Source organism: Siphateles boraxobius, unplaced genomic scaffold (assembly GCF_051911475.1).
Source record: "Siphateles boraxobius isolate OS27281-9 unplaced genomic scaffold, OSU_SipBor_1 11, whole genome shotgun sequence".
In the NCBI taxonomy this organism is placed as follows: Eukaryota; Metazoa; Chordata; class Actinopteri; order Cypriniformes; family Leuciscidae; genus Siphateles; species Siphateles boraxobius.
Window position 1 is genome coordinate 2,301,349 of NW_027508711.1, and position 246,049 is coordinate 2,547,397.

Here is a 246,049-nt window from a genome sequence, read left to right on the forward strand (position 1 = left end):
TCTTTTAAATTTTAATAATATTTCACAATATTATTATTATTCTTATTATTTTACTGTATTTTTGACTAAATAAATGCAGCCGTGGTGAGCATAAGAGACTTCTTTCAAAAACATAAAAAAAAATCGTAATTATTCCAAACTTTTGGCCGAAAATGCTACAAGTGAAAAGGAGGAGAACTGTGGAGTTTTTTTTTTTTTTTTAAGATATCAAGATAAACTGACATCACTGACACTCAGTAGTCTAAGTGTGTGGTTTTTTGCTTTTTTTTCATTAGGGAAATGTGTGACCATGACCCGGTAAAGACACGAAACATGCTGACGGAGAGACAGTCAACGAAAGAGAGAGAGAGAGAGAGAGAGAGAGAGAGAGAGAGAGAGAGAGAGAGAGAGAGAGAGAGAGAGAGAGAGGGGTCTCTGATAACACATATTTGCTATGCTTCACTCAGGCACAAATGTAGCGGTTCATCATTCCCCTGAGAACTGAGGAGCAGGAGTCCTGCTGCCAAACAAAGGCCTTGTTCGGAAAAACAGGAAGGAGTTGGTGAGAAATACCCTTTATCTGACTCCTAACACGTCAACATCGCCCTTCAGAAACAAAGATGTACAAAGCACCTCGTAAATACGCCTGATTTACGCCAACGGACCGTGTTGATATTTCGACGGCAACAGGTTGTTTATTAGCCTGGGCGAAGTGCATAACGGTAACCCGAATAACCGTTGTTAGGTCACAACCTTCACAGAAATGAAGCGATGTCTGGGTCGTCCACTTCTACAACAATGAATCGGATGTCTAAATTTAGGAATAAATACGCAGACGAGAAATTGATTAGATGTTTGGAATTCCACAGTATTGAAATAATATCTTGAAGTGGACAAACCGGTCACGACAAGTTTACACTGTTTGTGGAGGGGTTTAGGTTGACATTGTGTGTGAAATAAACAATTTCCCACAATCCCTGTAATCTGTTATGAACGATGGCGTATTTTTTTACTCAAGGTATTTTTTTTTTCATTGATGCCCATTCAATTGTTGCTTGAGCATTTGAATGAAATACCTGTTTTTAATACCTATACATATTTCATCGTATTACAGTAGATAATTTTCCTTAACAGTTAAATGGATTTACACTATTCGGCTAGCCTACTGTTTAGAATTTTGGGTTTAGAGTTTTTAATGTTTTTGAAAGAAGTCTCGCTCACAAAGGCTGCATTTATTTGATCAAAAAATACAGTAAAAATAGCAATATTGTGAAATATTACAGTTTTAAAAAACTGTTTTCTATTTTAATATATTTTAAAACGTAATTATTCTAATCTTCAGTGTCACATCCTTCTGAAATCATTCTAATATGCTGATTTGCTGCTCAAGAATCATTTCTTATTATTATCAATGCTGATAACAGTTGCGCTAATTAATATGTTTGTGGAAACTGTAATTTATTTCAGGATTCTTTGATTAATTGAAAGTTCAAAAGAACAGCATTTTGTGTTACAAATCTTTTTGTAATATAAATGTCTTTACTCTTACTACTGACCAGCTTAATGTGTCCATGCTGAATAAAAGTATTAATTTCTTTAAAAAAAAAAACTTTCTCAATGATAGTGTAAATTTTTATTAATCTGCTTTAATTATAAGTAAAATATCTTTACTGGTAAATTCTTTACAGAATAAATAAATAAATAACTAAATAAGTGTGGCAGATTAATTTTAGCAATATTATTTCCCTTACCCTATCAAATATTTATTATGTTATTAATGATCAGGTAATTCTATTAAAACTAACAATAATCTTCAAAAACTGTAATTTGTTTCTGACAAACTGAATTGTTTTCCTTTCAGATCCCACCCATAACTGAATATAATGTTATTCAAGAGAATTGAACACATCTGTTTTTCAGTGATAAATATTCTGGGTTATTTTAACTTGCTCGTGTCTTCTAGTACAGTATATGTAATCAGTATATGATGGTTGTACACCTTTTCTTTCTATTTTCTGACATTCTATCTCATAAAAGATGCAAATATTGATGTTTTCAATGCAAGGCTATTCATCACGTAGTTCTTTGTTTTTATAAGAGACACGGGCTTCTTATCACTGTTTGGGCAGATCAAAATACAGTATCACATCACAGAATAATGTATGTCAGTGTTTCCCCCCACCCTGTCTTAGCATGGGGTGTGTGAGCGTGCGAGCGGTGCTGTTGTTCTCATCACTGACTGTTATCTGTCCGGAAAGAAAACAATCATTTCAAAAACATGATGAAACACACAAACAGCTCATTATGTCTGAGGAAATTATCTACAATTTTCAGAGATAAATGCACATTTTATTTTTTAAGAAAATCAATGGTCATTGCAAGACCAAATAAAAAGAACTAATGAAGGCATATGGTGATTAAAAATACAGTGAAAACATACAGTATAAGAAATGGAGGAAGGTTGTAGGACCTATCTCATAAACCTTAAATGCGAACTAAAATCTTGACAAATAAAGTTCATTGGCCTTAATATAAACAGTGAGGTAGTTCAGAAAAAATAAAAACAAACAATTAAACGCTTAGTTTTTTAGCAGTGGAAATACCAGCCATGTCAAAACAAGCAACCAGTGAGTTGACATTATAAACACTGAGGAAATTACAGTAACGCAAATGTAAACTATGATCTATTAAAAAACATGTTTTATCTTCACTCTCACACAACCATGTAATGAGGTGTTCATACACGAGGATGCAAAATGTCTGTAACGTTTTTAAATATTTTTGAAAATGGTTTCTTATGCTCAGCATTTATTTGATCAAAATACGGAAACACAGTAATATTGTGAAATATTATTACAATTTAAATTAACAGTTTTCTATGTTCATTTATTTAAAATTTTAATTTATTCTTGTGATGCAAAGCTGAATTTTCAGCATCATTACACCAGTCTGCAGTGTCACATGATCCTTCAGGAATCATTATATTGATTAAATACATTATTGACTCAAATAATACTATTTGTGCTGCTAAGCACAAATAGAAAGGTAAGAAAAAAGCATTTATTTGGAAAATAAATATTTTGTAACATTACTAATGTTTTTACTCTCACTTTTGACTAATTTAACAATAGAAAACCTGACCCCAAACTTTTGAACAGTATATTGTACAGTACATAAAGCAGACATATGCATTCTGGCCACTGGAGGGCACTAATGTCCAAGAAAAATTCTTTATAATCTCATTCTTCACTATAAATTTTTCCCTCTGCTGACAAATAGCAGGCCACCCAACATGACCTTGCATAATATATTGTTTATAATGATTAATACACCTTTTTTGTGTGTAGTAATGAAAATGGGGTAAAGTTAATTGAATAAATTAGATATTTTTGGTTAAGCATAAATTCATATCGCAGTCCTGCTTTTGCTCGTTGCATGCATGTAAAGTCATTGGACAATTTAGGATGTTATGTATTTGTTTGTCTTCATTCATTTTGAAGTTGTCTTGTCAACTGTCTCAATTTACAATTCCCAGATGGAAGATGCAGACGTTTGCAAAAAAAAAAAAAAAAAAAAAATTTGTTGGAAAAACTAAATGAGCTACCAAGAAACTAGATTGTTTTCTGAAACACTTTTAAAAATACTCAAAATAAGACGGTCATAAAACCAACTGAGGGTGATGACCCCTGACAGCACCTGTCAGCGCGAGCAAACCCCTCGGCTTTGATACTCAAGTCCCATGCTTGTCCTAGCATGCCTGATCTGTCAGCGGATCGCTCTAACCTAACTCAGATTATTTCTTAAGACACCCCTAAAAGCCCTGTGAATCCTCATTATTTGAATTATTCATTGAAAATTAACTCTATTTGATGTTAGAGCCTTTTATGCCCACTCAGGCCCAATTTTCACACTTGTAGTCTAGTCAGGTGGAAATAAGTGTCAGAAACTGTCCGCTCACCTCAACTAAATAAATATGTAAAAATCCAACAGACTTAAAGGTATAGTTAAACAAAAAACGAAAGTTTTGTCATTATTTAATCACCCTCAGTTCCAAATCTGTTGAACACAAAAGAAGATATTTTGAGGAATGGGTAACCAAATACTTAATGGGCCTCATTGACTTCTATAGTATAGAGAAAAAAAAAAACTATGGCATTCAATGTGGTCGAACAACTGTTTGGTTACAGACATACACATTCTTTGAAATACCTTCTTTTGTGTTCAGCAGAAGAAAGAAATTCATACAGGTTTGGAACAACTTGAGAGTAAATGATGACAGATTTTTCATTTTTGAATGAATTATCCCTTTAACCCTCCTTTTCTATATATCTCTGACATTTAGTGGCAAATATTATTACTTTGTTCTTGACTAATCTCATAATTTTGATTAAATTATTCCCAGTCGCATACGTTCTTAGCTGCAAAAGTTCAAATGCATCTGAAGCTTAAAGCAGATTTGAAAATTCTCCACGCATCTCCCGTATCTCTATTGGAACTGACTTCCGGTTTAACAGAGATATAAAAAGGTGCCTTTAACTTAAAGAATATAATCGAGAATCAGCATGGGACACTTTTGACTTGGGCTAGAAATAAAAACACCCATAATGCCTTTGCAACTGCATAAAAACAGGCCAAAAGTCCTTCAAAACAACTAGTAATGTCTTTTGCCCATTTTTTTTTTTTTTAGAAAAGTTCTTCTGCTGGATTTAATTCAGAGCTAAATTCAAATTCAGATCCAGATCCAAAACCAGATACAGAACCAAAGCTAGATCTAATTCAGAACCAGATTCATATCCGATTTCTTAGATATCCTTTGCTGTTGTTGAGGTGTCCCTCTGGAGTCCCTCAAGGTTCTATATTTGGACCTTCTTTCTTTCTTTTTTTTTGTTAAACGTTGAAATGCTATCTCATTTCATGTTAAATGAATAAAATACTTCTATTTTGTCTTTTATGAAACATTAGTATTCAAAACCCCAGCAGAGATGGAGTCTATCTATTTCATGTGTCAGGACATGAGAAAGCTCAGAAACTGTGGAATGTTTCAACACAGAAACTATCACCACACAAGCAGATTCCTCTCTACTCCCAGCTTGGGTAAACATGGAGGTTCATCTCGCAGAGACAAACATCTCTCACGAGTTCCGTTCTCAGCATTATTTTCCCTACTGTTCCCCGGCACAATTTATAAGGGTCTGCTTTGACCGCTGACCTCTGACCTGACCTGACTTCAACACTGTGAATGTCCCATCGCAAAGACAGTAAGGTTACTGCCCTGGGCCTCAGAGTTTGTGAGAAATGGAGTACGAATCTTCGGACAGACACGCACACGCAGGAAAACATTTGCACATGGGAATAGCGACACGATTTGTGATGTTTACAGCTGGTGGAACAGATGCTTATGGTTGTACATCAAAAGGTCAACGAGGTCTCGTGTTTATCATTCTAAAAGAAAAAAAAATGTTTTTCAAGATATGTCCAGGGAATCATCACACACACAGAGTTGGACATCATGACCTCTGACCTGGGGATTTTTCTCTGTAAAAGTATGTGTCTGGGCGGGCAAACATTCTGAATTAAAGAAATCAATTAATTAATTATTAAATGTAGCATGTTAAATTAAATTGAATTTGAATAAAAGGAGAAGAGATTTACTGATTTCTCAAGAGAGGGATTTCATTACACCATTTACTAAGACAAGTTTTACAACAAAACATAATTTTTGTATTTATTTGCTGGCATGTTGGAAACTGTTAAATACTGTTAACTACTTTAAGTATTAATATAAGTACAATTTTATATATATATATATATATATATATATATATATATATATATATATATATATATATATATATATACTTCCGGCTCTTAGTGTATTGCTGAATGGCACACAGCCCTGCTAAAGGTCTTACACCAGCCCAGCTGTTGGTCTTTAATGCCTGACTGGTAGCAGGAAAGCATCTATTATTTTAGCGTCCAATTACAAAGACGCATGCTCTGAACAAACATGCCATGTGTTTGCATGCTCTCCCCCATCAGTCCACAAACTGTGAACCATGGCCAACTGTTCTGGGCACAAGAAATGAGCCTGGAGAAGCCTCTGCATGTCTGAACCATGCGTTGCATTTATAAGGCCAGTTAATACTGTATGAATTAAAAGAAAATCAGAAAAGTTTTTAGTCCACTTATTTGCTGTTAAGAGGCACATTTTTGGGCTTCCATAACATAGAAAGAAGACTAGTGGAAAGAAAACACCTTGTTTTTTTACACTTAATCTATTTGGGTCTGCAGATTTCAATAACAGTTAATCTTTCAAGGAGTCAGAAATCCTCACTTCAGTGTCATTAGCATACACCAAACTTTCCAGTTCTATTACTTAACAGAGTAAGAAAGTTAAACTTATTGTTTGCACACTATATAAGCATATTCGTAATAACACTAGAGGGCATCCCAAATGCTCCATGTCAAAGTTAATATAGCCATGGGTCTAACGAGTACGGTGTTCAATAAATAATGAATCTTTGTGCCTCCAAAGTTAAAAAATTCAAACCTTCCATGATGAGTCAGACTTTCCAGTGGTCGTCACCACGGCAACAGTTCGATGATCCCATAGCACTGTGACCTATGTCTCTCCTTGTGTATTGAGGAAATAGAATATCAGCAGCTGTTGCACGGTGGGTGACTTCTGCACTTCATCCAGCATGGCTGCCCAACATAACCACCATGATTAATTATGACACAGAGATCTGGAACCTCTTGAGTGGACGGCAAACTGTGTCAATGAAGCGAGGCAGATTTCCATCTGGATACAGAAAAAGGTTAATGTTTTTAATTGTTCTAATCATGATAAAGATATGTATGCTTTTATTATACGCTAAAGCCAGTGTAGCTTAAATCGACCTGATCAGTGGTGTGAGTTTGCACAGTATCATATTGCATTAAAATCCGAGGCATCTGCCCAGAATAACAGCTCCAAAAATACTTTTAAGTTAGATTTGAAAGGGTTAGATGTTCATACGTAATGGGCCATAAAAGCAGGTCAGAGTGATAACTGCAACCACAAGTTAAGGTTTTTATTTTTACTTGCTACTTTTTATAAATAAATACGTTTTTCCAGATGTGCTGTTAAAACAGCACAGCAATATATAGTCTTATGTAAACAACACGTATTGAAAAATTGAAAAAAAAATAATAGGAACCGTGCATCATTACAGACTGTACCAGGTTTTATTTATTATCAAATGCTTAGTATGAGTCAGATTTCATTCAGATCAAGATTCAGGTACAAATCCACATTCAAATCTATAGACCCAGATCCAAACCCAAAACCAGATACAAAAATATGTTCAGATCCATATTGAGATCCAAATTCAGGTTCAAATCCACATTTAAATCTAGACCCTGATTCAAAACTGTTCAGATCCAGATTCAGATCCGAAACCAGATTCGAATCCACATTTAAATTTAGACCCGGATCCAAAGCTATGTTCAAAACCAGATTCAGATCCGAATTCAAATTTAAATCCACATTTAAATTTAGACCCGGATCCAAAGCTATGTTCAAAACCAGATTCAGATCCAAATTCAGATTTAAAGCCACATTTAAATTTATACCTGGATCCAAAACGATATATTCATATCCAGATTCATATCCAAATTCAGATTCAGATCCACATTTTATTCTAGACCCAGATCCAAAACTATATTCAGATCCAGATTCAGATCCAATTTCAGATTCAGATCCACATTTTGTTTTAGACCCAGATCCAAAACTATATTCAGATTCAGATCCAATTTCAGGTCAAGATTGAGATCCAGATTCAGGTCCCAAAAAGGAGATCCCATTAGGTCCAGATTAATTTATTACAAATCAGATTCAATTATTACATTCTGTAAAAAACTGTTAATAAATTAAATCACATTTTAAATGCTTAGTACGAGTCAGATTTCATTCAGATTCAAATCCACATTTAAATCTAGACCCAGGTCCAAAACTATATCTAGATCTAGATTCAAATTAAGATCCCAAATCACATCCCATTAGATCCAGATTCAGTTATAAGAATTTAGATTCAATTGAAGTATATTCAAAGGACTGGCATGAGTCAGATTCAGATTTTTCTATTCATGTTCATGGACATGGTACATACAGTAGTGGCAGCCTGTGCAATGATGGGCTGAGAGACTGTCTTATACACTTGTACAGTGCCAGCCATTAGTCTCAAAGCTGTAAAAGAAAACTCAATAACTCACACCAGCAGTAATAAAGTCTGCAACAGCCGTCAATCATCCCTCTACCTCACACATATGTCTTTCTCCTCCTGCCTGACTCTATCCACTTGAAACTCTGCAGCAATCTTGTCGACAGGACCAGTGAGAAATCACTATCTCAAACAGTAGAAAAGCATCCTGTCCTGATAAACAGAAGCAACTTTTTGGAGAAATTTTCCCTTTTATGCACCTGTATTGTACATAAAATTGATCAAAAGAATCAGACAAGAGAATCAACCAACATTCAATTTCAGTCTCATGTTACCTCCAATCTTACATGCGCACAGTCTGTCCACACAATATCTGGCCAGCACGTTTAATTTTAAGATAATCCTCTTTCTGACACGACTCTTGATTTGACCTTGCTTTGACATTTTCTCATTTCCAGCAACATTGTTTTCCCACCTTGGATTACAGCGGCACTTCCCCTTGCATATGTTTTCTTATCAAACGTCTTTTTTTGTTTTTGTTTTAATGGTTGTGGAGCACCACCCTGTTGCCACATTGTGTTTGATGGTTTGATAAGACCGTCATGAAAAAGTAACACTCAGGAATGTAGTAGGCTGTCTGACGTTAGACATCTGTTTGAAGTGTCACCATGACACAAAGATCAAGCCACAGTTAAGCTGGAATACTAAAAGGTTTCATTTAGTCATAAATACTGAATGGATTTTATGGTAACCAAAACAATTTAGAGTCAGGTTTGATCAGATGTAGTCAAAATAAAAGTCTTGAGCCAAGATACTACAGATTTTTAATCAAATAACTGCTTTGATTAAAATAATGGCTTTAAATAAAATAATTATTTATAATGGTGGTTTTCATAAGATCACAGACAATAGCCTACTATAAGTTGGAGAGCAAATTTTGTTTAATTTTTCTGAAAATGTCAGTTTTAAGAGTGCATGAGGTAGGTAATTGTGTGAGCTGATTAACATCTAAGTTATGTGAGAGGATATTTTGTAGAATTTTGTGTTGCAAAACAAACAAACAAAGAAAAATACTGCTAAAAACTCACAAATAAAGTCATAAACCCCAGTGAAATTATTTGTGGAATGAGGGAGTTTGGTATAGGCTACTTGCATGAGAAACATGTCGTTTGTCCCGTATTTAGAATGAACTTCGCGAATGAATCGCTCTTTTGAGTCGGTTCTTTTCACTGAATCGGTCATACGGTTCAAGGAAACGGTTTCTTAAACAATTAATCATTTGGAAACTCACGGACTGAATCATTTGAGGGGGTAGTCGTCTGTAAAAAAATAGCTTAACTCAGATCACAGTAAACAATAAGTTCACTGGAATGAGTAGATATTTACATACATCCATTAACTAAACTCGCAAATCCATCCCATCGTTTGCCAGCGATGTAAAAATTAGTCACCTGCGTGACCCGCTTGTGAACGACAATGTACTGCTGGTGCAGACATTTTAGACTAAAGGCGTATGAAAACACAATACTAGTATAAAAAAGACAACCATCTCGCATTTAGGGGCAGTGAGGGGGACTGTCACTGTGAGTCTGTATGCAATTTGAACCGAACAGGGACTGTGTGTGAGGTGTTCGGATCTCTCCTCCTCTCACACTTCCTCAAACAAGCTCACGCTCTCGCTCTGAGGTCTCCGTCCTCCTGTCTGTGTATCGGCAATGCTCGTGTAATGTATGTGACTGTATGTTGATGGGCTGAACTCAAAGCCCCCCGTGGTCGTCCTGACTGAGAGCAAAGGGAGGCTGTCGATTTCCCCTAGAGACCCCATTGCAGGTGGTGTGTGAGCAGTGAGGGGAAAAGTTTATGACAGCTCTGCTGTTTTCGGTTCTCGGCTGCCCCATGGAGCTTTTTCATTTTACGGATGAAGCTACAGACTTTTTACCAGGCTGTCTGACTCAGTAATGCGCTTGTATCCACGTACTGGATTTTGAAAAATTTGCACTACATTTCTTTGGACGTTTTCTGGATAGCAGTTCTTAAGGTAATAATAGTCTGTCATTTGAATGCTACTAATGACAAGTTGGCTGTGTGAATGTGCGTAATTTGCTGTCGTGAGACGCGTATTGTTTTGCTAAGCTGTATATAGAGGTCATCCAGCACCAGAGTATGGTGTGCAGCTATATTTATTTCTGTCATAGCCACAGAAACACAGAATGAACTATAATCAAGAGTGTTGCTCTTTATAGGCTATGGGTTGACTTGACATAACAATCAGTGACATCAGCTTCTTGCTGTGTGACATTGTGTATACTTTGTGTATAACTAAACAAGTTTCAAAAAGTTTAAAATATTTTGTTATTTTAAAGTTATTTTTTTAAATACATGACATAAGATATTTGTATTTTTACGAAACACTACATTTGTTTTGGCTTGAATGACATGTTTGACAAAGCTATATTCAAATTTCTTCAACTGATGTCTGCATGATTTGACAATTTTAGAAAGAAGTGTTAAAATAGCTCTATGTTCTCCTTACCTACGATTAAGATTTTAGTTTTGTCTGAAACGCTTGCGTTGGGCATCCAGGTTAGAGTTCACAGTTTAAAAATCTTTGTCTCAGATGTTTCTCCTAAAATTCTTAAGGAGAAATAAAAATAGACTAATGATGGTTGACAATAGAGGTAAAAAACAAAGTGTGAAAAGCATTGGTAATTTAGGCTTGGAAGTAATTGTGGGTAATTTAGGCTTGGAAGATTTGAATGCAGATTTGGAAAATCTAAGCATATTGAAAATATATTTTCTAAAACTAGAGGAGACACATATGAGATTACTGGGGTGTTTTTCTCAGGATAAAAATCAGGGCATGTAAAGGGTTAGTTCACCCAAAAAATAAAATTTTGTCATTAATTACTCACCCTCGTGTCGTTCCAAACCCGTAAGACATTTATTCATCTTCGGAACACAAATTAAGATATTTGATGAAATCCGAGGGCTTTCTGACTCCCTATGGACTACAACGTAGGCTAATTGCCACTTTCAAGGCCCAGAAAGGTAGTAAAGACATTGTTGAAATAGTCCATGTGACTTGTGGTTCCACAATCATTTTGAAGCAACAAGAATACTTTTTATACACAAAAAAACTTAACAACTTTATTCATCAATTTCTTCTATTCCATGTCATTCTCTGACGCTATTCAATTAGTAAACACAGTGGAGCGCTTCTGGGTTCTAGGTCAGAAGGCCGGCTCAGTATTGGCCGGATCCTGTGTCACCAGCCCACGCATGTGTTGTGGTGCTCACGTGAACCACATCAGAGAATGACACAGAAGAGAAGGAATTGTTGAATAAAGTAGTTATTTTTGTTTTGTTTTTGCGCACAAAAAGTATTCTCGTCACTTCATAACCTTAAGGAACCACTGGAGTCACATGGACTATTTAAACAATGTCTTTACTACCTTTCTGGGCCTTGAAAGTGTTATGACGTTGCAGTCAATGGGGGGTATGAAACTCTCAGATTTAATCAAAAATATCTTCATTTGTATTCCGAAGATGAACAAAGGTCTTGGAACTACATGAGGGTGATAAGTTCATTTTTGGGTGAACTAACCCTTTAAGCTTCTGCTCTTCATTTAATCTCATTGCTATCTACAACAATTGAGATATTAAAGAGCTCTCAATTGTCCTATTTATTTTTTATGGACAGAGGAATCTCTCATTTTGTGTACAAATAAATTCAGCTTGGAGTCAGTTTGAGGTTCATTTTGAGTTAGAGGATGTGTGGAGGAGAGGGGAAGAGGTAGATAGAGATGCAGATAGAAACTAATGAAATGAAGAGGCAGGAATGAAAAACAATCTGTCAGCTCTCTGACACTGTAGGAGATGATGATGTCTGGAAGAGAAGGACACAGTTCAACAGTAATTGAGAAACAGAATGGGTCATGCTGATCAGATCTGTGTGCTTCAATATTTAATTTAGGTATGAAACTGAGATTTTAAAGACATCTCATTTGTGATTTTTCTTTTCTATGGGTGACATCACATACAAAACATACTGTACTGGAGGTCCTAACCCTCTTCCAATCTTCTAACCTTATTACGACACATTATGGTGCTTAAACGTTGATGGAAGAACGTTATTTGCCAGTAAGGGGAGAGCGACATAACCGTGGCTATTTAGAGGAGTGATCTCCTTTCATTTTCCCCATCAAACCCTGCATGACCCAACGCTGTGATTGTGTTTGTGATGCGGGCTTGTCTGTCTCTGTCTCGTTCAGGCATTGCATGCAGCTCGCTGACTGTAGTGTAAACATCTCATCTGCTGTTTGGGAGCATTCAAAGTCAGAGAGGCAAATTCACATTGCGTCACTTTTGCAGCTATATTTGAGCTTTTTCAGTCTTATTCACTTACTATATATTTTTTTAAATGTTAGTGTAGATTTGCTAGCAATCCTGGCAGCAGTAATTCATCGATTAGTGATGAAATTATGGAGAACAGTGTTGTAGCACTATTATGTAGCACACATTTGTCATTTTTAAAGGGTTGGTTTACCCAAAAATGTATCGGCCAATATATTGGTTATCGGCTTTCAAATATAAAGAATTACATAGTTCTGGCATGAAACTCTGAATGGTGATGGCTGATAGTAGGGCTGTGCGTTAAAACTTAAAAAATTTATCGCAATATAATATTTCATCTCGTTCGGTATCGATAATTATTGACATTTTTTAGTAATGTCAAGTAGAAACGTTTTAATTTAAACTACTGTTTTTTATTTTATCTATCCACATTATTAAGGCAAACAACAAATTATATTTGTTTTAGCAGTCAAAAATAAAATGTAAAAAAATATCTTCTTAATATCTTATGTAGATAAAAAAAATAAGTGTTAAAGAAACTTTTGAACTTAAAATGTTACTAAATGTGTGCAATGTAAAAGTGTATACGTAGAACAATCAATGCAAACTTTGAGGTATATCAACATCTGTAATAAATAGGGGTGTAATGGTTCACAAAATTCACGATTCGGTTTGATACGACACAGTGGTGTCACGGTTAAGTTAGGTAGGCCTATGTTTTTTGATACAGCAAAAAGAAAGAAATGCCAGAGAAATTTCCTTGATTTTTTTTTAAAATTATTTATTAAAAGAAAATTTATTTTAAATAAGTGTGAGTTTTCCTACATCTTGACATTTTTAGTTTTATGAATGGGGATAATATTTGAAGGATGAACAAATAATTTTTTGGTCATCAGATTAAAAATAACAAAAATAGTTTTGAAGTGCTGGAAAAAGATGTGTGACGTATGCTACTTGAAAGCATTTTATTATTCATGCCAAACTTCCAAAATTAACCCAAAATGGCTACAGTTAATGTTACTACATTAAATTCACGCTGAATGTTGCTGATCTGTGGACTTAAAGCCTATAACTAGTTCATTCTTGGCACAATGTTTCTCCTGGTTTCCACGTCAGAGCTGTTTGATCCGTTAATAACGGAGAAATTTGAATGTTTTCTCACTAGATCTCGCAGCGATATTATTATTACTTCTGTGGCGAATTCAAATGCTTCTTTTACTGGATCTCTCTTAATCGCTGTGTAGTAACAGTGTCACTTGAATAAAATCGGCTCACGCTGCATTGGTCCAAACTGATAAACGGTCAGTGAAGCACCAAATAATGAGTAGCGCAGTTTCGTTCCGCTTTCATTACGTTTGCCATTTGATGTTGGGCAATGTTGTGGTGGTCGCGCCATCTTTAACTTTGCAGTCCAATTAATCATGGTGGAATGAAAGTAACATGTCAGTCAACATGATGTGGAGAGCGCAGTTCATGGTTGCATAGCAATGACAGACGCCACGGGGAGCGCAAGCGCTTTGGAAAGAGGAAGGAGACAGCGGCACAGCCGTGCCTTCCACACGTTTTTAGACGCGATATGTGAACGGCCCCCATCTACGGGCGATGCGCACGTATTTTAATGAAAATATCGAACATTTTTATATCATTGCCGACAATGGTGTACCATCGATAAATTTACCAGCCCTAAATACCAGCCCTAGCTGATAGGTCTTTAACTTAACACAGCTGATTGGTTGCTTTTGCATAAGCAGCCAATGAGCTTTCTTCTCAAACACTCAAATACTTGGCATTGTTTGCTGTTAACAGTCTGCAGCGCACTTTCAGAACTCTCCCCCTTCCCTAGCTCCAATTGTATAGATCTGCTACCAGGTTAATTCATGTATGTTTCATGTGCAGCATGTCTTACATGCTCACAGCAATGGCTGTGAAGCTATTGGCAGTAGCAAGTCTCTGTACTTGGGCCAAGACTAAACACATTAACATTGCCATATCCATTACCATGCCAATCTCTACTACATACCAATCTCCCGAGAGTTGTCACGACAGAATTATTGGTTTGTTTTTGCGTTTTGAGCAAGTAGAGTTGAGCTTCTGTTTACCATATTTAAGTGCTTAAGTATGTTGGCTGATCAAAGTTTATGTGTGAATAAAAGCCTAAATTAAATCTGTTCATCTAAAGCGTTCATGTCTCTTCAGAAGACTTGGATTAAGCTGCTCAATTCATGTTTTGTTTTTTTCATAGACTTCATAGACTTTCAATAGAGGGATATAAATCTCTCAGATTTCTTTAAGAATATCTTCATTTGTGTTCCAAAGATGAACAAAGTCTTATGGGTTTGGAACGTCATAATTGATGACAGAATTTTAATTTTAGGGTGAACTGACACTTTAAGAGCCAATGCTGTGCATTTTTTTTTGCTATAATTTCTTTACTGAATCAGATGCTAAAACAACACAGCTTGTGAATTTTTCCCAGAACAAGTTGAATGATATCTTTATAGTTTGAAAGACACTACAGAAGGCAACTGTCTTGAATTGTTGTTTGCAAAGTTCTAGGTTTGGCAAACGTTTCTCACCTAGTTGTGAGAGCAGTAAAGGTCTAGAGACTAAGAATATGGTCTAACTTGTCTAAACCGTCTGAACCTAAAAAAAAAGAGTCAGTCAGGCGGCCCATTGAACTCCAAAATCAGAGCCAAATCAATCCCAATCTGAGGGTGCCTGCAGTATCATCATCACAATCCTTAACAATATAGGCTAGGTGTCCAAAATTGCTGATTTTAGCAAGTTTTTTTCTCCCTTGTTTGTATGAAAAAAGCCAGTGAGTTTCTTCCGAGGCCAACACCCATCGACTTACCAACCACTTCTGCTAAAAGTTCCCCACATGACTCAGACAGTCATATGCCTAGATGTGTGGTTTTGCACAGATGTAAGAAGGATTCATCAAGGGGAGTTTATTTTAATAACCATATGGCATTATGCTATTTAGAACTTGACTTGTGGAAATGTGAAAGATATTTATATATGACCTTTTTTAATTTCTCATTAAAGTTCACCAGTCTTGAAAATTCTGTCATCATACTCGATGTAATGATTAAAACATTAGAATGTTTAATCTACTCTTTAAAACACAAAAGTTATGCAGAACGACCACCAAGTTCCTAAAATAGGCTACTTTAAATTTTTTTTAAAACAGTTAGTTGAATTAGCCATACTGACGGTACTTGCATTGTATGGTAGTTTTTAATTCTTTTTGGAGCTTAACAGGTCCAGTCTCCATCCACTTTCATTCTATATAAAACAGCAGCGTGGAGTGAGGTGTGAGTAAATTATGATAAAACTTTCATTTTGGGGTGAAATATTCCTTTGATTTTGATATAAATGCAAATGTAAATCTTTTGTAATACATATAAAACGTTTTTTCTTTTACTGTTACTTTTGATCCCTTGCTGAATAAAAACCACTAATTTGCACATTTAAATGGTAGTGTAACTCCTGACATATTAAAAAAAATCTAAAATCTCTTGAAATGAGAGTATTGAATGTTGATGTGAGTTAAAATAGAAACAGGAAGTGGAACCATACTTTTGCTAAATCTTCTAAAATAGGTGAAAGGAAGCAGCATGCCCTACATCATACTCTCTTGATTCATATGTCACAAGTATCAGTCAAACAGCAGTGCAGTCGAATCCTGACCACACTGTCAGAAAGACGTATCTCACAGCACTCTGTGGCTTTGATGTGCCAAAAAAAAAACATGTGCTAAAATCATGTTACGCAACCTTACACACAAGGTCATAACGTGGCTAAAATGCATAATTCTGTCCCCTCTCTACTTTCTGTTTGTCTTTTGAGAGATCAATATCTCTAATGCTTTTGTGGTCTGGGTACCAGGGCTTTGTGTTTCACGGTCAATTGTGCTGAATGTGGCCGTCAGCATTAGCAGACAGCATTAGCTGTCAGGAGCCGTAGACAGAAGTGACCAGCAGCTGTCAGACTGAAGCACAGACAGGCAGACAGACAGACAGATGGCTGGGATAAAGCCCACGACGTGTCTGTTTTAGACCACTCACTTATAGGCACACGAAGAACTGCCTGATATAAAGAATGCATGACCACTCAAGGGATTTACTGCCCTTTGGGGAAACTGAAAATGCCAGATTAATGGCATCTATTCCATCTTAACGCCCCTTAATAAGCAATGTTTTGTGGGTTTTCAGTGGTTCTGGTTTAGCACACAAGTAGTTGATGAATCTGGTGCACTGAACTTTTTCGCTAAGACCAATGGGTGCTGCTAGGAGGTTTCTAGTGGTTTTTTAGTTGATATTCAAGTATCTATAATACACTTCCTTATATACACTACACTGAATTTTCAGCATCATTACTCCAGTGTCACAAGTTCCTTTAGAAATAATTTTTATATGCATTTCTTATAAAAATCAATTTTTGAAAACATTTGTGCTGGTTAATATTTTGTGGAAACTATGACCGATATCAATTTAAGGCATTCTTGCTGAATAAAAGTATAAAGGTTTCTTTTTTTTTTTTTTATCATTGAAAGAATGATGTGTGTGTGTGTGTGTGTGTGTGTGTGTGTGTGTGTGTGTGTGTGTGTGTGTGTGTCTGTGTGGTGTGTGTGTGTGTGTGTGTGTGTGTGTGTGTGTGTGTGTGTGTGTGTGTGTGTGTGTGTGTGTGTGTGTGTGTGTGTGTGTGTGTGTGTGTGTGTGTGTGTGTGAAATTATACAACACAAATAATTGTTGATTTGCCATTTGAACTACATTTGATCTTTTACGTTTTAGTATTATATTTTGCATACATTCACCATTTTGGCTAAACATTTTCATTGATCTCATTGCAGTGCATTCTGAAATCTGCATAAGATACATGAGATGCTACCTTAGAATTTAGCCAGATACCTCAGATAGTTCAGATACCTCATTATAGTGTTTCAGCATGCTTATAAGGCATAAGAAAAAAATTTGTTTGGTTCCGGTTTCCGACCGACCCTGTCAATTTATGTGCGACCCAAATTTATTTTATGAGTTTGGGGAAAAAATAATGCAAATTAAATAAATAAATAAATAAATAAAAAACTTTGAGGCGAACTATAATTTATGTTTTTGTACAGCACCGTATTTGAATAGCCTGTTGTCCTCCAGCAATGCGAGCAAACGAGGCAGCCACGGGCGTCCACACATCGTTGTTGTCATGTAGATGCACTGCTGCACTTGTGACAGGGCGCATGAACTGAACGAGCAGAGATAGAGAGAGAGCCCCGGTCGCGCGCGCGCACTCTCTCTGCGGAGCCAGGCGAAAGTATAGGCTTCACCGTCTCAAAACTAAGCACTGTCTTGCTCTCTCTCCCTCGCACATATTAATGAAAATAAATCGACACGATGGCAAGGTCGGAAGACTAAAGTTTCATGTGGAGCATTCGGAGATTTATTTTTTCCTGAATTACCACTGGGTGGGAATTGTGCTAAAATACGTTGCCTTATCTTCTCTGAAAAGCGTTCCACACATTCAGCTGACATATAAACCACACTTTAAATAAAAGAAAAAACTATCCAGTGATGAAATGTTTTCTGTGATGATGACACAAATCTTGTGGGATGTCCTAACCGCCGGGATAATCACACAACGCGCACACGTCCGATAATGACACGTCCAATTCGCGAACTAATGACTCATTTGAACCGATTCGTTTTAATGAATGGTTAAAACAACTGATCTTTCCAACACTGAACTCACGAGACGTCTGACGTCCCGTTTGCCCCCGCGCACACATTTAAAATCAGCGTGTGTGTGTGTAACATGCTGGGACACACAAGGTGGTAGAGTAGGCTACATGTATGAGTAGGCTACATGTATAGGTAGGCTATGTTATGAAAAAATAGAGTAGCTTTTCCATCGCTACTGTAAATAAAAACTAAAAAAATAATATGAATAATTTCCTTTCTATCACTTGCTGCCACTGAAAAAAAAAAAAAAAAAAAAGTCCCTACCGACCCATGACCTCAACTGACAACCAACCGGAACCAAACTTTTTTTTTTTGCCTAATGCCTAAAATTATAGTCCATGTGGCCAGATCTTGATCTCTCTCTCTCTCTCTCTCTCTCTCTCTCTCTCGCTCTCTCTCTCTCTCTCTCTCTCTCTCTCTCTCTCTCTCTCTCTCTCTTTTCTTCTTTCTCTTATGACCTGGAGAAAGTGGTTCCCAGTAATAAAGGGCCAAACAGAGCCGTGTCAAACACTGAGGCCTGCTCTGTGTGCTCAGCTCTGTCACATTCCCATGTGCAGAGCAAACATGCTTAGCAAGCAAAGAGTTAAGCGTGAGCAGATGCTACAAGAGAGTCCAAAATGTGTCGGATCACAATTCCTAAGCGCACATTGCATAGTATACATTAGGATGAACTTTTCTGGTGGTGATGTTTTTTAGAAGATCTCGCTGAGCAAATGAATTAAAGTTGAAATATTTATTGCTAGACAAATAAACAACGACACATCTTGCTTATTTACTCAGCACGTTGGAAAAGATATCAATGAACATGTACCATGTAGTCAGAAGATTCACGCGCACATGAAAATTACCTTTAGCTTCAAAGGAAGTCAAAATAAATGAAGAGAATTAAAAAGATTTTTGTCCAGGTGGGATAAAATTTGTCGCAGGATGCCCAAGTTTGCCCTCAAAACAATAGGTAATTGGGACTGAAATCACAAAATCCATGTTTGCGAGAGACACATTTAACTGACATCTTCAGGGAAAACTTGTCCTGTCTGCTTTAGTTTCCAAGTTCTAGCTGGAAAAGTCTTGTCAAGTAATCCATTATATCTGATTGAGATGTACTTTACAGAAAACTAAACAGGATGTTTTATTTATTTAGTCAGACATTGACATGCATTTAAAATCCTCTATTAGACATAACAGATCGGAACATAACATTCCATGATGGGATCTTTGTGTTCTTCATTGATTGATGTTGGCACATGTTTTCTGTCCATTGTAATGAAAGTCAGTGGTCTTTGAGTCCATTGTTTACTTGTTCCAAATGGATGGCTTAAAATGCTTATTTGTTCTTTGAGATTGATCAGGAGCGATTCATAAAGTGTGTGGAGTCACTGGCGGAAGATTCACTGCAGTGAATGACTGGATCTGCATGTTAATGTTACACTTTCACAATCATGCTGCAGTTTCTGCAGAGATCAGTGAGGAGCTTTTACTTCTTTGCAAAAACACAGATGTTCAGGTCATAGAACGTCATTGCGAATGTACAGTAAGTCGTGTTTTAGCTGGTGCTTACATTTGAAGCTGTTGATTTTCTTCATTGGTTGTTTAACAGAATTCAGACTCGGATGAAAAAGTGTCAATGTCTCTGAAAAAATAAGCTAAACTTAAACTGTTGGCTGTTCAAAATGAGAACAGACTTGTGGGTTTTCAAAAGTTTGGTCTTGGAGGTTGTACATGAGAATCTTGGACCTTGCAGATGGTTCGCAGGTTTTGAGAAAAGCAAAGCCAGGAACAAGAAAGAGCTGGAATAAGAATTTCAGAATATTTACATGTTAGGCATTTGTATTTTGGATGCAAATCACTCACAATATGATATTTTGGAGGAAATGTTATAGATTCCTAAATAATTATTATAATTTAAGGCAGCAAGGGACTTTGGTGATTTTTGAGTGAGGGATTTTTGTGTTAACACCAATTTGTGTTTACTCTACTGTTTTCATAACAAAATTATCATAGTTTGTTGTAAAGTAACCATATTTATGAATGTAATCTTGTTAATGATGAGGCATTGGTCTATTGTTTGGTTACCATGTAGTCTTAACTACAAATAACACAGTTAAACGAACTATGCATTTTCAGTAGGTTTTAGATCAGTGTGTCCCAGTCAGAGCCATCTTCTCCTTTCCATAAACATGGGATTTTGTTCCCTCTGGAGATTTTCTTGTATGCATGTTCCTGTTAATGGACATTGTTCTCATATTCCCACACCAGACTCAGACAAACACGTACACAGTCCCAAGGTCAAAGAGTGTGAGATATTCAGTGTAGGATTCCAGATTGTGAATTAAAAAAAATAAACAAACTGCTGAGTAAGGGAGAAAATTATACATTATTATTATTATTATTATTATTATTTTTACAATAAAAAGAACACGCAGTTAACAGAGACAATTTTTGTTATAGTTCGCATGCTCTTTATCATATATTGAGCTAAAGAAGCAAAAAGCATGATGTTGTTGTCAGATTTTATTGCTGATTTGTAACATATTATGAAATATAGGTATGCATGACAATATGACATGCTGATAATTAACAGATAAATGTACACAAATTTAAATAAAAACATTAAAAACTAAAATCAATTCTACAAGGTAATTTAGGCATCACATAATGTACTGTATTTAAAACATTTCAAAATTTAACAATATTTTTCAATAAAATACATGTTTTACATATAATAAATGTATATTTTAGATATTTAAGTGAGCGCTAGATGATGGTAGGGGTCATCTAAATATAAAAATAGGGGAAATAATCATGCACAATTAAGCCAATATATAGTGATTATTTTTTGAAAGAAAAAAAAACACCCGGTATTGGTCAATATTTTGTATCTATGATAAATATATAAAAAACACTATATGGTAAAGATATGGTATATCGTTTACCCCTACTGAAATTATGTCTTGACTTCATGGCATGTACAATGGCATGTAATTTCATATCTGCATTGATATGCAGATATGTGTGATATCTATGTATCATATATGTATGAATGTATGCATGCATGTACTGTATGTGCGTGTAAGTATGTATTCCTTTATTATTTCATATCTATTCCTCATTGTTTTTCTTTCTGAATTTTTAAACTAGAAAAAACTGGAGATGATTAGTACTAATAATGCACTTCTATTTAGCAGACTGTAGGGGATATTTAATTCATGAAGCTCATCAATAAACTCCTTTATGCCAGACAGAGAGGCTGTGCGGGAGGACACGTCTGTCTCCGTCATCAAAAGTCCAATTATCCGCCCACACACACACACACACACACACACACACACACACACACACACACACACACACACACACACACACACACACACACACACACACACACACACACACACACACACACACATACTGTTGACAAGCGCCCCACTCGACGCCCATCTTGTCACCTCCGCTATTATCTTGTTATCCTATTAGCCTCATTAGTTGTTTGACATGATAATTAAGGAAAAGAGCAGGGCTTTACTAAATTGTACAAAAGAAAATTATGCAAACAGGTAAATTGAGTGTAGCTTGACCAGCAGAGACATTAGATTTCATTCACCTCTCTATTGTGTGTGTTTCCATGATTACATACATGAGGATGTGTTATGTAGCCTCATGTTACTTTTGTACAAAGCAAACAGAAAACTATATGTTACATTTTCTGTGGAAAAATTTCAACTCGCTGCAAAGTGGCTAGTGTGTTGTGAGTGGTTGCCGAGATGTTGTTTTGCAGTTGCTAGGGTGTTCTGAATGTTTGTTTGGTGGTTATTCACCAAGCATCACTAATAAGAACAACAATCAAATCATTTCTAAATTATATTTGGCATCTCCAGCGCATCCAGGCCGTTTTTTTTATTTGGGAGAGAGAGATAAAAGTTGTTTCTGTAATATGTAATAGAGTTTTTGTCTCTGATTATTGTGGTAAGAGTCTGTGTTTGATGTTTTGAGCATTGCCAGTGTCCCTGTCACAGCTGTTGGGTCTTCAGAGAGCAGTTTATAGATGGGAAACGTCAGTGACGCCCCACACAGACAGCAGACAGCACTAATATATCACAGAGCCTAAGACTTGGCATATTGAAAGAGTTTTATTCTGCTCTGCTGTATTCATAGACTCATTCAAACCAGGTGAATTAGAAAAGTCAAATATTAATGGCATCTATGTAGACTGGCCCTATTGTATTGGAGACTGGTCATTAAAACCGTTGGTTTATGTATATATTTGTGTAAGGATATGTTCTGAATGAAATCCTGACTGCATACTTAAAAAAAAAAGTATGTGAAACATTACACATTGTACAAAGATATGACTTCTCAAGTTGTAGTATGCGACATTGTTGTCACATTATCTCATATGCTTGGTATATTGTCAAAATGACGTTAACATTAGTAGCCTACCTCAAGCTGTTAAAACTGAATAAAATACACACAATTCTGACCCAAATGTTTAATGTCACGATTGTTGTCACCTATTTGCATTAGTTTTTATCGAGCTGGTCGTTTTTATGCATTAGTTATGCTGTGAATTTGCATATATAAAGCAAGTGACATGAGACAGAAACATGTAAAGAAATCAGAAACGCATTCTTTTTCAGTTCTTTTTTTTTATCGACACTGTAACACATATTTTGCTATTTTGATTAGATAATCAAGTGTTCTAAAATAGAAGTGAGAGAGTATACAATTTCAATGCTATGGCCTTTGGGTAGATATTTATGGCAATCTGTAAGCATGACTGTTTAGATTTATATAAAAATGGCAACACTTTACAATAAGATTCCACTTGTAGCATTAACTAAGGTTAGTAAAAGTACTGTGCATTGTTAAGTTGTGTCTTTTAACATTAGTTAATGCACTATGAACTAACGTAAATAAAGATCACGGTATAATTAATAAATTCAATTTTTTTTTATATTTAAAAAGTACAGTACATTTTCATGGTTCAGAATTGTTTGCAAATTTTGCAATAAAGGTCAGCACTATTTTGTTATGTTTTTTTTCATTCAGAATCCATTTTAAAAACTATTAAGCTGTTATCGGCCAGCGATAAAATCCAATATCAGTTGACCTCTAATTCTAACACATTTTTACATTTGCATTACATAACCAGCTCCATGTAGGTTTTTTTCTGATGTAGTAAACTTGCTCGGTAGCTCACCTGATAGCATTGTACTTCCAAATAAATCCTATGAAACAGCAGAGTCAAAGACTTGTAGAAGCATGGGATGATTGATTCAACAAATGTTTTTTTTTTTATCTTACGTTTGGTTTGGTTTCATTTATCGGTTAGATTTAGGATACAATTTAGTGTGGGTGGGAAGTTATTTTCAAATGCGATAGAGCACTAACCTTTTAGCAGCTGTGACTGGACATTACAATTCCGAAATGCCGCAATGCATATAACAACCAAGAAAATATAAAACATTGATAGATTCATGTTAATTTTTTCGGATAAAACTGAACGCACATTTAGCGCCACTCACAGGACATTTCATCTCGAAAGTCAGCATAATATTATTTTCCCTAAAGTTCATGTGTTGTTTTTTGGAATAATACACACAAATGAAAAAAAAAAATGCATTATGGAAATAAATAGGGTCAATTTTGAGTTCATGTTAACCTAAACTCTGGGCAGTCAGATTAGATAATAATTCAAGAAAAAATTGTGGCTGATAATGCTTTGGGTTCACTTTTGGAAATGTAAAGTCAATTGTACATTGCAATCTGGCATATATTCCATGCAATGTGTGCTCAAGCTGTATGCTGTGTATTTTGGCAAATTTAGTGTCATCTGGATATTCCATGCATATTGAAAATTTGCATATTGCCCAGTTTACATGCTGAGTGCTGCAGAAATAATACGAGTAGTGTGACAGTATGCGATTCCAAACATAGCTTTAGTGTGTGTGATGGCAGTACATCAGAGCCATCAGCAAGGGTCTCTCTCTGCTCCACAGCCCTGCACTTGCTAAGCACATGGCGGCAGTCGAGCAGGCTCCACATCTGGAGTTCATCGTAACCCACACACTTACACACACCGCCACCTCTGTGCATATGATAATGTGGCAGTGCTGCTTTTCTCACTGTGAAATTACTTTTACTGCAGGAAACAACACTACAGTATTATAACGTTATAGTCCAGCTACTTTCTCAGAAGATAAATTTACACAAAATGCAACTCATAATTCATCGTATAAAATTCTGTGGAGTCATTTGAATTATTCTTTGAATCAGTTCATGTATGTGCATGAACCATGTCAATGAACTAATTCAGAATGAATCAGACTTTCAATTTGTACATCTGAAAGAGATCGCAAAAGTTGTCATCAGTCAAAGTTATGTCAATTTTGCTCAATCACTCTCAAACACTCTTAAAAACGCTATTATGCTATTTTAAAAATTCCTAATTTTGTTTTGGAGGTCTCCTACAATATGTTTACATGCATCCAAGGTAAAAAAACATTTTCATTTTCTAATAATACATTGCACATCACCTCATTTCTCAAAGGGTCTGAAATGGTTTGTTCGAAGATTCGGTCTCTCTAAACCCCTACTTTCTGCGAGCCTACTCTGCTCTGATTGGTCAGATGACCCAGTCTGTTGTGATTGATCTACTCTGCTCTGATTGGTCAGATGACCCAGTCTGTTGTGATTGATCTACTCTGCTCTGATTGGTCAGATGGCCCAGTCCTTTGTGATTGATCTACTCTGCTCTGATTGGTCAGATGGCCCAGTCTGTTGTGATTGATCTACTCTGCTCTGATTGGTCAGATGACCCAGTCTGTTGTGATTGATCTACTCTGCTCTGATTGGTCAGATGACCCAGTCTGTTGTGATTGATCTACTCTGCTCTGATTGGTCAGATGGCCCAGTCCTTTGTGATTGATCTACTCTGCTCTGATTGGTCAGATGGCCCAGTCTGTTGTGATTGATCTACTCTGCTCTGATTGGTCAGATGACCCAGTCTGTTGTGTTGATCTACTCTGCTCTGATTGGTCAGATGACCCAGTCTGTTGTGATTGATCTACTCTGCTCTGATTGGTCAGATGGTCTTGTCTGTTGTGATTGATCTACTCTGTTCTGATTGGTCAGATGGTTCAGTCTGTTGTGATTGATCTACTCTGCTCTGATTGGTCATATTGGCCCAGTCTGTTGTGATTGGTCTACCAATTTCAAACATGGAAATGAAACGCCCATTACCATATCTAAATTTAATCTCCGGAGTCTTCCTCAGCACTTGATACTCTGTGATACGAACAATGGTGTCGGTTTTCGAAATCAATTCCAGCGCGAGTATTGATCCTTTTGAAGTGCATGCAAAGTGGATCTGAAAAAAGCATCTTCTCGACATGTCCACAACAAGGACCAAACTCTTCCAGGCCTAAGCTACAGCTAGTGTTTAAGGGCGGGTCAAAGTAGACATTGTTCGCAGGCGGCCAATGAAGACTTTATGCTGGCATTATGCAAATTTGTTACATTGTTAAGTAGGCCGACTCAACTCGATTCTTTCTTTTAAGAGACAATAACTTTATTTGTCTTTGTTCTTTAAAACTTTGCAGACCTTTTACATTCACAAACAGCTATATTACACACGTCATGAAAGGTATTATTGGCTTTGCTGTGAAAACCCCTTTTTGTAACCTTTAGTTTTAAGTGCAGTGATTTCTGGGATAAAAACGTTGCTTACTTATAGTTTTGAGTTGTTATTGATACTTACATAATTTTAGCTTCCTGCTGAAGGAAAATAAGGGAAAACAGTGTGTGCATGTCCCCGTTTGAACCTCTTTTTTTGTCTCCAGTGCCGTCAGCATTGAGCAACACCATCATCTGAGTTCATTTCCGAAGCTGTTTGAGGAAATTAGATGCAGGGGCGGTATTTCAAAATCCTGTCTGGGGCTCAACATGTTCTAGCTCTGCCACTGTCTGAATCATTAATGAAGCCCAGCGCAAGACAAAATAAGCCTTGACCTCTAAATATGACACGAACAAGAGGATTACTTCTTTACACTTTTTCCCTCTGCATGTGTCATCTATTTTTCTCAGCATGAAGCTTAGCGGTTCTTCAGCAGATGCGGTTCACCTCAAAATCAGATAATAAATCCTGAAGTAATCTTCTCAGGGTTATGAAAGATAATGACAAGATTAGGTTTGCACATTTGAAGGTTCATAGTAAAAAATTATGATTCCAATAGTTAGCATCTTGATTCTGAATCTGAATCTTAACTATGCTACTGTTCAAATGTTTTGGGTTAGTAAGAATTTTTTTTTTAAAGAAAGAAATTAATACTTTCATTTAAAAAGGATGCATTAAATTGATCAAAAGTGAGAGTTAAGACATTTATAATTTCACAAATGATTTCTATTAAAAAAAATGCTGCTCTTTTGAAATGTCTACAAAATCCACAGATATTTTAAGCAGCATAACAAAATTGATAATAATCTTGAGCAGCAAATCATCATATTAGTATGATTTCTGAAGGATCGTTTGACACTAAAGACTGGAGTAATGATGCTGAAAATTAAGCTTTGATTAAGTTAAGCATTAGAGACTGTTTTTCAAAAACAAAAATTCCGCCAGACCCCAAAGTTCTGACTGGAAGTGTATGTTAGTGCTGTCAATCGTGAATATTGTGAATAATTGTATCAAACTAATACACACACACACACACACACACACACACACACACACACACACACACACACACACACACACACACACACACACACACACACACACACACAGACTTTTATGTTAATTTTCTACGTAACACACAGACTTGATTCTAACGTTAGCATGTTGCTAAGCTAATGTTTTGGTACTCTAAAAAACACAAAACTTACATGTAAATACTGGGTGAATTTTTTTTGCATATTTTGTCTTGTTCAGCACAGTTTTAATGTTTTGAATAGTCAAGAGTGCACCTACGGCACTTAAAACGCTTTCTAGGAAGATAGGAAAATTGTCTGGTACAACAACAACAACACCACAGAGATTTGAAAGCAGCAGACAGACTCTGTTCTGCTCTACAAGAAGGAGGTCGTACTGAGGAAAAAAGCAAATGTGATGAATGTTTCCTCAGTTGAAAGTTCAGTGCCACTCTTTGATTTGAATGGGAGAAATACAAACTTACTCAAAGGAAATGGTTTCCCACACACACACTAGCACACGCACAAACAGCAAACATCACACACATGCTGAGGCAGTGAGTAACAAATCTACACTGACACGCGTGACATAATCTTGATGTCTCGATGGGCACTAGCATGAAGATTCTAGCTTGGCAGAACCTTCCACCCCTCCTTGTCTGAAAGATTTAATCTAAAATCATAAACACTCTTTTTTGATTTCATCCCTTCATGTCTGGCGGTCAGACAGTGACTTAAATGAACGTCAGGTGTTTGGCCGACTGCCCCGTTTGGCAGATATGTGATTCCAAGTCTTGTCTCTCTTTGCTGAAGCACTTGTGGTGGACAGATACATGCTTATAACTCCAGCTCCCAGCAAAAGCAGCAACTGTTTAGATGTTGAATTTTTAATGCTTTATTCCTGGACGGCGTCTCCTGGCTCTGTGTGTGGCAATGTTTTTAATCTCTTGAGCAGAATGTTGCTGTGGAAGGTCTGGTGATCTCGTAGACTCATGAAAACACACAGTCTTAATCCAACATATGAGTTTTCTTTTGGCAAGGTGAGATAGAAAATGTAAAGGGAGAGCTGGGGAGTGAGTGGTTGAGGAGAATCTGGTGACCACAGATTTGCTGAGCTTTTGAGCTTATATTCTTCGCTACTTGAGCTCATGAAACAAAAACTTGCAAAGATCTTGTGGTCATCATTGTGAAAGTTAATGTCGGTCAGTCACAACATAAAGCCAGTGGGGTCAGAGGTCAGGAAAAAAAAAATATATATATATACACACACACATGCATACATGGAATGTTTGTCTCACATACATTGACTAAGATTCAAAAGTTTGGAGACAGTAAGATTTTTTATTATTATTTTGCTTTTATTCTGCAAGGATGCATAAAATTGGTTAGGTGAGAGTAATGATTTATTATAACAAAATATTTCTGTTTTAAATAAATGCTCTTATGTTGAACTTTCTATTCATCAAAGAATTCTGAAAACAAAGAATGTCTGGTGAAAATTCAGCTTTACCATCACAGGATTAAGTTACATTTTAAAATATTTAAAATAGAATGTTGTAATAGTTGTAAAAGTTAAGTTGTAAAAGTAAAATTTGAATTATATTCCACAAATGAACTTTAACTGTATTTTTTTTAAAGTAAATGCAGCTGTGTTGAACATAATATAATATTCACTTTACTTTTTAATAATATTTACTATAATGTATAATGTTGTAAGTTGCTTTGGATAAAAGCGTCTGCCAAATATTATATTAAGTAAATATAATAATTACATTTCAATTATATTATTATTATTAGTATAATATTTTCTTTATTTTAGTAATCTTTTTTATAATTATAATATTTATTTTATTATTTGCTTTAGTTTTAAATAATACTTTATTGTATTATTTAAAAAAAATATATATATATATACATATATATAGACAGACATGTAACTTTATACTATTATGAAGTAGAGACCATTTCATTTTATATCTGACATTTTTATATCTCTTACATCTGAACAAATAGTTAGTTGGGTAGCTCTACCTTAGAAGCCAAACTAATGTATTCTGAGAATTTGCTTATCTTGACAAATGCAAATGCCGCATGGATGGAGTGAGCGGTATGATGTCATAGCAGGGCAACGATACCGCCCTTCCTCTGTGTTAATACCAAAACACCTGCTTTAGAGGTTAGTCATGTGACTTTTATCACGCTTTCATTTGTATCAGATGCTAAAACAATACCGTCTCGCCTTCTGTCTCGGGTACAGGGAGGTTTTCCGGATCGGTGATGGAAGAGCAGGCTGGCAGCGCGGGCAACAGCCCTCAACACGGGCGCGGGTCTGCCAGGCAGGACGTCCTGCGATGCGGATGGCTCCGGAAGCAAGGAGGTTTCGTGAAGACCTGGCACACGCGTTGGTTCGTCCTCCGAGGAGACCAGCTGCACTACTACAAGGACGAGGACGAGACCAAGGCTTTGGTGAGAGAATTCTTTTCACGTCTTTACATGCAACCACATTACATTGTTTACACTCCATACATTTTAGCTAGTTCATTCACACGCAAATACCACGACAATCCTCCAAGTTCAAATCTCATAGCAAGGCCCAAACAAGAGAGGTGAAGAAAGAGTGACCTACTTCATACCTCTCATCAACCTCTCCTGAATGATGACTTGTCTCGGTTCCTCGTCCAACAATGGAGATTTTTATCCTCGAGGTCATGCAGCTGGTCTTGAGTAGGTGGACAAAAGTGTTTGCTGTGGAATCAGGCGGGAATTTGAGAAGGTTCCATAAATCTCCCTTAAAACCGTCCTGTCTTGTGCCTCCACAGAGAGGAAGACGGGCTCTTTGCCCAGAGGAATATTAAATTTATACCTTCACGTCTGCATTTTAAGGTTTGTCTCCTCTCTATCTTTGAAGTTCCATGTTCTGCTTTAATTTTCATGTTTAATGCTCTGGTGGAGCTTGTCGCAGGTTTCGTCAGTTGTCAGATATTGGATTTCAAGGGTAGGCAGCGTCTTCATTCAGGGTTTGGTTGACAAAGCTGTCAAAGGACACTGAATACGCCTTTTAAAGGAATCCAGAGTCTTTGAAGTTCTTCAGACGAGCATGTTTGGGGTTGTTAAAATACGTAAGAAAGGATCGATGTTGTGAAGCTCTTCTAGAATCCACTGGCAAATATTTACACATATATGAGAACGTCTTTTATCAAAATACTAAAGCGTGTTCTACTTTTAGTTCTGTTGAAAATAAACCTTGCAATGACATTTTTTGCCCATGTTTTCGTACAAATAGTGCAGTAAGTATTATAAGTAAATATTCTAATAAATAATATGGTATAACAAAGTGATTTATTCATCATAATATTTTTATAATATTTACTATAATGTTCTAATAATATTATTATGTGTAATGTTATAATATTATGAAGCCAATATAATAACTATTACTTAATTATTTATTATTATGGTCTTTATTATGGTTATCATATACTTTATAATTATGTGCATCATACTATTTACTTTAATATACTTTGGTATTATTAATATTTTGCTGTGGTATATAGATTTATCATAATATTTAGATTTACATTTATCAAAATTTAACATAAATTGTTTAAAGTAAACATTTTATAATATGTTCTTTTATTTTCTAAAAATATTTCCTATAAGTATTACTAAATAAATATATAGCTATTATTTATCTTATCTTATATAACCTTTGTTACAATCACCATTTGCTTTATAATTGTAATATTGCATTGTAATATTTACTTTAATACACTTTAGCATTTGTAACACTTTACTGTTAGTATAAAGTTTTAAGAAGGGGTTTATTTATTATAATATTTACTTTTACATTTATCATATTTAGTTTTTACTTTCATAAAGTAAACATTTTATAATATTTAATGTAATTTTATAATAATATTTAATGTATAACTTTATAATATTATGTAATAAATTTAATAATTAAATTATTTATTACTATTCTAATTATTATTCTTATCATATTTCCTTTATTATTATAATATTTGCATTATGATTTTTATTTGTCTAATATTACATCATACAGGTGAAACTCGAAAAAAATTGAATATCGTGTAAAAGTTTGTGTATTTCAGTAATTCAAATTAAAAGGTGAAACTAATATATTTAGTATATATAACTACTGTATATACATATGCATGATTATTCTTTTCAGAGGGCCATCATTTCTGTATTTAAAATCCTTTTTTTTCCATTGGTTTCATGTAATATTCAAATTTTCTGAGATTTTGAATTTGGGGTTTTCATAAGCTGTAAGCCATAATCAAATTATAATATTCTACATTCTATATATAATCACAATATTCTAATTTTTCGAGTTTCACCTGTAAATATTATAAGAAATAAATCCCTCTGTAATTTATTTTAGAACAATTTCCCTTAATAGTGTTTTGCGTGAATGGACTTGTTTGTCTGTAATCTACAGTATTTGTACGATAATTCATTGTAAATAAGCCGCCATTCAAAGTCCCTAAAGCGGTTTGTGGGTCAAGTGCACACATGTTTCTGTCAAATTAGTTGAATTAGTGATTGAATGTCATTCATGAGTTTTCTGTGGGTTAATCCCTCACTATGTCTGGACTAGTGCTTTTCGAGCATGAAGTGTGTGTCAGTGTTTACTTCTGTGTGTATGAGCGAGAAAGCAATAAGAGGTCATGTGAGCTCAGACATGCTTTGCCATGACAAAGTAAGTGCATTAATGCGAATCACCACAATATAAATCAAACCCATGTGCAAACCGGATTTATAAGACCTCTGATGGCCTGGTAACATCAAAACTCAGGATATACTCCTGCTTTTGATCTGCTTTCCCCCTCAGAGCCACTGCTGAGTATTTGAAGAGTAAATGGAAAGGCAGACATGAGTCAGAGACTGTTATGACAGCCTGTTGTTGACACGATAACCAGACATTCAACCATGAAAGAGCAGCGTTTGTCTTTTCTTTGCATATTATTTAATCATTGCCATGAACTATTTTCTATATGCGCAGAACTAGTCAAAATAGTTCCACGTATGTGTGCTGGTCTCAGAGGTCTCTATGGCAACGTCTTGCAGTGCTACAGGAGAAACCACTGACACCACACCAGACAGAAGATTCAAATCATGTTTTGACTGTCTTCATGCGGAGGCAGAGAGAAGACGATCTGCTATGTATTCTGCACTCATCTAATGAGAAACAGACTATTGTTTGCTGTTTAACAAAGCAGGCTTTTATCTTTCTATCTATCTGTCTGTCTTTTATCACTCTGTCGTTTATTGTTCTATCCATCTATCCATCTATCTATCTATCTATCTATCTGTCTATCTATCTATCTATCTATCTATCTCTCTTTTATCACTGTATCGTTTATTGTTCTATCCATCTATCTATCCATCCATCCATCCATCCATCCATCCATCCATCCATCCATCGATCCATCCATCCATCTATCCATCTATCCATCTCTGTCTTTTATCACTCTATCGTTTATTGTTCTATCTATCTATCTATCTATCTATCTATCTATCTATCTATCTATCTATCTATCTATCTATCTATCTATCTATCTATCTATCTATCTATCTATCTATCTATCTATCTATCTATCTATCTATCTATCTATCTATCCATCCATCCATCCATCCATCCATGTCTTTTATCACTCTATCGTTTATTTTTCCATCTATCTATCTATCTATCTATCTATCTATCTATCTATCTATCTATCTATCTATCTATCTATCTATCTATCTATCTATCTATCTATCTATCTATCTATCTATCTATCTATCTATCTATCTATCTATCTATCTGTCTGTCTTTTATCACTCTATCGTTTATTGTTCTATCTATCTATCATGCCTACCTAGACATTTTCACATTTAAAGGTTAAACACATGATCAATACCCAATTTGTATGGGTTTTATTATTTTTTATAATGCATTTTACTCTTTAAAGGTGTTTTCAATTATTTCTGAAAAGACATGGATTATAGTTTGTTTTATATAGCTTTGAAAATGCTTATAATGGAAAAAGTTTCCCAAGATAACGTAAGAAAAAACCCCAATGGCCTATAATGCTGAAACAGTGTAGTCATCTAAATTCTGCATTAGACTATTTTTCACAAGAAACTGCTGTACTTCAGTGCAACTTATTGACTAAGTCAAACAGTAAGGAAAATTATCCTGTTTGATATCAGTGGCTTCAAAGCCTATGAATAATCTGAGAGTATGCAAACCAGGGCTGCTTTTGATCGTATGCATGCAGTCATTTTGTGAAAGTCGGCACAAGATGTTAATGTAAGAAAAGTTTGTAAAAACAGCTTTGCCTTAAAAGACCTTGCTCGTTCTTTGCTTCTTCAAGCATGTATTTCTAAGATATTAAGAAAAGGACTCTTCCTAAAAAATCAGCCTGTCTTCCTATGGTGAACCTCTTTTTGCACAAAGAAAGCAAGAGTACTTCAAATGTATTTTGCCATATTTCCGCATATTTAGTGATCTAAAAAAAAAGAAGAAGAAACAAACAGCTTTTGAATACTGTTCAAAACGGTATTTAAATATTCATAAGCAGTACAGCATGTGATTTTCATTGTCCAAGATTTAGCCTAACCCTTCCAAACTTATTCTGTCTCTGTTCATCTCTCCAGCCTACACACCAAGGTTAGGCTTTCAGAAAAATGGAGCTAGACGGGAAATGGAAAGAACAACCGTCGGCCCACAATGCATCTGTTGTTCTGCTCTCTGTTTTATGAATGAGATCCCCTATGCACTTCAAAACGTGGAATATTATGAAGCATGCCAGGGAAGTGTCCACCTATAATGTGTGAGAATGGTAATTTTTTTCCCCTTAAGTTTTTTCCCCTGACCCTTAGAGGCTGTTTGAGAGGTTTGTTACTTTACAAAGACTGGGTGGGCCTTTATCCCTTTATAAGGCACTCATTGAAATATTTGGAAATTCTAAATTTTAATCACAGAAAGCTAATGGGGGATGTTAAGGGACATTTAAACAAAAAAAAATGTTCTTAATTTTTTTCATCTTTGCATTGCAAATCAAGGTCAATGAAGTTACCATATATGAGCACTTGCCTGTCTAGGGTAAAATAAATTACCGAGAGTGAATTTAAAAAACAATATGACACAAACACACACAAACATTGGTAAATAAATTGCAAGGAACATTTATTTATTATATGCACAAACTGCAAGGAACATTTATTTATAGACATCTCTGTCTTGAGGTACTGATACTGGCATCTTGTGGAGGGTGCTCTGTGAGTACAGGGTCCGGGGCCCTTTCCTAAGGGCTACCCAGTTCCTGTACGACCGGAGCAGGAGCTTGGTTCGCATTGCCGGCAATAAGTCAGACTTGTTCCCGGTGCATGTTGGACTCCTGGCAGGGCTGCCCTTTGTCGCCGGTTCTGTTCATAATTTTTATGGACAGAATTTATAGGCGCAGCCAGGGGCCGGAGGGTGTCAGGTTTGGGGACCACACGATTTCATCTCTGCTGTTTGCGGATAATGTTGTCGTGCTGGCCCCATCAAGCCAGGACCTTCAGCATGCACTGGGATGGTTTGCAGCCGAGTGTGAAGCGGCTGGGATGGGAATCAGCACCTCCAAATCTGAGGCCATGGTTCTCAGTCGGAAAAGGGTGGCTTGCCCACTTCAGGTTGGTGGAGAGTTCCTGCCTCAAGTGGAGGAGTTCAAGTATCTTGGGGTCTTGTTCATGAGTGAGGGAAGGATGGAACGGGAGATTGAAGACGGATCGGTGCAGCTTCTGCAGTAATGCGGTTGATGTACCGGTCTGTCGCGGTGAAGAAGGAGTTGCAAGGCGAAGCTCTTGATTTTCCGGTCGATCTACGTTCCTACTCTAACCTATGGTCATGAGCTTATATTTGCTCATAATTGTGTTTTATCACAAACCAATATTCAGTAATTAAAATCAATTCACACAGGACTAGGCCTCGCACTAACAATAAGCACCTGTTTATGCCATTTAACTATAATAAAAAAAAAACAGACATTCATAAGGCATATGTCTAAAAATGGACACTTGCTAGTCTTAGGTAAACGGGGCATATGATCAAATATGGTGCATTTAGTTTTCAGCCAAACATTAAGCTAATTTTTACAAATGCTATGCAAATAACAACAATCTTAATCTTTAACACAACTATTCAACCAAATAATTTGTGAGTTACATCAACTTACCATGTTTAGTTATGATGTTATTACTATAGCTGTGGGAGAAGGCAGGTTCAAAAAAGCAATATTTATGATTTCTGCAAGATGGCTGTGTTTGAGGTGCTCCAGGCCACTGCTGATTGGTCAGATGCCTTGATGTCAATATCTGTCAGATAGCTTGATCTCCCCTAATTGGCTGAGAGAAAACCACATGACAGGGGGAGGGCATTTTGAATGTGTGCGGAAGTGACTAAATATGGTTACTTGCCTCATAAAGGGTTATGAATGTTTGGGGTCAGTATTTTGTATGCTATATAAGTTATATATTTTAAAATACATGAAAATAGTTTTTATTAGTTATTTTAAATTGTAATAATATTTCACAATTTAAAAAAAACAACATTTTTTATATATATAGTTTGGTGCCTACAAATTATTTTGGGTTGTGCAAGATGTATTGTGCCCGAAATGACTCTTTTAAAATTCCTTGAAAATAAGTTGACCCAACTAAAAGTCATAATTCCCACACCAACTGTGGAGGGAGTGTTATAAAAGTTACAGTATATCTACATAGTTTTATTTCCAAAGAGCTGTTTTTCTTGATATGGGCTCTTTAAGTAAAACACAAATGGTAAATTTAGATCCTTTGTGTGTCTCTCTTTTCCACAAATAAGGGTGACCAGCGAACCAAAGACAAGTACATTAATCCCAACTCACCCACAACATGCTCCATGGCTTTAACATTCTCTACAGCACAAACAACCAGCTGAGTTTGTTTTAGAGATGGAAACCTTGTCTGTAAGTAGGGCACATAGAGACTGTTTGTGCTATTTGCACAGAGTCCATCATTTCCCCGAACCGGCATGCAGCAAACAAAAAGATGCACAGGCTACACCTTCGGAAACCAAAAAAAGAATAAAACAGGAGAAAAAAAAAACCTGTCATGATACCAAAGTTATATCATACATGATACATCCAAGACCAGAGATACTGTCAGAATAAATCTCAAAATTCATCTCTTTGTAAATGAGGAGGGAAGTGAAGTGTAATTAAGACGTCCCACAATGCAACAGAGCCACGGGAGGTGATGAAGCACTATCATAAAGGCTATTAATTAGCATCTTCATTCAAAGCGATGGCTCCATTAGTTACCTGCCTCATTAGCTTAATTGCTGTCTCATTCCGGTGCATAAACATCTGCCCCCTGATGTTGCCCAAGGAGTTGTGGCCATGTGACACGCACGCACACACACACACATACACTGACATGATCATATCCTTGGAGTGTGTGCCTGTTTCTGGCCATGTATAGCTATTCAAGTTGAAATAGTGATGGTCTTTGTACACTTGCGTCAACAGCGTGAAGTTAGGCACGCGGGGTTCTTCGCAACCGTCTGGGGTCGTGTGCGTCTGTCACGTTCGGAATGCACACAGCAGCCACTGGAGGGGTCAGAGGTCATCTACTGGCATGCCGAGAGGGGCACTAGTGGGCAGGGGACCAACGCATGTGGGTTCATTTTACGCACTAAAGTACAGATAGATGTTCATAAAGGGGTTTTTGTCCAGCTGTATGGATTGCATAATCATTGTAATTCAGCTGGAATAAGAATAATTGGCCTTGTTGTGATGACACTGAGGTCGGAATGCTGTTTTAGGATCATTGAAACTCTTAAATAAATCTGGAAAAATGTAATACATTTTTATTTTATTTTGAAATGTATTTTATTTTACTTTTATTTTTGGGATTTTTGTCTGATATAAAACATGGATCATTAAATTAGTAGGAATTCTTAAAAATGAAAAAAATTGACATTTTTTGCCTTGATCAGGAAAATTTGGTGGCAAATGTGACAAAAACTTAATAATATATTTGGTTAATTCTAATATTTAATACTTGTTGTTTTATTTGAATCAGTAGTCATTTATATTATATGAAAAAACATATTTTTTTATCTTTATTCAGTTTTTGCAAAAATATTTTTCATGAAAAGTTATTTCATTAATTTTAATGTTTGAAATTGTATTTATATTTTATATTTACTTTCCTTAAAAAATATAAATATTTAAATTCTTTTTTTGTGGCAAATCTGGCAAAAATATTTTTATTTTATGATTTATTTAAAAAAAAAAAAAATTTGGGGGGGGGGGTTGTCTGATATAAAACACAGACCATTACATTTGAAGAACTTCATGAAAAGGAAATAATGTTTCATGACTTGTTTTTTGCCTTAGTCATGACAATTTGGTGGCAAATGTTACAAAAAAATATTATTTTTATTTAGTAATCTTCTTCACTCAAATTTGTATCTGGCAAAAAAATTCATTTATTTTATTTTTTATCATTCAGTTCTTGCAAAAATATATATTTCATGGAAACTTTTTGAATTTTGTGGCATATCAAGCATTAATTTATTTTTATATAATATATTATTTTATTTTATTTGTCCTTGATTTCAATGTGTAATCAAATCCCTGATTATATGCGCAGCAGCATCTGTCTTCATGAGCTTATTCACCGATGTGTCCTAAATGACCTTTCCCGAGCCTCTGTTTCCTCTTGTTCTTCCTGTTCCACTGTACTTAGGGACATCAGAGGTTGTCTAGGGAGCGAAGCATCTTTCAGTGCTCATTAAGGAAGTCAGGGGCTATAGTTACAAAGCAGGATGAAAAACAATGGAGACAGCGTCAGCTAAAATTAATCACAGGTATAAAAGGAGGATATAGACACCTGAAATACTAATTTATACAGGATACGGGCCATTAACTTTGAGCATAATCATAAGGGAATTTGCTTTCTTAGAAAAATAGTGCTGATCTACTTGTGATCTACTCTTTTTATGTCTAAGTTTATGGATCGTTATTTGTGCTAATCGATATTGTGGCTCAGAATGCTTCACCTTTAAATATAAGAGTTGCTCAGCACTTTTACTCTAAGGGTGTGTAATGGGCAACATAGCTTCTACGACGAGAAAAAAAAAACAGGTGTGCTTGAGCATTCTGCCATTTTAGGGCAGAATGTGACATTACGTCCTGTTTTTGGTTTGTTTAGATGTCTTTGGTCCATCTTGCGTTCATATTCCAGTCGAAGCATTTCATTCGGAAGCGTGTTTGGCGCGCACCACTTATTCAAATGATCCATACTAACATCGCAATCGCACCAGAATTCACTTTACCTGAACCAAACCAAACCAAGTGTGAACAACACAGACTGAAACACTTTCTTGTTCGGTGTCCTTGAATATGTGTCAAAACTTTGCCAAGTCTAGGAGACATCAAGACAGATTGAAGGTTTATTCAAGTGTCTCTCTGTCTTTCCTTTTAATCTTCTCTGTAATATGCTGTGGAATTGTGACAGGTGATCTTTCATTACCCACTATATCAGCTGTAGTTAAGAACAGAATCATGCATCTGAGTCCAGTCTGAATCTCTCTCCTTCACTCTTTCTCTCTCTCTTAAGAGTTCGATATAAAAGTAATTAGTATTCTGAGCTGACTGAGGTTCTGGCTCTAACTTTTATGTCTTATTTCTGTAATCTTTTTTATGTCCTCAGTGCTCGCTCTCCCTAAATTTTTTTGTCGTCATCCATCCTCCACCGAACAAAATGTTTGGCACTATAACTTTACTGCATGGTGTATTATCACCATAAAAGAATATCCCTTTTTAATGAGTCTCATCTGATTAGACCGTAAAACAACAGTAAACGTAAATGTTTGTTAAAAAGCAATATTTCAGCTGCATAAAAATGCACCCATATTGTGTTTGGAAGATAATTTGTGCAAACATTGATCTGAAATGATGCGATATGAACTGAAATCTGAAATGCTGGTATTGTTCTTTTTAGCAAACTGAAGTGTAGTTTTGCATGATAAGCGAGAGGAACTCAAAGAATCAATAGAATGAATTGCACATTTCAGAGTTAATTATTGTGCACTGCCAAAAGAAAACAAGACATGAACTATAAAGGTCGTGACAGCTACAAAGTTTAAGGTGTTTTTTTGAAGTTTTAGAAGGAGATGCTTGTTTAATAGTTACTTGATCCCCTTTAAAGTCACCAATAAAATTCAAAATTGACATTTTTTATTTTTATGGAACAGTGCAGTATAAAATATACTGCAATATTTCATAAAAAAATATAAAATAGATCCGCGTTTACTGGCGTGATGGCGATGCAACCTGTCACTTACATGAGATCATAGCAATAGCAAAACACAACCATCCAATCAATTCAATCAATTCCCCATGTACAAAATTAAGTCCCGCCTTACATTTTTTTTTGTTCACGAAGCCGTTTCACTCGGATATACGTCACAATAGCGAATCATAGCTTCTGTTTCATGCCGACATGTGACTTTGCAGTTCACTTTAAGTTTCTAGCTTTGAAAACCTTGAGAGTTTACTTTCCTTCTTATTTAAGGTTCTTAGATCCTATTAGTTGTAGCAAACAATGGTGGAACACCAATATTAGAAGCAATTAGCATCCAGAGCTCTGGCATTAAGCTCTGCACAAAGGATTTATCTCCTTTGCATTTGTTGTCCTTCTTAAATCATTTGCATTTTGTCTGTAAGCTAAGCTGGCTAATTGGCCTTAGAAAGCACTTAGTGACTAATGTGATTAGAAACTACTCTACATCACAATCTAATGATCTTCAATGAGTTTGCTTTTCCCAGGACAAATCATATCAGAATGTCAAACACACAGCTTCCTAAGGCTGCTCAATGCTGCTCACTGTCAGTAATTGAAGAACAATACTGCACAACCACTGCAGGAAATGGACTCTTTTCCTCTTTTTCAGGTGTATTAGAAGCTGACAAACATGTGTGGGGTTATTACAGTTAACTATTATTCCATAATTTACACACCCTCAAGCCACATCATATATAGGTGTACAGTATATGACCTAGGATGCCTGGTTTATAAAGTTATATAAATATGGATTTCTTTCTTACAAAAACGCATTGCTTTGCTTCAGAAGGCCTCTATTAACCCACTAGAGCCGTATGGATTACTTTTGTGATGGATGGATGCGCTTTTTTGGGCTTCAAAGTCTATGGTACCATTCACTCCCATTATAAAGTTGGGAAGAGCCAGGATATTTTTTTTTAATTACTCCAATTGTGTTTGCTGAACGAAGAAATTCACATACACCTAGGATGGCTTGAGGGTGAGTAAATTATGGGATCATTTTCGTCTTTGGGTGAACTAAAACTTTAAATAAAATAAACGTTAAAGGGGCTATATGTAGAATTCATAAACTCTTTTTATTAACGACAACGGTGGCTATTAAGTGAACTGCAGACAGCAACTTATTTCTCATGCTCGCACTTGTGTGCCTATAACGTCCAAGAGACTGAATGTTATTCAGTGCTCTGATATACTGACGGTGAAGTTCTTTTTCTTTCTTTGCTTAGAAGTAAAAATTTGGAAATACCCTTGCAGCGATATACTGTTGAACATCCCGACGCAGTCCGTGCCACTGAGAGCGACATTTAGATGAGTATGTGCTGCATGCTTTCCTCTCAATGACACTTGTGTTCACAAAATTCACTTGTGACTATATACTATATAGATCAGACTATATGAGACTATACTTTGAATCAATCCCTTTTCTTTGCATGACACATTGACGTTACATGCCAAAATAGCTCTTTTGGCATTATCCTGAACATTGTTTAAGCATTCATTTCATGTGTTATAGAACGGAAGAGCTCTCGGGAACGCACGTAAACGTCACATCCAGTTTTCCTGGCACAAATATCTTGAGTCGTTCAAATAAAAATCAGTCTACGGGCTTTCATAGACAACCTAGAAAGTCCAGGAAGGTCTCGTTTTTTAAGTTTTGTTACAAAAAGCGATTCATATATGAAAATTCTTACATATACAGCCCCTTTAGCTGAAATAAAATAGCGAAATCTATCAGATTTCATTAGAAATATCTTAATTTTGTTTTTGAACATGAATGAAACTCTTATGGGTTTCGAACGACATGAGCATGAGTAATTGATGGCAGAAACTTATGGTGAGCGTTAGTTGAGTTTCTTGTGAAGAACTCTGTTATATGTGGTTGTTTTGGTTGGCTTGTTGTTTTGACATGAGGCAGCACACTAAGTTTGGAACAGAGCTCTGAAAGGAAAAGGTGAAGGTAGCCAATCTGTTTAACCCTGAGGGATATTGTTGTACAATGTTGTACAAACTGCAGCTTTTGACTCTGAGCTATGAAAAGATCATATTAAACTAGAGAGGATTTGTGCTCAGAGTGAATTTGTTCCTCCTAACTGAACACAACACAACAAAACAATGAACATGAAGATGAAAGACCTCTGAGCTCTAAGATGTGTGTTGCATGATTCCCTCTGACTCATGCAAGTCCAGGTTGTGAACGCAGGTTTTTCTCACCAAAGCTCAAACTTGCAGCAAAAAGGGAGTTTAGAGTGATTCATGTGGCCTCTTATGTCTCTCGTATTATTCATGATTGGTCATTGGTATGCTGGGCTAGCTGGCAATTTGACATTTTGCCTCGGTGCAATCGCTGTTTGAAATTAGAGTTCTGAAATATATATATAAAAAATTGAGGTTGAAGAGTTTTTTTGTTGCCATAGCCTAAATGAACATTGATTTTTGGATCAAATAAATAACAAGTCTCTTTTGTTTTGTAGGCTGGTACCCTGGTTTCTGTGTTTGTTAAAAATAATAGACAGTAATATAGGATGTGTGTTTATTAAACTGGGATAGGATGAAGTATTTTAACATTGAAGAAATCACACACTTCAGCTGATTCATATTGTAAGATACAAAACCTCTTCCATCAGAACTTTTAGCAAACTAAAGTAAAATTGCCTCATTTAAGCCACTCACAAGTATACGGTTAATACAGACAGTTTACAGGACATAGATTTAGTGTGCTCTAATAAAACCAGCTAATTGGCTACATTTACATTTATTTCAAGGCGTTTGATAAAATAATAAATGTAGATGTAGCAAGTAATGTTTTATTAGTAGACTAGAGACTAATGTGCACTCTATAAACTGATGCTGGAAAAGATAAATAGATTTGTACTTGAATAACATTTAATTTTCCAAAACTCAAAATTACCTATTAATAACTACCAATTAAAGGCTGATTTTATATCAGGTATAGCAAATGATGTCAGAGTTGAGTGGCATATAAATAAATACACTACACTTTTGTTTTTGTTTTACTAACGTGACAGTAAAGTGACAGTAAAGACGTTTAAAATGGTTACTTAGACTTACAAAAGTTGTTGTTACAAAAGATTTCAATTTTACATAAATGCTCTTTTGAGCTTTCTATTGATCGAAGAATCCTGAAAAAAATGTATCATGGTTTATAATAAGACATAATAAGAAATGTTTCTTGGGCAGCAAATCAGCATATCAGAATGATTTCTGAAGGATCATGTGACACTGAAGACTAATGATGCTGAAAATTCAGCTTTGCATCACACAATATTTTCAGATAGAAAACAATGTTTCAAATTGTAATATTTCATTTTTCAATATTTCATAATATTGCGTTTTTGATTAAATAAATGCAGCCTTGGTGAGCATAAGAGACTTCTTTCATAACATTAATTTGAACACAGGAAGACACCTTTTGTCACACAAACACAGACTATGTGGCCTATATATCTCTGTTTGCAGATACTGTGTATAGAGCATCTCACAGGGGAACATTGGTCTGGAATGGATGTAGGTAATGGAAAGTTGAGGTTAATCACATTTCTGAACTGCAGCAGTCTGGTTGTGGGCAGACCCCCTATCTACAGGTACACCAGACGCCAAACCTGATTTTATCAGGTCTGCCATTGTGGGCATTTATAATATTACTGCCAGTAATTAGGTTTAGTCTCCTCAGCCCTCCTCAGAGGCACAGAACAAATTTCAGCAAACAGAGAAACACATTTGGCAACTCACTTGTGCCCAATCAAAACGGCTGGATAGTTGCTGTCCATTTCAGAATTAGTTTTTGATTTAAATTCCTGGCAAACTATCTAATTTCCCACCTGTTTTCTGTTAGACAACCATAAACTGTGGTGATGGTAATTATGTTTACCTGCGGCTACTCTGTGGTAGATTTTTAGGAGTTTTAGTGGCATATATCTGAACTGAAAGTTGTCAGGATGGTAATCTGCAAATAGACTTTGGGAGTCATTCATAGCCTGTGACAGCCAATGTTTTTGAGAACTGGTTCATGAGAGTCATTTATTCAGAATCGTACTACACTGTGGCGCTGTGTGTTTTTATTCTCTTAAAGGGGTGGTACAATGCCCCTTTTTACAATATGTAAAATAAGTCTCTGTTGTCCCCAGAGTGTGTATGTGAAGTTTTTAGCTCAAAATACCTCACAGATAATTTTTTACAGCATGTTAAAGTTGTCCCTTTTTGAGGCTCTTAAAAACGCGTCGTGTCCCTTTAAATGCAAATGAGCTGCTGCTACCTGCACAGAGGGTGAAGCATCAACTGCTTGTGTGTGTTAGTAAATATGATTACCTCACGCAGACATGCACTAAAAGGTCAGAAACTGCCTTTTATGTTTAAACTGGAGTCGGACAAAGATGGAGAGACTCAAGAAGAAGTGATAACATGTAGAATGCAACAGGACGTTTCTGAATGGTTAGTTGATGAATTTATGTTGCTGATGTGGATTTAACTATCTTCAAGTCATTGATAGCATATTCTGTCATGATAATCTATAAATCGCTTGTGTGGGAACTGTTGTAAGATGCCTACAGAGTGACATGCTATTGTACTACACTAAAACACTACTGTACTACAACAACTCTTCTTCTTAACACTGCTTGCAGGGCTTGTTAGGTTTTGTGATGTCACTAACCCGGGAGGAATGTCTTTTAGTCCCTACCAGCCGTTTGTTGAAGTCCTGAAAAACGATTTCTTTAAAATCAAATATCTTCCTTTGCTTTGAACTTTGAGAGTTGTAACTTTGCAGATGTTGTTTATGCTCAAACAGCAACATTACACACTAACTAAAGTTAGAAAAGTAAAATCATAATCAACCACCCCTTTAAAACCCCGGGTTCATAAAAGTCATTAATTCAGAATCGTACCACACTGTTATGCTGCATATTTTGTAATTCGTTCAGGAATCATAGGCTACTGCACTAGTTGGACTATATGTTTTTGATTCACTACAAAGAAACGGCTCATAAGAGTAATTTTTTTGAAAATCGTACTACCCTGGTTGGACTATATGTTTTTGATTGACTAAAAAGAGTCGGTTGATAAGAGCCATTAATTTGAAATTGTACTATACACTGTTGCACTGTATGATTTTTATTCACTAAAAAGACCCAGTTCATAAGAGCAATTCGTTCAGAATAGGGGTGTGTGATATATACCGTCTGTGATAATATCGTAATTGCTGTTTTAACGATGTGTGATTTGACATTATCGAGTAGCCAATAGCCTATCCCTCACATCACACACCCAGAGAGTGCATACATACTCTACGTGATGTAGTTTTGTAGATTAGACTAGTGCGGGTGCGCATTTAGTGTGCACGCATTCACTGCGTGATTTAGTCTTTATTTATATAATTTAGTAATGAATTATTATCACAAGAGTGCAGTTTTTCTCCAAATATCAGCATGCTAACAAATGTGATATTGATTTTATGCAAGTTTAATAAACAAAAAGTTAATATTAATTGACTTACATTTTAGACACCATATTGCCTGTTTTTGCTCTATTTCGCCAACGAAAATAGTTCAAAACAAAGCCATACACAGCGGTGTTTCCTTACTGAGTGAATCAGCTTTTTGAACGAATCAGTTGACTCGGATAGATCAAATGCTTCTTACCTTGAATGAATCTGCCTTTTGAATGAATCGGTTGAATCTCAATGATTCACTTATTATCAGTGACTTGCTGCCACCTACTGGCGGTTCAGTTTCACATTTAATGTATCTTTTCTTGTTTTAAATAATTTTAAATATCAATATGCAATATTCAATATTGCAAAGATGAATTTTGTTGATACTGATTTCATTTGGATTGGTAACAGCCCTATTGTGTTTATTTTATTTATATTGGCTGATTTATAATTTATTTTATTAAATTTATGAAATTGACACAAATATGATACATGCATATAATTAGGTTTAAAAAATGGTTTTATAAAGGTAAAAATTCCCATATTAGGTAAAAATCAATTGAAACGTATTGGAAAAAATGATTTCTGTCACTGCTGTGAACTGACCACCAGACAGAGTTTGAAGAATATCAAATTCTTTAGGAGTTTAAATTCTTTAAACCTGCCAAAATACCAACACAATAAACACACTCAGCAAAATTTCGTCTAATAATCGTTATCAAGAAAATCCCAGAAACTATCGAGATATAATTTTTTGACAATATCGCACACCTCTAGTTCAGAATCATACTATACTGTTGTGCTGTATGTTTTTGATTCACTAAAAAGAGTCTGTTCATAAGAGCCATTAATTTGAAATTGTATTATACACTCGCTGCGTTGTATGTTTTTGATTCATTAAAAGAGCCGGTTCATAAGAGCAATTCGTTCAGACCCATACTACACTGTTGTGCTGTATGTTTTTGATTCACTAAAAGAACTGGCTCACTGAGTCATTTGTTCTGTAATCGAATATACAGATAGGGCTGTACTGTAGATTCTGTAGCATCGGGTGCAGTGGCTTTTTTAGTACAGTGTTCAGTCAGCATCGGCAGAAAAACATGCTTGAGAGAAGCGCTGATCGATGGACGAACAATTCTCATGTCATTTAAAGTTACTTCAAATGTTTTAAATATTAGATTGCTTTTATTATAAACATTAAATCTGTCTAGACTATCTATATAGGAGTATATGCATGCAAACTATGTTAGAGGCAAAACGCATCTGTATAACAATAAAAAAAATAAAAACAATCAAGCATAACCTCAGGCTAAACTAAAGTAACAAAATAATAATAATAATGTTTTATTTTAAAAAGGTATAAAAATAGGCCTCTCTATTTTTAGTAACAAAATATTAATGTACTGTATTTAAAAAAAATAATATCCCCCAATTTTCTCCCCAAAGAGAAAATAACTTGCATTGTAAACATCTGATTTCACCTGCATACGGTTGTTGCACTCGCACTCGCTGCAGGCAAAAGACTGCATATTTAAAAGCCGAAAGAAAGAAAGGTGAGTGAATGTGGCCTCTAAGTGCGAAAAAGCACTGCAGGACAAACAGGGGCCACTAATGAACAGGACATGAGGGCAACCCTCTGAGGAAAAGTCAAGGTTAAATGTTCAAATGTGCACCTAATAGGACCATTCCACAGTAAATGGCTCTCCCTTAATTAATTCCATGGGACCGTTTAGGACTTCGGGCCTAAGTACTGGATTGTAGCTTGTTTTATATTCTCCTGTTCCCTTTGGTCCTCCACCATCAATCTCCACTGGTTGATAAACAAATGAAGCAGCTCTTCTGATCCGATCTGGGGGTAGATTTTTGCGTCTCTGTGGGGGATTCCCACATACAAGTTTCTGAGAAGCTGACTTCGTTTTGGCACCAAGACTGAAATCTAATTAAAGATACACAGTAGTGACATAACAAAGCTTTTTTTGTTGTTGCTTTGTTCTGCTTCTTTATTTTATTTTTTCTCAAGCATGGAGGGAAATTCCTGAGATGATATTAAGCTAACCTCTGCCCCTGTTCAATGTAGGACAGCTTACTGGGGCAGTGGACCCAATATCTAATTTCCTCTTCCCAAAGTTTCCATTCCTGTGTTGTCCAGATCATCCAGAAGGCCCATGGTAGTCTCTTTGATCTATCTTTGCAGTATATTTCTGGTTGGTTGTGTCAAAGTATGAACCGTTGAGGTCTGGCTTGAGGTGTTAATGAGGACGCAATAAAACAGCGAGGACTCCAGAGGTCAGCGAGGTGCAACACCTTACTGGGAGATTAACTGCTGCCCCAAAGCATTGACCATGGGAACCCAAGGGGTGCATTGAGATCATTAAGTACAGAGAGAGTAAAGGTTTTGGAGAGTGACTTTTTGCCTTGTTGTGAGAGAACAAGAAGACGTCGCTCATTCAGTGACCTGAGCTGGTGGGAGGGAGCATACATTTGTAGTAGTGGGTTGAGGTGGGTTGAGGGGAGGCTGAAAGCCAGCGTTAGAATTTTAAACTTGATTCTGGCCAGAACTGGGAGCCAGTGGAGTGACTTAGGCTGAGTGAAGACTAGACAAGCTGCTGCATTCTGCAAAGGCTTAGTCGTGCTTGTTGGAAGTCCCACTAGTAGAGGATTGCAGTAGTCCAGTCTTGAAATTACAAGCGCTTGGACGAGTAGCTGTGTTGTGTATTCTGACTGGAAGGGTCTGATTATCCTAATGTTGTAGAGTGCAAATCTGTATGACCGGAGCGTTGTTGAGATGTGGTTGGAAAAGCTCAGCTGTTCGTCAAACACTATCCCCAGGTTCCTTGCTGTCCTGGATGGTGTTAGTGTTGTGGACTCAAGTTGCACAGTGAAGTTGTGGTCTATTAATGGGTTTGCAGGGATTACAAGGAGCTCTTTCTCCGCAAGATTGAGCTGCAGATGATGATCCTTCATCTAAGGATGGAAGGCGGGCAGAGACACGAGCCGAAACAGTGTGGTCAACTTATTTTAACTTGAGCGCCACATTTTTAGAACAACGTATCATGCGTGAGACGCTGCAAAAGACACAAGACACAGACACAATGGTTAAGGATGTCTGTCTAGTGCGGGTTTACACAGGAAAACGATGGAAAAGTAACACAGTGGAATGGAACAATGTGTTCTTACTGTGGTAAGTTTTTTTAAATGGCCAAATGCAGATCAGAATAGTACACTGAAAATGTAGGTTATATATGAAAGTTGGCATGCTTGAGTAATCCCATCGTGCTTTGGGCCATACTCCACCATAAATGTCATGATCATTGTTGTTGTTCACCAAAGCAAATACAAATTCTTTCACATCTCTTGTGTAGAGTAAGCAAGGAAGTATGACAAGGAGACACATGGTTCCTCTGCTCTGGATTTGGCCGGGGTTTTGTTCCTGGACTTTTGATGGTGTGTCTTTCCATGTTTTTCCACATGAAATGCCTCTGGGGGCAACAAAAATGCCTTTAATTGAAGGGTCCATGTATTTAGAAACCCACCCTCAAGCCTCCGGTTCTAAAACAGGAACTGCTGCCCACATCAAACTGGTGACCTGCCTCATTGTGGGTTGAAATTTGTGCTATCTTCATGAGCCCCACCAATGTTCCGGCAGGTAGAGTTTCTGCCGCTTAAGAAGTTCGAGTTCAACTTGAACACACTGTCAGCAGTTCAGTTCTCGTAAAGGTTTATGATGTTTTAACATAGGCAAGTCTCTGCACCACATGCAGAGAGACTTTAAAACCCCAGGGGAAGAGGTCATTGTGTAATGATCATCATATGTGGCTGCTTTTTACTTATTTCACTCGTATTACCATGACAGGCACCACTTACATCCAGGAACCCTACAATCTAGACCAAGTATTTTTATAAGGACTTGTTTACTGAGTCTTATATCATAGTAAACTGAGCCTACTGGTTCTAAGACTCCATGAAGTCTAGAAAATGACAACTGGCTTGTGACATTTATGTACACTGCTGCATATTTATGATTTCGTTATGAAAACCCAAACTCGTTATTAAGTCAGACCTCACTATATCGCTTATATTTACAGCCAGGAATTTAGATATAGCCTACACTACCATTCAAAAGTATCTTATGCTCACCAAGGCTGCATATTTTGATAAAAAATACAGTAAAAACAGTAAGATTTTGAAATATTATTGCAATTTTAAATAACTGTTTTCTTTTTTGAACATATTTTTATTTCTGTGACGCAAAGCTGAATTTTCAGCATTATTACTCCAGTCTTCAGCGTCACATGATCCTTCAGAAATCATTCTAATATGCTGATTTGCTGTTGAAAACCGCTGTGCTAAGAACAGCATTTATTGGAAATATATATTTTTTTGTAACAAATGTATTTACTATTGCTTTTGATCAATTTAGGGCACCCTTGCATTTTTTTATTTAGTTTTTTTTAATCAAGTTCATTTAGATTCTGATAATGTCATGTAACCAAAGCTCTAGTGGAGAGATTTAAATAATGTATCAGCCACTATGTTAAGTATCCTTCTTAAATCTCTGCATCCTAAATGTTCTCAGTGTTTCCAAGCATGTTGAGATACTGGATACGGAATATATGCACTGATATTTGATAAGGAAGTAACTGAGCTTTCTCTCTCCCAATGAAATGTGCCTTTTAAGCCCCACTATAGCACATATATGAAATACTCTCTCTCAAAGGTGACTACTTTAGACCTCTGCAGTTGTTTCCCTGCAGACCATAAATAACCCCAGTTTCCCAGAGCATACTGTAATGCTACTATTAAAATCTATCTGAAAACATTTCTCAACACATGTTGTGTTAATGGCATTCATTGTGCCGTCTGACCACGCGTGACTGTCAGTCATTTGTATCTTGATTCTGTAATTTAAATACCAGGATGAAGTTACACCTGGCAGTAAAATGTTTGGAAATTCCCTTCAAACGCTTATTTAAGGTACAAAATAATAATCACATAAAAATTTTTTTATATCTACTGTAGACCCCAATATGTTGATCCCCTTGTGTGAGACCCCTTCGTGAAATATAGACAGCAATTTATTTTGATCTGTAAAAACTGATTTTTCTCTAGAAAATAAAAATGTAAAAAATGTGTGTAAATATTATCTGGAAAATTATATATAGCTATATATTTAGTGCTGTCAATCGATTGCAATTAATCAAGATTTTTCTCAGTTTCTGGGGATGAAAGGAGTAATTATGGCCATTCAACACTGAAAGCCATATTTTGTAACATTTAATAGACTTTAAGAGTATAACAACTTTTAATTTAAATGAACTTAAAGCAATCTTCACTCGAGCTGCACGATTAATCTTTAAAATATTGCGATCTCTTTTCAAACACCTATTCGATCTTATCCCTACATGACAAGTAATCAAAGGTTTATCAGACATAGCTGAATCGAAGTATGATCACATCATACTGTCATGTTGAAATTTAGTATTGTAGATGATGAGGTACAATATACAGAACATTTCCATTCTGTGCACATGACACATACTGCATGATAGTAAGGTAATAATAAGATAGAAAATGACAAACAGAGAAATACAAACCAATAGAGAAGAAGTCATCGCTAGAGGAGTGCGAGAAAGCAGAAGGATAAAGAGACACAGATGAGTGCTCTGGTGGTGGTAACATGGCCCTTGTGGTGTGCTGATGTTGGGTCTATTTAAAGCACCAGTTCATCCAGCGTGTTAAAGCACCAGTTCATCCAGCGTGTCAAACACTGATCTATAATGCCACAGCAGTCGCAATGCTGCTTAGGATCCGATTTCTACATAATAACAAGAGCTTTGTCGACTCTAATGCCGCCTGCGCTATATTATACAGACCCCCAAGGGATCCATCTGTAACCTCTGAACTGCCAGCGCTGCTGATTTCTGCCTTCAGATGCCCAACACACACACACACACGCACACACACACACACACGCACACACGCACGCACGCACACACACACACACACATGTATGTATGGATATATAATATTTTTATATTTGATTTAATATATATCAAAATTATATAAAAATAATATAATACAAATATTTTTATTTTATAAAAAAGTAATTAACCTAAGTTTACTTTTTATGAAACATATTTTTATTTGTTGTGTTATATTTGATTTATTATTTTTGTCTAATTTTGATATATATTAAATCAAACTTTATATTTATATATTTTTTTTTATATTAGTTTTCAATTCTATAAATTAAATCAAACTCATTTGAAATCTAAATCAAAATATATAACTGAAAAATAAGTCTCAAGAAAGTGATTTTCCACATTTAACTTTTTATTTTTCCTCAGTCCAACAATTCTTTTCTCCAATGCATCTGAGCTTTTTCCTTACTGTGATTTATTTTTCTCGTACGTCTTACTTTCTTCGGCTTAGTTTATGTCTGACTATTTGTTTATTTTTTGGCGTTTTGGTTCCTCTAGGGCACCATTTCCCTACCTGGCAACAGAGTCACCGAACATCCCAGCAATGGGGAGGAAAGCGGAAAGTTCCTATTTGAAGTCATCCCAGGTAAGGAGAAACCTTTTTATTTTTTTTTACCATGTCTGTTTTTGCAATACATTCTTTCTTTGGCTTTCATGATGGCACCCAAATGACCTCACTCGCTGAGAAGAGGTCTTCAAAGACATTCATCAGAGATAATGAGAACAGATCAACACGCTGACAAACACAGCTGAATCCTGCTCCAGACACATGCAACATATCACAGGCAGTCTGTGTCATTTCTGTTCAACAGTCTCTTGCATTTGTTAACAATTTTATAAACTTCTTGTCATCTAAACCAACCAATGTGTTCTCAAATAGATCCGTCTTTATAAAAGTTTGGGGGTGATTTGTTTTTCTCCCAAATGCAGTTTAGTGATGAATGATGCTGGGTCTGCCACCTGCTGTAATTAGTTTACAGATCACATGCTTCTTTCTCTCTGGTTGTGTTTGGAAAGGGTTCAGATAAAACACAGATGTCCCTCTCGTGCGGTGGATGATGAATCACTGAGGACAGATGAGTGCTTGAGGAGCGCTACTTCCTGTTGAGTTCTGGGGAACGCTCTGATAACATACACACCTGAGTTTGAAAGTAAATAAATTACTTCAACAGAAATCTGCTTTCTAATAGCTGTAAATGTGGTAACGCACACATTCAACAACACTTACGGTTACTGGTTTGAATCAGTTTGCTGAAAAAAAAGAAGGAAAAAAAAAAATATATATATATATATACGCGATTAATCGTTAAAAGATTGTGATCTCTTCTTCACAAATATCTTTCCAACCTCACAGTATGGTTATTTCTGTTACAAATTTTCAAATTATAACAGAAGTCCTGGGATAAAAGTTTTTAGTTAAGATATAAACACGGTAGCGATCAAAATAGAGCAAATCACAAGTAAGGCGCTTAAAGTAAATATTGTATCATTACATCGTTATGCCACTAGGTGGCGAGGCGACAAATGACTGTTAAAAACTATGGCTGCATCCAAAATCGCATACTGTCTTTCTTGAGTAGGTACTTATTTTGAATAAGTAATAATTTCATGGTTACTAAAAAGTATGTTCTAAATTGTATGAATGTGTGTAGTATGAATGTAATCTGGACGTACTACATTCGCAATGTTGTCATTATCATGTGACCTACAGCATCAGTTGGGTCGCTTCACTACCATTCACAAATCCTCTCCCGTGGCCTCATGGGATAGTTAAGTGTCCATAGTATGGACACTTCAGAATCTCTCCGGAGGAAGTTGGTCATCCAGGTACTTTTTGCCTACTCTTTTATGAGTACTGTGAATTCGGACATCTTTTGTCATTTCAGATGCAGCCTATATTTGTTATTTAATGATTCATGCAAGAGATTCATTCAAAAACACTGATTCATCCAGTAATGAAAGAAGTGAAGACTTCATGAGTGAGTCATTGAATCATTCATTCAAAACGGTTTATTCTAATTCATTCAAATTAAATATATATATTTTTGAATAGACTGTTGCAATTAACATTCCTGTCAGAACCTCTTGTAAATTACGTAGTTTTTTTTAAGTTGTCTTCATAATCATGTGAGAATCGTGATCTATTTGTAGATGTAGATGTATTTTGAAAACTTGAACGGTCATAAAGTGCACAGATAAATCATTTTGAACAAATACTGTAATATTCCAGAAAAAAATAACAACTGTAAATTTTGATTTCATGGTGACTTTAAGTCTAAATGATAAAACAGAGGAATCTGATTCTTCTTAAAATACTTTTTTTGTTTTTTATAAGGATTTCTACGGTGACATTCACATCACCTTCTGCAGTGGAATGAACCGTGTCTGTTGTCATCAGTGTGTTGGTGAAGCACGTGAGCACACTGTGTCTTTGTTTCGCAGACTTGTGACCTTGTAGAAGGCAAAAAGTTAGTTTTAGGTCTTTGTAATGAAGCATTGGACCTTCATCTACGGTGACACTGTGGCATTTCCATGAATAAGGCCTTTTTTGCGGAGTAGATTAATATGACACATTGCTTGCTACTGACCCTGTCATCACGTTCTTCTTATTAGTGAAGGAGGTAAATGCCACGTTGTTTCTATCAGCGATATCATCACAATCCCATGCGCCAAAGGGGCAACTGCAGTTGAGTTGCATGGGAATGCTAACGGATAGCTCCAGGTATTACAGGCGTCTTTGGCCTGTGTGCAGAAATCCATCCTGTGCTGCGTATCCCCAGCAGAGAGCCGTGAGAGTGTGTGCACTGTGCCAGAAAACAGCAGAAACTGAGATTTATAGCATGTTTTCAGCTCTTTGGAAACGCAGCACGGCTCCAACTGTCCTGCCAGCGGACTGTGAAAATCCCGAGCCATTGTTCAGCACGTCAGTCTTAGATGAAGGCGTTTAGGAGCGATTCCATGCTGATGTGCACTTTTCCATACACTAGTGTTTTATCATCTTTATCCCGTTTATTCCACTGTTCATCTCAGCAGTATTTTGGAATATTTTTCAGCATCGTTTTTTTGCTGCATTGGCCATGAAATCACTTGTCCTTGAAAACGTTTTTTTGGAGGTAATGTTGTAAAGCTCAGTTCATAAAAGAGGGCTGTTAAAAGTGCATTTAATTTCCTCTCGTCTTTCATAAATACAGATGGGAGTGTTTTGTGTAGGGATAACATGGACTGAATTTCAATTTTTGCCGTCTATTAATTTGGTTCTTTATCGTGTCATTTTGACTGGAAACATTTCTCAGAGCTGGATTTTTGTTAGGGATGCGTGGGGAAATGTGGGGCCTCTGTTATAGGAAAGAGCTCTTAAAGAGTTAAATATTTATCATAATCTATAGCTCGATCCCTTTAAGTTTGCAGCAGGCGACAGCAAAATAAATCTAAAATCTAAAAATTGACAGAAACGAGCGTCTATTAATAAATATCTGCCAGTAAATTAGGAATTATCACATGAGCTAGAGCACTGTATTTCTGAATATTTTATATCTTAATAGGTGGGAAAACATCACGTTTGCAAGAGCAATGTTGCTTTTATACATTTTACACACAATATCGCAATACTTTGTCTGTTTTTGGGCTGTTCTAATGAATCACCATTTTTTTGATGGATTATTTCAGTGAACAATTTAATGACTCCCTCAAAGATGGTCACTTTTTTCATTTTTGAATAAATCAGTATTTTGAATGAATTTCGTAAATGATTCAATGACTCCCTCATGAAAATAGTCACTTGTTTTGTTCCTGAACAAATTACGCTGCGTCCAAAATCGAATACTTCCCTACTTTATAGCATGTGATTCTGAAAGGCACATTCGATGCGCGCTTTACTATCCCATGAGGCTACGGGAGAGGATTTGTGAATGGAGGTGAAGCGACTCAAACCAAATGTAGTACTATACTATACACTGTTTTTGAATGAATCAGTTTAGAAAATGATCCAGTGACTCCCTCATAAGTTAGCATTTTTGAATGAATCAGTTTAGAAAATGATCCAGTGACTGCCTCATAAATTAGCATTTTTGAATGAATCAGTTTAGAAAATGATCCAGTGACTCCCTCATAAATTAGCATTTTTGAATGAATCAGTTTAGAAAATGATTCAGTGACTGCCTTATAAATTAGCATTTTTGAATGAATCAGTTTAGAAAATGATCCAGTGACTCCCTCATAAATTAGCATTTTTGAATGAATCAGTTTAGAAAATGATTCAGTGACTGCCTCATAAATTAGCATTTTTGAATGAATCGGTTAATGAAATGATTCAGTGACTCACTTATAATTTAGCCTTTTTGAATTAATCCATTTAGAAAATGACTTAGTGACTCAGTCATATATTAGTATTTTTGAATGAATCGCTTGACTGGACGGATGATTGATTCTCTCATAAAGACAGTCACTTGTCGCCACCTGGTAACTCGTAGAGATAGAGATGTTTTTGTACCATTGTGTAGTACCATGGCTTTTGGGCCAAAATCATTTCATAGAGCTTGAGACTTACTGATTCACTTACAGATTCAGCACACATTCTTGGATTCATTTTTGACCGATACAAAGCTGAGCTTATCAACATAAATTACGTTATCTGTCAGTCAGGTCGAAATGTTCATTTTGAATGTTCCACAGTGTAGTAGTAAGATTCCTTTCCAATTTCACAGGCCTGTTGCTTTGGATTTCAGACCAGCGAGAGAAAATCGAGTACCTCTTGAACGCAAAATGGGATTTTAATTAAAACCTTTTTTCTTGAAAGTTTTAATATGTGAGGTTCAAATTTGCTCCATCTGTTGCTGCAGTCCAACAGCTCATAATACGTTTCTCTATCACGCAGACAAATCTATTGTCATTATAATGTGAATAATTACCTCACCGGCCCAGTGAACACCAGAATGAAATATCAGAGCTGGTTTCGCAGAGCATGTTGATTGTACCACAGCATGACAAATTTCACACAGTTTTCTGGAAAAGCAAATTAAAACAAACACTACACTGACAGCTTTGTTTCATAACTCTGGTATTATGGATGTTAAATGGATCCAGCCTCATAATCTTTAATCATTTCCCCATCTAGACCACTGTTTACTCACTGATGCTTTATTTATCAGCTTCTAATTTATTAGAATTTCTTTATAACTCACTGACATCCAGTGATAATAATGGGCCGCTGAGAGAAAGTCAAGAAAATGCAGACAAACCTGCAAATCGGAGATCATTTCTGCTTGACTTTCTGCAGGAATAGCTGTGGAATAGTTGAAGCTGAAGTGAGTTTGTGTTCTATCATAAAGGTCATGAAGTTTTTGTTTCACAGACACGAGTGTGATTCAGTCAGTTAGAGTAGAAGTGGACAGAAACCTGCAGATGAGGAACTGAATTTGTGTGCTTTCAGAGAACACCTGCAAAACCATCAACTGAGACATTGTTTTCTTTCTTTTGTTTCTTCTTTCTTTTGTTTCTTCTTTCCTGTCTTTATTTTCTCTTTATTTTTTCATTTACACTTTATTTTGAGGTGACGTAGTGACATTGTACTCAAATAAGTACTGAGTAATATTAATTAACTTGTACTTTCTATAGAGTTACGTTTAGGGTTACTTGTAGTAACGTGTAACTAACTACAAAGTGGTACCATTTATTCCTTTTTTCTTATGCCTTTCTTTCTTTCTTTCTTTCTTTCAATTGTTTGTTTGCTTCATTTGTTGGTTCATTTTTTTGTAGGTTCTTTCTTTCTTTCTTTCTTTCTTTCTTTCTTTCTTTCTTTCTTTCTTTCTTTCTTTCAATTGTTTGTTTGCTTGTTAATTTGATTGTTCGTTCAGTCCTCCATTTTGCCAGTTCTTTCTTTCTTTCTTTCTTTCTTTCTTTCTTTCTTTCTTTCTTTCTTTCTTTCTTTCTTTCTTTCTTTCTTTCTTTTTTTTAATTGTTTGTTCACTTGTCAGTTCTTTCTTTCAATCAATTCGCTCTTTCTTTCTCATTTGTTTGTTCTTTTTTGTCATGCCTTCCTCCATCCATTCATTCATTATCTTGTTCATTGGTCGGTTAGTTCATTAATTTGTTACTTTGTTCATTTATTCCATTCCTTAGTTCTTTCTTTCTTTCTTTCTTTTTTTTCTCTCTTTCTTTCTTTCTTACTTTTGTTCTTTCTTTCCTTCTTTCTTCCTTTCTTTCAATTGTTTGTTTGCTTGTTAATTTGATTGTTTGTTCAATCCTCCATTTTTGTCAGTTCTTTCTTTCAATTGTTTGTTCGTTTGTTAATTTGATTGTTCATTCAGTCCTCCATTTTTGTCAGTTCTTTCTTTCTTTCTTTCTTTCTTTCTTTCTTTCTTTCTTTCTTTCTTTCTTTTTCAATCAATTCGCTCTCTTTCTTTCTTTCTCGATTGTTTGTTCTATTTGTCAGTTCATGCCTTCCGTTGTTCCTCTATTCATTCATTTACTTGTTCATTGGTCGGTCAGTTAATTAATTTGTTTCTTTCTTTCTTTCTTTCTGACCTACATAAATGAGAGCGCAATGGAGTGATTGTTGAATCTCCTGCGGCAAACTATTATTCTCACCTTTAGAATGACTTAATTACAGCACATACCACCTCCATGTCATGCACTGGCTAGACCAGGTGACTTCTAGAAAACAGTGTGCAGTTTAAAACATGGAGGTTGTGAACTCTTGAGATTTACGATGGCTTTAATCTCATTCTGAAGATGAATGTCAAAGTCCGGGTCAAAAAGCTACTGAAACCACAGGACTCTGGGCCATTACTTACTGTTCAGTCATAGTGGCCAAATGGATCAAACCGAAAACAAAGGGGAATTTAATACAGTGGCAGATTTATTTTGGTATTTATCTCCCAACAAATAAAAAATGTTATCATTTTTCAAGATATCAGATAACACTTTTAATTTAAAGCACTTGTCTATTTTAGATAGGGTGACCAGACGTCCCGTTTTTCCCGGGACAGCCCCGTATTTCCACTCTAATTTTAGTGTCCCGACTTTTTCTGAAAAAATCATGTTTTGTCCCTTATTTCATCGTTAATATATATATATTTTTTTTATATATAATTGGTTTCGTTTCCGAAAGGCTAAGTGAATATATATGTTACGTTCAAACCGTGTAGCGCGCGCATGACAGAGAGGGAGAGACCTTGTGTGTGTGTGCTAGTGTGCCTAATGAAGCGCATGTAAGACGCATTAATAGAGGGAATGCATTAACGTCACTTTCCCGCCGGAACACGCCCCCTCAGCCGGACTGAGTGGCAGAAGAGCAGCTGCGTGACTGGATTTAATAGGGGAAACTGCGAAAACGCAAGTAAAACAAACGAGTATCAGTTTAAACTAAAGATTGGACTCAATATAGTGTTCCTTACAACTTACTAAAGATCCAGTGATCCATGGATATTAACATGCAGCCAGGAATCGTGTTTCCTGACATTTATATGTGCCTGATTTCGACACCAGGGAAATACATACAGCAAATTTGCCTGTGAATGCTTTATATAAATACAAAATAGGCAGGTCTAAATCCAGGTGATCACTTATCAATGTTATATATATATCATCATATCGTCTAGAGACTTAAAACTTGTATAGTTTTTTGTCAGTGTTTATTTAAAAATGTCAAATTATACAGAATATACAGTGGTAAATATTTGATTGATGAGTTGTCACTGCAATATATAACAATACAATATATAGAGAATGATTTTACCACTAAATTCAGCATATTGACACAAAAAGGATAACTGCAAATCCACCTTTCGCTGCCTGGAGTCCAGTTGTTTCTATGAATTGTAGCGATCTATTTGCTTCTCTGTTCTGTAGCTTTAGGTAGTCTGTAAAAATATTCCTCATATTTCTTTTCAAATCTAGTTGTACAGTCAGTCTCAAAGCTCTTTCCCGTTTTAGACGCGTTTTGTGTGTTTTTCCGCAGCATTCACGCTGAAAACCAATGCTGCCGCTCAGTCTTTTTGCCACTTGTGGGCGTAACTGCAGTCACTCCGGCCAACGGTGACGTCACGTGCATTCCCTCTATACGCATGCGTTCTGTATCTGTCCCGTATTACACTCCGAGAAATCTGGTCACCCTAATTTTAGAGCAGGTTTACAGTAGAACGGAATTCTGTAGTGCTATAGCAATAAAGGTGAGTTGACTTGAATAAAACAAAACAAAACACTTCCTCATGCTTAACCAATCCATTTTGATGCACATTTTAGTTCAACTAATTTAGCATTGTTTACTGAGATGACATGTGATTAATGAACGTTATCATAAAATATGAACAAAACATCATTTGTCTCTAAAGTTCCTCTGTTTTTCCACAAGGGGTCTGATTCTCTCTGACTCTCTGATGACATGAATCCGTATAGAATTAATCAGTGTTTTAAGCGGACGGGTCTCATCAGGGGGTCCGAGGGCGACTGAGGAATCCAGGGGCTTTTGTCTGAAGGTCGTGGTTGCTCTTCTCTGCTGTTTATTTACACTCTTGCTGCTGTATATGTGTCTTTACAGTGGAGAACGAGTCGTGTCCTCTCGTTTACCGCCAACTGTTCAGACGTTATTCTTTACTTGATCGCTGGTAATTTGCATGGCAATTTATTTCACATTTAGCTTCGACTCCCTGCCAGGACGGTCCTATATCGAGAATCACTAACAAGCCAAGTTAGACTAATGAATGTGTGCGTGAGACTCGGATTTCAGTAACCAACATCGGTTTAAATCCAGGTGCATTGTTTTATTTTAACTGTTTTTCTACGGTTGCTATTATTAATGAAGTATTTGCAGTTGGTTGATGCCATACATGCTTGTGTTATCTCTGCTAGAACAAATAAAAATAAAAAGTCTAAGCACTTTTCAGCTGGCCAGGCAGGGAAACCACTTTAAACCATCGTAGACCTACCCGTTTAAGATGTGGTTTTGCTTTTTAAACATTTCTAAGATTCAATTTAAAGGGATAGTTCATCCCATCTTTTACCCGTCGTCATGTTGTTCCAAACCTGTATGAGTTTGAACATGTCGGTAACCAGACAGTTGATGATAGCCATTGGCTTCCATAGTATTTTTTTCATACTATGGAAGTCAATGGCTACCTTCAAATGTCTGTTTACCAACATTCTTCAAAATATTTTCATTTTTGGGTGAACTATCACTTTAAAATCTCTCATTGACTGACATTAATATAATATTCCAATTCTGCCAATGACGATGTCAGTAATTTTTGTCTGCTGAATTGTGATTGGTTATCAAACTCATCCAGGTTACATGGTAATAATGGAAGCTGAACAATAGAGTGCAACAGTAAGGTTCTGGGAGAAAAAACCCTCATTTTTTTCCATTGTGAAATCTTTACCAGTAACTTATAAAACTTTAAAGACGGCCTTACTGTGAGCTACGAGGTTGTTAATCGATGGTATTTGCTTCTGTTGAAGACGTTAGTCCGCATTATTTCCTACGTAATTTAAAAAAAAATGTTTAAAAGCTAATTTCGTGTTGAAAAACTACATTACCCATGATGCTGTAATGAAATTTCCACCAATCAGGGAGTCGAGACAAGCAAAACACATTATATCTCATTAGTTCCGCCCACTCCCATGAAGCACTGCGAATTACGTAATCAAGTCGGTCTCCCTACTACATGTACACTCATTCTTCTTTTTTAATTTGATTATGCTGTTCGCAATGCTTCATGGGATTGTAGTTCTTTCTATTACTAAAGACGTAATGTACACAGTCTTGTACCTTTGTATTTTTGTATGATTTTCAAATAATATTTTGCTTGAAATCAAAGTTTGCAATGTTATGATTCACCTTGTAGCTGGTTGGATTGATTCATCATGGCCTATAACGCTTTAACAAAGACTTTTTTTAAAATCCCTTTGTATGGGAGAAATGAATGGAAAAAATACTTCCAGAAACAACGTCGCTGAAAAAGTGTGCAGGCTCTGTTGCACGCCATAATTAATTAGGGAGTAGTTCTGTATATTTAATAAAAAGTTAATACTAATTATTAACTTTAACAAAATATTCACTTTAACTCAGTTTTTCTTTATATATATATATATATATATATATATATATATATATATATATATATATATATATATATATATATATATATATATATATATAATGAATCATACAGATACATGTGAGTTTTGCCTTAGCGTATTATGAACTTAAATATTATAATATTGTTATATATGTTTTTTCCCCCACTCACAACATTCATTCTAAATCCGTCATGCCTCTAAGCAGTAACTTAATTCTTTGGCGTGGGCAGGTGAGAAAGAAAGTGCTATAGATGTACGTCTACTGTGTTATCATCCAATGTCTCTCGGACCCCTCCTTACATATCTTGCATGCTTTAAGAAATGTGATAGTCATAGGCACGTCACCACAGGCTGTACATATATTTTCATAGACCAGGTGAAAGGTCACCTAGCAGACAGAGACATAGATGACATTTTTTTGTCGTTTTTTGAGATAGTGGAGAATGTTTGGGTAGAGATACAGAAAGATGGAAAATACATAATACATGTTTATACACTCTAAAAAGTCCATAAAAATAGGGCCCAATGTACTTTTCCATGTTGATTTTCTCACAGGTGTTTTACTTGTATTTTATACACCGGTACCTTTTCCGTTTTTCTGTGGATGTTTCTTAGTGTAATACCAATACCATATTGAAATTTTACTAGACATTTCTTTTTATATGTACCACCATAATACACATATGTGCTTATACGTCTTACAGAAGATAATATAATTGAACATGTGTTCTAATTAAATTAAATTAAAACCTTAATTTGCTGAATCTTTAGAAAATCTTCCCAATTTTGTCTATATCCTCTTTTCTATCTGTTCAAATAGTTTTCATTCTCTCTAGCATATAAACATATGTAATATGCTCGGAATACAGTCATAACCCATTACAATCATTTTTTAAAAGAGACACTAGAATGTTCAATCAGAGAGAATCTTAATCAGAGACTTTAATAATACATGTTTTTTCCATAATAGATTTAACATTCAGTTTGAAACATCCTTGAACATTTGTATTGGACCATTAAAACAATCATTAAAAAAAAGAAGAGTATGAAGCCACCTCTCTATGGCTAAAAACACACCTGTATTAAATTTTCATTATACTGATTAATTATTTTTTGGATGTGTGCCGTATTTTCTTTGTGCAGCTGTCACACTGTACACGGGCCTCACACAGTGAGTTTTTCACTTTCCTTTCACAAGGGCAGGAAGAGCATGTCGTGACATCTTAAGGTCACTGCCTTTGACCTCTAGCTGTATCATCTCCATGGCAACAGCTGATGACATGCAGCTCAATTAACAAAAAGACCGTCAGCTGTTGCTAACGCAATGTGAGACATGATAGTTTAATACGGAGTTAATGAAATGAATATTTAATTTAGCTATCATCTAATATTGACATTATTCCAGATGTTTTTTGTTTGAAGAAAACTTTAGTTCGACATTCTAACCTGGCACAACCAAGACAGTGGGTTAATTTTCCATCTGTTCTGCCACTGTAAAACCTTAGTGTGAAATTTGTTTTTCACAGATGGCGTCAGGAAAAACAATCAGTGCCACATCTAGAGGATTCTATTGCCAAGATTCTCTCTCTACTGTCTCATATTTTCAGAAGTGAGCTTGCAATATACAGACGGGATCCAAAAAATTACTTTACGGCACCCCTTTATGCAAAAATGTAACAAACATAATTATTTTTTTACTGCCACAAACTGTATTTACGTTTTTTGAACTGAAGGATTTCCACAGATGTTTGGCCATTTTTAATTTTGTCTGAATAAAGATCCTAGATAAAAGCTTTTATTCACATTTAAACATTGATCAATGAACATAAACAGAAGCTCAACCTAACCTGCTTAATACACAAGAACAAAAGTCATTGGTTCTTGCAGAAGCTCAAACGTGCTGCGTAACACGAGAATGAATCTCATTGGTTCTCGCGTGTCAAATGAACATGCTTGTTCATGCATGTTCACACATGCATGTGTGAGTTGATGAATGTTTATGTGTGAATAAAAGCTTAAATTCAATATATTTATCAAATGAAGCGATCGAGTCTCTTCAGAATATTTGCACTAAACCGCTCAATTCATATGGATAAGTTTTACGATCTCTTTATGAGCTTTTTGAAGAGTCAAAGTGGTAGTTGCGTAGCTGTCAATGGAGGGACAGAAATTTCTCCGATTTCATTAAAAAGATCTTCTTCATTTGCGTTCCGAAGATGAATGAAAGTCTCATGGGTTTGGATTTGTCTATGGGCTTTCGCTCCCGGAAAACGATTTCATAATTCCTATAAATATTGCCCAATATACCTGCTTTTTGGTGTGTTCGAAATTAAATATTGGTTCAATGTTGTTAAACTGTATTTTTTTATTTTATCAAAATTAATGACAGACAACAGCAGGAATATTAGGCTGGTGTCACTACAGGGTTTCCGCTATCCTTAAAAAGTCTTAAATTAGATTTTTTAAATTTAAGGCGATAAAAAGTCTTATTTTTACTAATAAAAGGTCTTAAATTTTCGATGACATTTTGACTTAGACATATCTAAATGTTCTAATTAGCCTACTTTTTTATTTATTATTCGTTCTTTGTGGATTTGCTTGTTCACCTGACATTTCGCGTCACGGGAAACAGCAGGAGAGGAGAAGAAAGTTGGTTAATTTCAGTTCAATTGTAAGTTCATTCTTTATCTGCGTAGTGGTGTGTTTTTCCAATACATATTAAGTTTACGTTGTGTTTTAGCCACTAGCAGGGTTTTCGCCTGGAAGGCTCTATAGAAATCTGGCACCATTGAACGAAGTTAAACTGAGAGTGCTACCGTTCACAGACACAAGAATGAACGTTCACAGTAACGTTCATCAGGCAGTTATACAGTATGTTCAGTTCACGTTCGCCCAAAATTTGCACGAGTTCATAAACTATCGTTCAATGAATGCGTTCAGGCACAACACTGGTATATAGGTATGTAGAGTTTTTGTCTTATATTTATATCATATTATGTTGTTATCATACAATATCACATCAGCAAGAGGGCCGTTTTCGCATACACAATAGCAAATCTGATATTTATTGTATATGACAGTTAAATGAACAATAAATGAACATTGTGAGTTACATAAAACAATATTGTCAATATTGTTTGTTTTCCCTATATTTCGCCGACGAGAATTTCAAAATGAAACCGTAGCAGAGTCTCAATGCAACAGACAGCGATGATTTTTTTGACTGAAATCTGCGTTTTGAACGAATCATTTTAATGATTCAATAAACAATTTTTCCTGAATGAATCAGCCGTTTGAAAAAATAGGTTGAATGAATGACTCCCTAAGACAGTGACTTGCCGCCACCTTCTGGCGGTTTTAGTTTCACATTTAAAGTACCCTTTAATTAAATGTTACAATTAGAAATCAGTTAATATTTAAATATTGAATTTTAAAAAAACTATCTCATAGCTCTATTTATGCAATTGCAAATGGAGTGTAAATATATTAATGCCAGTTCTGATGCTGCTTCTTTGTCACATCTGCACTGCAAAGATGGATTTTGATTTAATGGTTTAATTTAACTTGCAACAGTGGTATTGTATTTTATGATTATTCTAATATAATTTAATTTGAATGTTAGAATTTGACATAAAAGTTGATGCATACCTCTAATTTTTTTTAGTCCATATATAGGTGAAAATGCCCCTGGAAATCAATTTAAGGTTGGAAATATTGCCCGTTGATAAAAAAAATTAATTTCTGTCACTGCTGTGAACTGACCACTGCATAGAATGTGAAAAATATGAATATCTTTGTGTGTCAGCTGTCAAGAACAGTCCTGAACCAGCCATGGTACCAGTACACAAACACAATAATTAAAATATCATCTAATTATTATCAACAAAACTTTGAAAATATCGAGACATATATATGTAATGTAAGCTATTAATTTAGATTTCTTCGGGTCTTAAAAAGGTCATAAAAAGTCTTCAATTTGACTTTAAAAAGTGTGCAGATACCATGCACTAAGACTGAATGCACGGACCGAATATACTGACACACATCTGGTTTCTTTCTCAACTGCTCACTTATGACAGAACCGAGAGAATACTTGCCGAAATGGGTATTTCGACATCATTTTGTGTGTATGTGTCAGTTCAAGCGCAAGTAAACGCAAAAGAGGAATTAATTTGGTGTTTAAGCACTGTCTGAAACGCGCCTATCTTTCTCTCTCTTTTTCTCTGCGTGCGTGCGCTTCGGATGTGTGAGGCTGTGCGCACAGATAACAGGGTGCGAGTCCTGATTTTCGGCTCTTCCTCCTTAAACTCCACAGTTCCTATAATAACCAAGTTCCTATAACTATCTGGTGCGAAAGCCCCTTTTCATTGTGAGTCTCGAGTCGGTTTAAATGTCCAAAACATGTTTACATCCTTGGAAACAATTGAACAATCCATTTTAACAATTCAATCGAGTACTATGCAGAAATGATGAGGATGATATTTCATCATTCATATTTTCAATAACTTTATTTGATGAGAAAAAGATGACCTTCTGGATATTTCACAGCTGTCCCAGAGAATGTTTCTGGTCTTTTGTGACATTCCCGTCCGTTCCAAACAGATGGAAAGCAGAAGCACTTCAATGGTCAAAGCTATGAAGGACCCCAAAGAGAACCGGCATGAACATCGGACAAACAAATTCCCGAAAGCTAAATCTGTCCTACAAGAAGAGAAAGGGCGAGGGAACTTGCGATATAGAAGAAGACGGAACAAAGATGTCTATTGTCCTGACTGTGTGACTGGCCTGTGTCCAGGTGTGTGTGGCCCGCTAAAGATTGCGTGAAGGAGCTCATTCTGGGCGTGAAACAAGCTGACCTTCTCTCCTGTCCGCTTTGTAGAGAGATACATGCTACTGGGCTTCACACTAGAAATTACTTGGGAACCATTGGTTCGTATATATATATATATATATATACACACACACACACACACACACACACAACGCAAAGGATGGTCATACTAAATATTTATTTGACTTAGATAATAGAAGTTTATTCATAAATTAATTACAATTACAAAAATCTCACTGGATTATTACAATTAATGAGGAAAGGAATGTTTGGAAATTTAAACTGATACTTCCTACTGACACACTTTACCAAAATATATAAATAACTGGCTTAAAACGTTTTTTGTTGTTGTTGTTTTTTTGGGTAAAGATACGAATGAGCCTAAGACATTTGTCATAATAATATTGTGTTGATTATAGTTCCAACAATGTTTCCTTTAAAGTCAATTAAAAATGACCTATAATTGGACCTCACTATGCCAAACAATGACCATATATATATATACTGTATATATATTACGAGTTTGACAAACTGACATTTCAATAATAGATCAAATACAGTACATCTGAAAACATACATATCATATTTTTTCTTCTTGAGCTTGAATTTTTTTAATTTATCAAATTATATTGTAGTCAGTAGTAGATGATACAGGGTCATGATTTTTTTGTGGGACTCTTACATGAGAGCCTGACTGACTTCTGAACAGTTTATTTCTATGTGGGTTTAACCTTGTGGGGAGGTTGTGTAGGTTTGATATGTGGCGTGACTGTTTAGTTTCTCTAGGCTTTTACCGGTGATTCATACTGTAGCAGGGCTTTCTGGGAAATGCATCATATGATCATTCTGTTTTGTAAATATAGCAGATGATGTGGTGGTTAAAGACCTGTGCTTTGAACCCAAACAATTGATGAAATGAAAATTCTACTTACTCGGGTTTTTACTTGTGTTCAAAAATAAAAAGCTTCCTTGCAAAATCATAAATCATCTTTTGAAAACCTGAGAATAATACCACAGTTAATGCATGAAATTAAGCGCCTCTATCCAACACAAAAGCATGAAGCTGTTTTTGGAGCCGACAGAGGCACGTATAAATGAGATCCCCTCCAGCGTGTTCTGAAAGGATTGTTGTTTGCTGCGAGGCTGTTTGAGTAGTTGTTCGGTCGGAGAGTGTCCTATTCATATGGATGGCATCATTATCTGCCTCTCCAGATGGAGCGAGTGCATCATGACGTAGATGTTTTGGTTTGCTGTGATGGTTTTGCATGTGGGCCTCTTGCTGAAACATGTGCAGAGGATGTGGAATCAGAGTCATTTATGTGGTTCCCCCTCTAGGCAAACATTCTGTTTTCTATCGGGATATTTGGAGGGTCTATACACACAAAAGGTCATTAAATCTGATTAGATTTTAATTATAGGTTGGCTTTAACCGATGGTTAAATGGTGGGTATTTCATTTTTTTTTTATGTACAGATAAGTTAAATCCACAACTCTCATGGCAGTCTGTAACTATTTTATGTTTTGCCGAATTTTTACAATCTCATTTTTGTACGATCTGCTTACACCCCACTGACTGTTATGGTGAGTGGTGGAACTTCATGCTTTGTTTTGTCATACGTATTCGTACAAATCAAATCATACAAATTCAGATGCCAAACCGTGGCTTGGATCGGGTTAGTTTAATCTGGTTTTAAGGCCCTATATTATACACTTTTGTTCTGTTTAAATTTACTACAATATTCCAGGTTCAATACAACTTGAGCTTTATGCAACATTATAATTAACATTGAAAGTAATTTTGCCTTTCCGTTTGTAAAAACACTGTCGGAGGCGTTTGCCGATTTTCCCTTCTCCACCCTGTGCTTTCCTGTCTATCCTCTATACTGTCCTATCCAATAAAGACATAAAAAAGCCAAAAATAGAATGTTTAATTTAAAAAAGTATGTTATATATGCACTTACAGTAGACATGTATGGGGCAATACACTGCACTGAAAAACTATGAGTGCACGATATGTTGGCCCCATATTGTTTATGGCTCATTATCTGTTTAAAACATTTAAAAATTAGCCAGTGCATATTAATCGTTTCTGCTTAACTTATGTTCAGTATTACTTTAAAACAAAACTTGTTTTCTGTTCATAAGCTATTTTTTAAGCAATTTTTTTATTTCAATTATCTATTTTAACAGAATAGATTAGTAGAATATAGGTGTCACGCACAGAAGAGAGACACAGAAGAATGACAGGTGAGAAGTTTTATTTAATAAGCAGATGGTGGAAGTTCACAAGCCTGAGGTAGATATTGATGATAATCAGGATCTTTCAGGAGTGACAGGGAGTCTAACATTCTCTGACGAGACCAGACAATAAATGAAGGGACATGAGGGTATTTAAGTGTTGGAAGTGATGAGCGGGTGCAGGTGTAGTGAATTAGTATTCAGGAGATAATGAGCGAATGAGTGGATTTGGGTTATTAGAGTCTGATGGTGTGGCAGGTGTTACAGATGACTCTGTGACAGTACCCCCTCCTCCATGGGCGGCTCCTGACGCCCCAATGACTCGTCGACGGGGTCGGCCTCGACCCCTAGGGGCTGGGCGGTTGGGATGAGCCTCGTGGAACTGGGTGAGGAGGGATGGATCCAGAATGTCCTCCCTTGCGACCCATGTGCGTTCTTCAGGTCCGTATCCCTCCCAGTCCACGAGATACTCCAGGAGGCGACCTCGTCGACGGGAGTTTAGGATGTCTCGGACGCGGTAGATGGAATCTTCTTCCGCGACATCAGGAGGAGGAGGTATGTCCAGGACATCAGACCCTGGGGAAGAGGAAGTTAGAGGGTCAGTGAAAGGTTTTAGAAGGGAGACATGAAATGACGGTGCAATGCGGTAGCTTGGGGGAAGGCGAAGCCGGTAGGTGACTTCGTTGATTTGTCTTTCAATGGGGAAGGGACCTATATATCGAGGACTCAGCTTCTTGCTGGGTAAGCGAAGACGGATGTCTCTGGTGGATAGCCAGACCTTTTGACCTGGTTGATACACAGGGGTAGTACCTCTCCTAGAGTTAGCTTGATTCTGATGACGTCGTACCGCTCTCTGCAAGTGGACGTGCGCAGAGTTCCATACCCTTTCACTCGTCTCAAACCAGGTGTTGACTGTTGGGACCTCCGACGGCTCCCCCGACCATGGGAACAAAGGGGGTTGGTATCCGAGTATGCATTGAAATGGTGTGAGACCGGTGGTATACTGGCGTAGCGAGTTTTGAGCATACTCGGCCCATGGGAGGAAGCGACTCCAGCTGTTTTGATTCTGATTGCAGTAAGTTCGCAGATATCTCCCAATTTCCTGTATTTTCCGTTCCGTTTGGCCGTTGGATTGAGGGTGGTAGCCTGAGGATAGGCTGACTGAAACACCGAGCAACCTGAAGAAAGCGTGCCAGACGCGGGAGACGAATTGGGGACCTCTATCAGATACTATGTCTTCTGGAAGACCAAAATGGCGGAAAACGTTTTCAAACAGTTTGTTGGCGGTTTCGAAGGCCGTGGGGAGACCCTTCAAAGGGATCAGTTTACAGGCTTTGGAGAAGCGGTCTACTACAACTAGAATGCAGGTCTGTGAGTCGGAAGGAGGGAGGTCGGTCATGAAATCTATACCCAGATGGGACCATGGTCGACGAGGTATAGGTAGGGGTTTGAGCTTACCCTCCGGGAGCCGACGTGGGATATTGGTGGTGGCACAAATCGAGCATCCTCGAACATAGCGGGAGACATCCTGTGCGATGGTGGGCCACCAGAACCGGTTACTGAGGAGTGAGAGGGTTCAGTGGCAACCAGGGTGTCCAGAGCCTAGGGACGTGTGGACCGAGTCTAGGAGGGGTAGGCGTAGTGAAGATGGAACATATGTCCTGCCTTCAGGACCTCCTGGTGGAGCCGGTTCAGCACGGGTTGCCCTTTGGATCTGATTGTCTAGGGTCCATTCAATTGGACTGACGACTACGGTAGGAGGGAGAATGGGCTCCGGAGGTGACACTGTTGATTCTGGCGCCTGAAGGCGGGAAAGTGCGTCAGCCTTCTGATTCTTATCTCCGGGACGATAGGTCACACGAAAGTTGAAACGGGTGAAGAAGAGCGCCCATCGAGCTTGGCGAGTGTTCAGACGTTTGGCTTCACGAAGGAACTCGAGGTTGCGATGATCCGTTATGACCTCGACTTGATGGTGTGCTCCCTCCAACCAGTGTCTCCATTCTTCGAATGCCAGTTTGATGGCCAACAGTTCACGGTTTCCGATGTCATAATTTAGTTCAGCCGGGGACAGTTTCTTTGAATAGAAAGCACATGGATGGAGTACTGGCTGTTCTCCTTGGTACTGGGATAGAACGGCTCCCACCCCGGTTGATGAGGCGTCCACTTCCACCACGAAGGGAAGATCTGGATTGGGATGGATCAGGATGGGAGCAGAACAGAAGGCTTCTTTGAGTTGTTGGAAGGCTTGAACCGCCGCTTGGCTCCAAGACAAAGATTTGGGTCGGCCCTTGAGGAGAGAAGTCAGCAAGGAGCTGATGGAACTGTATTGGTGGATGAAACGGCGGTAAAAGTTTGCGAAACCCAGGAACCGTTGAAGTTCCTTTGTGGTGGTGGGCTGAGGCCAGTTCCTGATGGTATCCACCTTCCTCAGGTCCATTTGGACTCCCAGAGGACTGATTACATAGCCTAGGAAGTGGACGGTGGTACGGTGGAACTCACATTTTTCCAGTTTTAGGAAGAGTTGATGCTCTCTAAGTTTTTGTAGAACTTGGCGGACGTGATGATGGTGTTCGGTTAGATTCTTGGAGAAGATCAGGATGTCGTCAATGTACACTATTACAAACCGTTGTAAGAACTCTCGGAATACTTCATTCATGAAGGATTGGAAAACGGATGGAGAGTTGGACAATCCATAAGGCATAACGAGGTATTCGTAGTGCCCCGAAGGAGTGATGAACGCTGTTTTCCATTCGTCGCCACTTCTAATGCGTACGAGGTTGTAGGCACTTCTGAGATCCAGTTTGCTAAAGATTTGGGCACCACGTAACTGTTCCAGGGTAGCTGGGACAAGAGGAAGGGGGTAGCGGAACTTGACTGTTCGCTCGTTGAGCGCACGATAATCAATACACGGCCGTAAGCCTCCATCCTTCTTCCCCACGAAAAAGAAACTAGATGCTGCAGGAGAGGTGGATGGCCGAATGAAGCGTTGTTTCAGGGCTTCCTTTATGTACTCATCCAATGCTTTCTGCTCTGGTATGGACAGCGGATAAATTCGGCCCTTTGGAGGGATGGTACCGGGCAACAGGTCTATGGCGCAATCCCACGGCCGGTGAGATGGCAATTGGGTGGCACGTTGTTTACTGAATACATCTTGGAACATCTGATACTCAGGAGGAATCTCTGGCTGGTAAGACGTTTCAGGACTTTCGATCGAAGTGGAGTTGATATGAAGTTTAGAAGGATCGTGAAGTTTATCAGGTGGAGGTTTCAGAAGACCGGTCTTGATGACTGGCAGTATGCATGATGAGAAACAGGAATGCCTCCACTGGATGACCTCACCCGTTGTCCAGTCCACTTGTGGAGCATGGACTGACATCCATGGACGACCCAGGATGATGTCCACTGTAGACCCATCCAGCACCAGAAAAGAAATTTCTTCCTGATGTAGAATTCCAATGCGGAGTGTAACAGTGGGAGATTGGTAACAAACTTGACCTCGGCCCAGTGGCTTACCTAGTATGGTTTGAATTTCTAACTTCTTTGGGGACCTTCGCCTCGGGAGGTGGAGTCTCTTGAGGAGCTGGACGGAAATGAAGTTGCCCGAGGAGCCAGTGTCAATGAGGGCGTACGCTGGAACAGAGCGAGAACCAGTTATGACCATCACTGGAGTGCGTGTTAGCGGAGAAATCATGGGAGGAATACAAATGGAACTCACCGCAGCGCGTGGTGGTCTAGTTGGACATTGGCTGATGAGATGTTCACCCGAACCACAGTACAGACAGAGGGCGTGGTTAATGCGTCGCTGACGCTCTGAAGCGGTGAGATGGAAAGAATCCACTTCCATGGGTTCTGGTGCCGGAAGGGATAGAGATGATGTAATACGTCGGGAGGGTCCTGCAGACTGATCCAGAGAACAAGCTGATAAACGTTGGGAAATTCTAATGGTGCGTTGGATGATCGCTTCTAGACCCATGACATCATCATGGACAGCGATCTGCTGACGAATGCGGGGATTCAGTCCTTGACGGAAACAGGTGATAAGCGCAGTCTCATTCCACCCACTGTTGGCCGCTAGAGTGCGGAACTGAAGCGCGTACTCACTCACCGAGGCATTTCCCTGACGATGGTGGTAGAGCTGATCATGGATGGAGAGAGCGGAAGTGTTAAGGCCGAAAACCTCCTTAAAATGCGCGATGAATGCTTCCCATGAGCGAGTGAGAGCGCTGTTTGAGTCCCAGATGTTTTGGGCCCACTGGAGAGCGCGACCTGAGAGGAGGGAGATCAGGCAGACAATCTTGGTACGATCAGTGGGAAAAACCTGTGGTTGCGCCTCCATATAGAGCGAGCACTGAAGTAGGAAACCGTTGCAGCCCTCCGCTTCTCCGGAGTACGTAGTTGGACGGGCGATAGGACTGTAGATCGTCGGCGGTGCATGTGGGTCAGGAGCGGGAGGAACTGCCTGGTTGCCGGGAGGTGTTTGTTCACCGCGAGGGACCCGTGGCTGGCCTTCTCCAGTACCTGTGGCTCCTTGCATATTGATGGTCTGGTCTTCTGTCACGCACAGAAGAGAGACACAGAAGAATGACAGGTGAGAAGTTTTATTTAATAAGCAGATGGTGGAAGTTCACAAGCCTGAGGTAGATATTGATGATAATCAGGATCTTTCAGGAGTGACAGGGAGTCTAACATTCTCTGACGAGACCAGACAATAAATGAAGGGACGTGAGGGTATTTAAGTGTTGGAAGTGATGAGCGGGTGCAGGTGTAGTGAATTAGTATTCAGGAGATAATGAGCGAATGAGTGGATTTGGGTTATTAGAGTCTGATGGTGTGGCAGGTGTTACAGATGACTCTGTGACAATAGGCCTATCTATATATATATATATATATAAAAAGATTTATTACATTTATATTGGTTATCCAATATTAGACAAACTCAACCAACATCTGATTTATCCTTCTGCTAAAAGGATAAATATGACAATTTTACTTTACTGCCCAAAGTGATTAATCAAAAATAAAAGCACAATATGTCTGTGTTGAAACTTGAAACCCTCTTCCATTGTTAACTGCATGACAGCTGCAACATTTCATAAGTTTGTTAACCCACATTGTGTTAGCTACTGCACAACTGAAGGTCTGAGACGCCACTGAAAGCCAAATCTTCAAGGTTTGATCTTTTGGAGAGAGGATTTTTTTTTTACTTTTTTCAAATTTATATTTAACTGATTAGTCTGTATCAGAACCCAGCACACATTCATTATCACTGCCCGACCAAAAAGAGAAGAAAAGTCGCTGATTCGTTTAAAATATGCAAATACTTAAGATTAAGCATTAAGATTAAATGATTAAGAGTCTATATGAAGAGTCTATCATTTTTTGCAGTGATTATTATATTGTTTTTCTTTTTTAATACTCTTGCGTGTGTTTCTTTCTCTCATGCTTATAAGCCCTTGCAGATCTTTTGAACAGTGAGAGTCAGTGAATAATGAAGAGTTTGCAGTTTATTTTAAAGCCTACTGCTGTTCGAACTTCGAAGCAATCCAAGGGGTTTTCTCTCACAAAACTTCTTGAACTTTCTTGCAGGCTATAAAACTTCATCTGACAGCTGCATTATCTTTAGGTCTGTCCTAAAATATTTATAGATCTTTTTAGTTTCTGATTTGAGGGCTGTTGTCTTGAAAATGATGACGCTGATGCCCTCAAGTGGTCGCAAAGCCATTTACAGCAACATTGTCACAGATGACAAATCACTGCAGACATTATGCTGGCTTTTAAATATTCATTGAGCCGTTATTGTGCTTGTCATACACTCATTACACTCCATTCAATTCCCTCTAATTATCTTGTCAAATCAATAATTATGCATATCTATAATGAACTGTGGGGAAATGTTTTATGTCCTGAAGGAATCAATACAACTGTGTTCTTCATGACCTGCTGCTACATCTCATATATATTGCAAGAATTTGAATTGTGGTTTTGTTTACTCTTTATCTTATATGGTTATTCCTTTGTTCGTCCTTATGTCGTTTGAAAACTTGCCAAGACTTTACAGCAGGTTTTCTCATGGGTCCTAGGAATGATTACAGTGATTGACAGAGGCTGTTGTTGGACATATTTTATAGTTATTTCTCTGAGAACCAAGGTAATAAAATCTCCAGATATGATTAGAAATTTGACAGGATGCCCAAGGCGCCTGATGAATAAACAGCAATTTAACAGTACCGTGGTGCAATTGTTTTCTTCAGTTTTCTTCATGCTATTTGGTGGATTAATGAACCTTGTTGGACAACTCTTGATAATGCTTGATTGAAAAATTAATACAAAATGTTAATTTTCTGATGATTACTGTGGTTGGATTATATAGTATAGTCAGTTTCAAAAGGGTTTATTAAATCCCACACTCTTTCAATTCCCATTTGAAATCAATGCGAATGTTATCGGATTGCAGATCTCTGATCTCTGGTATGGAGTTATTTTTTATTGTATGTTGTATTGGCACCAATCTGGCTTGTTGCAAAAAAGCGATCTGCGTTTTATCGGCCACTGCGTGAGAGACTTTCTTGCCTGAATTTGGAATAAAATTCCTGATTGACTCCCTACCAATATTTGTGTTTTTGTTTGCGTATATTTATGTGATGTGCATTAAATGGTTTGTCAGGCTAAATTTAGAATGTCCAGTGAAATGTGTCTACATTTTAACAAGCATGGAATACTGCATTGTGTGTTAATGAACCTAGCAGGACAGGAAACCATGGCAACAACATGCGTCCGAAACCCAGTTAATGGAACGACACCGCCTCCATTCTCATTTGCACCGCAGTCGTTTTATCTGAAAAATAGTTTTATATAGTATAATAGCTTTATACAGTACGTATTTTGAATCTTCAATGACTGAGTGAGTCACACCTCTTTTTCATTCTCCACTCAAAAGGTCAGAATAAATCAATAAATATCTGTGAGTTCTGTCAACTTAAAAACTGATGCTGTAAGTTTGTCCTCATATGCAGTGAAGTTCTAAGTTGTTCTCAGTCTGAAATGAACAAACCTGCATAAAAGTCTGGCACAATCATGGCTCGACTAGTTTTCAATGAATTTGTATCAAGACTAGCATCTGGAAACTAGTACATTGGTTTGGATCTATTCATTTATTTCATTTTTTTATGTGTGCTATGTTTAATATTGCTGTGTTTAGTTTTATTCTATGCTATTCTGTCCTTTTCTGTGGTTTGAAATGTAAGGTTTGTTCTGTTCCGTTTCGTTTCGTTCCATTCCGTTTGGTTAGGTTTGTTTTATGCTATTCTATTCTATTTAACTTTGGTCAAAAATCCCATAGGCTTATAACGGAATGTTTAATTGAACTAAGGCTCTTCAAAGTCCAACTGTCAAAAATTCAAATTTAAAATTCAATGGCATTAGAACCAACTTTAACCTATTAAAACTACCTCCAACTTTCTGGCCAGGCTTTCTCAAGCCAACATCAAAGTTTGTTTTGACAAACTTTTTTTTTGTTGATTTGTATCTAGTTTTGTTTTATACGGAAGCCCTGAACCGCAAGGTGAGAAAAAAGGAAAACTTAGCTCGTTATTTCGACTTAATATCTTGTTATTTCGACATAATAAGTCTTTATTTCGACATAATAAGGGGACATTCTAATATGCATTAAGCTACATTTAGCGTTCTTATAATGGGTTTCTATGGGAGGAAAATGCTTAACGTCGTTTATCAGTCCCCAATTAGATGAGATTGAGTTAATTATCTTTCCAGTGACAGTGATGTCAGAAGCACCCCCAGAGACAGTGACCTCGTCGAAGATACAGCCTTCCCAGATCCTCTGAGTAATTAGAGACATTTTATAGCTGTGGATTTTTCAAGAGAAAACTGATGACTCTCCACATTAGCCTGTCAAGCCTGGCTGCCTTCGCTGTGTGCATTCTGAAAGCAGGACTCCAAACTACACCTCTGCTGAGAGATAATGCTCTGGGACACAAAATAAAAGAACTTTTGCTATCATAGTACAGTTTTACATTGATATTTGACCTTTACAGACAACTCAGCGCAGCTATATGTCTTGTGCTTGTGTGTGTAAATGATATACCTGGTTTTATCTTGGAACTAAAAGCTCTGTGTTTTATTTAATCTCACAGAAGCACAGTACAAAATGAATCACTGTGCACTTTGTGGTTCGATTTCTTTCACTCTGCTCCTGAACCCCTCTGGCTCTTGGCAATTTGCTCAATCGAACCATTATAAATTACGGGTTTAGCACAGAATACGTACCGGTTCCCTCTCATGCACCGCTGTTGCTAGTCTTAAAAGTTTTCCTGTAGGTCTTGTTCTAGGTTCTTGTTTAGCGTTTACTCTTATTAGTGAAAGAACATCACTGGTGTCTGATCAGATCATTGTTTCTTTAATGTCATGTTCCTGTCTGTTGGCAGGCATTGGCCCTTTTGTTTGTCCTGTCTAATTTGATGGGTTCCCCCTGTTCATCAGGCTTTATTAATGGTCTCTTCATGTCAGCATGGTTCATATTTATCTGTGCTACTGTCTTATATAAATAAAGCTCTGGCTGAAATGAGTTATAACCTTGCATGTTTGTACGAGTAAGTAGATATATTTTGCATATCCTGTGAGTTATATTTGCATTTCATCAAAATAAGTTATACTACCAAAAATGCAATTTCTGTCATCATTCACTACTCGCCCTTATTTTTTTCTTTCTTCCATGGAAAACCGTCACCTGTGTAATTCATTAAATTATATTTTTGTGCTCCATGGAATGCAAATAAATAGGAACTGGAGTTGTCAAGCTTGGGGAAAAAACAGATGCAAATGCATCGTAGAAATATCCTAAAAGAATATCCCAAATAATTGAAAAGATCCAATTTCATATGACCAATTCCTTTACAAATAATGCTGCTTTTCTCATTAACTCTCAATAAACATGTCAAGAGATTCAGTGAATTTGAGTTTGTTCCTCTTTCAAAGCAAAGCTATTTTATGACTCCCTTTTATGGTGCTTTTGCATCTTTTTTGCAGTTTGAAAGTCTTTAAACAACATGAGGGTGAGTAAAGAAAGGCATAAACTTGATTTTTTTTTGTGATCTAGTCCTTTGTCTAAACTTTGATAAAGAAATTGAATGCCACAATCTATCATCTGTCATCCATCGTGTCTTTTTTGGTCTTTCCACATCAATCTGTCAGTGTCCTAAAGTGGTATTGTGTTTGAAATTAAAATATCCCATTAGTTACATCACCATCATCCAGCTTAAAACATTGCTTTTCTATGAAATTTAAACTGATGTACATTATAAGAAACGGAAAAGAACTATATCAGGGGAATTTGTCAGTTCTGTTGAGATTGTTAATGGGTAACGTTTTCAAGGTATTATGGCCTCCATGTGTTTTAAATGTGATATTGTTTAATTGTTGCATATTGTTTCACTGTAAATAAATATTTTTAAAATAGTAAATAAAACAGAATATTGGATGTTTTACACAGAACCTGTTTTTTCGGTCTTTCTTCTTAAAAAAAATTGCTTTTAATTCAATGTTATTTGCCGTTTCTTTTTTTCAGATTCGCATACTACACACACTAGATATGCGACTGTTCAGTATGTGCTTATACTCCAGTTCAAACACAACTGTGCATTTGATAAAGCCGGTTTTATTCCATTCAGAACCTCGTGCATTGAAGCTGAAACTTCCATAAATGGATTCACCCTAATTAAGAAACTGATTATAAAAAAAAACAGTTACGTGTCCAGCTGTGAGAGCCCTCGTCTGTTTGTCTGTGTGTGTTTGTGTATTTCTCTGAGCTCTCCTGCTGTTTTCCTTCTTGCGTTCAGTCTGTTATCCCGCTGTTCCTTCATCCTGTGAAGTGTGTGATTGATGGCGGTCATTCATTGAATCATGTTGTCACATGGCGTGTTTTCCTCGTCCCCTCATTTCTCACGCCGTAGCCTGGGGGACCGAAGGAAGAGTTTGTACTCAATTTGTTTCATCGTTCACTTCATTCAAGTCTGATTAATCGCCCGTCTCTCTCTCAGTCCTGGTGTTTCATAATCCTCTGGTCTTGTGTGAGAACTGATATTTCTCAAGTCAAAAGTGTCTGCAGGGGAGGTGATAGCACAATCTCGGACCTGATTGAGAACAGTGTAGCTCAGGGACAAACGGAGGGATTTCTATCACAGTTAGACCTCTTTCTCAGTGTGTTCTGTGTGGGTATAAGTAGCTCTTGTTCTGATCTGAGAACTGTTTTCTGATTCTGGAAATTTACTGCTTTACTCTTAGGTTTAGAAAATTTGCTCGATTTTTGAATATTTTCCTGGAAAGTCTTCCTGAAAACATCAAATGTTATAAAATAACAAAAAATAATACATTATTTCAGTTCTTTTTGGAAGATTTTTGTAAATGAACAGATAATAAAAAATATGAACCTATTTTTTTTTTGTTTCATATGTAGTTAATCACTGTCTTTGAGTCATAAATTATAGCCTAGAGTATTTTAGTTTTTTAGTTGTACTAAAATGATCTATACAAGTTTGATGTTTTCAACCTATTCAGATTCATTTATATAAATGTGACTGATTAAAGGCTAAAATCATATAATTGGATAGTCATTTATTTAAAAATATTACTGACAGATAAATAGTTTAGTTACTTTATATATAACATTTGAAAGTGATTAATTCTAGTCAATGGTTTTTCCATTTTAGTGAATTTTTTCGATTTTACCAGTTCTTTTTCTCATATTAAGTATTAAAAAAGTTTTGGTATCGTTAGCTTGTAGTATAGATATCAACTTTTTTAAACAAGTAGCTTGACTAAAGTACAGTATAAACAAACAAATAATCAAATTCTCACAAGGAAAAAAAAAAAGCCAGCCACTATTTAGGTACTTTGAAAATGCCAACCCGATCTCACGAGGAAGCGTAACTTTACACGTTGTATGAACTTGTACGATTTGACATATGAAAGTTTAAAAAAAGGTCCACCTCTAAACCTTGCTTGCATGTTTTCTAATACAAAAGTTTACAAATGAGATCATACTAATTTGCCACCAATTCGCCAAATTGTAAAATAGTTAAGAATTGCCATAAGAGTCTGTTGGAAATGCTAAAAATAAAGTGTTTGGATTTCATTTTTGCAAACCAGAATGAACCCCTTTATTACTGAGCTTAGGATTAAGGTCATGGAAGGTCTTCTGGGGTGAGGAGAACCTACGCAGGCAGGTTTTTATCCTGAGCTGAAGGGAAACTCAAACGTTTTCTGTCATCACGAGCTCTCGCACGCCATAAATACCTCTCTGATGTGTATTTAAGTTCACAGGACTCGTCTTGGCAGAGAAAGTGGCGATATGAGCTTTATTTTTCCTCACATACATGTCAGCCATTTTTACTGAGTGTTTTATGATTTCCAGATGTCAGAACCGCGTTACGTGGGCTGGACTTGACCTTAGGAATATTGTGTTTATGTCCTATTTTGAAAGCTATATCTTTTGAACACCTCAGCACGGAGCCTCTTTGGTACATCAGAGGAAGGGTGTATAAAGTTGCTTTGCTACTGATACACAAAGTATACTCTAGAGATGATATGAATGTTTTTAATAGCAGTCCTCACAAAGGTGGCATCAGTCAATTATAATGATGTACTGATGAATACACATCCCTCTTGGTGTGTTCTGATAAAAAGGATTATTATAAAATACAAATTGGAGGTATTGCCACATAAAAGCTCTTTTTTTTAAAGGTGACTTATTATGCAATTTCACTTTTACATGGTGTTTAAACAAAGATGTCAGCAGTGTGTGTACAAAATGGTTATAATGGTAAAAATCCACCCACTCCTTTTTTGAATCCCCATAAATCATAAGCAGTGTCTCAGAATAAGCCGTTAGCAGTTTTTATGCAATATGAAGTCACATTGCATAGGCTCCGCCCACAGCTGCTGACAGACTCTGTCCTATTAGCTTAGCCCCTCCCCTGAGTGAGCTGTACACAGTCCGCCATGTTTATCTCCTCGCCACAGCATTTAACACCAGCATTTAAGTGACAAACGTATTCTTATTAAAGCTTCTAAAGTTATTCAATCAAGAGCAGTGAGTCATTTTCTTTTTGCTTTCGCTGTTTGATTCATATTAACAACATATATAGCAGTATGTACCGTCAGGCCCGGATTAAGAGGACTTTGGGCCCTGGGGCTATAGCAACACCAAGGGCCCCCTTTAACCCTTTCACACGTAAATTTAAAATATTCTAGCTGACCCCCCAGCGTGAGTTTTTCAAGGCGACCGTTATTTAGAACTTGTCATTTTAATGTTTCCATGGTGACGCGTCATTGCTTGTCAGGTGACAGCGCAACCACAACACAGCGCTGAATGAATGATGATCTGCTTTTATGTAATTTTCCCTTTTTTATTAAAAATGTCCACAAATGTATTAGCTATAGCATGAAACACTGATATTCCGATTGTCAAATATGTGCAAGTGGATGTGTTTTGTTGTTTAAACACCTTTATAACGATCGCGTTAGTTGAGCTGTATGCTAGATGGGCGGCGCCATGTTAGTTTGTTTCACAGTTCAGAGAATCGGATCTGTTAGATTTACACGTAAATTCCTCCACTTCTCACGAAATGCATGAAAGTAAGTGGCCGGTGAACTGGGAGTCGAATAGGGTCAAATGTAAAGCTACTTACACAATGTGTATCTGATATGAATAAAACGTGTCGTCTTATTATAATGTAAAGGATTATTATTGCCGCTTCCATAGACATCAGTGTGTATTTTACAAACTCAAAATCATTGTTTTTTAGTACTTGTGTGTATTTAAATGTCTGAAACCTAAAATAAACATTATGTGGTTGAAAACACTCAATAGTTGTGATATGTGACAGCACTGAGTGGGTCCTTCTCTGGCTCAGCGCCAGCAAATGCGCGAAAGCACGTTTGAATTTAGCAGTTGATCACGTGATGCACTGACCGTTCTAATCACACCGGTGTGATCGTACCTCCTGGGACCAGCCAAGACTGATCACACCGGTGTGATCGTACGTGTGAAAGGGTTAATCTGATTGCCACGCCACAGTCCTCTACCGCAATAAATATTTGTTTTATTGTTATTAAAGCTGCAGTCCGTAGATTTTCCTCTTTGTCGCCATTCTGTTCGAAAACTGCAATTGCAGTTATTTGCGGAATTATCAACTTTACGTGGGTTGTACATCGGCATGAAACAGCGCGGATGAATCCAATGTTTTGCGGTGAGTGTGCGGCAGTTAATCTCCACGCCGGTTTGGATACGGGCATTCAGAATCACACATTATACTTTTTGGAAGTATGACCAATTTTAGAATTTTCAACGGAAAATAATGTCTGAACAAGTAAGTAACATCCACTTTTGTTCTGATCAACTAAGGGGAAAAAAGCATTGTAGTAAATCTTATTTTGTATAAACAAATAACAATCATAGTGCTATGAAATAAACGGTGTATGAACAGAATCCTTGGTATGCATAAACGTGTTATAATATAACATAATATAAACATCTTATGACAGGAAAATTTTGATATGGAATATCAGGATAAAAATTACTCCACATAATTTCTTGGTTCATTTTGGGAACCTTTTATTGATAAAACATTTTTACCCCCTCCTCTTCCATAAGTGCATTTACTCCAGATATGAACTCAAAAACACTAAGGTTGCCAAAATCAGCAAAAACATTACTCTTACTTCAGTCATACTTCCTCAATAAGTACTTAACCATGAATAATTGAAAAGGATAGTTCAACAACATCAATTCAATTCAATTCAATTCAATTCAAATTTATTTGTATAGCGCTTTTCACAATACACATTGTCTCAAAGCAGCTTTACAGAAATTGCATTTCGGAAATGTACATAGAAAAATACAGTTAGTTAATCAAGTATTAATTTATGGCATAACATATCGCCGGCTTTGAGTCGTCTCTTCACAGGCGTCGAGTCGTCTCTTCACAGGCGTTGGGGCATCTGAAGTCTCCGTGAGAGGCTGGATACAAACTGGAGCTGACGAACGCTATTTACCTCGGGACTAGCGTCCCGAGATAACAGCAGAAAGGCAGATGGGAAATAATTAGCATAGCTGATGTTCATAATGTTAATGCATTCGAACCGATTCAGCAGTATCAAAGGTTAAGCATTAAGTGAATGCTTGGTTAAAGAGATGCGTCTTTAATCTAGTTTTAAACTGGGACAGCGAGTCTGAGGCTCGTACAATATCAGGAAGGCTATTCCAGAGTTTAGGAGCTAAATGCGAGAACGCCCTCCCTCCTTTAGTGGACTTAGATATCCTAGGAATGACCAGAAGCCTCGAATTTAGTGATCTTAAAGAGCGCGATGGATTGTATGGCGATAGAAGGTCTGTTAAATACACAGGAGCTAAACCATTTAGGGCTTTATAGGTCAGTAGGAATACTTTGTAATTGATACGTAACTTAATAGGTAACCAGTGTAGAGATGATAAAATAGGTGTTATATGATCATATTTTCTTGATCTAGTAAGAACTCTAGCAGCTGCATTTTGCACTAACTGTAGCTTGTTAATTGAGGATGTAGGACAGCCAGCTAATAAAGCATTACAGTAATCTAGTCTCGAGGTCATGAAAGTATGAACTAACTTTTCTGCATCAGAAACAGATAGCATGTTGCGTAGCTTAGCAATGTTTCTAAGGTGGAAAAAGGCTGTTCTTGTAATATATGAAATATGATTTTCGAAAGTCAAGTTGCGGTCTAGTATAACACCCAGGTCTTTTACTGTAGTGGACAAAGTAACAGGACATCCTTCTAAATTAAAGTTGTATTGTAAGGGATTTTGTGGGTAGTTTTTTGGACCAATAAGTAGTACCTCCGTTTTATCTGAATTTAATAGCAGGAAATTACACGTCATCCAGCATTTTATATCATTTAGACACTCTGTCAATTTAGATAAGTTAGTGTTTTCATCTGGTCGTGATGAGATATATAATTGAGTGTCATCAGCATAACAGTGGAAATTAATTCCATGTTTTCTTATAATATTACCAAGTGGCAGCATATATATTGAGAATAGCAGAGGGCCTAACACCGATCCTTGCGGCACTCCATAGTCTACTGACGTTATCTTTGATTTTTCCCCATTTAGACAGACAAAATGGTAACGGTCTGATAAGTAAGATCTAAACCAGCTTAATGCCTGTCCCTGAACACCAGTGTAGTTTTGTAGTCGATCCAGGAGTATTTTATGATCGATAGTGTCGAACGCAGCGCTTAGATCGAGTAGAACTAGTATTGAGATACAGCCTTGGTCAGAAGCTAAAAGTAAATCATTTGTAATTTTAACTAGCGCAGTTTCTGTGCTATGATGCGGTCTGAATCCCGACTGGAATTTTTCATAGATATCATTTTCTTGTAAGAAAGAGCACAATTGAGCGGACACAATTTTTTCTAGTATTTTAGACATAAATGGAAGATTTGAGATGGGTCTGTAATTTGCTAAGTTATTTGGATCTAATTGCGGTTTCTTAATGAGAGGTTTTATTACTGCCAGCTTGAATATTTTTGGAACATGACCTAAAAATAAAGACGAGTTAATAATATTAAGAAGAGGCTCTTCGACTACAGGTAACACTTCTTTCAGTAGTTTAGTGGGTATTGGATCTAATAAACATGTTGTTGGTTTCGATGCAATGATAAGTTTATTTAGCTCTTCCTGTCCTATAGTTGTAAATCGGTGTAGTTGTTCTAGAGGGGCCATAATTGAGGCTGAATCATAAGACATCATAGAGGATTGTATATTTACAATTGTGTTTCGGATGCTTTCTATTTTCTCATTGAAGTAATTCATAAAATCATTACTACTATATTGTAATGGAATATTTTGCTCTGGTGATGTTTGTTTATTTGTTAGTCTAGCCACGGTGTTGAATAAAAACCTTGGATTATTTTGGTTATTTTCTATTAGTTTGCGGAGATGCTCAGCCCTTGCTGCTTTTAGAGCCTTTTTATAACGTGACATACTGTCTTTCCACGCGATTCTAAAGACCTCTAAATTAGTTTGTTTCCATTTACGCTCTAAGTTACGAGTTTCTCTCTTGATTGCATGCGTAGCACTGTTGTACCATGGTGCTTTAGTTTTCTCTCTTACCTTTTTTAATCTAATTGGTGCAACAATATCTAGTGTACTAGAGAACATGGTGCTCAAACTGCTAGTCATTTCCTCTAGTTCATCTGTTTGTTTGGGTGCACTGCGCAGCTGAGATAGATCAGGTAAGCTATTTGAGAATCTATCTATAGTGGTTGGAAGGATTGTTCTGCCTGGTCGATAACGTTGCGCAACGTGACAAATTTCAGCAGTACGTATTATACAAGTTACCATGTAATGATCAGTGAGATCATCACTTTGCGGTATAATATTTATATCAGTTGGATTGGTTCCATATGATATAATTAAATCTAGTGTATGAACATCACCCTCATGTTGAACATCACCCTCATGTTGTTCAAAACCTGTATGAATTTATTTCTTCTGCTGAACACAAAAGAAGACATTTTAAAGAATGTTGGTAACCAGACAGTTGACAGCACCCATTGACTTCCACTGTAGGAAAAATATATATTAAGTCAATGACTACCGATAACTGTCTGGTTACTAACACTATATAAAATATCTTCTTTTGTGTTCAGCATAAGAAAGAAATTCTTTAGTTTGAACAACATGAGGGTGAGTAAGTGATAACATATTTTTTTTTATAACTTTCCTTTTACATAGGGTCTTACAGTTAAATAGTCTTTTTTTCTGACTTTAGCAGAGCAGAAATCCATTATGATATCATTAAAATTCATTAAAATCCAGTCACTGTTTTAATAATCGAGTCATTCATTCAACCGATTTGTTCAAACGGCTGTTTGATTCAACGAAGCAAACGAGGAGTCATTTAATCATTAAATGAATGGATTCGTTCAAAACGGGGATTATTCAGTAACGAATCACCACTATCAGTTTCATAGATTGTTTCTGCTGTTGTTTCATTTTGGAATTTTCATCGGCGAAGTGACGATAAACCAAAACGTAACTTTCAATGTTAACTTATTGGTCAACTCATTTATTGTTGCATAACATATATCACATTACCAATTGTGCTGATATTTGGGGAAAACTGCGGTTTTACTTGTGAATATATCACATCATTTTATATTATGTAATATTAGAATAAGACAAAAACTCATCGGGGCAAAAATGCCCACGTAGACCTTGGATATTGGACCTTTTGATGTTCGTCAAAAAAAAGTAATTCGCCCGGGGATTTTTTACACGGGTGAGTGGGTGGTGAGAGAAAAAACACTGACATTCTGGATTCAGACTGCAATAAAATCACCGACTACCCCCTATAAATATTGAAAATACCTTACGACGCCACGAGAAATAATTACCATCCAAATAGTGCTTAACCCATTAACTTACTTCAGCTGCTTGCTTACCTTCTTCGACGTATAAAACACGCGGATCGGTGACGACGCAGGAGGGTGAAGCTAACTGTGGGCTGCTGCCGCTGCACTCGGGGTCTTCCACGGGCACGGATGAAAGTGTACCAAAGTATTTAGTTAGTTTAGGAATTGTTGCATCCCTTTTCTGTTCTTTGAGTTTGTTTTTCCTTTTTTGTGCACCACTATCACTTTTTTTCATAATTTTTGCACTCTAGCGAGCGATTTATAGGCTACCCATGCTCTATCATGAAAGCATAACGAAAAGAGGCGTTTCTCAACGCCATGGGGCAAATTGTTGAGTTAATTTGATTGGGCGGTGAATTATATCAGTCAGGCACATTTTCCAATAACATCTTGTTATTTTATTATACACAAATCAACCATCTATGATTTGACAAAGTCATTCCCTCCAGCCAATCATGTGCCCCCTAATCCCGTGGGCCCTGGGGCTGAAGCCCCACCTAGCCCTTATGTTAATCCGGCCCTGTGTACCATATAATATGCTGCTTTTTACACAGATCTAATATACACCTACGGTTTCTTTACTTGCTGTTTACGTTCACAGACATAACTGACTGTTTATGTGAACTTAGTGTGCTTTGACATAATTTTGTGTGTGTTTGACTGTTTAAGCGCAATAAGACTTGAAAGAGAACTTAGTTTAGACCGCTTTCGGTGCACATGCTTCAGATGTGTGCACTCAGAAAACCATATAACAGACGTTTAAACTGATATGGCTTTAAAACACATGCAGATAATAAACTTTCATGATGATGATAAAGAACTAAATTGTCACATGAAAGTGACCATGATAGAGATGATAATCAAAACAAAACAGATGCTTTGTTAGTTTTTGGCGGAGAATCGGAGGCTTGAGCTGTACAGGCTCCGCCCTCTTCTGGAAAGGAGGGCAGGGAGTTGCAGCTCATTTGCATTTAAAGATACATGCACGAAAATGGATACATGTTTTTCCTTCCACTCAAAAATGGACATTTACAGCATGGTATGATAAATGAGTGGGGAATTTTGAGCTGAAACTTCACAGACACATTCTGGGGACACCTGAGACTTATATTACATCTTGTAAAAAAGGGGCATAATAGGTCCAATTTAAATTATAAATAAATGATCCATGCTGAGTTAGATTAAGGCATTTTCACTCTAAAATCACAAAACAACTTGTTGAATCTAAGATTATAAGGTTATTGTCACGGTGTGGGCGTTGTGTTTTGTTCCTTGTTCTTGTCTGTCATGTGTTTCCCTGTCTGTACATGTTCAGCTGTTCCCCGTTCTGTTGATTAGTCTCCCCATGTGTTTCTGATTAGCCACGCCCCCTTGTTATCTTGTTTAGCTTGTTTGCCTGTGTATTTATACCCTTGTTCTTCAGTTGGTGTTTGTCGGTCGTTGTTTGATGTTCCTAGTTCTGTGTCCTGTGTGCCTTTTCTGAGTTTAGAGTTTTTTGGATTACTTGTCTGTGAGATAATTAAAGTGCTTGCATTTGGATTCGCTCTCTGCTTCATTCCTCCTGCCAGCGTTACATAACGACCGACCAAATATGAATCCAGCAGCACGGATCTCGCCTGATCTACACAGGCTAGACCGGGAGTTCGCTGGACAGATCGCGGCCTTGGCCCTGGAAAGCCTTGATCTGTTCCAGTACACCTGGGGGTTTGTTCCCCTCGCTGCCTCCTGCTCTCTGGGTGATGAGGCTATTAAGATGTGCTACCAGCTGGGGGCTAAGGAGGTCGACCCGAGGGAGCTCCCCGATCTCTCCGGTCTGGACTGGAGAGAGGCACTCACCAGATGTCTGGAGAGCTTCCTCCCGTGGCAAGCCACGTCATCACCTGTTCTACACGTTCACCAAGACATGCCTGAGCTTCACCACGATATGCCTGAGCTTCACGTCAGCCACATCCGGCCAGAGCTTCACGTCAGCCACGTCCGGCCAGAGCTTCACGTCAGCCACGTCCGGCCAGAGCTTCACGTCAGCCACGTCCGGCCAGAGCTTCACGTCAGCCACGTCCGGCCAGAGCTTCACGTCAGCCACGTCCGGCCAGAGCTTCACGTCAGCAACGTTCGGCCAGAGCCTTCACCGCTGGTCCCGTCCAGCACAGAGCCTTCACCGCTGGTCCCGTCCAGCAAAGAGCCTTCACCGCTGGTCCCGTCCAGCACAGCGCCCTCACCGCTGGTCCCGTCCAGCACAGCGCCCTCACCGCTGGTCCCGTCCAGCACAGCGCCCTCACCGCTGGTCCCGTCCAGCACAGCGCCCTCACCGCTGGTCCCGTCCAGCACAGCGCCCTCACCGCTGGTCCCCTCCAGCACAGCGCCCTCACCGCTGGTCCCGTCCAGCACAGCGTCCTCTCGCTCTCGGAGACGGAAGAGGAAGAGGACTTCCCGCGTCCCGCAATGCCTGGAAGTCCTCCCTGTACTTCCTGTCAGCCCAGAGTCCTCGCCGCTGGTCCCGTCCAATCCAGAGACTGTTCAAGTCACGTCTGCCGATCCAGAGGCCGTTCAAGTCACGTCTGCCGATCCAGAGGCCGTTCAAGTCACGTCTGCCGATCCAGAGGCCGTTCAAGTCACGTCTGCCGATCCAGAGGCCGTTCAAGTCACGTCTGCCGATCCAGAGGCCGTTCAAGTCACGTCTGCCGATCCAGAGGCCGTTCAAGTCACGTCTGCCGATCCAGAGGCCGTTCAAGTCTCGTCTGCCGATCCAGAGGCCGTTCAAGTCACGTCTGCCGATCCAGAGGCCGTTCAAGTCACGTCTGCCGATCCAGAGGCCGTTCAAGTCACGTCTGCCGATCCAGAGGCCGTTCAAGTCACGTCTGCCGATCCAGAGGCCGTTCAAGTCACGTCTGCCGATCCAGAGGCCGTTCAAGTCACGTCTGCCGATCCAGAGGCCGTTCAAGTCACGTCTGCCGATCCAGAGGCCGTTCAAGTCACGTCTGCCGATCCAGAGGCCGTTCAAGTCACGTCTGCCGATCCAGAGGCCGTTCAAGTCACGTCTGCCGATCCAGAGGCCGTTCAAGTCACGTCTGCCGATCCAGAGGCCGTTCAAGTCACGTCTGCCGATCCAGAGGCCGTTCAAGTCACGTCTGCCGATTCAGAGACTGTTCAAGTCACGCCTGAACTTGATCGCTCTATGTTTGTTTCTGTGTTTACGTCTGTCCTTGTGGCTGTTTCTGTTCTGGTGTCTGTTCCCGAGCCCAAGCCAGTGTGTGTGTTGTCTGTTCCCGAGCCAGTGTGTGTGTTGTCTGTTCCTGAGCCCGAGCCAGTGTGTGTGTTGTCTGTTCCTGAGCCCGAGCCAGTGTGTGTGTTGTCTGTTCCTGAGCCCGAGCCAGTGTGTGTGTTGTCTGTTCCTGAGCCCGAGCCAGTGTGTGTGTTGTCTGTTCCTGAGCCCGAGCCAGTGTGTGTGTTGTCTGTTCCCGAGCCAGTGTGTGTGTGGTCTGTTCCCGAGCCCGAGTGTGTGTTGTCTGTTCCCGAGCCCGAGCCAGTGTGTGGGTTGTCTGTTCCCGAGCCAGAGCCAGTGTGTGTGTTGTCTGTTCCCGAGCCAGAGCCAGTGTGTGTGTTGTCTGTTCCCGAGCCAGAGCCAGTGTGTGTGTTGTCTGTTCCCGAGCCAGTGTGTGTGTGGTCTGTTCCCGAGCCCGAGTGTGTGTTGTCTGTTCCCGAGCCAGAGCCAGTGTGTGTGTTGTCTGTTCCCGAGCCCGTGTGTGTGTCTGCTGTTCCTGAGCCGGTGTCTGCTGTTCCTGAGCCGGTGTCTGCTGTTCCTGAGCCGGTGTCTGCTGTTCCTGAGCCGGTGTCTGCTGTTCCGGTGTCTGCTGTTCCTGCGCCTGAGTCACCGCCCTGGCCGCCCGAGGGGTCTTCACCGCCCTGGCCGCCCGAGGGGTCTTCACCGCCCTGGCCGCCCGAGGGGTCTTCACCGCCCTGGCCGCCCGAGGGGTCTTCACCGCCCTGGCCGCCCGAGGGGTCTTCACCGCCCTGGCCGCCCGAGGGGTCTTCACCGCCCTGGCCGCCCGAGGGGTCTTCACCGCCCTGGCCGCCCGAGGGGTCTTCACCGCCCTGGCCGCCCGAGGGGTCTTCACCGCCCTGGCCGCCCGAGGGGTCTTCACCGCCCTGGCCGCCCGAGGGGTCTTCACCGCCCTGGCCGCCCGAGGGGTCTTCACCGCCCTGGCCGCCCGAGGGGTCTTCACCGCCCTGGCCGCCCGAGGGGTCTTCACCGCCCTGGCCGCCCGAGGGGTCTTCACCGCCCTGGCCGCCCGAGGGGTCTTCACCGCCCTGGCCGCCCGAGGGGTCTTCACCGCCCTGGCCGCCCGAGGGGTCGCCTGCTCAGCCTGCTCCACCCACGGTCCAGGTCCACCCTCACTCCACGAACCTGGCCCTCCGTCCCTCCCCCAAGACCGCCTCCACTTCACCACCCTCCTGAACTTTAGTGTTTTTTTTTTTCTTTTCGTTTTTGTTTTTGTCTCAAGGGGCGTCGGGAGCCGCCCATGGGGGGGGGCTATGTCACGGTGTGGGCGTTGTGTTTTGTTCCTTGTTCTTGTCTGTCATGTGTTTCCCTGTCTGTACATGTTCAGCTGTTCCCCGTTCTGTTGATTAGTCTCCCCATGTGTTTCTGATTAGCCACGCCCCCTTGTTATCTTGTTTAGCTTGTTTGCCTGTGTATTTATACCCTTGTTCTTCAGTTGGTGTTTGTCGGTCGTTGTTTGATGTTCCTAGTTCTGTGTCCTGTGTGCCTTTTCTGAGTTTAGAGTTTTTTGGATTACTTGTCTGTGAGATAATTAAAGTGCTTGCATTTGGATTCGCTCTCTGCTTCATTCCTCCTGCCAGCGTTACAGTTATAAAGGGAAACTGGATGATTCTTCAGGCCTTTATCTAATATAGGTAAAGTTGTGACTGGGCTCTTCGTCAAAGGAAATAATGGATGCCACCCGAGATTGAAAACAGCAGCAGTAACGGCAGATATCCAGAGTGCTCTTGGTATGGGATATGTCTTGTGTGCTCAGCATGATTGAAAAGACAGAGAAAAGGAAAATGAGTTCGTAATTGTTCTGTCTTTCTCAAGGTCTAGTTCTTTCCACCATTTTCTCTCGGCTTCCTTAACATTTTGAGATAGCTACAGACGTGTGGCCATGAATAGACAAATATAAGTAGGCCAATCTACTACTATAAGATTTAATGTCTGTAGTGTTTCCTCATAAAATAATCTTTATCTTTTTTTGTTAAAATGTTTGCAAATTGCAAATTGACCCTTCATGAAGCTGCAACCCCTTGGTTACTGTTGCTTACTTCATAAGAATGAACTGAAGATTTCTGTAAATGTCAGCATGATTTTTAGTAAAATGTGTTCAAAACGGTAAAACAAAATTATTTGATTGAATGAATTTGTCACATTTGAGACGTTAGGCATGTTCATGCTGCCTGTTAATGTAGTTTGAAAGTGATTGGAGACAAATACTGCTAAGCTCCAAAAATGACAAAAACATTTATTCGGCAAAATCAATTTTTTGCTTGAAATGTTTATGCAAATTCCCCCTTCGTGAAGCTCCACCCCTTGGTTACTGTTGCTAATTCCATAAGAATGAACTGAAGATTTATGTCGGCATAAAAAGAAACGGCGTGATTTCAATAAAATGTGAAAAAAAAGAATTATTATTATATTGGGTAGAATTTAATTGTGACATTTCCTGCTAGTTTTCATTGTTTTAATGTCTATAGTTTTAAATTTTTAGATTTAATTTATTTAGTTTTAGTCATTTTAGTACTTAAGCTAAACAAAAATGATACATGTTACTAGACTAAATTTTTTTTAAGTTTTATAAATGTTACTTCTATTTTTATGGCCTTAGTTTTAGTTCACAATAGTCTGCTGAAGTCACAATAACAGCTTTAAACTGTCTTTAGATTCATTTTACATGCAGAATAATGGTAAAACGCAATCAAATATAGTATAATACACTTTTATTTTCATTTAAAACATTAGTTTTCTTAGCTGTTTTGTGTTGGTTACATTGTATCACGGGTATATAAATACAAAAACATGAATTTCTTATTGTAGAACAGTCTGATGTCTGGATTTGGCTTCCAAACCTCTTTATTAATCCTTCTGCAGGATGAAATATGTGTGTTTGTGTTTGTCAGTCAGAATTACATCGCACATTTCTGGAATTTGTCCACAGACGGAGGGTTCTGGTAGTTGGAGCTAAACGGGGCTCGGGCGTCACTGCATGACACTGAAGTTCTGGTTATATCTGAGAGATGTAGACCAGGCTCGCAGAAAGAGACTTGAGTAGTTCTCAAGGGGTTAAATTAATGAGTGAATTTCACTTTTGGCAAAAGGTCAAGAAGTGTGTATATTCAGGGAGAGTGAATTACTACTGTGTGTTTGTATGTGTCTGAGCTGGCATACAGATGCCAGACAAAATGGGAAACACAGACGATTACATAACCTGGTGACAGAGAGGATGTTTGGAGGTCACAGCAAACTTCTAGTCCTATACTCTTTCTCCCTCTATCAGACACACACACTCCACCAACACAGATCAGGTTAAGCCTTTACATTCAACGTATCTTCAACATCTATAGTTCATGTGTACGCGAACACTGTGTTGACACACTGGAACATTTTAGACCTGTTTTGCACTCCAGGCCTATCCAGCATTGCAGATATAACAGGAATACACATGGCGGTTGCACACAGGGCGTTTTTCACACAGAGTCAGCAGACTAAAGCTTACATAGACTGTCATTGACTGCTAGGTCAGTGGATGCTAAAGCTATTTGGGTAACGTTTACATAAAGGAATAGTCATAGTTAACCGCGTGTCATTCCACAAACATGTAACTTTAGTAAAAAAAAAATATATATATTTTTTACATAGAATGAATGGTTACAGATGCTAAAAAAGGTCAAACTATTTGTTTATTTAATTGATTTACTCATTTATTTATTATTTGTTAATTATTCTTATTTATGTTTGAAAAAACATGTATTTCTTATTTATAAATACATACAGTAAATATTGATTTATATTATTAATTATTATTAAAAAATATAAATGTATTAATAAGTAGCCTATATATGTCAAATATTTATGTATCACGAAATACATGCATGACAAGAAGTTATTTATTTTATTATTTATTAATGTATTAATACATGCATGTTAAAATATATTATAATTTAATTATTCATGTTATTTATTTATTAATTAATTAATGAATACATGATACATCTTTATGTGGTAAATATTGATTTATTTACTTATGAATCGTTATTCTCTAAAATCCTGGCCTCCCCTTCCAAATATTATATGAAGATGTCACACCAAATAATAATGGCAAACAAAACATATAAACTACTTTTACAGTGTTTTTCTGTCATTTTTGGATCTGTGTTTCACAGAAGACATGTTTCATCATCCACATCATTCCTTTCAGGAAGATTAAAGCGAAATTTAGTGGATTATGAGATTTTACAGATCAAAGTGCAACTGGAAAAGAGAGCTCAAGGAATCAGTTTCCTCGCCGTAGCGTGCGGTAGCAGCTCTGTCTGTATTTATAGAGCCACTGTAAGGGGCCGATCTGTTTGGCCGAGTGCCTGTTTTTCGATCATCAAATTTACAGGCCAGTCCGAGACCCCCAAGAGCCTTAGCAGTCGTGATTTACGAGCCAAGCTCCGCTGCTCGCCTTCCAGATCGTCACAGTGCATCTTTGCCAAGACACTGCGTTCGGGAACTGCCCCGTCTCTGCATGCAGCTGTAGAAAGGAAGAGAACCTGTTGACCAGGGATGGTCTGACTCTGTAATTTAGATTGCAGCTCAAATCAGATCAGGCGCAGGGAATATGCTGGAGGGAGATAAAAACCGAATAATGAGAGGAGAGAAACCTTTAGAAATGCACAGATGAGAAGAGCGGGACTGATCTTTGTGTTCTTGTTGAATCACAAAAGCTGGATAGATAGAGCTCCTGTCCCATCATGGACTTGAACTACAACCCAGGTGGGTGGCATGGAAACTGAACCTGTATGTCAGGAAGTGCAATTGCTCAGAAAGCTTTTTATTGGACAATACCAAAAGGGGAGGAGAATAAATCAGGTTAATTGTGATGCTTGCTATTTTTGCACTTTCTACTATTGCTTTTACTGTTAGTGTTTTTTTCAAAATCAACTTAACACAAAATGTGTTCGATCATGTATAGTTTTATAATAAATGAGAATCCCTAGCCATATCTAGAGACCAGAATATCTCATAGCAACACCCTAGCATTTTTACAAAGTTTTGCTTTTTGAATGTTCTCATGCTTGACATTTTTCCAACTGCATATCTGCTAGCTGTGTATTTTAGGAGGTGCATTTTTGATTGTGTTCTTGTGTGCTTGCATGAATAAGAAAGAGCTTTAGGGAGATTTCTTCCCGTCTCTCTGTTGTCTTTCTGGCTCTGTGGTGAAGTGCTTCATTCTTGGACTGATTTTAGATGCCTTTCTTGCTCACTCTTCTTATCTTTGTGCGTTCTATTTTTTAAGACTATCTGAAGAGCTGACGTGGCACTCTGGGGTGTCAGTGCTCTCTGATGGTTCCTTTTGCACTGCTGTAGCTGTGGTACTGTAGATTAAAGAGGCCGTATATGGAAAATGGGATTTTCTTACCATTTTGAAATGACTATTAGATCACTATGTTGAAATACTCCAATATCCACCCAGACTATTTATGAAAACTAAAATGCACAAATGGCTCATCTTAAAGGTATAGTTCACCCAAATATGAAAATTCTGTGATTAATGATTACTCACCCTCACGTCATTCCAAACCTATAAGACTTTCGTTCATCTTAAAACACAAATGAAGATGTTTTTAAAGATATCTGAGAGATTTCTGTCCCTCATTGACAGACAACTCAACTACCACTTAAACGCTTCAAAAATTTCATAAAGAGATCGTAAAACTAATCCATATGATTTGAGCGGTTTAGTCCAAATTTCTCATTGACTCTTGCAGAAGCTCAAACGTGCTGCGTAACACATGAGAATGAACTTCATTGGTTCTTGCACGTCAAGCCATCATGCTTGAGCTTCTATATACCACAACTGATGTGTGAGTTGACGATTGTTTGTATGTGAATGAAAGCCTAAATTAAATCTGTTCATCTTATAAGATGATTTTGTCTCTTCAGAAAATCCGCTCAATTCATATGGATTAGTTTTACGATCTCTTTTTGTACGTTTTGAAGCGTCAGATTAGTAGTTGCATAGACTGTCAATGAAGGGATATAAATATTTCAGATTTCATTATAAATATCTTTATTTGTGTTCCGAAGATGAACGAAAGTCTTACGGGTTTTAAACGACATAAGGGAGAGTATGATGGCAGAAATTTCATTTTTGGGTGAACTATTGCTTTAACAATTATGATGTCACAACCTTGTGACTGTCACATTTAGATAAACACCAATATTTAGCAACTTGGCCAGGCATTATTAGTCATTAATGGTAATTCACATATGTAAATCAGAAAAGGTTCAGCGATATATTTGTTAGAATTAACCTTGGTAAAATGTATATTACCTTTGTTATGGCTACCATTAGCAGTCTACACTACTAACACTTTACTATATACAGTAGCGTCAAAGTGTTAGTTCTAGGGATCTATTTGTAGGTCTCGTTTGTAAACACTTCATTGGTCTGCATATCTGCATTCTCTATCTTTGTATATCAATTGGAGATCATGAATATGGTCCAGTAGAAAAAAACTTTCCAAGGCATGCATCTGGATAATTGTGCATTTCCAGCCCACATAATAGATCCTCCTCAAATCTCTGAAGTTGGATTAACAATAATGCTGGTCAAGCAATGTCATTGTTCACCTCATTTTATTACACAAGGTTGTTAAATCTTCTGGCTCCTAATAGCTCAAAGGTGAGTATTATGTCCAGAGGACAAGTAGTTGAGAATGTAAGATGATATGTCAGTGTTGTGAACATAGGCGAGACATAATGGCATGTCTGCTGCATTTCCCATGGTCGTTGTTGAAGACAGACCTGTCTTATACATCCAGTCCCCAAGAGACTGCGCAGTCTTTATTAGATTGGCAGATGTCATGATTTTCATCTCCTAGTGAAAGCTGTCAACACTTTTTTGAGGGTTTGCGTTGTCCTGCAGATATTTTACTCACATTTCGAACCGTCAAAATTGGTTAGATAGAGAAAAATAGACAGAACGAGAGAATGTATTTGTATAGGACTGAATGGGATTTGTCAAAATGTCAGAGCCGAGGCTGTGATTGGTTCAGATAAGGTTCAACTACTTCCCCTGTCAACGACCCTTGTGAGGCCTTCAACAAAAACATCCAGTTACAAGGATGTTTAGCGGTTGCAGTGACATGCGATGTTGAAATTGCAGTGGTCATCCATCAACTGCTGAACTAGACAGAAAAAATGACATTTACTTAAGCAGTCTCAGCGAGGGATTATTAGATACGGGAAAATCAGCACTGTTAAAGAAATTACATCTCTGTTTAGCCTGGATCTCACAACTCCAAAAACGGCGAAGCAAATTTTCAAATAGGCTCTATCTTTATAAATAAAGATATCTTTTTCTTGTTTGAAAAGATATCTCTATCTTTTTAAACAACTACATTCTCGACTGAAAAACTCTTAAAGGGTTAGTTCACCCAAAAATGAAAATTAAGTCATTAATTACTCACCCCCATGCTGTACCAACCCCGTAAGACCTTCGTTCATCTTCGGAACACAAATGAAGATATTTTTGATTAAATCTGAGAGGTGGATCACTGCTACATAGGCTGCCAGAGGGAATGAAACTTGACGGCCCAGAAAGTCATTAAAGAACATGTTTAAATAATCCATGTGCCTACAGTGGCTCAACTATAAGTTTATCAAGCGACGAGACTACTTTTTTCCCGAAAAAAAAAACATAATAACGACTTTATTCGACTATTCCTTTTCATTCCTTGTGGGCCTGAGACGAGAGTTCAAGAGATTTCCACGACGCATGCGCGAGAACTGAGAAGAGGACGTTCTTCTTCTAATACTTCTTGTTCAGTTCTCGCGCATGCGTCGTGGAAATCTCTTGAACTCTCGTCTCAGGCCCACAAGGAAGAAAAGGAATAGTCGAATAAAGTCGTTATTATGTTTTTTTTTTCGGGAAAAAAGTATTCTCGTCGCTTGATAAACTTATAGTTGAGCCACTGTAGGCACATGGAATATTTAAACATTTTCTTTAATGACTTTCTGGGCCGTCAAGTTTCATTCCCTCTGGCAGCCTATGTAGCAGTGATCCACCTCTCAGATTTAATCAAAAATATCTTCATTTGTGTTCCGAAGATGAACGAAGGTCTTACGGGGTTGGTACAGCATGGGGGTGAGTAATTAATGACTTAATTTTCATTTTTGGGTGAACTAACCCTTTAAAACTACATTTCGTGACATAATAACAGCAGTATTTTTTTAATTATTATGCCGGGTTTCAGCCACACCATTGACGCTTACTAGTTGGTGCAAGATGCATTCTGGGATACTTGTCTTAAGTTTGCACAAGTCACCTCCTGATGCATAAAAGGGTAGAGCAAGAACACTAGGGATTTAAAATGTACTTGGCTAGACGTGAACTTTGAATTGGAACTGTACTTGGGCAGCGACTGATGACGTTTAACAAGAACACAAGTACACACAAGAGCACAGATTGAGAAAGGCCTAAGGTCTTACTAGGCATACTAGAAACTTCCAGGCCGGTGTGTTGAGGCAAGTTGGAGCTAAACTGCAGGACAATGGCCCTCCAGGACCGAGTTTGGACACCCCTGGTCAGACACCATGGTTTATTTTCAGGCTGGTACACAGATGAAACTTGCACTGGTTGGAATAGCAGGACACACGGTTGCAATGGAGGTCTGTGGTTCACAGGAATGATTTATCATCACAGCCGCAAGTGTTGTAGTAAATCACATTAGTTAAGGGAGAAAAGGTAATTGGACCAAATAATAAATTTACTCCATTTGGCACTTCTAACCATGATGTATTAAATTACTAAAAGATCTCTTCCCCCCAGGTCTGTCTGTCAGACGGCCACAGGCCCGACTTTAATATCAGTGACTATCTTCCACACTATATGTCCCAATTTCATTGCCTGAAGGGGTAGACAAAGGGTTAATGTTATTTGAAGTCTGACACACCTGTGGGAGAGATTTATACGCTTCTCTAGTTGCTGATGGGGAATCAGATAATTGGGGATCTTGGCTCATGAAATTGGTAGAAAATTGGTGCTACAAATACAAAAACACTCGAAAATCATTACGTTACAACAATTCACAAATGAATAACAGATAAAGTTGAGAATGACTCAGTTTTTACTACTTGAAAAACGCAGAGGTAATTTGTCAGCATTAGCTTCACTGCCAACCTACGGCCGAGCTTGTCTAAACTACTAAAAAGTTTGGACACAACTACTACTCCTTTATTATATCTATTTCCACTTTTTAAAATAATGCTAAAACCATGAATTAACATATGGAAAATATGTCGAGACCAACCTTCCTGCACTATCCAACCTATCCATTTAAAAAGGAATAAATTCATATTTAATGATTTGTGTCAACTAATGAATTCTAAAAATATTTAGATAAAAATAGTAAACAATAAATTAAATAAAATATTTTATTAAGCTATAAGAAATTCATAAGCTGCCACAGTTTTAATTCTTTATTATGACATTTCCACTTTTTATAATAATAGTTCAAAACTAATCTTCAAAACTATGATTTGACACACACGGAAGTATAAATAATATGTAGGGACAAAACAAAAAACCTTCACTGTCACACTTATCCATTTAGAAATGAATTAATGAATAAAATGAAAATTAAACTAGTTTTGTAGACAAAAATAAACTGTTCGAAATTAAGAATTTAAATATATTTATATGTATTTTTTATTATTTTTTTATTTTAATTAGTTTTTTTTTTTTAAACATTCATATTTTCAATAAAATAATAGTTTTTAAAGAAATCATAAGCTTACCAGTGTTGGGTGTAATTGATTACTAAGTAATTTTTCCTTTTAAGGATTACTTTTAATTTTTAGTTCGGATGTAATTGCATTAAATACAGACTATAGAACAATTCTATATAAAACAATAGTGGATTAAGAATCTAATGCTAAAATGTATGTTTTTAATTTAACCTCCTTTTAAATATTTTGGCCAGTTCAAGAATAATGTATGCAATTTTTTATTATTTATTTGAAAGAATTAAAAAAGCAGTTTCATGTCTATCATTGTATTGTTCAACTGGTTGAGGTTGATATGAGATTTAGAAAGTAATTAGTAATTAAAAAGAGATAATTAAAGTAATTAAAGTAAAGAGAGTAATTAAAGTAATCTAAATACACTGTTGAAGATATAATTAGCAGCTAATTAATGACTTTTTTACAGTAACTTACCCAACACTGGCTGGCACAATTTATTTTTGCTAGAAAAACACATTTCAAGGATTTAAGCATAAACCTAAACATTTGACTGCTAGTATACTTTTCAATGCAGAATTTGTTTGCATCCATACGTAAAACATTGCTAGCTTGGCTTGCGTTATCCTGTTTTAGGTTATCGGAAGAGACTCCCGTTTCCCACTGACAGGAAGACTGAACATAATCCCTGTATAACAGACGGGACTTTCTACAGGAAACCCAGAGCTGAGTTCTACATGCTAACGCACTAAACACCTGTTACAGCACATGTTGTGTCAGTTACTGATGTATCCCCTGAGATGGCATTCACAAGGCACAGCCAGAGGACTAATGCTAAGGCCCAACTCACTTTGGAAAAGTTGAATGTTTAGTTTGAATCCCTGAAGTATAAATAGTGATTCTTACTTAATCAAAATCTAAGAAACGCATATGATCGCAAAAGTTAGTGTGTGGAACTGCAAGTCCCAGTTATCGTTTTTCATTCGCCATCGGCAAAGACAAATAAAGTACAAGCTCTCCTAAACCCCTATGCACAGCTCCAGAGATCATTATTCACACAATCATAAAACATTTCATTTCTGCACTGCTCTCGAACATTTGCATTTCCGAGATCAAATTCCTTTCGCAGAGCCTCAAGCAACAATCTGACACTGCACACATCAATCTATCAGACAGTTTCCAATGCGTCCCTGCCCTGAAATACAACGTCAAATCAATATGAGAGACAAATATCTCACATATAAACAGCCGTGCATGCATTGTGCATGCGGATATCATGTCTGTAATTTATGATTTATCAATGCCAACATGACACTTGAAGGCAGAACTGAATGTTAATGTTGATACTGGTGTTGGTGTGAATCCCTTGAGCTAACAGCCTGATCGAATCAACGGGCCTCTGGAGACAAAACACAGGGCTCAATGTCTCCAGCTGTCAGACAACAGACACAGATTAAGGTGAATCTCAATATCAGTCAATGCCAACTGTATCTTTTCAACATTAACCAGTGAAATATGAAAGCGAGCAATATCTCCTATAGTCATAAATCATATTTCTGTAATGATTTGGTTAGCACTTGCAAAGTAATTATTTTTATAATCCTATAAGAATCTCTGTGAATGGTAAACATATCATTTTAACATGCTGATTTGGTGCTTAAGAAAGGTGTTTTTTTTTTTTTTTTTAAAGTTTAAGCACCAAATCAGCATGTTAAAATGCCTTCTGAAGGATCATGTGACACTGAAGACTGGATAAATAATGCTGAAAATTCAGATTTGCCATTTAAATTATGTTTTAAAATATACTTAAATAGAAAACCGTTATTTAAATTGAAATAATGTTTCACAATATTATTGTTTTACAGTATTTTCAATGAAATAAACGCAGCTTTGGAGAGAGACTTCTTTCAAAAGCATAAAAAAATCTGAATGATTTTTGTCATACCTGATATTTCCAGGTTTTATATAACGAAAACCTCCTCCATTTAATAAAGGGGTCATGACATGAGAAATTAATATTTCCTTGATCTGTTAACATATAAGAGATATTTGTACCATTAAAACATCCTGCAAATATGATAGCTTAAAAAGTCCTCATAAAAATGATAATTATTATTATTCAACCAAGCTCCAAAAACGCTTGGATATTGTGGGATCTGTGGTGTCTTTTTTTGCAGTGTATGCCAGGGTTCTCTAAACTTGGAGTTTAGCTCCAAACCCAATTAAACACACCTGAACCAGCTAATCAGTGTCTTACTTGGAAAATATGTCCACAAAATACCTGAATATGTGCATACACACTCTGGCAGGCGGCTGGCCATACTCGGATTATTATAACAGTCCATACGCAGCGTCCGGCCCAAAGCGTTCAGACAGCTGATAAGAATGTTTGTATTGTAAGCCCCGAGTGCTCCTGTCTGCTTTACCAGCCCAGATCGAGTTTGTTTGCTCTGGCAAAGCTGCTGGCCAATACAAGCTGCCAGAATGGAGAGCCTGCAGAGAACAGAGGGGATTGTGGGATTGAGATCTCCAGTAAGATAGGGTTTAGATAGAACTGGTGAGAAAATGCTGACGATCATAGATTTAGGCTTTAGGACTTTAGGAAACACCCTGTAATGCCATTACCTCATTATCTCCCAGCAAAATCCCGGCAAAAACAAGCACACATGCACCCCAAAACACCCCATACACAAACAGCACACGTTGTGTTCCACATTGTATTTTTTGCGTCATGCAAATTACAGTTTTGCAGATTAAACATCAGTGTACCTGCTGGAGGGGTCAACAAATTTCCAGGGAAACTTTTTTATTACATTTTCTAGAAACGTGTGATGCTAATATGTATTGAACATTACAATGCAGATGCTAGGGTCTTGTCAGGGTGTTGCTATGTGGTTGCTATGATTTTTGTTTTGATTTTTTTGTTGTTGGTGTTTACTAGGGCATTGCAATGCACTTGGTTGTTGTGGGTGGCTGCTATGCAGTTGCTAAGGGTTTTTACAGTAGTTCTTTCAGCTTCACTATGTAATGTGGTTGCTAAGATGTTTCTAGGTGACTGTTAAGAGTGTTTTTTAGAGCATTGCAATATGCAGCTGCTAGGTTTTTGAGTGGTTGCAATTGAAAGCCATTTAGTGTATTGTAGGTGGTGGTTGCCAAAACTCTGCTATGCGTTTTTTTAGTGGTTTGTACAACAATGTAATGTAATTGCTTGTGTGTTTTTAGAATGTAGCAATTCTGATGTGGTTGCTAGGGTGTTGCTGTGGTTGCTAAGGTGTTTTGAGTGTTTTTTTAATGTGATTGCTAGAAAATTGTTAGGTGGGTATAGACCTTATGCGCCAGAGAAACAAGGGCGCCGCCAGCTTTGGAATATTGTCTTTGAACTTCCGTTTTTGCGGTCTCTCTGTATATCTCTATGGGATTGCTGTCCAGGAGTAATTAGCTTTTGAAGTGGATTTACGTGATGTAAAGTTATCATGAGGAGTCTAATGGCTAAAGCAGATATCTTAACAAATGCCAGTATACCGGGAAGATTTTAAAATGAGCCATTCATTTATAAATAGGCAAGATCGCTGTGAAAATACAGACCGGAAGACTAAAGACATCTAGCGCAGCGCTGAAAAGGGGCGGGGCTACATAAGGTCTATAAGGTGTTCTAAATATAGAATTTTGCAATTCTTCTATTAGGTTGTTGCGGGTGGTTCCTAGAGGGTTGCTATGCAGTTTCTGAAGTGCTTTGTGTGGTTGCATTACATTTAGGGTATTTTGTGAATGGTTGCTAAAACTTTGCTAAGTAGTTGCTAAGGCGTTTTGAATGTTTTTCACAGCAACTTAAAGTGTTTTTAGAATGTTGCAATTAGAGTGTTGTGGGTGGTTGCTAGGGGGTTGCTATAGAGGTTTCAAAGGTATTTTAAATGATTTTCAGAGCATTGCAATGTAGTTGCGATGGCATTGTGCAAGGAGTATTGGACATTTAAAAATTATAGTTTGTTCTAATGAAATTATGTACACCTAATTTTACAGAAAAGATAATTAAAAGATAATTAAAAGAGAAACACCGTAGGATTAAAGTCTTGTTTATTACATCATTAATCATTCTGTGCAGATGCTAAAGTGAAATGAAACCATCTTTAGAAGCAGCCAAGGGCTCCACGTGACCTTGTGACTCTTGGCTCTGACTCAGAGTGAGACTTTAGAAGTGTGAGGTTACTGACTTCATACATTAACATCTCTTCACATCACAAACCTGACAAGAGATGACAGGGATATAGAAGAGAGGCAAGGTGAGAAAGAGAAGACAAGGGGACATCTCCACCTAACATTGATTGATATCTTCCTCCGATCTGTCTGACATTCACCATATCCTCTCCACCCAACTATCTACAGACAGGTTTAGTAACCAGTCATTTTTTTTAAAACCACTAAAACTTTAAACACCCTGGCTGAGAGAGTTGATAGAGTGGACTGTTGCTTTTTTCTTTTGTCCCCCTGTTAGCTTTTATCTGGTTTATTAGCATTCATTAATGGCAAATAGCATCAAATAATGAAGTCACAGTACTAGGAACGTAAAGGTGCGTTTCGTTCAGGCCATGTCGTAATTACGTTACAATTCTGGGCTGTAAAAAGCATTCACATGCGTGTAGAACTTGTAATTACAAAGTGTAAACTCGTAATTTTCTGAGAGCTACAACTTGTACCACATGGCTGCTGTACCACCTGACCACTGCAGATTAAAGGTGTGTTTGACTTGAAGGCAAGGCAAGTTTATTTATATAGCACATTTCATACACAGTGGTAATTCAAAGTGCTGTACATAGAAGGAAACAAATAAAGAATAGCATAGAAATAAAAATGGAATGCATAAGAAATGAAAATATCCATAAAAGCAGCCTATCTGGTTGGAGATAGGTTCATTGATTTTGAATGGTTCATTGATTTGTTTGAATCAATTTAATGTTTCTTTTAATACACTATACAGAAGTTCTGTTACATTTTACGTTGTTTTTCCCCCCGACTATTTATTTAATTAAATACTGATGTGTTTATGAATATCTTTGATAACATTACATTGATTAAATGTTTGGGTTAATGAATCAGGTATTTCAGCAACCAAATTACATACAGTCCAGTGAATTATGTGATAAATCATAGTATTGCCTTATTATTATTAATGTTATTGCAAAGAATATGATATTTATAATCAGATTTAATCATCTGATTCAGAGAACCAGTTTGAATAATTCACGAAACAAAAGAGTTGATTTAATGGATTTCCAGCTTGCTTGATTACTTGATAAAAACACTGAATTGTAATTAAACAGCATTGTCTGAGTGTGTGTGCATTTGGCAAAATCGGAAAGAATTATCTTATGAGTTTCTTTGCCTGAACAGTCAAAGACTATGGGAAGATTGCATTTGCCCTCATATGTTGGCATTCAGACATTCTCCTGAAATTCCTTCTACTGCCGTGAGCCGAAGTCTCATTCCATTCCAAAAAGCCACAAAACAATCAATGCCAATAAAGAACCTTTATTTTTAAGAGTGTATGACGACTTCCACTTCTGAGAACTCCGGAAAATCACATTGGCTGTCGATGCACTCAAATAAAAGTATTTAAAGTTAACAAAAATGACCTACACTTTCAAGCACTTTAGATACAGATTCTCAGTATGGCTCAGAAGTTGCATCGAATTTCATCTAAATGAGCAGGACGTCTACTTCAGCTCCTTTACAATAGAGATTTGGCGTCTGTCCTCACAGGTGAATGTGTATGTCTGGACTCCTGTGCACTTTAGTGGGGTTCGTACGCAAGCCGAGGTTACTTTCACATACATACTGAGTTACAGTCATGAACCTAGCGACCACGTAACCATACACTGCAAAGCATACTCCCCCTGTCATTAAGACACATTGAAGTGCTCAAAGTGGTGTCATGTTGTAATGTCAGTGCTAGTTCATTGTGGTTGTCTTTTAGGGTGGTAACTATTACGTTGGAGATGTATAGATTTGAACAACTAGAGTTGCGTTTCACCTTTGGCTTGACCTGGTCTTTTCAATCTCAGTCTCAATGGATATAGAATGGGCTAGATGAGACTCTTCCGCCTCTGGAGTCAAGCTCGGCCTCTTACAATTGCTGATGGGAGCTTGTGGACGCAAGATGTGGGCGGAGCCTGTTGATATGAGTCTGTGGATCAGATAAACCCAGTCTCCCACCTTCCCCTTCTGGGGGGCACTGAAACCAGACCCTCGGACATGCACCGGAGGAGCTGGAGATTGTTCATTGTTCAAAGAGAGTTAAAGCATTTATCTACAGTTGGAATCGTGACCAAGTTGGTTCTAACCTAAGAGTCTGCTTGAGTATTTAATCAGGTTGTGCGAAGATAGGTCTACATCACACTCATCAGTGCCCTCGGTTTTTAACCTCATGTTATCTTAAACAAACTTATGAGATTAGAAAGTTCTCCATTGATGTTTCTGGTTAATGATGAGAATGGCGATTGTGTAGTACGCTCCTGACCTCCTGAATTCTGAGGAAAACTTCAGCATTCCCTAATAAATAGGAACATTGTCCTGAACCCCTGGGTCATCCAAAAACCTTTGTCAGTGGGCCATTATTACAAAATAACCTGATCAGGACCCTGACGTACTATACAGTAGAGGGGTCTTGTATCATCCTTTTCTATTTTTCTTTTTAGCAATAATGACTCGCTGACTGTATATTTTCCCACATAACACATGGATACTTACTTATTTATTTTGTTTTGTTTATTTATAGTACCGTTTAAAACAGTCTTTACAAAGTGCTTTGCCAAAAACATGTTGTAATAATATATATAATGTATAACAATATAATATCACATATTTTTAATACTTTTTTAAATATATTTTTACACAATTTTTTTCTTTTAATCATATATATATATATATATATATATATATATATATAGGGCTGTCAACATTAACGCATAAATCAAAATCAGATTTTTTAATTATTTTCTTGCGTTAAGGATTTTGAATTAATCGCATGCGTTAACGTTGACAACCCTGGTGTCATTATATATATATATATATATATATATATATATATATATATATATATATATATATATACACACCATACATATTAGAACTAGTTTAAAATATATGCTATAAATAGCCACCCCAGACAGCCTTTATACAGAAAAAGAATCCTCTGAAACAATTTATTCAAAGCTTTGACTGACAGACTCTCTGGAGAAGGGGCTGTTTTCTCTTCTTCTCTTTAAAGAGATTCTGGGGCTGTTGAAACTCTCTATTGTCCACCGAGTAGAGTCACAGAGAGAGAAGTGGGTGTACCCGTCCCGACCCCCTCCCCTTCAGGTCTTTTCTTCCCTCCTCCTCGGTCCTCACTATGGCCCATGTCAGCGCTTCTTAAGTCTGCAGGCCCATAGTCTCCTGACAGACCCACTCTCCTTCCAGCTCTTCCCCACTTCTGAGGCCTCTTTTCTGGGATAGGTAGAGCAGGAGTGCTGCTTCATAATGGAGGTGGTGCAGCAGGTTGGACATCAGCTATCTCCATTTGGGATATCCGAGTGTCTGTCTGCATCTGCAGGTAACACTGCTCTTAAACGTTCAGCACTGCAGCTGAGAAGCTTTTTAGATGACAGAATTGTTTTTGTTTTTGGCTAGATCTGCTATAAGTTCAGTTGTATTGATTTTGTCTGATTTGTCCTAGTAGTTTGTGTGCTTAATTGTTGTTTCAGCTTGTATTGTTATTCATATGATTCATAATTAAATTATAGTCACATTATGTGTGGAAACAAATAATTTAGGCCAGTAATTTTCAATAAGTCCTTTGGGTAAACTGAAGATTAATATCAACACTCACATATGCCAGAATGGTTGTATTTGTAGAAATAAGCAGGTTTGGGCCCTTGCGTCTGTCTGAGTCGAACATTATTTATGAGTTTAAACCATTTCATGAACAACAAACTGTCTCTGCTTTTTTTCACTTTTTCCTCCAAACAGTCCTAGTTTCTGTGTTTCTTCATCATGATGTTCTCAGATGTGTTGATGGATCTCGGCTGTCTCGGAGTACCTCAGATGCTCTCTGTACAGCATGTGTTGTGGCCCTGTTAAAATGATACAAAGCCATTAATATTTGCACAATATCCCGATGAATATTTCTTTGAGGCTCCCTTAAGGGTTTTAAAAACAGTCTTCGCTGTAGCTGAGAGGAGTTCAAGCTCAACCAGGATGTATGAAATATGTTATGTCTATCCTGGGCAAACAATGCTATACTGCAATTGTCCTTTTTCCTGCCAACTCCTGGTGCTTCCTTAGTGTACAGTGAGCATCTAAATCAAATATTTGTGGTGTTTCTCAACGCTGTTTTGAGAAGAACATAAGAAAAAATCATTATCTGTATCTCTGCATTGTTGGTACGACCACAAAATGATTGTAACATGCAACAATGGGCTTATTTATGTGGCTGTTTTGTTAATAAAATGGCTGTTGATCTTTGGGATTAGCGAAGTCAATGATGGGAACACACATAATGGAGCATTTAAGGGTGAGGGGGCGTTCCTGGAGAAGGTATGTGACAGTAATTGCTGCTCACTATAACCCTTTTGTTTGGTTCCACCTGGTTTGAGCCGTCTTATAACTCAGGTCACTCATTTAAGAGCAGCCAAGCTCATATTTGACGAGACACATGCACAGGAAGAGTATATATATATATATATATATATATATATATATATATATATATATATATATATATATATATATGTATATGTGTGTGTGTGTGTGTGTGTTATATATATAACAATGTTATTACATTGTTTATAATCAACATTTTCTCCCATCATGAATAGATTTTTCCACTTGCTGTAATGCATAATCGGTTAAAAAGAAATGATCAAAAAGAAAGCTGCTTTTCTTGGAGAACTATTTGCACCAGGAGTGTGTATGATGCATTTACTAGATTTGTGGGACAGATCCTGAGTCTAAAGCCTCGGTTCTCATTGGTTTTGTTATTCCCATGACAGTTCACTCTGCTTACTTTTAAAGTCCTGTGGCGTGACAGGTTGTCTAGTCGGTTCAGAAGAGCCGCCTGCCCATCGCCCCATGTGTGAGTTTTGAGTTGTTAAAATCTCAGGGTACCTCAAACACAGACACTGACCCAGAGACTGGAAGTCTGAACAGACAGTGTCTGACTGCAGCTGTTACAGACACTTTAAGACTTTAATTAGAGGACTGTCAAGGAAGAGTCCCATTTCCTTTCGATCCTATGAACATAAAACATATATTATCTCCTTTTCTTAATATTGCATTCAAACTGTTGCTGCCCATATAATGTGTATGACAACTCTCTGAATAGTTTTAGCATGTTATTGAATATGGCAATTGTGGCGAGCAGGACGAGGTCGAGGGCCGTGAGAGATACGAGACCGGTGCGTCGCGCAGGTCTCCCTCATCAATAACCACGGCACCGGCCTCGCGCCGTTCTCCCACGGCCCTCGATCTGCTCACCACAGCAATGTTAATGTAGTTGGTCTTGGAGGACTACTGTAGATCTGCAGCTACTGCTGCAGCTGCTGATTATTGCTGCTGCTGCAGAACAAGTATGGACTTGCTACTGCTAACAGATACATAGACACACTGCTGTGAGCATGTAAGATATACTGCTGCTGCTGCATAAATAGACAAACATAAATCCTATAGCAGATCTAGGCAGGTGGAGCTGGGGGAGGTGGAGGGTTTCAAAGACTAGCTTACAGCAAACAATGAACCAGACTATTTAAATGTTGAGTAAGCAATCTCATTGGGTGTAAGATTAGCAAAGGCCAATCAGCATGTGCCATGAGGTAATGATGTGATTGCTTGCAGATTGCATCTAAAGGACCTATCAGCCTGTGCCCTCGAGAGTTTCTAGATATATTTTTCACCACAGATAAATCTCTGTGTTATGCAGTTAGCAGAAGCTAAAAATAAAGATGCCTCTCTATTGTCTCTTCCATTTAGTGTTGTCAAAAGTACTGACTTTGGTACCAAGTTCGTTCTGAATTTTAAAAAAATGTAATGATACCAGCATTTCCCTCTAGCATTTTGAGCGCTGTTGAACTCACGGGAGTGTTGGAATGCAGCCGTCTATCAGCTGATCCGTCTATCAGCGGATATGTTAGAGATCCGCCGATAGGCCCCTGTGCTTTCCATCGCTCCCGTGTGTATCTGTGTAAGCAGTCTGTGAAGACGACATGTTTTTGATGCGTTGATCATTTTAGCCAATCACAGACATATTACGTTGAGCGCATGAACACAATGGCCAATCAGAGACATATGTTGAGCGCATGAATGCAATGGCCAATCAGAGGTGTTTAAGAATCCGTTTAAGGACAGCGTGACAGGTTATCTAATCTAATGCTAGAGGGAATTAAGGTCACATTTTTAAAATTTCAGTACCGACTTGGTACCAAGTTCGGTACTCTAGACAACACTACTTCCATTTGAATTTGCCAACAACTCTTATTTCTGTAGTTCAGGAATGTCACAATATAATATTCCACTGGCTTCTGCCAAATCACAAATGTTATTTGTCATGAAGGTTAGTAGATTTGTCAGTAGATTAGGAATGGGCATGGAGCAACTTCTCACAGTGTCAAGAATGGACAACAGAGAATAGCGCCGTTTACTTGGGATTGCTGTCTGAAAACGGCCACCTTTGGAGATATAATCCTGTTTATTGGTCAAATCTCCTGACAAGCATGAGTCTCCCTGCTATCTTTCACTTTCCCTTGTAGTTCTTGGTTTATCTCATACTATGTTTTCCCAGACAGCAGTGTGAGATTGACATAGTGTCTTTGATTGGATTTACTGATGGAAACAATGACGGAAAAAACAGGCCTGGGTTATCTGATTGGTAGAGAGCAGGGACTGTGATTAGCCAATGATTCACTTTATCTGTATACGTACCTTCAGATTAGTTCACTCACATTGCCAGTAGTGAAAAAGGCCATTGGATTTACAAGTTAATCATTTTTCTTTTATGATAAAACTAAATTACCCATCTGTCACATAGTGTCGATTCAAGAAGTATTAAGTGTTAAGGTGTAGACACTCGAGGATTTGAGCATCCACAGTTATTAAATATACAGTGATGGATGTAATGTCTCTAACATCTAATGTTTAAATGTATGCTTTTTTAATGTAACCTTCTCCCTTTAAATGCTTTGGTCAGTTCAAGAATAATTTATGCAATATTATATTACTTATATTTATTTGAAAGAATTAAAACTGCATTTTTTTGTCTATCCTTGTTTTGTTCAACTGGTTGAGGTTGATATGGGCTTTTAATGCAATACTTTTTAAAGTAATTAGGACAGTAATCTAATTACATTGTTGAGGATGTAATTACTAGCTAGTAATTATTTTTTTCTTTAGAGTAACTTACCCAACATTTTTTTTGTATTGTTAAATAATCATTTAATATAATTACATTTTTATATATTATTATTTATAATACTTTATCAATCTTTTTACATTTTTAATAATATTTATATGAATTATTTTGGAATTGAGCATGCAAAATTATTTAGGACAACAAACTTGGGCAACAAGATTTTTTAAAATAAATAATTAGACTTATTTTTGTTTTTGTATTATAAAATTATTTAATTTAGTTGAATCATATTATATTTAATTATTATAATCATGTATTCATTTTAATGCTGTTATTTATAGATATTGATATTACATATTATTACATAATAAATGATTTAAATAATGTACATTTTTAATCATTGTAAAATATAAAAATATCCCTATTAATGGAAGTCTAGTGTGACAGCATTTTTAGAAAAGCAGTTTCCTCATTCGAAAACTATTATTAAGTTTATGTAAACTGATTATGTTTATGCCACGTATCTGCTCAACTTGGTCTCTCGATCATCCGTAATAAAAAGCACGGAGTCAAATGGATTGCATGTTAATCAAATGCTGGATTTATTCCATGACTTTCTAAGATCTAGTTTCTAAATGGAAACATATCTTCTGACAGCTGCTTGGGCTGTTGGACAGGCAATCCATCAAATTCTCATAAATTATGTTTCATATTTATCATGACGGTGAGTCCAAATCTCTACATTTATTCGGTTTCGTCAGCTATCGCAGGAAAATGATGTCTCTGTGCGTAAATGATAAGCTTTTGAGATCATTATCTGGTTTATTTACATAATTAAATGTGGTTATTATTACACATACTACACTCTGGACATAATGAAAAGGTTTATGTACTTAGACTAATGGAGACATGTTTACTGCGGAAGCCTTGCCATGGGTTGTAAATCCAAGTTAAGATTATTAGGCCCAAACACAACAGACTGTTTGTGAGTTTGTCTAATAATCCTTCATGCCACATTCCTTATCACGACTGTTTATGAAGGTCGTGATATGCAATTGCAGCAGCTGTAATCTAAATGACGTAATGCTGAATAATCTATAGCGATGTGCAGTAGAGCGATATGATAGCGGTATGACAGCTACAAGAATTGATTCAGTATGTCACTGGACTCAGAGTGCAGCTTTCCGTGCAACAACATCAATCATTCATGCCACATTAGCACTAGGAGACAGAGTTCGTCCCTGAAAGCCCGTAAGCATTGCTGTATTACTAAGACTTGGACAGAAAGCATGGAATAGAGAAGGTGAAATATGTTTTCTTTGCAGGAGTCATGGAACTGCGATCTTGCTAGTTTAATGGAACATGCTAGCTGGAGATTACTGTAAACATTCCACCTCATTCCTTTGCCATGGCAACAGAGGTGCAACACCATGGTGATTCCCTGACAACAGACAACAGTAAACAGCGATCATGGAACCACCTGCAGAACTATAATGTCTGAATGCATCTTAAAATTAGGGAGAACCAGTCGCTTTTGGGCTCATTTTAGCCGATTATCATCCAAAATGGTACAAAAGCTGTCTCTGGGATTGTACCCTTTTAAAGGGTTCTACTATTTACCATTTAGGCACTAATATGTGGACTTTTAGTACCAATATGTACCTTTGAGGATTTCATGTGCACTCTTTAGGTACAAAGGTGCATCTTTTGAAAAGGTACTGCCCCAGTGACCGCTTTTGTACCTTTTTTTCCTGAAAGTCTATAGGCCTATATTCTGTGCCCAAAAGTTTGAAAAAACAATGTTTTGGGTTTTTCATACTTGAAATTGTTAAGGTTCGTACATCGTAAATATGCAAATAAGAACTTTTAACTCAGAGTTAAAAGTTCTTATTTGCATATTTATGTGGTATATCACTCATAGGTCTCATTCACTAATAATAACATAGATTATATCGTATTTGTACTTCTCGCGAAACATTTCTCAACACGTGCGTACGCTCAAGAATTTTTTCTGAACCTCGTTGTGAAGTTAATGGTTTTAGAGTGTTCTAAATGAGCGAGCGCATGCCTGAGGTTTCTCATTTGCATAAGACACGCCAAAACCATCTCTATATAAGGACTTTCCACGCTTCTTTTCCCTCATAGCCTTTCAGTACTCTCAGCAAAAAGATGACGATCTCTAAGCATGTACAACACAAGATATTTGCTTATGTGTGGTTTCAGTTGTTCCCCTTTTGTTTTTGTACTTTTAGAATTTTAATCTGTCGCTAATTACTCACTGTTGTATTCCAGCATGTCTTGGTGATATCACATGCTAAATATTGAAAGTGTATCACTGATGGAGTTAGTGATGTTATAGGCTGTTTTTAACCCTTTCAATCATTTTTAGTCATGTAGAAAGTGTGAACATAGTGGGATACATTAAAGATAAATGATTAAACTTTTCAGTGATTGTGATTCCTGTGCATTTATGTTAAATTTGCATAAAAAAAATACAAGTGTGAGACATTGATTAACCCAGAGTTAAAGTGGCGTTAAAATGGCATTTAAGGGGCCATTCATAGAGAACTAATTTCTGGGTTGAAAAGTGGAATTTGAAAAAAAGGTCTCAAAGTTTAACTTATTTGACTGTCACAATTTGTACAATGCCGTGTCATGCGAAAGGCTCTGCAAAAGAGGAGCTCAGTGGTTAAAGACATGCATTTAGCTCATATTTACATAGAAAAACAATGCAAATATAGTGCGTGGGAATGCAAAGGTTAAGCATAGTGTGAAAAGCAATTTTAGTTTGTATGTATTTCCTTTCCATTGTGGGTATCTTACACAAAATAAAGGGTTATATGAGACTTTTTTCATGACCGGGTCATTAGATCAGAGGAGGCTAACACCATGTTCCAAACAGGAAGCAATAAATCACTTCTCTTTCATGGTAATCTAAGTTTTTATCCTAAGAAGCCATGATTATGACAATTTAGTTTTGAACTTTGCAGCATTACTCTAGGTAGTCCCATCCGCAGTGAAATCCCATTGGTTCCCATAGCAGTAAATTAAACATCAAATGTGTTCTGATTGGCTGTGAATGTGTGGATCCGTTAAAGTCGGCATGAAAAAGAAGTTGCGATAGTCTTTTCTTCCATACTGTGACGTATATCAAAGTGAAACGGCTTCTCGGACAAGAAGACAAAAATGTAGGGCGGGACTTGATCTTGTCCAAAGGGAATTGGTTGGATGGTTGTGGTGTGGTGAAAAGAATAGATGTTGTTGCAAGAGGGATGGGAAGTTATTTTGAATTTCATGAATTTAAAAATAAATAAATAATGACTTGCATGGAAATATAATTTATAATAAACATTGCAAAATTCCATAACAATCATTTCATGGTGACTTTAAGATCTCTTTACTCACTTTTGACTCTGGATGTTATGGAGGAATAAACAGGAAGAAGCAGGAAAAAGGAGGTCACTGGGTTTGTTGCATTAAAGGAAGGCAAGTCACTTCTTCCTGTTACTCATGTCTGTAAATGTTATATGGGCTCTTTGGTGTCCTGCTCTGAGGAAAGAAACAGAAAGAGTCAAAGTCAAACTCCTTCAGGAGTCAAAGTATGTTTGCATAACAATCCGTTCACACAGCGCAGCCTGCGAATGCCTCAGACAGCTGCGTTCTAAACACCAGTGACATCTGAATAAAGACCTTCAGTTGATTATGTCAGCGCGGTTGCTGTTAAACCCACAAGCATGCCTGACAGACGTTAGCTCTAAGATTACTGTACTATAAAACCACTATCTCGAAGATCTCATTTATTTTAATGAGATGAATAAGAGTTTGTAGGTCAACTGCTACTAACCGACTTAATGGACGGACACATGGTACACACAGTCACAGACACACTTAAGGAGGAAATATATTGCTAATCGGTTTACTTATGGTGAATGCAAAGATGAGTAAGTTCAGAAACACTGGAGCGGTTGTTCAGGACATCCTGAGGAAGGAGGGTGTGCGTTTCTAAATCAGGGAAACAGCAAAAATGCAGGGAATTCTGCATAGATGACTGAACAGGGAGTCGGTCATGACAGATAATGCTTGGTGTGTGTGTGTGTGTGTGTGTGTGTGTGTGTGTGTGTGTGTGTGTGTGTGTGTGTGTGTGTGTGTGTGTGTTTGTGTGTGTTTGTGTGTGTGTGTGTGTGTGTGTGTGTGTGTGTGTGTGTGTGTGTGTGTGTGTGTGTGTGTGTGTGTGTGTGTGTGTGTGTGTGTGTGTGTGTGTGTGTCAGAAGGTCAGGATGACTAGACTAGACAGTTTTATGTTTTGCATCATGAAAAGAAATGAATGCTCCATTTAACTAATTTATAGTGTGCAGTAAGTATTTTTTGCTCTTATAAAAAATTACTATGGTAACCACAGTATTGTGGTAAGCTTTTATTATTCCCTCATTATTTTAGTGCATTAATAAAACATTACCCAATAATAAATCATATAGCTATTAATATGAATGAATTTCTTTTTTAAAGTCAGTTTCATTATACCTTAAAGGCTTGGCTTCAAATAATGATAATAAAAAAGCAATTGAAAATTTCCACCATAATTTCTCAGGTAAAAAAAAAAGTGAACAATTCACTGACTAAGCATGGACACAAGTTGTCTCAAGAAAATTATGAACAAAATATAAACCAAGTAGCTCAACTCAAATATCAGTCTGTATGACGTCACGCAGCTCTAAACGCCAAACAAACAGCATAGTGGCAGCGAGCGCGTGAGGGGAGGGACTGACAGCGCTGGTAATCCTATTGTGTCTCGCGCAGCCGGTGCGCGAGGTGCTGGTGTGTGGAGCAGTGCGCGCGGCCGTTTGGAACATAAGTGGGATTTATTTCTGCAGTACTTTGAGTCCATACGTATGTAACAACTACCCGCACCTGGAAGCCTAAGGGTTAGTATGTATACTGAGGCGTTATTTTATAGCTATGGCTTGTGGGGTGGTTTCATTTTGAAGCGCGCAAAATCCTTTACTCTGTAAATGTTGCGTGTGTGATGTTACAGAGAGTGTAAACAAGACTGGATTTATGTACTGAAATCGCAAACGTGGGCATTTGCATGTTAAATATACATAAGGGGGAATCCAATAAAACGCGTTTGTTCTTGCGTTTAAAAAATAGACGTAACGCAAGTCACTCGAGACGGGTTTTAAAAGTTGAACTATTTTAATACTCTGCCGCATGTTGCATGCACTGCGAAAGTAATGTTAAACAAATTGATTTTTTGTTTTTTGAGAATGGATTTGACCTCATTCCTAAAATAAAACAAGTAATATTTGTATCAGTTTAACAATATTTTACTGTGAAAGTGAAATGTATGAATCGCCTCATTATTTATGACGAAAATGCCATTCCAATAATTACATTTATTTAGGTTTTAATTAAAAAGTTAGTTCCTTTTTGTTATTAGTTTGCATTATGTTAAGTTATATGACACTTGTGTTATTAGTTCATATTTACTGTAGTAAAGTTGTGTCATGTGGTGATTGTGTTTTTGTGGGTAACAATGTGCTCTATTTTTATAGTATTATTGACCACAGTTGCTGGAAGCACCAATTTGGTGAACTTGAAGTCACCATTTGGCTTTCCACATGTTTCATTATAAGCACAATTTACAGTAAGAAACGGATTTTATTAGCTCAGATAGGCTTGTATATTAACATTACATGATGAATTGACATATAGTTTAAAACTGTGAAATATAGAGCAAACTATTTATCTAAATAATGAAATGGTTGGTCATTAATAGTGAGTACTTATTCCATACACTGTGCAATAGAGGGTTAAAATGCGAAACTATCTTAAAAATGCAACACTTGTCTGCCTGTCTGATTCATATATACATAAATCAACCATTAAAAGTAATCATATGCAATGCAAGAATGCATCCTGAGGGTTTAGATTATAAGGGTGCTGTTATGTCTCCAGATGTATTATGACATTATCTTTACAGATGTTAAAACTGAAGCACTTTTGTTTGTCTTTCTGGGATGTTTAAGGGTTTGCGCACGTGATGGATTGTTTCATATGCGAGAATTCCATAGGAGCAGCACATGCAGATAAACATTCAGAGCACAAGAGGAATGTGTGTCTACAGATCATTCTTATGTTGTTTATCTCACACACACACATACACATTATGCACTAATGGTCCATGCCTATACATTACACTATGTAAACCTTCTCTATAGTACTTAAACACACTGTCAAAAAGCTCTCTATATAAAAATATATTGCTTTATGTGGTGTATGTTTACTCAAGTGTTATGTCCGTGTATGAATTCCCAGTTAATGGTGCCAATAAACATCATAACCTTGGCATTTGCATATTAGTTGGTGGCATTAAGTATCCAAAAGGAACTTAGACTATATCCTCAAAACGATGTGCTTTGCAAGTATAACTCGTACTATAATTAATTTCTCAACTGCATATGTGCTTTTCGATGTGTAAGCAATGCGTCTGGAAAAACAGGCACACCAAAAAGTATGCAATGATGCATTTCAGCAGCGTAATGATGTTATTTTAAATGTAATTAGCTCACCCATTTGCATATTAGCCTTATTTATTGAAGATCGCTGGAGTAGATCTGTCAGCGGAGACATCGTGCTTGGCACATTATGGTTCGCTAACTGGCTCAGCCTTGCCCTGGTCATGAAGATGGGTGATTGTTGAACGCTCAGCGGGCACAAAGGGCTCTCGTTAGCCTCCTGAGTGTGTGAACTGGCACCGGGATCAATGGCAGCGGGCTTGTGAAAAGCTGGTTCATTATGAACCCTTGAGAATTGTCACTCACCCGCTGCGAAATATAGAGGAGCCGAAAGATGGACGGCGATCTCAGATCTTTAAAGCTACTGTTTACAAAGGGGTGCTGATCCTAGAACAGCTTTTATGGGTGGCCTCTATGGATCTATACTCATGGGAAAAGCTAGTTTAAAGAGGCACATTAAGGTTAATGTACAGCCAGGTGATGGAGGGGAGGGGAGAGAGCGTATGGGTCATAGATCGTTGAGTTCATTTGGAGAGGTAGGTAATCTATTAGAGTATCTGTAGGTAGTAAGACTGGGGTCATGGGTCTCTGGAGTGAACTAAAGTGCTGATTAGAGCTGGGTAAAATGGTTGAAGAAAGAATCATGGGGTAGTTGAAGCAGTGCTGATGTTTGTTATGAGGAAATGCAGTATAGTTAGGCTAATAGGCTGGTGGTATTTGTTGTCATGCCATTAGTTTGGTACATTGGTTCCATTTAAGACTCTGTTCTAGATTAGAGAGTATAATTTTTTGAATGGCTTCCAGCCCTTTGAACCAATCCAAATGCTTTTTTTGTTTTTGTTTTTTGTCATTGTACCTGTATCATTTTTTTTCATTGTTTACCAATTAAAGCGATGCAGTGAAAGTGAATGGGGATGGAAGCTGTTGATTTCCCAAAAATATCAACAAAAGCACTATAAAAATAGTTCAGACTAGCTTTATGGTGTAATACAAGTCTTCATAAGCCATATGATTATGAACTACACTATACTGTACAAAAGTTTGGAGTCAGTAAGATTTTTTGTTTTAAATAAATTAATACTATTATTGAGCAAGAATGCAATAAATGTATAATGTCTTCTATTTCAAATACATTCTGTTATTTTGAACTTTCTGTACATCAAAGAATCCTGGAAAACATTGATAATAGTAAGAAATGTTTCTTGTTTACCAAATGAGCATATCAATTTCTGAAGGATCATGTGACACTGTAGACTGGAGTAATGATGCTGAAAATTCAGCTTTGCGTGGTATTGGAAAAAGTGTGACGCAAAATATATTAAAATAGAAAATAGTTATTTTAAATTGTAATATAAGACTATTTCAAAGGGCTTGATGAACTTAGCAGACTTCCTTCAAAACCATTAAAAAAAATCTTGCCAAAAAAAATTGGAGCTAAAATTCAGGTCTTTAGTTTATAATCATGCCCTCTCTATTCTCTAACCATTGAATTGGAGAAATTGATCTATTTTTAAATGTCCAATGGTTTTAATGAACCCACATTTGGTGTGAAATGTAATTTCAGATCCCTTTCTGTCGCAGTGACGGCTCACCAGTGTCTGTCCTTTCATTTCTAGATCTTTGGCCTCACTGATAAAGCGGCCATGCATTGTGCATTGCAGCTGAGAGGAATGAGCTGGCTAGCACTTCTATGTATTCTTTCTCTCTTGGATGAAACAGGTGTCGTGTTAATTGGGGAAGAGACCTTGTTTACTGCTAGATAGACTCATTTACGATTCATTTAGCCTCATCTTGGTCCTCAGACGGTCTGTTCAGGCCTCTTGTGTGAGTGTGCATGTGGTATATGTGCTCAAGTGGTAGGAAGATGAGACCGCAGCAGATGGTGTGTAAACTGTGTTCTAGCCGGACCCCTGTCGAGTCTGCCCTTTGTTGCACACATGCATTCCTATGTGAGTGGGTCGGTGCATATGCCATGATACTTTAGTCTTGGCTTAGGTTGCCGTTTTCTTACTCTGCATTCATCTGCTGCTTCAGGCGGTGGGCTGCTGCTCAGCATTCCAGCTTTTGTCTCCATTTCCATTTGCGAAACAGGTGTGGATGCCAAAACACTAGAGCAAGTTTACGAAATGTAAATGAGACTTTTAAGATTTTTCTTTGAATGGCTTTGTGTTGTTTTAGTAAATGAAAATGTATCTTAATAGGTGACATGTTTGGTAAAACGACTATGTCATAATGAAAGTCATTTACATGTCAAATAAGTTTTTAAAGGTAGTTGGAAAATTGCCATGAAAAAAGTAATATGTTCCAATTTTGGTGCAATAAAATTTGACTAAACTATAAAATACTTTAAAGGAAAAAAAAACAGAATATTGCCTGACCATGCTTGTTTCTTCTGAAAACCTGATGAGTTTGCTTGAATGTTTTTTAGTTAAATACTCCATTGCCATGTCACTTAGGTAAATCTTTAAGATAAAGATAAAATTGGCAGAGTTTGTAAATCGAACCCCCTGTTTGGTTACCCAAATGAATTAAAGCAGTCGTTTTACATACATAAAACTAACGCAAATATGACAAGCAAAAACAAATCTGACAAAAATAGGCCACAACACTCTCGGTTGTGCACGAAAGCTATTTCCGAAGGATCAATCGCTCCGTTTCCAGGGGTGCTGTGCAGAAGGCAATGGAAACACCACTGTCATTGTTCCTTCTGTGATGTACATCTGCTTTACTTCTCGACAGTCTATAAATACATTTTTAATGGTCGCCAAACTGATCTTGTTGCAGATTAAAATCGATAATCCAGACAGCTGCGACTCCCCGGAGAACTACACAAATGTATGCAATGAATAATTTAGTCTTTCACTCAAATCATATCTCCATTAACTCTTAAAAATCTCCCTCAGTACATGGATCGGACATGTCATGCTTTTAAAGACTGGTAATCATCTCTCTCCATATGGATGAGGGACAAAATAAGATGTATCCGTATTGATCAGATTTTCTCTTGCTTTTTCTTTCTGTGAATCTCTATCTATCTATCTATCATCTAAAATTGATTCAAGTCAAGTCACATTTATTTATATAGCGCTTTTTACAATACAGATAGTTTCAAAGCAGCTTTACGGAAATAACAGGAAAATAATGCGAAAAGGTTTGTTTCCAGAAGAAAATAGCTTCACAGTTCAGCTTACTGTGAGTAAGTTCAGTTATGTTTCATTTTTGTTATAAAAAAGTTATTAATTTAGTCGCTCTGGAGAAAACCATGATGTCATCATCCAGCTCAGTTCAGTTCTCATATAATGGTGTCAATGCAGGCAGATCAATATTATTGTTGAAAATTAAATTAAATGTTAAATTTAATGTCCCCAACTTTAGCAAGCCAAGCCAATGGCAACAAAGGTGGAAAAGGCGACAGTGGAAAGGAACCAAAACTCCATCAGGTGGCAGAATGGAGAAAAAAGTTATACTTTGTTAAATTAAAGGTGCTCTAAGCGATGTCACGCGTTTTTTTAGGCCAAAACATTATTTGTCACATACATCAAACATCTCCTCACTATCCGCTAGCTGCCTGTCCCCTGAACACACTGTAAAAAAAACACGGTCTTTCCAGACACCCCAGGCTCCAAAAACGGCAACAAAAATAAACTGAGCTAACTCGCACCACAAAACATAACAAACTGTTCCAGCCAATAACCGACAAGAAGGATTTGTGGGGTTAGTGAACGGATGAGGAGGAGGTCTAGCTAGCCTCCGTTTAGTTTGACAATACTTTGAACGTCAACAATAAGTGACGTCACACAACATCGCTTAGAGCACCTTTAAGTCTATTTCTTTAGGTTAAAAATGCTACATTTCTATATTACAGCAGCAAAAGTCTTATTTTTAACACTTCCTCTATCAAAGTTCTCATATTAATTCTGTGGGCCGGCTCAAACGGCCCAAGCATGCTGTTCTCAAATACAAGACAAGACACCTCGTTCCCCAGCAGACTAAACATGTGACATCACCTCACATCCACCGAGACAAACCCATGCTCAAAAGTCTCAGGCTCAGCTCCCTTTCACAGATGTCAACACACCTGTACATTTGTAATGGCTTTGAGTCAGGGGTTAATGACAGATCACAGAAGTGTCAGTGAGGTTTAGTACACAAAGGCATGTTCTGCCTCTCATCTTTCATGACGGAGACCTAATTGGTTGTTGTTTGGTTTGTTGAAAGGAAAGTTTTGGGGGCTGAATTTGAAGGAAGCGAATGAGATCTTGCAATTGAAATTGTGTATATGAATGATTTTTGCTATATTTTCAAATTTTATGTCAAATTGTATTTATTTTTTTATTTAAATGTGAAAAAAATGTTAACATCTCAAATCAACAAACATCTGACCATTATTTCAATTTTCTCTCTTTAGGGGGCGACAGGGAGCGAATGACATCCAACCATGAGACGTACCTTCTTATGGCCAGCACACAGAATGACATGGAGGATTGGGTGAAGACCATCCGAAGGGTGATATGGGCTCCGTTTGGAGGAGGTGAGCTTCTGCAACCAGTTTGTCAGAATAAATCAGAGTTGGTTAATCTATCTAAAACTCTAAAACTATCTAATCTAAAACTTTGCTTTACTTACACAGCTCAGCTTTGCTATACTGTATATTATACTACTGTATCTGCTGGTTTCACAGACAAGGCTTAAGTCTAGTCCCAGACTAAAATGCATGTTTGAGCTGTTTTAACTGAAAGCAACTTGCACTGATATATCTTAAAAGATGTCAGACCCATTGTTTTGTCTCAAGATTCACACCAGTAATGTTTTTTTCTAAGGCATGGTTATAAAAGCTACTTATATGCTCTAATTGAACTAAGGCATAGTATAATAAAAGGGCTAAAAATAGAAAGGCCTAATATAATATAGGGTCTAAAATATGCAAATAAATCCCCAGTAGAATCACGCATCGAGCAACATGCAGTAGATTAAATCAGCGTTATGAATAAATCAGTTGGGTGAATGAATCAATGACATACTCATTTATTTGTTTGTTTGATTGTATATTTAAAATTATATAAGTTTTGCTTTAGATAAAATTAAGTCCTTACATCCATTTGGATTTTTGCATTGCATTTTTTGCTTTTTTAATTACAACTTTAAATATTGTAATGCAAAACATATAAAAAATATTATAATTTTTTTTATTGTAAAGTATTTAGACATGTTTATATATATATATATATATATATATATATATATATATATATATATATATATATTTATATATTATTATTTTTTGCTTTAATACATAAATGTTGCAGTGTTTTAAAGAACCTAAATTAAAATGTCCTCATTCATTCATTTTGACTTTTATTCTATTTTAATTCTGTCAATATCTAAAACTCTATTGAACTTGTTTAAATTATTACGTTTAAGCAGTGGTTTGGAGTAGAAACAATTATATCATTAGAAGCTTTATGATTTGCTGTAGTTTTTACTCAAGTTTTATCTCTGGGTCAAAGTTGGAACAGGTTGCATATATTTAAAGACTCAATATAGATTTCATTTATACAAAAAATGCCATTAGATCTTTGAGAGTTGTCCGTTTAATTGACTCTTGATGTGAGTGGTGTAACCACTATTGGGTTAACCATGTCTCTCTGTGAGCGCTGTAATGAGTGATCTTGATCGTTGCTGTGTGGGTGTGTTTAAATGTGTGCTATTTTTTCAATCTCACATACAGCAACAACATCATTAGACTGCCCACTTTCCAATTTCGGCTTAAAAGGTTTGTTCACCAGCCTGCAAGAATGGCTCATCTGTCTGAATGATCCCACTCTGTGTGGGCAGAAATGTGACCCGGCCTCAGTTTTGAGGGTACCAAGCCAGACTGACCAGACACACTGACAGCATTGAACTTGGAGAGGCATGTTGTGGATTTTACAACTTGTCCTACATGATGTCCTACATTTTTTCATATAAAAAACAGTGTTTCATAAATCATTTGTTTAATTACTCAAAGTTCATTTATTTGTAATACCTAGGGGCCAGCACAGTGCTTTTGTGTTTTTGTGTCTGTTTTGTAATCTCTTTAATCTCCCAGTTTGTTTTAAGCTATATGTCTATGTGAACTCAATTGGGTTCACTGGACTTTGACAAATGTGCATTCTGTGTACAGAGCCATTCAAATCTCATAGCCAAAATAATTAAGATTCCTTAGGAATGCGTTTAGTGTTTACATTTGTAGTTGTGAAAGTGACATTCCCTCCCAAAGTCAGTTGATTTACCTGATAGGTCAAAGGTCACTGAGTCAAACCGTGTACAATATCCCACTGTAGGGTTTCACGACCACCCAGTTGCAGTGCGTGTGTTCTTGTCTCATCTCCTAGACCTTTGACATCTCCGTCTCAGATTTGATTTGAGCATGTGTGTGCAGCTGCAACAAGTTGATAATTCATTAGATCGCAGTCGTTTTTTATAATCATTATCAGATGTAATTAGATTTTGACTTGTTAAATGTTTTTTGGCTTCTGCAGTGTGATTACCCTTCTGTCAAAGACTTTGTCGACTTTCAGAGGTGACATTTAAGTGTATTTGTAGTTAATGGAGTATTGACTCTCTGAGGATGACACTTCCAGTGGGATTCAAGAGAGATCACATATTAGTTAAAAGTTTACTTTGACTAAACAAGGAACTTTGCCAACCTACTTGTGACCTATTAGACCGATAATGCAAGCTGTATATATTACAAAAATGCCAAACTATCACCTTATCAGAACATCCAGTGTCAAGTCCCCCTGTAGTCAATCATTTTATCCCTTTAAAACTAATATTTGATCACCAAAATTACATATTTAAAAAGTTTTTTCCTTGAAAAAAGAAAAACTCTTCATGCCTTAAAATTTCATGCCTTAAAATTGAGCAATGTGGTTAGTGTTAACTAAAATTAAAACTATTAATCATGTTCAGTAACTGAAATAAAGCTGAAATAAAATATTACAAATATTAAAATTTGAAGAAGAAGCTACAGTATGTATGACTATTAAAATAACCTTATAGCAAAAGGCAGAAGCACATAAAAATACTAAAAGTTAAAATAAAATGAAAAGGAAAGTCATTATTTTCTCATAATCTCCTCCTACCATTTTACATTAAAGATGAATTTGTTAAATTAAAAACATCTAGAGCTTATTTAAATGCTCATTTTACTGTACTCGTTATAGTGTTTGAGATGTTAATCCTGCCCTTAAGTCTGAGAAAGAGAATATTCATTCAAAATGCATGTTTTTATTCTTCATTCAGGAAGATCAAAGAAGCAGTCTGTCTGTGTTTAATCTTTTCCGCCAATGAACTGGAAGACCTTCTAGGCTGAGAGTGATTTGCCCACAGCCATTGTGGAGCTTTGTGCGAAGCACCGTTGTTCAAACGTCTACCAAAAAACACGGCGTTGTGAACAGCAGGAATGAGGGCAGAAGGCTGGGAACAGCCACAACAGACGATTACACAGCTAAGAGCTTAGCAACTTTCTTTTTAAACACTAACCTATAAGGGGTGGAGTGGAGGGGGATTGTTTTGGCCCTGTCGTACTCGAGTACAGGTCAGGTCTGAGCTTTGGATGGATGGAGTGGTTCGTCTCCTCCCCTTTGAATCCAAACCTCCTTAAAGGAGGGAAAGCACTCCACTTCCAGACATACTGGAGAAGGGAACAGTTAAAATACAAGGAATAGCTTACGGCAATCTGACCAATCTGTGGACGAAAAGGAGACAAGATGAGACGAAGAGAGGGGATTAGAGGAGTGGAGACCAAAGATACTGCAAGAGAAGAGCTAGAAGGTTGTGAAACCGTAACGAGGGATAAAAAGAGATGAGAAAAGACCATCAACAAAAAAAAAAAGAAGAGACACCCTCAAAGGAATGAGATGAGACAGGAAGACCTAAAAGGTGCAAGAGCGTAATGAGAGGAGAAGATAGTTTGCAGGAAGAGCCGGTCTGCCAGCTGCTCATATTTGATTTTCTGTAGGATAAGAGTCGCAGAGCAGCACAAAGAGCCCTGTGTGTGTGGATACATGAGGTCAGCAGAAAAGCCCTGGACAGCTTGAAGATGGCATGAAGTTGAATGTGTGAATGTGTTTGCAGAGTGCTGATAATTGCCTATTGCTATTGTGAAGTCAAAGTCAACTTGACAAAAGACAACTTAACCCAAATGTGATATTAAAGCCCTGAGCCGAGGATTCACAAACAGAGTGCTTACAGGAGATCCAGTCATGAGAAACCAAGGTGAAAGCCAGGAGAACTCACCGAAGGGAGAGAAAATCCATCAGGAGATTACCTTTGGCTGGAAGCACAAGTCTGATTCATCAAACTCTTTTCATGGGAAACTAGAAACTTGTGCAAGAGCTTCTGCATAAATCATTAAGAGTGGAAGCCAAGTGAATGTCTACATTAAGTTTATTTCCTTCTGTTCCTACTGTGTTTTAGGCAGATCACTATCTTACACCTGTGTCTTCACCATAATAGCAGACATTGCTTGTCTAGAGATGCATCGTAGGAAATTTCGGAATTTCAGAAAGGATCTATGTAGTAAAAGGAACTATACATAGCAAGTCCTTTTTCTGTCAGCATTGAGTTCCAGTTGCGGTCCAAGTGTGGATATTCTCAGAGGTACAATGTTCCCAAAGCTTTTTCCCAAGATTTTGGTTGAAGGAGACTCTAAAAGTACTAGCCGGGACTTAACGTTTTTGATGATATTATTGTGCCATTGTGTTTTTGTACGGATATAGTGTGACTGCAGGCCACGTCAGACTTAATTTTGAAGATGCTCGGAGGAAGACAGTTCGAATGCACTTTCTTGCATCCTTTATTTTACTATAGTTTCATGCACAGAAGTGTCTTCCGTAAAATTAAAAGTTGCTTCAGCTTCAAACATGGTGAGTCAGACATTCTTTGGAATGTGAAAAAGCAAAGAAAATGTGAAACATTGTTTCGTCTTTTTTCCCCCTCCATCAGCTCAGTCAGGAAAGGGAAGTAAATCCCTTCCTGTCTTCTAGGTTTAGTTGAATTTGTACCATCTTGTACCCTCGTCTGAGTCCGGAGACCCGGAAAGCGCCACCGATCCAAAGCTTCCAGGAAGTCTGGCCTAATCCCCGCTCATATGCATGCCACATGTGATTCACGCTTGTTTTCAGCCTGACTGATGCAGACAAAAGAACAGGACAGGAGAGGAAGAGTGCGATTTTCTTCTCAGAGGGCATGGCAAGAAAGAATAGCTTAAATCAGGGTTCTTTAGCAGCTCTCTCCTCACTGCTATGGGGCTTTTTTGTCTCTGATACAGAAGTACAGGGATCAGTCTATATATTTCCACTCGAGTTAAAATTCATTTTTAGCGCTCTAAGAGATCTATCAAATAGCTCAAGACTTATTTTCCATAATAATATTACAATAGCACACTAACTTAAAATATTAAAATTTATTTAGGCCTGTAAATTCAAAGCATTATTATGGAAAAACAAATAAAGATTCGAAATAATTAAATATTAAATAAAAAAACTGCAGAGCATAAATTTCTTTTAATTGAAACTTTGCAACGTCTTTAATAATGCTAATTTTGATGTCTAAATATGGATTTATGAGAATCATTTGATTAATGGGCATATGTAAATAATTTGATTATTGAATCTATATAAAGTTATATATATATATATATATATATATATATATATGTATATGTATATGTGTGTGTGTGCGTGTGTGTGTGTATTAACAAAGAAAAAAATCAGTAGGGGTGTGTCAAGGTTACAGTGTAAAATCAGCAGAATTTTCCTAAATGTTAGCTTGTGTTTCCGAATTTTCCTTTATGTTGGCTTGTGTTTCAGGAATCTTTGGTCAGAAGTTGGAAGAGACAGTTCGATACGAACGACGTTATGGCAATAAAATGGCTCCCATGCTGGTGGAGCAGTGCGTGGACTTCATCCGCTGCTGGGGTCTACGAGAGGAAGGGCTCTTCCGTTTGCCTGGACAAGCCAACCTCGTCAAAGAGCTTCAGGATGCTTTCGACTGTGGAGAGAAGCCATCTTTCGACTGGTACTTGCTCTAAATACACTTACAGTCTCTGTATGAATTATTTCAAAAGGTGGTTTTCACAGCGATGCCATAAAGAACCATTTTTGGTCCCCCAAAGAACCTTCCAGTGATCATTTCTTAAAATACTTGGACTTAAAAGACTTGGACTTATTTTTTTTCCACTATGGAAATCTAGAAGTGAGGAGAAGGGGTGGTGGAGGGGTGCTGCTAAACATTCAATGAATTGAGGTGAGACTGCTGAGAATTTTTATCACGTATCATTGGTTGCTGAGTGCTCTCCACTCGTGTTAATTATCTGCGCGTGGTCCTCCCTAACTTTGTTAATAAGACATCATTTTGTGGAATTGAAAGGTTCCATGGATATCAAAGGTTCTTCAGAACCCCAGATGCAAATAAAGAACCTTTATTTTTAAGAGTTTATGACACTGAAGTCTGGGGTATGGGTAAAAATTCAGCTTTCAAAACCATAAAGACATTAAAAAAAAAAAAAAATCTTACCAACCCCAAACTTGTGTACAGTGGTGTTTAACTTGAATGCAGTTAAACATTCAGATATGCTTTGGATAAGCATATCTGCTTAATGCATACATGGTATGGTGGCATGCAACATCTTGCTCTTTTCAAATACCATAGCATTTAAATAATGCCTGAACTGAGTCCTAATTAAATGCATTACGAAAGATGTTAGTTTACTCTGGCTCCAGTGACAAATCAAAGTGAAAAGACACAGTTGACAGCTCTGTTTAGAGCCTATGAAGCTTGTTCAACATACTTTCACTTCATAATAAAACCCATTAGCCTGCCAACTTTTTGCTTGATCAAATTGATTTGCTGTCTTCTCAGATGTCTGGCATTACAATTAAGCAAAACCTAAATCTGGAATATTTATCCACACAAATTTGCATTTATGAATTTTCACCTTTTTAACAACACCAGGTTTTTATTTAGTCTTTTTTTCCCTTTATATGATGTTCCCCAAATAACCTATTTTCCATTTAGTATAGATGTTTATCCATTATAAGACTGAAAGTGCAGTATTCTGTCCATTTTAATGGAATGTCTCCTCATTACATTACATTAAAATGTAGACGTGGACACTTTCTTTTTCGGGAAGAGCTTCCTCTGTACTTCCATGATACCAAATGATGCAGATAACACCAGCAGCTGTTTCCAGTTGATTTACAGTCTGTGATTTTAGCGATGGCTGTCAGAGCTCCACACAGGAAGAGACACCAGGAATAACACACTGCATATTTAACACCGTTCATATTTAGATCTTGTTGGTGTCTGAAGCAAAGGTGATAATTATAAAGGGTCATTGCTCAGAAAATACATTTGGCGGTTACATTATACATGTGCCGGCTATTCCTGTACAGCCCACCCAGGAAGTGACAATAAACCCAGCATGTTACAGCATCACCACAAGCCCAGGTCCTCTACGGGGCTGTTACAGGGCTGATCAGTGATGGGCTAGTACTTGCTATGATTTAGTACCAGCTTCCTGTTACTCATCATTAGATACACTGGGATACTGACACAGGGATGTCCACATGGCCCACAATCTCTCTATAGGGTGTGTTCACACTTGTAGTTCAGTTCTCTTGGTTCTTTTGGTCCGGACCAAAAAAAGAAAATGATACATTTTTAACACCGAACCTAAAGATACAAAACAAAACAAGTTAATTTGTAAGCAAACCGAGATCCACATTTTCATGGGTCTGGATGAACCACATTATTAGAGCCATTGCACCAAAGTTTATTTTAATGGAAGTCTGAACACCCTTAAAGTGTCCTACACTGTTTTACATGCTTTATCTCTTCTTTAATGTTTAAAACACATGGATGCTTCTAGCTTTTCATTGGTCACATTAACATTAACAAGTCTACACTTTCCATCTTTCTCTGCAGTAACACAGACGTTCACACCGTGGCATCCTTGTTGAAGCTGTATTTGAGAGAGCTGCCTGAGCCGGTCATCCCGTTCTGTAAATATGAAGAGTTTCTGGCCTGCACCAAACTCCTCAGCAAAGACCAGGATGAAGTGAGTCACCTCATAACACATTTAATAAAAAAATGAAGGCATGAATGGTTGACCATCACATTGCAAGCATGCGACTCCGTTGTACTTACTTATCGGCGGTAACATACCTCAAAAACTACTCAAAATTTTTGATTAATGAGTGTCATTAATGATGCAGGTTGCCAGATACTATATATGCTACGTTTTTTTTATATATTGTTGAAAGAAGTTTCTTGATCACTAAGGTTGCATTTATTTGATCAAAAATAGTGAAGAGTTATTTTGTGAAATATTATTACATTTTAAAATAATTTATGTCATTTATTTCTGTGATGCAAAGCTGAATTGTCAGCATCATTACTCCAGTCTTCAGTGTCTCATGTTCTTTCAGAAATCATTCTAATATGCTGATTTGCTGCAAGAATCATTTTTAATTATTATCACGAATACAGTATTTTAAAAAAACCAAAATTTTTGCAGAAATCGTTTTTCAGGATTCTTAGATGAAGAAAACAAGAAAGTTCAAAAGAACATAATTTAGGCCTAGTTAAAATAATCTTTTGTAATATTGTCACTTTTGATCAGTTTATGCATCCTTGCTAAATAAAAGTTTTAATTTCTTGGGGAAAAAAACAACAAAAACTACTAACAGTTTAACTTTCTCAGCAAGTGTACATCAAATTGTTGGAAACATTGAGAATACAATGTGTGAATGCATTGTGTTATGAATTTCATTTAGCCACATTTTGGACACATGTATATTTCACTCCTTATTGTTTAAATATGGATTTTTTTGTTTGTCTTGCTTGTTGTTATACTATTCGATCAACTTAGGTAAATTAAAATGAGGCAAATTAGGCCTAAACTAAGGGAGTTGTTTGTCATTTAGTGTTTTACAACACTTGGTTTAACAGACTGAATAAAAGTAAAGGAATGTTTCTTTTTCATAATGCATCTACTGTAGACTCAAGATATTGTTGACCACTTTGGTGCCATTCCACTTGCTATTTCTCATTTCTGTTTGAGTTTGGTTCCCACCAGCAGGCTGAGAGAATGGCATATGACTCATCACATTATTCGTCTGCAGTCGTCTTTCATCTTGCATACATCCATTCCTTATTTTTGCTGAGCCTGAAGAAGAACGGGTCGACCCTGAGGAATGGAAACAGCCTCATTCTGACTTTAATGTTCAACTTTTACCTTGCGTAAATCACCAGTGTGTCCAGCCAGAGGCTTTTCAGGATAGAATCAAAGTGCACAATGGGGTTTTGCAAGATTGAATTTAATTTACTGGCCCAAGGTTTTGAACGAGATTCGTACCTGTGAGAATCCCTCGAGTACGGCACAAACAAAGAATCGTGGTACGATGCCAAATGAAGCTGAAGGCTGTACTGGATCGAGTTGTTTTTGAGAAATAGCTTTCTCATGTGGTGCAACAAAGTCATTTTCATCAGAGAGAGCCTGCAGGGAAAAGACATATCAAACATGATAAAAACAGATCTGGGATGAAGCGCATCATTAAATCTAGACAGTCATCAATTGTTAAACTCATTGACCCATGCCTAGACGAATAGAGTAGTTATTACAAAATAAATTGCAATATGAAAATTTAAAGTCAATTAGGAAGAGTTTTAAAAGTAATGGGAGAGGTTAAAATGTCTTTTGATTTAGTAAGGCTTTAAATTATGTATATTAGGCCAGATCTTTTCAAATTGAATTACAGAAGTCGGTTCAAACAAATGCATATATTTCCTTTTGTATATATATCTTTTTTTTTTTTTTTATACAGGGAATGAAGCAATTAAAAGGGCAAGTAGAAGGTCTACCTCTGGTGAACTACAATCTGCTTAAATACATATGCAAGTAAGTGACTTGTTTTATTTTATTCCTTTGTGGCTCATCACATTATGCATTAATGTTGTGAATTTTTCAGGTTACATGATCCTGCATGTTACATTGTTACACCTATATATGGCTATATGGTAACTCTCTTTATAAGTGAATTATAAAAACATTTACTTAACAGTAACAGTCTTAGAGTGAATCGGTGAATTAACTCACTCAACGGCAAAAAATAAAGGAGCAACAGCACTCTTGCTTGTTATATATTATATTATATTATATTATATTTTATTTTAAGGAGCCCTATGACATATATATTTCTGACCACGTATTAAGAATTTGTTCCTTGTTTTAGTAAATCATGGCCATGTTGTACAGTACAGTTTTTACTGACCTGAAACAAAGGAACAAATTATTACAATGTGGCCACGATTAAGTAAAATGAGGAAATGGATTATTAACTTGTGGACACAATGTATATATTTTTTCCACGTCATGTGCTGGGTTCCGTATAAAATATAATCTTTTTTTGTTTTTGTTTGCCACGATCAAGTTCCATCCAATAAACCAACCAATAAACCAACCAACAAATAAGTAAATATTACTACATATTTTTAAATGGTGTAAAAAAAATATATATATATATATATATATATATATATGCCTTGATATAAAATTTGAGTCATACTACTCTCCACTTCATTTTCAGTTACTCTTACATTTTTATGTATTTACATATTTATTTAATTTTATTTATGTCTTCTGTTACACATTCAGATTTGTACATTCAGTTGCAGAAATCACAGTTGTAAAGTTAAGACCCTTCTTTCTTGGGATTTAGGTTTTTGGATGAAGTTCAGTCTTACTCAGGTGTGAATAAAATGAGCGTACAAAATCTGGCTACGGTCTTTGGGCCAAATATTCTGAGGCCAAAGGTTGAGGACCCGGTAACTATAATGGAAGGTAGGTCTTTTTGTCCTTATCTCTCACTGCAGACAGCTCTAAATCATGATTATTTTAGTGTTTGAGCAATCTGTTTGTCATGTGTTCAGGCACAGTACTGGTCCAGCAGTTGATGGCCGTTCTGATTGGCCGGCATGATGTTCTTTTCCCACCCGAAGAGGACCATACTTGCACCCTGGAACTGGTTAATAATAACAACAATGAGACAGAGAAAACGGCAAAGCTACAAAACGGTCAGCTACAAAACAAAGAGAACAATAACACCAGTGGGGTGCGACAATGCACCTGGGACGCACCCGAATCACCCACCCGGGCTCCTCTGGACAATGGCTCTCCCCGCTCGGGCAGCCCACGTAATGGTTTTACCGGACAGCGATTCGAGGTGACCCGCAGTCCGCCACTGGCGGTAAAAAAGAACCCGGCTTTCAGCAAAGGCAGTGGGATTGTCACTAACGGATCGTTCAGCTCGTCGTCATCGTCCTCATGTGACGCCAATCAGGAAAAAAGTCAGACCCTACCTAATGTCGGCACCCTGCATGCCCGTCGGACGGGTGCGATAAAGGGCTCGGGCACTAAAATGGGGGTCCAGAATGGTGTCGTTCGAATGGGCATATCCAGCACTGATGTGACGATGGGGACTTTGAATGGGCGGAATGGACTCTGGGTGCCCAATGGTCACGTTACAATGCGTGAGGTTAAAAGTCGAGACGCCGAGCACCAGCAGAACCGCCTGTCCACATACGACAACGTCCACATCCATCAGCAGCAGACGACACAGCCCAGTCTGAGCAGCAGCTGTGAGGACAAACAGAGCGTGGATAGCGCCACATGGTCCACCTCGTCTTGCGAGATCTCCCTACCGGAAAACTCAACCTCCTGCCGCTCCTCTACGACCACGTGCCCAGAGCAAGACTTCTTTGGCAACAACTTCGAGGACCCTTTGTTGGAAGGGCCAGTACAGGAGGACAACAGACTGGTGGCGGACGACAAGGAGCAGCGAACCAGTATTGGAGGAGGTCGGGGGAGCAGAGGAACCAGCAGCAGCGATAACAGCGAAACCTTTGCCATCACAAATGGACCAACCAACCACAGCGCACTACACAGCCTGGTGGCCAGCCTCAAACAGGAAATGCTCAAGCAGAAGAATGAGTACGAAGCCAGGATCAAGAGGTGAGAGCCATGTTTAACCATAAAAGTAACTTTTGAATTAAAACTAATGGTACCAGGCTAATATTTGCCTTTGTCCTTGTCTTTGGTAGGAGAGTACACAAATAAGAGATGTTTTTTACAGTTTTAACCAAATTGAAAATGTATAGAAAACAAATGAAAATCTGATTTCATTTTTCACCCCTGGTTGTTTCCAACTTGCATGCCTCTCTTTCTTTTGTGGATCAGTGTCAGTGATAAGAGATGCTGCAACAAATCAGTTTCCGTCTACTAAATTTTTCATGTGATCTATTGAAGAAAACACCACAAAAATGGGAAAACACCAATAATCACCAAAAAACAAAACAAAACACTATATATATATATATATATATATGTATATATATATATATATATTATATGTATATATATATATATATATATATATATATATACATATACATATACATATAACTTAAGTTCTCTTGGATGGAAATATAGCTGATCTGATGTCAAGCCTGATGTGATGCGTCTAGATGCAGCATATTTGGATGCTTTTATATATTATATTTTTGGATCTTTTTGGAGATAAAAAAAAACTGTGCTTCATGATATAATTAACTTTCACCTTAATAAACCTTTGAAGTGTTTTATTAAACTATCACAGTACTAATAGTGTATTTGCCATCTTCTCTGTAGTCTGGAGCATCGGAATCTAGAGTTGGAGACAGTGATGGCGAATCTACATGAAGAGTTGGACCAAGAGAAGAAGAAATACACCATGGTGGAGATCAAGCTGAGGAACGCAGAGCGAGCCAAGGACGATGCAGAAAAGAGAAACGAAATGTTGCAGAAAGAGATGGAGCAGTTCTTCTCCACCTTCGGAGACCTGACCGCAGAACCGCGACGGCCCGACAGAGCCAACACCATCTGGATCCAATGAGTCTTTTCATCCACGCTTGTGTTGAGGACAGTCTATTATTAACATTACACTGTGTGGGCTGTTCTCAGACAGAACGTGACTAAATCAACCTTCACGGCATCTCCTCAGCCGCTGTCACCTGTCCGTTCGATTCAGAGGTTTCGACATGGCTGAGCGAAGCCCACTGAGACAAATTTTCAGAGCTCATTGCGGACCAGTTGTGAGATTGCTGTTGGATTGAATTCATAAAGAAAGATGATGGGATGATGCAGCTTGGCTAAGGTGAAAGATGTCATGATGAAACCTAAAGAAGGGGATATGACAGAAAATGAGTGTCAAACAGAAAGAACTGGATTCTGACTCTAAATAATGACAGAAAACCTTTGCTCTGAAAGCAAACGCTAAGATGAACTCTTGGCTGTTACAGTTGAATGTGAGAAAACGAATACATTTTGAGAACGAACTCTGAGTCTTAGATGATGGGAATCTCCTGTAGGACGACAGAACCAGGAATGTTACTCGTATTTCTTCTTGTGATCCAACCAAACGTGTCCTTGAGCTGTCGTGTATCCTGTTGTGTATATAAAGGCCAAACTATGTTAACAATTCCACGGTGAAAAACAAATGTCTGTATAAATGCAAATTAAAGTTATGTTTGATGTACGTACTGATATTTAAACAGAATTCTCATGTGTTAAAATGTATGTATACATTTTATATCAAGGCTTTTCCATGCACTTACTGTAAGCATACAAGTTGCTGTTGTTTTCAGTATGGTACGAATATGAGATGTGGCAAAGATTTTGAATATCATTCAGTCCTTCCTGTTGTTTTTTTGCATAAACTCACCACCGGAAATAAACCTTTTCTTCATCAGTATTAATAAAAATTTAAGCATAAATCTAACAATTTAGGGAGGTACTTTTGGCCAGTGGTGCAAAAAAATAATTATTTTTAATTTATTATTTTAATGTATTTTTATTTGGAAAAGACAAAAATACTGATGGAGAACATGCTTTTTTTTTTGCAGTGCATCCTGATATGACCAAAACCAAGTAGACAAGGGAACCTGTAAATACTGGTGAAAACAGGGCAAAAGCTCAGCCTGTCTTTGTCATTTGTGCCTGTCGCACATCATTTGCTTTCAGCGGTGCTAGACGAGAGGAAGTCTGTTGAGATGAAGACTAAAGACTTAACGATTCAAACCCGATGGGGTTTGTTCATCTCTCGGACCACGTGTCTGTGCGTTTGGGGTCATTTGCCTTGTCACAGCTGTCCATGCTTCTACTGTAGCTTGATGCATTCAGTGAAATGCAATGAAATTAAATTATGTGACCTCATTTAAACTGTTTTAAATTGTCTGGTGTTATTGTATCAGTCGCTGGGCCCGACCACACATGAAATCTGTGGGTGGTCTGATGTGTACAACCACAAAATGAACATTATGAATCAATACTGTAACATCCCAAACAAATTCTGGACATTGACTATGAAAAATCAATATCCCTTATAGTGAAAAATTGTGATTTGCTTTGAAATGTCCAATTGTTATAATTCTTAAATGCAACATAAAACACACAGAATGACGCAGAATGCAAAAAAATCATGGGGATATTGACCAGATCTTGTTGTTCTTACGCTGGGTGGGCTTTCAACTTTTTTCCCAATTTACAGTGTAAATGTGCATGTATTTGCTGGTGTTGATGTTCAATTAGGCTGAACATTTCTCAGCACAGTGTTGCAATCTCTCACTAAAAGATGCAAAAATAATTTCGGACAACATTTACTCAACCCATAGAACTCAGAAGTAGAACGAAAGCATCAAAAGTGTGTTCCATTCGATTATATTCCAAGTCATTATTTACCAACATTTCTATTTTTTTGTTTTCATCTTTTCAACTTCATTTAATTACCAAAAAAATATTTTACTAATTACAGTTAATGATAACAACATTGGTTTGGAATGAAAAGAGAACAATTGTTCTTTGTTTGGTGTTCTTATTAAAGGTATGTGCAAAATTCAGGAACCCTTTTTATTAGCGACCCCGGTGGCCGTTAAGTGAACTGCAATAAGAAACGTATTGCTCGCGCTCGTGCAGACGTAACGTACAAGAGACTAGGGTGGCCATACGTCCGGATTTTAAGCCCCCTGTCCGACGTCCGGCGCAGCCTCAAGCCCGCATATTGATAGCGGCTCCCTGATGCCCGTAAATTAGTTAAAATCTCCTGGAAATGAATCTATAGCTTGCGAGCTCCAAACCGTGTAGCGCGCGCACGACAGAGAGGGAGAGAGCGAGAGACCTTGCGTTTGTGTGCAAATGTGCGTGTGTGTGCCTCATGAAGCACATGTATGTAAACAACTTTTTTTTTAAAGGGGAGGAGCTGTTCGATATGTCTTCATGTTTCAGTGTAAATTATGTCAACACATTGAATAAGGATGTGCGTTTCAAGACACTTAAGTAAGTGGGCCATTAACTATACAGACCTGTACGCTGCCCCGGTGCACTCTGGGGATTAAAATCCTTCATCCTTCAAACATCCATCCTTAGGGTCTGCTTGAATTTAAAGATCCCATAATGTATTTCACCCTGAACCTATTAGAAGACACACCAGGGGTCCTGCGGTCTCCATCCTCACACCAGCAGCACATAGAGGGAGTCCGGCTCACACATGCACTCCGCACATTTCTTCACTGCATAATAGGCTTAAAGCAGCCGGACAAAGTAAACGCAGCCCGCAAATTCCATTCTGAGCTTCAGATGACAGAGAGGAGAGGCATCCAGGAATATTTTCACGCCAAGCTTGATCTGAAGAATACGAACCTCTGGAAGCTGGAGAGAAGCACAGATAATAGAGTGCTTCTCATGCAGGGATCGGCCTTTGTTGGCGAGTCAGGTTTTGTTCCATTTTATAGAACTAAACCAAATGAGATGGAAGTCCACTGTAGGTAACAGCGCTATTGAGATGATAAATATGCTTCAGTCAAGTGTGTGTGTGTGTGTGTGTGTGTGTGATCCTGATATTCCCTACGTTATGGGTAGGCCTACCAGATATCCCTACAAGTATAACACTAATAAATTTTGACCTTGTGGGGACATTGTGTTGGACCCCAGGAGGAAACAAGCTTATAAATCAGATAGAATGATACTTTTTGAAGATTTAAAATAATTTTTTTTTTTAAATAGCATAAAGTTTTCAGTGATGGGTAGATTTAGGGGTAGGGGACAGACTGTTTGTACAGTATAAAAACTATTATGTCTATTGAATGTCCTTGATTATACATAATTGTTTTGAAAAATAATGTTAAAATGTAACTATCAAATATGATGCATCAGGCTTTTGAGGAATGTTTATTTGTTCATCTCTCAGTCATCGTTGTATTGCATCATAAAACTAAGCCTTTAAATATCAAAACATATCTTATTGATTTATATTACAAGCAGAATGTCATCTTTTTGGCTATATAAAGAGCTCAGTTTGGGCCTCTGAATGAAATTGAGGTGTTTTTTGTTTCCTCCTATGAGCTCCATATTCACAATATATATGAGCCATGATGTATAAAATATGATACTCAACCAAAAACACATGCAAACCTTTCTATTTATTTTTTAATCTTTTGTCTAAATGATTTTATGTAAATACTCATGTCAGGCTTTACAGGGTTAAATTGTTTTAAAGAAAGTTATTTTCGCAAACAAATCCTGCAAGTTTTTTCTCACAAGGAATTTCACTTTTCATTTTTGCAGTCACTTTAAAATCATCTGGGTGTCAAGGTGATTTATAGGATCTAGATATAGTCAGTTCAACTGAAGTTCACACAGGTGTTCAAGCACAATTATTTTATCATTCAAAACATTAAATCATTTTTTGAAATGTTTAGCTTGAAACGGTCCAAACTGAGTTCCCACACTTTTTGTACAAAGAATTTCCATGGCCTTTCCAGTCATCTGAATACCGGAAAAGGATTTTTTTAAATACATATATCAGTAATGAATCATTCAGAGTGATTTTTGAACCAGTTATAGAGTCATTGAGAAGTATGAACTTGAAAGAACAATTTGCTCATGAATTAGACATAACTATGGCTTACATTAAGTTTAACTCTATGTCTCTCTGAAGAAATATTTTAGAGCTCAATGTGGTTAAAAAATGTGGATTTATTACAGCAACTCCAGGAGTTTCATTCCTGGAAAAAAAATTAAAACAAAGCATAACTTATGTTTATGCTTTTTTTTCCTTCTCATTACAGTCATCATGGTTTGGTGTGGATGACACTAATAGAAAGACAGCTCTTCTTCAAAATCTGGCTCTCTGGATTCTGTGAAAACGATAAAAAGAAAAACAAAACCCGAAAGAACAAAAGAGATGAGAGAAGCCTCTCTCTACCTCCTTGCTTTGAATCGATAAACCAAACCTTGCTTTATTCCTCACTCTTTTAAACCCTCCACATTCTGAACACACACTCTCTCTCTCTCTCAATAATCCCACTCATTCCTCAGTGATTCCTAGGGATGTCTCCATTCGGACCCCAAGCAATCCCGTTACTTTTAATAGGTATACTCTCTTTACTCTCTTTTTAATAGGCACTCTCCTGATTACAATTCCTACAAAATCATGTTATGATAGTGCTGTTTGAACTACGTTCTAATGACTATTAATGTCTGTTTATGTACTAGCATAGCATACAGATACCCAATTAGTCTGATAGCATACACGTATTTGCACTTATGTACACACAATCATCTTTAATGTAATTATGTGTTAAATTATGTGTTGTATCATGTCCAAATATTTCAGTTATAAAACTATTGTAATGATGTTCAGTCATTCACTTAATAGTCTATTATTAATTAGCCTTATTAATTCATTAACAGAAGGTCATGTGGTGTTGATATGCTAAACTCTATCTAATAACAATTTAGACAGCTCCTTGCTGTTAATGCAGTTATTATGCAAGCAGTGTTTATGACCTCATATTAATTGATCAACTACATAGAATATTCATACTTTTTAAAAATCCCTTTCTCACCACAGGAAGATTTAAAATGAATGTTTATGTTTATAACATATGTTTATGTTTATGAATGTTTATGTTAATGTGAATGTTTATGTTTATGCCTAGCTTAAATTAAAATACCTATAAAAGGCATGCGAATTCAAGCACAGATGACAATTCATTTCAAGGTCAAAGGAGTTTATTTTCAGTCACATACAGATATTTATATTACATACACAGTACCTTTAAAATGTCGGGTGCTAACAGCGATTCATAGTGCTGTTTAAATCTTTAAGTTTTATTTTTCATTTTTTCCCCTAAAACCATCTCATTTTATCTTGCATTTGAATAATTTGATTTGAATTGAACAACAGCCTGGAGCAGGTGGTGTGAAAATGGCGTTAGATGTCAAAAGAACTACATCCCCCATCTTGAACTCTCAACAGAATGGCTCACTGACAGCACAGAAAGAGATAGACGAAGAGAGAAAGAGGCTTAAAAATACCATCTGAGTCCAAATGAAACCATACAGACTTGATTGAGTTGACACCACCATGAGACTCGTAACATTACTCGTATTAATACACTGTGTGAACCCATGAAAAACAATCCATTGTTCATCCACACTTAAAGAGGTTTGTTATTGCACTAACTGTGATCTCTGACATTGAATAACCTTAGAAAGACAAAAAAATCAAGAAAAAGGAAAGAAAAAACTAACAAGCAGGAAGAGAAACAAAAGGAAGAAGGAAAAAAAGGAAAACAAAAGAAAGATTGAAAAAGAAAGGAATGAAGGACAGAAAGGCAAGAAGGAAATAAAATAAAAGGAGAAACAAGGAAAGAACAAGAAAAAAGAAAAGGCAAAGAAAGGAATGTAAACAAAGAAATGACGAAAGGAAACAAAAAGCAAGAAAGTGGAAGGAAGGAAGGAAAACAAACAAATGAAGACAAAAGATGGATCAAAAAGGGAAGGAAACAAAAAGGTAGACAGAAAGAGAAACAGGAAGATTGGAAAGAAAATAATGCATAAAAGAAGGAAAGGAAGGGAAAAGGAAAGGAAGAAAAAGAATACGGGAAGGAAGGAAGGTAAATAGGAAGAAAGGAAGGCAAAAATGAAGACAAAAAAGCAAAGAAAGCAAGGATGGAATTGAAAGGTAACAAAAAGGAAAATGGGGGGAGAAAAAAGGGAAATGAGGGAAGTAAACATTAAGGAACCAAGATAGGAAGTAGGGAAAACAGGAAAGGATGGAAGCAAAAATGAAGACGATAAAGCAAAAAAAAAAAGCAAGAATGGAAACGAAAGGCAACACAGAAGGAAAGTAAACGAAGAAAAGGAAATTAGGAAAAAAATGATGGAAGGAGGGAACAGAAACAGGAGGGAAATGAAATAGGGAAAAAGGAAAGAAGAAAAGGGAGGAAAAAAAGATTAGAGAACACAAAGAAAGTGAAAGAAGTCAATGGTAATGGATGGTCAGTATTGCTCTGAGTGTTTCCTTTGATTGCAGTGACAGATTCATCAACGGTACATTGTTGTGCAGATTGTTTCGATGGAAGCATGTAATTCATACGAAAATATTACATTAAATATACCTTCATTTCAAATATAACATGACAGATGTGTTATCGAGCTGCTGAACGGTTTCATCTAGTGAACATGCATTAATTATGATGAACATTCAAGACTGGATAATGAACAGGTTTTTTTAATTGGACTAATTAACAGATTAAAACAAAACCAGGGAATATTTTACAATTCTGTAAAGGCCACCATCTCGACCAATCAGTATGAGGTTAAATAATGACATCATAATAGCACATTGTTAAGTTACATAATTTCCAATCTTTCGCTCCCTGATCTCACAATGTTACGAGACAAAGTCAAACTCTACAATACAGCACGTACAGCACACCTGCCGCGTTCTTTCAGCTTTAACACTCAATACTTTAACCAACAATGCAACAGTAGTGGCTTCCCATGTATATCACTGCTCTCACAGGCTTATAATGGTTTCAGAAGCAGCATTATATCATTCTGAAAAGTACACACATTCAATGTTGACACCTACTTTGATCAGAAGCCATTCTGAGACATCAATCCTAACATTTTTTTATTTTATTTCAAGCACCATGGGAGAAACACACACTCCTGGGCTGACATTACACTCATTTCAACCTCTTTTATGAGGAAGCCTTATAGTTTGAGTTCATACTTCAAGTTAACGTTTTGAGCTTAATTTCATAACAAATGGTTTAAGTTGAGTTTCAAAATGGACGACTGAGACGATGGAGTCGCAAAAATGAACCCTGTGAGTGACCCGACAGATACGAGGGCCTTTGTCGAAAAATTACCTGTATAAAATGCAAGATGCCACACAACATTGCTATCCGTCTATTCCTAAATTAAATGCAATCAACGGTTGCACAATTATTATTCTAACAGTTGAAATACAAAAGCTACTGTTTGTACGTGTCCACCCTGTTGTAAAATCATCAGCAGCCATATTGAAATATTTTGCAGAGACCGGAGACCTCCCAGAACCCCCTCTGTCCTCTAGAGATTATACTTTGTACCGTGTGAGGTGAAGTGAGAATTTTAATGTTGATTATTATGGTGGAAATGTCTGATTAGGTTGGGAAACTTCTGATAATGTTCAGGCAGATAAAATGGGAATTTAAATGGCTTTCAATATCATAATTCTGAGGTTTTATGTTTGAACATGATTTCATATTCATCTCTGAAAGTCTGAAAGTTCATGCCCGACGGAAGGCAAGAATATGAAATCACACTTATAGGGTCGATACATGATGTCAAAAGCATGTGACTGTCTGTCATAAAAGAAATAAAAATTCAATTGAACACATTTGTTTACTGGAAAACAAACGTTTGCATTAGAGGTACACTATGCAACTTTTTTTGTTTAAAATGAACACAAAATAAACATTGAGTTAATACATCATCAATGTATTTTCGAAAAAATGTGTTTGTCTTACGCTGATTCACTATGGTAAGCCAAATAAGGGTTTATATTTTAGACCTGACAGGCCAGTTTTCGCAGGAAATTGCGTTCATGCGTCACTCGCCCGTGCGTGTCTCGTTACATCGGTAAAAAGAGAAAAGTTGCTCCGGCTATTTTGACACGTGAATATTGTTGGAGTGGCATAGTTGTCACAACGAGAGAGAAAGGTTGATATGGAGCTCACTAAATCTCCAACCTCAGGGAAATCACCCGTTGTTCTAAAACGCTTAACAGAGGAGAACCTGATGGCAAAAAGAGAACGCGACAAAGCTCTTACTAAAACAGTAATCCAAATTGGCTTGTCTTTTCAGAGATGGAGAGAACTGAGGGATTTGAAATGTTGTAAAAGCGACGCAGAGATGGTGATTTTATTACTCAACGAACAAGGTAAGGTATTTTATTGAAAGATAAAGTGTCATAGGCCTATGCAAGTTAGCTCTCTAACAAAGCTCACTGTAAAGCATTTTCTATTTTGAAGGGTCATTTCATTATTGTAACGCAGTGCTGGAATTTCTTTTCAAGGAAGTACCGTGTCTACTAATAGGTAAAGCTACTAGATCCTTCCCATTTAATCTAGTTATTTCTCTTAAAGGTGCAATGTGTAATATTTCTGAAGATCTATTGACAAAAATGCAATATAAGATCCATAACTATGTTTTCATTGGTGTATAAAGACCTTGCACAATGAACCGTTGTTTTTACCTTAGAATGAGACATTTATATCTCCATAACCGCGGGCACCCCCTTCTATGGAGGTCTACATATTGTGTCCTCATGTTTTTACCGTAGCCGGCAGTGAATAAACAGAGCTACAAAGCGCTTTTCGTCACTACCTTAAAAAATAAGTTTTCAGTCATGTATAAAGACCTTACTTAATGAACCATTATATTTGTATTACCTTAGAATGAGCAGTTTCTATCTACATACACCGCGGGTCCCCTTACATTGAAATGCGCCGACATGTTTCTACAGTAGCCCTAAACGGACAAACAAGTTTCGTTACTATGTTGCTCTTTGTGTAAGGAAGCAAGCTTAGTTCAGCGAATAAAACACTGACACAATGATGAACAAGTAACTATAATATTCGCAATTACATATAGTTTTACTGAATAATTAAGTAAACATAATTTCTTAATTTATCCTTGTAAAGAAACCTCATTGCTGAACTGGCTACTCTGCTGTCTCAGACGATGACATATTTTCCTGTCGGCCACCGTAACTTTTGTTGGTTGCAATTCGTAACCTCACCCCTAGATGCTGCTAAAAATCACACACTGCACCTTTAAGCCTAGTAGTGCGCGTTTTATGAGCAGTGTGATAACCCTATTAATCCGCGAAGTCAGGCACAACCAAAACAATGTTCTTCCGCTAGAGGGTCAAAAGTTACATAGTGTACTTTTTAAGCAGAATGAGGTAAACATTAATATGCAATGCCACATAAATGTGTTATTTAAAATACAAATCATTTAATTATTAATACTAATTAACCAATTTTCTCCACAAAAAGGGTGTTTCTAGATGATAATGAGTTAGAAAATGAGAGCTTTGTTACATAAAACAAAAAAAAAATCATGTGTATTTCATCCCTTTATTAAAATGTTCAATACACTGATCAAATCAGACAAATACAGGTACAAAACAAAACCGTACAACTTAAATATTATATGTTCAATTTACTGTGTACTTTATAATGTATATTCAATGAAGCTAAACTTTACCTAATACTGAAAACATCAGCCATGTGTTTGTGAAAATGTAAACTACATTACTCGTCTTTTTAAAAATGGAACAATTAATGTGAATGTGGAGGGGTTACATGGGAACAAACAGTGGCCCCAAAGCGTATTTGGACAAAAATACATGTAAATCCATATAACAAAATAATAGTAGCATTTTTTTTAACCTAATATGTTAAATGATACATAAATTACTCAAAACAAAACTTTGGACATTTTACAGTTGTCAAACGATAGTGGAATATGTTGACATTTAATGTGATGAACTACATTTGTGTGAACTTGAGGAGGACTGACATTTCATTTATTTTAACGTAATAACATTTTTAAGAGTGATGTAAATGTACAAATACTGTCTGAGGCCACTGTAGTTCTCAGTAGGGATGGGCGATACCACTTATTTTGTTTTCGATACGATACCGATACTTTAAAGGCCAGTATCGTCGATACCAATACGATACCTCTGAACTTTTAAATTTGAAAAAAAATAAATTATTGAATTACTAAGATTAAAATGGGTGATGATACCCACTAAACATTATATTTGAAAGGCATTTTAACATTCAATATGCCTTAATTGGAATTGATTAGATTATATTTTTTATTTACACATGGTTAAAATGTTTACTTGTAGTGGTAACCATGGAAATCTACAAAATATTATAGGCCTATTTGAACTATGGTCACTGTAATGTTCATTTTCATAAGAGACTGCCAGTGACAGGCTGTTGCAACAATAAAATGTAACTTTTTTATTCTGACAGTGTATGATTTATATTAAAATTAGTTACAGAGAATAGAACATCAGTATGAACTTTTAACATTCAATTTAAAACAATTTAATTGCACAAATTTGCACAATCTTACAATTTGTTTATTGTGAAATAGCTCAAACATATATTTTTCTGTCTTCTGTTAAGCATTGTTTGAATCACTGATCTATCTAATGACAATATATAGATTAGTGGTTTGAATGCATTGTTGGCAGTGTGTGAACGCTCTCTGTGATTGATTGGTTCTGACTACTACACAATTATTCACTAACATAGGCTATTCATCCAATTCAATGCATATTTTACGCATTAGATTTCTTGTCAAATAAACAAAATCACTGGTAAAAAAAACAACAACTGTAGTATCGATATTTTTGTTTGAGTATCGATACTTTCGATTCTCAACGTCAGTATCGATATATCGATACTTCGTATCGATCCGCCCATCACTAGTTCTCAGATCTGGGGCTTATAACAGATTTTTGTCCAGGTGCCTTTTTTCCCTCCATTTTTTTATACATACAGTGACTTCTAATCAGACACTTAGACTACACTAGGAAATCTACATGAATAGGGGATTGTGGGATTGGGTAAACAGACCTGACACATCCGACACCTCTATCAGAGCCGTCGCGTTTACTGTATTCGTGTTTTTGAGGAGGAAACTGCATTATTTCAAGGCACTTCCCAAATCCAACAATTTAATAATAAACTCCTGCGGTGAAGTTTAGGTAGTAAGCATGTTGATTCCCTTCAGCCAAAACAAAAATATGAATTCAGAGATGAGATTTAGTTTGTGTGGATGTGAACAAGGAACCAAAAGTGAAGATGAGGCTCATGCTCTCGACTTAGTTAGACACACCTTTAAAAGGTGAAGTTAAAGCATGCAAGGCTGCTGCAGAGTGGGCGAGTTTCACAAACACGAAGGAAGGGCTGTTGGAAGTGGGAAAATGACAGCAAGAGTGCTTGTACCCCCCTATGGCTTCCTTTAAAGCAGCCTTACTTCCTGTCGAGCGACAGATACATTCACCCTTCAGCTCCTCAAATGTTATATAAACACGGTTCTCTATAATTGTATATGTTATAATTAGCTTAAGTACTTTTTTTCTCTGACCATGCAAGACTACAGGCAAAGGGAAACGGGTGATTAGCTGTTATGTGGCAAGGTGTGCGAAAACTCCCTCTACTGGCCGTCAGTCCCACTCTGAGAACACCTCACAGCTGTACACAATTACATATATACAAGAGATAGAGGGCGCCATTGTACATATTATTATTATTATACCTTACAAGGAATCGCACAGAGACACACCAGCCCATACGAAACCAGTTGGGGGTTTCGGCACAAGCTAAAAAAAAAAAAAAAGGGCGGAATACAAGGTTTGATCGATTATTGTACAGTGCTCATTAAAATAAAAGCCCACCCTGACACATCGACTGAAGCACAGAAAATTGCAAGGTATTAGATAGCAGCCAGTCAATGTACACTTTACAGAGATGCCTGATTAAGTCCTTTTTTTTTGCTCTCTTTTTTTTAAGTCTCGTTATTTTTTTGGATGCCATATGAGGGGATTCAAAGCAAAGCAACTAGTGAAGATTCATAAATATACATATTCAGAATGAAAATGCACATTTTGTCGTCATATATTAACTCATGTTTTAAATTTGATATCGTTAATTACATTTTTCCGAGGTTTCTGGGTTCACCTTCTGAAGAACACGGGGTTGCGCAGGCAGGCGGTTAGTCACCTGCAGCACCCCAGGGGTCCGGCAGAGGTCTCCAGGCTGCTGTCGGTGTCGGACGCCAGGGTCTGGTCGGTGGACATAGAGGAAATGTCGTTGACGGAGGAGGAGGGGGGGAGGCTCTCGCTGCTGTTCATGGCTGCACCTGCGCTAAGGGAAGTAACGGGGGAAAAACGGTTACAACGAAAAAAGAAAACGCCGCCACAGTGCCCTCTACAGGGCTAATAGATACTATAAGCAGAAGATCAAATACCAAAAAATACAACAACAACAAAACGTGTACAAATATCCCAGACGGATGAAAGTGGGGCCTTTAAGGGTGGAGTCCATGGACTGAGTCTCTGAGGTGATATTGTAGGATGTTAAGCCATGTTCAAGACAAACCATGTGGAAATTCATAAGTCAACACCATTGCTGAGTATTTTCTCTTTAAAACTGCAGTGAACCAAAGACAGCCTCAAAAACGCGGTTTGAAATCACTGGTGTTTCTGACGTCACAAACTTGTAACCAATCACATCAATGTATGATTGTCAACGAGTGGATCTCTGAGCTGGTGTGAGTGAGTGGAGGCGAGGCTAATTTGCATATTCATAGAACCGCATATACTAAATGAGTCAAGGGTGTAGAGTTACATTTAAGCTATTTTAAGGCATTGCGTTTTTTTTTCACAGGAAAAAACTTTTAAATATTTAAAGTTTCCTAATGTTGTTTTGGAGTCTCCTACAACAGGTTTCCATGCATCAAAGTTGAAAACACTGTTTCATTTTCTCATAAAATACATTTGCACATCATCACATTTTCAATGATTCTCAAACAACCCGTCAGTTCTCAGTTCTCAATCTCTGTAAATCCCTCCTTTCTGTGAACTACTCTGCTCTGATTGGCCAGCAGCTCAGTCTGTTGTGATTGGTCTACCGTGTACAGCGTGCCTCTTGGGGAACAAAAACACCCATTGCCATAACAATGTCCTACACTGTAAACTAAACACAGTAACGAACAATGACGTCGATTTTACCATATCAATCCGAGCGTGAGTGCAATGATGAAACACTGGGAGAACTATTCATTGAACCTGAACCTCCATCGCAAGGACGACTCGAGCAGGATGTTTCTCAGTGATACACTACTCAGTTTGAGGCACATTATGAGATGTTGCAACTGTAATTCTTCAGCATCAGCATTAACAAGTGCATGTCCATCAATAAACTGATTATTTTACTTGTACTTATTTATTTACAGAGTATTTTTCTCATTTATTGCGGTGAACGTGGAAACTGTATTAATAGTGCATACATTAGCACTAGCGTGAATGACTGATGTAACGTAAAAATTGGTAAAACAAATCTTGCTCCATGCTTAATCTTTCCTCAAAGTAGTGAGAACGACAGACAATCTGCATTAATAGTTTTAGGTAACAGTGGCCCACAAGTGATTAGCAGAAGTATTTCAGTTAACCAGTTAGCAGGAGACCAACACAATATAAAGCTCAAAACTAAGTATTTTGAACACCATGTTTCGAGAGCAAGCGGTTTGTGAATCCTGCATTGAACTCCGAAATTTGAGAAGTAGTCGTCAGTAAAATAAAGGGAACACAGCAAAAATTTAGGATTATACTGCTGGTATTGTGGTAAAGATTAATTTTAACCACCGATTCTTTACATAATCGTCCTTGGGAAGTGAAAAAAAACTGCCTTTGAATTGTAGAGCACCCTCTTCTTGACATGATGCTATCCAGTGTCCAGGAATCAGCTGCCCATAGACATAATAAATACATAGACGCCCTATTGGCCGCTGGATCGTACGTCAACGGTGCCGCCATATTGCGGAGGGCAACTTTCCATAACTCTCATAATGGGAATTAAGAAAAATGCCTGCTTCGTGTGCTGCTTGGGCAGTAATAAATCGCCGCACAATTGATAACAGGTCTTGGGGAATTACCTTTCACAAGCAAGATTGAACATTTTGTTTCTGGTTGTATTTGGTCATTATATGATAACTAAGTAATAGTAACGTTAGTTGGCCGCCGGAGTCAGTGTTGTACCATATGTATTACCATAAAGGATCCGTCATTTATCTTTGTTATTGTGTATTTGGAGTATTTATCTGTAAATATATATCATATTAGTGCTATTAAAAATACAGAAAGCAGCCTGCCGGTGTGATTTGTGTTTGCCGATTTGTTTCATTTTCTCAATGGTGGTCAATTCTAAGCACAACAAAAGCTAAAATCGGGTTAAAGACAGAAAATGCTTTTTTCCACAATAAGAAAACTTTATTTCATTTAATGTGAAAATTTAAATTATATCTCAGTAAGGGTCTTCACAATTCTTATCCAAGAATAAAAATCCAAATACATGACAAGCCTGAGCTTTGACAATTCCTTATAAAAAAAGATTTTATAAGTCTTACTATCGAGATTTTAAATAACTAGAGATGGAAGTTTTTGTACACCATGTACTGAAATCGGTTGATAAATGTAAATGTTATTTTTGTTTTTATCCAGAAAAACCGCAGCTCACCCGTTTACTTGCATTTGTTTACAGCGCAGTCTTGCCCTCAGCAATATGGCGGACGGGTTGACGTATCGCAGCAACGTTCCAAAGCAGCCAAAAGAGTGTCTATGTATTTATTATGTCTATGCAGCTGCCGGTTTGAGGGGGTTCAAGTTTTACCTGGTGTCTGGTATTTATTTATTGTATTTATTATATTTATTCCGCAGGCAATATGCTAATGTTTCGCCATGACGTCAAAACGAAACGGCTAATGACTCATTTGAAAAAACGACTTTTGAAAGACAATAACTTTATATACGGTGCACTTTCAGATTAAAAACTTTGCAGGATGTTTTCATTCACTTAGAGCTATGTTACACATTACATGAAAGGTCATTTTCAAAAATCCATAATATACTTACTTTTTTTTGTACCAGCCATTAGAGCACACAAACAAACACACACACACACACACACACACACACACACACACACACACACACACACACACACACACACACTTGGAAACTAAATCTCACCAAGGCTGCATTTATTTGATAAAAAATACAGTAAAAACATTTTACTTTTTTACAATTTTTATTACAATTGTAATTAACTTCTTTCTGTTGTAATATTTTAACTGTAATTTATTTGCAAAGCTGAGTTTTCAGCATTATTGGTCCAGTCTTCAGTGTCACATTATCCTTCAGAAATCATTCTACTATTATGATTTGGTGCTAAAGAAACATTTCTTATTATGAATGTACTTAAATTCATTCTAAAATATTTTCCAGTTAGCATCACTAGTTACACAATCATTCTACATGCTTGTAACAAAAAGCACATACAAAATAAAAAATGAGATGCGCCACAAGGTGGAGCTAATGCTCTACAAGAAGTGATAAATAAAGGCTCCTGCGAAAAGGACAAATTGTCCCTATTTTTCATCATCAGGTTTGAGAGTTGCACTGGCTGCCCTATAAATCCACAAGCCAGAAATCCTGGAATCCTTTACCAAATCTGTTTCAACACTGGAGCTCAGCCCAATCCAATCAGGCCAGGCGATTGCTTTTGATAAAAATCAAATGCAAATAACCCCTTAAACGGCTTCCTACGATAACATTACAAGCTAATTTACTTGATTGACGGGCTACAGCTTTTGTTTTAATAGAAGGCGGCTTTTTAATACCCATTCAGTGCTGTTAACATGATTTACAATAACTTTGTACTACATTGCCCACATCCTTATTTGAGATTAACATTTCAATGCAATTTTGAAGCATGACTGCAGAGTGAGGCTGGAACCCGCGGTAAGGATGAAAAATAATGGCAATATGATAAATGATGAAAGCAGAAGCTACCCTTTAAAATGAGAAGAAAAAATGAAGAGGGTGGGTGACATTGGCTCAGCAAGGGGTTTTATCGCCTCTCTCTCTCTCTCACTCACTCTTTCGTTCTATAGAAATGTGCCAGACCGGCAAACTATGATAGCTATATGTATACTATATGTATATCACATCACACAGAGCATCAGTTGGCCTCACGGCACAGACGAACAAGAATATTTCCACAAACACTATAGAAGACGACAAACAAACTTTACATTGCCCATAATTCTTCTCTGTTTGAAATTGAATCAGAAATTCAGTAAAAACAGCAATATAATTACTATTTAAAATATCTGTTTTCCATTTTAATATTCATTACTCATCATTACTTCAGTCTTCAGTGTCACATGATCCTTCCGAAATCATCCTAATTTTGGTCTGAAAGAAACATTTTAACTGATAAACATCAGTGTTGAAAACAATTCTGTTGCTTACTATTTTCTTACTATTATATGTACTTTTCATAAAGTATTGTTGAGGAAGATAAAAGAGCAATAAATGCACCATTAAAAAAAGTTACAAAGACAAAAAAAATACCGAAACAAAATTGCTTCGAACAGCCCTACAAAAAAAGGGTCTTGACTGGTCTGTTAGCTGGTTTTAGACAGGTTTTGGACCCATTTTTTGGTCCCAGACTGACCAGCCAAACCAGCTGGGTTTTGCAGACGTTTTTTAGACCAGCTTGAATCCCTGATGTTCTTCACTGGTTTTCTGGGTTTCTCCTGACCATTTCCTCTGCTCTTTCTCCATCTCAAAAAAAGACTTTCAGCTGCATCGCTTTGCTCTCACAGAATCCTCCAGTCACGCCTCCCCCAACAAGCGTCCCAGAGACCACCATAAATCCCTCATTTATACTGCAGGATGGAGCTTCTTAAAGCGCATCTCTGACTCCCAGACCATTAATAAACAGGAAGGGAAAGAGGATTTATAGCTGCATCGGTTTTTAACCCAAGTACAGTTCTGCGGGTTTAACTAAACGTACTGAATCACTGTTTAGTACAGGACGCCACATCTACAACGGGCCACTGCAGGTGCAGGACATCTACAAACACAAGTCTTCAAGAATTCTCATCCGTCAATAGACTTCCAGCTTGTTTATAGGCATGTGATCAATGTATGTTGAAAATAACCTGCCATTTTTTCATGTTTGCTCTCTGCACCTGTCTGAAAAACACAAATAATACTTTTTCATAAAACACTTATTTCAACCACATATGTCAAAACCATAATTTATGAAATTGCTGTGAAATCATATATGTGCGTTTATGAAAAGTGCTATGCAAATAAGCCGAATTGAACTGAACATGTGATTTTCTACACACACGACTCAACACACTAACCCACACTGCTGTGAAATGTGGAGCTGCATTGCGACTGCTTTCTTCAGCACAAGCACTTAATTACAAAGAGGGAGACCGACAGAGAGAGAGAGAGAGAGAGAGAGAGAGAGAGAGCGAGAGAGAGAGAGAGAGAGAAAATGAGGCCAGAAGAAGATGGACAACGCATGCAAAATGCAGTGAAACACCAGCATCACAAAACATAAGCAGCTAGAAACCAATCGATCATTGACATGATCGGATGTTAATAAGTGAGTGAGACGAAATAAACGGGAAGAACTTCAGCTCGTGTCAGTTTCTGTCTGTCACCTTCAGTGCTGCAGGATTGCAGACTGCAGACATGCAACACCGCACCAATGCAACACACACACACACACACACACACACACACACACACACACACACACACACACACACACACACACACACACACACGCGCTGCCCTCTACAGGTTAAAAAGAGACACTGCAGGCTGCTGATAACATAGACTCGACATCCCACAATCCTCCAAGAAAAAGCCTCTACGTTGAGTGAATTATCATATTCTTAATGCTGAATTAATCCTAAAAATATTTCAGTGTTGACTCAATGTTAGACATCATGGACTCCAACCTTAATTATGAAACATGTATACATATACAGTGGCAAATATACATTACAATACAATATAAAATCAGATACACATACATTTTTAAAAAATGAACCCAGGCCAGTTCCTTGCATTTTAGCAATGTTTTAAACTCAAGCATTAGGTTGCTTCGTTTTAAAAAAAAATTATACAATAACTTGGTCTTGAATATTTTTACAATCATGTAGAATTTATTTATATGATGGTTTAAAGTGGAAAAAAAATGTTTCTTTACTATGCTCCGCCCCTTTGGTTATTGTTGCTAACCAAGCATGCTTCACCGAATGTAAAATATGCTTATAAAGTGGTATAAATGCTGGAATATTATTATTAAATGGGCTGGAATAAATTATGACATTGCAAAGCATTTATCTGCCATTTTTTCATATTAAAAAATTACATAGTAACATTCTGAACCAGAATCAAGGCAAATGCTCCCCAGAAAAAAATAATAATAATTAAAGTGATTACAAGTGTCCTGAAAGATGGTTATGAAAATCATTTGACATTTGTCATTTTGGATATTTTCAATTGATAGAACTGCGTTTACATTTATCCAAATTTTACAGTGCGTGCATAATTATTATTATTATTATTAATAGTAGTTATTAGGATTGATGCGGTTTGGAATTGATCAAATGTGCTTGGAAAATTGGAAAAAAATTTGATCCGAATATCGACTCGCATAATTATGTACGCACACACTGTAAAAGAGACAAAGCTTGTCTGAGAAAATGGGGGACTGGGAAAATTAGCGAAGGTCCAATTGTAACTGTTCAAGTGAAAAATAGGCTAAATTAAATACAGTGTTATAAAGTGCTTTCTAAAGATGCTGTAAGTCTCTGGGAGAGGCCCATGCTTTTTTAGCCAATCAAAAACACTCTCTGCCTGTAAAGCAATGCATTTGGGGGCGGGGTTTTAGGTACGTTCATGCCATGCTATAATTACCGTAAAAAATGGTCACATCCTACTAGAAATTGTAATTACAACTTGTAAACTGGGATTGTACCCCCTGACCGCTGCAGATTCAATTTGGCATTTATAGTGCTGTAATAGAAGCGCATAAACAGTCATAAAAAATGACCAGCTCTGAATAGAACATCACGTGTTCTCATCTCGTAGTTACGGTAATTACAACATTTCTTGAATGCAGCATTTGTTTTGTAGTGGTAAAGTCAAAGAATAGCAGTAGTGGCTGAAATGGCTTACAGCACCTTTTATTAATTTCAGCAAAGACTACAACAGACAACACTGTCAAAATAACAGATTACCATCTAAATGAAAAACTAGCACGAAATCACACTCAAGACGTGTTCTTTTTGTGTCACACTGACGAGATGAGAGGGGGACAGGGACAAATGGAGCAGTCACAATGGGTGGGTTTCTCATAAACAGCTGAAATCACTTTAAATTGACTTACAGAAGCATAGCTTATGCACAGAGAGTACCTGAGGGAGAGGGCTGTCCCTTCACCACACCATTCTTTGTTCTCTCCTCGAAGTTCATCACCTCTTTATAAATGAGCTCTGAGCCAGAGAGACACAGGTGCAGGAAAAGAGAGAAAGGATCACATTTAAAGCTAATCGACTCAAAAGCACTTTTGGTTCATTAGAAACCAACAAAAAACAAGACAAGGGTCAAATTAACAAGTACTTGTAGATTATTAATGGCAAAACCATGTGGTAAACTGAAGGTGTCAAGTGGTTTAGATGCAGTACTATTGCTAAGAGTGTTGTTATTTACGTACAGCCATTGTTATAAAAAGAAAGATCATTTTGATTAATTGAAATAAAGCTGAAAATAAAAAAATCAATATAAATATTAGATGAAGATCTTAAGCTTAAAAACCTAATTATGTTTCCCTAGAAACTAACTGAAATAAGTTGAAGTTGAAGTACTAAAATTACTAAACGTGCTAAAAAGGACAACCAATTAAGTTTACAAAAGCACATAACAAAGTTACTAAAATGAAACTAAAATGAAAGTGAAAACTCACAATAGAAAAATAAAAGCTACTTCAAAATATGAATAAATACTATAATAGTATATATGTACTAATACTATAATAATACTAATGCACGGATATAAACTTTTTTATACTGGCTCAGTATATAAACAAGTCAATGTAAAGTGGCCACCATTATAAAAAAACAACATTGTGCGTGAACGGTCAACTGCTGCATCTCTTCATGTGTCTGTGGTTTCATGAAGGACTACCTTTCCATTCATCAATGGAGTGTTCCCTCTCATCTAGCTGCTTATCATAGATCTGTGGAGGAGGCTGAGACAGAGAGAGAAAGAGGAACACATTTAATATTTACCCCAACATAATCATAAACATGTCTTAAGCTTTATCATTGCTTGTCCTTAATCATGAAGACAATCCTCTAACAGTTAAAAAAGTAATAAAAAATCATGCTTTATTCATCAGGCAGTATATGTACTTATATTTAGTGCTTAACAATGTTTAAATATAGCACATCTGCTCCTGTAGAGTCACTTATTTGATGTAATGCTTTTCATCTTGCATAGATCTTGATCAGAAAACATATGAGGGCCAGATTTGTAATGTTAAAAAATCTCCAGGACAGCAACATAGTGTCTGCTTAGATCCGGCCCACAGCTGGTACGCGTGGAATCCACATGTACCAGATGTGGCCCGGATCTGGGCCGACACTATGTTGCTGTCTGGGCTGGGTTAATGTTACATTACAGTGTTCATAATATGATATTACACGTGTCTATTAAATTACTTTGTTAGCATAATCATTTTTGTAATTAATAATATTTGCACAAAAAATAACATGAGCACTGTAATGTAAAGTGTTATCACCATTTGCACATGCAGCTGACATGTTCAACAGTAAGAACTTAGTAAATAAGGACCAAACACCACCATTAGTAGGACAGAAAAGTCTGCAGTAAGGTTTAGGATTAAGTGGCTAGTGAGCAGACTAACTAGACTGCATTTTAGGGCATCATGGACACATTTGAACAATCGAATCAATCCTCAGCATTTTCAGGCATCCACATGCAATTATTTGGAAATGTCCCTGTGTTGATGACAGGAATGCAGTCTAGGTAGGCAGCTCACTAGGTTTTGTGACAAGCCAGATAGTTGAAGAAAGATATAAACAGAAAGAGAGCTTAAATGGCACTGAAAGGATCATTATGGGGAAACAGGATTACTTAAAGTACAATGCACCTGCATTATTCATTTACAGTATATTAGTTGTTTAATTATTTCACAAAACTCACAAGTGAGTTAATTCAGTGCCTTTCCACTGAGTAACTATACCTAAGGCTACGTCTATACTAATCCAGATACATAAAAACACATCTATGTTTTGACCCTCCGTCCACACTGAGATGGCGTTTTTGTCTGAGCTTCTTAAAGACGCTCTCCCAATTGGATACATTTGAAAACACTGTTTTCACATTGTACTGTGAAAACTAATGAATTTAAAAACAATGATGCATGTTGCACCGATAAATATGTTTATCCTAATGTGCCACACGCATCCTGAGAAGTGAAGCCCCTCCCTCTCCATGGAACCGAATGGGACGCAAGCTAAACTAACAAATCCAATTAAACTTTACACACATTTTTTTAAGAAGATGGTTTCTGTCATTTTAGGTAGTTCTCATCACACTCACATATGTTCAAGGGTTTTAGTTAGTTATTTGATGCTATAAAAACGGGGTGTAACGGAATGATTGACAGCTGTGCTAGCGATTGAGCCTGCGGGATCTTGATACCACGGCTCCACCTCGGGATCAATACTGCGCAGACTTGGGCTCCAAATGACATAATCGGCAATGACCTTTTTTAGCTTCATTTTTCTACAGTGGAAGGAATTGGAGACACGTTGTACAATTTTTTACAGTCTTATACCAGTATTCACTTGCACAGTTTTGCTAAAGATACATGTTACTTTGTACAATCTTCATATTACATTCCTGAAAAAATGACAGAAAAAGTATGTGCAAAATTTGATCATTTGAGAGATAATTTGCTAGTAAAATGTTCGCTTCATAACAATAGCGTGATAACTTTATGTCTGGTCTCTCTGTATTATCTCAGTCAGCTTTCATTACGTTTTACGCATGCGCAATAGGATGATTTAAGCGTCTTCCGACGTTTCAGTGGGGACAAGAAACTTTTGAAAAACACCTGAAAACACTAGTGTGGATGAGGAGCGTTTTTTAAATGAATTTTCAATTGGATCCGGATTAGTGTAGACGTAGCCTAAAAGTGAGTAAGCAAGTTCTATTTGTTCAGTGTGATTGGGAGGCATTTGTTAACTGGTTGATCTGGATGATGTCGTATTGTTATACATAATCATAAAAATGAATAATTGTAGGTTTGACATTAACTTTAAAAATTCTATTCTATTCTTTAAATGTTATCTGAATACAGAATTTATCTCTTAGCTACATTCTACAAAATAAGTATACAATACAGACATACAAATACACAGATATTCACACCCTACACACACTGTGCAAATTTCATATCTTATTATGTTTTTTGAGTTTTAGACATCAAAGTGTGTTACAAAGAGATCGGTGTGTGAGTGATTTGAGATGAGGAGGTTTCCTAAGTGTTGAATGGTCTTTATTTACCATAGATATCTGCTGATTCCTGGCCTTCATCAGAGAAAGAGAAACACCAGAGAGAAGGAGAAAAGAATCACACTAATCATAATGATGCTTCATGGGTTATTAAAACAAACTATTTGCTAATGAATGTCAGATTTTCTATCATAGCGTACCATATTAGTATTTCCGTTTCATATTTCGATCAACAGAAAATGTACGTTCACATAAAATGGCAACTGCTAACAGCGATACACAATAAATGTGAGCTAGTATTGGATAACATATTTATCTCTGTAGCTTTGTACTTTATGTTGTGCACTCTCTTAAACAAGAAAACCAGAGCCCTTGCGTCATTGAAACCCCTTTGAAACGGTACAGATGCGCACTTTAGACAAGAACAAGATGTTTGTCAAAAGGGGACGTGTGAATAAAATCAGAATCAAATGCTTATTGAATGTTTAGAAATCTTCATCAAAGAACAGGACAACCTTGTGGTATTTTTACTCCTTTCCTGTGTCCTCTCAGACTGATGAAGGTCCCCAGAATCAACCGTCAATATTAACAAACTGAACAAATGCAACATGATAAAGTAAACCTAGCTAATAATCTCAAACTATTGAGTGAGGATCTATATGATCTGTATATAATATAATATAATATAATATAATATAATATAATATAATATAATATAATATAATATAATATAATATAATATAATATAATATAATATAATAATATTTTCAGAAAAGAAACTAAATATGATGATCAATATTACTCATTATATGACAAAATTACATTGACTTGGTTCAAATGCATGCAATTGTTAAATAAAATTGTTGGTATAACAATGTAGTGAGTTTAATTTGTAATATTTTATAAATGATAAACAATATATAATGAGAATAAATGAGTGAATAATTGAGTGAGTGAGTGAGTGAGTGAGTGAGTGAGTGAGTGAGTGAGTGAGTAAATGAATGAGTGAGTGAGTGAAAATAAATGAATGAGTGAGTAAATGAGAAAACAAATGAGTGAGTGAGTGAAAGGGTAAATTAATGAATGAGTGAGTGAGTGAGTGAGTGAGTGAATGAGTGAATGAGTAAATGAATGAATGAGTAAATGAATGAATGAGTAAATGAACGAGTGAGTGAATTATGAAATGAATGAATAAGTAAATGAGTGAGTGAATTAATTAATGAGTGAGTGAGTGAAGTGAATTCATTAATGAGAGAATGAATGAATGAGTGAGTAAATGAATAAGAGGATAAGTGGATGAATGAAAGAATGAGTGAGAATGAAAGAATGAGTGAGTGAATGAGTGAGTAATTGAGTGGGTGAGTAAATGAGTGAATGAATGAATGAAATGTATGATCTGAATAAATTCATTTTTTCCCATGTTTAATTTTAAAATCTTTCCGTACAATTTCTTTATACTTCGAAATTCAGACTGAATAGGTCTTATGTCTGTGATTATATATCATATTTTTTTGTACATATTTATAGTGTTGTGTGTTGTATTAAAATAAATTGTAGTTTTTTTCTTCTTCTTCAATACTATCCAATCAGTTGTGAGTTATGGGGGATACCATGATTGGTCACAGTGGTCCAACCATGTAGAAAAAAAAAAGTCAGATGAATCAAAATGCTGAATATGGCCAAACTTTAGTACAGACCTGAGTCTATAAAAGCTGTCCAGTGTTTAATGAGCTAGCAGTAGAGTGGAATGAACAGGTGACAGATGGCTCTAGGCGCACTGATCGATAGTGCTGAGAGAATTAGGAGACTGTACTCACTGCCTCCACCTCGGCTGGGTCGTACCACACATTGATGTAGGGGTGCTGGAGGGCCTCGTCCACTGATATCCGCTTAGCGGGATCAATGATCAACATCTTAGACAGCAGGTCTCTGGCCTGACTCGCTGTAAAACACATGACAACAGAGCGGAGAAATCTTTACATCATTAAAATGAGGGCATTCACACAAATGTATCATTTTGGTAGTAATGTTATTAGAGCGGAGACATTTATTAAGTAAGTAAACAGAGTTATTGTTGATTTCAGATGTTTGAGGAATGCAGTGCAAACATCTCACAAATCAGACACCACAATCTTATATTTCATCCTCAATTCGTTTGTTCATTCGCAAGGGCACTAAAACATAACACTCTCTTTTCTTGCTCTTCTTTCCTCGCGCTCTCAGCTTTCCTTCCCTCTCTTCCTCTCCACCTCTGCACGCTCTCTGATTCCACCACTTTCTTGCTCTATAAATAGCTGGGTAAAGTCAGACCCTTTCTCTCTCCTCTCATAGCATCATCCCATCTGTCCCTTCTCTCTGCCATCGGCTGGACCACTTCAAAATGGCCGACAGTGATTTCTGCAGATCTGTATGGCTGACTCTCACTCTCTGTGATTCACTCCACACCTCTTCCTTTCCGTCTTAATTTATCTTGTAAATGTGTTTTATTAACATGATAGAAATTTGATATTTATATTGGCTAAGTGTTTGGAGACTATGAAGTCAAACTTGGAAAACGCAATGGAAAACAAATAGTCAAAAAAGTTCAACTGAAAAAGAAAAAGAAAAATGACAAAATGAAATAAATGACACAATAAAATTAAACTGATATGCAAACTGAACTCACAAATATACAAAAATGTAATGCACAAAATGAACAGAATTAAACAAACAACAAAATGATGACATACAATGACATAAAATAAAATTATACAAAATGAAATACAAGGAAAAAATGTAATAAAATAATATACGTAAAATAAAATGAAACATAATTATAATGAACTACAATGACAAAATAAAATAACAAATATAAAATAACATATTAAATAAAATGAAACTGAAATGCAAACTGAACTCACAAATAGACAATTAAATGTACAAAAGGAATAGAATTAAACTAAATAAAACAAAACGGCACACATAAAATGACGACATAAAATAAAATGACATAAAATAACAGAATAAAACAAAATTACATAAAATAAATCAAATATAACTGAATAAATATAATATAATAAAATATGGTGGTTGCTCACATCACATATCGCCCATATCGGATGTCTTCCTTATCTCACACACACAGAACAGTTCATGGAGCCTCAACTAACAGGCTGACCAGTCAAATTAGGGAGTCATCAAAAATGTGCAGTGCAATGATATACAAGGCCTGGAACAATGTTATACAAGGTGTGTGTTGAACCCTCTTTCCCATCACACTGACAGACGGAGCCGGTTGTACCTGACGGCAGGTTCAGAAACACACTCATTCAGTCTCACACACACACACCATTTACAATCACAGACACCAATGTCTAATCAGACTCTAATCAGCAGTGCCTTACACCCCATAACACATTGAACATTCATCATCTGACTGTGGTGTGACGTCTGTACACCGGCAATAAACTCAACCAAGCAATTTTCATATCAAAAGCTCACGATTCTCCTCTGCTATCCCCTGAAGAACAACAGGAGCTCTGAGAACAATTTATGAAACGTCTCTCAATTTTGCAAATGGGAAGGAAATTGCTGACTGATTCTTCCAGGCAAACCATTAAAATAACACACATACAAATACAAAGAAGGATGAATCAAACATCAGCCTTCAACTCAGTTGATTATTTATCCTGGTAGTATTGTTGTGTAAACCTAACAAAGAAATGGCTTATAAGTGTACTCTGCAATAAAACAAAAAAACAAAAAAATTCCCCACATTAAAGTAAGGAATTTGTTTTTTTATATATTAAGATAATGGAGGGAATTCTAATTTGATTTAATCTAATTAAATTGTATTCATTTTTTTGAATGCCAAATACATGTTTGCAACTAAATGTGCACAAATTCTCACTTACCTTTGAGTTTGTTATGCTCCGAGTCTGCAGGGAAGAGGCAATCAGGGAAGAGTTTGGGGAAGGTCAGGCCAGCATATTTTGGCCTGTTCTCCACGTAGTTACGCACCGTCGGCTGCAGTTTCTTCATGAACTCAGGAGAGGGCGTGCCGAGCTGCTCTATAACCTTATTCCATTGGTCGATGTCTGAATGTGGGTGGAGTCATGGGAAAAAAAACGCCTACGTACACTCCCCACCCCTCAGGTTATGCATTAGAGTATAAAGTATGATATTTCACTATTAAACTGAGTATAAAATGAAGATAACTACATAATGTGGTTATTCTAACATGATTGCACAAGGCAAACATAAAAACAAGTGCCGTGAGCCTAAAAATGCCGTCAGTAATAAAATAAAGTTTGATTACACTTCCTCTCCAGCATAATAAAAGCTAAATCAGTGAATGTTAAAACACCCAGAGGGCTCCTATTTAGGCCTTGAGTGTGAAATGTGTAGTACATAAATGAAAAAGAAACCAAATCAGTACACACAAGATAAGAAAAATTGATACTGATGGTACTTGAATTAAACCAACAACTGAGTCATTACAATTAAGCTAATCTCAATTTTTGTGCCCATTATGCTCAAACACACACTCCTGACACCATAATATCTGATATTACCTTATATTCCAATATTATAATTATGGATTTGCATTCTGGGATACGACTCATAAGATGGAACTCTCACGTAAATCTTGTAAGAATTCATTCCCATGGCAAAAACTAGCATAAAGCATAAACAAACAATAAATAATGGGAATGTTCCTGTTTCTTTAGTTTCTACTGTAAATAGTTTCAGAGAACTTTCAATATCATTCATTCATTAACATCAAATCAATATGCAGTTTATACTGACAATGTATTGCCCTTTATCAATACAATTAAATCAACAAAAACAGGAATTACTGCAGGGACATTTTTTGTTAATTTTGGTGGTCTTTAGACGTCAGTCACAGAGTGCCCACAACAAACAACAGCCACCTTTTACAGGTCCTCCTGAACCAAAACAAAGAGCTTTTGCTGCATTCACTCCATGTCATAACCGTAATTTAGAGACGCAACCCGTGCCGTGACATTCTACTCGGAGCTGTTCGGGTCCTCAGACTCGGCTTTATGTGTTTCTAAGTCAACACTATCAACGCCTAAATGAATCTGCAGCAGTCAGGTGGTACAACTAAGAGCTCTTTAAGTTGTTTACATTCATTATGAATGGGATCATATGCTTTCAAAGCTAGCTTGCTAGTGCTAGCCTATCCAAAATTGCCTACCCTACCTTTAATTTCTGACCTCAAAACAAATAGTCTCATGCTTGAGGCGTGAGCACTTGCTGAGTCTATGTTTTCACATAATGGCCAATCAGTTCCTATAAGATTGCCTGGCCTAATATTATGAGCGATAAATGAGCGAATTAATGAACACATAAATTTATAAATAACAAATATTTTATTAAATTATTACATTTAATGTTTTAATTTTTATTTACATCACCAGAAGTTTTTAATGTTTTTTAAAAAGCATAAAGACTCTTATGCTCAATAATAAGGCTCCATTTATTTAATCGAAAAACTGTAAAAAAAAAAAAATATTGTGAAATTGTATTATTGTAATTGTTCTCTATTTGGATATATTTTGAATATACTGTGATGAACAAAGCTGAATTTTTAGCTTCATTACTCCATTCTTCAGTGTCACCTGATCCTTCAAAAAACATCCTAATAATTTTTACTGTATTTTTGATCAAATAAATGCAGCCTTGGTGAGCAGAAGATACACTTTTTAAAAACATAAAAAATGTAATGTATATAAAAACTGAATATTATCGACCAGTTCAAACACGTCTTACTTAATAAATCTGAACAGAATTCTTGTTACAAAATGACGTTTCTCTCAGCAATCTCTTCATTTGTGTCATTATCACAGAGGTGTAATGGTGGGAAATTAGGGCAGAGAGAGAGAGACTGCTGGAATTCAACGGTCTTGATTATTGGCGTTTAAGCGAATGGTTTACAGCATATAGGTCTGGGCCAGAGTGAATGGTTCCTGAAGACGTTAAGAGCCGTCTGTATGGGTGCCTAGCAACAGAGGGGGGAACTGGATGTTGTCATGGTAGCCTGGTTAGCCTTGGGGAGTCACATGACTGTTTTTGCTCCCCAGGCTTACCATGATTCCCACAAAGGGGGGTCCTGGTTCAAAGGGCCAGGGCAGCCAGGACCACATTACATCATCCAACGGGAACGACCCCCATAAAACGCAAAGCCAGACCCGTATCTCTCTCCCTCTATCTTGCAATCACACGTTTAAGGAAGCCAAACAAACAATAACGGGTGCCTGGCGGCTTACTTTCAACTTTCAACAAATAGCTTCCAAAATCAGGTTAAATGGAGAATCTAATAAAAGACAGGTTTGTTTCTATCAAATTCCTGTGTTATAGGAGTTTTTTTTAGCATTTTCCAATATTATCTACTAATATATACATATATACACATGTATATACATATTTGGCAAGTAAAATATGAAAGAAGACAGCAGTGAGGAGTGAAGAACAGACAGAAGGGAAGGATACGATCTGTACCTGGAAACAGCACTGTTCCTCTTATAACCTCCCCAAAGATACAGCCTACAGACCACATGTCCACTACACCACACATATGCAACATACTATCAGACACTCAACATAACACAGAAAATGACATGCATACTATATATGTTCATATACTAAGTCTTTTTTAAAACTTGATTTAGAATACTACATAAACACAGATGCTTGACTGAATTGATTCCAATTAAGTTTATTGCTACAGGATAACTGGATTCATGCTTTCACAAAGCTGGGTGTAATGCATTCTGGAATAGCCTATTTGTTGATAAATTTTGCCGAAATAAGGTATTTTTCAAGGCATTTTAATTATGCTATCCACATTTTTGAAAAGTCTTTCACCTACAGTATGATGCTTTGAAATGCTTTAAACAGATTTATAAAGAGTACTGGTAGAGGATAGTAAATTTGACAATATTTAAATGATTATCCATCAATGACTCCATTTTGTTCAAAATCTTACTTCACTTATGATCTCACTCAGGTTCAGTAAGATAATGCAATCTTTCATATTCATGCATTAAATATTCTAATTTATTATTAAACGAGGAGATTAGAGACATCTATGTTACGAATCTAAAAGAGGTTAAAAGAATTTAATACAGGAAAAGAATCAAGGGCATATTTTTTTCCAAAGATATGAAGATGAATATAAGGCGCAAAGTTAAAGGGGTACTATTATACTTTTTTATATTTTTAACTTTCTATAGTGTGTAATGGTGCTGTTGAAGCATGAAAAAGGTCTGCAAAGTTACAAAGCACAAAGTTCTCTACAAAGAGAGTAATTCTCTATATCAGTGTGCAATGTTTCTGCTCCCTGAAACTTGTAGTCTTGAGTTTCTTTTCTTAAATTCCTCATTTAAATGATTCCTGCATAAGGCATACCCAAATAAAGGGACAAGGCCTGGTTGAGTTGAGTTAGTGGTGTGTTGAAACTCGCGTTTATGGTAAGGGGCGGGACCTAAGACACGCTCGAAGCTGTTGACCAATCACAACAGTTCCAGCTGGCCAATCAGAGCACATTACACTTTTCAGAAGGAGGGGCTTTATAGAGACAGATACTAAAGGTGTGTTTCCCAAAAGCATCGTTAGCCAACTATGGTCTCAAGCTCTGTTGAATTGTGTTGGTAACGATGGAACTTGCGACCAGATTTGGCTTTGGGAAAGCCACCCCAGAGAGTGTTACTGACAGACAGGAAAGAGAGGTGATGCTATATTGTAAAATATGTGAAAAATAATGTTGTTGTTTTTTTTACATTTAAGTATAAAAAAAAAATTGATTACAAAAACAAAATCAAGACTTTGAAAAACGGCATAATAGATCCCCATTAAATGCGACCAAAATGAAAATGTTAAATACTTTAACTTAAAAGTGCTTTACACACAGTTTTACAGACAAGGCTTAAGCTAGTCTCAGACTAAAATGTATGTTTGAGCTGTTTTAACTGAAAGCCACTTGCACTGTCATATCTTAAAATATGTCAGTGCCATTGTTTTGTCTCAAGATGCACACCAATATTTTTTTTAAGGCACATTTATAAAAGCTACTTAAATGTCCTAACTGAAATAAGGCCTAATCCTGGATAAATCCTAAGCCCTGTCTGTGAAGCAAGGCCTTAGTGTTTCAGGCTTTGGTAAAGTAGACCCTGTAGATGTTGACTATGGTAAGAGGTATCGATGAGACAGCACAGCAAAGAAGTTCATTCAGGCATGTGTTAATGAGTTTTTAAAAAGACCCAAATAAGCTGAGCTTGGTCTATGGGATCAATACCTTAATTGCAGTTTGGAGAGCAGAAAACTAGCACTGTTCTCCTGCAACTCAACTATAACTACAATTTAACTCTCCAGGATTCATAGCAGCAGAAAGAGAAATCACTAAATAATTGAATAGTTCGCCCAAATGAGTCACTGAAGAGGAAGACTGTATCATTATTTCACTAGTTTCACTATCTCTCTAATCGCCAATTAAGCAAGAATCTCTTCCCATTAAGTGACGAATAACTATTGCGGAGAGGAGAGATGCCAGGCCTCCACATCCAACAATGATCCCACTACACCCTAATGAACAAAATCTTCAATATGCATCCGGGATTTAAGGGATTGGGAGAAGGTACAAGTGTCACAAAGTGAGAAAAAGAGATTTAAACAGCATTTGGATATTTAAACTACACCTAAAATAAGAAAACCTGAGCAAAACCTGCAGGTTAGGAGAACTACAGACTTAGTCGATTAGTTATGCCTGAACAGATGAACACTGGTCCAGTCAGGTCGAGTCTCATGTGGACCACAAAATCTTTACGTTATATTAAGATCAATACAGAATTATTATGCTTGATAAAACTGATGTTTTCACCAATAATTCCTTATTGGCTAGTCAAATCAAGCCAAGTTTGGACCTATTCATGAAGGATACAATCCCTGCCGGGGAATAGGATTTTGTGGCGCACCATTTCTCCCATGATGCAACCAACTGACCAAATATCCACTGCAGGCAAACACAGAAGCAGGAAAGAGAGCAAAGGAAAGAAAAAGAGAGGTTAGCGTTAGCAAAAACAGTCATCAGTGATGGAGAGAGAAAGACCTACTTGAGCTGGATCACTCTCGCTAATTATATCTGACACACATATAATTAGTCAAACGATTATTCAACAACTGCTCTGATCAAAGTTGGAGTTGGGGACAGACCTCAGGGAGTGGCAGGAAATCCATAGCCTGACCTCTCTCTTTTTCTCTCAAACTCTAAATATACACACTAATATCACACGAGTCTCTAGTGTATTAATGAGTTTTCAAGCAGTGGGGAATCTGTTAGTATTTCAGTAAATTAACAGAAGGTTAGCAAGAAATCTAAATAACTAAACTAAAGTAACTTTCCCAATGTCAAACTTAAAAATCTACAGTAACATTTATTTTTACCCAACTTTGCTGCCCGTTTTAACACATACTTTGCAGTGTCAACAATACATAAATATCGTCATTTAACACAAACTCTTTCTTTGCTGTGTTCCTGTATTTCCTACTGAAACAGAAAGTCACCTGGGAAGTTCGTGTTTATGAGTTTGGAAGTCGTAATTACGACGTCAAGTGTTTTTAAGTTACTTTGGTCGGAGCAAGATGGCGATGTACCTCCTCAACAAAAATTCAGCAAGATTTGTAAACTCAACAGTACTTCTACAAAATCTTGAATAAAGAATGTTCAGCACTTTGTTTTTGCTTCATGTTTTTATCAAATTTGTTAAGGTGCTATTAATTGAATCAATAAATATTCTATCATAATTGAACAATCTTGTTTTGCGCATAAAAATTTTCATTGATTTAAACAAATTTACCATCAATACAGACGTTGCATCCAATTTTCTCACTAACATGCTCTCAACTTGGAAACTCTGTGCTTAAAAACTCTCTTAAATACACAATGTAGTGAGGTCATGTGACCACAATATAGCTTCCTGCCGTTTGCATAAAACATACTGCTTCACACACTTACTAAAATACTAAAATGTTTTGGAGACATGGACTAAAAGACACACTCCACTTCTATAAAACCCAATATTCTAGTGTTATTTGAAAGTGTTGCAGCCCTGTGATTGGTTTACCGTTCTCCTTGTAGCCCATGCCCAGGATGACCTCCGGGGCCCTGTAGTACCGTGTCACCACGTAGGGCGTCATCATAAAGCTAGTGCCGGCGGTTCTCGCCAACCCAAAGTCCAAGATCTTAAGCGTACAGTCGGATTTCACCACAATATTGCTAGGTTTCAGATCCTTAAAGAGGAATATGTGTCATGGTGAGTTGATGACAAGATTGTTTGTTAGGAGTTTAGATTTGGTTGATTATTTAAATGGATCCTTCCAACCAGGAATGAATTTTGGTTAAATAAATTCATAATTTATCGATCCTGAGGTGTGTGTATACATGTCTCTCACCCTGTGAATGATGCCTGCTGAGTGCAGGTGTTTGATTCCACACAACATCTGGTACAGCAGGTAGGACATCCTCTCGTGGTCCAGTTCCATCTGAATCACCTGGCAAAGGTTTGCGTCCATCAGCTCCATGACCAGGTAACTGGAGAAGCCAGAAAAAGTCAGGGAGAAAATGTGAATTTCGCAGGCCGGACACCAGTAACAGAAGAGACTTTTGTGGATCGATGTGGATCTTTATGACCTCTTTATGACCTCTTCTTTATGACCTCAGAGAAAATACTTGTCGGTTGATGACAGTCAGCAAGTCGGTGAATGAAAAAACCAACAGTTAACTGTATTCTGCTGAGTGCTCAAAAGCCATGGCTGCACATTTATGGATTAAACATCACATTTGTAATTTATGTAGTTCCAAAACAGAGAGTTAACCTTCAATTAATAATGTGAAGAAGGTGCACTATATATATATATATATATATATATATAAATGTATTATTATTTTTTAATTTATATTTTATTTGTATATAATTTATATTACTTATATTTATACAGATATGTATAACTGCTATTATGTTTTATTATATTATTATTTTAAATATAATTATTCTCAATTATAACAAAAAGTGTAAAAAATTATAGTAATTATTACACTATTTTTGGGTGGTACATTTATTTTTATTATTATTTATATTACTATAAATACACTCAATACTACTAAAAAGTATAAAAAACGTATTATTAAAAAACTCACTATTTTTGTGTGGTACATTTGTATATTTGTAATATATATATATATACATACATACATACATACATATATATATATATATATATATATATATATATAAATATACATATATATATATATATATATATATATATATACACACATACATATACATATATATATATATATATATATATATATATATATATATATATACTGTACACATACACAATGTAAATATTGTAACTTTTTTTTTTTTGCTGGCCACAATCTAAGCAAAACATGATACTTCATGCCCCATCTATCCTAACACTCAAATCATCGGTCTTTGACATTTCATGCTCAACATTTTGATCCTGCTCTATATCAGTCCATACAGCGTGTAGAATAATGAAGGCATGGGCGGCACTAAACTCAAGCATCGGGACCAACCAGAGAGCGAGAGCATGAATGACTGCAGTGATAGATCACCTCACTCTGCAACATCACAGCAGTTATACTGGGACTCTGCATAACCTCGAACACCACGGGGCATGCTGTAATTCACCTAAAATATCATAAATCACCCTATTGTATTGCATATTATGCATGAAAAATATTTTAATTATTAATAATGTTTATTCAAATGCGAACACTTTTAACAATAAATGTCCCCTTCCCTTTCTGATTATATATTTATTTTCATAGGAAAGCAGTTTGGTTTTTAAATAAAAGGCTTGGCTTCAACTTGGCTTATCCAATCAGATTACTATTAGTTTCATGATTGTTGTCCAAACACTAGCTGCAAACGGTTTATATACAGACTTTGAATGAACTAATTTAATAATTTATGATATTTACAGTGGAACTGAATCAACACTGAAATAATTTCAGCTGAACAATGACAACTTTTTTTCTTTTAGAGCTGCTGTACGGCCGAAATGACCTGTTTCCTTCATTAAATCATAACCATGTTAACACTGTAAAGCTGCTCTTGTATAAAGTGCTATATAAATAAAGGTGGCTTGACTATAATTAGATGACTTCATGTCTGGAAAAATCCCCAAACATTACTCACACATCCTGGAATTCCTCTAAAGACTTCTGTGGTGTGAAGACATTTAATAAGCTGATGATCTGGAGGAGAAAAGAAGAGAAAAACTTTAGTAAAACATGAAATTATACAATGATACACCATTGGATTAACTATTAAAGGAATAGTTCACAAAAAACTAAAAAGAAATTTAAAAAAATTGTTTCACGTGCTAATAACATCACACAGGTTTCGAATGACACAAAGGTGAGTAAATAATGGCAGTACTGTCATTTCTCTGTGAACTATTGCCCAGTTATTTTTCTGGAAAAAAAGAGCTGAGAGATTCATAAAAGGACCGCTCAACAGTCAATAAAAGCTGAGGATGATAGAAAAGGCACATTTGTATTTCTGTCTCGTCCCAGCTGTCCTTTTTAAAATGAGTAGAGATGACGAGAGAGAGAGAGAGAGAGAGAGAGAGAGACAGAGAGAGAGAGAGAGAGAGAGAGAGAGAGGGAGGGAGACATGAGATCTGGCAGCAGCATTGTGAAGTGAACTCTTTAGTTGCCAAAAAAGTGTTTCATCTGTCTCTTAACACTATCACTCCCTTTCTCTCTTACTTTGTTATTCATCATCCAATGCCACCAATCTCCACCAAGCTCTCTCTCTCTCGGCCTGAGGTTCGTGTGCTGTGCGTGTGTTATGAACAGTAATATTAAATATGGCGGCCAGGCACAATATGGCAGGAGCCTTTCAGTTTAACAAACAAATTAGCTTTTTTATTTCTCTAGAACATACATGAACATTACTAGACCTGAACAAATGGGTCAATCCAATGGGATAACGGGTGATATTGAGCTCTGGCACTCACGTTTTTGTGATTGACACATTTCATAAGCACCAGCTCCCTGTATGCTCGCTTGGCGTGAGTCTGGTTCTGAAAGGGTCTGCTGAGTTTCTTAATGGCCACATTTCTGTCCAGGACGGCGTCATATCCAGCACTGCCAGAGAAAGAGAGAGAGAAACCAATATTAACGTATGGGAAACAATAGGTGTGTCCCAATTTGCGTTCTGCACTATTCTATGATGTTGTGTAGTATAAATAGTGTGAGTAGTGTGTTCACACTGAAAATTCTAAATAAAAGAAAGTACACTTTAAATACCCAGATGATGCACTTAATTAACCGCAAAAACAAAGTTGAGTTAATTGTGAATAATGTAAATTGAACTATTGAAATTGAGTTATTGAAAAGAATGGAATTCATTTAAATGTTTAATCCATTCAGAGTGGAATTCAACACAATTCCCCATCTAACCATTGGCCTAAAAGCAATATTAAAGATGCAAAGTGCTTTTTAATTTGCAGCTAATTTCAATTCTAAAATTATGAAGGGTATAAAATGCAACTAGTTTTGTATTTTCAAAAAGAAATATTTAACGTGTTAGGTAATGTTAGGTGTTAAGTTTTGGTTCTGTGTAAATGAAATGGTCAGCACACGTCTTGTTTTCAGTTTAGTTAGATGTAATGCCAATCACAATTCAGTATGCAAATAAATGCAAGAATGAAGACGAATCACAAATCAGTGAGCAAATATTACAATGACATCATCAGTGTCCATTATATTTTAAATGTACAGCACACTGAACATTCTATTTATGTGAGTTAACCTTTAAAAGCATGAATGTTTCGCCAATCATTATTACATAGTCGTGTCTTTAGTGACCCGGATCTACATTAACAGAGACGGCTCTCTAACTGCAACAATAGTATTGAACTCTATAAAATTAAATAAAGAACTCAAGTGTGGCTTCAAATTCAAAGCACTGCAGAAAATCAGGTGGCCAATGGCTCACTGTGAAATAACACATTAGTGTTCTTTAATAAGTGAAGGCTGATATTAATTGTATTTACGAATTTAAACCTAAAATAAAATGAAATGAGTCACAATTCAATTTCCTGAACGAAACAGTATCTTCATTTAACAAGTATACCTGGAGGCCAAAAGGAGGCACTAAATTATATAATAAATTAGCAACAAAAACAGCATTACTAAAACAGTGGGTGCCTGTCTCAGTTGTGTCCTGTCTTTCACCCAAAAATTGCATTAAAACTGTCATGATAAAAACTGTCATGATGAAACTGAGGGCTGAAATCTTATATATATATCTTATAATATATATATATATATATTTATATATGTGTATATATATATATTTATATATGTGTATATTTATATATGTGTGTGTGTATATATATATATATATATATATATATATATATACATATATATATATATATATATATATATATATATATATATATATATATATATATATATATATATATATATATATATATATATGGTTAATGCAGCAGGAGAGCTGTTGTTAAAAAGCACTATATTATTTATGACTACACCAGGTACTGGGGGTGCTAGCAGAAGCCCATCATGTTCTAAAAGCTACAGAGGTTTATAACTTAAGGCTTCATCCCATAACTCTGCACTGGAAAAAGTCTGCTGTTTAACCATGTTGAATTGCGCTGCTAAAGCTTAAAACACCATTGTTAAAAAAAAAGACATTGAATAAGACCAAGAAATGCAGCAGTGATTGAAAAAATATTTCCTCCTGTGGCACTTCATGAAGCCACAGACAAGTTGAAAAGTTGAAAGTATGCCATGTTCTGTGGTCAAAACTGACCTTCACTGTTTTAATGCTCAATACAACCTATTAAAAAGCCTTGTGGGTGAATAAAATGTGTGAGGTGGACTTGCTCCAGAGGGCACTCTTTTTCAGCTTTCAATGGAACTTTTTTTTTAACTATAATTCAAAAGTCAAAACTGCATGTTTGATAATGCATGTCTGCATCTGAATAATAGTGTGAATTGGAAAACGCACAGGCCCATAAGGATCTTTGATTCACCTATGGATTATTTGACTGGACAGTTAGAGCTGTGGGGTTTGTTATACAGCAGATGGTCAAAGCAGAAGGGGGTGAGGTACATCGAAACAGGAGAAATCCGACAGAACATACATACACATCAGGTTTATAGTTAACTAAAACTAAAACCATTAAAAAAAATGCATTACTTGAAATTAAATAAAAAATTAAAATAGTAAAAAACGTAATATTCAACAATATTCACTTTATATTCAAGGGGACAAAAAACTTGATCGTTACAGCCGTAATAAAAATAAAAATGTATTTAAAATATTAATAAAAACTACAATAATATCTAAATGATGTTAACACTGATACACAATGAAAAAAAAATCTACAGAATAAGCTAAATCTAAGTAAAATCACAAAAGGAATTCCAAATGCTTTGATGTAAATATTGACAAAAAAAAACCATTACATTACAGTTATTTTAGTCCACTTAACAATGTTTAGAAAACAAAACCATATGAATTTAGGCAGGCAAAATATTCTCTGAGCGACAGCATGAAAGTTTCTAAAGCACTTCTTTTTTTTGGAACCGAGGACGTGTGTCCATGGTAACGGCAGTTTCAGAGAATTTATTTTTTATTTTTTTGCCTAATGGCAGACAAAGATACCCATTTGTGTCAAAGATGATGTCATGGCTGTCTCTCTAGGTGGTTAATGCATTGCAGTTTTGCTCTTCGAGGGCCCTGCCTACAGGCAGCTGTCACAAACCAGACACCATTTTAATTACTTTAACACCACATTTTATTATACAGCAACAGTTCATACAAATACAAAGACCTGACATATAACGACTACATCTTATCACACTAATAAAATCTAAAGGAATAGTATTCTGTCATAATTTACTCACAATCACATGTATAGTATTATATTCTTTCTTCTAAGCAATTCAAATTATTTTATGCTTTGTCAAAACTGCTATGTAACAAAAATTTTAATTGGTAATTCATATTGATCCAACTCAAGTCCATATGACTTGTCCTCAAAACCATATGATAGATTTGTATGAAAAATCGATTGAAATTTAAATAATATGCTGAGGATGAGTAAATGATGACATAATTGTATTCCTCTATAAAAATCCCCAAAATCTTTGATAATCAAAAAGACATATTTACTTTTTTTCACAATGAAAATAATTTCTTCATGCCCAAAAAATAGCTTGAATGTAACTCTACACCCTTGCTTCATTTGGTACACACAGAACCATAAATGTGCAAATTAGCCCCGCCTCCACTCACTCACACCAGTTCAGACTTCCTGATCCACTCGCTCAACTGTAGTAAACGTTACACAATGACAAGTAGAAAACTGGTTTAATTCAGCCATATACTGTATGTTTGAACCAAAAACTGATTCAGAAGAAGAGGAAGAGTGAATTATACAGACTTGTCTACAAGTGGATGCATCAGAATGGTATTGTGTTTTAAGTATCGCTCTTTACCATGTCAGACACAAAACAGTAATTTATTTGATTAGCCTTTAAAGCTCCAGTAGGTAGCTTTTGTAAACAAATATTTGTTAAAACTCTCATTGTGTCCTGAAAGTAGAATATGAGACAGATAATCTGTGAAAAAAATCAAGCTCCTCTGGCTCCTCCCTGTGGTCCTACTGCCATTTGCAGAAATACACCGCTCCCGGTCAGAAACAACCAATTAGAGCCAGGAGGAATGTCTTAGCAGTGTCAATCACGCTCGTGTACGCGCTGATCACCCCTCTCTTGCACAGCGCAAGCGCGTACCGTCGTTCGTGACTCTCCTGTTCAAACTCGTTCATCCAAATGAACGAATCTTTTTTCGAGTCATTTCGTTCATTCAACGAACGAAATGACTCGAAAAAAGATTTGTTCATTTTGAACGAGTCTTTTTCGGAGTCATTTGGTTCATTCAACGAACGAATGCCCCAAAAAAAGATTTATTCATTTTGATGAACGAGTTCGAACAGGATCACGAATGTGCATCACAGAACAGAGCAAGGCGAGCATTTGTGCTTATAAAACTTAAAGTTTTTTATTTATTTTTGAAATGACCGATCGTTTCACTAGATAAGACCCTTATTCATCGTCTGGTATCGTTTAAAACCCTTTGAAGCTGCGCTGAAACTGTCATTTGGTTCTCGAAACGTTTGTGTCCTATTGAAGTCCATTATATGGAGAAAAAGCCTGGAATGTTTTCATCAAAAAACTTAATTTCTTTTCGACTGAAGAAAGAAAGACATGGACATCTTGGATGACATGGGGGTGAGTAAATTATCAGCAAAAGTTTTTTTTTAAAGTGAACTAATCCTTTAACGTTATCTTAGTAGCTATAACTTATAGAAATAGTGCAACCTTATAAAGTTACATGTATTGCAAAATACATAATGATTTGAAGATCAAGTTTGTAGTCAAAGTATGGGCAGGCCATAGTCAATGTAAAGCATATTGTTGATGTTTCGTCCCTATTAGTGAATGTTCCATAACTTTTTATAATCCGCCGTCATCGGTGGTCCTGCTTACTAGCCTGCGCGTTCACGACAGGCTCCGCTGTGGGGGAGGAGCTGTGGAGGGAGGGCTGTAGCGTAGCAGAGAGCAAGGGGGTTGGACCTGTAAGTTGTGCTTGTTCAAATTTTCAGGCTAAGTCAACATTTTCTCAAAACTCCCTACTGCAGCTTTAATAATGTGTTGCTAATGTTACAAAAAACCCCTTCCTGTTCTCCATCAGAGTCAGACAGCTGCCTTCTAAAAATCAGCATCCTTACAAACGCTTTGAACATCATAGAACATCAGTGGAGAAACACATGCGTAGTTATCACCATAAGCCCCGCCCTAAACATTGACGGGATTAGTTATGTTTGTGTCGCAGGAAACAGGCTGATTCATCCCGTGTTTTTGAGACTGTCTGTGGAACACTGCAGTTTTAAGGATAAAATACTCTTGCAATGGGTTTCATACAAGATGGCGCCACGGATGGCTGCCTCGGTGTAGGGCTCTCCAGCTATTGTGTTGTTTTTGTTTGTTTGTTCTGCGTTTTGCTGGACATTCTCGTCGGAGGGGCAGCGGTGTTGATCAAACGCGCGGTCAGACGCAAACGCGGGAAGCGCGCCGGCGTGCTGGTTAAACTCTGCAAGCGGCCTGCGCACTGCACTTCCCAGTATTCATCTTGCGAATCTCCGATCCCTTCCTAACAAAACGGATGAACTTCTTCTCCTCACCCGCACTAACAAGAATTTTTTAAACTCTGCTGCTCTCTGCTTCACTGAAACCTGGCTGAGTGAAGACAACGCGGATACAACGCAATACATCTCCCGGGCTTCCAGCTGTTCCGAGCGGATCGCATCTCGGAGCTAACAGGGAAAACGAGAGGTGGTGGATTGTGTTTCTACATTAACGAAAGTTGGTGTTCAGATGTAACAACACTGAAGAAGATGTGCTCTCCTAATTTAGAGCCACGTTTCATAAACTGTAAACCCTTCTACTCGCCTCGGGAGTTTGCCTCTTTCATTCTCGTAAATGTGTACATCCCTCCAGACACGTGTGTGAGCGTGGCGCTACAACAGCTGGCTGAACAAATAGCTGAAATGGAACAAAGGTACCCAGACTCTCTTCTAATCATTCTTGGGGATTATAACAAAACAAATCTTTCCCGTGAACTACCAAAATACAGACAGCACGTTACATGTCCCACCAGAGACAGTAATATACTGGACCACTGTTACACCACAATAAAGAATGCGTATCACTCTGTCCCACGGCCAGCTTTGGGGCTCTCTGATCACTGTTTGGTTCATCTCATACCGACCTACAGGCAGAAACTGAAATCAGCTAAACCTGTAATAAGGACTGTAAAAAGATGGACTAATGAAGCAGAGCAGGATCTTCAGGCCTGCTTTGATTGCACTGATTGGACTATTTTTGAAGCTCCTACCAACGATCTGGATGAGCTCACAGATACTGTAACATCATATATAAGTTTCTGTGAGGATACATGCATTCCTACCAGGACGTTCTTATCATATACTAATGAAAACCATGGTTTACTGGGAAACTCAAACACCTTTGTCATGCCAAAGAGGATGCCTACAGAAGTGGGGATAAAATCTTGTATAACCAGGTCAAAAACAGACTGACAAAGGAGATCAGAGTTGCTAAAAGGAACTACCCTGAAAAACTGAAAAAACAGTTTTCATCCAACGACCCATCATCAGTCTGGAATGGCCTGAGGAACATCACCAACTACAAGTCACCATCCCCCCGATCTGTGGACAATCAACACCTGGCTGATGATTTAAACTCATTTAATTGCAGGTTTGAAAAGCCCTCATTCACACCACACACCGGCTCAGACCTGCACTTCACACATTCACCATCACCTCCTGCACTCCCATTCCTCCCCCCTCCTGCCATCCAACCTGAGCTTAAAGTCTGTGTGGAGGACGTGAGCAGAGTCTTCAAAAAACAGAAGACTAGGAAAGCCTCAGGCCCAGACGGCATCTCATCTGCTTGTTTAAAAGCCTGCGCTGACCAACTGGCTCCGGTCTTCACGCAGATCTTCAATAGATCATTGGAGCAGTGTGAAGTTACCTGCTGATTCAAGCGCTCCACTATTATTCCGGTCCCCCAAAAAAAAAAAAAATCACTGGACTTAATGACAACAGACCTGTCGCTCTCACGTCTGTGGTCATGAAGTCGTTTGAAAGACTGGTGCTGGCCCACCTGAAGGACATCACTGGACCCCTGCTGGATCCCTTTCAGTTTGCTTACAGAGCAAACAGGTCTGTGGATGATGCAGTCAACATGGGACTGCATTATATCCTGCAACATCTCGACAGACCTGGGACTTATGCAGGGATCTTATTTGTGGACTTTAGTTCGGCCTTCAATACCATCATGCCTGATATTCTCACAGCCAAACTTACCCAGCTCTCCATACCATCCTCGATCTGTCAGTGGATCACCAGCTTCCTGACGGACCGGCAGCAGCGAGTGAGACTGGGGAAACACACATCCAGGACTCTCACCACCAGCACTGGCGCCCCCAAAGGGTGCGTTCTCTCCCCACTGCTCTTTTCCCTGTACACTAATGACTGCACTTCTAAAGACCCCACTGTCAAGCTCCTGAAATTTGCAGACGACACCACTGTCATCGGTCTCATCCAAAACGGTGACTAGTCTGCTTACAGACTGGAGGTTGAACAGCTGGCTGTCTGGTGCAGTTATAACAACCTTGAGCTGAACACGCTCAAAACAGTGGATATGATCGTGGACTTCAGGAGGAACAGCCCAGCACTCCCCCCACTCAACATCATGAACAGTACTGTGGAAGCAGTGGAGTCATTCAGGTTCCTGGGCATTATCATCTCTCAGGACCTGAAGTCGGATCATCACATTGACTCCGTTGTGAAAAAAGCCCAGCAGAGACTGTACTTCCTTCGCCAGCTGAGGAAGTTCAACCTGCCACAGGAGCTGCTGATTCAGTTCTACTCAGCCGTTATTGAGTCTGTTTTATGCACTTCCATCACTGTCTGGTTTGGTTCAGCTACCAAATCAGACATCAGGAGACTACAACGGACAGTCCGGACTGCGGAGAGGATCATTGGTGCCCCCCTGCCAAACCTCCAGGACCTGTACTCTTCCAGAGTGAGGAAGAGAGCAGGTAAAATCATCACAGACTCTACTCACCCTGGACACCTCCTGTTTGAACTGTTACCGTCAAGACGGCGACTCAGATCACTGGCCACAAGAACATCTCGGCACAGGAACAGTTTCTTCCCACAGGCCATTTCCCTCCTGAACAGTTAACATATCTCCCAAGGCATATGCCTTTAAGTGCAATACTCCCACTGTTTAGTGCAATATCCTACAACTCAGGTGATACTTATATGTAGATTTATTTATTTATAATATTCAAAACACTGTAAATATTTTCATAATCTGTAAATCTGAAAATGTCTATTCTGACTAAACCCAACTGTGATACTTTTATTCTCATATATTTATATTTTTATTTTTTATTGTTATAATTTGTAGTATTATGTTTCTTGTTGTATTTGTATTTGTATATGTCCACTGGAAACCTCAGTGCCAAAATAAATTCCTTGTGTGTGCAAGAACACTTGGCAATAAAGCTCTTTCTGATTCTGATTCTGACTGATGAATTTGCATATACACAACAGTAAAAACTTGATTTTCACCACAGGGGGTCCACACTTAGAATCATTTTTTATTAATTAAATATTAATTAAAGACCATATTTAATCACTATAATCAAAGCACAAAACATCTCACGCCCCAAACCTAACACTGAACAAATTTGTGTGGAGAAGAAGGGAAAAAGATGACTAAGTCACTGACAGCCATAGTGGAGTTTCGTCAACACAGCCTAGAGTAATTAACTTGACACTAAGTGTATCACAGTGTTCAGCCTCTCTGCCAACTGCTCAAGACTTCAGCTCAGAACTGTCCTAGCAAATTGTTTGTGCTCTCCTTATTTTTCTTTCATAAATGACAGTCTTTGTGCCTGAGATTAATCTTGTCATATATGCAAGACATGTAAATAAAGGCATTTTTTATATGAGAGGGGAGAGGGTATATAATAATCAGAAATGAGTACTATAGTTCTCATTGTATACTAGGATAATAGACTGTAAAAAGTATGGACGTATTGTCCGTGACGTCACCAGTAGGTTTCAGAAGAGCATTTTCGAAGCCCAAAGTGGGCGGAGGCGGCCATCGCCATCTTGGCAGTCACTCCCGGATAACCAAAACTAGACAAAGAGGCGGGTTTAGCTGAGGTGACGTGACAGCTAACAGACAGTAGACAAACGGGTAGTAGTGACAGCAGAGCAATCCACCTGTAACTCAAGTGGTCATGACCTTAATTATGCATAATTTTAATGCTTAACATATTTTAAACCATGGGCGGATCTACAGGGGGGCACGGGGGGGCAGGTGCCCCCCCCACTCTAGAGCCTTGCCCCCCTAGCTGCCCCCCTAACTTTAATGATCCAAAAACTGTACTTGTAAAAACAACCCGCCACTATGTCCACAAGCTTCTCAAAACAGTGAAATAAACAATATATTTATCAAAAGTGAACCATTTTATTTTTAATTTTAAATGTATTATTAGCCCCTCCCCCTCAAATACTTACAGGCCTACGTCCCTGATTCAAACTTGCAGAGGAGCGGTGTTCGCTCAGTCTAGCTGACTGGCTCACACACACAGCGAGTCTGCTGCGGTGCGGTGGCCCTGCAAACCGACTGGAGAGACTGAGCTGCCCCTGAGCCTCTGAAGGTGAAGTGAGTTTCCCCAGGTGTAGTTTAAAAACACGTTTAGCTTAAAGTTACATTTGTAATGATTGTATTGTATGCTATAGACGATTCAGCATCAGCAAAAACAGCGAATAAAATCGCTCCCCCGTGATTTGTAAGAGCACTCTTCCTTTTGATTAGCCTAATTTTAATTTTAGTAAAGACAACAGCTTAATAAAAAATATAAAATATTGTTTCCACAACGTTTGATGGTTGCAGTTACGCCGACGTTACGTTACAACACAATACAGTGCCAGTTAGGAGATCGATCATTTGATTAGATAATCAGTCCTATAAATCCAATTCCTCTCAGATATCACAGCAATGAGACCAGGTTACAACTGGGAAAATAAAAATAAAAATACAATAGGATTAAGTAGTCTAAACATAACTGGTGTGTGCATGTGATAAATCTTTCTGATTTTATATTTGTTATATAGGCTACTTATTAGCTACATGGCCCTTGCCCAATAGACATTCTACTGACTAAAGGTAACTTGTCAACTTATTCTACTAAACTGAACCCCAACACCTAACCTAACAGTCCACTAACACTCTAGTAATTCTGTAATGGAGTTAGTGGTCTTAAGTGGACCATCGAAATAAAGTGTAAACCAAATAAATGATGTTCTTTTGGTCTTTCTATTCATCACAGAATCCTGAAAAATATTAATCACGGTTTCAACAAAAACATTAAGTAGCACAACAATTTTCAACATTGATACTAATAAGAAATGTTTCTTTAGCACCAAAGCAGCATATTAGAATGATTTCTGAAGGATCATGTGAAACTGAAGAATGGTGTAATTTTAATATACAGTATATTATTTTAATTTGCAATAATACTTCACAATATTAATATATTTACCGTATTTTGATCAAATAAATGCAGGCTTGGTGAGCATTTAAAAAAAATTATCCAGATGACCGTCTGAGAAATCTTGCTGTTCTTAGTATTGAGAAACAGCGTGCAAAAGCACTAGATTTAGATACGTTTGTGAAACGTTTTGCTGCAAAGCACAACAACCGTCGCCTTAAGCTTTCCTGAAAAAGATGGGTGATAATGGGTAATTTGTGGACTGTAATTATACGTTTTTAATTATAATAAGAACTTGAGTATTGTCTGCTGTTTTATACTTGTAGTCCACTGCATCTTGGACACAATTATTGTACTTTTTTTTTATATTTTCATTTTGCTTTTCATACTTTACTTTTTAAAAGATGCACAATTTTGTTTTGTTTGAACACTGCACTGGGCTTATTCCTGTTGTGAATTAAAAACCTTTGTAGTGTGTAAGGGCATGATTAAACAATGCCTACTGTAGTTTAAAAGTGTTTTTGTGTTTGTTTTGTTAAAGCAATTCACATATAGAGATTCCCATGTACCGCCTACCCCTGCCACCCTGCCAAGACCTCTTGCCACCCCTTTGCCCCCCATCCCTCCCCCATGTAAAATTTTCTAGATCCGCCACTGTTTTAAACGGATGAAGTTAAAAAAAAAATCACCCCCTCACAGTTATGAAGAGCAAAATCAGCTATACTATAGACCAAAACCACTTTTTTTTGTACCAGGCTGTAAATATAGTTTTTTCTGCTGTAAAGTTGGCCATTTTAACATGGGGGGTATATGGGATTGACTCTCTTTTGGAACATGTGGGGACACAAACATTGATCTGTTGAGTGTGAATAGACAAGCTGCAGCTAGTGATTATTTGGAGATGCTACACAGTAGAAGGTTGTTCTCATTGATCACCAAGCCAACTCGGATAACAACAACATGTTCGACATTGATCGACCATATCTTTACAAATGTTTTAGAAAGTAAAATCAAGAGTGGTTTGATGATCAATGATATAAGCGGCCATTTACCTGTTTTTTGTGTTTTGGATTGTCAAATACCTAATGAGAAGGAAGCTGGCCGTAGGACTAAATATGTTAGAAAAAGGACAAATGAAGCAATTGGTAGATTTAGAAATGACTTGAGTGAGCAAGACTGGAAAGAGGTGTATGTCGGGGAAGTAAATGCAGCATATGAAGCTTTTCTAGATAAATATCTTACATTATATGAAGGGTATTGTCCATATGTGCAATATAGATATAAGGATAGCTTTATTAAAAACCCTTGCATTACAAGGGGACTACAGAATGCATGTAAAAAGAAGAATAAACTTTATAGAGATTTTATTAAATTTAGGTCAAAAGAAGCAGAAATTAGGTATAAGTTGTATACAAATAAATTAACAACAATGAGACAAACGAAAAAATATTATTTTGGTAGTTTATTAGAAAAAAACAAAACTGATATTAAAGGAACATGGAATGTTTTGAATAAACTGATTGGGAAAAGTACATCAGGACAGTACATCACTCCATTTTATAAACGAGGATAATAAGAAAATTGAAAACTTAAACGAAGTAGTAAACGAATCTAATTCTTTTTTTTTTGTAAATGTGGGACCCAAGCTAGCAGAGAATATTGAAAAACATAACTTAGGGTCACAATAAAGGGACAAGGGGGAGTAGATTACTCCAATCAATGTTCCTTGGAGATGTTAGTGAAAATAAAATTTTATCTATAGTAAATGCATTCACATACAAGACATCTACAGATATGGACGGGTTAGATATGATTATTGTGAAAAAAAAACATTGATTGTATTGTTAAACCTTTAAGTTACATATTTAATCTTTCATTTCAGACAGGGATCTTTCCTAATAGGATGAAGGTAGCAAAGGTGGTCCCACTATATAAAGATGGTGATAAGCATATGTTTACAAATTATAGACCAATTCGTTATTGTATCAATTTTCTAAAGTCCTTGAAAAAAATTTTGTGCAAAAAGTAGATGAATTAATTGAAAAAAAAAAAACGGTTGTTAGATGAGAGCCAGAATGGATTCCGTTCAGGTAGATCTACAGCTTCTGTGACCATGAATATAGTTGAGGACATAGTAAATGCAACTGACAACAAGAAACACACAATAGTTGTGTTTATCGATTTAAAGAAAGCATTTGATTCAATTGATCATTCAATCTTGTTATTAAAGCTACAATCATATGGTGTGAGAGGAATAGTGTTGGATTGGTTAAGTAGTTATTTGAATAAAAGACAACAGTATGTTCAGTATAATAATAACAAATCCAATAATATGCAAATACAATGTGGTATACCGCAATGTTCAGTTTTAGGACCGAAATTATTTATACTTTATATTAATGATATCGGTGATGTATCGAAGTTATTGAATTTTGTTCTATTCGCAGATGACACAAACATTTACCTCTCAGGAAATTATTTAAATGAATTGGTAATTAGTATGGAACAAGAAATGTTTAAAGTGAAGGAATGGCTTGATATTAATAGGTTGTCATTAAATTTAAAGAAAACAAAGTTTATGATTTTTGGCAATAGAAAAAAAGATGAAAGTATTGTACTATCAATAGCAGGAACAAAAATAATGAAAGTTAGGTAAATCAGGTTTTTGGGTGTGCTACTAGATGAAGGGTTGACTTGGAAACCACGTATCTCACACATACAAAAAAAGATAGCTAAGGCCGTGTGTCCACCAAAGTGTTTTTTCACGCAGCTGGCATAAAATTCCAATTGTTTTCAATGGGAGCGCCACTTTTTTTAAACGCCGCGAGCCTAACGAGGCACTGAGCGTGTATTTAACGCTCAAGCGCTGAGCGCCCGCCGTTTTTTACTGTTCGCCGAGAATTGAAAAATGTTCAACTTTGGGTAAAACGCTGCGCTCATCACTGTCACTTTTTACACAGCCATCCAATCACAGTGGAGGAGGGGCGGGACAACTATCACACCGACCAACTGTCACAACATTCTTTCTGTACAAAGACATCAACCAGCAGAGCTAACCGAACAAAATGGATGAAAAATAAATTTTTAATATTAAACAAATTATCTGCGAAATCAGTTACAAGTAAACTGTGCTGAGGATATTCTGTATCATAGCAACGAATCGTCTCAACTGAAAAAACGGAGCGCTGCCAAAACGCTCTCAAGCGCCCAGTGCTGGGCGTTTTCAGCAGAGCGTCTAGCGTTTTCAGCCGGCTAAAACCGCTTTGGTGGACACACGGCCTAAGAGTATTTTTGTATTAAATAAGGTAAAACATGTGTTAGATTATAAGGCATTGAGAACCTTGTATTGTGCACTGGTGTTGCCCTACATCACCTACTGTGTAGTAAAGCAATACAAGGTCACTCTTTCTATTACAAAAGAGATTCATATGAATTATATTTAAAACAGATTATAGAGAGCATAAAAAAGCCTTATTTTGGCTCTAAATTGTTACAATTGAAAGAATTGGTGGAATTACGGACACTTATTCTGCCCTACAAAGGCTAAGTGCAGTAACTACGCAAACAAAGAAATGGAGAAAAGGGCCTTTAAAGTTTTTATACCAGCCAGTCAAACATGTTATGGGTAGATTAGTGGTAATGCATCTCCGAAACGGAACATAATTTAACCCAGATATTTTTTCACAAGACAGAACACATGTCATAAAGCCCATTAGAAGTCTTAGCTCAAATGTGTAGTTACTGCGCTTAGCCTTTGTAGGGCAGTATTGTTATGTTTAAAGCAAAAGATAGAGTATTGCCCACAAACCTTCAATACTTGTTTATCCTTATAGAAAATGAAGGAAGAAGAAAGGGACATTTTAGGTATCAAACCGCAAGGACAACAGCAAAACAAATGTGTACTTCAGTGGTGGGAGTGAAAGTTTGGAATTCTTTGCAAAATTAATTAAAGCAATGTAAAAATATATTTCAGTTTAAAAAAATATTTAAAGAGAAAACAATGGATTTGTATGAACACTTATAGAAGTTGTTGATGATGATGAGGATGATGATGGTTGTGATTATGGTTTGCTTTTGTTTTGGATGAATATTTATAGAAATTGATGATGATGATGATGATGATGATGATGATGATGATGATGATGATGGTTGTGATCATGGTTTGCTTTTGCTTTGGAAATCTGTTTCAGGTTGATGTTTTGGTTTCTAGTTTGTTTCATTCATTATGTTGAGTTTATTTTTTTATTTTTTTTAAGATATTCTTCGTCCTGCCTCCTTTTCATCATGGTTTTATAAATGATATATATGAGGATGATGAAGTAAGTTAATGGAAAATATCCATGAATGAAATAAACATAATCAATCAATCAAAATGTCTCTAGCTAATTGCAGTTTAAGTCACTTCCGTGTTGGATTCAAGAGAGAGACCGGAAGGTTGCCGCTTGGTAATAATTAGGGCTGGGTATCGTAACAAAATTTTCGATACCGATACCTTGACTTCGATTCCGGTTCCTGAACGATATTTTTTTCGATACCAATTTTATCAATATAACATTACCTAAAAAAAAAACGTATTTTTTCAGTTTGTTGACTTTTTTACACTCATATTTTGAGTCTGTAAAAAAGCACCAATGCTAAAGTTTTCTATGTTTCCTAATCATTTAACAACATGTATTCTTTACTTCAATGAGCTCATTGTTTCTGCCTTAACTTAATGCATTGTTTAACAATGAAACTGAATGAAAATTAATTGAAATGCATTACACACAGTCACCCCTGATAACAGATCACTCTAAATTGTAATTTAGACACATGCATTTTCTGTAAAGCTCCTTTGAAACGATAGGCTATGTAGGCTATTCCTATCTAGTTTTTCTGACAACAGCAACAATCTCACAGACCCTCGTGTAAACAAGCGACGGTTGTAGCCAATAGCTCCCTCAATCCTGTAAGACTGGAAAAACTTGAAGGACTTTAAGAGAGGGCCACTCTCTGAGAAAACAAAGGAAATTAACATTTGAACTCCCCACTATTGAGATGAAGGTCTCACCTCCCTCATCCTAATCTACATTTCTGTCCCCCATTCTTCATCCTGGCAGAGATCTCCCAAACTCACACAAGAATCTAAATGGTTTAATGTGAATGATTATAATCTAGTTTTATACATATTTGGTATTATTTGAAATGTCTCGGTACGACTGGTACAAATGTCTCATTCCCAAAGAAATAAACCCAAAAGGTAATAAAGTTCTTAGGAAGTTTAGAAATATCTTCCACACCCTCCAATACTGGAGGGTGTGTCTTTGAGTTAACACCTTCGACCATTTGACTGAATGCTAATTTTCCACTGCTAGCAAATGGTGACTTACAGGTAAAATTCCACTGTGAATGATGTTTAGATTTGAAATGAGGTCTGGGTATATAATGAAACGCAGCGAGAGCTCAGGGCCTTTTTCTATTTCTGAGATCGGCCCGTGAGGCTGAGAGTTGCGAGTCTCTCTGCCTCACGCATTTCTTGTCGGGTAAACTTTTTCCTCTTTGTTCTAGAACATTTGATGGTTTGCATTGATTATCTTTCAATTGATTATGGAATTGTAATAATAAACTTTTTCCTCTTGTTCTAGAACATTTGATGGTTTGCATTGATTATCTTTCAATTGATTATGGAATTGTAATAATACATTTACCTGACATAATAAATTGTTATATTTGATTATTCTAACAGACTTTGACTTTATTTTGATTGGAGTTAAAAGGAATAGTCAAACATTAACGTATATTTAATGATGCACAGATATCATTGAAAAACCTTTTCATTTTATGGAGTCAGATGAAACGAGTTAATACATAAGATAAAATGTATTGCATTTAACCAAAAATACTTTGCCACGAGAAAAGACAGTAACACGCAAAGACCTTCACCTGTATTATTGGAAACCCTCATTGGACCAATAAACAGGCTTACAATCCTAACTTACACGCATGACTTACAAGTAAAACCCTCTACCTCGAGTGATAGTTTTAGCACCGCCTAAAAACTTAGACACGTTAGAGCGTAAAGTGTAACCTTAAACCAAAGACTATAGATTTTGCGTGATTTGAACTGAGTGATTTGAACACGAGTAATGAGAGTCAAAGCTCTTCGAGGCTTTGAATCAAAGGAGTCAACTGAGTCACAAATGACTCTTTGTTTGAAGCGCCCTCGCTGGCGACCCCTGCTGGTCAAAACAGTGGAAGTGTAGCGGAAACTCAAATCAACGGAACACCTTTTACAAACCAATCGCAAAGGTTTTATCAAAAGGTGTAATCAGGTAATGGCAATCCGCGAGCTACCTAATATCGTTTAATATGAGGTGTCTTTCAAGGCATAATATCTTAGTAAACCGTAGGGCTCGTTTTATGAAAGCTTGACTTGAAAGTCGATCAGACCCTTTATCAAATGCGTCATTAAATGTGTACGAATCTATAAAGTGATACGAGATCACATAGAGACCAGATACACAATGGTTCACGAACCGTTGAAATTTAAAACAATTTCGAAACAGCTATGACGCGTAACGAAGCCCAGTTTAATAAAATCACGTGACCTTAGCAGTGATACACTCCGAATGATTTGAGACGAATGATTCACCCTGGTGTCAGAGCTTCACGAAGCACGTCTCATAAGAGGGTTAAACCACCCTCTTCTCTCTCTCTTTCTCTCTCTCGACCCCTTCCTCTTGGTTTCACTTTCAGATTGAAACCCAGATACTTTGGGTTTTTATTTGTGTTTCTTTTATTTTTACTTAAATCTACCCCTATTTTATTTTGTGTATTTACACCTGTTGAGCCTGAATAGTCCTATTCAGTTAAATTGAATTTAATTAAATTGGGAATTTAATTAAATCAATTTGCTTAGTCAAGTTCCCCTCTAGTTACCAGAGCTATGAGAACACACAATGTTTACATACATTTTTTTATTTTTTTTTTATTTTTTTTCAATTTAGTTATTTACGTTTGTTTCAGCCTGAATTCTTATATTCAGCTAAAGAAAAAAAGAAGGGCTTAACTAAATTTGAAATTTAATTAAATTACTTGATACGCTTCCCTTTCCTTTTAGTTTTCTTAGAGCTATAAGGACGTTCTAACTTTACCTTTACCTTATTTTAGATCACTAGTCACTATCCTCATCTTCTCTCTCTCTATAGGATTACAATATCTAGCGACTGTTGTTTCCATAGCGAGTTACACAGGTCATTAATATCCTACTTCCTGTCTGTGTTTTACCCATCCTCACTCCTTAGCACCAAGCTAAGTACATGAAGTACGGCTAAACACAAACGCACAGTAGGCCCCAGACAGAACTGGAAACACTTCCCATTGTTTCTTCTTCTTCTTTTGGACCTTGAGATGTCTGATGTGTCCCTGGTAGCTTAGTCTAACAGCAGCATAACCCATAAGTGACTCCTGTTTACCTATGTCTCCTAGCTAAACCTAAATAGGTAAAACACTCCTTTCTTCCTCTTCTTTTCTGGTTTCATCCCATTGTTTTATTTTGGTTTTGCTCTATCTGTTACTCTCGTAGCACAACATGTGAGAAGAACCATCAGCATTTTTGACTAATAGGTTATGACATGTAAGAGCCCAGTCATCAGTCGATGCTGCTTAAAGCACGTCAACTAAGATACTCAAAACTTTTTTTTTTTTGTTGTGTGTGCTCACCAACACTAAATTTTAGCTGCTCCACATAGCCATTCTCCCACACAGATAGCTCACCACCTCTGTAGAAACTTGCATTTGCCTTTGCCATTTCTCTCTCGTGTTCCCACAAGTGTTCCAGTAGGCCTCAGACACCCAGCCCTGCCACCAGGACCACCTGAAGACCCGGCAGAGCAGTGTCATGGACATCCTTCAGCCTGAAGCAGGCAACGACCTGCCACGGCAGAGGAAGGAACAGTTAGGCAACAATGAAAGCAGACGTCTGACACCCAGCCTGAGCCACCAAGAGCTGACCAGCATTATCTTCTCCTTGGCCATGCTCCCGCAGGCCTCAAACAGGAGGTAAATGAACTAACGCTGCCAGCCACAGGACTCCACAGAGAACGAACCCTGCTCAACGGGAGAAGGCACAGGACAGATGCAAGGACCCTGACAGAGCAGAGCAACTGAAAGAGATCATCAGTTTTCAGGCGGACGACAGCTCTGAGCACCTGCAAACCGACGGGTAAAGAACTGTTTCACTCAAAGAACTTAAAGAAATGGTTGAACTCAAAGAGAGCTAAAGCCATCAATGTGCAGCGGAAGTCCGAACACTGACTTAGCGATGCTGTAACATTATTGACGCACTCCATGTGGTCCAAAGAGAGCTGCAACAGTCCAACCCACTGCAAATGGACCACACAAGAAAGATGGACCCTGCTGACCTTCACATTAGCAGCGTAAGCTTCCCCAGCCCTGCACAAAGGGGGGAGGAGCCAAAGCCCTCGGCTTAACACTTCACCAGACAGTGCCCTGAGAGCCCCTGCAGCTGCAGGAGGAAAAGGTAAATCAGACAAACCCTGAAATGGCACATGAAGTGACACTCAACAATCTCAAGTGAAAGGTCAGAAACATCCCTGCCAATCTACGAGACATTGATTTTCACCTGCAGTCTCCAACCGGCATGGCACACCGAGACAGACTCCATCTGATCTGGACACATCCAGCCCAGCTGGGCCCTGCCCAAACACCAAGCAGGACAGACCTAGAAGGCCCTGTGCTACCACCACCAACTCCGAACGAGTTGTCTGTGGAACTTACAACGAACCTGTGACGGAGGAGGACACCAGCTTCAAGAAACTTTTCCTCCAAAACCAGTTAGTCACCATATTTTCACCTGCCCCCACGCAATGCCCACTCAACGATGTGTGACCTGATGCGGAAGGCCTCTAACACAGAAGGCCTCCCCAGAAAGGGTTCCTAAGACCCCATTGATCCTGAACTGCAAAACCAGAAGCCACACAGCATGAACACAATGCAAGACTCAGCTAAAAAGTCCCTGGTCAGCATAGGACATAAAACTTTTAAAGTAGATGAAAATGGGTGCTCAAAGAGCAGCAAGACTCTGCATTAGTAAAAATAGAATTTTACTGATATAAAGAAAATCTTGAATGGACGTGTAAGCCTCACCTGCCAACAGACTATGCACAACTCTTTTGAAACAAACATTTGCTACATGCTGGTTGAATTGGCACTGCTACATTAGTTTCCATGACAATGAAGGGTTACAGGAAACACTAGCTCCAAATAGGGCATACCTTGACGCCATAGTGTAGGAAAACCACCTGAGTTTTAAACTACTGTTAACCTACAGGCGTGCATTTGACTATTGCGGTCCAACTGGAACACAACATGCGATACGCATTTTGATCACTGGTTGCTGGCTTGTCTAAATGCAGATAAAACGATAGCGGGAATTGACATCTCTACTGTAAGTGAAAGAGTCTTAGATTTCTAACTGGTATCAGTAAGTTCAGCATTAAAGCGTAAGTCTGTTTGACAAAGGAATCTCATCTCAGCAGCTTGTAAACTGTACCGATATCTATCCTGCTTTGGTTAAAGAAATCCAAATTGCAGTATTGCTAAACCTGTTTCTGAAAAAGAAAGCTCAGGACAGTGTTATATATACGTAGACCTGGGTGATGCTCCCCTTTCTACAATGTAAAGGCCTTACAAATTATTGTTAGATTGATGTAATTCACCTAAATTTTTAGCTGCATCCACAAGCAGAGAGCTACCTAGCGATCAAAACTGTTCACTCGCTGAAAAGTCAGCATTTATGCATGAGAGGGACGTAACTATATAGGCTTAGACAAGCTTTGACTTACAGCAAATCTATTTCCTTACTTTGTAAACGAATAGAATAAGTTGTGTAAAGTAAAGAGAAGAGTTCCATGAGTAAAATTAGCAAATGCCAAAACACATTAGCATTTTACTGAATGTAACATCAAGTTCTTGAAAGACTTAAAGTATAGGCGCCCCCTTTTAACCCGTTTAAACATGCATAACTCAGTAAAATGTGTAGACATTCTTCAGGTACTGTTGAATTGTTCTGACATGCACTGGTTCCCATGACAACGACTTGTCACAGGAAGTGCTAACTCGTGACGTCATTTTGTAATCAAACCAGCCTAGGTGGCTAAGCTAACTTAACCTAGCGTCCATCCAGCTTAGGCTAAGCTAAGCTAACCTAGCATCCATCCAGCTTAGGCTAAGCTACATAATAACTTCTACAGTTAGCGGTTAGCATCATTTACTTGAACGCAAAGTATTCTAAAATACTTTCTTTAACCCCATTTAGAGTTTCTAATTTTTCTCTTTCCTTACTTTCAATTCTTCTCAGCTGAATTTCACCTTCACTAGTTTAGGCATAGTCCTTGCTGAGCGCTGTAGGCTAAATTTGCAGATGCCCTGGCAATTAAACCCAAGTTTAATTACATGTAAGCTGTGTAGCTAGAGAAGAATTATTATAGTTATGAGAATTTTCATCAGCATATTGACTAAACCTTTGGAGAGACACACACGGTGTGGTCTTAAACACGCAACAGCTGTGACCCACTAGGGAGTGTTGGTCCAGGCAAATCTAAAGGTTAGTCACTAGTGCTATTGATTATTCTCAATTTCAGATCATTACCGCTGTTTTGATTACTTACTTTATTTTTTTATTTTATTCTTTTATTTCCACTTTGATAATAATAGCAGTCAGCTATTCCCTTGTCTATTCGGTCATCTATATGATTTAATTCCATTTCCTCTCTTGTTCGAATGTGGTTCTATTTCCCATTGGGCCCAGAAAGAAAACAGAGACACCTTTATTTGTGATTGTGTTTATTTTCAACAAGTGCACTCATTTTTGTGACCCTGCGACACAAGTAATTTCAACAATTACTAGGGCATAACAATAGTCCTGAGGATTGATAATAAGCATAATTTGAATAGGAAAGCTGTCCCTTTTCCTCCTATCCTTCACTTCGTCAAGCCTCAGTGAACCACCATTTAAGTCCAGAGAAATAATTTAGTCATAAGAACCATCTTAAGTCATTTATTTCATCTCGGCTATGCCCTTTCCAGGAAATACTCTAGGAACCACACAAGTCTTAGCCTCCTAACATCCACAGCTAAGATGATAAAGATACAAGAGACACATCACTAGCTAGATACACATGAAACACCTAACTTTATGCTACATATCTAGCGAACCCATTAAACAGTGGTTCTGAACTTTTAGGGTCATGAATTAGTCTCTCACCACAAGTGTGCCAAAATGTCACAGAGCCTCTGCTTAACCTGACCCCAACCTTCCAGCTTACCAAAGACTATGACAAACCAATGGACACTATGAGAAACCACCTCTAACCCCTCATACCACCCACGAACGCCGTCTGCACCCACCGACAACCGGTGCCCCAGACAACTGAAATCAACAAGCACACGCTGCGTGCACAGGACAACACTCTGTGTTATGCACCTGATGACATCGCTGCGCCAAAGCTTGTGGTGCCACAGTGCAAAAGGGGGGTTCATGCCAGTGTATGCCCATGACGCAGCATGTGCTGCACACCGCAGCACCAGAACACCGAAGCAATTGGCATACCGGCGTCCTCGAAACGGAAAGACTGTCCTAGCCAACAAAGGACGACAGTCGCTGAGATCTTTCCTCCCTTTCTCTCTCCCTCTCCCCTTTGTCTGTTCCAGGATGCTGCTGTGGTTAGTCTTCCTGTGCCTCCAGCCAACCAGAGGACAGCCGCAGTCGGTCATCTCACCAGGTCCGGTATCAGGCAGCGTCCCGAAGGAACAACCGGGACTCCTTATCACCAACTGCAGGACCCACACCCAGAGATGGACACAACCAGATGGACACAACCAGATGGACACAACCGCCACTGCCGTCGGAACTCTGTTAACATTGGCATGTCCATTGTCAACGCACTGAACCTAGCCACCGTGAGACAACGTGTGGCTGTAATTCAAACTGAAATCCCACAGCTAAAAGGGCAACTCACAACACAGAGTGCCTCCCTGCCGTCCATCGGCAAGACATCGAAGGGAACTGTGGTAATTCTCAACACCCACAGCGTTCGGCTGAACCAGACAGTGAACTCCATGAAACAGCTGTTTACTGTCTTCCAGAATGACTTTACTCAAACTCAGCTGGTCTGCAGTCTCTGATCCAAGACACACGCTGCCCTGCTGAGGCCAAACCTGAATCAAAGCTGGAAACCTCATCCTTCTTCAAGAACCACAATTTCACCCTAACTCCAGAATGACAGGTGATACCCAGTCAAGGCACCTTCTGCCCCAACACCTGCTGCAGAGACCTGTACTGGGCTACTGTCCACATCAACCGCCGTGGAACGACCACCACTCCAGAAGACGCGAGCAACCAGAGGCCACCATGGCCTTCCAGCCTTCTATGACAAAGGTGTGTCTGATCTGTCGGCACTTTCAACTTCGATCATGGTTGTCCTTGAGGGGGACAACAACGGTCGAAAGGGGGGGATGTAGGGTCTGGACCAATCAGACACACACTAATTATTCATATTCACTATATTTAATGAATATAAAGGTCTATGAAACTCTCCCCCAAAACTAACCTCACAAATGAAGTTACTTTGTCAGCCGGGTGTCCGGTTACAGAACACTTTAAGACTGATAACAGACTTTACGACCTCAAAGGAATGTGGCCACATGCGCCACATGCTTAAGAGAGAGAGACCATCTTTAATTAAATAAACTTTGCGGTGTTACTCTGATCTATGAAGGAACATGCCTCACAGAAACTGTGATGATTTACTGTCTCGTGTACTATTAGGTATAACAACATGGTATGTTTGATTGGGGTGTATGTGGTTGAACAACCACCCAACGGTCAATATAACCTCACCTGTATCATGCTTCCTAGCAAATTAATCCTCATTTAATGACACACACTTTGATGTACATCACCTTCTCTTAGAATGCAATGTGAATTTGTTATGTCTATTTGAGCTTGAATGAACAGTCTAAGCATGCTGGGGACAAAGACCATAAATCAACTAAGAGCCGCTTCCCCTCTCGGACATGTCACCTTACTCATAGGTCCATTCAAACCTTAGGGGTTGGTTCTTTTCTCAGGGTATATCAGAGGCAGGCAACAGTGACCGCCCTCTCTTAGTTTTTTCATCCAGCCACAACACTGTTCTGGTGAGACTGGGGAGCCCCCCTCCCCCTCCACGGGGGCCCCAAGGGCCCAGCAGGCCTCGATTCCAACCAGAGGTGGGCTCAGGCAGGAGAGAGAAGACTCTCTCACAGAGAACCAAGGACAATCTCAGGAGTTTTGGAACAAAGACTCCAACCAACAACGACTCCAATCACCCATCCTTTTGACTTCCTCACTTCCAATCATGCGTTCCTGGAGAAAGAGAACGCTCAACCAACTTCCACTTGACGCTGCCGGAACCATCAACGACTTCAATTTTCAACAACTTCAAGAATTGTTCCCATTACAAATGCAAGTATTCAATTCAATGAAATGTGAAAATGAAATTCTGATGGTTCTTCTCATAGACCCTCTTCCGGTTTCCAATTTCATCCTATCACTAACCTATTTATGTATTCATGTGTGTATGTTGTTTAGTTTATTTATATTCATATAAATATCTATATTTAGTTAATAAAACTTGTACATAATATGTATTTGGTTCTGTTTTGTTTGCAATACAAGTCACTTTACGATCACGGTTTTTGCTACTGGCTCAAAGTACTGTACAGGCGAAGAAATAATTATTCTTCGGTGGCCATGGAAGATACCCTTTATTAGAATAAATTAATAATCAAAATAGTTCGTTGGAAGAACTGATTAATTGATTGTAATATTAATTCAGCCACATCAAGTTAATCCAATTAACTGACCCAAATATTTATAATTAATAATAACAAGATATTATTGATTATTAATATTTCCAAAAAGCTGAGTTCCTTACAGCTATGTATTGTGAAAAATGCTATACAAATAAATGTGAATTGAATTAAATATAGGCTACTGGGGTGCGGGATATATGCCTCGCGCTCAGCACACATGAAGCTTGCGCAAAGCACTGGCAAAAGTAGCCTAATGATTATGGATGTGTCGGGAAACGATAGAAAGGATTTTTTTAATTGTTTATTAATGAACAAGTGTTTACTAAACGTGTTGGCTGCAAAGGTGATTATTGCGAATTTGCGATGCTGACTCATCATTCCCGCAGTAGTGAACGAGGCGCGCGCACCTATATGGATTAGGTAATCAAACTATTTATATCTAATTGTTTCGTTTAAAAGTAGACATATTTTGAACATATATAGAACTATTTCTCATGTCTGTGAGGCAAGTATCCTATACGCTGAGTTTCGGTTCATTTGTGACGCGCTCCAGTTCTTGTAGTCGAAGGCTGATAAACTTTCTACTCTCAAGTATATTCTGTGCGCTTTCAAGTGCCTTATCAGATTTACCGTGTTACCGGTCTTGGCAGCAATTATTTTTTCGAAAATATTGCATCGTATGCTTATGGCATCGAGGTACACTTTTGATCATTTCCATATATTTTCTGTCTATCTGGGTTGGACACACACACACACACACACACACACTACAGCCACACGTGCGACGAGCCACGTCTCTGGGCAGCCGCGTAAACTAGTGTTTTTCCGCCACAGCCAATCATGCTGCATGTTTATTGTTTCACGGACGTTGACGAGATTAACCACTTAGGTACCGAAACTTGGTACCGAAAAACAAGACATGTTTTGATACTCGGTAGTATCGAGGCAATTCGGTCGGTACCTAAAAAGTACCGAACTCGGTGCCCAGCCCTAGTAATAATACATAGCATGTGACAGATTGCATACAGTAGCGAGGGCTAAAGCTACCGTAAGCAAAACACAAAAAAATGTGGAATCAACATATTGCTTTCTTCCAATATTTGGGCCCAAAAGTCTGACAGCATATTTTCGATTCTTGAGAAATTGCCTTTGTATTACATAATTAATTCTATGATTCAAAACAGAGTTTGATATGCTGCATTTTTTCATAATGTTGTTGAGAATGTTGTTTGTTTTTCTAGATGCATGTACATTTACTTTCTTGGCACACACTTTTTTACCCAAAATGCAATATTGGAGAGAGTCCTGCCAGGCATAGAATCTCATTTTCTGTACACAGTCAGGAAATTGGCGTGTGTGTGTGATATGATAAATTATTAGCGACCAAACCTTTAGCAGCAGCAGCACGATGCCAGATGCTCATAGCTCTATTACTCTGAGGAAAGCAGCACTGCATCATCTAAATATTCAGCATGTAGCTTTCCAACATGGACTGTGAATGATTTGATGGATTCGTTTAATAACCCCACAGACCTAAACTATGCCATGAAAATACCTGCATGTAATTACAGCTGTAATTAATTTATGTAATTACATTTGTAATTATACAGTTGACCCTTCCCTTACACCTTAACCTACCCTTAAACCGACCGATACCACCACACCTGACCCTAACCTTACCCGTATCACACCTCAATAGCAGAAAAAGTTTTTTACAATACAGCCTGAACGCAACAAGTACATTGTACTTAAAGCCACTTAATATAAAGTGGGACCTAATATTATGATAAATGTTTGGTTTGTTTATAGAAAAGAAAAACATATTATATACTGTGAAATATTGTTACAATTTAAAATAACTGTTTTCTATTTTTATACATTTTCTAATGTAATTTATTCCTGTTATAAAAAGGCTGAATTTTCAGCATCATTAGTCCAGTCTTCAGTGTCACATGATCCTTCAGAAATCATTCTAATATACTGATTTGCTGCTCAGTTATTGTTAACAAAAACTGTTTTCAACATTGATAATAATAAGAAATGTTTCATAAGCACTAGATCAGCATATTCAAATAAAAATTCAGCCTTGTCATCACATGAATATACAAAAAATAGTAACAGTCATGTTTAATAGTAATAATATTTCACAATATTACTGTTTTCTTTTTTATCAAATAAATGAAGCCTTGGCGAACAGAAGAGACTTTCTAAAACTTGAAAAAATCTTAATTATTCCAAACTTTCGAAATTTTGCAAACGCTATCAAAACCTGGTGGCTACTATATTTGACAATAATAGAAAAGTAATTATATTCTGAAGTCAAATTGTCACACAAAATAAAAATCAAGTTGTAAATAAAGCAGAGATTAGGCTATTGGAGTACACTTTACAAGAAAATTATAATTGTCTTTCTACTTCAAAATTTCATGTTTAATTCAATGTGTTACTTGCCGATTCTTTGTAATTATTTGTGAAATTTACCAGCAATTTCTAAGCAAATGATCTTGCATCCACAATTGAAATGAATCATGAATCAATCCCTATCTACTTGCAGTCAACTGAAACTTAGTTTGTAAGTAAAAACAAAACGGCAAACTAACTTTTAAGCAGTGTTGTAATGTAACGAAGTACAAATACTTCGTTACTGTACTTAAGTAGAAATTTCACGTATCTGTACTTTACTTCGCTATTTAAATTTATGTCAACTTTCACTTTTACTCCACTACATTTCCTAGATAAAATGTATATTTTTACTCCGATATATTTCCACTAAGCATCTTCGTTACTCGTTACTACAAAATAAAATCAGAAGAAATGTGTGTGGCTGCAATAAGGGAGGTTTGGCGGATCACTGCTCCTAGATTGCATTACGCACGATCCGCACGCTCTATTTCAGCGTAATGCTTGTTTGTTGCCAAAGGAGGAGGAAGCACAACTGAAACCGCCATGGAAGCACCTACTGGAGGACCGGGGGGAAACTCCTTTTCTTCAATTTACTGAAGCCTATGTGTAAAACGCAATTTGCAGCTGCACAGCTAGTACATTGAGCGTCTGGCTCGCTCATCGGTTGTGCTGCGGCAACTGCACATCCAATGGCGCGGGCGCCTCTAGCCCTACGTCATTACACGTCAGAGCCCGCCAAGGGGGCGTGGCCTTAGCCTATAATAGTCCCCTGAATTCGCTATTATAGCAGGTTTAACGACTGAAGCGACAACTCGCCAGGTTACTATAGTGCAGCCGCCTACGCAATACTCATTCCCTCTCTCAGGGAACTGAGGTTACGATAGTAACCAAGTATTTCCCTTTCGAACAATCACAATAAAGTTCACAATCAAAGTTCTAACCGCTTGCTTAAAAAAAAAAAAATTTATACTTAAGTACAGTATATTTCGGATACTTTAAGACTTTTACTTAAGTAATATTGTAAAAGGTAACTTTCACTTCTACCAAAGTCTTTTTCTAGGACGATACTTGTACTTTTACTCAAGTATTGCTTTCTAGTACTTTATACAACACTGCTACTAAACTTTTAACATTTTGAAAACATTGTACAGCAATGTAACCTAACCACAACCAGTTTCATCAGGGTCTATGGAAGACACGTGACTTTGCACAATCCTTTTAAACTGTCCTTCTTTTGCCTCCCTCTCTCTCTCTCTCTCTCTCTCTCTCTCTCTCTCTCTCTCTCTCTCTCCGGAGAATGATGTGGCGTTTGTTAGGCTAATGCCGCCATGCTACATCATGTGACTGCTGCTGAGGAGAGGAAGTTAAATTAGATCAGGGTTGTCCATCCAGCAGAAAAGCAGCCAGAACACATCAACAATGCCATTAACAGTCCAGTCCTGCCTCTCTGCCTTCTACACAACAAACGTACCACTGCCACTGAAACTCAGATGCAAGGACAGAGGAATGGGGGAGGGAAAAAGCCACCCTCATCGATATTACCAGCAGTCCACACATTAGCCACGACTCAAAAATCATAAGGTTTTGGATTTTGGGAAGCGCAATAAACGGACAGGTTCTTTTCTGAAACTCGGATCACAATTAGCTGATGTCTACTGGGAACATCTCGGTTTTGTATGTAACCCTCGGTCCCTGAAGGAGGGAACAGAGACGTCACACCGGAATTGACCGACTGAAAGGGAACTGCAATTTATCATACACCCTGCCAAGAAAAACCCAAATATCCCTCTAAAAATTTGAGAATCATTATGATATCCATAAGGACATATTTTCACGATAAAAACACAAAGAGATGCACCATGGGTACTCACCACACTATTCCCTGAGCCCCAGAACCAATGGGCTTTAGATTTTGGTACCGTTTGAGAACCGTGAAGGTGGAATCTCCTACTTCCACGCTGTAGAACTGGTTGTCCACTTTGCTTTTGCTCATGTTGTAATGCTGGGCAATGTAAGAAACATCAACTTGTTTGCCAAACCCCTGTGTGGAGAAAAAGATGGATGTATGAACAGAGAACATCATATAACATGTGTTTAGACAGTTGATAAGCAGCTCCAAAGCACTTGTAGGCTATTATTACAAGTCATAAAAACCTTTGCAAATGATTATATGATTCACATCAATTGTGATATAAAGAGGTATGGATAAAACTGTTTGTATTCTCTTCATCATCACAGGATATGAAAGCTCATTTAACACTGTAAAGCCACAGATGAGTTTCCCTAAATGATTTGCAGACAAATACATAATTGCTATGTGTAGACCTTGATATTTAGGTCAAACCACCACACACTAAGCAACTAAATTAAAATAATTAAATGAAATGAGTTGACACAAATGAGTGAAGTAAATCACTCAATTACATTAACAATTTGAGAAGGGCCACAGAAAGACTACATCTGCAAGCCAAAAAAACAACAACTATACTGTATCAAACATGGAAAGCCAACAAATACTGCTATTAATTGTCTCATTTTGAGCTACAAATTAACATTTTAAACATATGTGATAAATTAAATCACTATTTCTCACTATTGTGATTTTATATTTCAAAATGTGGCTTGTCTCATAGCTCTGCAACTTTATATCGCCCAATTGCATCTTAATTTCACCTAATTATGTTGCAATTTTGAGATAAAAAGTTGAAGTTGCACGGGATATGAAATTATATATTCCCATCTAACAGGGAATGTTCTCAGAAGTTTGTCTGGAAGAGGTTCTCTCAAAGTTATGAACAAAGTTTTTCCAGTAACGTTAATACGTTTGTTCAAAGTTTTTTTTGATAACATGTTATCAATTTCATTTATACGTTTTCTTCTGTTTTTTTTAAAGAACATTAAAAAGAAACATTTCCAAAATGTTTACAGAATGATAAAATGGAATTTTTCCTTAATAATTGTATAGCCCAGAAAAAAAGGTTTGATTTTTTTCTAAACTGGATGTTTTGAATGTTCAGAAAACATTCAGAAATAAAGTTTTCATAACTTAATGGCAACATTATCAAAACATTCAGAAATATTTTTGTAAGCTGGGTAAGAGCATAACATCTAAACATTTCAGATTCGCTACAAGAGAGAGTATCTGATCTGTGCTTGGCCGAAGATCTCAGATATCATACTATATTAAATCAAACTATCAAGTTTATCAAGGGTCTCTCTGTTCTGGAGTTAAAGCCAACGACAGCACAAGGGCCAACTGTGTAATCGATTGTACAAACTGTCACATAGTGAATACATTTCGGGTATACCAAGGGAGGAAGCTGTCCACATAATTTCACAAGCTAAAATGGTAATAAGTGAGAGAGAAAAAAAAAAAGAGAGTGAGAGAGAGAGAGAGAGAGAGAGAGAGAGAGAGAGAGAGAGAGAGAGAGAGAGAGAGCAGTATGCATATATACTGTATATGGGTGTGAGTGTCTATGTGCTTCATAAAGTCTATCTTCATCATGGGAGTAACCCCTCACTGCATTGCCCCCCAATTAAACTGACTGGGCTAATTTGAAGCTAATGAGCTAAGATTTGCGGTAATTGCTGCCTTTTATTGAAACAAGGGATAGAGCACATAGAATGGTTTTATTATTGTGGTGAAATACATAGTTCTGTTCCAAAAACCTAGTGAGCAGCCTAGATGACATTTTAAGGCAAAAAGCATACAAATTCATAACAATAATAATAATTTGTTATGATTTCCATTACACGAGAGTAGATGTTAAAACTTCATGCTGATTTGTACTCGGCTTTCGCCAAGATAATCACCAACTAAGACGTAGCTTTACAGTAACCTATGCTTCTCCATCCATTTACGCTTCTTTCCATCTGGTGACGTGAATCTTCTGTCTGGTGTTAATACAGTGTATTGCGCGTCAGCACACACAACGGCTGCAACCACAGTGCGGTCCCCCATAACAACCCTCTGGATTGAGCGGAGTAGGGAACATCTCTAGGGTCTTCAAGTGGGCACCTTCCGTCCTCAGTGTTTCGTCGACTAGCCCACGACACCTCAAGAGGGCTCGACAGTGGCTCTGGCGTCCCAGAGTCACCCCCCTCCGTCCCCCACTCAACTCAGCCCAGCTTACTGACCTCTACTTCCCTCTTGCTGCTGAGACCTAACCACAATCTCACAATCTCTCCGCAACCCAACCATACGCGCCAACCCGTTTGACTAAGGCTGTCGAGCCCCACTGGTGCGTTAATATGCAGTTTCAGTGGCAACGGTTCCGTATGGCACACCACCTACCACAAAACACAATATCTGCCCAACCACCCGTCATTCACGCAATATATACAGGAACGTAATGACTGTAAATACTATACAACCTATACAAATAAACCAACAGTTGCTGCTGAGACCTAACCACAATCTCACAATCTCTCCGCAACCCAACCATACGCGCCAACCCGTTTGACTAAGGCTGTCGAGCCCCACTGGTGCGTTAATATGCAGTTTCAGTGGCAACGGTTCCGTATGGCATACCACCTACCGCAAAACACAATATCTGCCCAACCACCCGTCATTCACGCAATATACACAGGAACGTAATGACTGTAAATACTATACAACCTATACAAATAAACCAACAGACCTTTCAAGTTTTCAAGAATTCTACGAAACCGTAGCATGGCGGCCTGTACACAGCCAGCTAGAATCTTTCCGTCTCAACCACAGCCAGTTGCTGCTCCTTTCTGCTGCTTCAGATAAGTTCTTTACTGTACAACGCAACTCTTGGCCACTGAATCCGACGTCTCTGAGGAACCGGGTTGTAGAGTGTAACACAAAACCACGACAACCCACTTCCACTGGATAAACCTGGACTCTCCATCCTCGCTGTTCTGCTTCAGTGGCCAGATGAGCATACCGCAGTTTCTTCCTCTCATATGCCTCATCTACCGCATCCTCCCATGGCACTGTTAACTCTATCAGTTGAACAATGCATGCTGATCCAGACCACAAAACAATATCTGGTCGTAGGTTAGTGGTGGCAATCTCAGGTGGAAAAATAAGCCGTTGATCAAGATCAACCAGCATCTTCCAGTCCCTAGCAGCTTCCAGTTGTCCTGGGCGAGAATTGGTGTAAGCACCTTTTCTTGGTGGTTGCTCGCCTGGGCGGAGGAATATTGTCTTCTGCGTGTAATGTTTTGCTAGAACAGGCGGCAATTTATTGGTCATACTACGCTTGCCTTCCAATGCTAAAGCCAAACATCGCAATACTTGGTCATGGCGCCAAGTAAACCGACCCTGGCTAAGAGCCACCTTACATCCTGTCAAAATGTGCCTTAATGTGGCAGGTGATGAACACAAAGGACAAGATGGATCCTCTCCTACCCAGAGGTTTAGGTTCTGCGGTGATGGGAGAACATCATATGTTGACCTAATAAGGAAACTGATCCTACTCTCTTCCATTGACCAAAGGTCTTAGCAGCCCATTTTGCGTTGTTCCACACTCCACCCATCTCATCCACTCTCCCTGCTTGGCCTGGGAAATGGCCTTTATACATCTCATCCTCTCCTCCTGCTTTCGCACCTCGTTAACTACCAGCTTCCTCCTTTGGGCTGGGCCTGCCTTGTGCCATTTAGGAGGAGCTAAACTGAGCCCAAAACCCCCTATTCCATGCTGTACCTGTCCCACGATATCCCCAATTTGAAGGTCAGCCTTTGCCTCTACTACAGATTTCTTTGCTGACCACTTTCTACCAGTTTTTACCACAGGGCTGTCTCCCTTACACATTTGTCACGTGACTCTGCTAAAGTCATTTCCAGTCTGACCTTGGCACACTTAAACTCCTCGGTTAAAGCAGAGACTGGCAGCTGCAATACTCCTTTACTATAAAGTCCCACTCTGCTGAGGCAGCGTGGAACTCCCAACCATTTCCTGATGTATGAACTTATTAACGCTTCCAGCTTATCCGCTGTTGTCAAAGAAACCTCATACACAGTCAGTGGCCACAGCAACCTTGGCAGTAGACCAAACTGAAAGCACCAGAGTTTCAGTTTGCCTGGTAGAGCACAGCTGTTTATGCTCTTCAACCCTTCCACTGCTTGTCGTCTAACTTCTCCCACTCGAACTGTGTCCTTTAGATCCCCATCGTACCATCTCCCTAGACTCTTCACTGGCTTCTGAGAAACTGTTGGTATTGCCTCACCATTAATGAAGAATGTTTTATCTACTACCTTGCCTTTAATTATGGAGATGCTCCTTGATTTAGGGGGCTTAAATTGCATTCGTGCCCATTCAATATTATCTGTTAACTTCCCCAATAACCGATTAGTGCAGGCTACCGTTGTAGTCATGGTTGTCATGTCATCCATGTATGCTCTGATTGGTGGTAGTCGCATCCCAGAAGCCAAGCGCTCTCCTCCTACTACCCATTTTGATGCCCTAATGATTACTTCCATTGCCATGGTAAAAGCCAGTGGAGAAATGGTGCATCCTGCCATTATTCCAACCTCTAAACATTGCCATGTAGTGCTGAATTCTGGAGTTGAGAAACTAAATTGCAAATCTCCAAAATAGGCTTTCACTAAATTTGTTATCGACATCGGTACCCTGAAAAAATCAAATGATGCCCAAATAAGCTCATGTGGCACTGAACCATATGCATTAGCCAAATCCAGGAATGTCACGTGGAGCTCCTTCCTCTCCTTTTTAGCTGATTGAATTCGTTGCCAGATAACACTGATGTGTTCTAAGCATCCTGAGAATCCTGGAATGCCCGCTTTTTGAACTGAAGTGTCAATGAAGCCATTCTTTAATAGGTAGGTTGACAATCTCTGAGCAATAATGCTGAAGAAAATCTTTCCTTCGACGTTTAATAGTGAAATAGGGCTCTATCTCTTTCCACTTAGGTGCACAGACCTCCATTTGGTATTCTGGTGGATTGACAGGTGGGATGTCTGACGGAATAGACATAGGCTTATGCCTTTTTGCATCTGTATGTGTTTCCTCCAAATATCTCTCTAGCTCAACCCTAGATGCTTTTAAAGTGCCATTCGTCTCACTGGTGAATAACTTCTTTGCGAATTTGAATGGATCTTTATAGAAATTAGCCCTCGCACGCTCCTTCTTTTTGTAGCGTTTCCGTAGGCGCTCAGCTCTGCGTAATGTTGCAAGCTTATCTTTTATGGCCCTTTGTAAGAGATTGAGTCCCTCCTTCTGACTTTGTTCCGCTCTTTTCCATTGCTTCCTCAGCTGTCTCCTTTCTCTAACTAACCCTTCAATTTTCTGCTGCCGTCTAGACAATCCAGGAGTAGTTTGTACTTTTTCCTTCCTTTTTTTATATAAAGCTTTCCTCTGCACTCAAAGCGCTTTACACTTGGAAGGTGGAATCTCCTTAACCAGCACCAATGTACAGCATCACCTGAATGATGCGACAGCAGCCATACTGCGCCAGAACGCCCACCACACACCAGCTTACTGGTGGAGAGTGATGAAGCTAATCAGTGTATGGGGATCATTAGGAGACCATGATGGACAAACCATGGATATTTTTTAACGTCTCATCCGAAGGATGAGTAGCATACAGAAATATTGGGTAAAATAATCAATTTTTAACATTTAATGAATATAAATCAGGGATTTGATTTATACATTTATATATTCAATTATTATTTATTTTAAATGCAATATTTAATAATAATAATAATATATTACATTATAATACCAAATGTTATGATTAAAATATTCATAGAATTATTTTTATTATTATAAACAATAATAATTATTATCATAATTATTTTACATTTATTTTATTTTACAGAGCAACAGTAAAATTAAAATATTTTAAAATAGAATAACATTTATGGTTGCATTAATTTATTTGCTTTCAAACGTTAAACCTTTGAGCTTTTATTTTGGCAGAAAACTGCAGGAACCTAAATGCTCCTCTTTGTTGACAATGAAAGATTTATAAACGATTCTCATTACGAATTTAAGAAGATGGTTGGCGCACTTTGCGTCTCAAATACACAGCAGAGTAGCATTTTCTGTGAATCGAAACTGAAAATGAACACAGTGCTATGCTTTACTCTGAAACATGCAGTGCGTCAGGTCACCTAGGAAGTGATGAGAGAGGATGTGGCCAGAGGAGGCGCTGTTTTGATGCTGCATGGGCGCCATATTCTGGTGCGAGTGGTTGGGAATCATGTGCGCCGCTGCGCCAAGGTGGGTAGTTTGCATTGTTGGATAGCCCATGTGTGACATAGTGGTGGCAGGGAGCATTGTGGGTATCAGCTGTGTGAAGCCTGCCTGCTGTTGTTGCTGTTGCACTCTTTGCAGCCAATCGCACGCCACTGTTTGAGCTCCATTGTTAGCCACTGGCAGATGGGATAAGCGCGGAGGGGCGGAGTCAAACGGATTCCCTAAACTCTGAAATCTATTCAATAGCATCAAAATCTATTCAAATCAGTTGAGAGTCAAGTCTCCCGTGCCCCATATAGGCAGTAGCCAGGTTCTGGAACAGAGCTGATACACTTTTAGGGATATGAAACACACTTGGTTCAGGGGTCAGTTGCCATTAAGTCATTTAGCGGATACATTTATTTGAAGTGACCCACAGAACACTTCCTACAGTGACAGTCCCTGTGGAGGACACAGAGGTTAAGTGTCTTGCTCAAGGGCACAGTGTTGATTCATGGATCAGTCATTCTGGGATTTTAACCTACAACCTCTTGTTTAACAGAATCTTATTCCACTAGTCAACTCTGCCAACTGCCCTCTTGACCTGTGATCTGGATGTCACACTGAAACAGGTGATGAGGATCATTTAAGGCCCAAACTAAAAGGACAAGCACCCAAAGAACATGTGAAGTGGCTTATTGAATGGTTTGCTGTGCTACTGTGATTACTGTACTTCTGGGAATGGATACTGTACTTCATATTTATATCAAGTAGAGGGAAGTTTCATTATGTAACCCTATCATTAACAGAAAATTATACAGTATTCTGATATGCAATCTGATATTGAATCATTGTGTTTCCACTGTGTTATCTGAGAAAGTTTGTTACAATATAGCAGTTACAATACAAATCAGGTCAACAAAATATTCTGTTTCTTGACTCAAGTCAGTCAATCCAGAGCCCTAAAATTAAAGGGGTCATGACATGAGAAACCAAATTTGCCTTGATCTTTTTGTATATAAGAGATCTATGTACTATTAAAACTTCCTGCAAGTTTCATAGCTTAAGACGTCCTCCCCATTATAAACGAAGCATTTACTTTATCAAGCTCTAAATACAGCTCGTTCTAGATCCATGGTATGAAGTGACGTCACGGTGCGAATCGACGTACAAGTCGTTTGCATATGACCGCCTCTAGCGCAAGACAACTACGCCTCATTTCGCATCATGTATGCGTTGTCGTGCAGCGAGTGGGTCTGTTTACAAGATGACTGCGATGCTACGCAGATGTGCTGTTCCTGTTTGAGTCTTTGAATACGCTGCCGAATGATCCAGATGTCAGGGAAAACAGTCGGATGCAGTTTATTTGCAGCATATGCAGCCCGCCAAAGCTTAATTTGAACGGTGAGTGATCAGATGAGTGTGACAGGGCATGTTCCTGAAGAACGGCAGAGAGAGAGAGAGAGAGCCCCGGCCGCGCGCGCGCCTTCAAACTCTCTCTCTCTCTCTCTCTCTCTCTCTCTCTCTATCTCTCTCTCTCTCCCTCGCGCATTTGAATCAAAATCAATTGAGAATTGACACGACGGTAAAAGATCGGAAGACCAAAGTTTCACGTGGTGGAGCATTGTGTAGTCTACGTGTGATACAAAATGATAAACGTTAATAATTTATGCATAAGCAGCACTGACGTTAGCCAATCATAACAGTGGGCGTTAACACTGAACTCTTAAAGGGGAAACACCTCCAAAACAGACTGTTTGAATCAGAGGTGAGAAACAGGGTGGGAAAAGGTCATAAATCACTATATTTTTTAAGTTTTTTTGTACAAAAAACTATAGTAATACTATAATTGCACCAAAGGGAACATAATAAAACAAAACAAAAAACCATGTCATGACCCCTTTAAGGAAGATATACATCTGTAAATTGAATTTAAAATGATTGTTCACTCAAAAAGTTAAAATTCTGTCAACACAGTATTTTAACTCACCCTCAAACTATTTGTGTAGTTGGGGTGCAAACAACAACTTCTTTTTGTGCTCCACAGAAGACAGAGAGACACATGGGTTTAGAACAACTTGAGTTTGAATAAAGGATGAAAGAATTTTCACTTTTGACTAAACTATCAACATGGAAAAGCATTTGCAACCCATTATATTTTCAGAGTGAAACAATATTGTGATGAAAAAAAGTCACTTTCCTGGAAAAAAGAAAGTCCTATGGGTTTGCAACAACACAAGGGTGAGTAAATGATTCAGAATTTCTTTTTCCCCCTAAATGCTTTTAATTTGTGACAGCATTGATTTTAGAAAACACTTCCATGCATATTTAAAGTGTATTAAGATGCTCTTAATGCATTTTGCGAAACCCGACTCAGAATGGCTTGGAATGCTGTGAGGAACTGATTCGTGTAATCTGTACATCTTCCTTAAGGACCCAGTATTTATTTTAGGCAATGACACATCCATAAGAATGACGGGCAGAATGGAAGTGAATGAATACTCTACCTTTTAATTTACCTGTATGGAACACACACCTGACAAAAGGCAATCTTCACATCCAGGACAGGAGCACTGCAGTTATATAAGAAACGTCTGTTCATAAATACCTGAAACACAGCAATACAACAAGAAGGAAAAGATCAAAACAGGATATATGGTAGGAATGTTCCCTCTCTAAACTGATATTGAGGTGGTAAGATATTTGCTTTGTTCCGTAACGCTCATTTCATCTCCAAATGTCCTCATTTCTCAAGATGTTTTTTTTTGTTGTTGCAAATATTGATGCGCTAAAAGAGAGAGAGCTGTGACGATAAACAACACTTTTTTCTTTTTCTCACATCTAGCATCTTGATTCCATCTCAAATCCCCTGCCCTGTGGATATAACATCCCTCGGCACACTGAGGATCTATGCATTAGCTGTGCGTATGTGTCTGAGGATACAGGCTTTCCAAGAATAGTCAGTGTAATCCAGGAGTCAAAGACAGTATGATCATTTGGTTTGATTAATTCTTCCGCCTGCTCTGCTCTGTTTTCTGTTACATTTTTTTTCTCCCCCAAGGGACGAGAAGGAGCTTTTGGTAAGCGTTGTGCACCCTGCCTTTGAAAGATACTAAAGCCCTGTGGATAAACGTTAAATATTCATTAGTGTTTTCCAGACTTCATCTCAGTAACAAAGGTTGTAACGAAGTGTGCTGACATACACTTCACCACGTCAGCACATTGCAGGTGTGCTTTATAGTTCCCTTTCGTTGTCACTCCGAGTTACGTCGGATGACGACGAATGGGGTTTCGCTTAGAAAGCCCATCAACTTTGAGTATTACAAAACGAGCCAATGGCAAAGAAATGCCATGGGTCTGCGGAATTTGCATAGCATAACTCCACCCCACCTCGTGGGTATAAAAGGAGGAAGCCGGCAACATGCAGATATGTTTTCGCTTCGGAGCCAAGTGTAATTCTTCACTCCCTAAGCTATCTCTGATTGTCAGCTTCTTACGAGACGAGCAACTGTTGGTGTGACGGCGATCTCCCGGCGAGTCCACACTTCCTGCCTATCTGAGCGTGGTTTGCCAGTGAGTGTGTTCTCCACGGGCGCTTCAGCACTGAGTTTCTCTCACAAAAAGAGCTTGCACGCGGCACATCTTTTTAAAGATGCCTCGCCCGTGCACTTCTGGTTGTGGTCGGCTTCTGTCTGACCCTGATGGGCACCAGCGCTGTCTAGTGTGTTTGGGCATTCATCACGCTATAGCAGCGCTCGTGGATGAGTCATGTTCTCTCTGTGGGAACATGACCATCGCAACACTTAGATCGAGACTCAATGATCTCGCAAGAGTGAGAGTCCCCTCATCCACACCCTGATCTAGCGCCTCCTCGAGAGGCTCTACTTCGGCTGGTGGCCAGGGTGATCTGAGGGTGACTGTTTGGAACAAAGCGCCGACTATTTGTCCGTGCCCCACAGCACCTTCACCAGTGTTGCAACCCGCGAGCGTTCAGGGGATTCCCGCGGGACCGTCGTTTTTTGTTCCCGCAGGTTTCCTTTGGCGCTTTAGAGGAAGACGTGATGTCAATCGCAGCATCACAAGGCGGGTCTGATTCATCTGGAAGTGACGACTTGTCACAGCTGCCACCTTCGGGTGTGAATACGGCTGTGGCTCAGTCTGATCCAGAGATGAGGCCCATGCTTTCCCGGGCGGCCGCGAGCATTGGTTTAGAGTGGACCCCTCCACCCTGTCCTGAGCTGGACGATTGTTCTTTGGGTGCAGCTGCGGCTTCCCGTCCTCAGCCTGCCCCAATACCTTTCTTCCCGGACGTGCATGATGAAATCTCGAAGTCCTGGAAGACTCCCATGTCTTCCCGCGACCGCTCGCTGGTTTCATCCGCCTTTCCTCCCCTCGATGGGGCAGCTGCCCGTGGGTACACTGGGCTCCCCCCCGGTTGAACGCTCTATTGCGATGCAGCTGTGTCCTCAGAGTGCTTCTTCTCACGGTGAGCCTAAGCACCCATCCAAAGCCTGTAGGTTTTCGTCTACCCTAGTGGCGAAGTCCTACAGAGCGGCGGGACAGGCGGCTGCCTCTTTGCATGCCATGGCCACTCTGCAGGTCTACCAGGTCCAGATGCTAAGGGACATACACGAGGATAGGACGGACCCAGGGTTCTTTGATGAGCTGCGCGCCGCCACCGACCTCGCCCTCCGGGCGACGTAGGTGACCGCACGCTCCCTGGGTCTGGTGATGTCCACAGCTGTGGTCCAGGAGAGACATCTATGGCTGAACCTGGCTGACATGCGGGATCCTGAGCGGTCCTGCCTGCTCGACACCCCCATGTCCCAGGCCGGCCTATTCAGCGGTGCGGTGGAGGATTTCGCCCAACAGTTCTCCACCGCCCAGAAACAGACTGAGGCTATAAAGCATATTCTGCCCCGACGGCCCACTGCTGCCTCCACCCAGCCGACCGGGCAGAACCCTCAGTCTGTTCACCGCCGAGGGCGCCCTCCTGCGGCTCCCGCCCCTCCCGCCCGGCCCAAGCAGCAGCCTCCACCCGGGCCCGGTCGCGGAGGAACACGTAAGAAGGCGCCCCAGCCCTCTCCAGCCCCGCCCCCCGCTAAACGCCGGGCCAAGCGGCGCTCCTGAGACGGGCTGCTCAGGGATGTTGAAAGTTACTTCACAGGAGATGGTAGCAGGACCACTCCTTCCCCCGGTGGAGGGCTGGGGGAGAATCTTTTGTTCTCCACTCCCCGCTGCTGACCCTAATGTGGTTAAAGAAATAAGTGACATTTCCATCCCTGAGCACACAGAGTTCTCGGACGAAACGGTGCGCCGCCCCTGAGCCGTGCACCCCTCGTCCTCCTCTGTCCCAGAGCCGGTTGACAGTGCGCGCCGTCCCCGGACCGTGCCGCTCTCATCCGCCTCTGTCGCCAGCCCCCTGGCAGAGCAGACCCCCGTGGAACGTTCATCCTTCCCTGGTCTCCTCTGTCAGGGCGCGGTTAATGACTGTGCCCCCACACCGGGGCGCTATGCTGTCCACGTCTGGGCCAGTAATTCCGCCCTGCTGCAGCACCGGTGGGCAGTCTGTAGTTCGTATGACCCCGCTGGTACAGTTCTTGGGAGCCTGGCTAGAGCTTCCCCACCTGTCCCGCTGGGTCGCGCGGACGATCAGGCTCGGCTACGCGATTCAGTTCGCGCGGTCTCCTACCCGCTTCAGGGGAGTCCGCTCCACTTTGGTCGGTGGCAATGCCCCTATCATGAGAGCAGAGATCGCTACCCTGCTGGCGAAGGGTGCGATTGAGACCGTCCCTCCGGCCGAGATGAGGACCGGCTTCTACAGCCCGTACTTCATTGTCCCAAAGAAAACCGGTGGGTTACGGCCAATCCTGGACATGCGCGTGCTGAACCGTTCCCTTCACAGGCTGCCGTTCAAGATGCTCACTGCCAAACGCATTTTCGAATATGTGCGGCCCCAGGATTGGTTTGCAGAACTGAATGACGCCTACTTCCATGTCTCCATTCTCCCTCAACACAGACCGTTCCTACGGTTTGCTTTCGAGGGGCAGGCATACCAGTACGCGGTTCTCCCTTTCGGGCTAGCCCTTGTCTCCTCATGTCTTCACGAAGGTCGTCGAGGCAGCCCTTGTTCCCCTTCGGGAACACGGGGTTCGCATCCTGAACTATATCGACGACTGCCTGATCCTAGCTCATTCTCGAGACCAGGTTTGCGAACATAGGGACCTAGTGCTCCAGCACCTAGCTCGTCTGGGTCTTCGGGTCAACAGGGAAAAGAGCAAACTTTGCCCCGTGCAGAGGATCTCTTTTCTTGGTATGGATATCGACTCGGTCGCCATGTCCGCGCAGCTTACGAGCGAGCGCGCACAGTCACTGCTGACTTGCCTAAGACAGTTCGAGAGCAAGAGTGCGGTTCCACTGAAACTTTTTCAGAGGCTCCTGGGGCATATGGCATCTGCAGCCAGATATGAGACCGCTTCAGCTTTGGCTTCGCGACCGAGTTCCGAGGTGGGTATGGCAACACGGCACCCTCCAAGTAACAGTTACTTCGACCTGCCGTCAGACCTTCACTGGTCGAACCTCAGTTTTCTACGGGCCGGAGTGCCCCTGGAACGAGCTTCGCCGCATGTTGTTATAAAGACAGATGCCTCCTCCACGGGCTGGGGTGCCACGTGCAATGGACGTGCTGCCGAGGGCTCCTTGACAGGACCCCGACGCCTCTGGCATGTCAATTGCCTCGAGATACTGGCTGTACGTCTTGATTTGCGCCGCTTCCGGGCCGTGCTCAAGAACCAATAAGTACTAGTCCGTTCAGACAATACCGCCACTGTAGCGTACATCAACCATCAAGGTGGTCTACACTCCCGCCGTATGTCGCAACTCGCCCGCCACCTCCTCATATGGAGTCAGAAGCATCTGAGGTCGCTTCATGCCATTTATATCCCCGGAGCCCTGAACTGTGCAGCCGACCAGCTCTCACGGCTTCAGCCCCTCCCGGAAGATTTGCGACTCCATCCCCAGTCGGTTCAGCTGTTTTGGGACCAGTTCGGGGGACGCACAGATAGATCTGTTTGTCTCTCACGACTCGACCCACTGAGCCCTGTTTTATTCCCTGACCGAGGGCACGCTTGGCACGGATGCACTGGCACACAGCTGTCAGGGAGGTCAGGGAGGACGAGGAGCAGGTCATTCTGGTCGCCCCGTACTGGCCCGCCCGAACCTGGTTCTCCGAACTAGTACTCCTCGCGACAGCACCTCCCAGACCGATTCCCCTGAGGAAGGACCTCCTTTCTCAGGGACGGGGCACCCTATGGCACCCTCGTCCCGATCTTTGGAACCTCCAGGTTTGAGTACTCAACTCAACTCAACTCAACTTTATTTATAGAGCACTTTCAAAACCACAAGTGGAACCAAAGTGCTGTACAGAAGGTATAAAAGAAAAAAGTAAAAACAAAGACTTAAAAACAATGCAAACATATGACATAAAAACTTACAAAGCATTGTCAAATGCTAAAGAGAACAAGTAAGTTTTAAGCGCACTCTGAAAAGCGCCCAATGAAGGACAAGTTTTTACAGACAGAGGAAGGTCATTCCAGAGCCTAGGAGCTGCAACAGAGAATGCCCGATCACCTTTACATTTTAAACGGGATCGCGGAACCATGAGAAGCAATTGATCATTAGAGCGCAGAGATCTACTTGATTGACAGCGGCTGATTAAATCAGTAACATACTCAGGTGCTAGGCCATGCAGAGACTTAAAAACATACAACAAAGCTTTGTATTGAATTCTGAATCGTATGGGTAACCAATGTAATTTAATTAAAACCAGAGTAATGTGCTCTCTCTTCTTAGTGCCCGTTAAAAGTCTGGCAGCTGAGTTCTGAACGAGCTGCAAGCGGAAGAGAGAAGCCTGACTCACACCCAGATACAATACATTACAATAATCCAAACGGGATGACACAAAGGCGTGATCCTCTCACGTGATCCTGAGACCCCGGCCTCGGATATGTGCCCAAGGTTCCTACTACTCCCTTCCGGGTCCAGGTGGCTAACCTGCAAGCGCTGCCCCAGGAGGAGGCAGACTCAGCCTTGGCACTGCTCTGTCCAGTACGCGCTCTCCGTGCCTATGTAGACAGGACGCAGTGTTTCAGGACCTCAGACCAGCTCTTTGTCTGTTATGGTGGGAAGCTGAAGGGAAAGGCTCTCTCCAAGCAAAGGTTGTCTCACTGGATAGTGGACGCCATTGCTTTGGCATACCAGCAGCAAGGTCGACCGTGCCCCCTTGGTGTGACTGCCCACTCCACCCGCTTGGGCTTGGGCTCTAGCGCATGGCGCCTCGCTAACAGACATCTGCAGAGCTGCAGGCTGGGCGACACCTAACACATTCGCCATATTCTACAATCTCCGAGTGGAGCCAGTGTCCTCTCATGTACTCACTTCAACCAGCTAGTACTGGACCCGCTCAGGTGTCTTCGCTTGCTCGCCATTCCACTCCACGGACTGGATACGTGCGATTTCTCCTCAGGTGAGCTTCTCTGAAAGCCCTGAGTTCCTCCAGCACTCCTGACGTCGGCGCCAGTGTCTATTGCCTGCGCGTCGGCTAGGTGCCTCCAGTGTACATGGTCCCTCCTCTGAGCGACCCCCACATGTGTATTTCCACTGTAAGCCTCTCTGAGCATGTGTCTTTCCCTTGGCAAGCCACCTTGCCACCCCTGGAGTTGAAATATTCCACCTGCGGCTGGACACCCTAGTGTTCTCCATATGCATCCCTCCGGGTCATATGTGTATTCTCTAAGTCCCGCCTATGGGTTGGCAATAATTGCATATTTCCTCTAAGCTATGGGATATGCTCCCCAGTGTACCTTGGTATTCCTGTGCTAAATAGGAGTCCTTCGTCCGTGCCAGTCTCACAACAAGGATCTCAGATTTACGCAGGACACTGGAAGACAGCCGAGAAGGTGGCGTGATTAGACTGGTAACCCCATTCGTCGTCATCGACGTAACTCGGAGTGACAACGAAAGGGAATGTCTCGGTTACGTATGTAACCCTCATTCCCTGAGTAGGGAACGGAGACATTACGTCTGCCTGCCACTTTCCGCTGTACCGCGGGGATCGCCTGAGCTCAGTCTTGGCTCCTTAGCGAAGAAACATATCTGCATGTTGCCGGCTTCCTCCTTTTATACCCACGAGGTGGGGCGGAGTTACGCTATGCAAATTCCGCAGACCCATGGCATTTCTTTGCCATTGGCTCGTTTTGTAATACTCGAAGTTGATAGGCTTTCTAAGCGAAACCCCATTCGTCGTCATCCGACGTAACGTCTCCGTTCCCTACTCAGGGAACGAGGGTTACATACGTAACCGAGACGTTTGCATTGGCTACCTGTCCAGTCACGTATTGCTTTTAAAACTCTCACACTAACATACAAAGCTATGCACGTAATAGCTCCTTCTTATATCTGTGACTTAGTCAGCCTGTGCGCGCCTTCTCGTTCCCTTCAGTCTACGGATTCTCTTACTCTTCAGCAACCTCCCTGTAGATTAATATCTATGGGGGAGAGAGCTTTCTCTTTCGTGGCACCCAAGTTATGGAATGCACTTCCTCTTACTGTTAGAAATGCTCCTACATTAGCCAGTTTCAAGAAGTTGTTAAAAACACACCTTTTTAAAATTGCTTACATAGACTGTTATTAGTATTTTAATGATGTGTACTGTAATGATTATTTTGTATTACTCTTGTACTGCTGTATTTTACTTGTTTATTGTTTGTAGCGATTTGGGTTTTAGAAAAGCGCATTATAAATAAAATGTATTATTATTAAAGGGATCGGTCCATATAGATCCACAATATGTGGGTCATTTTAATGTTATAAGATACTGTTTTGAATTGTTGTTTTTTTTATTTCTGGTTATTATTACTGACTTAACTTAACACGTGTGTGCATGTTAAAAAAATATTTAACATTGATATAGATATATAAATATATAAATATTTATATATTACCAATAATAAATAAAAATCTGTATCACAGATTATAATATCGGCCATCAAAACATCCTTTTAAGGAATTTTAAAGGCAGGTTAGGCGATTTGTTCCAGAAACATTTTTTAGACTTGTATTTATGTATGTTTATGCATTATTCAATACATAAAAAATCACAATACTGCTGTTTTTACTGTATTTTGAGGAAATAAAAGCAGCCTTAGTGAGCATGACACTTCATTAAAAGACATGAAAAAATCTCATCAACCCTAATGTACAAAATCAAGTCTTACATTCTTTTTTGTAAATATTGTACCTGCCATTAAAATAATTAAATATAAGGCATAATATCTAAAATACCATAAATGGTTGTGCCTTCTACACATCACATATTATTTATAGATGATGGTTAGGATGTGTCATGCTGGTTTTGAGTGGCAGCTTACGGCTGTGTGTGTAAATGCCATGAGCCCTTGTGTGTTTGTCAAATGACTGACATTAACAGCACTGCTTTCATTTCTTTTTCACAGCGGCTGCTAAACCTGCACTGATGCTCTGAGACAAAGAGCATGATGAGATATGCTGCAGCTCCATGATGATAACCTTAATATCATTGATTAAAATGAGTCAATATGATGGAAAGAGGCAGACATCTTAGAGAGATCCTAAATAACTCATTGTTCAGTAATCTGCGGTGCTGCTCCTTAAAGGTCCCCTATTATGCCCCTTTTCAGAAGATGTAAAATAAGTCTCTGATGTCCCCAGAGTGTGTATGTGAAGTTTTAGCTCAAAATACCCAACAGATCATTTTTCACAGGATGTTTAAATTCACATTTTTTGGTGCTCAGAAAAACACGCCGTTTTAGTGTGTGCCCTTTAAATGGAAATGAGCACGGCACAGGGGGCGGAGCTTCAAAAGCTCGCGCTCAGTCTCAGGACATTTCATCTCACAGAATGATGATAATAATATCGGAAACTCTCAGTAACGGTGTTCTTTTCGACCCGGAGTCGGACAATAATGCCTACAGAGTCAGAATTCTGTATAGAGATGGAACAGGTATAGTTTAGTAGTTTAAAAACGTTTTTGTCATCTGCTTGTATGTATCCACTAATAGCCTACAAGTCTGCTGTTTCGGACCAGGTCCGAATGATGATCAAACATATACTGATGAGTTTAATAAAGTTTATTGTACATAACACAAAAGATGAAGCGTCAGTTTTACTTCAGAAACTCACCGTAAGAGCTGAGTAAGCAGTAAGATATAAGAAGTGCGCAAGCACATAAACGAATATCTGTAGAGTTGAGGGAGCATTTTCTTTAAAAACAAAATAATTCCACCTCGTCTTCAGCGGCTGCCTCAGATTTCGGGAGTATATAGAGAGAGCTATGTGGATTAATATATCCAGCCACACAACACCTACAACGCTGGGATACATTCTCGTCAGTGCAGCAGCTGTGAACTCGATCAGGGCGGGTCTATGTTAGAACAGTGTGTATGATCTTTGGTGTCTGTCAACACTCGTGGGCGGGGCCTGTACTTAGTGACGTCACTAAAACAGCATTCTGAAAACAGGTAGTTGGGAGACACTGCTGATGATTTATGGGGATCAGGGCTGGACTGGCCATCGGGCATACCGGGCATTTGCCCGGTGGGCCGACGTGCTTTTTGGGCCGATACAAATTATTCTTTAAAAAATATATTACATTTTTTTTTTGTCTAAACGGCCCATAATACTCGTACATCGGCGGCCCATTCGTTTAGTTTTGCTTAATTGGCGGCGCTGGGATCTTTGTGCCGGTGTAATGCATTGGACAAAAATAGTCAGCGAAGGTTTTTTTTTTTTTTTACAGAAACACGTAGATCAGCGGCCCATTGGTTATTTTCTTAATTGGCACTGGGGTGGTCCAATCACATATTTAAACTCCTCCCCCTTTGAGCTCTGAGAGCGCGTGCAGTGTCAGTGTGTATCTGTCAAAATAGTCAGAGATGGAGAAAAACGCAAGGAATGTGCAGAGAAATAGCGTGAAAAAAAGAAACGGGCCCTTCAAGTGTCTGATGAGGATATTGAGGAGGATCAGGAGAGAATGAGTGAGTTTAGAGAACTGTGGTAAGCAGGACTAGGCAACTTTCAGAACACTGAGGCGATGAGTGTCGTAACCCATTACCCAGTTACGCATTATTTACACATCGGCATAGTTGATGATTACGCGTTTGACTAGAATTGTAATGAGACGCGTTTGTAAACCATATTTTCCGCCAAAATAAAAGATCATGTGTTTCAAGCATCTCTTTCAAGCATGGAAATTAGTACAAAACTAATTATGAAAGTTCCTTTTATTTTTCAGTGCATTTGTTTTACAATATATGGCTATTACTGTCATGGAATTAATATTATAACTATTATTATGTAGTAGTGTAATGCAGACAGACACTATATCACAGCTAAAAGAGTTTTGAGTGTTTCTTTGTTCAATTTGCACACTGATTATGGGTTGGAACTCTTCATTTTTAACTCTCAAAGTGCACCAGATTGATGAATTTAACATTAAAAATCACAAATTTTTCTTACGGGGGGCTCCCCCGAACCAAAAGATTTACCAAAAATCCTTTGTCAAACACTGGTATTGCTATACCAATGCAGCTTATAGCTTGTTTTAGGATTAATCATTGTGGATTAGTTCGATTGTATTTTACAATTAGTAGTTATTTCATCTATTAACTCTTACTCATTCCTACTCACTCATTAGGCTACATGGCATTAGTGGTTTTAATAGGAGTTAGTATACATATTCAGGGGCGTGAAAAGATCGGTTGTGTTTATTATTATATGTAGTGGGCCAGTCTGGGCCAAAATGGTGAAAAAAAATGGTTATTTCCATCCAACAATACATTCATAAAGAGACATTCTTCAGGTGACAACATCCAAAACAGATGGTAGTTTGAGCCTCATGCCCCCAACCCAACATTACCTGAACTAGTCTTGATCTTACAGGCAGGAAAAGGTTCCAGAACAGCCACAATCAAATTTTGCAGTGATTCAGTTGGTTAAAAAAATTTGTTGTACTTTGAAAGACTTTGGCCGATTTTTAGTTCCAGTCCAGCCCTGATGGGGATTAATAAAAAAGGAGTGAGTGGATTTTTATCACTATTGGGTGGTTGTGTACACACACTGCCAACACACATGTATGTCCAAACAGCATGCAAAAGTGTATTTTGCATAATATGGGACCTTTAATTACTATTTTCCTTCATTATTTGCTGTCTGGAGTTGGTCAAATAACAGTGCATTTGTGTAAACTGATCAACACAGAAATCTTCATAAACACAAGCATTAAATGAGTGATTATTTTGCTGCTGTACTGCAAATACTTTGTGCAGCTGAAACTGTCTGATTCATCTTACACAGATTTAATATCGAAAGATTTTTTTTGCCACTTTTAATCGAGGCAAAATGCTTTTTTTTATATTTCAATACCTCCTTAAAGTAATAACATTTCATATATTGATGTAGCACTCACGAATCATGAATCTCACAATTATCGAATCATCTCCTCATTAGTTTAGTATGTATTCCTTTCAGAGGTGGACAGTAAAAAAGTACCTTTACTTGAGTATTTACTTACACTTTTTGAGTATCTGCACTTTACTTGAGTATTATTTTTTCTGGAAACTTGTTACTTTAACTTCACTACATTTGAAAGACAAATATAGTTACTTTTTACTCCACTACATTTCTATCAAGGTCTTTGAGTAAAAAGTACTAGTTATGATAGTCAGGGCATGATTTTTTTTCGTCTCTAAAACAGCCTGATCTGTGAGAGACAGTATCGTTCTCACAACTAACGGTTAGAAAGTTTTGTTTTCATGTCAAATAAGTATTTCTGTTTTGCTCCTTGCTAAAGCAGTATTGTTGGGCAGTTATGTTATGGTTGTGTAGCTGGGTTTTTTTCTGATCAGTCTTTTCAGACTACTTGATTCAAATTTGCATGAATGGGAACATAGAAGTGTACTTTTGTGGGACAGTGGGAGTGCTAGAAGAGCATGTTAAATAAAAAAATGTAATTGTTTAATTTCTCTAGGTTTTGTAACATTCTAAAAGCTCTGGCCAGTTTGTATTCACTAGGTTGCTTCAGAGGCATAAGGTACTGTAACAATGTAACAATAATAAAACAATGCATTGACATTAAATTTTACTTTTGATACTCAAGTACTTTCAAAAACAAGTACTTCTTTACTTTTACTTAAGTTAAATCTGTCTTTACAACTTATACTTGTAATGGAGTAATATTTGACCAGTAGTATCTGTACTTTCACTCAAGTAAGGAAGTTGTGTACTTTTGTCCACCTCTGGTTCCTTCAAACGATTCATTCAAACATTCCAAATGTTACCATGGTGGCAAACCAATACCTTTTCAGAAAACAAATGAACGGTTTCGAAACCGATTTATTAAAACAGCATTCGGCTCAGGAGAGCATCCTTGAACAGATTTCAACAGTCTGAAGGCACACAGATTTTTATCGCTCACATAAGGTAATGAGATACAAACTCTTGAGATATTGAGAAGTTACTGTAAGCAATTTTCAACAGCACCAAAAAGGAACAGAAAAAATAAATAACACTCTCAAATTCTCCCCCTATCTGACACTGTTCAGAAAACAAATAACCCTGCTAACATTTTAAAGAGGAACTATGGTATTATGCTTTTTTAAAATCATTTGTTAGTGTGTAATGTTGCTGTTTGGGCATGAAAAATGTCACTGCAAAGGGAGTTGTTCTCTATATCAGTAAGCACTGTTACTAAAAAGCCTCGAATGTAGTCTTTCTTTTTTTCCCCAGGAATATAGGTCTACACATCACAATATTCATACAATACTCATTTAAATAATTCCCACCCAAGGCATACGCAAAAAAGGGGTGTGGCCTGGTTGAGTTGGGTTAGTTGTTGTGTTTAAGCTTGCGGTTTATCGCAAGGGGCGAGATATTTCCTAAACGCACTCAAAGCTTTTGACCAATCACAACACACTGGTCCAGCCGATCAATCAGAGCACAATGTGCTTTTCAGAAAGAGGAGCTTCATAGAGACCCGAACTAAGCAGAGAGTGTGTCCGAAATTGCCCCCCTGTGCCCTCATTCACTATTCCTACATTGGTCCAATGTTGTCAACTTGAAGGAGTGAATGAAAACAAGTGAGTGAATTTGGACACTGAGTGCGCCAGAAGGTCTGCCACTTTTGCATAGTTTGTGCTTGCTGTTTAATAATCATTTGATATTAGCAAACTGGCAGATCCAGTAGTAAGATGAAAAGATTTAAATCTCCAACTCTGTCATGGAAACTATGTATAAACCTTAATTAAACAATTTAATAATTAATTAAACAGGAATATATACCTGTATGATATTACGCTGCAGCCACATTGGACCAGTGGTTTAGAAAATGGATGGTTGATTCAGCTGCGAATGTCATCTTCAGGCGAGAAGCGTGAATTCGTTCGCCGCAACCCTCACATAATTGTACACTCGTTATTGCAGTGCATTGTGGGATTGAATGAGTGCACTCGATAACGCCCACTATGGTTTCGGACACCACTACAAATGGCTGTCCCCTAAAATAGTACCCTATTTAAGGGTATAGGGGGCGATTTCGGACACAGCCATAGCGTTATTGACAGCTTGGACAGAGAGGTGCTGCAATAATGTAAAATAATGTTCTTTTCCATTCAAGCATGAAAACTTATTCTAGTAGACCCCAAAAACAAAATCAAGACTTTGTAAAAGGGCATAATAGGTCCTCTTTAATCATGGTACTCCAATTACTATCTAAGCAGGATTAAAGTCACATTTTACTTGCTTTGCTTCTGTAAACTGACATATTTCTGAGTGAAACAGGATATTCAGTTAGAAAATGATATAGGATGGGGCTTATTTTATACATCGGAAATCGCCTGGATAGTAAAAAGTGAATGCTACAATCCAATATGGATGAGGAAAATTATAGGAAAAAAATAAATAGATACAAGACAAGTGAGAGGAAAAGGTCAATCTATGCTTCTCAACACCTTCGACTGAAAGGTTGTGTTCACAGCAGCACCAGCTATGAATGCTCAAATAAAATCACACCAAATCAACACTCTCACCAAAGGAACAAAAACAGAGAACAACGAGGATGTGTTTGTGATTTTTAATGAACAAAATATCAATAAAAAAACAGCTTTTTACATTTTCTGAAGAAGCTAGCACATGCTTAGTTTTTTTTAGCACATTCCTGTGCGGTTGCTAGGGTATTTTGGTTTGTTCCTATAGGACATTACAAAGGTGTTGATTACTAGCCCATGTCAAAAGAGCTCTTGCATATATTGCTCCCGATATATTTCCCTCTTTTTTCAATAATAACAGTGATGCTAGACTTAGCAAACACCACTAATGAATGGACTGTTTTATAGAAGAAAACAGACTTTTTTTATATAAATAATTGAAGAGCAAACATTAGGAGTTTGGAGTGGCATCAGATCAAGACTACTGGTTTTAAAGTCTCAATAGCAACATACAGTATTTCACACGATCCTCTTAAATTAGACATTATTGATTGCTTAGATACGCTGAGATAAATGTATAGCCTACACACTCTAGAGCTGCTCTTCAAGAAATATTTGACAGAACGGTTGAGCTGTACAGAAATAGGCTATCTATAAAGAGGAGGATATTGCAAGGTCAGGCCTGATGAATGAGGCCGAGAACCGATGAAGAACCGTGATAAGTAAGTGATGAATTACTGAGTGCAAATATGACATTAACAGACAACAGGACGCAAGCGGAGAGCAGGAACTCTGCCTCCCCAAGGGTCCAAAAAGGCCACAGCTACGGTAATAAAACTGATGCCTGGAGATTAGAAACAGCTAGATGGATGCACAAAAAGTCTTCCTATTGTGGATCAAGCATCCAACCTCGGGAAAATACAGAATAGAACAGGTGAGTTTAATAATACTGGATTGTGAGTAAGCCCCCTCTTGGTATTGACAGACCTATTGATTTGGTTAGGGTGCACAAGATATTTAATAAAGTCGATCTTCAAGCCTGTCAACAGAGTGATGTGAAGGTAGATGGTATGACCATCACAGTAACAGCACATATACACTGAGTTTGTGCTCAGTAAGATATTCATTCTTTTATTCAGCAAGGATGCACATTGATCCAAAGTGACAAAAAGACTTTATGTTACAAAAGATATCTATTTAAAATAAATGCTGTTCTTTTTAACTTTCTATTCGTCAAAGAATCCTGATTTTTTTTTAATCATGGTTTCCACCTACATATAATTATAAGAAATTAATAATAAAAACTGTTTCTTGGGCAGCAAATCAGCATATTAGAATGATTTCTGAAGGATCATGTGACACTGGAAACTGGAGTAATGATACTGAAAATTCAGCTTTCCATCACAGGAATAAATTATTTTTGTAAAATATATTAAAATTGAATTGTAATAATAGTATAATATTAATGTTTTACTTTATTTTTGATCAAATTAATGCATCATTGGTGAGCATAATAAAAGACTTCTAAAATTTTTTTAAAAAATTACCAATCCCACATTTTTCAATGGTAATATATATTAAACCATGTATTTTGATAAAAATTAAACCTCAAAATCTCATTAGATTTTTTTAATTAATTATTATTATTTATTTTTTTGTTGTTGTTGTTGATGGACACAAACTAAAAGGTAAATTTATCCATAACAAGAAAAAGAGTCAGCTTCACATTATGTAGCACTTGAGTAAATACATGTCTCAAAACAGTGCAATATTATAAATATGACTCAAACGATACAGCCGAATCTCTGCCAGTTGACAATTTTCTTCCGCTGAATTGTATATACGTCATACTGCCAGCCCTATTGGCTGTGTGTGCTGTTATTATGCCGAAATCTGTTGTTCAAACAGGTGGTGCACACCAGAGGCTAATTTTGTAAAGTGTTTGAACAGCGTGTGAAACCTTTAGTACACGGCAGCCATATTGAGATGAACAGACAGGTGATTTCAGAGCTACAATGAATCATCACCCCTGAGACCCGACAGATGGAAAGTGTACATCACCGAAACTTCTTCCCTCCCGCTAATGCTAGGATGTCCAGAGTTATGCTGTGCTACATCCATCGATCCATCAATAGCTTTGCAGAGGCTAAACAATTCTATGCAATGCTAGGTGTACAATTAGCAACAAAGAGGATAACCCAGGATAAATCCAGTCTAAGCTGTTTGGCTGGTCTTAGATGGTTTAAAGGTGCATTGTGTAATATTTCTGAGGATCTATTGACAGAAATGCAATATAAGATCCATAACTATGTTTTCAGTGGTGTATAAAGACCTTGCATAATGAACCGTTATGTTTTTATTACCTTAGAATGAGACATTTATATCTCCATAACCGCAGCCACCCCCTTCTATGGAGGTCTACATATTGTGTCGACATGTTTCTACCGTAGCCCTAAACGGACAAACACGTTTCGTTACTATCAGGGGTGTCAATTCCAGGGGTCAGAAAGTAAAAGTCCGGCCATATGTTTATTCCACCCATTAACTCAGCCAGCTGATATCACTAATTAGTTCTATCTCCTGGCTGAAAAACTGTGCTAATTAGCAAATCCAGGTGATTGGAACAAAATACTGAGGAGGAATTTTACTTTCTGAACCTGGACTTTACACCTCTGGTTACTATGTTGCTCTTTGTGTAAGGAAGCAAGCTTAGTTCAGCGAATAAAACACTGACACAATGATGAACAAGTAACAATAATATTTGCAATTACATATAGTTTTACTGAATAATTAAGTAAACATAATTTCTTAATTTTTTCCTTGTAAAGAAACCACATTGCTGAACTGGCTACTCTCTGCTGTCTCAGACGATGACATATTTTCCTGTCAGCCACCGTAACACGTAACTGCCGTGTAAATTACGACCTCCAAAATGTAAAATCTCCAAAACAAGAATTGAAGTTAAAATGTAACCATAATTTAGTTTAAATTAATAACTCCAGATCCATCTGTATATGAAAGTAGATGTTACATTCACTAAACAAAAAGTGAGTAAACTCACACAAGATAGATCATATAAAAAATGAATAAATTACTTTTTAAAATATGTATTTATATACTATTATACTATGTAGTATTACTCTTTTGAATTAACATTTTTTAGCTTTTAGTTAATAATAACAACACTGCATACAATCATATAATTCCCTGTTATTATTGCAAATTAGAAACCTAGCAATTTTCTAATAAAGAAAAAACATCAATATAAAATGTTTAAAAAAAATACACTGTATCTTTTTATATAAAATGTGGGCAGGTTAAGTAAAAACCCGAATGACTGGCCTGACCTGTATCTGAACTGCCTCTAATAATACATCCAGCTTAAAAAAAAAACACACAACAGGAAATGATCTCAGAAACACAGGAGTCAAAAGGTCTCTCTATGACATTTGTGTTTTGCTCACCAAAGGACAATCTCCAGATATATTATCTCAAGAATTTACCAAGACAACCAAAACCAATGTGATGAATAAAATCCCCATGGGCTTATGAAAAATACACACAATCAAATTATGGACTCGCAGAGCCTCAAAATCCAATTTTAACCCTTGACAAGTCCATGAGAATGAGCACAAATCTGAATACAGTTCAGGGTCCTGTAACATAAAAACAACTGAACAGCAGGGTGGTTTCTGTTCTACAACACGTGTTTATGTGTTTTTACTGTATGTGATTTTGAGAGGCTGTCAATGGCAGTGTGGCTGATTTACTCGGGGGAAGTAGCAGGTCATAAAACATTTCTGCTCACCGGGAGCCAATCTGGGCCCTGTCGGCAGGCTGGGGGCCATCTTGACACCACTGACAGGTATCTTGTGTGTGGGCGGCAGATACCGTAGAACAACATCAGCTTGAAAAAGGAGACAGATGTCCTTGCCACTGCCTGTGCTGTTTATGTATCAGAGCATGCATATAATGATATAGGGCGGCCATGTTGTTACACAAACACAAAAAAACTCCTGTCTAATGGATTCTAATGTATTACCATCTGTTTATGTGTACGACAACATTAATCTGGATACATTTTAAAAAGGCGTTTTCATTTCAAAACGCTCTCCGTCCACACTAGCGTTTTCAAGCGTTTTCCAAAAGTTTCTTGTCCACACTGAAATGTCGAAAAAATGCACAATTCACCTTACTGCGTATGCGTAAAACCCCATAAAAGCTCACTGAGATGGATGATACAGACAGAACAAGACATGATAAAGTTATCAAACAATTCTTCTGGCAGGATCATTTTATTTAGCAAAATTATATTCTGTTATTCTATCTAAATTCTGTCATTTTTGCAGGACTGCGATATGAAGAGCGAGCAAATTAACATATTTTAACTGTGTGAAAGTGAATAGCACATAACAGGCACAACACCGGTGAATATAATACGCGTCACATGACTAAACATGCATAATTTTTCAAATACCTCCGTTTTCACAGTCCACACTATAACGCGAAAACGCTTGTTTGTAATTGTATCCACTTAGGAGAGTGTTTTCAAAAAGCTTTCATTAATTAAAACGCCGTCTCATTGTGGACGGAAGGCCAGAGTGGAGAGAAAAAGATCTGTCATCAAACAAAAACGTATTAGTGTGGACAAGGCCTTTAATAATCGCTCTTAGCATGCGGTTACATGGCCAGGCTTTTTGAGGCATGCTATTTTTCTCTTCTAAGTTAAAGATTTTCACCTGCCGGACTGTAAGGGTATAAGTTTACACGACAACGCTGTACTAAAAAACTTAAAAACAACGTTGCCAAAATGATCCCCGTTCACACTGATCCACGAAAACAATTAAAAGCGCTGTTTTATTCGAGGCCGGAAGTTGGTTTTAAGTTTTTAGTTGAATTCGGGTAAACGCCCCCTTAAACGGAAGACTGTCAATCCCATTGATATACATTGAAGGATGGATCATGTTCAATATCCATGAAGACTTGAGGGTGGGCTGGAAAGTATCCACCTAGCAATCACCCAGAACACCCTAGCAATAGCAAAAGTTCAACGTTGTTGTTAACCAAGACTATTAAAACTATAATTTTATATATATACATTTTAAATCATATAAAATATAAATATATGCCTTAGGCAGGTTAGACCCCATATTAAATTTAACAGGAATAACAACGAGGCTGTGAGGGATAGACTTACAGTCTTTACAACTACATGCACTAAATAAAGGTCCTAGATCACGTAATTTCATAACTCACAACTTTCATAACTATTATATGGGGGTTTTGTCTAATGTTTTTTTTTCTGGAAAGATGTTTCATCATCTGAACAATCGGTATGTTGTTAGAATGATCTATTGAACACTATATGTACCTCCATTCCTCACAGTCTCGGTTTCATCCGTGTCAAAAAACAAATCTGGCGCTATCCGGAATATTAGATGAAAAACTTAAATAAACTTCAACAAATATTAGAAATGTTGACTTGCCAACTATAACTGAAATAAAAGCAAATAAAAAAAAAAATGAATAAAATTACAAAAAATTACAATATTTAAGCTAATTGCAAGTTTTACACGTGCTAGAATTTGTTTGAATTAAAAATGTGTAAATATTTACTTAAGCTGAATAAATTGTCTAGGTAGCATTAATGACGACAAATGCAGGAGGAAAGTCCAGAAAAGAGCAATTCTGAAAATGCATCAAACTGGGGAATTAAGAAAATCCCTGCAGGCAAAATCTCAGTCAGCATTCTCCATAAGCAGCATTTCAAAGAATGTCTTATCTAATATATCATCCTCTAAAAGAGACCAAAGCTTTGGTATAAGAAGAGCATTTCAGACAAAACTTATTCTAGTTCACCAGAGCAGTGCTGGGGGCCACAAGGGAGAAATAAACTTCCGTAATATGACATATTTATGTGAAACAGAACATTAGAGGAAAATAACGTAGGACGGGACATAATAAAATATGATGTTATTGGCTATTATTATTTTCCCTGCCTATATTACCTCAGTTACATCAGAGAAACGTAGCTATTACATTTTTATATGAAACATTATACATGTATTAATAAGTAAATAACATTGTCTATAAAGGATAACTTTCATAAAGTATGCCTTAAAATGTCATTTGAAAAATGTTTTTATTTGACTCTTATTTGCGCTTGTTCAGAGGTAAAAGTCGAGCTGGGAGCGAAAGAAACCTGCCGACTGTTGAGTGCTGACAGTTTCATTTAACACCTCAGCTTTTCTGACTTTAGTTGGACGTATTTTCAACATACTTCTGGATTATTCAGCAGTTCTGCAGTCAAACAACACACACACAGACAGACACACACACACACACACACACACACACACACACACACAGCATACATTTTTCCTACATTAATTTTGTCCACAAACATGCTGACAAAGTTAAAAACAGACATTTCTGGTTGCCAACAGGAAAGTAAAAAAAATCATTACTAATTTAATTATTGCTCCTTGACAGCATTAAACCATGGAGAGTGAATGGACACTTTTGGATAAGTCTCTTAATTCTCAGGAAATACCCCAACACTTTTTTATAAAAAGAATTTTTTATAAAAAAAATACCCAAAACAGTTTTATAAGACATCTCAACAATGTCTCAAACTGTGCTCGCATTCGCCAAGATACCGCAATCAAAAGACATGTTCTCAAAATAAAGTCTGTCTCAAAGACAGCTTGTTTCCGCCACAGAATAAAACATTTTAAAAGATAATTACTACTTTTTACCTCACAATTTCGAGCTGAAAGTCAGAATTGCGTGATTTAAAGTCACAATTGAGTGTATTTTTCTCGCAATTGCGACTTTTTTCATGAAATTCTGATTTTATAACACGCAATTGCGAGTTTATATCTCACAATTCTGACTATATTACACGCAATTGCGACTTTATATCATGCAATTCTGACTTTATAACTTACAACTGCAACTTTATATCACGCAATTCTGAGATAAAAAGTCATAATTGTGAGATAAAAAGTGAAACCCTAAAAGAATTCAGAAATTCATTTAACAGAATCCTTTCAGCTGATCATAGAAGAAACCATAAAATGCAAGACACTTCAAATCCCTCAAACCTTCATAGGAGTCTGAGCTCTCGCTGGGAAGAGCTGTAATGTGCTTTGTTTACTGTTAATTCAATGGCAGACATCACTCACTAATTACAGAGCACTTGAATATTTTGCAGTTGGCTGCACAATTGCATTGCCGGAGTCCAGGCACATAATTGACTAGAGCAGTAAATCAGCGCAAAGGGTTGTGAGACGCCAGAATGGGACTCTCTCTCTTTCCATTTTGTCTTCCTGGTCTTAAATTGCCTTGCTCTCTCGGTTTGGGCCTTTATCTTTTTGTCAGTACTTGCGTGTGCGTGTGCGTGTGTGTGCGTGTGCGTGTGTGTGTGACATCGGACTAATCCCACTCTAGTTCACTGTTAACTCTGCAGGGTCCTGGATGGCTTAATGATATGAATAATTCACATCTCCCCTCACTCACAGTCTGTTCGTTCCTCAACTGAATATACTATTGAATTCTTCTTCCTCTCATACTGCATTGTATAGCATACATCCGCCATTACTCCAGTCTTCAGTGTCACATGATCCTTCAGAAATAATTTTTAGATGTTGATTTGGTGCTCAAGAAACATTTCTTAATATTAAAAGTTGTGCTGCGTACTATTTTGGTGGAAAGTGGAAACAGTGATAAATGTTTTCATAACTTTCAAAAGAACAGCATTTATTAGAAACAGAAATTGTTTGTAATATTATAAATGTCTCTACTGTCACTGTTAAACAAATTTACTGTGTCCTTGCTGAACAAATCAAAATAAACAACAATCCATAAAACAGCACAAGAGCAACAAAGAGCTTGTACAACACAAAGACAATACCAGGCAATGAACAAAACCAACTCAGGGCTTAAATACTTAAGAGATAACGATGAGGTGCAGGTGATCATAATCTGTAACCACAAAAACAAACAGGAGGCGGGAAAATGCGAACAAAGGAAACAGGCATTGAACACAGGAAAACAAGAAAATACAAACTGCAAGTCCATTAAAAAACGAAACTCAAACTCAACCTGAAAGTTACAGACAGCAACATTATGCTAATATAAGTTCATAAAATTCTTCATTTTTGAGCAGTTTCTAAGACAGCAACATATGATGATTTTTCAGTTCAGGCAATCCCAGAATGCACTGCAATGACTCAGTCAAGATTGAACTAAAAAATGAAGTGTGACTGCGAGAAATAAAATAACAAGCTGCATCTGAAATCGCATACTTCTTTACTATATGGTATAGGCGAAAACTTGCTAAAACCGAATGTGGCAAGCAAGAGTAATATGTCCGAATTCACAGTACTCATAAAAGAGCAGGCAAAAAGATTAATTCAGGAATACAACAAGTGATCATCTTTATGAATGAGTCATTGAATCATTTACTCAACCAATTCGTTCAGATCATTCACTTAAAATATTTATTTAGTATACTTTATATTTAGTTCAGCACTGAAAAGTATTTAGAAAATTATAAATTAAATTAAAATGGCAATTTAGCCTTATGTTTGTGTGTGCTACGTACTCATAGTTATAATATTGCATTTCTAGATTAACAAGTTTCACTTGTGCGGTTCACATAAGGAGCACTATTTGTATAGTTATTTAGTTGCTGCCTATGTACAGTAAAGTGTTCCAAATCAGTCACTTATAAGTTATTTCATTTAGGATGCAGATGCCTGGAGCTGGAGCCAGCAAGGCACCGCTATTGGAACAGAGCTATAGTGTTAGCAATAAAATGGCCAATATAAACCAGGGATATTTATTAACCTTAAAACATTTTTTAAAACCTTGTTCAAAAGGATCTATTGTTGGGTACGCTTTATTTTTCTTCCTTTCAAGTCGAAACAACATCTGACTGCTGCCCTGGCTGTAAATACACCACCAGCTGGATAACATCAATATTGTATAGCAGTTTCCAAATATGGATCTTAAACCATGCCTACCAGCAGCAACAATAACTGACAAAAATGAGAGGTAAAATACAAAAAATTATTTCTCCATTCCAACACTCCCATTAGATTAGGCCTACATCTCGTGCTGTGCAAAATCCCTGCAAAACATAATCTACAGGCTTGATCTGGATTATAGCTAGGATTTTTTTGAGCTGGGGTTTCAAAATTATTCTGACAACATGTCTTTGTGTGTGTGGTTGATCATTAGACCGCCGATGTGATACTAATGGATTATAATAATGGATTTAATGAAGCACATTTCTTTAAAAAGAACAGTAGCTTGTGATTGTGTGTTATGAAATTTCTCTCCATTTTGGCGCTTGGGTAATGTAGATTGATAATGGAATAATGTAATCATTCTGTCAGGTTCAAATCCTTAAGCTATTCTGACCTGCAATAAATTACAAACCCTTTTAGATTAATGTCCCATGGATGAAATTAAAGCACAATGGCTACCTCTGTAATATACCAGGACATCTTTATCTAGGAAGGAGAAATAAATAAATATATATATATATATATTTAATGGGACAAAAAGACAAAGGCGCTTTTAATGTAATTGAATTAAGTGTGTGTCCATAGCTAGTGGACGGCTGGATTCATCTTTATGCCACAGAGAAGAACGGAGCATGCTCAGTTGCTCACTGGGTCAGGAACAGGAAATTCCCTCTCTCATCCTGTGGGTCATTTTCATTCATTTCAGAGCAATGCAATGGAAGTTAACAGCTCAAAAGAAAAGCAAGACTGCTTTCATGTACTTTTTTATAATATAAGTCAGGGTTTGTGCACATCACAATGTATTTTATATAAGATAAAGACTGAAAAAGGAGATCCAGTGACTCGATTATTTATAAAGCACTTGGAGAGACAAAGTAGTTTTTCAGTTCTTTGCCTGCGCCTTGTTGACTTCTGCCTTCATGAAGCTACCTTTAGAAACATCACGCTCACTAAAATGTGACCTCAAGTGACTGATTTTGACAATTCTCCATAGGCAACGACTCAATATTCGAGACAAAATTGAATAAAAAAAATAAAAAATGTTAGAGAAAAGACTCATATTTGATTCCAATCAAACGTGTTATTTTAGTTTTTATTTATATATGATTATATTATTGATTAATATTTAAATTAGATTTTATGTTTATATTAATATTCATATTAATGTATTCATATTTTGAATCAGTATCAGTTATTTTATTTAAATTTTTACTTTAGTTTTAGTTGTTTTAATACTATATCTTAAACTTATTTCTTTCAGTTAGTTCAAATCAACATTTCTAATTGTAATTTTTTTAAATTTATATTTTACTATTTATAATTTATTTCAGGTTTATTTCAATTACAATTTCAATTTCAAAAACGATTTTGAAATATTTTTTAGATTTTAATTAACAATACTGATTCCAATAGAATTTGATGCTACAATAATATGTTAAATGACATTATAATATGTTAAATGACATTATATTCTAATAAACATGAAAATGTTGTTTAGTTCATTTTAATTCGTTTTTTATATTTTATTGATATTTTCAGAACTGATGAATAACTATGTTGATTAATTTCTTTCTAACTCCGCCATTTTTTTTTTCACTGAGCCTAATTGTTGCAGGGAATGCTGGGATTGCCTTCTTACATGATGATGCCATTTTGTCATTTTAGGAGGCAGCATAATATATTGTATTAACTTATACCATTCACTTATTGCCTATGACGCCTTAAAAGGTACTCTAGGGAGCTCACTAAGAGCTAATATGTTAGAAACCACAAAACTCTCTTTCTCCAAGTGACACATCAACCTTTTAGACAGATCCATACCTTCCCTCAATGGGTGGAAGGAGTAAATAAAAAACAACGCCTACAAACACTCAGTCATGATGTCTCTCCTATTCTCAGCATTCATCACCCCAACTCTCTGCAGTGACTCAATGAGTTTCTTAGCAACTGGCGAAACACTCAAGATGTCAATAGCGATGTTCTCCACCACTATGACTACGATTCTTATTATCTTGTCAGACGTTTGACTTGCTGTACCACCTTCATCCTAAAAACAATAGAAGAAAACAGGCTGAACGATTGAGCTCACAATGGCAGATGCCTTGAGTGTCCAAAGCAAATGTCGCTCACTGTTCTGTTACAGTAATATCAAATCCTCTTTTCTGTGGCTCTCCGGGCTCAGCCAATCACAGTGCAGCATCCCTAAAGGGCAGCGCCCACACAGCCAATCAGGAGTTTCTGTCATGAGGGCATAGCAGCAACCTATCTTTCTGTCTAGCATCTATCTATCTATCTATCTATCTATCTATCTATCTATCTATCTATCCTGAAGTTTAGGTCATCTCTCACTTCTCTGTCCTGCATTTTGTCTGAGTGAGTTCACAGAATAAGAGCAAAAAGAGACCTGTTTTAGACAGCGTTATGTGTACTCTCGGGAAAACCAATCTATTTTACAGTTTTTTACAATCACTTTGTTACTATTTTCAGAACCTTGATGTCATTTTTCACAACTCTAGACACAAAACTCACAACCAATTATCAAAATGCACATTTTTCAAAACTCTAACCATTTTCTCAATTGTTTGGATACAATACACATAAAACTTAGATCATTTGTTCATTCAACAAAAATCACTTGTTCAATATGACACAACTTAACTTAACTCAAAGTACTACTATTTCAAAAGGCAATTCACACATTACATTTCAAATGAATGTCTATTCATTTCCTTACACTGATCTAACTATCAATTGATACAACTGCTCAAAATGATAAGTAACTGTTGCGTTACTCTTAATGCATAGTTGTATGGAAACAGACAAACAATCTTCCATGTTTACAGTAAATCATGAAAGTTTCAAGATAACGAGATTCATTGTCACCAATTAGCGTGGAGCATGAACCAATTAGACTACAATATCCATGGATGTAGCCTAATATTTTATATCATACTGTAATGCTTCATCAGACACTGTGTCTATGGTCCCAAATACTGTACCACCTTTTCAGACTATTTAAAGTATTGACAGTACTGCACTGTAGAGATGCAGGCCCTTGGAATTGCTTGTCCAATTCTGCCAACTCGTTACTGATGATTGAGGGCACATTGTGGAATGAGTATATAAAGAGTTGATTGGGATCCAATTGCAAGAGCATATTGATACGTAACATGGAGCCAGCAGGTGATCCAGGTCACAATGGAGGTCAAGCAGTGGTGGGAGGAAGACGAGGAAGACGTGTTGGTCAAGGAATGGTAGGGGACAGGCAGCCCTTCTGAGAGGTGGTCGTGGGCCTCGTTTGAGAGGTGTGGGGGAACGTGGTAGAGGACAGGCACCCCTTCTGAGAGGTGGTCCTGGGCCTCGTTTGAGAGGTGTGGGGGAACGTGGTAGAGGACAAGGCCACGGACCAAGACAGCGGCAGCAACAGCATAGAGTGTCCAATGAAATTCGGGCAATAGTTGTAGACCATGTCATAAATCATGGCATGACAATGACTGAGGCGGCTACAAGGATACAACCAAACCTGAGAAGGTCAACCGTGGCCTCAATAATCAGAACTTTCCGCAATGAGAACCGGTAAGTTATCAGCATGCACTAAACATTATGCTACTCTCAATTGCCAAATGACTGCATACCAATGTGTATCACAGAATAGGTGATGTGACCAAGTGTCTTCTTACTCTAATGTTCCCTGTAGAATTGTGACTAGGCCAAATAGTGGAGGCAGAGGCAAAATTCTAACTGACCAGCAAGAGCAGGCTGTGGTCGATTTGGTTCGGGCCAGAAATGATATTCGCCTTACAGAAATTCGCCAGCATATCTTGGACAATGAAGACATGTTCAACAATGTGGGATCCATAAGTTTGCCGACTATTGCACGCATACTGAAAAGGCACCAGGTATCTATAAAACAACTATACCATGTGCCTTTCGAAAGAAATGCAGACAGAGTGAAACAAATGAGGACTGAGTATGTTCAGGTAAGTTCAGTTTCAAGACGGCTGTTGTAAAAACATTCCCAAAAATTCTACATTGTACGGTAATCTCTAAATCTCTTTCCAAAATGTATTTTTAGAGGGTGATGGAGCTGGATGCTGATGACGACCATCACAAATTCATATATTTGGATGAGGCAGGTTTTAATCTGGCCAAGACAAGGAGGAGAGGTCGGAATTTCATTGGCCAGCGGGCAACCATCCAAGTACCTGGACAACGTGGGGCCAACATTACCATGTGTGCGGCTATATCAGAAGATGGTGTGGTGGGACGCAGACCTCATATTGGACCATATAATGCAGCTCTCCTTGTCACCTTTCTTGATGAGCTCGAACAGGTTTGTAGAGCTGAAGGTGTGACCTATGTCATTGTCTGGGACAATGTCAGGTTCCATCATGCTCATGTGGTCAAGCATGGTTTCAGGCCCATGCACAATTTACCACCCTGTATTTACCCCCATACTCCCCCTTCCTTAACCCGATTGAGGAATTTTTCTCCGCATGGAGATGGAAGGTTCATGATAGGCACCCTCATGAACAAGTCACTCTTCTCCAGGCCATGGATGATGCCTGCAATGACATCACAGCAGACCAGTGTCAGGCCTGGATTCGCCATGCCCGAAGGTTTTTTCCAAGATGTTTGGCTAATGAAAACATCCATTGTGATGTAGATGAGAACCTGTGGCCAAATCCACAACACAGAGTTCATGACAATGTAGAAGTACAGTAATCACAGCTGTTTTATTTCTTACAGTGCAAGCAAGTTGAGGAACACTGCATTTGATGGTTTACAGTACTGTCTTTTCTTTTCTATTTCATAGCTAATTACTGTATTTTTGCTTTGATTAAAATAAACCAATGTTGTGATTGTACTGTAGTGTTTTGCATCAATATATTACAAACTTTGTTCAATGATTCCACTTTGTCTGTATTATCTCTACTACTGCAGTACTTTACAGTAACAGAGGTATTTACTGTACATGTAGTACCATAATGAAACCTGTATCACCTATTTTGTTCTACAATAGTTAATGATTGTACGAACAATGACAGAGTGAAACTATCGGTTGCTTGTGTGTGGGTGATCTATAGTTGTGTTTCAATGGTATTTCACAGTAAATTTGTTTTTTGAACCAATGATTGTGCAAGTGCAAGATTTCTTTAAAGATGTGAATGCACAATGCAATGTTTTGAACATTAGACAACCTGTGTTACAAGTGATAACAGTTTTGAGTTTTGTGTCTAGAGTTTTGAAAAATGACATCAAGGTTCTGAAAATAGTAGCAAAGTGATTGTAAAAAACTGTAAACTTTGACACGGTGCTAATAAGTCACGTTTCAGTTAGATTACAGATCCAAAAATTAGACTACTAAACAATCAATTTATTCAATTTTTTAGTTCAATTTATTTCTGGGAATCAGTGCACACTTATTGTTTCATTAAATTCTTCCAAGCATTGATTAATTTGCTTAATTTTCATAAATATTTACAGAGGTGCCAAAGTCACATTTTTTCATGCAAAAACAAAAAAATTCTGGAAAAAATATACACTATCGTTCAAAAGTTTGGTGATAGTGAGAATTCTGTTTATAAATTAGAGCTGTAAAATTGATTAATCGTGATTACTTGCATCTGACATAAAAGTTTGTAAGTGTGTGTGTGTGTGTGACTGGCTGGATGTACATTATCCCTTACATTTATTGTCTGAAAAAAACATTTTCTATTGATCTGAAAAATATGTTTTTAAACAATATATCACATTGCTTGTTTTCTCAATCACATTTAGGTGTATGTCGAGCAAGCTGCTTGTGTGTGTATTAACAGCTCTTGCTGTTTGTGTTTGTGTATGTGTGTGTGTGCTTTTAGTTTGTTCTTTTTTGCTGTGCACCAGAGGCAAACCTTAAGTCGGCTTACAAGCATCACATAAATATGGCAGTAATTCCACATTGGTCCCATATTTCTCGTCTTTCCTTCCTCTCTCTTTCTCCTCCCCCTCTCCTGTTCTCTCGCTCTCTCTCTGTCCACAGTGCTGTTGGGAACCTGAAATCCTGTCAAGTGAGCTCCGCTACAGCAGATGAATTCAACCAAACACTAAAGAAAGACATACAACCGAACCTCCCAGCTCAGATCGGAGTGGATGCCTCGCAGTTACATCAGTGAAATATTTAGAATGCCAACATTGCTTTTTCGAAATTGCTTTTCGAGACCTGAGAGTTTAAATCAGCCTCTATAACCAACTGATCATTTAAAAAGATAGTCAAATTAAGTGAAAACATTTTTCAGAAGGCTAAACTCTCTCCTTCCTCAGTTTCAGATGACATTAGCAAACATGTATGCTTTATTTCTCTCTATCACATTGAGAAACACAAACACGGTGACACACACTTCCTAGTGTCCGTAACTAAACACACACATGTAGTAGATACAAAGGTGGAAGGAAAGCAGTCACCAGGACAGGGGCTTATCCCGGGGGAAATGACATTTGTCCAAACACTTGTTTGGATGACTATTTAGAAGAGCACAAACAAAGCGCAGCGCTAATAACATCTCATTAGTGTGCTGAGGCGATTAAAGTGGTCTCTTGCATAACATACTCTGCCACTATAGGGCAAAGCAAAAACATCTAAATTATTCACATTCCTGCAGTTTGATTAACAGATGCGGCCAATGGACTAATTTCAAAATACAGAGAGGAAACAACTCAAATGCTGAAAGAATGATTTTGGTTTAGACAGGAGACTTGAAGGAAACAGTTAATTTCTACAAACTGTGAATCTTTTTGACTGATTCGCTACAAGTATCTATCTATCTATCTATCTATCTATCTATCTATCTATCTATCTATCTATCTATCTATCTATCTATCTACCTATCTATCTATCTTAAATGGTGAGATTTCAGGGTAACATAACATTGCTGAAGACTTTGGTTTTTCTTAGGCCGTAAACACACTTGATCATTCATTCCTTTCTCCTCCCTGATCAGCATGAGACCAAATCATACCGGACGGCAGATGCCAACCCACTCCTTGAGCCCTGACCCCTCCACTTCTCAAGCGCCAGTTCTTTTTTTCCCATTTTCCCTGAACTAAAGTCCAGTGCTTCCTAATATCAATCTCTTTTCCATTCGGTGCTTCATGCTTGCTGTCTCCGAACCACAGCAAATAATTTATAGAAACCAAACACTGATCCGAAGAACATTTAATGTGACAGCAATGACTTTTATAATCTCTTAAGAACCATACAGCTATCTCAGGAAAGCCCAATACAGTGAAATACTACTTAATAAGAACCTTTTAAACCTTCATGGATTCAGACACAGTTTTCTGTACTCTCACTAAATGTTTTGAAAAGCTATGAGTCACTTCCATTTGAATGTGAAACAAATATGGCGTCTTCAGCATGACTACAGTAAACAAATTCAGCATGGTTCAGATACTATGAACTGAGTGAACTAGAACATTCCGGGAGGGTATATCTATATCTTTGTTAAAAAATCCATATATATACTATATATATTTAAAACTCTTTCATTTTGAATAAGTGCCATACCTGAACAACAATAACCACATCATTTCATTTAATAAAACGAATACTATGTAGAATCTGAGATATATAGCAAAACAAAAATAGGAAGTACAGATGTTCCAATGGTTTGAAATCCCACAGTTTCTGTCCACATTAATACTATCAGATAAATCCTTTGCAGACAGCTGTAGTATTCCCGGCTTTACTCAGAACTCTCTCTAAACGGAGCTGATCATGATGACTTACGCTTTCTCTCCGGTTTGTTAAATAAATAAATAAAGTGAATACACTCTCACACATACATACACACACAAACATGTATAGTCACTAATGAGCGTATAGCACACACCTTATAAAATCAATTAAGCGAAAATCTATTTATGTACTGATATTAATTTATGACATTTACACTAATGTCTCTAGAGAACAATTTCTCTGACAAAACAATGGGTCAGATACATTAATCAACATGTTAATTTGACACTGTGTTAGTTAAGGCTCTTAAACAACATTTAATATACATTTAATGGGCTTGATTTTATCCACAGCAACTTACACTGGATTTAAGACTTGAGCTTTAAAATGCTATTATCTCCAATGCAACAAACACTAATCTATGACAGCAGTCTAGAGAAGCCAATCAACTCTTAGTAGAAGTGTGTTGTTGATGCAGTGCTATACTGGATTTACAACTACAGAGAGACTATCAGTTATATAAGATCAAATCCTAATGAACAACTGAAAGTAATTATATAAACAAACAGCAAGCCAATAACTGCACCATCTGTCAATTCAAGAGCTTTCATCAAATGTGAAGACGACATACCAGAGGATTGTAGATAAACATTGCACATAGTGTATAATATGAACATAAAAGCTAAACCAACATCTGCCAATACAGATGCCGATAGTTTGATGCCGATAGCTATCTTTATTTTTAAAGAGCTCATTTCTAATTGATAAATTGTAATTTTGAAACAAATATAAAAACCGCAGACTAAGTCATGATTAACTTTCCCTTTGAAGTGATGCATGGAGGTCAAACATGAAAATGAAAAGCTATTGATAAAGTCATAGAGTTTTTCTTGCTGTGGGCTGCTGTGTTCAGTAATCTCAGAATCAATCCCTGCAGCCTTTGTGTTATGTATCTTAAAACCATCGGCTTGCACAGGAAACATTCTCCTTGGGGCTGACATTTCACTGAATACCACTGTGCTGACGATACACATTATTTTACAGTGTACAGAAAATCCAATGTGGTGCTAAATCTCTTCACGGTAGGTACACGGGAAGCTTGTGGGAGTACAGACCAAAAAACTGAAATTCTGTTCTATGCTACAGATCGTGTAGGTTGGTTATTCTTGAACAAGATCTGCTTTTACAGCATGTAATAAAAGAGAGCCAGTGTTATAGATGTCTAGTCACTTAGAGGTGGAGCTCGGTCTAAAGTCACGCCCCTCCTCTCGCATAATTACAAGTATAATGAGCATCCTGTTACTCCGCACCCACAGATGAAATCATCCATCATACGCCTAGACACACGCCTACAATAAGTCCAAAGAACTCACGGACGATTAATTTAGAGTTCACAACCAAAATATCCCAAATTTAAGCATGATAATAAATTGATCACTGGGAAAATATCTATGGAAAACAAATGTTAGGGTTTAAAATCTGTAAAACATACTAAATAGTCCTATAATGGCAGAAATTATAGTTTGTGGAATGAGGTGTTTATTGTATTTGTAAATTAGTTTATAGTCATCTTAAGTAGTCTTAAAGCACACCCAAAAAAATAAAAGAAAATTCTGCCATCATTTACTCACCCTCAATTTGTTCTAAACCTGTATCTAAACCATAATATGGAAAAAAAATACAATGGATGTCAATGGGGCCCATCATGTTTGGTTACCAGAATTTTTTTTAAATGTATTCTTCTGTGTTCAGCTGAAGAAAGAAATTCCTTCTGGTTTGGAACAACTTACGTAAGAGGGAGGGAATGGACAGAATTCTCATTTTTGGGGAACTATCCCTTTAAGCCCTTAAAGTGATAGTTCGCCTTAAAATAAAAATTCTGTCATCATTGACATGGTGACCACCAATATTGTCAGAGAATAAAGCCTGTTTGTCAAAGGAAGCTATAGCATGGTTTGATTTTACGGTCTTATGCTTTTTTTATTCTTTTTTTTTTTCCTGTGAGCTTGACAGCCCATTGTCACCTATGGAGGCTTATTTACACCACAGAATAAAAATATAAAAGTAGTTGCGACTTCTCAAAATTACGAGTTTATACCTCACAATTCAGATTTCTTTTTTTTTTTATCAGAGAAAATTACAGGAATGTGAGATGTAATTACGAGAGTAAAAAAGTCAGAATTGTGGGATGTAAAATCACAATTACAAGACTAAAAAGCCTGGGAAAAAAAGCCTGATTTGTGAGATAAGAAGTTGCAATTATTTTTATACTTTAAGTCCATGGCAGAAATAAGCTTCCATAGTCACTCCCTATTTACTTTCATAATCCAATTTAAAAATAAACTTTTCAAGTCATACTGGTTGAAAACAACATGGGGGTGAGTAAATGATGCCAGAATTGTCCATTTAAGCATTTTTTATTGTGCAATTTATAAATTGGCTAGTCCTCGCACTAAATGCCAACATGGCAAGAGGAAGAAATACATTATTGATAATCCCTCTTACAAAAGTAATGACCTTACCCTGACAAAGCCATCCCTGAAAATGTGCCATGGCATAAGCCAAGAAATTCACAGAATGTTTCAAACATTGAGATAAAAAAGTGTTGATAACAGCAGATTGGTAATGCTTGATACCATTCCAATAACATTGACACCATTGTGTTCCCTGGTTAGCAGTGACATCATCTACAAATGGCTTTGGATGGTAACACAGCGATTTTAGTTGCATAACGTGGGCCTGCGATATAAACATTACAACACTGAGATAGCTTAACTGGGGTTGACTAATCCTAACCACAATCAACCAGAGACAGAACAAGCTATTGGCTCCAAAACATAAAATATTAAGTGGGACTGTTCTTTGACTGCATAGCAGCAGAGACTAAAATTATGATTTTGCAATCCCGCAGAGCTTGTACATGACATCTAGAAACATGTGATTTTTCATTTTAGACCTCAAACCTGAGGACCAATTTCAGAGCATAACCACATACACATTGTTAAATAAACTGCCACTAGTGATACAAAACACTACTTTTGCTTTCCAATGGATGTGGATAATTCATAATGGTTACTGAAGCAACATGAATGCAAACAATAGCTAAATATGCAAACAAACAAACAAGCAAGCCAATAAATATTGATGGAAATAACAAGTTTAACCCTGTCTATTGCAGTGGACTACAAAACTGGATGGCTCAAGCATCTATTTGCAATATCCTATTAAAGAGTCCTTGGAAAAAAAAGGTGACAATTCCCTAGGAGCGTGGTCAGTTTGCAGAGAAGGATTGTTTGCTGAACCATCCAAGTCATATCCAGCCAGCTTCTCAATGCTTAAGAAGTTCTTCACTAATTCATTCCCAAAATCACTCTTTTTCTTTCCAAATGTCAACACATGATGATCACGACAACCTCTGACACTAAACCATGAGCCGAGTCTAACCAGTGCACCCACTGGTGTGTTATTTAACAATATACAGACACAATAGAACAGCCTAATTAGCCATATGTGGTCTTTTTTTGGGGGGGGGGGGGGGGTATGGTTGATTGGTCCATGGACATCCCTCAGCATTATGCACAAGGCCTTGCCAAATCCTGCAGTAATTGGTCCATTTTAACAGAGTACTGGTGTTTAAAAGCCACATTGCGCCATTGCATTCAAACCGAAGCACAGATGCTTAAATATTAATCACTTTTTGTATTGAAAATGTGTGAATAGCTTGTAACGAAACTTAGTTGTGACAGCCTGTAGACTGATTTTTATGTGAACAACTCTGAATATTTGTGCCGAGAAAATTCAAAGGATGTGATGGTTTTGCGCATTCCCGAGAGCTCTTCTGTTCTATGACACATGAAATTAATGCTTATACAATGTTCAGGATAATGCCGAAAGAGATATTCTGTACTGTAATGTCAGTGTCATGCAAAGAAAAGGGATTAATTCAAACTAAGTCTCACATAGCCATATCTGTATAGTCTATAATCTCAAATATACTTTATCAAGTCAGTGAGAGCTTGTGCAAACATAGCTTTGTTATTATACATATTTACAAATTCATCTAAACGTTGCTCTCAGCAGCATGGACGGCGTCAGGATGTTCGTAACAGTATATCGCTGCAAGGGTGTTTCCAACTTTTTACTTTTAAGAGAAGAATGAAAAAGAACTTCTCTGAGTATATCGGAGCACTGAATCACATTCAGTCTCTTGTTGAGCACTACGTTGCTGTCTGCAGTTCACTTAATGGCCACTGGTGTCACTAATAACAAGAGTTTCTGAATTCTACATATAGCCCCTTTAAAATGTCATGAAACATGTCAGCACAAGTTGGATTACAACCCCCACCCCCCAAAATAAAAAAGAAGTAGAACATGGTCAGCCTGGGTGGGAAGGGCGACGACAGAAATGAGGTTTTATTAACAAAGTTCGGGAGGCACACGTTCAAATTATCTATTCAATCAGCACGAGAGGAGGCCTATATATATAAGCAGCCGACTCACCTATGTTCCTTGACAGTTTTCAACATCCCTCCGCCACCTCGACTCCTCACACTTGGCTGGTTCTTGTCCCAGTAGGGATACGGGGGGAGTACTCTGGGTTCGGGCCAAAATACCGAGCTCGGAGCTCTCTCCTCGGACAGCATGGTAAATACGCATGCTCTTTATCTGATTAAAAGTGTGATCTAGTGAACTCTTTGTTCGATTCAGTGAGTTCTATTTTTCTTTAAAGGAGTTAAGGGTTCTTACAAATGCAACATTTAATGCAATAAAATGCTCAAATATGCCATTTGTTTAGGCTCACAATGCACTACACAAATACTTTCAGGTCATGTAAGTAAATGCATAACTAAACGCCAGAGCCATTTGTATTCTGCGTCGAAAATATACTGTAGGTAAATGGATGCATTTTTAATAGCTTTTAAGACTATAATTTCACGCAGTCTTATTAAAAATGAAAGTGCATGAAAACGTCACATCCTGTGATGTTGACATGATGTTTATATCAAATCAGAAACCAAAAATAGCCTTAAAAACTAAAAATATGGAAAAAACAACATCAAACATATCACATCTAAAAAAATGTGTTTCATGACATTTTAATATTTATTGAATAATGGTTATATTCAACTATGAGTTGAAAATGAACATGTAAATCAAAGAACAGCAATCTAAATTTTTACCAAATTGTGTAATTTTAAAATGAGATGGTTTTACACTGTTTAGTAGCCTACCTACATAAAAAAAAAAAACAACAACAGCAGTTGCTTTTACCATATGCCCCATCTCAGACTCCAGGATGAACTCACATAGGCTATGCTTAGATAACAGTTTAAAAATAGCAAATGCAAGAAATAGTCTCAAAATATGGAATTTAAATTCTTCAACGGCAATAATTTTACCAAATTCAAACAATTTAGCCTCTAGAAGTAGAATAGAGCGTTATATTATAATTAAAGGGTATTTTATAGTAACCTGCATTTGCATAGCCTACATGTCATTGTAGTGACTTCACATTCTATCAGTCCATATTCTAACAAAGGCCTGCCGTCACTGCAAACAGGACATATGATGCAGGACCGCGAGTGATGCAGGAAAAACATGGATGGATGTGCGCTCACGCGCTCAGATCTGGTAAACACCGGAGAAATCCTGCCGTTTACGCGTCTGGTCCTTCTCGTGCGCACCGCCAATTTTGACCGATCATTTATTTTCCTTTAGCCACCAAGACATCGACTTCATTAACCTTCATTGCGATCAATATTCATCACCCCACCCTTCAGGTTCCCGCATCAACATCTCCCACCGACCGACCTACCATTCCGTGCCAGCTGCCCGTCCGACGTTCCCGGTCCGGTGACAGTCCAGTCCTGTTCAAAACATGCCGGTAGGCGACGGTTTTAAAGACCACTGTGAGGACGAACCAAACAGATGTAAAGAAAGAAAGGAAATAAAAAGAGAAGGATTAAAGTCTGAGTTTGCGATGCTGAATCACTGCGCGCTCACCATTGTGCTGCAGGATGCTGCCTGTACCATTATGGATCCTACCAGCGTAGGGATGGGAAGGGCAGGGGGTGCGGGAGACGGGTTGCCGTAGCAACCGGAGGGAGCACACGATGACGTCAAAGCCGAGAGCGGTCTTATAGGAGTGAGCGAGGAGATGGAGAGGAGCGGCATCTGTAGATTGGTGGGCTTTTGCGCACATGACCGCCGCCTGCGTGTTCGGAGGCGTGCTGAGGAAAACAGCAACCAGGATCACAGAGCATTCGATTCATTTGAGACATTCGATTCGTTCGAACAATTCTTTCCGTTGAATCAGTTCAAAGGAATCGATTCACAAATCAACATTGACCCCTACGCACGATATTAGGATTCAAGATAGCTTAATGGATAGTTCATCCAAATATACATTTTAATCATCATTTACTCACCCTCAAGTTGTCCCAAACCTGTATGAGTTTCTTTCTGCTGTTGAACTCAAAAATATATATTTTGAAGAATGTTAACCAGTTGAGGCACCCGTTGTTTCTTTCCAAAGTCAATGGCTTCTGTCAACTGTTTGATTACAAACATTCTTCAGAATATCTCATTTTGGGTGAACTATCCCTTAAAGGTCTAATATTAGGATACATAGCAAAGGCAACACGAACTAATAGCCTAATAATAATCAACATCATTAAACACATATAAAACACTCAAGACATGGAAATCATTTAATATGTTTAATTATAGGATATAATCATTTAAAAAAATATAAGATAGGCCTACTGTTTGCCAGGTGGTTGGTGGTAGCCTATTTAGGGGTTCAGTGTAAATTTTACATTTATGAGTTTATGCTAAAATAAATTCCAACATGCTCGAATAAATAAAAATGTTAAACGTTGTGTAATTTATTATTTCAACACGTTTCTTCTCCCTTATAGTTTAGCACAAACGCATTGAATTACAAAGAATCGGTTCAAACAAATGATTAATTTGCGAATCACACATCACTAATTGCCACTAATAGTCCACACACTGTTGCATGGAAAGGCTAGTGCAAGCATCATAATAATAGTAATAATAATAATAATAATAATAATAATAATAACAATAGCTATAATTTATGAATCCATATCCCAATTTCCTTCATAGAATAAACACTTATCTGGCTAATAAGAATAGACTATAATGTACATTTATGCATTTAGCAAATGCCAATAAATTTAATTTTAAAAAATGAATAAAAAAATACAGTATATAAAAAAATCAGAAAATAATAAAATAGTTATTGTTCCCCTTTAAAAAAAAATAATAATAATATTTTAAGCTACATGTTTCCATGCCCATACAGACATGTAGTAATGTTGCAACTGAATAGGGCTAGGTAGATACAATATGAGTCAATTTAGATTTCCATTAATTTATTATGAGTTCCCTGTGATCTGTTCACTAACTAAAAAGCCTGCAGGAACAGTAAGAGAGCTGTGGTTAGAATGACTGGCAGCCCCGATTCTCAGGCAAGCTGTCATCATTCTAAACGTATAGAGCAGTGGCAAGTGGCAAAACATGCCGAATACGCAAGATGCACAATTACTGTCCTGTCTCTCTGAGTATTTCTTTAATCAAATCAGTCCTCATGTGGGACTATCATTCTAACAGCCTGTGCTTAACAATGTCAATGTCCTATATGATGCCCTCTCAAACTGAGATGGTTCTCACTGCGGAACATGAAATCCGTGGGGAGGAGTCGGATCCAGATCCAACTCCTCCCACCTTACATACACCTAAACCTAGCCAACTCCGCCCCCTGATCCTAAACACACCCCTCATCCCTAAACCCAACCCTAATCCTACCCATCTCCACCCCTTGGATCTTGATCCGACTCCTCCCCGTGGATCTCATGTACTGCATTGAGGTGCTACTGCTCAAACTTGTACACCCCAAGCCCTTTAGTGAATCTAGGGCTCAACTGGGACTTTGCTGTTGTTGCATATTAATTAAAATCAAAGAACTTTCAATATTACGGCTCAACTGTCTCACATTTTGTGACAGAACAAGCAAAGTTCTTCCAGAATCTGTACATCTGTAAATATCGACCAAGTCTGCATTTCTAGAAGACAAATACCTCACATTGACCATGCCAAAGTGAAATGGTCCACTTTGAAAATCAAGAGCACTTGAGAAAATCTTTACGTAATATCATTATGGAAATTATCGACTTACTCTGCAGACATTGCCAATGCTGTGCAGGGGCAGTTGAGCCTCGCATAATCAATCCACATAAACGCAAATGTTTTATTCTCCTTTAATCCCCTTTTGTTGAATTTCCATCTTCCAGATGCAATATTTGCTTTATACATTAAGAGAGCTCTGTTACACTCTGTAGAGTGGCACATAAAAAGGCTTTCAGTGTTATCGAGGAGAATCAGATACATATTTCATGATTGTTGCAGAACATGGTTCCATTTTGGGGGTGGTGAAACAGACAGAGATCTAAGTATTTATTCTACATTCAACTGGAATTCATATTCAAGAATGAGTGAATACGAATATTATTTGTTATAAACAATCCTTTAAAAATTACCAGTCCTCCAGTGCAAAGAGAGATCACTTTAATGACACTAACATTCCACTAGGGGGCGTGTCTTGCATTATAAATGCCAAAGAAACAGAACACTTAGTGGAAGGAAGCCATTAAAACTCAATGACTTCCTGACAAACTTGACCTCTAGCAATTGAAAGCCAACTTGCAGGCACTGAGTGATGCTGATCAGATAATCTCCGACTTTTTATGTTTCTCTGTTGGTCTTTCTGGGGGTAACTTTCTCTGAATAACTAATGTTGTTGTTAGTCAGTTGCATTTATTTATGGGCTGCTGTGACTCTTACCACTGCAAAGGGAAAATATTGCTGCTGCTACCACTATGCAAGGCACCTTAAAATATACTGAACATACTTCAACATCAATCATTGTCAGTCTAATGCACAGTTGCTGATGACGACCAGCACATGGTTCATATTTTGTATTGCTCTGCCTCGGCATAGAATAGCCACTTCCTGAGTACTAGGAAATTGCTATTTACATATACACCTGGAATATGGATCATTGTTTTACATATGAATAGGGTACATGCGATTGTTTTGTAATTTACCTAATTGCTTTTAGTATACTTTCATTGTTTGCTTAACATCTGTAGTTATAGGTTATAGTTATTTCAACATGATTAAACAAGTTGGATACCGTTTAATAGCTTTATTTCAATGGTCCACTTTAGATAACCCTACTAACTATAATTAACTTTGCTTATAACTTTGTAACAGACGTAGGCCAGTTGCGTGTAAATCTCACTCCCCTGATCTCCTCTGAGGTGCAATAGCGACTGATGCTTAGGCTGTGGTTTTTAGCGTCCTTGTTGGTGTGCCTGCCTCCCACTCCGGAGACCCCGGACTCCGGTACGAATCCCACTCAGAGCGGGTCGAGTAAGACCGGTTACATATGGTGCCGTGACCCGGATGGGAGTGAGGTTTAGAGGGGCGAGTGTAACGTAGGCCAGTAACCCACTGAGCAATGTGACGTCGAAGTGACGTCTTTTCTATGTAATTTTTCTACGTCCAATTTCGGTCCCCTTTCGGTGAAGGGGTTGTTTTGTAACGCCAGGCAACGTCTTTATTCGACGTCTACTGCATGTCTAATGTTGATGTCCGTGGGACCAAATTT

The 246,049-nt window shown here is 37.9% G+C and overlaps 3 protein-coding genes across 26 annotated transcripts; 2 read left to right on the top strand and 1 right to left on the bottom strand.

The window, feature by feature from the left end:
• Positions 1-396: 396 nt before the first annotated feature.
• On the top strand, positions 397-134,573 carry arhgap24 (Rho GTPase activating protein 24). Of its 4 annotated transcripts, XM_077194156.1 has the most exons (11): positions 397-541; positions 6,626-6,797; positions 29,215-29,423; positions 51,264-51,351; positions 120,678-120,800; positions 126,127-126,334; positions 128,243-128,375; positions 130,144-130,217; positions 131,038-131,159; positions 131,249-132,329; positions 133,005-134,573. In XM_077194156.1, exons 3-11 carry the CDS (start codon positions 29,235-29,237, stop codon positions 133,246-133,248), a joined length of 2,262 nt encoding a protein of 753 aa, XP_077050271.1. In that variant the 5' UTR covers positions 397-541; positions 6,626-6,797; positions 29,215-29,234; the 3' UTR covers positions 133,249-134,573. The 4 variants fall into 4 exon arrangements, with proteins under 4 accessions (XP_077050271.1, XP_077050272.1, XP_077050270.1 ...); XM_077194157.1 differs by lacking the exon at positions 6,626-6,797 and having other exon boundaries at positions 408-541; XM_077194155.1 differs by lacking the exons at positions 397-541; positions 6,626-6,797 and adding an exon at positions 9,742-10,218.
• On the bottom strand, positions 129,629-242,479 carry mapk10 (mitogen-activated protein kinase 10). Of its 21 annotated transcripts, XR_013186940.1 has the most exons (16): positions 242,356-242,473; positions 242,168-242,259; positions 206,121-206,192; positions 197,285-197,454; positions 168,970-169,099; positions 168,144-168,202; positions 166,366-166,504; positions 166,038-166,203; positions 164,855-164,926; positions 159,807-159,989; positions 157,731-157,855; positions 155,965-155,988; positions 153,556-153,619; positions 152,787-152,864; positions 145,432-145,637; positions 129,629-129,815 (listed from the first exon to the last, which is right to left on the bottom strand). XR_013186940.1 is itself a non-coding variant. In XM_077194178.1 (15 exons), exons 4-15 carry the CDS (start codon positions 197,404-197,406, stop codon positions 145,626-145,628), a joined length of 1,179 nt encoding a protein of 392 aa, XP_077050293.1. In that variant the 5' UTR covers positions 197,407-197,454; positions 206,104-206,192; positions 242,168-242,259; positions 242,356-242,479; the 3' UTR covers positions 138,405-145,625. The 21 variants fall into 21 exon arrangements, 20 of the variants coding, with proteins under 20 accessions (XP_077050293.1, XP_077050279.1, XP_077050280.1 ...); XM_077194178.1 differs by lacking the exons at positions 129,629-129,815; positions 164,855-164,926 and adding an exon at positions 162,409-162,480 and having other exon boundaries at positions 138,405-145,642; positions 206,104-206,192; positions 242,356-242,479; XM_077194164.1 differs by lacking the exon at positions 129,629-129,815 and having other exon boundaries at positions 138,405-145,637; positions 206,104-206,192; positions 242,356-242,479.
• Positions 231,996-233,301, top strand: LOC143704167 (uncharacterized). The gene is made up of 3 exons (XM_077197427.1): positions 231,996-232,211; positions 232,333-232,615; positions 232,711-233,301. Exons 1-3 carry the CDS (start codon positions 232,120-232,122, stop codon positions 233,299-233,301), a joined length of 966 nt encoding a protein of 321 aa, XP_077053542.1. The 5' UTR covers positions 231,996-232,119.
• Positions 242,480-246,049: the final 3,570 nt, after the last annotated feature.

What these genes read in the sequence shown, in the direction of transcription:
- arhgap24 (XM_077194156.1), top strand. Translation starts at nt 29,235, where the DNA reads ATGGAAGAGCAGGCTGGCAGCGCGGGCAACAGCCCTCAACACGGGCGC. An exon ending in CTGCTTAAATACATATGCAA is followed by an intron (nt 130,218 to 131,037) that starts GTAAGTGACTTG and finishes CTTGGGATTTAG; the next exon opens with GTTTTTGGATGAAGTTCAGT. An exon ending in CCCGGTAACTATAATGGAAG is followed by an intron (nt 131,160 to 131,248) that starts GTAGGTCTTTTT and finishes TCATGTGTTCAG; the next exon opens with GCACAGTACTGGTCCAGCAG.
- LOC143704167 (XM_077197427.1), top strand. Translation starts at nt 232,120, where the DNA reads ATGACAATGACTGAGGCGGCTACAAGGATACAACCAAACCTGAGAAGG. An exon ending in ACTTTCCGCAATGAGAACCG is followed by an intron (nt 232,212 to 232,332) that starts GTAAGTTATCAG and finishes TGTTCCCTGTAG; the next exon opens with AATTGTGACTAGGCCAAATA. An exon ending in TGAGGACTGAGTATGTTCAG is followed by an intron (nt 232,616 to 232,710) that starts GTAAGTTCAGTT and finishes ATGTATTTTTAG; the next exon opens with AGGGTGATGGAGCTGGATGC.
- mapk10 (XM_077194161.1), bottom strand. An exon ending in AATGTGTCAATCACAAAAAC is followed by an intron (nt 168,203 to 168,969) that starts GTGAGTGCCAGA and finishes TTTCTCCTCCAG; the next exon opens with ATCATCAGCTTATTAAATGT. An exon ending in TTAGAGGAATTCCAGGATGT is followed by an intron (nt 166,505 to 168,143) that starts GTGAGTAATGTT and finishes TGGCTTCTCCAG; the next exon opens with TTACCTGGTCATGGAGCTGA.